The sequence below is a fragment of the Lemur catta genome, chromosome 1 (genome assembly GCF_020740605.2).
Source record: "Lemur catta isolate mLemCat1 chromosome 1, mLemCat1.pri, whole genome shotgun sequence".
Taxonomy (NCBI): Eukaryota; Metazoa; Chordata; class Mammalia; order Primates; family Lemuridae; genus Lemur; species Lemur catta.
In genome coordinates, this window is record NC_059128.1 from 28,911,659 (window position 1) to 29,150,541 (window position 238,883).

At 42.3% G+C, this 238,883-nt stretch overlaps 3 protein-coding genes across 8 annotated transcripts; all 3 read left to right on the forward strand.

The window, feature by feature from the left end:
* The first annotated feature begins 8,199 nt into the window (after window positions 1-8,199).
* Window positions 8,200-25,445, forward strand: LOC123647367 (cytochrome c oxidase assembly protein COX16 homolog, mitochondrial). 2 transcript variants are annotated; one of them, XM_045564772.1, is made up of 4 exons: window positions 8,200-8,773; window positions 17,260-17,331; window positions 22,182-22,244; window positions 25,276-25,445. In XM_045564772.1, exons 1-4 carry the CDS (start codon window positions 8,624-8,626, stop codon window positions 25,390-25,392), a joined length of 402 nt encoding a protein of 133 aa, XP_045420728.1. In that variant the 5' UTR covers window positions 8,200-8,623; the 3' UTR covers window positions 25,393-25,445. The 2 variants fall into 2 exon arrangements, with proteins under 2 accessions (XP_045420728.1, XP_045420736.1); XM_045564780.1 differs by having other exon boundaries at window positions 8,329-8,692.
* A 17,813-nt stretch (window positions 25,446-43,258) lies between these two features.
* On the forward strand, window positions 43,259-60,335 carry LOC123642342 (protein fem-1 homolog A-like). Its single transcript, XM_045557742.1, has 2 exons — window positions 43,259-43,320; window positions 60,002-60,335. The coding sequence occupies exons 1-2, from the start codon at window positions 43,259-43,261 to the stop codon at window positions 60,333-60,335; spliced, it is 396 nt and encodes a 131-aa protein (XP_045413698.1).
* A 26,479-nt stretch (window positions 60,336-86,814) lies between these two features.
* On the forward strand, window positions 86,815-225,041 carry SLC8A3 (solute carrier family 8 member A3). Of its 5 annotated transcripts, none has more exons than XM_045554765.1 (8): window positions 86,815-87,513; window positions 104,619-106,464; window positions 208,511-208,614; window positions 213,787-213,804; window positions 217,773-217,897; window positions 218,469-218,568; window positions 220,267-220,542; window positions 222,963-225,041. In XM_045554765.1, exons 2-8 carry the CDS (start codon window positions 104,681-104,683, stop codon window positions 223,337-223,339), a joined length of 2,784 nt encoding a protein of 927 aa, XP_045410721.1. In that variant the 5' UTR covers window positions 86,815-87,513; window positions 104,619-104,680; the 3' UTR covers window positions 223,340-225,041. The 5 variants fall into 5 exon arrangements, with proteins under 5 accessions (XP_045410721.1, XP_045410750.1, XP_045410730.1 ...); XM_045554774.1 differs by lacking the exon at window positions 208,511-208,614 and adding an exon at window positions 205,686-205,792 and having other exon boundaries at window positions 86,934-87,513; window positions 217,782-217,897; XM_045554783.1 differs by having other exon boundaries at window positions 86,934-87,513; window positions 217,782-217,897.
* The last annotated feature ends 13,842 nt before the right edge of the window (window positions 225,042-238,883 follow it).

Sequence of the window (238,883 nt, forward strand, 5' to 3'; positions counted from 1 at the left end):
TTCCAGCTGTTGTTCTAAGCCCTTTGCATGTATTCATTTAAGCCTCAAAACAACTGTAAAATAACTGCTCTTGTTATTCCCATTTTACGGATGAGATAAGTGGGGCATCGAGAGGTTAAGTAAATTGCCCAGGTTGTATAGCTATTAAGTGCTAGAACTGGGATTTAAACCCAAGCAGTCTAGCTTCAGAACCTACATAAATAACCATAACAACACTATTCTGTCTTCTGCTTTCCAAGGCATTAGGCACTGCATTGGGCCATCCTTTTGCATAATTAATATCAAATGCTCACAGTTATGCAAAGCAGTATCAATATTCCCATTTTTATACATGGGGTAACTCAGTGCTTATAGAAGTTTATAACTTGCTTAAGATACATAGCTAGTCAGTGCCAGACCTGGGAATTTACTTCAAGCCAATGAGGAGTCCACTGGTCTTCCACCATTCTAGAAATTAAAGTTTGTTATATTCAATTTGATTCAATTATACTGTTATAACCCTCCGTTATGGATAATAGGAAATTGCACTAGGTTAAATGTTCTATAACAATAGCAGTAGCAGTACCATTCTGTACTTACATAATGTTTGAAAGTAATTGCCAACGTTTATTATCTTGCATCTCTTCCATCCCCAAAAGCCTTCCACACAGAAGGCAGAAATGGGTTTGTTCCACAGGATAAATAAGGACTTGTCAGAACTGAATATTGAACTTAGCCTAAGTTAGTTTGCTTATAGCTGACTTCGATATGAAGAGAAAAGGCAGTTTGCACTGGTCATTGTTGCTCTGTTACACGGCTTACGCAAAGTTCAGACCTGAAATCTAGTTGCAAGTCAGTGACTGTAGTGTGTATAGAATGGCCTTTTTCTTCCTTGACGGGCAAAATTGTGTCAGTTATCAGGTACATAGTCAATTACCCACTGCAAAACTATGGTTTAAAACAAATATATTAACAATTTTCTTTAAAGATTCTGCTGGATGACTAAGGGCTTTTTCTGCTGCTATCACTTGGAGTCACTCATGCAGCTGCAGTCATCTGATGGCTAAACAGGGTTACATAGTCCAAGATGATTTCTCTCACATGTCTGGCAGTTAGTGCTGGCTGTTGCTAGGGTACCTCGGCTCTCCCTGTAGCCTCTCATCTTCCAGTATACTAGATTGGGCTTCATCATAGCACTGGGGGCCTTAACGGAAGTATTCCAAAAAGGCAAGTCCCAGTGTGAATACACTTACCAAGGCTTTTGCTTTGTCACATTTGCTAATATCTTACTGGCCAGAGCTGATCATGGCCAAGCCCAGAGTCATTATTGAAGGGGACTTCAACTCCACCCCTTAATGGGAGTAATGCAAAGACTTTGTGGACATTTTTTAATCTACCACAGAAAGAAACCAGACTTAAAAGAGCAAAGACCAATGGTTAGCAAAGTTCTTCTCAAAGGGCCAGATAGTAAATATTTTAGGCTTGCAGGTCTTAGGTCCGTAGTATGAAAGCAGCCTAGACAATGTGTAAGCAAAAGAATGTAACTGTATTCCAATAAAACTTGTTTACAAAAACGGGAGACCCTGCCAGACTTATAGTTTGAGCATCACTGGTAAAGACTATTGTATGTTGAGATGGACATTGAGGAGTAAAAATGAGAGGAGAAAGCTCCCAGATGTTGACCCCTTTGAGTCCCAAACTAAAAAGCATTGACATATTTCCTAGGAATGGCCCTTTTAAAAAAATCTGTTCTCCAAGAAAGAGAAGCCAGGGCAAGTCCAACAAAAGTTTCCCCTGGTATAATTTTGGAAATGAGTTAAACAGTGAGTTGAGCATTATCAGACCTGATTGAGCACCTATCATGGCCAGGACTCTATCCACGATTCAAGGATTCACATAAAAATACTAGCTCTATTGAGTGCTCGCTTTATAGAAGTTATTTTGTTTAATGCTTAAAATAAGCCTAATAGATCAAAATTATTTTCCCCATTTTAAACATGGAAAAATAGAACATTAGAGATGTGAAGTTACTGTCCCAGCTAATACTAGGTTTTTAAGAGAGTCCAGATTTTAACCAGAACTTTTTCTGCGCTCCTTCTATGCCACCACATTACCTTTGCCTTTGGATTTAATTTAAGAAGAAAATGATGTAGAAGGATAACTTATTCACAAGAAAATTATTTGGTAATAGTTATAAAAAGGTATCTAATTAAGTACAGATAGAAGATAGGGAATGAATAAGTATTGGTAGTTTTCTCTTACCCGTTGTAAAATAATGTGTAGTAACAGAAAATTTGAGGTATAGTAAGGTCAAGGGAGATGATTTCCATTGAAAAGATAATTTGTTAATCACAGTTCCCAAGAGAAGGGGGCACGCCACACCACAGTGAGCCCTACAGGGAAGCATTGGGGTTCATCAGGAGGCAGCGGCAGGAGGAGGAATTGCGGGCAAGAGCCTTTATTGTGGTTTAGACTTGGTTCCCTAAATACAACCTTGTCTCCCCAAGTGAAGTCGGTCACACTTCAGGAGGCTTCCCCCCCACAGCCTAACTGCATCTCTGCAGAATCCTCCATAAATGAACCCTTTAACACCTAGCTTCTCCATCAGGCAGCGCATCCTAATACCAACTACTTACTCATTTATGTTTGTTTTGAAATTTACTTTTTTCTCATTATTGCTCTGGTTTCCAACCTTTTCCCTTGGGTTTCTAAGTTTTCCCTGGGCACTAACTCTGGAGCTTCACAGAAGGTGATATATATATATACAAATTATATATATAATTTTTTGGAAGGCCACCCAACATATATAGACAGCAAAGAATTTTGCATCCAGAGAGGACATAAAGGACAAGCCATAAGAATGCAAATGCTTCCAGAAACCTTCAAACTAGAAAAAGAAGTCTTTGATTTCAGCTCTGTGATCATACATAAAGTCAGAGGAAAAAGGTTTTTGAATTCATGAAATGGTAAATTCCTGTAAGGTACCAGTAAAATTACCCATATAGTAATCCCTATGAAGATTTCTTTTTTCTTTTCTTTCTTCTTTTCTTCCTTCTTTCCTTCCTTCCTTTCTCTCTTTCTTTCTCTTTCTTTCTTTTTTTTACATGCTAGCAGCCATGGAAGCAATTTTTCCCCCATGAAGATCTTAGTACAAAAAGAAATAAAATTTCTCCCAGGGGTGGAGGGTAGAAGAAACATATTTTAATCTGGCTCTGGTGGAGAGGGGATGCTGGAGTACAAGTTGGAGGAAATTTAACAGCATCACTGCAGTGGTCTTTTAAGGCTTGTCTTGGCTACAACAAAGTGAGTGACACACTGGTGATAGGGAAAGTGTAAGAAGCTTTTCTTTTTTGTCATTTTTTTTCTTTCAGAAGCTTTTCTTTATCTCAGCATTATTTTAGGAAGTCAGGGAATTAATTTTAGACTTTAAATAAATCTGGTGTTTTGGAGATGTGCTAAGTAGAGGTAAATTCTTTTAGATAATGAGTACAAGATCATAAAGTGTCTTTCAAAAGGAACTTCATGCTGTAATGGATGTTGGGAAATAAGTAAAATATATTTTATTTCCACTGTTAAATCTTGTCCAGTCTATTCCCCTGGTCTGTTTGCTAAAAAGACCAGTTTTTCTCTGGACATTTGAAAGATAGTCACTGTTTGGCTCAATTAAGATGAAATTTTCCTTCTTTGTTAACAGCTAAGGACACAGTCCTTTAATGTTAAATTTTCACTTTTCTTGGTAATTGGTATGCTTAACTTTTAAATGATCATTTAGGTTTTATCACAAAACCATCAATTTATTCAGTTGTTCAATTATAATAGATTAGAACATGAAATTCTTATGTAATTCCTTTTGCTTTCTTATTTATGTTTTTATTTTCTCATTAACATTTTTAAATTTTTTATCTATTCATTGATTCTTTCAAATAATCAGCTTTTATCAATCAATTCTGTTTTTACTTGTTTTCTATTGCTTTTATTTTAGTTTTTATTTTGATTAATTCCCCTTTTATGCTTTCTTTTGTTGTTTTAGGGGCTTTGGGGGGGTTCTTTTCATAGTTGCATGTTTATTTTCAGTCATGTGCAATCATAGGACTTTATATGAAGTTTTTACCTTTTTGTTAATTGCCATATAACATAATTTCTATTTTGATATCCTCCTCAATCTGGGGGGTATTCAAAATAGTATTATATGATTTTGAAGCAGGTACTTTAGGAAGTAGATTCATTTTTGAGATGTCAAGTTCTACTTTCATTAGATGTACATTGTCTTTTGTTTTATAAGAAACTTTGTATGTACAACATTTGACTATTATTTTTAAACTAGTGGTAGATAACAGATGTTATTCAAGCATGTTAAAACAACACAAAACACACATATAGGCCATTTTTAATGGTTTCTTTTTCAAAAAGTTTACCTTGAGATAAAAGTATACTCTACTTGCCCTTGATTCAAACATCTGTCTTTCTATTTCTTTTTTTTTTTTCTTTTTCTTTTTGGTAGAGACAAGGTCTTCATATGTTGCTCAGGCTGGTCTTGAACTCTTGGCCTCAAGAGATCCTCCCACCTTGGCCTCCCAGAGTGCTGGGATCATAGGAGAGAACCACCGTGCCCAGTCTATTTCTAACTATAAATGTTTCTGGAAAGTTTTTTTTTTAACATAAAGTTCAATAGATAAACTCCTATTTCAGCATTGACTTATGTTACAAAAACACACATCCACCTACCCAGAAAAGAAGCCCTAGTTAACTAAATTGACAATATTTAGACAGAAAGCTTTCTGATGGGGTTTAACCCCATGGTGACTGGAAGGTTAGACTTACTGCCTTGCTCTACGTGTTGAAACTTATTGTAATCTAGGTAATAGTGCACTTGAAGACATTGGAATTGACTTAATTCCGTTTGATTTCATGATTGTGTACAGAGAGATCTCTAGCACTTTCTTACAGAACAGTTACCTGTGACACTCTACAGAGTGTTACAGAGCAAGTTTTTGTTTGGTTTGAGAATCACTAATGGGGGATTCTTCACTGTATAGCATGATATGGGAATCTCTGGCCATTTCATTTATTTCTGTAAAAAATTATGCATTATGAATGAAGTCATGAAAGATATAAACATATTAGACATGGTCCCATTTATCCCATAGCTTATACTCCATAAAATAACAAGCCAAATTATAGGAATAATTCTAAAACTAGAATATTTATGATCACTATCATAAAGGAAATCTGCATTACAAAGAAGAAACAGTTGATTTCCTAGCTGAATAATGTTAAGGACTTAATTTTAACTCATTTCAAATTGCACCAGACTGGAAATGGAGAGGCCAACTCATACCCACTCTAGTTCTAGCCATAGAAATTATTAATAGATTGAATGGTTAGGACCAAAATTAATCTTTGTGACATGTTGACTTTGAGATGTTAGAAAACCATTCAGGCTATTGGAAATGTACCAGAAGTCATCTACACTGTGATAAAATTTGAAGCCAAGGTGAAAGTTGAGTTAACCCAGGGAAAGAAGATAGAGCAGTGGTCTCACAGCGTAGTCCCCAGACCAGCAGCATCAGCATCACCTGGAACCTTGTTTGAAAAGTAGATTTTCAGGCCCCATCTCTGACCTACTGAATAAGAAACTCTGGTGGTAGGGCCTGGCAGTCTGTTTTAATGTTCTCCAGGGGATTCTGGTACACACTAAAGTTTGAGAGTCATTGGGAAAGGGAAAAAACAGAAGAGGACTAAAGACTTCAGTTTAAGGTTTACCAGGCTGAAGACAACAAAAAGAAGTCGCAGAGCTGGAGGGGATCCATGGCAGTGAAACTTCCATGAAAGCCACAGGAGGAAAAAATTTCAAGGAGACAGTCAATATTGTCAAATTCTACAGGAAATTTAGTTCTATTTGGGATATTTGTACTACACAAAGTGTGACCTTGTGAAAGCTGCTTAACCTTTCTGAGCCTCAATTTGTTCACTTATAAAATGAGTCTGGAATCATGCTCTGTCCCAAACTTTATAAGGTTTTTGAGTGAATCAAATTAGATTAGTATTAATAGATGTCAATAGCATTATGAAAGCATAGATTCATGAAGTAACTAGTCTTTCCATACCACAGTCATGAATTTTGGCCGTAATTCTAAAACCTAACCCCAGTGCTAAAGCTCTCAAGAATACTTGTATTTTTTTATTTTATAGCAATGCTCCCAGGTACTTGGATGAGTTAAATGTTGGTAGACCAGATATTGGAGGATAATATAACTTGCCTAGATATCAAACACATACAAGTCCTCAGGAATTGGCATGGTGGTGGAGATGCCTTGTTTTTTGGATATAAATATTTATATCCTCCCACTTGGACAGTTAAGATGGATGAGTCAACATTTTTACTGTTTATTAATACTAAAAACACATAACAGTTGGAATTTGAGTCATATTTCTGCTAAGAAAATAGATTGTATACTGATAAATTTTGTGTTAATTTTTTTGTGAGAATTGTAAAATCATGACAAATTTCACTTATTTGGTTTAACATATGGAGAAACTGAGGGATATAGTAGTGATGCTTAAGGTGAGCATTATGCATAGACAATGGAGTTTACCACCTATATAGTATGATTTGAAAGGTGTTTAAATTCCTCACTGCCCCAAATTTTGTCCCCCGACAATCTTCCCACATACTTGTAATTCCAACTCTTTACAGTTACTCATTTAGGGCCATCTCAAGGTTCACAAGAAAGACTGAAGACCTATAGTCACTTAAATTGAATATATTCCTTATTTGAAAAGGATAAATTATTGGCTATAGCATTATTTAGAATATATGTATGTGATTTAACCCGTTATTAACTTGCTAGGTACAAGGTTTTGATGGAGTGGGATGCAGTAGGGTGATGTTCTATGTAGTGAAGTGTTCAAATTCAAACTTTGAAGTATTCTTCCCATTCTGTTTTCAGTTTGCTTATATGCTCTTCAGAGCAATGACTTTATACACTACAAATGATAAGACAGCGGGACAATGGTCTGTGATATATATTAATCAAAGGCTACTGAGCTCTGAGGAGGTAATAATATACATTGCCTGTGGAGTAAGGGTGACTTCAAGAACTGGTATCCTTGGAGCTGCATTTTGAAGATGTGGAAGTTTATGGAATACAGTACTCAAGGAATAGCCTTCCTCCAGGATAGAGAGTATGGAGTGAACAGTGGCAGAAAAGGCAGAACAAAGTCATATTACAAAGGGCCTTACATTCCTTGCTAAGAAAATTAGAGTGAACATTTATGTTCTGGAGAATCTCATCATTGTTTATGTTGCTTAGATAACTTTCAGCAGTGTGGAAGATAGACTTGGGAATCACTATAGTTTGTGTTTGTTTGTTTTGGTATTTGACACTATAGTACTACAGACATGAGTGTCATTGGAGTAGCCTAAAGGTAGATGTGGAGTTTCTCCACTGGAGACCACTTAGGGGAGTACTTTAATAGGTGGAAAGATGATAAGGGATTAAACCAGGAACATTTCAGTGGCAATGGAGAGGCAAGAACAGATAGAAAGACTTCAGGGACAGCATGGGAAATGTTACAATTTTACATCACCTCTGGGTGAGGCTTTCTCCGATTCACTCTGGCAAATATGTGGAATGTATTTTAGACACATGTTCGTTTGTATGCCCAAACGCTCACCGGTTTCTTTAAGGTGGGGATCATATGTTTTTATCTCTGTTCCTAGAACAGTCCAAAGGTGGTTGTTGAATCAGTGGAAAATTGGCATTCATATGGGCTATCTCACAGTAAAAGCATTAGCATTAAAGCTTCAGTGATAACTGATAAGACACTACACTGATTACATTCAACCTAACCTTTCTAGCGATTTCTTTTAAAGCCCTTATTAAGATGGTAAATTCCCCATCCCACACATAGCCATAGCTGCTTGAGTACTAGCTTCAAAATACCTTTTTTTTTCCTATGTGCCAGGAAGTGTTCTAAGATGACGTTAGTCTAGACTCAGAAGATGCTCTGGCGTGATGGCTCATGCCTGTAATCCTAGTACTCTGGGAGGCCGAGGGGGGAGGATCGCTTTAAGTCAGGAGTTCCAGGACAGCCTGACAAAGAAAGAGCGAGATCCCATCTCTACTAAAAATAGAAAAAGTTAGCCTGGCTTGATGGCTAATGCCTGTAGTCCCCGCTACGCGGGAGGCTAAGGTAGGAGGATCACTTGAGGAGGAGTTTGAGCTAGCAATAAACTATGATGAGGCCACTGCACTGTACCCCGGGCGACGAAGCGAGAGTCTCTCTCAAAAAACAAAACCAAACCAACCAAACAAAAACAGAAGATGGGAAAGACCACTTTTCATATCAATTAAATGGTGACCGTAAGGGACCGCATTCAAGTCCCTAAATCCCAATTGCACGCCCGGGTTTGGGAACCAAAATCGCTGACGCCCCAATTTCAGGGCGGATGCGCGAGTATGTTACGGTGGATCGATTGCTTTTGCCTGGCGGAGGCCTTTTACTAAAGGACCACTTCCGGAAGAGCGACGACAAAGAGATGAGTCAAGGACGTATTCGGTTTGGCTAGAGCTTGGGCCGCTGAGATTTGGGAGTTAGCGCCGGGCCTGATTGGCCATCTAGTGGGTCGAAGGATTTCGTCATGTTTGCACCCAAGGTGATGCGTGCCTTGCGCAAGAACAAGACCCTTCGCTACGGAGTCCCCATGTTGGTGAGTGGGATGAAGAAAAAGTGTGATGCTGGAGTGCCGGAAGGGGTGGAACCTCTTCTCAGGCGGGCTCAAGACTGCGGGGTATGTGTAATATCTGAGGCCAAGGACTTGCACCCGGGCTTGGAAGGAGCTGACGACAGGTGTAGAGTTTTTAGGCAGTCTTTTTTCTAGTCTTCTTCCCTCGTCGTAGTGAGATCTCGGGGTCCTCTTCCTTCCCCCGGTAGTTACCGGGATCTGCCAACTTGTGAGTGTGGCATCTTTTCCATTGTCGAACGTGGTCATTGTTAACTGTTCTTGATTCACAGTTGAGTAAACTGAAGCTCAGAGAACGATATCAGAACCAGAGTTTAACCGAAGTCTGGATGATTAAGCTTGCCTACCCCACCCCCAGCTCCCGCTATATGGCAGGCATGGTGATATGCACCTATAGTCCCAGCTACTCAGGAGGCTGAGGCAGGAGGATCGCTTGAGCCCAGGAGTTTGAGGTTGCAGTGAGCTATGATGACGCCACTGTACTCTAGCCAGGACAAGAGAGCAAGACTCTGTCTTAAAAAAAAAAAAAAAAGCCATGGCAAACCCTTACTGAAGTACAAGGAAGAGCTGTCAGGATACAGGGAACATCCAATACTGTGGATCGTTGGGACCAGGTGTATTTAATATAAATGTACAATTTCTGGTATTTCTCTGTCTCAGCTTCCTAGTTTATGAATTGGCTTAATTCTTCCAGGGTTATTGTGATGAAATAAATAAGACCTTGTGAATAAAGTGTTTAGCACACTGCCTGCCACATTGTAGCAGCCCTCAAATGGTCACTATGTCACAATTTATATTTCTAAAGCACTGTGAAAGCAGCTTTGGTGTTTTTATGTTTGCATCCAATTCTGTAGAGTTCCCTAAAGATGTCATGAGGATGCAGGTTGAGGCTGACATAAAACCAGCCAGTGTTGAAATCCAGACCACTCTCTTTATTTGATCTTTGATCATGAGCAAGTTTTTTCGCTTCAGCAAACTTTGAGGTCATAGTAAATGAAATAATTTAAGTAAAGCATATGAACAGGAGCTGCTTTCTTTTAAATACAGAATAGTTTATTGCTTTGGTATAGATGTTTGTGCAGGTGTAGTTACCAGCTTTTACATTTAAGCAGACTAAAGGAAAGAAGTGACCTTAGAAAGGTAATGAGTTTTTTACTTATCTTTGATGAATCTGAATTTTAGAAAACTCCTTATGTATATTTAAAAGAGTTTAAAGATAACTGTCTTTATAAGATAATGTAGTAATTTATTTGTGTACATGACAAGGCATGTATAAAAACTATCCTCTGCCCCAGAATGGAGAGCCATTCAGAAGCATTGTGATTGTCGTCACTGACTTCAAGTCACCAGCATGTCCCAATAGAAGCCAGTTTGATTTTTGTTTCTTACCATTCAAAAATCATCAAAGCCAAAGTCTTAAAACCACTATGCATTGAAGTACCTTCTTTATGTTAGTTCGTGCACTGGAAAATAGCACAATAGACTTCTTCCCAAGTATTAAATATTTTACTCTAGACTGTTGTCTATGTCTGTATTCAACGAAGAGGATCATATTTCTGAACATGAGCCCTAAACATGTAAATATAGTTGACCCGTGAACAACATGGGTTTGAGCTGCATCGTCCACTTATATGCAGATTTTCTTCCACCTCTGCCACCCCTGAGACAGGAAGATCATGCTCCTCTCTTCCTCCCCAGTCTGCTCAACATGAAGACAACGACAAGGATGAAGACCTTTATGATGAGCCACTTCTGCTTAATGAATAGTAAATATATTTTCCTTACGATTTCCTTAATAATAATTTCTTTTCTCTAGCTTATTTTTTTGTAAGAATATAATATATAATACATAGAATATATAAAATATGTGTTAATTATGTAATCAGAAAGGCTTTCTGGTCAACAATAGGCTATCAGTAGTTAAGTTTTGGGGGAGTCAAAAGCTATATACATGGATTTTTGACTGTGTAGGGGATTGGTGTCCCAACCCCAGCATTGTTCAAGGGTCAACTGTAATTTCGTAGAGGAAAATACTGTATTCAACACTCTAAAGCCCATCATTACTAGAAAGAACTCAGAAGATACATTCTGTTCATCATGTATCAGTCAAATATGCTGTAATTACTGTACGTTTATCTTCAAGTTGATATTATTTCCTCTCTTGGATAAACATTATTGAGTCATAGGAATCTTTATTCAACAACACACAGAAGAGTACTTCGATTACCAGGTATATGCTAATATGCTAATAATATTCCTTCTCTTCTAAACCACTTGAAGAAGGAGAATATATTTGTTGTTTCAACTACTGCACTGCCCGTTTAGTCCCAGAATTTACTTTTGTAATCTGACCAGTGACCTACTGGTTTCTACACACTAAAAAATGCACCCATTTAGAGGGTTCTATTCCATTGTTTTTAATATATCCTCAGTTATGTAACTATCATCACAATCTAAATTTAGAGCATTTTCATCACCTCAAAAAGAAACATCATAAAACCTTTAGTAGTCACTTCTCATTCTCTGGCACCCCTTACCCGACCCTAGGCAACCACTAATCTACTCCTGTCTATAGATTTGCTTATCCTAAACATTTCATATTAATAGACTAATACAATATGTGGTGTTTTGTGACTGGCTTCTTCCACTTAGAGTGTTTTCAGGGTTCATTCACGTTGTAACCTGTATCAATACTTCATTCCCCTTTTATGGCTATATAATATTCCATTATTTGCATATATAACATTTTGTTTATCCACTTATCAATTTATGAACATTTGGATTGTTTCCGTTTTTTGGCTATTATGAATAATGCTGCTGTGAACATTTGTGTGCAAGTTTTGTGTGGAGGTATGTTTTCATCTCTGTTGGGTAAGGTATATACCTAGAAGTGAAATTGTTGGGTCCTGTGGTAACTCAGTTTAACTTTTTGAGCAAGTGTTAGATGTTTTCCAAAGTGGCTGTATTATTTTAGATTCCCACCAGCAATATATAAGGTTTTCAGTTTCTCCATGTTGTTGTCAACACTTGTTATTGTCCATCTTTTTTATTACCTTTTCTAATAGGTGTGAAATGGTATCTGTGTCATTGTGGTTTTGATTTGTATTTCCCTAGTGACTAACGATGGTGAGCATCTTTCAAATATTTATTGGTCATTTGTATATATTTTTTGGAGAAATGTCTTTTCAAATCCTTTGCCAATTGTTTAATTGTACTATTTTTCCTTATATTGAACAGACATTTCCTTTAACACCTGGAGCAAGCAAATGTCCTAATCTTTGTCAAGGGCCTCTGCATGCTTTTTTTGTGCATCCCTTCAACATTCAGCCATGCAATTTACATCCACCTTAAGCCTTCACTTTTTGCTTGCTCCGAGCTTTAACATTAGCTATTATAAGTGAGAGTTTAGGGCCTTTTCAGGTCGGTCTTGAGCATACACATTGCTCTGGGCATACACACAGTTCTGTTCATGTGCATGACTTTCTAAATTCTCAGGAATGTGTTTGAGCTTTTTAAAGTCCTCTATGGACACCTGATTCCTCACATTTTCTTTTTAAGCATTTAGATTAGCCTATTGTTAGGCTAATGACAATTCTCGGGAGTGGGATTTTAAGGAGCTCCAACCCCTTTATCCTCTGGTGTGGGTGCTAGGCTTTACATCAGACTTGCAGGATGCAGGTCTTCATGGTTATTATCATGGAGCTGAGGTGGAGAGGAGAGAATAGTGCCAGTTAAAAACACCACCAAGCTCGCTGTTGTCCCTGAGTCAGTCATTTTTCTTAAGTAAATGCTGCCCACGTTACTGCAGGACTTTGCATAATTTCCAGAGTTTTGAAAAAGTTAATGTGACAATTTTTCATTGCTTTTATGGAAGAGAAGACTTTTGGGGATCCTTATTTCACCATATCATTGAGGTCACCCATTGGTTCTTTTTTATATCTTCTATCTTGGTCAGATTTTTAAATTTTCCATTTGATTCAAGAAAATCTGTAGTTGCTGTTTGAAGCATTTTTGTGATGGTTCCTTTAAAATCTTTGTCAGATAATTCCAACCTCTGATTTATCTCTGTGTTACCATCTCATTAGTCTTTTTAAAGTCAAGTTTGTCTTAGTCTGTTTGTATTGTTATAAAGGACTGGGTAATTTATAGAGAAAAGAAGTTTATTTGGCTCACAGTCCTGCAGGCTGTACAAGAAGCATGGTGTCAACATCTGCTGGTGAGGGCCTCAAGCTGCTTCTACTCATGGCGGAAGGTAGAAAGGGAGCCTGCATGTGCAGAGGTCCTATAGTGAGAGAGGAGGCAAAAGAGGGTGGGGAAAATGTTGCCAGGATCTTTTTTTTAAACAACCAGCTCTAGAGGGAAGTAATGGAGTGAGAACTCACTCATAACCATGAGGATGTTACCAAGCCGTTCACGAGGGATCTGCCCCCATGACCCAAACATCTCGCACTAGCGCCACCTCCAACATTGGAGATCAAATTTCTACATGAAATTTGGAGGGTCAGATATCCAAACTATAGGAAAGTTGTTATTTTCCTGGTTCTTGGGCATTTTGAGTATTACAAACTATTATATAACTGTAGGAAACTATATCATATTTAAGTCTTCTACTTTAGCAGGAGGTCACCATGTTTAAGTTTAGCATGTAGGTAGTAGCCTACTATTTTGGGCTCTCTTTCCTGATAATTTAGTTCCAGAGCCTTTGCAATGCTAATCTGGTCTGCTTTGTTCACATGATGCTACTGGGATTCCTGCTTGATCCTGTCTATGTGGTATGTTGTAATCAACATATAAATATTTTTAAAGCCATAGGATTGATTGACATCATAAAGGAAATGAGTAGAGAAGACTACCAAACATTGTGCCCTAGGTTTGGGATATACAGGAGGAAACAATAAAGGAGACTAAGAGGGAATGACTCTGAAGTAAAAGAAAAACCAGATGTAAGGGAAGAGGAGGAGAGTGTGACCAACTGTATCAAATTTTGTTCATGAAATAAAAACAGAAAGTTTACCATTAGATTTAGTAATGTGGATGTCATTGATGGTTGGAATTGATCTAAGATAGTATAGGAGGAGCAGCAAGTATAGACAACTCATTTTAGAAATTTTGCTACACATAGGAACAAAGAAATAGGTTAGTAACTGGTGGGGAAGTGATGTCTAGGAAAGTTTGTTAATAAGATAGAAGAAATAATAGCATTTTTTATGATGAATTGTTCAGTGGTAAGATTTCAAATATATAGGAAAGGAGAGAATTGATGAATCAGTGTCCTTCAATAGATAAAAGAAGATAGGATCTAGTGCACAAATGAAGATATTTGGTTAGAAGTGTGGATTCTATGGCAACAAGTGGTAGGTGGTGTGGTGCAGTGCATTTCAAACACTACCTGCCCTCCGCCCCCACCACCACACACTATCTATATACACAGTCCTCCACAAAACTCCCCTTACTTCAGATACCAGGTGCAAGCTCTGGGTTTCTCAGGCCCCCATCCTTCTAACCAGCTGGTTACAAATTCAGGTGTTCAACTACCCTTTCAGGTTCAGTAATTCACTAAAATGACTCAGAATTCAGGCGAATACTATACTTGTGATTACACCTTTACTGTACTATGTTTACTATATTTGTAAAGAATACAAATTAGAAACAACCAAATTCAGAGACTTATAAGGTGAGGCCTAGGAGGGTCCTTTATGTGGAGCTTCTGTGTCTTTTCCCCATGGAATCGGGGCATGTCACCCTCTCAGCACATCGATGTGTTCATCAGCCAGGAAGTTCAGTCAAGCTTCAGTCCAGAATTTTTATTGGAGTTTCATTATATTAATATAGGCATGGGTGATTGAACCACTGGGCACATGATTGAACTCAGTCTCCAGCCCTCCTCTTCTCCCTTGTGGTTTAGAGGTTGAGTTGATATCACATAGCTCAAAGACCTAGCCCTCAAGTCATATGTTTGGCCTTTCCAGCATGGCCGTGCTCTATCCTGAAATTATCTAGGGGCCCACCATGAGTCACCTCCAGTCTCAACCATTTGCATAGTTATAAAGTAATACCTAACGCTGGGTAATTTACAGAGAAAAGAGGCTTATTTGGCTCACAGTTCCACAAGCTGTATAAGAAGCGTGGCACCAACATGAGCTTCTGGTGAGGGCTTCAGGGTGCTTCCACTTATGGCTGAAGGCAAGGGGGAGCCAGCATCACTTGGCTAGAGGAAGGAAGCGGGAGAGAGAGAGGGGAAAGAGGTGCCAGGCTCTTTTTAACAATCAGTTCTCACAAAAACTGATAGAGTAAAAACTCATTTCCATGAGGATAGCACCAAGCCATTCATGAGGGATCCATCCCCATGACCCAAACACCTCTCACTAGGTCCCACCTCCAACACTGGTGATAAAATTGCAACATATTTGGAGGAGACAGATATCCAAACTATATCACCTTCTTAACATAAACTCAGGTATTATCCCAGGAGCCCACCATGAATAGCAAAAACATCTATCATTCAGGAAATTCCAAGTGAGAAGCTCCTTCCCAGGAACCCAGGACAAAGACTAGGAAAATTATTTATTATGCATAATGTGGATACTGTGATTGCAGTAGTCCAGGAAAGAGATAATGGTGGCCTGAACTAGGGTTTTAGAAGAAGATATTGTCAAAAATTGTCAGATTCAAGAAATATTTTGAAAACAAAGATGACAAAACTCAGGGTTGTATTAGATATATGGGGTATGAATGAGGAGCTTAAGATGACACCAAAGAAGTTGACTTGAAGAATCAGATGGAAGTAATTGACATTTACTGGGATGCAAAGACTGGTTAGAGCAGGTTGGGGCAGAAAGAGTGTTGGAGTAAGGATCAAGAGTTATTCTTTTATGTTAATTTGTGTATATACCTATTGGATTTTCAAGTGGAGATGTCAAATAAGAAGGCAGGTCTTCAGTTCAGGGTAATATTTCCTACTGAATACACTGAATACACTGAATATTTCCTACTGAATACATTTGGAGGTTGTTAGGTTATGGGGGCTGTTTAAATCCATGGAATTGGATGGCATCACCTAGGGATTCAGTGTTGGTGGAAAATGGGCAGAAGAGGTATAAAGACTGAGTCTTTCATGGTACCTCCAATATTTTCAACATGGGAAGATAAGGAAGAATGAATAAAAGGAAACTGACAGGAGGTGGGAAAACTAGGAGTGTGTCTTTTCATTGACACTAAGAGACAAGTTATTTTACTTATACAAAGAATTCTTACATATTGACATCCCAGGTATTAGCTGTTTATATATAAGAAATACTTTTCTGATTTGTTTTCTTTTCCTTTTATACTGTATTTCACTTATTCATCAGGTAGAAGTTTTAAATTTTTATGTGGTCACATATACTGGGTTTTGAAATTCATAGCCTCAAGGTTAGTATTCTTAACTTCAAAATTATAAAGTTTTACAGTCTCAGGAATTTTTGTAAAAAAATTATAAATTTTTATATTTTATAATGTTTTATGCCTTTTTATATTTAATTGTTCAATTAGTAGTATGAATATATTGATATAAAAGGAAAGTAGGAATCAAACTTTATTTTTTTCCAAATGGTTAGAAATTTGCGTGTTTAGGAGGAGGGATTAAAGCCAGTTAGATTTTTGGATGAGATGATAAAACAGCAATGACAATTCAGATGATCTTTTTAGGTTACCACATAGTGAGAAGTATGGCATATTTCATGATTCCTCTATCACTTGGTAAGAAAATGAGGGACAGTGCTCTCCAATTGGCTTATCTTGCAAAATCATAAGATTGAAAAAAATTCTGGTTGTGGAGAAACAGGCCAGAATTTTACTCCTGGGTTTACCCTATGTAATTGTGTTGTTAAAAGAAAGAAAAACTTTAAACAAAATAAATTTTCAAATTCGTGAGCCAGGCATCACTCAGAACCAGAAGTCGTTCAGAGAGCTCTGCTCTGCAACATGGGTATCAAGTATTTATAGATAAAACAAGGAAGTACAGAAATAGCTTGATTGGTTACAGCTGGGCATCTGCCTTCTTTTGACCTGGTCTGATCAGTTGACTGATCAAGTTTTGGTTTCTTTACCTACTAAGCTTGCATACAAATTCAGAGTATAGACAGCCTTAGGCCAAATTTAATTTAATAATGGGCAAATTAGTTGGCTGTGCTCTTATTTTCTCATTTGTCAAATGTTTTATTATATTTTGTTTTGTTTCCTTAGCTGATAGGTTTGTTGTAAGGGTCAAATAATATAATGCTTCTCATGATGTTATTAAACTATAACATCAAGTTCACGTATGAGGTACTGATTTTGGTATTTGGTAATGATGTGCTATAATGTTTCCTAAACAGTATATACTACATCTACTCTGAAAAGATGAGTGGAAAAATAATCTATAGGATTAACCAGGAAAAATAATGTATAGGATTTTTATAATGTCTCTGTTGTTATTAATATTCAGATAAGTAATCCGTGGATAGGTTGAATTCTACCCTTCTATTGTGTTTAATTATTTCCTTTCTTTGTTTCAGTTGCTGATTGTTGGAGGTTCTTTTGGTCTTCGTGAGTTTTCACAAATCCGATATGATGCTGTGAAGATTAAGGTAAGAACTATAATTGGAGTCGACATGGGTCTGTGTGTATGTATGTTCTGGTTTAGGAGAATTGGATACTCAGTATACTAAGCATTCTGAGTTTGTCTCGCTTTTCAAAGTTAATGTATGATCTTTGTGCTCTTTTCTTTCTTTCTTTTTTTTTTTGTTTTGTTTTTGAGACAGAGTCTTGCTCCTTCACCCCAGCTAGAGTGCAGTGGTGTGATCATAGCTCACTGCAAGCTCAAACTCCTTGGCTCAAGCGATCCTCCTGCCTCAGCCTTCTGAGTAGCTGGTCCTACTGGTGGGCACCGTGATACCCTGCTAATTGTTTTATTTTTAATAGAGATGCGGTCTCGCTCTTGCTTAGGCTGGTCTGGAACTCCCGATCTAAGGCAATCCACCCACCTCCGCCTCCCAGAGTGCTAGGATTACAGGCATGAGCCACCACGCCCAGCCTTTGTGCTCTTTCTTAATCTTTAAAATAACGTTAATGATCCATGAAAGTGAATCATGAAATGTAAAGAATTTAATAATCTTTCTTCTTATTTATTAGAAAATTTGTAATATTGTTAGCTTTCTCCCACAAAATATGATCTGGTCTAGTTGTTTTCAGGATTTAGAAGGGACTAAAGAACATGGGTCAACAGTTTCACTTCATTTTATCTCTCCAATTATTAATATCAATTAGCTGTTTCATATTAATATCAGTAATTTTATAAAGTATATTGATATGTATCTTCAGTAAGTCTTACTAAAAGAAAGGAATGTGATTTTTCATTATAAATAAAGATACCTATCTTTTTATAGTATCTACTTTGAGGTGGACTATACTCATTCATATATATGTACTTACATATCCGTATATAAGTTTATGTATATATACGCACATGCTCAGATGCTCCTTGACTTACAGTGGGGTTACATCCCACTAAACTCATTGCAAGTCAAAAATGCATTTAATACCCTGATAAACCGATTGTAAAGTTGAAGAATTGTAGGTCAAACCACTGCAAGTTGAGGACCATCTGTATGTTACTGTCATTATATTACAGGTGAAGAAACTGAGTCTCAGAAAGCTTAACTAGCTTGCCTAAGGTCACATGGCTATTTAGGGGTAGAGCTAAGATTCTTACTCTCTATGATTATACAATTATTGTCAAATTCAGGCCAGGTATTACATAAAAATTCTGTCTCATTTATTCAGAAATACGTAGTTTTTGTTTGTGGCATATATCTGATATTTGTAAGTTTTTTTCCAAGTAATATATGTATTTCATTAGCAGACCTTAGTAATATCGGTGGGAAAGTAAGGAGTATAAAAGCCTATTCATTTTCTCAGTTAATTTTATGGTTTTAGTGAAACCAGCTATAGCTAGTCTTAAAGATAGTAGATATTAGAGTAAATACTAAATTTTAAAAGAACATGTAGTTTCTATGAGGAAATAGAACAATTTTTAGTTAACTAAACAATTTCAGTTAATTTTCAGTTGACTAACAATTTTTAGTTTAACTATGTTAAAAGGTTTCAGTTAGCATCCCAATTACTTTATGAAGGAATTTTTTTTTCTTTCCCTTTAAGATAAAATTTATGGTAATCTGACATTTAGAAGTGGGAGAACACGTATGTATTTGAAAAATAATTGAATTTCATCATGTGTGAATCATTTGTTAGAACCTTCAGATAAAGTGTCAAGAAACTAATTCTTACAGAGCTTATAAGATAATCAAGGCTGGAAGATATCTGATAAAAAAAAAAGTACCCAAACATATAATATAGCAATGCCCAGTAAAATGCCATTACTAGAACTTCAAGAAGAGGCGCAGAGATTAGACTTGGGAAAGGGGAATCAGAGAAGGTTTGCTAAAGGTATCAACCCTTAAATCAGTCTTTAAGAATGAGTAGGAATTAGCTTAATTAGCAGAAATGATTTATATTCTATAAGGTAGAGGGAGTATTGGGTCTATGGTCAGAGTCTCATTTTAGAACTATCTCTCCGGCAGTGGAGTACAGAATGGAAATGGATGGGGATTGGGGGAGCAATATAGAAAGGGAGAGATTGTTTGGATTGGAAATAAAGAGACCTGTTAGGATTCTGGGGCAGTAGCACAGAAGAGCAATAATGGAACCTGAAATAAAACATTTGCAATGGTGATAAAGAGAAATGAATGGGTTCCAGGAAATTTTTTTTTGCATCAAATTGATGGTATTTGATGATTGATGTATGTATTATAAAAATATGAATAAATCTAGGATGACTCAAGGTTTTAGTTTTAAGGACTGGATAACTGGTGGTGCTGATCACCCACTGAAGGAGAATGAGGGAGATTGAGATAACAGGAGAGGTCTAGAAGATGGAGAGAAAGTAAAGAGAACAAGGTTACGTAAGGTCAAGAGAATGAAGCTAATTGAAGTTGAGAGGACAAGGTAAGTTAAAGTCAAGAGAATAAGGTTAAAAGAATGAGATTGGTCAAGGTCAAAGGAGGAGGATGAGAGAACAAGGTTGAGGTGAGAAGGATCAGAAGACAAGGCCTACTAAGGGTCAGAGACTGAGGTTTGACATTCAGAGGTCAAACTCAGGTGAAGTCCAAAGTCAGTTTTGGGGCAAGGTTGAGTTCAGACAAGGTAGAGAGGATGAGTTAGGCTAAGGTTGAGTGGAGCTGAGAGGGTGAGTTTTGTACTTAAGGATTGAGAGGATAGGATTGGTTGAGATTGAGAGCAGTCGCAAGAATGGAGAGGTTGAGGTCAAGGGGGGCATCAAGAAGCCTAGATTGCTGAGTCAAGGGGGATTGAGACTGGGGTCTAGAGGACAAAGTTGACTTAGAAAAATCAAAAGAGGGTAAGTTCTGTTGAGAAATTTGGAGAAGGGTGGAGAAAAGGCAGTATTGATTTGGGGTGACCATCCATCATAGTTTGCTTGAGACTGTCCTGATTTTAGTACTAAAAGTTTGGCATCCCAGGACAGAAAAATTCCTGCTTTTCAGTGATGGGTGTGAAAGGTTCAGAGGAAAGTAAAATAACCATAAGGCAGCCTGAAAAAATAAGGGCTAAAGCAACAGCTTTCAACTTTTATTGTGAAATAGATATGGCATAGTTTATCTGTGGTCTGTAGTGGCTATTTCTAGTTTTTATCCTGGTTGCTGATACCGATAGCTAGGTGTCCACAGTAATGGATGACCTATTGTTGCATCACACCAAGTGAGGTGATTTAAGTGTGCAGTTTAAGTACATTGCAGTTGTGACCAGTAACAGTCTTTGACTTTGCCCATCTGCCCATATGTTGTGCTGTGTAAGAAGATAGTGCTAGTTTAATTTTTTTTCTTTTTGTTTTCTTTCTTTTTTTTTTTTTTTTGAGACAAGGTCTTGCTCTGTTGCCTGGACTAGAGTGCAGTGGTATTATCACAGCTCACTGCAGCCTCAAACTTCTGAGCTCAAGCCATCTTCCTGCCTCAGCCTCCCAGGTAGCTGAGACTACAAATGCACACCACCATACCTGGCTAATTTTTTAAAAATTTTTTTGTAGAGACAGAGTCTCACTATATTGCTCAGGCTGGTCTTGAACTCCTCCCACCTCACCTTCCCAAAGTGGGAGGGGTTGCAGGCATGAGCCACCATGCCTAGCCAGTTTTTAACATTATAATTAAAAAAAAAAATCTTTTTTATATTTTTGGGGGAAGGGCATGTACACTAGAAGTCTGTAATGCAGCTGTTCTGATTTATCCTGTTCACCTGTGATTGCCACTGTTTAAGCCTGTGCTGGATGATCTTTATGTTGGGAGCTGGGCGAGACCCTCTCCACAGAGGCTGGTATTGTGGGGATTGCTCTGCCCAGGGTCTCCCTGCACAGGTGACAGTGGCAGCTGGGCGAGGCTGTCTAGGCAATGGCCATGGTTCTCGGGCTATGGGTGTTTGCTTGAACCAGGTCCCAGTGTACTGGCAGCTTGAGGCTAGGAAGTCCCTGGTGGGGCATTAGACCTTGGAGCAGGAATTCTTTGCTATTTTCATTTAATTATTGCATTTCCTTCCTTTATTCTCTAATTCTGGAACCTCTAGTAGATACATGTTAGGACTTCTGGATCTAGCTTTCCTAATACACCTTTTCTTTTATCCATCTGTTTTTTATCTCTTCGTACATTATTCCAGTGGAATCCTCTGGTTATACTGCTGGTTTACTTATTTGGTCTTATGCTATGTTCATTACTCACTATTCAGCTATTCCATTTAATTTAATTTGATTTGTTGTGTATTGATTTCAGCCATCACATTTCTTTCCTAAACACTTTTCCACACACAAAAAAGACTTTTTACATGAGTAACATGGCGTTAGTTCCTATTTAGTACTATACAATCCTATTTTTTTCATAGATATCTCTTTATTTCTGGTCTATGGAAGGTGTCCTTTTTTGTTTTTAAGTGCAACATTATGTTTAGTAGTATCTTGTATATCATTTCTATGTAACATAATTTAGGTTGGTGGTTAATATTGTGGACTCTGGAAGCAGAGGGCCAATGCTCAAAGCTAAGCTCTGCCTCTTTGACAAGTTATTCAAACTCCCTATGTTCCATTTTCCTTACTTGTGATAATAATAATACTTACAAGTTTTTTGAGGATTAAACAAGATAACATATGTCAAAATTCCTTGCACATAAAAAGTGCTCAGTAAATATTGCCTGTTGTTAGTTGCAATAGTGGTGGTAGTAGTACACTAGTTATGATTACGTGATCAGAGTGGATGGAGAAGATTTTGCCATGTGTTTGTATTCGGCCATATTATTTTAGCCATCCCTTCTGTAACTTTTAAAATCAAAAATTGAATCTCACAGACTTAAATAACGTATGGTGCCTCTTTCTTTTCTACAGATTGATCCTGAATTGGAAAAAAAACTGAAAGAAAATAAAATATCTTTAGAGTCAGAGTATGAGGTACAGTATGTTAATATAGTCTCTGTCCTACACCAGTCTTCCTAGTCGGTAACTGATTTTATCTGCCTTAAAGTAAACTTAAATTACTAGTAGTGCAGAAAAAAAATATTTATCTTGAATATATGGTATTTGGTAAACTATATAGTCATTTGAAAAGAAAATAAAGATGGGTGCATACTTAATATACTGCAACTAAATAAATTCCAGATGCACAAAGAATTTAGAAATAAAAAACAAAATGCTGAAAGTGCCAGGAAAAAAAAAATGGAGATTTTTTTTTGTGGTCTTGAGTGAGAGAAGCCTATTTAAATGTGATCTAAAACCCAAAAGCTATAAAAATAAAGATTAATAATTTCATACATAAAAATTCAAAAGTTCAACCTAAAAAACTGATGTATATAAATTCACAAGTTATAGGAGAAATCCTAAAAATATATTTGTCTTACCATGGCAAATTAGTTTATTTAAATATGAAGACCACCTACAAATCAATATGAAAAAATACAACAACTCAGTTGGTCTGTAGGAACATGGGCAAAGCATGTAAAAAGTGCAGAGGAAAGGAAATAAGTATGAATTCCTGTGCTCAATTTATCGTAATAGAATGGCAGTCAATTAAAGTTTTAGTGAGGTATCATTTTCCACCCATCTGATTAGCAAAAATCAAGAGTTTAAAAGCACACTGTATTATGGGATGTGGTGAAGGAGTGTGTTCTCCATCTCTTATAGTTTGATTGTTTTTTTTACTGGATCCTGTTTTCCCGTTTCTATATATGTCTTGTCATTTTTGATTGAAAAGTAGACCCTGTGAATAATATATTGAAGAAAATTCTGAAGAGTGTTGACTTTCATTTTAGCAGGCAGTTTATTGTCTAATCACCTTGAACTTGGTTTTGTGCCTTGTAAGGGAGTATCTCTGGAAAGGCTATGGTCTTTTCTAGGCCCCTCTAACTTGTTGGGACTCAATCTTGAAACTCTCTCCCCAGAGGATCTTGACAGGTGTTGGCTTTAAGCTTGGGATGAGTCTAAAATAAGTCTTATTCTCAGACATAATCTTTACTCCTGAAGAGCAGCCTTTTTGGTGTATTAGGTGGATGTCAAGGTAGCAACAACATATTATGGAGAGATCTCCATGCTGGCAGGGCTGAAAAATCTCTCTTTTTTTGTTGTTTTTTGGTTTTTTTTTGGAGATAGGGTCTCACTGTATCACCCAGGCAAGAGTGCAGTGGCATGTTCATAGCCACATAGCAGCCTCATAATCAGCAGCCTCATAATTGTGGGCTCAAGTGATACTCTCACCTCAGCCTCCCAAGTAGCTAGGACTACAGGTGCATGCCACCACGCCGAGCTAGTTTTTTTTCCCATTCTTTGCAGAGACAGGGTCTTGCTCTATTTCCCAGATTGGTCCTGAATTTCTAGGCTCAAGCAGTCCTTCTGCATCAGCCTCCCAAGTAGCTGGTACTACAGGCACGTGCCACCACACCTGCCTTAAAAATCCCATATTCTTGACAGTTTTTCCTCAGCATATCCTGACTCTGTTCCACTCTTAATCTTATAGCTGTTGGCTAAGTGGTAAGTCTTTGGTGGTCTTGCCCAGCACATTTATACAGCCCAGTCTTTAGGCACTCTGCATGTTTTACAGAATTCTACAGAGAATTTTTCCTTCACCAAAGATCTCTAAAGACTGGACCACTTTTACATGAATTTTTTTTTGCCAACCTTGCATCTCATCTAAGAATTACCTTAAATTCTCCTAAGCGTATATCTTATATTATCTGGATAATGGCTATTATTCTTTATTAAAACCTTTTCATAACTTCAGATTATTTCATAACTATACTTGAAAATGCCTTGCCACTTTCTTGCATGCTAAATTAGTAGAACTTTGTTCCTTCATATATATTTAACACAGACTCTTGATAAAACTATAAGTGAAATTTAGACAATGTTTTTATTCACTACTTTCCCATTATTTGGTTAAAAACTGTAATTTGCTACTTGTAGATACGTAAGTAGTATGCCAGTAGTGATGCTGTGGAGGGTTTGTCTGGGAGGTTTTCCTTCTAGTTCTTTTAGAAACCATAGAATTTGAGAACTGAAGAAACCATATAGAACATTTGGTCCAGTCTTTCTATTATTGCTTAGGAGAGAGTTAATGCTGAGATGGCTTAAACCACTTGCCAAAGTTTAAACCACTTGTTAGTAAAAGAATAATGCTTAGTATCCAAGTGTAAAGGTAAATTTATACCATTTTTCCCTATCTCTGGTTATAAGCAATTGTTTGTTTTCTCAGCCATTTTTTTCTATCTTATTCAATTATTTCAGAACAATTAAAGCAGCAGATGCATAAAAGTTACTGTCAGAGTGGTGGTCGATAATAGGGTGAAGAAACATTTATCTTCTTCCCTTTTATCCTACTTTCATTTCTTTGCTTGAGGGACACTTTAGACTAAATGAAGGTAGGACAGTCTAAAACACATTAATAGTTAAAATTAGTTTCGATTGCCCAAAAGGGTTTTGCTCATGGTATATGTGGGAAAATTCTTTGCATTCTTAAGGCCAGCTTCATTTTTCAGGCACAAGACAAATCATCTTGGTCTCTTTTCTTTCTTGTGGAAGACTTTAGGACTCCACCTTTGTTCCTTTCTTCTAATTTTCTACCATCCTCTGTGATGACCCTTTTAGCCATTATTATGCTGGATCAGCCTTCAGATAAGGACTTTTGTTTTCTCAGCTTTTCCATCTTTTTGTGCTCTCAAAAATAAAGGCATATACACTTTTTTTTCTACTTTAGTAGTTTTATGATTATAGAGAAAGATGGGCATTAACAACAAAAACAAACAAGAAAATTTTGAGAAATATGACATTTCTTCAATTGTGCTTGGTCTGCAGTTGATTTATTTGGTAAAATTGTATTTGGGGGCCTATTGGATTCTTTCCACTTATTTATTCATTTATTCAGTAATGTCCTAATCAAAGCCACAAGGCTCCTGTGCTAATATGTATACTTTAATTTTTTGTGGTTCTGTAGAAAATAAAGGACTCCACTTTTGATGATTGGAAGAATATTCGAGGACCCAGGCCTTGGGAAGATACTGACCTCCTCCAAGGACGAAATCCAGAAATCTTAAAGACTAAGACAACTTGACTATGCTGATTCTTTTTTTTTTTTAATTTTAAATAAAAATACCATAAACTGTTGTTCTCACTGCATACTCCTTTCTAGGTGAAAGAAAATTCCAGGTCCATGGAAACCTGGATATGAGTAATTTAATGTCAGATAATCTTGATAAAATGTCAAGTACAGGTCTTTATACTGTTTAGCTATTCTATTTGCAAATACAAGTAACAGTGCTGACCACATTTACACTTTCAACAAAAATGTGAATACTGGTACTAAATTATGTATGTATTCTGTTCTCCAACTACCCACCCATATTCCTTTTCTAATCGCTAGTAGGGCATCATTTTGAAACTTCATTTTGATTTCTGATTCCTAGTGAGAATAGCTGATCTGGATCCAGATTCTCACAGTAAAGCAGTGACTTTATGTCAAACCTATTAGGAAAAGAATAGTGATTTGATCAAAGTCTTGATTTTATATATAATACCTCACATAGTGTGCTAATCAGTCTCTAAAGCACCACCTGATGATTGTATTGATACCATTAACATGTCAAGGAAATTATATTATGGCAAATTTGTTCAAGTAATCTACAGAGGACTAAAATTTGGGAAACACTGGTTTAAGGTATACTTATGCCTTGGAATAATTTGTTTTCAAATTGATACTCAAGTTTTTTTGTTTGTTTTGTTTCTTAACTTTGGGTTTATGCTATGATATAATCTCTAGGCAAAAGGATAGAATTGAGGAAAGTTAGTTTTTTTGAACTTACTTTTTCCTTTTCACCCCTGTCTTGGGCAACCTTGTTCCCCTACCTTCTGGTATTTTCATACTGAGCTCCAGATGCATAAAGTGTCAATGGAAACACTCCCCCTATAATTGCCAAAAAGTTACAAACCCAACCCACCCTCTCCCCCCAATCAAAATTTGTATTCTTTTCAGCAGGTTTGTTTTAGCAAAAAATAGAGTAAGTTGATTATTTAGTCATGACAACTTGTGATAGAGATGATTTGTAAGAGTTATCTGGGGGAGCAATTGGATTTCATAGGAGAGAGAAAAAAAACCCTTTACCTGAACCTCACTTCTTACATAAAAGTAACTTAAAAATGGATCATTGATTTAAATAAATAAAACGTAAAACTATAAAACTTTTAGGAAAAACAAACAAACAAACAAAAGAACAGGAGAAAGTGTTCTGGACCTAGTGAATAGTTCTTAATGAATAGTTCTTACCAAAAAATATTCATAAAAGATGAACTCAATTAATTAACCTTATCAAAATTACTAACCTTTGCTCACTAATAAAATTGATAAACCTCTAGCCAGACTAAGAAAAAAGAAGACACAAATTAATACTATAAATTTAAAAAGGGACTATCACTACTGCCCATTTATATTAAAAGAATAATAAATATTAACAAATCTGTGCCCACAATTTGGTAACCTAGATGAAGCAGATCAATTTCTTGAAAGACACAATGTACTGAAACTCATACAAGAGAAATTAAATAATCTGAATAAGCCTACACCTATGAAAGAAATTGAGTCAATAATTAATAATCTTCCAAAAAAGAAAGCACCAGGCCCAAATGGGTTCACTGGTGAATTTTATCAAATTTCTAAAGAAGAAATTTTGCCAATTCTCTACAATCTCTTCCAGAAGACAGAGGCAGAGGGAATACTTACCAACTCATTCTGAGGCCCTACTCTAATACCAAAAGCAGACAAAGACATTACAAGAGAGGAAAACTATAGACCAATATTTCTCATGAACATAGAGGCAAAAGTCCTCAAAAAAAATTAGTAAATTAAATCCAACATGTATAAAAATAATATGCCATGACCAATTGAGATTTTTAAAGTAAATTTTATTATGCATATTTAAGGTATAAAAACGTCATAAGATACATATGTTATATACAGTGAAATGGTTACTATAGTGAAACAATTTATTGGAGGTTTACAAGGCTGGGTCAATATTTGAAAAGCAATATATTCTATCACATCAACAGGCTAAATAAGAAAAATCACATTATCATATTAATAGAAGCAGAGAAAGCATTTGACAAAATCCAACACCCATTCATAATAAAAACTCAGCAAACTAAAAATGGAGAACTTCCTCAACTTGATAAAGAACATCTACAAAAAAAATCTACAGCTAACATTGCACTTAATAGTAACTTGACGTTTTCCTAGTAAGATCAGGAATAATGCATGGGTTTTGCCTTTCACCACTCCTATTTAACGTCATATGAAAATTCCTAGCTAATGCAATAAGACAAGAAAAGAATATGTATAGACTGGAAAGGAAGAAATAAAACTGTCTTTATTCACAAATGAGAAGATTTTCTATGTAGAGAATCCCAAAGAATCGACAACAAAAAACTGGAAAACTGGAAAAAATAAGCATTTATAGCAAAGTTGCAGGATAAAAGATTAATATACAAAAAACAACTACTTTGCTATATACCAGCAATGAACAATTGGAATTTGAAATTAAAAACAACACCATTTGCATCAGCACCAAAAAAAAAAAAAAAAGCACCTTTGGTATAAATCTAACAAAATATGTACAAGACCTATATGAGGAAAAGTACAAACCTCTGATAAAAGAAATGAAGGAAGATCTAAATAAATAGATATTACATGTTCATGGATAGGAAGACTCAATATTCTCATGGTTTAATTCTCAAGTACATTCAATGCAATCTCAATAAAAGCCTAGTAAATTATTTTGTGAATATCAACAAATTGACTCTAAAGATAGTATAAAAAATTAAAGGAAGGTATGATGACAATGATTCATGAAATAGAGAACATCAATAAAGTGATAGAAATTACAAAACAGAAACAAATGGAAATTCTGAGGTTGAAAGTACAATGACCAAAATGAAAAATTCACTAGAGAGGCACAAGAGTAGTGTTCAACTGTCAGAACAAAGAATTGAGTAACTTGAAGATGAGAGATTATTGCAATCTGAAAAACAGAAAGAAAGAAGAAAGCAAAGCCTCAGAGAAATGTCAGACACCATTAAGTACATCAAATATGCTTATCAAGAGTAACAGAAGAAAAGAGAGGAAGTAGCATAAAAAATCTTCAAAAAATAGCAAAGATTTCCATATTTGATGAAAAACATGACCCTAAAAATCCAATAAGCTCAACTAACTTAAAATAGGGTTACTACAAAAAAAATTCCACACCCAGATACAATCATAGTCAAAATATTGAAAGATACAGAGAAAATCTTAAAAGCAACAAGAGGAAAACATTTTACAATAAGATTAACAGCTGATTTTTTCATCAGACATAATGGAGGCCAGCAGACAAGATGACAGACATATTTAAAGTGCTGAAAGTAAAAACTGTCAACAAAGACACCTAATTCTAAGAAAAATGCCTTTCAAAAATGAAAGTAAAATAAAAATATTTGCATATAAACAGAAGTTCAGAAAATTTGCAGTTAGCAAACTTGCCTTATGAGAAATACTGAAGGAATTTGTTTAGGTGAAAAAGAAGCAAAACCATATATAGTAATTCAAATCCACAAGAAAAGACAAATAGCACTGATAAAGGTAACTGGACATATAATAATATACATTTAAATTATAATTATTCTTAACTCATTTTTAATATATATGTATATATGTATATTTTAGAGATGGGATCTCATTCTGTCAGACTAGAGTGCAGTGGTGCGATTGATCATAGCTCACTTCAACCTCGAATTCCTGGACTCAAGTGATCCTCCCACCTCAGCCTCCCAAGTAGCTAGGACTACAGGAGTACGCCACCACACCCAGCTAATTAAAGAAAAAATTTTTTTTTTTTTTTTGTAGAGACAGGTTCTCACTATATTGCCCAGGCTGGTCCTGAACTCCAGTCCTCAACTGATCCTCCTGCCTCAACCTCCCAAAATGCTGGGATTACAAGTGTGAGCCACTGTGCTCAGCCTCTTAACTCATTTTAAAGCAAACAAAATGTTATCTATAGAATGTATTTTGAGGCCTATAACATATAGGTATGTAATATATTAGAAAATAAAAAAAAAAAAAAACGAATGAAAGGGTAGATATGTATCTGTACTGGAGTAAGAAAATGACACCCAATGGTAACTTGAATCCACAGGACCAATGAAGACAATTAAGCATTGTAAATAAGATTAATATAAACATTTTATAAGTAAGTTTTTTACAATTGCTCATATTCTTTAAAACATAAGATTGCCTAAAGCAATAACTATAACACTACAATGGGCTGGTGATATGTATACATGTAATATGCATAATAATGGCACAAAAAAGGGGGAATCAAGCTAAAAAAGATAATTTCTATATCTTATTGAAATGAAGTTAGTATAAATTTGACATAGATTCTAAGTTAGCATGTATATTGTAAGCCCTAGAGTAACCCATAAGAAAATCACTCAAAAATATAGTTAAAAAGGAATTAAATGTCATGCTGGAAAATATCCATTTAATACAAAAGTAGGCAATTAGGGAGGAATAGAGAGAGGAAAAATATGTAAGACATAGAACACAAAGAGACAAAAGTTCTACTTATCAGGTTAAATTAAATATAAAAGGATTAAATTATGAGTTAAAAGGCAAATTGGCAGAATGTACAGAAAATACACTCCAACTCTATGCTATCTACAAGAGGCTCACTTTATTTTTTAACAGCTTTGAGATAATATTGACATAAAAGTTGTATATATTGAAGGCGTACAACTTCATGTTATTATATGCACATACATTGTGAAATGATCACCACAATCCAGCTAATTAACACATCTGTCACAACTACATAGTTATCATTTGTGTGTGTTTGTGTGTGCATGTATGTGTTTTTGTGGGGGGATGAGATTTAATTTAAGATCTATCATCTTGGCAAATTTCAAGTATATTATGTGATATTTTAAACTATCATTACTATGCTGCACTTTAGAACTACAGAAGCTTTCATTTTGTATAACAAAAACTTGTACTCTTTGACCAAATTCACCCCATCCTGGAACCCCAGCCCCTAGTAACCACCATCCTACTCTCAGCTTTTTATATGTTTAGAGTCCATGTATAAGTGAAATCATACAGTATTTTTCTTTCTGTTTCTTGCTTATGTCACTTAGCATAATGTCTTCTATCCCCATCCATGTTGCAGATGGCAGGATTTTCCTTTTTTAAGGCTGAATAATATTCCATTGTATATATATATAATATATATGGTTTGTAAATATTTTTGCCCGTTCCATAGGTTGCCTTTTCATTTTGTTTTTGTTTCCTTTGCCGTACAGAAGATTTTTAGCTTGATGTAATTCTCTTTATGCTTTTGTTGCCTGTGCTTTTGGTGTCATAGCCAAAACATTTTTATCAAGGATTTGCCTTTATGTTTTCTTCTGGGAGTTTTATGGTTTTGAGTTTTATATTTAAGTCTTTAATCAATTTTGAGTTGATTTTTGAGTATGGTTCAAGATAGGGTGCCTATTTCCTTTTTTTTTTTTTCATGTAGATATCCATTTAACCAATACCATTTGTGGAAGAAACTATCCTTTTCCTATTGCGTGTTTGTAGCACCTTTGTCAAAGATCAGTTGACTGTAAATGCAGCAGTTTATTTCTGGGTTTTTATTCTGTTCTGTTCTATTCATGTATCTGTTTTATGCCAATACCATACTGTTTTGATTATTATAACTTTGTAATATAATTTGAAATCGGGAAGTGTGATGCCTCTAGCTTTGTTCTTCTCTCAAGATTACTTTGGCCATTTGAGGTCTTTTGTGGTACCATGTGGATTTTAGGATTTTTTTCTATTTCTGTAAATAATGCCATTGGTATTTTCATAGGTATTATATTGAATCTCTAGATCACTTTGGATAGTATGGACATTTTGGGAATGCTAATTCTTCTAATTCATGAGCATGGGATGTCTTTCCACTTATGGATATCTTTTAAAACTTCATTATCCATGTTTTGTAATTTTCTGTGTACAGGTCTTTTACCTCTTTGGTTAAGTTAATTCCTAAGTATTTGTTGTTGTTGTTGCTAATGTAAATAGGATTATTTTCTTAATTTCCCTTTTGGATAGTGTGTAGTTGGTGTTTGGAAATGCCACTGATTTTTGTATATGGATTTTATGTCTTGCAACTTGACTGAATTCATTTGTTCTAACAGGGTTTTGTGTGTATGTGTGTGTGTGTGTGTGTGTGTGTGTGTGTGTGTAGTCTTCAGAGTTTTCTGTGTATATGATCATGTCATCTGCAAACAGAAAATTTCCTTCTTTTCCAATTTGGTTGTAATTTATTTATTTATTTCTTATCTATCCTGGCTAGGACTTCTCATACTATATTGACTAGCAGTGACAAGAGTGGGTGGGCATCCTTGCCTTGCTCTGGATCTTAGAGGAAAAGCTTTCAGTTTTCCCCCATTGATTATGATGTTAGCAATGAGGTTTTTTAATATATGTCTTTTATTGTGTTGAAGTAAGTTCCTTCTGTACCTATTTTGTTGAGAGCTTTCATCATGAAAGGTTGCTGAATTTTGTAAAACGATTTCAATACACCTATTGAGACAATCATGTGGTTTTTGTCTTTCATTCTGTTAGTGTGGTGTTGTATGTTGAACTATACTTACCTCCCAGGAATAAATTTCTCTTGATTGTGGTATATGATCCTTTCAATCTGCTGTTGAATTTGGTTATGCTAGCATTTTGCTGAGGATTTTTGCATCTATGCTCATCAGGCATATTGGCTTGTGGTTTTCTTTTCTTGTGCTGTCTTTGTCTGCCTTTAGAATCAGGATAATGCTGGTGGTCTCATCAAATGAGTTTGGGAGTGTTCCTTCTTTTTGTATTTTTTTGCAAATGTTTAAGAAATGTTAGTATTCATTCTTCTTTGAATGTTTGATAAAATTCATCTTTGAAGTCATCTGGTCCTGGGCTTTTCTTTGTTGGAAAGTTTTTGATTATTGATCCAATGTCCTTTTTTTGGTCTGTTCAGCCTCCCTATTTCTTCTTGATTCAGTCTTGGTAGATTGTATATATTTAGAAATTTGTACATTTCTTCCAGGTTATCTCATTTGTTAGCATATAATTGTTCTTAATAGTAGTCCCTATGATCCTTTTAATTTTTGTGTTATCCATTTTTAATGTCTCTTCTTTGTGAAGGAAGTTTGTTGTGCACTGTTTACCAACTCCTCTGAGTCTGGTGAGGCAGAACATTCACACAGAACAAGTTATGGAGCAGGTTTACTACTTACAGATAGGCAGCAAGGGACAAGAAAAGCCTAGGATTCATTGTGAGGCAGTCCCCCAAGGCTCAGGAAGTCTACCTTACCTTAGATGGATGGAGTATCATCTATGCATGCCCCACTTGCACCACAGAGTAGGGACTCTAGAAAGCAGCCTGCCCTAGGTTTTATACCCCAGAGAATGTGACACACTGCACTGGTGTTGAAGGACATCCTGTTTCTAGGTGGTACTAGAACTGAGCCTGGCTGGATTGGGCAGTCTCCCCTTATCTCCAGACGTTGCAATCCCAGAACAGTCTATAGTTATTTTTGAGAAGTACAAGCAAGAAAGTAGGGGAGAACTAGGTTGGTCTAAGGCCACCCAGAGAACTGTCCTACATTCTTTCATTTCTGATTTTATTTATTTGAGTCTTCTCTTCTTTTTTCTAAGTCCAGCTAAGAGTTTGTTCATTTTATTTATCTTTAAAAAAATAAAACTTAGTTTCATTCATTTTTTTCCTCTATTCTCTATTTCACTTATTTCTGCCCTAATCTTTATTATTTCCTTCCTTCTGCTAACTCTGGGTTTAGTTTTTCCTTCTTTTTCTGGTTCCTTAAGGTGTAAAGTTAGGTTGTTTGAGATCTTCCTTCTTTTCTTAATGTAGGCATTTAACACTATTTACTTCCTTATTAGTACTGTTTTTTTCCATTCCATAAGTTTTGGTCAGTTTTATTTTAATTTTCACTTGTTTCTAGGTATTTTTAAAATTCCTGGCCGGGCACGGTGGCTCACGCCTGTAATCCTAGCACTCTGGGAGGCCGAGGTGGGCGGATCCTTGGAGCTCAGGAATTCGAGACCAGCCTGAGCAAGAGTGAGACCCTGTCTCTACTAAAAATAGAAAGAAATTATATGGACAGCTAAAATATATATATATAGAAAAAATTAGCCGGGCATGGTGGCGCATGCCTGTAGTCCCAGCTACTTGGGAGGCTGAGGCAGTAGGATCGCTTGAGCCCAGGAGTTTGAGGTTTCTGTAAGCTAGGCTGATGCCATGGCGCTCATTCTAGCCCGGGCAACAGAGTGAGACTCTGTCTCAAAAAAAAAAAAAAAAAAGAATTCCTTTTTGATTTCCTCTTTTACCCAGTGGTTGTTCTAGAGTGTGTTTTAGTTCCCATGTGTTTGTGAATTTTCCTGTTTTCTTTTTGTTATTGTTTTCTGTTTTCATTCCACTGTGGTCAAAGAAGATATTTAATGTAGATACTTAATGTAGATACTTAATGTGATTTCAATCTTCTTAAATTTGTTAAGACTTATTTTTGGACCCGGAATATGCTTGCTCTATCCTGGAAAATGTTCTATGTGTTCTTGAAAAGAATATGCATTTTGCTGTTGTTAGGTGGAAAGTTCTATATATGTCAGTTAGGTCCATTGGGTCTATAGTGTTAAGTCAGCTGTTTTCTTATTGAAATGTTCCTTGGATGTCCTATACATTATTGCAAATGGAGTATGGAAGTCTCCTACTGTCATTTTATTGTTGTCAATTTTTCCCTTCAGAGCAGTTAATTTTTTTAATATATATTTAAGTGCTCTAATGTTGGGTACAAATATATTTATCATTCTTATATCTTCTTGTTGAATTGACCCTTTAATTATTATATAATGACCTAAAATCCTTAGGATTTTATTAATTACATTTTCTTTTCTCTAGCTTACTTTATTGTAAGAACACAGTATATAATACACATACAACATGCAAAATATGTGTTAATTGACTGTTTATATTACCAGTAAGGCTTCTAGCCAACAGTGGGCTGTTAGTAGTTAAGTTTTGGGGGAGCCAAAAGTTATACCTGGATTTTTGACTGTGTATAGGGTTGGTACCCATACCCCTGCATTGTTCAAGGGTCAATTGTATTTCATATATATTCTATTTATCAATATTTTTAAAATGTTAAAATTTATTTACTACTTTAAAATACCTATATATATATATATATAAATTTTAAGCAAATGGGTGATGTATCAGTTTATCTTGCCTTTTAAAAGCAATTTCAACTTTGCAAGAGATTTTCACTTCGGTGATCTCCTGGCTTCAGAGTAGGTATGACCTCTTTATCTGACAGTATCTGCAAAATGGTTTATGTACATTGTTGCTCAGCAGACACCTATAATTTGATTTGTTTTTATGTTCAGTGCACTCTGTGAGACAGGTGGGACTGTATTCCAGTTTCCATTCTACAAATGAGGAAAAGAGATCAGAGAAGGTACTGACTTGCCTAAGTCATCCCCTGTTACAGGACGAATCTTGGCCAGAACCCAGTAAGTGAGGAAGTACATTGAGGAGTTTCCTTATTTGCAGCTGGACTGTTCTAATCATCTTACAGCAAAGAGGTGGAGGTAGGAGAAGCAGTGTTCTAACCCTATTGGTCAGTCAGTTTCATAAGGGGCATCAGTCAAGGAGTGGGTGTTACATGAAGTATAAAGGGTAGGGCTGAGTGTTAGCGCATCATTTGACACGATGAGGCCTAAACAGCAGGGCAGTTGAGAAACTGGGAATTTGCCTAGATGTGGCCAAGTTGTTGCCTCCTTCTGGACTTCATTTTCTCTATCTGTGGGGTGCCAGACACTTCACGGGTGGCATTAGGATCTGGTAAGACTGTAAACCTCAAGGTCAGGGAATGTTTTTTTGAAACGTCCTGCCTCATTTCTCCCTCTCTCTACTACAACCCCAAAGACGATGCTTTCTGGGCTGACCTGAAAGCTCAGACGTACAAAGTATTTTTCTTGTTCTTTCCAAGATCCTGGTAAGATATTAATGTATTAATTTAAGATATCACTATCTTTTTCCTTTGACAGTCCATGGGAGCATTTCAATTTACAATGAAGCTGATCAGTTACGTTCTATCATTGTCTTTGTTTTCTAAAACAATTTACTCCAAAACAAAATATTAGTAATCAATGTAAAATTGACTGATGATTTCATAGGGAAGAGAGGAGAGAGTTTACACTGCACCACATAACAAGTAACTCAGGAAATCCCCTTACCAAATTTCTCTTCTCCACAAAGTCCATTAGGGACTGCACCCAATCCTCTTCTTACCTTGCTATTTCCTTATGTAGGGCCTTTTATTGACACTGTCTTTTTTGTTTCCGGGTCTTCTCTTGCTCAGAATGAATACTCACTCTCCCAACTCAGCCCTTTCTCCTTCTCCCCAAAACTCATCACTTTTATATGCAGAACAATTTGGTTTTTCCTCAGCTCCTATAAACCAGAATACCCATCTCCATATCCTCTGCAAATAAGCTTGTTTCTATTACAGGAAACTTCCCTATACTGTAGTGAGGAAAGTTACATTCTATAGATTAAATAGAATGTGTTATCTTGGGAAAGCTATTTACATACTTTGTGCCTCAGTTTCCTCATATGGAAATAGGAATAATAACAGTAGCAACATCATAAGGTTAATATGAGTTAATAACGTAAAGCTCTTGGAATAATGACTGGCAGAGGGAAAACACTCTACAGGTTAGCTGTTGTTAGTAATACAAAACAGGAAAGGATTGTTAGTAATAACAAAAGTTCTTATCAAAATGTCACACCTAGAATAGTATTTTAATAACATTGCTCAGCAGTCTATTCAGTTAGAAACAATAGATTCTATGTGGAAAGATCTATCTAGATGATCTTGTACGTCTCTTTTCTGCAAATAGCAAAGTTCAGTGGAAAACCATGCAGACTGGTAGACCTGAATTGGACTCTTGGCTCTGTCACTTACAAACTGTGTATTCTTACACAGATTGCATAACCCCTTTGAATCTCAGTTACCTCATCGTAAACTGGAGTTTTGGGGTGTCTGTGTCAAGTAGCCTAGGTGAGGTATGTATGGAACTCAATGAAGAGACAGGAAAAAAGAGATAGGTAATAAAGGAGTAGTTATGATTATTGTTCAGTACATAAAAAATAGTCTGCTTACAGATGATAGTCTGTACTATAGGCATTGCTTCAAAAATTTCTCTAGTTTGTTTTCTGCCTTTTGACCCTTAATGTTTAGACAGCTGGGAGCATTCCTGGAATGATAGGACAGCGGACAAAAGGTTTCTGAAATTGGACTTCTGATTGGATGATGTTTGTGTGCGCTGCTTCAGCTTGTGAGAGCGGAGGCCAGACTGGGGAGGAAGCGCTTGAGCCTGTGATACTCTCAACAGAAATCGTCCTACCTGGGCCGGCCTTAGCGAGTCACCGCTCGTTCCACCACCAGAGGGCGCGCTGAGACCACACGACGCGGAGTTTTGAAGCCGGCTCTCTTAGATGGGGTCCAGCTCTTGCTAGGGCAGCGCCCTCCACAGGGAGTCCCAGAGTAGAGAACAGCAGTTCTCTCTACATTCTCCCTTTAGATAGTTTGAGGCCATTAGATTCCTGGCTGCGTGAATTGCCTTGGCTACTTCAGCTACTGCATCCTCTTCGGACAGAGCCACCCCCCTAAGGAGTGGCTGATGCCTGCAGCCCAGCAGAGCCGCAAAAACCCTGGACCCCAGGAAGAGAGCTGAGGAGCTCCCAGCCATCTGTGTCTGACCGGGCTCTACTCTCTTCTTTCAGCTATTTCCTCCTGTCTTCGTGCTTTTTCCTATTCCTTCTTAGTTCCCTTTTATACCTTGCTCAGTCATGTCAACCACAAGAAACCAGGGGTCCCCTGCATCAGATGCTTCTAGGCAGCAATAATCACATCCTCCTGCTGGTCCCTTGGACTACCTGCTCCACAAGCATCCTGACACATGGAGACACACACACACACACACACACACACACACACGCACCAGCCAATCCCTCCGAGGTGGTTGGTGGATGGCAAGGCACCATCTGAGACAGCAGCATCTGGGACAGCAGCCCTGGGAGGCATCTCCGAGGCCTGCCCTTAGCGTAAGTTGCCAGTCCATGTCACACCTTAAGGGGGCACATTTACTCCCATGTGCTGAAGGTACAATATCTTTGCAAATAGCATTTCCCTTGACCTGGGGAGTCTCTTTTGGGAAAATCTAAGTTTCCCCCAGGTGTTAGAAGAACAACGTAAGAAACTCCAAAGCCTACGCTGGCCACTGTGTGTGACAAGATGCCCAACTTTCGGAAATCCCAGCACTCTGTTGGCAAAGGCCTGGTGGTGAGATTCTTCAAGGCTTGTTTGGTGATTTTCATGGGAGGAGGCCTGGGTGAGCAGACTAATTAGATTGCAGCATGACCCTTTTAAACACACAGGAAAAAAAAAATCTTGACAAACCCTTTTAAAGGTGTATACTCCTACTTCCCTGGACTTTACAACGCTGTGAAGGCACAAACTGCCCCAAGGGCAGCCTTCTTGGCCCTACTTGCTAGCTTCCCCTTCCCTCTCCATCAAGAAGGGGCAAGAAGCCACTGAATATTTTGCCTCTTTCCCCCTCTTCCTGTGCTATGCTCTCTGTTAATTGCTTTTACTAAGAGCTTTCCCCGAAGTTCTGGTATATGAAGATCTAAGAGGCCTGTACTATGCCATTCTGTGAGTTCAGGCCACAGTTCCTGCTGTGGCCCGGAAAGTCTAGGCTCTTCAGCAATTTCCCCCAGTTAATAACCTCAGCTTTTCCTGCAACTGATATAGGGCCTATGTTTATTAAAGGATAAGACAGTTACAAAGTATAAAACTGAGAAAGAAACTTAGAGATCACCATCCTAGACCAAGCATATCATTTTACAGAATGAAAAGATGAGGCCAGAGAAGAGCAGTGACTTGTTCAAGGTCACACAGCTGGTTAATGGAAGATTCTAGACTGAAATCCAGTTACTCTGACTACCAGGTGAAGAAAGTCCTGTTCACCTTGTTTAGAGGGTTGTGTGGAAGCCAGTTAATTTTTTTTCCCAAGCTGATAAAGTCTGCATGTTTCTATTTGTGAATTTGTGTGAGAATACAAGGCCCTGAGAGCAGGTACAATGTCTTTGGCATTTATAACCATGCTCAGCAAGTACATGCCAAAAAATATTTATTGAATGCAGGGGTGGATGTGTGTGAACAGAGAGAAGGGGCGTGGTCAGATGCACAATGTTACCCATGATTCAAGACTCAACAAAAGGAAACAAGTCAGGGACACGTAGGTATCAGATAGGACATTTGTCCACTGGGTGACACCTGGGCGAGGGAAGGGAGTATCTGTGGATAAGCGATGTCTGTAACCATCAGGTGTGCTGAGAGTCCAGGCTGTGATCCTAGGATCAGACTCTACTTCCTTGGGCTCTACTTCTTATCTTCCTTAATATTAAGTAACTAGAGAAGATACCTAGGGATTGTCCCAGGTCTATGTCAGACCACAGACCTCAAGGTGGGAATGGGTTTCATAGCAAAGTCACTATATCTTGTGATGGTGTGCTCCTTTGGACATGTAGGGAGTAGAAGGCCAGCATTCCTACCACTTAGCCTCCGACACATCTATTACCAATTTCAAGCCCCATTTTTCCATCTTCTCTGTTCATGAGGAGTTCATTCTCTGGACTGAGAACTTGGAAGAGAGATAGAAGGTACAATTTTGAGGTGCTTGTAGCTGGTGAGACAATCTTGGTATAGCCAATGGACCATTTAAATTTTTAACATCTAGGTAGCCATTTATTTCATTTCATATACCAGTTCATATCCAGTGACATCAAAGTATGAAAGTCCTATAACCGGATGGAGGACTACATGATGAGTGCCAGGCGCACTGTCTGGAGAATGAGAATGGACGCGCTTGGGACTCTGACTCGGGGGGATGGGCGGGACATGGACAATGTATATGACCTGAACTTATGTACCCCCATGATGAGCTGAAATAAAAAAAAAATAATAAAGTCCTATAACCATTTATTCTTCTCTTATCTGTTACAGAAAATGTTCCCTGCAAAAGGAGCTAGTTTCTTAAATTACATCTCATATTGCCATCCTCAGACCACCCACCGCCACTTATGAATACATCTGCCCCAAAGCTCCAGTGCTACTGCATTAGGTAGATAATGAGGCAGAGGGAAGGGACTAGAAGAAGAGTACCAGCAGAGAATAACCCTTCTCTTTGGGTTATTAGGTTCTGGGCACTTGACAAGTACCCTAAGGTTTGCTGGGAAGATTCTGCTGCTTGCTTCCCATATCTAAGAGCAGGCTTGGCCTGGGTCTGTGATCCCTTGAATACGGAGCTGTATTACCATGGCTGGAGAGCATCTTTGGTGCTGAGCCAAATTATAATATGCTTCTCTACAAATGAGAATTAACCTGAGCTCAAGTCTTATCTTTGTAAAATAAAAACCAGATGAATGAAAAGTTCAGATACTCTGACTCACCATGATATGCACTGAATTTTGTGTGGAGCATGGGCTCATTCAAATTCTCTCTGATTTTACCAACTGATGGATATCAGATTTAAATTCAGCCTCTAGTGTTTTTGCTCCAATCATTTTTATGATATGTTGCAATGCACTGAAAGCACCTGGGTGCTAAGGATTAGGTTCCTGATAGGCACAATGGTTATAGTGGGAAAATAAGTTTTATGAAGAAAAAACTACTAGGAATGGAAATATTTAATCTGATGCTGGTTATAATGAAGATGACTTAAGTATGGTCCCCAATTATGGGAATTTTGCAAAGCAATTGCTAATTAGTTGTTTGTATTATCTTGTCATGTATCATGGGCCTAAGGAAAAGCAAAAAATGCTTTATTGACAGTAAAAGAATTACAGATCCTGGATTGAATAAAATGGAAGAAAACACCAGGGGGCTTGTATCACGGACAAATTTAGCAGAGAAGAGATGGCAAAGATTAATTAGTGAGACAACTATTTATTGAGTGACTGCTATGAGCCAAACAACTGTCTCTCATTTAGAATACAACAATGTTAAAAATAGAAAAAGATCTCTGCCTTCATGGACCTTATATTTTCACAGACAGATATAGACATTCAGTAATAAATATGTAAATAAATAAATTCTATGGTATGTTAGAAAGTGATGAGTGTTATAAGCACGAAGATAGAGAAAGATGATGGAATTCGAGAGTTTGTGGGGGAGGGAACAGCAGGTTACAGTTTTAAATGGGACGCTCAGGGTAAGCCTCATCAAGAAGATAATATTTAGGCTGGGCAAGGTGGTTCACGCCTGTAATCCTAGCACTCTGGGAGGCCGAGGCGGGTGGATCACTTGAGGTCAGGAGTTCGATACCAGCCTGAGCAAGAGCAAGACCCCTGTCTCTACTAAAAATAGAAAGATATTAGCAGCCCAACTAAAAATATGTAGAAAAATTAGCCAGGCATGGTGGCACATGCCTGTAGTCCCAGCTACTTGGGAGGCTGAAGCAGAAGAATTACTTGAGCCCAGGAGTTTGAGGTTGCTGTGAGCTAGGCTGATGCCACGGCACTCTAGCCTGGGTAACAGAGTGAGACTCTGTCTAAAAAAAAAAAAAAAAAGATAATATTTGAGCAAACACTGAAGAAAGTAAGGCAGTTAGCCATGTGCATATATGGGGTAAGTGGGCTCCAGGCAGAGGGAATAGTCAGTGCAAAGGTCCTGAGGTGTGAATGTGATTAGGGGAACATAAGAGGCAAGTAAGATTGAAGCCAAGTGAGTCAGGGGGAGAGTAACAGGAGAAATGAAGTGAGAGGTAAAAGGAGGAGAGGAGGGGCGGATGATAGGCTTTGTTGGCCATTTTAAGGCCTTTGGATTTTCTCTGAAGGGAATGGTGAGCTATTGGGGGTTCTAAGCAGAAAAATGATATGATCTGACTTGCATCAGACAAGTATCTCTCTGGCTCCTGGGTTGAGACATGCATTTGACTTGAGCCAAAGGCATCCTTCAGAAGATTTCACATCTGGATAAAGAAATAAGCAAATGAAATACGGATATATGGCACAGGGCAGCAAGAGAAGTCAAGTTCAAAAGCTGCTAGGCAGTCAGCTTTGGAGAGGTTTGCTTTGAACAACCCTGTGCTGAAATTCCAGAAATATTTCCCAGCATGTAACAAGCCTTTTTTCAGTGATTGTCCATTTTTGTGCCCTAGAAAGTGAGCCTACTCAACTACACCACTCCAAGGTTGTGAAACAGGCCCCAATTGGCATAGTGCAGGCTCCTCTAGTGGGCAACACAGATCCAGAAGCCTTAACACCTCAGTTCACCCTCTCTGGCTCATTCCAGGTAGCTTTCTTCCTAAACAGGGAAGAAATTGCCTTCAAATAAGCAAAGTATACCTAAAAACTCCTTCACAGAACAAACTTGATTAAGAGACTGGCACAGAACACTTTTATTAAAATCATCTACATCATCATTCATTCCATAAATATTTATCAAGCACATGCCATATGCCAGGGACTTTTCTAGATTCCGGGGATTCAACAGTAAGATTCTCTACTGGTTTTATATTGCTTATGCTCCAGTCAAAGCAGTAATTTATACATTAAAATGATAAGAGAGTATGATAAGTGCTTTTGGATATATACGAGTCAAAGGCTCTATGGAGGGAGTAATTTTCATTACCTGAGGAACAGGGGAGGCTTTATGAACCTGATTTCCCTAAAGCTGCATTTTGAAGTTGCAGAAATTCATGGAGTACTCAGGGAATGTTGTCTTCTCTAGGATGGAGCATGAAGTAAATGGGAGACAGTGGCGGGAAGGCAGCTCAAAGTCATAGCACAAACAGCCTTAAATTCCTTGCTAAGAAAATCAGAGTGAACACTGTAGGCAAAAGCAAGAGAACCCCACTATCATTTTTATCTCTTAGGTAACTTTCAGTAGTGTCAAATATAGACTTGAGAAGCACAACCAAGTTTCTTTCTTTTCTTTCTTTCTCCATATCTGGCCCTGCAGTCATGGGTGTAGTGATCAGCAGTTTCTCCTGTGGAGACCAATAGGGGGCTACTCTTAACAGTCAGGTGGAAAGACAAGGATTAAAACAGAAACGTTTCAGTGCCAATAGAAAGGCTGAGACAGATGGAAAGATTTCAGGGGTACAGCCTGGGAGATATTACTCTGTATCATCTGCACTTTATACAGTTCTGTCATCTCAGATAATACTTGATAGGTGAGGTTTTCTCTGACTCACCCTGGCGAATGGCACAGGTGGGGGCTGTTTCCTAACCTAACACTGTACTTTAGACATACATTCATTTGTGTGCCTGTTAGATTGCCAGCTTCTTTAAGGCTGTGATCATATCTTTTCATTTCAGTATTCCTCGAGCCTTCCAGTGATACACAGAAAGGTGGGCTGCATGGCTGTTGTATTGGTCAAAACTAGTTACTCATAAATGACTGAAGATGACAGGCTGTCTCGTGGCGTAAGCATTTGCATTAACATTATAATGACAGCAAGACAGTATGCTGATTACTGTTCAACCTAACCTTTCATAGCATATTAAAATTTTTTTCTATTAATTTGGTAAACTTTCCATCTTACAAATAGCTATAGAGGCTAGAGTACTAGCTTTAAAATATTTTTCCTTAGCTGATTTTATCGAGTGGCTATGCGCCAGGGAGTGTTCTCAGAAGTCAGTCAAGACCCAGAACGTGGGAAGTGCCGGTTTCCACATCAAGTTGATGGTGACCGCCAGCCCAATTCAAGTGCCTAAAACCCGATTGTACGCCAGCGTTCCGGAATGAAAACACTGACGCCTCAATTTCCTGGGGGACTCGCGAGTATGTTACTACGGATCCATTACTTTTGCCTGGCGGAGGCCTATCGGGAGAGGACCAGTCACAGGTTAGCCCGGAAAAGGCGACAGGTCTGTGACGTCCTCTTCTTGGTGGGAGTTTGGAGATTCAGGAGGCTGCACTAGGCCTGCTTGGCAGGTGTGCAGCCAGTCGGAGATTTAGTCAAGTTTGCATGCGTGACAACGAGCGCCTCGCGCTAGGCCAAGACCCTGTGCCACGAAGTCCCTGCAATGGTGAGGGAGTGGCAGTGGTGAGAGCAAGGAGGCTTGAGGAAGAAGTGGGGAGGGAATTCAGCAAGGCATGGGGCCACCTGTTTGGCAGGATGGAGGCTGCGAGGAATCTAATACGTGAGGCCGAGAATAGGAAGGAACCCTGCCTCGATGGGTTGAAAGTTTTTAGACAGCTCTTTTTTTTTTTTTTTTTTATTAAGAATGAGAGAGAGACTTGCAGGAGGCAACAAAATTAACCAACATCAGAGCCGGATTTAACCCAAGTCTGGATGATTTACTAAGCTTGCATTTCTCTTACTACGGAATGATGCTTCCCAGGGAGCGTCATTGGGAGTAAATGTAGTTCCTTAACTGTACAATTTTGGGAATCTCCGAAGGGTCAGTTTCTAGGTTTGGAAAGGGGCTTAATTCGTATTTCACGTAGTTTTTGTAAGGATATATAGTGTTTAGCCCAATGTCTGTCAAATGGTAGGGGCTCCCAAAGAGGTAGCTGTTGTTTATTTCTACGGTTCTTTGTACGTTACTTTTAGTTATATTACTGTTCTCGTGATCTTAGATTTTGTTCCTGGTGTAACTGTGTCCTGTTCTACCCTGAGTGTCCTGAGGGTAGGGACCTTGTTCCCTTGTTTAAGGGAATGTAGGATGACATTGGTATAGCAACAGAAAGATGTCAGCCTTGGAGTCTGTCAGACCTGAGTCTGACTCCCACAAACAACTCCCTTTATGTGCTTTTTGACCTTGGGCAAGTTGTTTGCTTTTGCAACCCTCCATTGAGGGTATATTTGGATGAAGCTTTCAAACAGGAGCTAGGCCTTTCAGTGTGAGTTAAGTCCAATTGTGCTAACAAGGACACTTCATTTTAAACACAAAATATTCTTTTACTTTCAGAAGGTTATAAGTCTTATCTTGGGTGGCCTGCCAAATATACTAATTAACTTGTTGGCACAAATGCAGTTGGAAAGACAAAAAATATTGGATTCAATGTTCTTTATTCCAACAACCTATTTACTGGAATGAACTCAAGTAATAGGTCTTGTCCCATGTAGGAATCTTATGTAAAAAACAGCATACTATTACATATATGCCATAATTACTATAACATCTTCAGGGTGGATTATTTTCTTTAGTAAATATTAGTGATCTTTATGCAACAAAGACCACTAGTACATATAGAAGAGAGCTGTAAAATACCAGGTATATGCTAATAATTTTCTCCTTTCCTTCTCTGATAAACATCTTGAAAAAAAATATTGAATTTTCTGGTTCAGCTTCTTCCCTACCCACTCCCCAATTCCCCTTGCCAATATCATCGGTGACCCACTACTGTCTAAATCTAATACTTTCTCATTTTTATCTTCCCTGACTGTTCTATAGTATGTGCTACATATGCTCACTTACTGCTTTTTGAAAACTCTTGTCTTACATAAAACCATTGTGCTTAGGCTTTCCATAGCATAGTGCTGAGTTCGAGGGAGCATCTCTGGGAGGCAATATCTGGAGATTGAGTTCCCCATGAACCAGGTGAAAGCTATTTTATTTATTTTATTTATTACTTTATTTTTATTTTATTTTATCTTATTTTTTATTTTACTTTTTATTTTATTTTATTTTGCCTAGCCTCAGAAGTAACTACTTTTGTTTCTGTTTTATTCTGTTAGTTACAAACAAATCACTAAGGCCAGCTAAGCCCAGATTCAAGGGGAGGGGAATTAAGACTCTATCTCTTGATGGCAGAATGGTAAGGTCATCTAGCATAAGAAAATGTAGGATGGGAGCTACGTTTGGAAAATACTATCTACCAGATACACACACACACACACACACACACACACACACACACACACACACACACACGATAATCCCTAATGAAAAGATAGAGAGCAGAGTATCTTCTTTCTATAATTTGTATGATACATGTGATCTCAATTTACTGGTGTTTCCTTGGAGTCCATTAGCAGATTGCCAATCCTTTCTATAGTTCCCTGTTTCCTGAATTCCAATTCCAACTAATAACTTTTCCACCATGCCCATGTTGCTTTTCATCATTGGAAGAACATTATTATTACATGCTTGAAATTATATTGATAGCCAGGTGCAAATTTGAATGTATCAAGGATTTTGATATTGCTATGGTGGTCTCCTAAGTTGGGCCTTTGGGCCAGAGAGAGAAGATACCTCATATTCTAGGTAACCCGAGTTTGCTATAATGTAGTTAGGTTAAGAGAAAATTTCTGCAGAAGAGTAAAATTCCTAATTCTATCCAACTCCATGTTAACCCTACTTTCCAGTGTCAGTTACACCTGTAGACATGCACATGAACCTCAATGTCTTCACAGCTCACAGTGCTTCCCCAATTCTTGTCTTACTTTCATATTTTTTGTAGTAGCTGTGTACCACCCTACTATCTATATTAGATTTCTATTGTTGCATCAACAAGTTACCACAAACTCTATGGCTTAAAACAGTACAAATTTATTATTTTACAGTTTTGAAAGTCAGAAGTCTGACATGGGTGTCACCGGGCTAAAATGAAGGTGTTGGCAGAACTGTGTTCCTTTCTGGAGAATCTATAGGAAAATTCATTTCCTTGCCTTTTCCAGCTTCTAGAGGCTGCACTCATTCCTTGCTCATGACTCTATTCCATCTTCAAAGGCAGCAATGGCAGGTTGAATCCAGCTCATATCACATCTCTTTGACCTCCACTTCTGCCTCGTTTTTCACTTTTAAAGACCCTGTATTTATACTGGGCCTACCTGGATAATCCAGGATAATCTTCCTATCTTAAGGTCAGCCTTAGCAACCTTAATTCCATCTTCAACCTTAATTCCTTTTTGCCATGTAAAATAACGTATTTAGTTTCCATGGATTATAATGTGGACATCTGCCTATCACAGGGAGATTTTTATTGTTTTCAAGATATGTATATCTCAACTCACTAGACTATTTGAATAATGTAAAGCTATCTGCAAGTTATCACTGAATGCTTAGACTCTTTTCAACCTTAAAAATATCCAAAGCAATATGAACCAATGAGATATTCAATAGTATTCTCTACCTATCAGATTGGCAAAGATTAAAACATTTGACAATGTACAGGGTTAATGAAAATGTGCAGAAGTATGCATATGCATTCAATGTTGGTATTATTTAATTTGATATAAATTTGGTAAGTGTATAAAAATTTAAAATAGTTATTGCTTTTGACCTAACACTTCCACCTTTGCACAGTAATATTCAGATGTTCTTTACAATACTGTTAGTAATTTTGAAGACAAGAAAAATGGAGATAGTCTATGTATATGTCTATAAAAACAGCTCTGATATATATAAATTATGATATATCTATATATTAAAATAATGCCTATCCCTTTTAAAATGTATGGATAGAGGACTTCTGGTTCTGTCCATGATGGAGTATTCCCATTCTCCCTAGTATTTTCCTTTACAACTAAAAAACCCTGGATGTAGCACAACAAACAATATCGGAAGACTCTGAAAGATGGAAAGAAAACAGCAGACTGCCTGGGGACTTCATAAAACTGGGCTAAGAGCTAAGATGAAATAGTTACCTAGCATCTGGTTAATGGATATTTCCCTCAATTCTTAGTGTATGAAGACCTTTTGGCAGATATAAAGTGTATTTTCAAAAAAAAAAAAAAAAAAAAGGAAAAATGTCCTTAGGAATAAATGGCAAAGTCAAATCATCCTAGACCTCTACAAATTTACTTCTTAGTTTTAGAGTTGATGCACTTGTGGGATGTGCATCCCAGGATGGTTGAAAACCAGGTGATAGTCCCTGGAGAGTCCCAGGCTGCTAAAGAAACATTCTTATTATAAAACTATATCCATGTAAATAAGTGAGAAATATACAGTAATCATTTTTATCAACAAGTCTCTAGTTCTACCTGAAAGGCATTGACAAAGAGGTTGGTAGGACAACATGGTTTATAAAGCAGCTATGGAGCAAATCCTTTTGAAAATCAGTGGAATTTGAATAGCTCAGAGAATAATGACAGAGAAGGAACATTGGTATTTTGGAAAAGAAAGATATGAGGAATGGATCATGGTCCTCTAAAGCAGGGTATGCCAGAGGAAGGAAAGAAGGGGATCACAATGGAATCTAGCTTCCTTGATCATGTTATTCACTTGTATCATCTTCTTAATCCTTGAAAATGTAATGATTCACTTTGGCATGACCTGGGAATGAAGGAGAGTGTGTCCACCTGTGTCTAATGCTTCTGAGACATTATGTGAGAGGAAGATACAGACCTGATCATTGAACTAGGCAACAGGAAGGCCATCAGGAACCTGTATAGAGGAAGCGTGGGCATAAAATCTAATTGGAGTGGATCAAAGAGAGAATGGGAATTAAGGAAGTAAAAACAGCAAATCTGGAAAACTTCTGAGAAATATTTTGCAGTTAAGGGGAACTAAGAAATGGAGTGGTAGCTGGAGAGAGAAGACTAATTTTGTTACGGATATATTATGGAGAACCTTTTTCATATCTGAAGTGGGAACCCCTGAAGATTTCAGAATCAAATATTTTATTGAAAATGTAGGGTTTAAAAGAGGAAAGCAGCAGGAATAACTTGAAGGAAAGGGTGAAGTTGAGAGGCCAGTGTGCAGAAACAGCAGTAGTCCAGGCATAAGGGATAAGTAAATGAGCCAGGGGGTGGCCCCCAGGATGGAAATTAACAAACAGAAATGGGGGCCATTGTAGAAAAGAGTGATATTTGCTAAAAGACTTTTGGCAAAGCATTCCAATCACTTGCTCAGAGACAAAACTGTAGAGCTGAAAGGAATCTTACTACAATATTATTTTACAGAAAAGGAAACTGAGATCCAGAGAAAGAGGTTAAAGCATGTATCTTACATGGAAAGAAATTATGGTAAACGCACACATAAATTTATATATTTATGCATCCCAAGCATAAATCTACCTGTTAGTGGTCCTGAGTAAGATCATCTGAGCACTTTGTTTCTTGGTCTTCAACAAGCCCCATCTGGCAAGTGGCAGGACTTAAGGCTTTCCTCCTTCATGTGTCTTAGGTGTCTCCAAAAGGGCCGGGCCATGGTACACATTGTCAGAACTTGTCCTCTGTTCTAGGACATCAGCTTAGACTGCTTGGCTCTTGAGGCCTTTGCTCTGTAGTTCTGTTCTGTGCTCCTCTTGAGTCTATAAACTTGCACATTCTCATCTATGCATTGCTGGTCCTTAGTTGACCAGCTCTCCCGACACTCTTGTTTGTGGTGGTGCTGCTTGCTGTCTACCTCCAAAGCTCTTTAAGGTTCAGGCACCTGCTTCTGTATTGCTGCCACCCAGAGCTGCCCACCTCTGAATCAGCTGTCTGTAAGGAAACTCTTCCTTTTGTATGTAGCTCTTTTGGAAGGAGAGTTGCTTAAGCTCTGGTGGCAGAGCACTTTAATGTTTCCCACATTCTACTGTTCCCCTTAAAGGGTGGGGTTGCTGGCTGAAGGCATGTTCAAGGGCAGACTCACATGGCATCTGGCACACTGCCATTGCCACTCAGGCATCACTGTTAATTCCAGCACAGAATATCTGGTTCCTTCCTTACTATGGGGAACACCCCGTAGCTTGGCTACCTCCACCATCAGGCAGGTATGAATATACTTTAACTCCAAGAATAAACCCCAATAAAGTTATTTCCCATAGGCCTTTGGGCAGCATATGAAGCCAAGAATGTGGCTAGGCCTGCTTTATATGTGCTCATCCATTCAGTGACAGTTAAAGGAAACTTTGTCAGGGAAGCCTAACTTGGCACTAGTATACTGCCTTGGGCATGCTAGGTCTCATTTTCCTCATCTGGTGAAGACAAAATTAATAAATATAGGTAAAGCACTTAGAATGATGCCTGGTATCTCAGCTCTGGTCCAAATAAGGGGTGTGTATGTGTGTGTGTGTGTGTAATCACATTTGTATAACTCACATTTGCATAAATCACATTTGTATAAAATATTTACATACATGCACAGATACTTCAATTGAAAGAGTTTAAGTGAAAATGTTCCCAGATGCTGCCTCTCCTTTCTGTCCTTTAGTTTTCTCTTCCTGGAGACAATGAGTATGAGTGCTGCCTCCAGGAAGATTCTGTACTCCTCTTAACCAGGAGAGAGGAAGGAAGTGACATCGGGGGCCAGAAAGCTTGCTGAGGAGGGGAGGCAGGGAAAAGTTGAATGCTGGAAGCCTAGGGTTAGGATTAACCTTATCTGCAAGGTTACTTTCCGCACATGGACACCATGTGGTGAGAATAATGAGGCCTTTAAAAGGTGTGCTGACATCTGTGGCAGACAGCTAGAGACCCCTCTGAGACGGACTGAACAAAGAGCATCGTATGTTACCAGGGAAACAGTGCCAAATAGGCTCAGGTGTGGCTTAACAAGAGGAAGATGGCTACAACCAGAGCTCTAGGTAGAATGGGGAAGTGTTTATAAAGTGCAGACATTCAACTTTCTGTTTGCTTATGAACTCTCAGATGAAAATCAAGAAACTCAAAACTGGAACTGTGTGTGTGTGTGTGTGTGTGTGTGAGATAGAGAGAGAGAGAGAGAGTATGAATGAACAAGCTGGGGAGATCTTTAAAATATGGCCAAGACTGATTTAAAGCACCATTCCTGAATTGTAGAAATTCCAAATCTTTCCCCAAGATTTCTATGAATTTCTAGAAAAGTCTGTGTTCCCCAGGATCCCCATCAACTACATATTCCTATTCCACTGAATGCGTTCAGTTATAGATAGTTTCCATACCCTGTTTACCTTGCCTGCCTAAGTTAAAATCTATTTTTGCCTCTTCGCTACTGTGTGACCTTGGACAAATTACTTAACCTCTCCGTGCTTCTGGTGCCTCACAAAATGGTGAAAATATTATTGCTTACCTTGTATGTTTGCACGGAGTATTATTAAATAATTACTATAAAAACTTCAATATGTTAGTGTATTTAAAGAGGTTAAACACCACTTAGTGCATAATAGGTATTTTGATATTATTAAAGTTATGCTGACCTGATTATTATGCATTAAACTAGATGTTAAGCTCAGCCTCTTTCTTTTCACTCAAAACAGTCCTATTCAAAAGGGTCTGTGTGTGTGTGTGTGTGTGTGTGTGTGTGTTTCTGTCTGTCTGTCTGTGTGTATAAAAGACTTTATTAAAAATTAGGGTGATGGGGGAGTTTTCATTTCATTTCTGCCAACAATTTATAATTTCAGGGTATATAATTCTGTTCCTAAAAGTTCCTTAGACATTTCCAGTTTGAACATACCCTCCTCTCATTTTCCTTTCTTTCCACATTTCTCATCTTTGTGAATGCAAAGTAATTTAGCTATCTCTTTCTCTACCTTTAGCTCTATTGACTTACGGTCGCAGGGTCTCATCATCCAACCTATTTATCAAAAATTTTTTTAAGCATATTATTTCCTTTTGCATATATCATACAGTCTATCGATAGAGTTCCTAATGGTTCTTGTGAATTCTTCAATACTAAAGTATGTTGAAAGCAATCTGATTATTTTATCATTACAGAAAAATGGCTACAGTTTTTCTGTAAATCCACATTTTCACACTTCAGACTGCAAAAGTAGTACAAGAAGAGACTGTGAGCCCCTAGAGAACAGAGATTGAATCTTTTTCATCTTTATATCCATAGCAGTATCCAGTAGGTGGCTCAAAAATTGATGTACACTTGTAATTGATTGTCTTTATCTTTTCAGTAAGAATGAAATACCTTCTGGGAGAAGGCTTCATGCCTGGTGCTCATTTGCAATTAGTGGGTCTACAGATGCAGAATTTCTTCACTATCATGATGGGAAAGCAAATGATTCCTTTTGGGCTCAGCTAGATATCACGTGCCCCAAATGATATCTGTTCCACTGTATAATGCTAGGAACTTTTAAACATCACAAGTAATTCTCATTCTTTTTACTCCACAGGACTTGGTATCTAACTTTATATTATTGTAATAATCTCCCTTGACATTTCATTTTCTTTGGAGCAGTAAATAACTTCAATTTCCACTATATTTAACATTTTGACTATAATTATTCCTCTAATGGGCTATTCCTGGGAGAAGAAAAATGGTTTCTAAAACAGATAGGTGACATTCTTTTCTCTTCAGACATGTTATTTCCAAAATGGGAGATATTCCCTTTGTTTTGTATACAATTCTGTGTAAAAAAATTTTGTAATAAAGAATCTAACTCCATTTTTTTATGTTTAATTCTGACATCTTTTAAACCTCACCTTTTCCTCCACCGATTCTGTCCCACACATGGGCAAGCTGATAAGAAAGCCCAGGTGATCTCTCCTTTGGTACCAGCTGGAAGTTCAAACAATGCAATAGACTCTTGCCCTGGTCTCACTCCCTAGTCACCCTAAAAACCCCAAGCCAATCTTCCTTCTCTGCTTTCTCAACCCATTTTTGGGTCTGCTTGGAGCCACCGTGCTTCCCCCTGCCTCCTGGGGGAGTGGTGTACAAGCCAAACCAAGCTTTGGGTGGGGGATCCATCCTGAATCTAGAGTGTCCACAACAATTTTATTAAATGTTTAATGCCTATAAAGAAATATTTATATGTTTAAAATATAACATTAGCTGTCTTAGTCTGTTCCTGTTGCTATTAATATAAATTAATATAAAAATACCTTAGACTGGGTAAACAGAAATTTATTTGTGAAAGTTATAAAGGCTGGGAAGTCCAAGATCAAGGTGCTAGCGGGTTCCATGTCTGATGAAAGTTGCTCTGTGCTTCCAAGGTGGTGTCTTGTTGCTTCATCCTCAGATGGTGGAAGGGACAAAAACTGTGCCCCAACGTGGAATGGTCAGGCAGATCTCTGAAGCCTCTTTTATGAGGGTGTTAATCCCATTCACAAGGATGGAGCCCCCATGATGTGATCATTTCCCAAAAGGCCCCTCTTCATATTATCTCCACAGTAGCGATTAAATTTCAACATACGAATTTTGTAGGGACACCAAACATTCACGCCTTAAGAGTCGAAATAAAAGAAAAAGCTCTAGACATATCACCCAGCCTAAGAAATAGAACGTTATATTTGAAGTGTCTGCCCCGATTTCATGCCTCACCCTCCCTAACCTAAACCAATTCCCCACTCCAGCTCGTCAGGGTATTAATGAGCCTGAATTTTTAAACTATTTGTTTATCACTCTCCTTATTTTACTTTATTTTATTTTTACATTTTAACTACAGATGTAAGTATACCTAGATTATATATATATAATATTTTTACATGCTTACAAACTCAATATAAGTGAAATCATACTGTGTATACTATTTGGAGACTTTTCCTTCTCAATATTATCTTTGAAAGTTTTGTTCATATTGATTCATGTAGCTGCATACATTCATTTTCTTTACTATATTTTATGTTCATTGTCCACAACTAATTCATGATTCTCCTTTCAGTGGATATGTTGAACGTTTCCCCCATCTTTTGATATGAATACATATAGTATTACTAGTATAGTAATACATATAGTATACATATAGTATTACTATGAATGTTTTTGCACATGAGCTCTGGTGGAAATGTGTAAGTTTCTCCAGCATGTATGTCCAGAAGTAGAATTTCTGGATCATACAGTATGCACAGTTTTAATACTATTTGAGGATGAAAAATCAAAATTCAAAGGGGCTATAAAAATTTAAATTCCAGTTTCATATCTAACCGTTTGGATAAACAATTTTCCCTGCAACATTTATTGAAGGATTCTTAACCCAATGATCTGCAATATTACCTCTCATAAATCAAGTTTGCATACATATGTGGTCTGTTTCAGAGTTCTCTATTCTGATCTATTAGCCTATTTTTGTCTGTTTCTGTACAAATGCAATGCAAGCTTATGAACGTAGCTTAGTTATAAGCCTTGATATCTAACAGAACAAGTCTCCCACTTTATTCTTTTTCTTTTGGAATATCAAAAAAACCACTTTTGATTGGGATTGAATTGAATCTATAAATCAATTTGAGGAGACCTGACACCTTTGCAATACTGAATCTACCTGTATATAAACTTTCCATTTATAAGAAGTCATCCTCAGTGTCCTTCAAAAAACTGTTACACTTTCTCCCAGGGAAGATTTGTATATTTTTGGTTAGATTTATCCTGGTCTTATTTTCATATGTCATATGTAATCTTTTTAAAATTAAGTTTTATATTTAAAATTAGCCATGGTTTTGATGGTATATGTAAAAGAAACTGACTTGTGTATCTTGGTTTTGATTCCAAATATTCCAATACTTTATTAATTATTTTGATTTTTCTATGCATCTCCAAATAATAACAATTTTGGTTCTTTCTTTCCAGTCCTTGAAATTTTTAACTCTTTTCCTTGCTTTTTACTGACTAGAACATTCAGTACGATGTTGTATAGAAATGTCTTGTTTCCGATTATAAAAGAGAAAGTTTTTACCATTAGTTTATAGATGTTTGTAGAAACTCTATACTGGTGGTGATCCTGGGAGTGCTCCTTGGTTGCCTAACAATGAACTAGCTGGGACTGGGGACACTGCCTCTCCTCCCTCCTCAGCAGGAGGGGGTAAACCTGAGCCCAACTTCACTGAGGACTGAAGGCTCTCCTTCCTAGAGATGCCTGAATCCAGTTTCCCTGAGATCACCAATAAAAATGAAAACATTCAATCACACAAAAACTTGAACATAAATGTTCATGGCAGCATTATTCACTGTAGTCAAAAAGCAGAAACAATCTAAATGTCCATCAGCTGGTAAATGGATAAATAAAATATGGCATATCCATACAATGGAATATTATTTGGCAATAAAAAGGAATGAAGTACTGATACATGCTACAACATGGATGAATTGCAAAACTGTTACGCTCAGTGAAAGAAGCCAGTCAGATAACACATATTGTATGATTCCATTTATATTAAATGTCCCTAAAAAGTGAATCTATAGTGACTCCATAGAGATAGTAACTAACCTTAAAGCTGTGGCTGCCACTGATCATTTTAGGCCCATTGTGCCAGTAGGCCAGCAAGAAAAAGGTTTCCATACTTGAAGGGGTAATTGACTTTGATAATGATGAGGATTCATGATAATTATTACTGCTACATAATGGTAGCAGGGAAGAATATATCTAGGACTCACAGGAGCCACTGGGGTATCTCTTGGTAATCTCAACCCTCATTTAAACTGTAAATTGTTGAGTAGAGCAACTGTGGCCAGATTAAGTGTATGGTAACCAAAATCTCATACCCCTCAAGTGACACTACCAGCCAATCCACTTGGACCAACAGAAGTGCTGTCTGACAGTGATGGAAATAGAGAATGGGTAGCAAATAAAGAGAAGAATCAGTGTCATTTCTGACCTTAGGACCAACTGCAGCAGTGGAAGTTAATAGTTTCATCCCACTAACTGGGAGCCAATGATTATCCTGAAAGACACAATCCCAAATGCTGAAATCCCAAAAGATCAAAATCCCTAAAGTCTAAAATCCCCAAAATCACAATCCTGAAATATCAAAATCCCAAAAGTATAAATCTGGAAAAAAAATAATATAAAAATCCTTTAAAAGATATTTATTTATATTTTAAAAAGAGGATGTTTGAGAAACACATAAAAACATGACAGAACACTTGCTAGGCTACTTTATATGATAAAATAGGCAATAAATAATCACATATTTGCAAGCATAAACACTTAGGTATACTAACAACAGTCATACGGATATAATAGTTATAAGCAGATGAACTATATTCATAAAGAAATAGCTTATATTAATATAACTGTGATCACCTGAAATATCGTGACAGACAGCCTGTCTTTTGACAAGATCAATCAAAAACTGTGATGGGTCACCAATGCATATGCAGTAGCCCAAAAAGCTGAGATTTTGAGAAATCTTATCTTTTACAAGTGCAGATAAACAAAAAGGACATCTCTTCATTTACTGAGGAAGTTTCAGCATTTTTATGTACACACAATGCTTACAAAGTCACCGTTGTGATATTGCATCTTTGTGGAGTCAAATTTGGAAGAAAATATATAACACAAATTAGAACTCTCTAAAAGTCTTTATACAATTTATACCTCCAGTATTGAAAGTAATGGGAAGATGAAATGTATAACATAATGAATTATAAAAAATAATGCTGACAATTTAAAATAGTGGGGAAAAACTAAAACATCAAAGAAAAAAACTAAAAAGAAAATTCAACATATAAAAAAGTATATTACAAGGCCGGGCGCGGTGGCTCACACCTGTAATCCTAGCCCTCTGGGAGGCCGAGGCAGGTAGATCGCTCGAGGTCAGGAGTTCAAGACCAGCCTGAGCGAGACCTCATCTCTACTAAAAATAGAAATAAATTATCTGGACAACTAAAAAAATATATATAGAAAAAAATTAGCCGGGCATGGTGGTGCATACCTGTAGTCCCAGCTACTTGGGAGGCTGAGGCAGGAGGATCACTTAAGCCCAGGAGTTTGAGGTTGCTGTGAGCTAGGCTGACACCACAGCACTCACTCTAGCCCGGGCAACAAAGTGAGACTCTGTCTCAAAAAAAAAAAAAAAAAAAAAGTATATTACAGGAACAAATTATGGGCAACTGCACAGAGGTAGTACATAGAGCTGGCCAACTTTCGTGATGATTAACTATATTTTGAAGTCTTACATTGCAACGAATAGCTATTTTGTTCTTTTAGGACATGGCCTTCCTCGGAGAATATGTTCACATTCATTTTCTACGTGGTCCTGCTCTTTTTGAAATTATTCTATGATTTGATTACATGGACATGAGCATTTCCTATGAAATTTTCCCATCTTTTGTTCCATGCTTCTATGTTGTTTTGGGCACTCAGAAATCCATTTTGCATGCACTTATATAGAGACCACCCATTTGGTGGAAATAGTAGTGATCGAACACCATTGCCTAAGTGTCTTCTTATTCTATCATGGACCTAATAAGTATTTTCAAGCCAGTCAGTAACCTTGTTGGATTCTTCAGGCAAATTCAGCTTTAACTTTTAAAAGCTCCTAATGTCATCAGCTGGAAGAAATGTCGATACACACAAAAGATGCATTTTTAAACTGAAGTTTTCATCTTGCCATATTACATGGCCAATCCAGGTGAGATTTGGCACTCATCTGAATTTTCTGCTGAATGCATTGGGCTGAATGGAAAAAAAAAACTTTATTGTTAACACCTTGAAATTTACTTTTAGAAGCCTTGATTGCACCTAATTCAAAATCTGTCATTGTGGTTTGGGGATTCAATTGACATTCATTTTCTTCTGCGAAGTCCACCAAAGCTTCAAATAAACACTTATAAAATGCTTCACTTTTTCCAGTCATTAATATATAAACAAGAAGATAAGTTTTAGAATTTTCAGATCCAACAAGGGCATGAATTGTATATAGTTGATTAAAAAAAATAAAAGTGAGGACAGTTTTGAAAGTGCCATCCATTAGCCAAAGTGAAGCATGTGCTAGCTTTTCTGTGTTAGATTTAGTGGCAAATATAAGAAGTCTATCTTCTTCAACAGTCAAATCCCTAGTCAAGAATAGTTCACCATATAATAATATATTTTGTGACACCGGAGGAACTGCAATATCAGCAAGTGTCTATGGTTCAGAAGATCACTGTATTTGTCAAATTCTTTTTATTCTCTGATAAAGTGTGTTTTTTGAAGGCAAGCATGGTGCTATGTGTGAAGGGGCAGAAGTCACACATGATTGAATGATATGACAGGGAAGATTTCTTGTATTTTTCACCCACATTTTCTCTGCTATAGTCTTCTAAATATTCGCTGCACTTGCATTTCGAGAGTGGTTGTGGTCTACAAATTCTGTGAGTACATTTGAAAGTCTGGTTACTGTTCAGTGGTTGCAATTAAGCAATTTTCTGCTTTCACAGCACTCAGTAATAATAACTAGCTTTTAAACCTTTAGCTTTCACCATTACATAGCCTCATCACACTTAACCCATCACAGTCTTTTTTTTTGAGGGAACAATTTCACAGATCTCTTTCATTGTTTTGTAAGGAATACAGTAAGAAGGAATGGCATTAAGGTTAAGTATGAAATATCTGATTTCCTTAAGTACTAAGTTTGATAGCTGATATCTCTAACATTTCACTTTGACACTTCTTGTTTTATTTTTATTGTGAAGATATTATATATCCTCAGTCTTTCAAACACACGTGTTGGCTTGTCATTACCTTTCAAAAATTTTTTAGAGCAATTTTTGTGAAATCACAGATAAGTCAAACATTTATGTTATTTTGGAATATGAGTTCCATCGTGGAACCAGTGCAGTGCAGACAGCTCGAGATATCAACGAAATGTTTGGGAAGGATGTGGCTAATGAATGCACAGTACGTCAATGATTTGAGAAGTTCCCTTCTGGTGATTTTAATTTTGAAAATGAGCCACATGGGCGACCTGAAACCAAGCATAACGATGAGCTGAAATCTGTGGTGGAAGCGAATCCATCTCAACCTACATGTGAATTAGCAGCAATGTTTGACATTACTATTCCAACAATATTGGACCATTTGAAACAAATCAGCAAGGTAAAGAAGCTGGATAGATGGGTTCCACATGGGTTAAACGAGTGTCAGAAGAGAAATCGTTTTGAAGCTTGCCTTTTTTTGCTGTCATGACATAAAGGTGAACCATTTCTACATTGTATTGTTATATGTGATGGAAAATGGATTCTTTTTGACATTCGCAAGCATTTGGCACAACAGTTGGATAAAGATGAAAAAACACAGTCCAAAACCAAGTGTTCATCAAAAAAAGCTAATGTTGTCTGTTTGGTAGTCCAGCGCTGGTATTATCCACTACAGCTTCATGAAACCTGGCCAATCGATTACTGCAGCTGCCTACTGCAACTAATTGTATGAAATGATGAGGATCCTTGTGATGAAGCAGCTGAGATTGGTCAACAGAGATAGGCCAATCCTTTTGCAAGACTACTCTCGACCATGTGTCGCACAAACAATGCTGCTCAAACTAAAACAGCTGGACTTGGAAACTCTCTGTCATCCACCATATTCACCAGACTTTGCAACAACTGACTACCACTTCTTCCAGGCTTTGGATCATTTCTTGGAAAGAAAAATATTTAATTCTCAACAAGCTGTGGAAAACGCGTTTTGTGATTTCATCGCCACTCGCTCTCCAGGCTTCTTCGCTGCTGGCATAAACAAGCTACCATTAAGATGGCAAACCTGTGTCTATTGTTTAGGCTCATACTTTGATTAATTGTACTGCTTCTTGTTTGAGATATAATAAACTACACTTTTGACTGATTGGAAATTGGGCTTCCCCAATACCAAATCTATTAATCAGGGTTCTCCAGAAAATGAGAACCAATAGGATATGGATATAGATATATGAAAGGTGATTTATTAGGGGAATTGGCTCATGCAATTTAGGTGGCTGACAAGTCCCACAAGAGGCTGTCTGCAAGCTGGAGCCCCTGGGATGCCAGTAGCATTCCTCAGTCCAAGTCCGAAGGCCTCAGAACCAGGGAAGCCAGTGGTCTAACACTCTGGGTCTGAAGTCAAAAGCCTCAGGCCCCAGGAGGCTGCTGGTATAAGTCCTGGAGTCCAAAGTCCAGTAAGCCTAGAGTTCTGATGTCCAAGACTGCAAAAGAAAAGTTTGTCCCAGCTCTCAGAGAGACCAATTTGCTCTCTTTATTTGCTCTCTCTGGGCTCCCAGCCAATTGGATGGTGCCTGCTAACGTTGAGGGCAGATCTTCTCCAGCTAATCCGCTCAGACTTGCACACTAGTCTCCTCTGGAAACATCCTCACAGACACACCCAAAATAATGCTTTACTGGGTTTCTAGGTATTCCTTAATCCAGTCAAGGTGACACCTAAAATTAAGTCTACAAGTCCACCCCTTGTCAAGCTGGCACCCACACACATCTTCTTAAACCATATTTAATTTCCAAATAAAGACAATAACAAGGTAATAGTTCTGCTTAACACGATGCAACTCTCTTGTGACTGTGTTTTTGGAGACTTTAGACACTAGGATTTTGATATTTCAGGATTATGGCATTCAAGATAGTGTCTTTTGGGATTATGATCCAACCCCCTACCAACTTTCTAAATTTTCCTAGAAACTGTAATCAACCAAAATCCTGGAGAAGTCATAAAAGAATAGAGTGAACCTAATGCATGAAGCAAGTGGACCTGAGTGGTACTAGGAAGGGAGCATAGCAGAAAATGTTGGTGTTCTGTCCAGATTACCTGGGTTTTCTTTTATTGATTCAGTGTGTCCATTTTCCAGCTATTGCTAACAGCTTACACCTGAACAGTCTCTAGTGGCTTGCCCTTGGTAGATTGACGCAACATCACCAGGAGGTGTCTGAAAGTTACGCACTCTTCCCTGCAACAACCTGTAAACAATGACTGCCTGATGGCTGGTATGGAGGTACAAGAGCCTCACTTCCTTGTTATAAAGCGGGAAAGATCCTGTGGTGTAATGTATACTTCAGAGCTCTTAGAGATTTCAGGCTGTTGCTCAACTGCAGGGCTGATCCGGACAGCAGGGACCTTAATGACAACACCCCACTGCACACAGCAGCCCAGAACAAATGCCCAGCAATCAAGCACACCCTGATCAAAGCAGGGGCCCACATGGACGTTGCCAATGCCTTCAAGAAGTTGGTCTACCAGCTGCTGGATGAGAAGCTGCTGGCCAGGGGCACCATGCAGCTCTTCCACTATGTGACCCTGCAGTGCCTTACAGCCCGGGCCCTGGACGAGAACAAGATCCCCTACAAGGGCTTTATCCCAGAAGAGCCAGAGGCTTTCACTGAACTGCACTGACCTGCCCAGAGCTTTCGTACCCTCAGGGGTGGAGTCAGGAGGGTGTGTGGCAGATGCCTTCTTGCCTTCTCTAAACAGGCACAGATCAGGAGAAGGGCTCTTCCGCTTCCTGTCCTCTTTGCCTACAGGCAGAAGGGAAGGAGTTGGTGAGCTGTTGGTGCTAGAAGCCTTCAGGATCATGTGCTAGAAGGACTGTCTTTCTCCAGGAGCCCATCCTACCCGTCCTGAATTGGGAAAAGACACAAGACCTTCCCTGTATCCTCTCTACCTGGATTTCAGGGGCCTTTGCCTTCTTACCTAAAGGCAGAGGGACTAAAGCCATTGCCTTCCTTCCCTGCTAGAAACACAGGAAGGAGCTGAAAACCGGTCTGCTCCCCTTGCCTCTTATGTGGCTGGATAAATCCAGTTGCCAAATACAGTGTTAGGACTGGGGGCTCCCAAGGTCAAGCGAAAGTCAGGAGCTAGACCACCTCTCTTCCAGCACAACCGGACCCTGCTCCTGCGTCACGGTGGTCATGGGTGTGCAGGCAGGGCTCTGCTCAGGGCAGCCTGCCACTTGCATAGCTCTCAGTTGGTTTGGTGTTCTGCTTATTTAATAGGTGGGCAGGTTACAAGTGTTGCACAGAAGTTCTGAGGTTTTACTGCCTTTTTTTTTTTTTTTTAAGAATTTCATTTGTCGGACTGCCATATAAGGTAATTTCAAGCAGTGAGGGGTTTGTGGTGCCTGAAGTGGCTAAGGCCATAGGCAGTGAGCTTTATTGTTTGAAGAATGTGGTGAGCTAGGGAAGAGTCCATGGTCCCTAAAACGTGGGTGGTCATACATTTTTATAAAACTTCGTTCTTTTGCCTTTTACAGGCCTCCCAACTTTCCACTCTTGTTCTCGTTACAAAAGAGAGCTATTCTTAAGAACAAGGATCAGATTAAGTGCCAAAGGAGTGACAACAAAGCTTGACAACAGTCTGCCACCCAGCAAGAGCTAGCATGGTTGGTTTGGGTCTGGGTTGCCATAGTTTTCCAGTTAAAACTACAGGCCATTCAGCCTCACAGGTCTCATACAGTCTCTCATTTTGTTGTGGGCATACCCATAAGTGGCCTGAGCCACTTTTTTGGCAGCTCTACCAAGGACTTGAATCCAGGTCTTCCCAAGAAAGGCCCAAGTACAGCATTAACTCATTAAATCTTCTAGCTAAGACCATGAATGTCAAGAACAACCTGCCGGTTGAGGTTTTTTTGTACAAAATCTCAGTTTCCCATCACTCAGGGTGGTGCTAGAGAATCTGCCCCAGCAATAAGTTTCTCAGGAATAAGATTACATAAGCCCTGGCAAGCAGGAGTAGATTCTTCTTCGTCTGTCTGGAGAGCGACGAATAGCGGAAGGGAAACAGCTGCCCCTCGCAGCTCAGGAGAGTCCAGCTCAGGAGAGTCAAGTTCAGGAGAGTGGCATCCCCTCTTCGTGCACCCCTCTCCTGTGGCGGCCACAGACAGGTCCTCAGGAGCAGTGGCAGTGGATGCCCCGACATCCTGCCCCTTGGAGGAAGCTAGGCCTTGTTTGAATTTGCAGTGCTTGTTGGGAAATTATTTATTTATTTTTATTTATTTATTTTGAGACAGAGTCTCACTCTGTTGCCCGGGCTAGAGTGCCATGGTGTCAGCCTAGCTCACAGCAACCTCAAACTCCTGGGCTCAAGGGATCCTCCTGCCTCAGCCTCCCGGTAGCTGGGACTACAGACATGTGCCACCATGCCCAGCTAATTTTATATATATATTTTTTTAGTTGTCCAGCTAATTTTTTTTTTTTGTTAGCAGAGACGGGGTCTCGCTCTTGTTCAGGCTGCTCTCAAACTCCTGACTTCGAGCGATCCACCCGCCTTGGTCTCCCAGAGTGCTAGGATTACAGGCGTGAGCCACTGCACCCAGCCCAGGAAATTATTTACAAGACAACGTTTCAACTGAAACGCAGCCAAGGCAGGAAAGGCAGTTCCTGTCCCTTCCAAAGCACAGAACGAGGAAATGAGACTGTTGAAATTGTGAGTCTCTGAGCTGATACTTAAGTCACTAAAAAGAAGATACTTGAAAAAATAAAATAAAATTTGATGAGACTTGTTTTAGGCGCTATCATAAACAATATTCTGTAGCTGTTGAGTGCAGTGTTGTACATATATCTATCCTTTTCGTTAAGCTTTTTACTTGTGTTGCTCAGAGTTTTTATATTCCTTTTTTTGTCTCTTTGATTTGCTATGAGAAATTAATCTGCTGTGATGGTAAATTTGTCCCTGTATTTTGAGACTGTTATTGAATGCATACAAGTTTAGAATTGCTATATTTTCCTGATGAATTAAAGCTTTTATCATTATATAGTGATCATCTGTATCTCTAGAAGTGCTTTTTGCTTTAAAGTCTATTTTGTCTGATATTAGTATAGCTACACCAGATTTCTTCATTTAGTATTTTCCTAGTCTGTTTTTCCCAGGCTTTGACTTTCATGCTTTTTATGTCCCTGTGTTTTAGACGAGGCACTTACAAAGAGCATAAAGTTGGATTATTTTTAACCCAGTCTGACAAGCCTTTGGCTTCTAATTGGATAGTTTAGACAATTTCCATTGATTAGGATCAGTTTTATATTTGGTATGGTAGAAACTTACATTATCAAAATATTCACTGACCCTAACAGCTCCTCCTCATAAGGCCCCTTTTTTCCAGGCATATCCCTGCTAAAGTGTTACTCTTCTAACCCCGTTAACATGTAAGCCTGTTAACAGGGTTGGCCGTGTGATTCTTTTTTAACCAATTAAAATTGAATGGAAGTAAATGTGCCACTTCTGAGCAGAAGCTTTTAGAGTCAACATATTGTTCTGAGTTATTCTCTGCCACAATCCCTGCAGCATTCCACACTGAGGCTGTTCCTTCATTCTGTGTCCCAGATGGAACAGGTAAAGCCAACTAACGACTGCCATGTAATGTGCATGAGAAATAAACCTTAGATTCTGTAATTTACTGATATTTGTGGGTGACTTGTTAATGCAGAATGAGCTTACAAAAATCTGATTAATATATTTAAATTTATTTCTACCACATTATTTGTTGCTCTCTATGTATAGCTCTGTGTTTGTTTTTTATTTCTATTACGCTTTCTTCTTGATTAATTTTTAAATTTTTAAAATTCCTTTTCTCCCCTAATAGTTTAGAATTACATTCTATATTTTTTTAAGTTATTTACCTATATATTTTAACTTGTATACCAATATCCATTAGGATAGGCTATATTATGCACTGGGAATAAACAATTTCAAATTCTCAGTGGCTTAGAACAATAAAGATTTCTATTCTTCCTCTACAATATATGGGCTGATGGAGAATCTGCCCCTTGGGAACATCATCAGTTGTAGCAACAAGAAGAGAGAATAGATAGTTTGTAGTGGTACTTAAATGTGTGAGACTCGGGTCACTTCTGCTTATATTTCACTGGACAAAAAGCTCCATGACCACCAAAATTCACAGGAGCGGGGAAGTACAATTCTCCTGTGTGAGTGGAAGGAGAAGAAAATTTGAAATACTGGTGAGGAGATGTAATGTCTACCAGTTTGCCCTTCTGCTCACCAGATATTTGAGTCACTCTTCTCCCATGTAGAGCACACTCCCATCTCAGAGGAGACAACCCCCAAATCCTGTCTAGTTAGAAAGTTTAGCTCAGAGTCAGGTTCCCTTTACATTTCAGGGTAAGGCAGGTACACAGTAGTCTCTATGTCAGACCTTGATATAGTTTCTCTTGATATAAGCCCTTTGAACCAAAAAGACAAATTGCATTCATCTCAAGCACCCAATATACAATGATGAAACAAATACAGCACAACCAGAAAAGCACTCCTATTTGGAAAAGAAACGCTTCATGATACATAACCTTTACTGGTGCATAACAATTAAAATGCTGATTGGAAAATATGGTTAAGGCCTTCTATCCTTGGGGGTGGGGGTGGATATTCCTTGAAATCTACTCTCCAGTGGGTGCAGGGACTTGTTTTTCTATAGTTCTCTGTGGCCCTGACTCTACCTTCTGGAAAATTCTTCTTTTTCCATTATCCTTCTGGTCACATCTGAAATAGGGAACAACAGAGCTCCTTGTGGGCCATGCAGGATTCTCTTCTTGTCCTAGTTCTTCTGTCAATAAAACTGCTAAAAATGTAATAGGCTTCCTATCTATTTGATTCCAATCAACTGTATGTGCCAGTATCCATATCCACAGTCCTTTGTAAGATGTGCTTTCTTAGGTGTTACGTTTCTCTGCTTTCTCACACATCTAGTCTCACCTCTTCACATCCCCTTGGTATCAGGTAATGTGAGTCTATTAGAGGTCACTGGGAAAGACACACACTTTGGCTCTTTATCCTGAGTTATTTTATCAAAATGAAGCAGTTTGTTGGATACCACACCCTTAATTGGCTTTTTGTCCTGAGATCCGCCCTCAATCCATGTAGTGGTTTTCCCAAGGGTATAATGTCTATACTTTTAATTTCACCTCTGCCTGAAGGTTGAGTGTAATTGGCCTTTGCTACACAAAGATTTTCTTGCACGTAAGTTTTACATTTTAGGGTGGTGAGGTAGTTTTCCATTCCTGAAAGCTCATGGATTTTTACATTCTCTCTACTCCCTTTTATTCCTGTTTGCAAATGTACAGATTCTTTACCAAACTCAGGAGGTGGCCAAACACAGCCAAGAATAACCAACACTCGCCAGTAAAGTTTTGTTTTCAAACTTACTCGCCTAGAGCTACATATAACTTTATTGGGTACATAATATGACTCCCAAGTGATGGCAGATGACATTTACCAACGATTTTGGCATCACATCTTTCTCACCTTCAAAATGCAATTCCTCACTGCTTCCAGTACCAGTGTTTGTTTCCGTTGGGATAAAGTAAGTTATATTGTCATACAAAACCCCGAGTTTTCAGAAGGAACCAGATTTCATTCACAATTTCACTCCAGGTTACAGGCAGTGAAGATTCAACAGGAATAGTACCTGTCTCTGGTCAAGGTGGCAAGGGAAAGAGAATGGCTACTCAAACAAGGTCTTAAATACTCTCTCTCTTGAAAGTGACACATTCATACTTCATTTATGAAAGCTAGTTTTATGGCTCAAGCTAACTTCTAAGTAGGCAAGGAGGTCCAGGCCCTCATTCCCAAAAGGAGAGGAGAAACATAAATACTGAAGAGTAGCATGAACATTCTGCAACAAAGCACAAAGTTAGTATCTTTAGCCTCTTTTAAAATAATGTAAGGACATTAGAAAATTTTAATTCTTATTTCTCCTAACATATAAAATTTCCCAGGATATTAGTTTTTATCTTTTTTATCTTCCAATTAGATATTATTAATATTGTTATATTTACCACTTTCATTATTCCTTCTCTTATATTACAACTTAATAGGTTTGATTTGGGGTATGTGTGAAATATAACCTTTAGAATCCTTCAGCTGAGAATCTATTGGTAGTAAATTCTTTATTTTTGTATGTCTGAAAAGGTTTTATTTCACCACCCTTCCCTTTTCTTAAGCCAGAGTTTATTTTCCCGGGTACTCAATTCTAGGTTTTCATTTCAGATTTTGAAGATATAATTCTACTGTCTTGACAGTACCATTGTTGTTGAGAATTCAGCTATAAAATTGCCATTACTTTGTACCAAAACTGCCTTTCCTTCTAGCTTCTCTTACAATCTTCTTTTCTTTGCTCTTCTGTAACGCACTATAATTTGTCTGGGTGTAGAAGTCCTTTAATTTATCCATCCTGGGATTTAGATGCTTTGAATCTGAAGATTCTTGTCTCTCATCAGTTTTGAAAACTTTCAGCCTTCATCTCTAGGATTATTGTCTTTATTGATTCTCTCTTAAAACTCTGATTAGATGTTAGGTAGATCATCTTGCTCTAATGTCTAGGGATTTTTCACCTATCTTATATTATTCATCTCTTGACCTCTCTTTTCTCTATACTATATAATTTCCTTTGAACTATTTGTCAGTTCACTAATTTTTTTTCTTTAGTTGTGTATAACCTGCCATTAAACTTGCTCTTTTGGTTTTTTGTTTATATATATATATATGTTGATTTTTTGTTTCTATGTATATATATATTGAATTGATATATATTTATATATTGTTTAAGTATACATATTGAATTATATATATAATTCAAGTTCTATTTGTTTTTTTAAAAAGCCATCTAGCCATTGTTACAGTTTGTTACTAATACCTTGATACTCTCTTATTGAAATTATAAAACATATTTTTATATTTTGTCTGATAATATGAGTAGCAAAATTCTTTGTAAATCTCATTCTGCTACTGTTTTTATTGTTGACTTATTCATGGGATCTTGTTTCTTTGTGTGTTTTGTGATGTTCAAAACTCAAGTTTCATTAATTATATCTGGGAATTTTATGAAGTCTAAATTGAAAATGCATTTCTTCCAAGAGAGGGTTTGCATTTTTTACTTCCATGCCTTGAAAATACCACCACTCAGTATTCCTTCAAAATAGATTATTGCTTAAAGTTTTTAATGCCATGTAAGTAAAGTAGTGTCAGTCTATTCCCCCAAACTGCACAAGGGCCAGCTTGTATGTAGGAACATAGTGAATTTGTCTCTTCTGCCACCAAGAAAGGTAAAAGGAAATTTTCCTTGTTATTCCTGTCTATAGGTTATATTTGTTATTCATTCACCTTGTTTTTATTCTATGGCTCTCCTAATAGGATGTCTTTCTTGACAAAGCCCAGACGTTGCCTACCATCCCCATCATTACATACGGCCATCAAAGTACAAGCTCAGTTTCTTCAAGGATGGGCAGATACCCTCAGAGAAGGTACTAACCTCAGTGTCACTTTCCTCTCTGGATTCCTGCTTCTATTTCATTTTTGGTCTCTGAGGATTTCCTTTACTTTCTTGCTAGCACAATTATGGATATTAAGAAATTGCGAGGTTTAAAAAACTTATCCAGAATTTTAAATTATTTTTATATGTGAGCTTGGAACTGGGCATGTAGTCTAACATAGTGCCAAATATGGAAGTCCAGTTTTCCAATTTTTTTCTTATCATTTATTCTGTTATTTTTACATGAATACACTGGAAAGATCTTTAGAGAGCTGGTGTTTGTTTCATAGAGCTTTAGACTACACTGATCTATCCAGGAATCACTGGCTTTGATCCCATAAGTAGAATCTCCAGCACTTCCAATTCTAGGCAATTACTTTGACCCTCTCTTCCTTTGTCCACTTCCTTTTTTTATTCTCCCTGCTTGAATCCAGAGCATATTCAGAGTCTGAACTTTGTCTTTGTTTTTCATTCTAAACCCAAAATTGACCACCTGGACTTGAACACAAATTTAGCTTTCTGAGTTTTTACACCTTGATACTCCCTAGAACTTGCCTTTATTCATGTCATTGACCCTTCTGCTTTTTACTGTCAAAACTGAGCATGCCACTTGATCTGATCCTACACCAACCATTCTACTCTGTCATTAGCCACCTGACTTATGCCCTGAAAAAGCCTGTCTCCATTCAGAAAAACGAGAAAAATAATAATAATAAAAAAATACCATTAGTTCGACCTGTAACCACTCTTCTGACGGTGATCAAATTTTGGCATCCAAAGCCCAATATACTCTAAGAATGTTTGTGTTTTACTACTAGCAATATTAGTGTTAATATTATGGCACCTCTTATTATGTGCCATATCTATTGTTATTACATTCAAAAATTGTTCTCTACTGCTCATCCTAGATGACTTCTTTATATATTATTTTTATTTGTACAAAATTTTCAGGCTTTAGAGTTGCAGTTTGTATCAGTGCACCAAACATGGTACCTAGTTCCAAGGAAACATCTTTTTGTGTGCCTATTTTCAGCTCCAAATAAAATAGCATGGACAGAGGAATGCAGACTTCATATCAGCTAGGTTTATGCCATGTGACAACTGCTAAACCAGGAAAGGGTTTAGCTTCATGCAAATCAAACCCTGAGTGGAGGAAGTATGGTGCTCTTATCAGAATAAGAAAAAAATAGCTGCAGGATAAACAAAAACACTTGTTAACTACTATTTCTCATTGCCCTTCAGACAAAGTCTGGCTATAAAATTTCTACTAATTTTCTATTTAGTAGAAAATATCTCCTCACCCTAAACGCCTCCACTCCTTGAACTTTTTTTTCTTATACCTTTAAGTAATTGATTGGATCTATAAATGCTCTTTCCTCCCTTGTGGTTTAGACAGCCTGGACCTTAGATACCTGATGGGTAGACAAGATACCTGTTGCCTGTTAAACGTAGCAGAGTTTCCACCTCTCCCCAGGCCCAATTCCATTTCTCGTGATAGTCCATTCTCTGGCTCACCACAAGGTACAGAAGGCCTACCCAGTGATGAGTGCAAAGAAGAGACTAGGTGACTAGCAGTTGCTTAGTACAAGCTGACTTTGATTCAGTTTAGCGGTCCTACCACATGAGGGCGATAGGAAGCAAGAGAGGGAGAGCCACACACAGGACTTTTTAATACACAATTGGTAACTGTGGCCCAAACAGAATTTGACAGAACATTAGCACTCCTCCTTGGGATTGAGATGAATGGGGGGACAGCAGAAAAGGAGAGTGAGAGAAGGGGATGGAGATTTTCTTTCTGCTTCAATATACATCTTTCCAGTCATTTTTCTAAGCATAGGGGATAATGTAATGTTTAGTCATTTTTTTTTTTTTTACTTAAGAGTATATTTTCTATGTCCTTAAATATTTGATAACACATAACTTTTAAACACTGGATAAATTAGGTATATTATATCTAATCAAAACACTATATTTGGACAGTTGAGGTATTTCCAGATTTTCTGTGCTATAAATTATGCTATAATTAACTTACATAGGGTATATCTTTACCCAAAACCATGCTTATTTCCTCTGAATAAATTACTATAGGTGAAAATGCTGGATTAAAATGAACATAGATTTTTAAGGATAAATATTGCTAAGTACTCCAAGAAATGCATCCAATTTATACTCCACAAACAACATATTGCTTATTTGTTTATCTTTGCCATGCCAGCCCTCCGTGATTTATTTTAATCTTTGCCAACTTGACTCTTTGTTCATATTTCTAAAATTTTAATGAGTTTTAATATTTTATTCACATATTTATTGCTTGTTTTTTTAATTTTAATTTTAATTTTTTTGGAATTTTCCATTAGTATCCTTAATCTAGCAACACTTTTTCTGAGTCATTTTGCTTCAGTTGGATATGTAGTACCCTTGTTACTCCAGGATGAGAAATCATTAGCAAAGGAGGAATTTGTATCATTATGTTTTGAACAGATACTTCCCTTTCTTATGGTGCATTTTGTTTAAGTTCTTTGCCTCCCCACCTCATAATCCCCCTGGATCGCTCTTTGCTTTCTCCCCTACATGGCTGCCCCCGTAAAGAGTTTGCGGTAACATCTAGATCGGCTAGAAGTCCAATACGCTATCCATTGCACCACGGAGCCAGCCAGAGTCTAGATTAGACCCATTCAGAGTCCTCACGACAGGAAATTGAGCCCAGCACTCCACTAGCAAAAGGTGACCATAGGACAAAGCATCCTTTTCTGGCCTTCCCAGGTTCCCTGGTTTGTGATGCACAGCCTTTCATTCAGTTTCCTGTGCAACCTGTTCTGTTGAATTCACCTCAGAGTCACTTTTATTATCAGTGGATCCATCATATTAAAATGGCACTTAGGAGTCAGGTGAGGCAGTGAGGCAGAGGGAAATAGAAAAATGAGCAGAAAGAAGAGAGAAGAGTGAGGCAGGAACCCTGATGCTTGAGGGGAAAAAATTAACTGGTCTGGCTTAGAAATAGACTTCACTTATTTTTGGATCCAATCCCAGTGTTCTGTCTACTCAGTTTGACAGTTAGAGTGGATTATGTTTTAAGTTTTCTTCCTCTATATGACCCAAGTTATTTTTAGAAATAATCATGAAATGAAACAAATAATCAATGACCAGCAAAATTTAAACAGTGAACATTTTCTTTTGTTGAACCTCGTAATATATCAGTAAAAATAAATCAATGAAAATGAAGAGCCCATTTTATAAAAGGAAAAGAGAGTGAAATTTTCTTTCATTGAACTTTCTATATATAATAATGCCATTGGAAGAGTTCTAAAAAATAAAATAAATAGGGTCGTATAAAAGAATGGAGTAGTAAAAAGCTAATAAATTAACATTTATTAAATATATTAATGTATATTTTTCAAAGAATAGTACAATTTTATTTATATTGGCCTATCATAGAAATGAATAGCAGCATTACTGTGTCTGTTTTATTGAGCTTTAACTTCCACAGGTTTGTCTGTGACTTCAATAAAATGGAACTTCACACACTCATGCTCAATAGATAATATAGATTTATCACTTAATTTTTTATTAATTTTAACTTCAAAAGTTTTAACTTGAAGTAAGATGATGAAACAGTTAAGAAAAGCTTTAAACAAAAGGATAAGCAGAGATTCATATGAATCCAATTTCTCAATGAAATCCAAAAATTGTGAAACTGCCATGTCTTTATTTCTTTAGGATCAATTCTAGCAGTCTTCAAATATCTCTATAATCTAAAATTTTAAACACAAATAAAAATTTGACCTTATCATATAGAATGACAGAATTGAAGGAATTCAAGTTTTATTTCTTTGCCTTTATAATCACTGTGCTATCATTGTTTATTTGATTATTTTGTCTGAATACTGGAGTTTGTTGTAGTATAAGAAATGGAAACACAAACTGCACCCAAAGGTAGCTTGAACGATTATGCACCTTTATAAGTTTCCTCTTACAATGAATGCATGTAGCTAAGTCTGCACGGGTCAGGGCTCTCATAATTAAAGTCTATGTAGAATGCAATGCTTATTAAAGAATAAGCAACAAAAATGCTAGTTTGAAGGTCACATATCCATTATTAAAATCCAACAGTAGCCATAGCAATTATTTAAAAGCTAATCCAATAAGATATATCTTTGGGCAACCTGAAGAATGGGACAAAATATTTGCAAACTATTCATTTGACAAGGGATTCATATCCAGAATATACAAATAATTCAGACAACAGCAAAACCCCCCAAACAATCCAATTAAAAAATGGGCAAATGAGCTGAATAGGCATCTCCTAAAGGAAGCATGCAAATAGCCAATGGGTATATGAAAAACTGTTCAATATCACTAATCATTTGGGAAATGCAAATTAAAACTACAGTGAGATATCCTCTCACCCCAGTTAGAATGGTTATTACCAAAAAGACAAAAAACAACAAATGTTGGTGAGGATGCAGAGAAATGGGAACTCTTCTACAGTGCTGATGAGAATATAAATTAGTACAACCATTGTGGAAAACAGTATGGAGATTCCTCAAAAAACTAAAAATAGAACTACCATATGATCCAGCAATCCCGCTACTGAGTATATATCCAAAGGAAAGCAAATCAGTATGTCAAAGAGATATCTGCATTTCCATATTTATTACATAGTATTCACAATAGCCAAGTTATGGAACTGACCTAAATGTCCATCAGTAGATGGATGGATAAAGGAAATGTGGTATATATATACACAATGGAATATTATTGAGCCTTAAAAAAGAAGAAATGCTGTCATTTGTGACATTTTGTGGATCCAGAGTGCATTATGCTAAGTGAAAAAAGTCAGAAACAGTTATCTTAACAATGTTGATTCTGCCAATCCACAAGCATGGTATGGTTTTCCACCTGTTTACGTCCTCTGCTATTTCCTTCCTCAGTGTTTCATAGTTCTCCCTGTAGAGGTCTTCTACATCATTAGTTAAATATATTCCTAGGTACTTTATTTTCTTTGTTGCTATTGTGAAGGGTACTGAGCCTTTGATTTGGTTCTCAGTTTGACTGTTGTTTGTGTATAGTAATGCTATTGATTTCTGTACATTGATTTTGTAACCTGAGACTTTGCAGAATTTGTTTATCAATTCCAGTAGTCTTGTGGTAGAATCTTTGGGGTTTTCTAGGGATAAGATCTACAGATTCAATGCAATCCATATTAAAAGACCAACATCATTTTTCACAGATATAGAAAAAATAATTTTATAGAACCAGAGAAGACCCTGTATAGCAAAAGCAATCCTATGCAAAAAGAACAAAATGGGAGGCATCAATTTACCAGACTTCAAACTAAACTACAAGGCTATAGTAACTAAAACCGCATGGTACTGGCACAAGAACAGGGACACAGATGAATGGAACAGAACTGAGAACCCAGATATAAAACCATCCTCATATAGCCATCTAATCTTTGACAAAGCAGACAAAAACATACACTGGGGAAAAGAATCCTTATTCAATAAATTGTGCTGGGAAAACTAGATAGCCACATGTGGAAGACTGAAACAGGATCTGCACCTTTCACCTCTCACAAAAATCAACTCACGGTGGATAACAGACTTAAACCTAAGGCTTGAAACTATAAGAATTCTAGAAAAAAATGTTGGAAATACTCTTTTAGACATTGGCCTAGGCAAAGAATTCATGAAGAAGACCCCAAAGGCAGTCACAGCAACAAAAAAATAAATAAATGGGACCTGATTAAATTAAAAAGCTTCTACACAGCCAAAGAAACTGTCATGAGAGCAAACAGACAACCTACAGAATGGGAGAAAATTTTTGCATGCTACATATCTGATAAAGGGCTGATAACTAGAATCTATTTAGAACTCAGGAAAATAAGCAAGAAAGAATCAAACAACCCTATCAAAAATTGGGCAAAGGACATGAACAGAAACTTTTCAGAAGAAGACAGAATAATGGCCAACAAACATTTGAAAAAATGCTCGACATCTCTAATCATCAGGGAAATGCAAATCAAAACCACAGTGAGATATCACTATTGGCAGTGAGAATGGCCTTCATCAAAAAGTCCCCAAACAATGGATGCAGAGAGATAGGAACACTCATACACTGCTGGTGGGACTGCAAACTAGTGCAACCTCTGTGGAAACCTATATGGAGATACGTTAAACAGATACAAGTAGACCTACCATTTGATCCAGTAATCCCCTTATTGGGCATCTACCCAAAAGAACAAAAGACATTCTATAAAAAAGACATCTGCACTCAAATGTTTATAGCAGCACAATTCACAATTGCAAAGATGTGGAAACAACCCAAGTGCCCATCAATACATGAGTGGATTAATAAAATATGGTATATGTATACCATGGAGTACTATTCAGCTACAAGAAACAATGGTGATATAGCTCCTCTTGTATTATCCTGGATAGAGTTGGAACCCATTCTACTAAGTGAAGTATCTTGAGAATGGAAAAATAAGCACCACATGTACTCACCATCAAATTGTTTTTAACTGATCAACACCTAAGTGCACATATAGGAATGACATTCATCGGGTGTTGGGCAGATGGGGGGGGGAGGGGGTATATACATACATAATGAGTGCAATGTACACTGTCTGGGGGATGGACATGCTTCAAGCTGTTGCATGGTTCAAGGACATGCTTTATGCTTCACAGCTGAAGCTGTGACTCGGCGGAGGGGGCAATGGCAATATACATAACTTAAACATTTGTACCCCCATAATATGCTGAAATGAAAAAAAAGATTCCCCAGTTATCAATGTTCAAAAGTCACTCTCCTTTTTTTCTTCAAGCTCTTTCTTTCAGGTATACTTTACATAAAATAAAGTGAACAAATCTCAAGTTTTCAAAGACATGGATGCCCACTTTTACCACTTCTATTCAACATAGTACTAGAAATCCTGCCCAAAGCAATCAGGCAGGAGAAAGAAAGAAGGGACATCCAAATTGGAAAAGAGGATGTCAAACTATCCCTGTTTGCCAATGATATGATCTTATATTTACAAAACCCTAAAGCCTCCCCCAGAAGACTCCTGGAATTGATAAATAAATTCAGCAAAGTCTCAGGTTACAAAATTAATGTATACAAATCAGTAGTATTTCTATACACTAATAACAGCCTAGCTGAGAATCACATCAAGAAGTCAATACCATTTACAACAACTGCAATATACATGCAATATAAAATACCTAGGAATATACTTAAGCAAAGAGGTGAAAGATCTCTACAAGGAGAACTACAAAACACTGATAAAAGAAATCATAGACAACACAATCAAATGGAAAAACATCCTATGTTCTTGGATTAGAAGAATCAACATTGTTAAAATATCCATACTGCCCAAAGTGATTTACAGATACAACACAATTCTCATCAAAATTCCAGCATCATTTTTCACAAAATTAGAAAAAGCAATCCAAATTCCATATGGAATCCAAAAAAAGCCTGAATAGCCAAAGCAATCCTAAGCAAAAAGAGTAAATCTGGAGGCATCACATTACCTGACTTCAAATTATAATACAAGTTTACAGTAACAAAACCAGCATGGTATTGTTATGAAAGTAGACACATAGATAAATGGAACAGAATATATTACCCAGAAGTAAAACTATATAGCTATGGCTAACTGACTTTTGACAAAGCAGACAAAACATACACTGGGAAAAAGATGTCCTATTCAGTAAATGGTGCTATAAAAATTGGAGAGCCACATGCAGAAGAATGAAACTGGATCCCTACCTCTCACCATACACAAAAATTAACTCAAGAGGGATTAAAGACTTAAATGTAAGACTTAACACCATAAAAATTCAGCAGCATATTTTAAAACTGTGAATTTTCATATATAAATCTAGATTTCAGTTTTCTTTTGAAAATTCAGATAATGTGGAAACACTGGGCCCACATTCCTCCGTGGCAGAACTTGCTGTCCATCAATGCTCTCTGTACTCAGTACTTTGGTTTTCCTAGTTTCTCTCTCTCTTTCACTTACATTCTGTCAGCTTCGCTCAAGGATGTGTTACACTTACTTTAAAGAGGTAACATACCATAATGGTTAAGATTCTAATCCAAGCTCCGCTACCTATTGGTTCTGTAACCTTGGACAAATTATTTAACCTCTCTATATATCTATAGATTTCTTCATTTTATAAAATTGAGCTAATAATACTATCTTCTTGATAGGGTTTTTGAGGATTTAAAGTAACAATTCAAGTGAAACCGTTAGACCATTCCTTGACATTTATAAGTGTTTCCTATTATTATAATTACTGCCTGTCACAGTGTAAGTGCTTCAGTTTGCATCCCTTGCTGTAGAGGAAATTCCATCCCTTTACCCTCACAGGTGTGGCCTAGCCAGACAATTGGATCAGATCACAATAGTCCAGCCAAAAATAACAAGGTAACTGAAGTTGTCATTCTAAGTCAGGCAGAGGACAGAAAATCTCTGGCAGTATCTTTGCTGAAGACAGCGCCCCCTTAGCTCTCAAAGTTAAGAACTGGTTAATTCCCCTGGTTAGAAAGGCCAGCTTATTAGGGCAAAAGTCAGGATGTGTGTGCCATGAAGGACAATTTTAAATGTTATTTTTGTGTGTATGTGTGTATGTTCCTCAGCTTGTTATGCATTGAAACAAGTGTGACTGACAGCTACACACCAAATACAGTAATTTGCTCTAAAAACCAGTCCCTGGGTCTGTGAGTCTCCCCTGTCCACTTCGGCTGAGGTCTAATGAATTGGAGAAGTCAGTCAGGAACCTGCCAAGATTCTAACACAGTGGTGTGTACCCCCAAAACCAACCATATGTGACATAGTTTTGGCTTTTGCCAACCTCAGCCTCTCCCTGCACTATTTCCTAGGTGCCACTAGATCTTAGAGGCCAGTTTGTGAAAGTAAAAGTGTCAGTGGGAAACTGATTACTATATTATGCTAAATTTAAAATTAGAAAAAAACTTATAGCTACCAAATGATATCAGGTATACCCAAATATATGTATGTAATTATATAAAATTAGAAAACTTAATAATAATTATCTCCAGGTGGTGGCATTTGGATGATTCTTCTTTATACTTTTCTGCATGTCTAATTTCCCAACAATAAATATGCATTGCTTTCATAATGAGGTAAAAATCATTAGTTTTTCTTCTTTTTTAATCATTGTCACAGAAGATGCTGTTACAACAGCTGGTCTGTGCACCATCTTGGGAAGGAACAAACCTTCCAAAAGCTGTTTTCTTTTCATCAAGGAGTGCATTTCTCACTGAGGAAAGGGACAGTAGTCAATACATCAACACCAGAAGTTTTGTGATGATTTCCTAGGGGAGAGACTGCCCAGGGTACTTGAGGGCTGTTCTGTCTGGCCTGATGCTGCTCCTGGCCCTCTGGAGAATTTAGCAGATTAATCACTGTGCTCCATTAGAGACTCTGCTATTTTTAGCTCTATTGACTGCCAAACTGTAGGCAGACATGCAGTAGGCTGAGTACCTTGCAGGTAGGCAACCAAGACCCCATGAAGGGAAGCAGCCTTCCATTAGGAAGAAGACTACTTAAACCAAGAGAAAAAATAACGTATCTTAGGCAGGAAGTATTTAAAGGAGATGACATCAAGCTTCAAACTTCAGGGATTGCAGGCTGTGTGGCTTCCCCAGCAGCCAGAGCTGTAGGTCTTCCCTCATTGCCTCTCACTAGTCTCCGCATTATTCACTAGATGCTGCCAAGATGGATTCTTGCTCCTCAGCCCCCAGCGTCTGTGCCTGGCTCACTCCCTCATTTCATTTAAGTCACTGTTCAAGTGTTACTTCCTTAGAGAGACCTTCTGTCTTAAACAATTCGTGCTGCTATAACAAAAATAGGATAGACTGGGTAGCTTAAACAACAGTGTTCTGAAGGCTGGGGAAGTCCAAGATCAAGGTGCTGACCTATTCAGTTCCTGGTGAGGGCCTTCTTGGTTATCAGAGGGATGCCTTCTTGCTGTATCCTCAAATGGGGAGAAGAGAAAGAGCTCAGTCTCTCTGTCCCATTATAAGGGCACTAATCCCATGATGATGAAGTCTCTACCCTCATGTCCTCATTCAAACCTTATTACCTCCTAAAGGCCACACCTCCAAATACCATCGCATTAGGGATTAAGGCTTCAACGTATGAATTTGAGGGCCACACAAACATTCAGTACATAATAGCTCCCCTGAAATTCAATCTAAATTGCTACCAAAACATCCCCCACCACAGTCACTTTCTAACACCTCACCTGGCTTGAGTTTTCTTCATATAACTTACTTTCATCGGAAGTTTCATTGGAGAAAAATATACCCTACTTTACTTGTTTATTATTTCTCTCCTTCTGCATTATGGTAGAAGCACAATTAGACAGGAATTTTCTCTTGTTTACTGATGTTCCCCGGTACCTAGAACACTGCCATGTACAGGCATACCCTGTTTTCTTGTGCTTCCCTTTATTATACTTTGCAGATGATGTGCTTTTTACCAATTGAAGGTTTGTGGCAACCCTGCATCGAGCAAGTCTGTGGGCATTATTTTTCCAACAGCATGTGCTCATTTCATGTCTTTGTGCCATATTGGTAAGTCTTGCAATATTTCAAACTTTTTCATTATTATATCTTTTATAGTGATCTGTGATCAATGATCTTTAATGTTATTATTGTAATTGTTTTGGGGTACCATGAACTACATCCATATAAGACAGTAAATTTAATCAATAAATATTGTGTGTGTCCTGACTTCTCCACTCATTGGCCACTTCTCCATTTCTCTTCCTCTCCTCAGGCATCCCTACATCCTGAGCCACAACAACATTGATATTAGGCCAATTAGTAAACCCTATGCTGGCCTAAGTGCTCAAGTGAAAGGAAGAATCACATGTCTCTCACTTTAAATCAAAAGCTAGAAATGATTAAACTTAGTGAAGGAGGCATGTCAACAGCGAAGATAGGCTGACAGCCAGCCCTCTTGCTCCAGTTAGCCAAGTTGTGAATCCAAAGGGAAAGTTTTTGAAAGAAATTAAAAGTGTTACTCCATGAATTCATGAATGATGAGAAAGTAAAAGAGCCTTATGGCTGATATGGAGAAAGTTTCGGTGGGGGGAGGAAATTCCATTTTTAAAATCAAACTATAAAATATCTAGAAATAAAATTCACAAGAAAGGCAAAAGACCTAAATAAGTAAACTATAAATTTTTATTAAAATATGAAAAAATAGCTATCTAAATGGAATGATAACTTTATAAGATACAATCATATTATATAAAACTATCTACCTTTCTTAAATTTATTCATATATTTAATGAAATTTCAACTAGAATACTAGTTTGGTATTTTTATACTGGATATAATGATTTTAAAGATCAATGGAAGAATAGCTGAGAGTAGTCAATAAATATTTATGGAAAGATAAAAGGAGGATATCTTGACTTACTATATATTACAATTTGCTATAAATCTAATGTAATAAAATAGAGTATGGGGGGACAGGGGTATATGGGAACTCTCTGTACTTTCTGCCCAATTTTTCTGTAAACCTAAAACTACTCTAAAAATAAAGTTTATTAATTTAGCATAAATAACAATACTAAAAAGTATGAACTTGGCACAATAAAAGACAAATCAATGAACTGAAATCCAAAATTGATTCAAGTAGATATGAATATTAGCATCTGACAAAATTGAAAGTATTGTGAGTACATTTATTAACAGGAAATTATGCTGTCAGAATTGGCATCTGAAGAAAGACAGATTAGACCCCTGCTTCATCTCATGCACAAAAAAAATTCTAGATGAATTAAAAATTTAAAGGGAAAATATAAAAAATAGAATCAATTTTAGGAAAACATTTTCATAAGCTTAAGGTGGGGAAGACCTTAAGCAAAAGGATTGTCCCTTAGAGCCTTGAAAAAAGAAAGACGCCCTGCCAATACCTTGGTTTTAGCCCAGTGAGACCAGTGTTGGACTTCTAACCTATAAAACTGTAAGATAATGAATTTGCATTGTTTTAAGCCACTAAGTCTGTGGTAATTTGTTTCAGCAGCCATAGAAAACTAATAAAATTTATTAAAGAAATCAAATCCCCGATTTAAAAATCTTCCCTCACAAAGAAACTCCAGTTCCAGATTGGCTTCACCAGTGTTATGCAAACTCGTCCAAAGAATAGAGAAGATGGAACGCTTTCAACTCTTTTAATGAGGTCAGAAAACCTTGATAGCAAAATCTGACAAGGACATTACAAAAATGGAAAATTATCAATCTCTGTCATGAATGTAGCTACAGAAATTCTTGACAAATTATAAGCTAACCAAATCCAGTAATACACATAAAAGAATAATACAACACAATCAATATGACTTCATTCCAGGAAAGGAAAGTTTGCTTAACATTAGAAAATGAGTCATTATAATTTGCCACTTTAGCAGACTAAAGAGAAATCTCATACAATCTTCTCAATAGACACAAAGAAAGCATTTGATGATATTCAACACAAGTTTAGGACTAAAAAAACCCCAGAAACCTTAAGAAACTAGGAAGAAGAGGAAACTTCTTTAATCTGATAAAGATTTTTGCAAAGAACATGATATTTAATGGGAAAATGCTGAAAACATTTTCATTGAGATCAATAAAGAAATACAGATTTCTGCTATGGCCACTTCTATTTATCATTGTATTTGAAATCCTAGCCAGTGCAAAAGTAAGATTCAAAAGGAACAAATTTGTAAACATGGTTATGTATGAAGAAAAAAAAACCCCAAAAATATACAAATAAACTTTTAGAGTTAAAAGGTAATTTAATAATATCACTGTATGCAAAATCGGTATATAAAAATCAATTTTTTATTTGCCATAAAAAACAATTTAACATAAAATTTTGTTTAATCAGAACAAGAAGAAAAAAATACCATTTTCTTGGTATGACAAAACCCAAATACCTAGGAATCGATTTAAAGAAATACAATCATCTATTGGTGTACTTGGGGGATTGTTTCCAGGACCCAAATCCTGCCCTGCAGAACCCACATATGTGAAAAGTTGACCCTCTGTATACACGGGTTTCACATTTGGAGAATATTGTATTTTCCACCTGTGTTTGGTTGAAAAATCCACATATAAGTGGACCTGTGCAGTTCAAACTCATGTTGTTCAAGGGTCAACTGTGTGAGCAAGACCAGTACATAGTAAATTTTAAGACAACACTGGGAGAAATTAACAAATATCTAAATAAACAGATATTCCATGTTCACGGGTCAGAAGACTTAATATTGTAAAGATGTCAATTCTCTCTAAATTGATCTATAAATTCAGTGCAATCTTAATTAAATTTCCAGAAGGCATTTTTATGAAAACTGACAAGCTGATTCTAAAATTTATGTGTAATTGCATAGGCCCAAAAATAGCCTAGATACTCATGAAGAAGAATTAGTAATAGTCAAACTGAGAGTGAAATCAAGAACTCAAAAACCATTTACAATAGAGGCAAGAAAAATAAAATACCTAGGGATATGCTTAACTAAGGTGGTGAAAGATCTCTACAAGGAAAACTACAAAACACTAATGAAAGAAATCATAGATGACACAACAAATGGAAAAACATCCCATGTTCATGGACTGGAAGAATCAACATTGTTAATATGTACATACTGCCTAAAGTGCCTTGAATGATTTACAGATTCAATGCAATTCCCATCAAACTATCAATGTCATATTTCACAGATCTAGAAAAAGCAATCATAAACTTCATATGGAACCAAAAAAGAGCCCAAATAGCCAAAGCAACCCTAAGCAAAAAGAACAAATCTGGAGGCATCACATTACCTGACTTCAAATTATACTACAAGGCTATAGTAACCAAAACAGCATGGTATTGGTATAAAGGTAGACACATAGACCAAAGGAACACAATAGAGAACCTAGAAATAAAACCATATAGCTATGACCAACTGATTTTTGATAAAGCAGACAAAACCATACACTGGGTTAAGGATGCCCTCTTCAATAAATGGTGATGGGAAAATTGGAGAGTGACATACAAAAGTATGAAACTAGATCCCTATCTCTTCCCATATACAAAAATTAACTCAAGTTGGATTAAAAACTTAAATGTAAGACCTGAAACCATAAATATTCTAGAAAAAACATAAGAAAAACTCTTCTGGGCTTTGGCCTAGGCAAAGAATTTATGACTAAGACCACAAAAAGGAATATAGTAACAGCAAAGATAAATAAGTGGGACTTGATCAAACTAAAAAGGAAATGATCAACAGAGTAAATACACAGCTTACAGAATGAGAGAAAATATTCATAAACTATACATCCACAAAAGAAGAATATCCAGAATCTACAAAGAACTCAAACAAATCAGCAGAAGATATACAAATGTCCAACAGACGTATGAAAAAATACTCAACATCACTAATACTCAGGGAAATGCAAATTAAAACCACAAAGGGATACCACCATACCCCTGTCAGAATGAGCATTATCAAAAAGTCAAAAAACAATAGATGTTTGCATGGATGCAGTGAAAAGGAAGCATTTATACACTGTTAGTGAGAATGTAAATTAGTGCAACCTCGATGGAAAACAGTATGGAGATTCCTCAAAGAAATAAAAGTAGAACTACCATTTGATCCTGCAATCCCAGTACTTGGTATCTACCCAAAGGAAAAGATGTCATTTTATTAAAAAGCCACTTGTACCTGAATGTTTATCACAGCACAATTCGCAATTGCAAAGACATGGAATCAATTTAAGTGCTCATCAACTGATGAGTGGATTAAAAAAATGTGGTATATATCTACCATGGAAAAACAAATCCCACATGTTCTCACTTATAAGTGGGAGCTAAGTGAGGGGTATATATGCTAATAAAGTCATGTAATGGACATTGAAAACTAAGAAAGGGGAGAAGAGCAGGGGGCGAGGGATAAAAATCTACCTATCTGGTATATGTACACTATTCTGGTGATAAGTACACCTTTTTTTAAGCCTTGACTTCAGCATTATATAATTCATCCATGTAACAAAAAACACTTGTACCCCCAAAAGTATTTAAATTAAAAAAAAGTAGACAATACCAAGTGCTGACAAAAAATGTGACAAAACAATGTTGGGAAGGGAGGGTGTAAATTGGTACAAATGACTGAAAACTGTCATTATCCATGAATGACGCATATTCACATACCCTATAAGCCAGTGATTCCATCCTAGGTATAGATCCAAGATGAGTAAGTGCATAAATGAACCAAAAGACATGTATTTCAATGTTCGCAGCAGCATTATTCAAAGTAATAAAAAACTAGAAACAATTTTGATGTCAATCAAGAGCAGAATGAAAAGTTAGATTGCACATTCATTCAAAGAGAACTATAGAGCAAGGAAAAGTAACAAACTGCTGCTATACACAACAATATGGATGAACCTCACAAAAATTATGTTGAGCAAAGAACCCAAACCCAACACTACTACTCTCAATCTACTTCCATTTATATAAAGTCCAAAATCACATAAGACTACTATATGGTTTTAGGAGTCAGGAGAAGTCTGGAATTCCCTCTGAATAGGAAGCATGATTGGAGGGCATGAGGGGAGCACCTGGGTTACTGGTAACATTTATTATTCCGGGTGAGGATTAAATGAAATGTATTCAGTTTGTGAAAATTCTTTGAATTTATGCTTATGACTTGTACACATTTGCTGCATGTTCTACTGCAATAAACAATTTTATTAAAGGAAAAAAGCAAAGATCATTAAGTGACACATTTTTGAAATAAACTTATGACAAGATTGTCTCACTAAACTACCCTATTATCAAATGGTGTTTGTTAAACTTCTATCTCCCTTAAAGAACTGTTCCAGAATGTTCTTTAAGCTTCAACTTGATTGTCTGCTCTTGCCTCTTAGTGGCTATCAGATTGCACAGTCCAAGGGCTGTGGAATGCTGGCGCGTAAGTTGCCTGTGAGAAGCAACACTGGTTTGTGCCAGATGCAGGGTTAATCGTAGCCAGGGTAGGCAGGTCTGCTACTTGTGATGTGCATGAGGCCTCACTTCTGCAGAGGCACCGACTTGTGGGGCTCTGGGGCATAATGCTAAATCGTAGGGCATCCCCAAGAAGCTTCATAGCCCTTTCCCACTATTCAGCCAGTCTGCCCATGGTGTGCTGCTCACCCTCGGGAAAAAGAAGGACATTGTATAACAAGAACCCATGGAATCAGCTCAAATACTTGGATTCTGCACTAGATTTCTAGGGCTGCAATCACAAAACAACAAAGACTGGGTGGCTTAAATAAGAGAAATCTATTTTCTCACAGTTCTGGAGGCTAGAAGTCCAAGATTAAGGTGTCAGCACATTTGGTTTCTCTCTCCTTGGCTTGCAGATGGCCTCCTTCTTACTGCGTCCTTACAAGGTCGTCCCTCTTGTCTATCTGTGTCCTAATCTCTTTTTCTTAAAAGGACACCAGTCATATTGGATTAGGGCCCACCCTAATGACCTAGTTTTAATTTGATCACCTCCTTAAAGGCCCTATCTCCAAATCCAGGCACTTTCCGAGGTACTAAGGGTTAGGGCTTCAGCATAGGACTTTTAGTGGACATAATTGAGCTCATAACAGATTCTGTTGCTTACAAAGCTCTGTGACTGGTTGAATCGCCTAACATTTCTGGGCCTCAGTTTCCTCCCAACTTGAAAATGAGGTTTGTGGCTCCTGCTCCCCATGCTAATGAAAAATAGCTTGCTTGCTGGCTTTCCTGTGAAAATCTCCTCAGGTTTTATTTAGTGTGACAAGAAATAAATAAACAATGGCAGAAGTGGGAGGCAGACTGTCATCACGTTTGATGTTTTCCAACCTTTATGCATGTAGCAGAGAGGGAAAAATGTGATCATGTCGTGGTTCTCAAGGCAAAAAGAAAGAAAAAAAAAAGAAAGAAAAAGAAAGTTCAGAGTTTAAAGGGGTCTGAGACTTCACAGGCCAACATGAAAGTTGGCTATAGAACTTAGAGTGGGAGAGAAGCAGGGTTAAGGTGTAGCGAGGGGTAGGGGAGGAAGAAAGAGAATCAACATATCTTTGGGAATTGCTCTATACCAGAAACTGTAACCTCTCTGAATCCTCACAACAAGCCCACGAGGGGGGTATTATTACCATTATTATTATTTCCATTTTACTCATGAGGACACTGAGGCCCAGAATGCAGAGTTGCTGTTGCAGTTTTAGTGAATAAGTAATGTTCATTGAAGAAACAGTAATAGTATAAATAAGACAAAGAAAATTCTGGAACAAGTAAAACTAACCTATAATGACAGAATACAGATCAATGGTTGCTTGTGGGGAGAGGGAATGAATACAAAAAGGGCCTGAGACAACTTTTGGAGGAGATGGAAATGTTCTGTATATCGATTGAAGTTGTTGCTCTTCTTACATATACTTTTATCAAAACTTATCAACCTTAAAACAGGTGAATTTTGTAGTATGTAAATTATGCCTCAATAAAGTTGATCTAAAGAGAAAAAGAAAATCACCAGAAATCCTATCACCAAGAAAGAACTATTACCATTTTGGTTTTTCTATGCTGCCAGGGCATGCACATCATGCACACATGTGCACGCACACGCACGTGGTATCGCACTCTGTGTTTTGGGTTTTCTTCTCTCAGTAATATATCATGAAAACCTTTCCATGTCAATACATGGAATGCTGCATCAGCATTTGTATAGTGGTAGAGTACACCCTTGTGTCAACTCAACATGACTGACTTCACCAATTCTCTCTGTTGGAAAATTAACATATTTCCAAATTTGAACTCTTATAAACACTAACCATAAATATCCTTGTAACTAAATATTTGAACACATCCTTAATTATTGGCATAGAACAAATTTCTTCCAGTAAAAGTACTGGGTCACAGTGGTTCACATTTTTTAAGGAATTGGATATATCTTTCAAAATTGCCCTCCCTAAATGCTATGCCAATTTATATGCCCACTAGCAATCTCTTGGTCTTGAATGTAGACCATTCAGCATTGTAACTTTCCATAGGAACAAGGTAAATCTCACTCATTGACACATCCTGAAATCCCACAACTTTAGAAGTTATTGGAAACTTTCCAAGTCAGTGTTTCAGCCCCAGTCTTAACTGAATTCAAGATTCATAAAGGTTCAGGGGTCTGAAAGCACTCCTAACTGAGCACATCTGGGACTCAAACTCAGGACCGAAACCAGCACAAGACTTAAAGGAACACTGAGTCCAGGGATGGAAAAAGAACTAATGCCATCCCAGGCTCAGACATTCTCTAGTCCTTATACCTGCTTAATCTTTTTGGACCAAACCTTGTTCCAGAGCATCTGGGCAGGAGAGCCAAGGATCCCGAAAGTGGCACACACTGTTGTGGTGTCAGCACAACTGTGGTTGGTTTCACCTTATTCTAATCCTTTGCTCTGCTGCATGTGGCCTTGGGATGGTTATTTAACCTCTGTAAGGCTTAATTTCCGCAACAGAAAATTGGAGTTAGTAATTGTACCTATCTCATAGAGCTTCATGAGAATGTCATGAGATAATACAATCAGATTGCTAGCACCACCCTTGGCCCTGAGGAGATGCTGATCATTGGTAAGTACTATTATTTGTTGGCCCCCTCCTATTTGGCTTCAAGCAGCAGAGGCCTGAGAGAGAGAACCTCCTCTCACCCTTAAATTCTGTCCCATCTGCACTGGTGTCACTACAAAAGGCCAGCCACTGTGCTGGTTTTAGATCTGCCTACTGCCACCGATAAACTAGGCGCATGAAACCCCATTCTTAGGAGAGGCCTGCCCACCCCTCATGCCTCCAGGACCAAGCCCGACAAATATAGCAGAAATTACAGGCATCTGATTTAAGGCTACATGTGTACACTTGGCCTGAGCCAAGCCCCAAGCCCTAGTCCTGCTGCTGCATCAAAGGACCATCTCTCCTCCAGTCTTCAGGCCCAGAGTAAGCAGCAATTTGGGAGGCAGCCCCCTCTTATTTTTAGACTTAAAAACCCAGAAAACCAACATGCCAGAGCTCACCCAAGAGTCTCTCAGAAGCTGTTGTTTGATTTGGGTTGAGAAAATGACAGGCTGAGTTCTGCACCAAGAAGAGAAGAAAAAAAGAGGGGAAAAAAGGAGTTTTATTTTCCCTCCACTGCCAACCTCCATCCCCCTCAACTCCTCCCCTAGGCCTGGGTGGACCCTGCCTGGGTAATCGTTCCTTGCTATATTTAAAAACCACAGATGTGTTTAGTGGAGACTTAATTTAGGAATTGCAGGCAGCGTCTCCTGAGGACAAGGGGAAAGCCGGTGCCGCGCGCCCGCCTGCTGCCGAGAGCTCCCAACTCTGCGGAATCCAGGTCGGTCAGGACGCGCCGCCGTCTCGAGGTGCTGCCGGCCGGGAGGCGCGGGGCGCCGGGCTCCAACGATTGGGTGGGTGGCCGCGGGGTAGGGGTTCCATCTGCATTCGGTTCCTGGGGGCTCTCTGGATGCTCGGTGCGGCTCCACCTCCCCGCTGCGGGTCGGGAAGCTATCTGGAAGTCTCCCCTCGGCGCGCTAGGATAAATATGCGCGGCTTGTCATTCGGTGCGGCTCTTCCTCCCAGCTGATAGGGTGACGTTCAGTTTGGAGGCTTGGAGATTGGCTTTTTGATTTGGCTTCTTGCGGCAGCTTAATGGGCAAAGCTCTGGGCTCGCCCAGAAACCAGCCTCTCCGCGCGTCCCCTCCGCGCGCAGCGAGGCCGAGACGTCCCCCGCGGTGGCAGCGTGCAAGGCGGTGAGCCCGCGCGCTCGCAGCCCCGGGAAAGCCCAGGCGACGCGACCGCAAGCCCAAGCCCGGGTCCCTCGGAGACGCCTGGGAGCGCCGGGCTGCTCGTCTTCCTGCCCCTCCCGGCAGGGATCCCCCGCCCGCAGCCGGGACTCCGGGCCTCTCCCGGGCGTAGTCTCCAGCCCGCGCTCCAGGTCGCGGTTTTCCCTCTTAAAGCGGCTCGAAAGGACCCCTCCCTCGGTCCCCTCGCCCTGGCCCCTGCCACCCTCCCGCCCAGACCTCGCGCGCCAGATGCGCTGCCCCGCAGCTCCCTGACAGCTGCGAGCCCACGAGCCCCAGCGGGCGGGTGGCGGCGGCGGCGGCGGCGGCGGACTGACATGCCCCGGACACGGCTGCGGCCGGCGGGCAGCCCGCGGGGGCGATGAGCCTCTGCGGCCGGTGAGGAGCCCGGCGGCGGGCGCGTAGCGCACCTTCCTCGCCCCCCTCACTTGCCCACTCTGCTCGGGAGGCCAAGAGGAAAAGGTGAGTATTAGGGGCGAGCCTCCTGCCCTTCCCCCCCCCTTAGCGGGCAGCTGAGACAAGGGAGGCAGAGGTTGGGGGGCTTGGAATGTCCCCCAGAGGGTCCCTGGTTGTGAATGATGGTGTTAAGTTATTTCTCAAGATCATTCATATGAGCCGCCTTCTTGTGGATTTAGTGCCAGAAGGAGTGGGGGGAGGGTGCCCCGGAAAGTGCACACTGTGTATGCGGTGTTGGGGGGGAGGTAGATCTGGCAGAGTGCGTGTCTGCGGGAGGGTGCGGGGGTGGGGGCACAGAAAGCGATGCCTGGGCGTAAGCGTACAGTCGGGCCTGGGTTTGCTGGGTCAGCGGCGGGTGCTCGTTAGAGAGAGTGCTGTGTTGTGTGCTGGATGCATGTGTGCATGTGTGAGCCGCCTGTGCCAGGGCATGTTGTGCTCCTGGGACTGAGTGCCCGCCGGGTTTGGGGGCCAGGAGGGGAGCGCGTTAGCCGCTTGGCACGCGCCCGCGTGCACACACGCACGCACGCGCACATCCCTGTCTCGGGACTCCAACGCGGCGGCGGGTCGGGAACTGCAGCCCCAGGGCACCGGCCCGAGGTGGCCGAGGGGGTCGGGGGGAAGAAGGGTTTCTCCGGTCCTTTGCTCTCCAACCCCCAGTGGTCTGCGCCGTCTGGGGCCCGGTGGAGAGAAGCGAAGTATATAACTAATCCTAATTCCCCCCAATACAGACACACACACACACACACACACACAGCCACAGCCCTCATTCAGAGGCTAGCGCTGCTCCTGCAGGCCCTGGCTGACATGCCCCGAGGACCTGAGCCACTGAGGGAGATGATAAAAGCGATTTGGTTAGAGGAGAAGCAGTTTTTCGTTTTTATTCATTGTCTTTTATTTTTAACCATGGAGGTGGTGGTGGTGGGGATTAAATAGAACAAACGCCTTTAATGCAGTGCCATAAATTTACCCGCTCGTCGCCCGCCTCCTCTCTTTCTACTCCCCCCCCCTTCTACCCTCTCCTAAAGATTAAAAAGCAAACCCTGGACGTTTGATGGTTAGATCTCCCGGGCAGAAGGATTGAAATTGGGTGCAATTTATCAGAAACGCAGGCTGTACCTGGGAGCCAGGCGCCGAGCTCCTGGGTGCTGAAGAAACACGAGGTGGGGGGCGGGGCGGTGAGCAGGCTGGGCTGGGGGGGGTGTGGGTACGTGGTAGGAGCACATCCGGCCTTCTGGTGGGGCACCAAAAGGGAAGCCTCCCCGCCTCTGGCGACCTGGTGACTTGCAGCCGCGTGTGATTAATCTTCCACAGCTGTCGTGCCCCATCCACTTGAGCCGAGCTCTTGTTTACCTCGATTTTCAAATATAGTTGCTGCGCCATGCTCTTCCTGAAATAGGGGCATCAGTTCACTGTGTATGGGCGCTTGGCTTCCCGCCACGCTTCTTTCTGCTGGCCTGGCTGGCTGGATCCAAGTTTGAGAGAAAGCTGCCCGTCCGTGCCTTGCAGTTCTCCAGCTGAGGCTGGCTGACGGTCAGAGCCTGGGGTGACTAGATGTGGGCTGGTCACACCTCAGCCCTTCATTGCCATCTACACTTCCTGTCAGCACTCCCCGCACACAAGTCCATTCCACAGCCTCCTTCTTCTTTAAATAAAATATAGAAATTGGGTTGAGAAGAAGCAGAGCCTGCAAAACTGAACTTGGTTGAAGTGGTTCTTTCTTTAACTTGATGGAGAGGGCAAGGCCATTCATGCAGTTCCCTCTACTTGGGATGCTTTATTGTTCTTCCAACACCTGTAATGGACTCCTACTCACCCTGGGGCTCTCAGCTCTTACTTCCTCAAGGAAGCCTTCCATACTTTCCCTGACTAGGCCAAGTCTCCGTTTATTATATACCCATACCAGAACCTATAATTTAAAAGTAATTTAAAGATGCACATTAAATTTATTTCTGTGATTGAATAATTCTGGGTGCACCTCTAGACAGTAAGCTCCACAGAGAAAGGAAAGATCACTGGTTGTTTATTCACGTTGTAGCCACATGGCCTAGCACTGTGCTGGCATAGGTAGGCACTCAGTACCTGTTGATTGAATGAATGGAATTGGAGGGACAAGTTCCATCCTCCCCCTCCCTACTCCTGCTCTCTGATGTCTACTGTACACTGCCCTCCACAGCCCCTTGGTCAGGGAAGGGAGAATATGGTTATCAAATTGTCTCTGTAAAAACAATTTCCTTCCCCTGTGCTCCTCCATGGGCTGGGACCCTGAAGCTGACTGGGTGTCCTTTTTCCCCAGCCCTGCTCTGTCCCTGTGCAGGGCAGTTCCTTGTACAGTCTCTGGGCACAGTGACTGGTATTGTTTACAGGCAGTGACTATGACCATTGTTCTCCAGCCTGCATGGTCCAGTCATTGCCCACAATCTGGATTTTGGGAATATGTCACACATCTTGACTCCTCTTTAAACTACCAAGGTTGGATAAGAAGAGAGGAATTCCCCCTCTGCTCAAGCCTGGTTGCTTTGCCTAGAGGTTCAAATACTTGGTGTGGTTCAGAAATACACTGGACTCCAAAAGCGAAAGCATTCACTTATTCATTCATTCAGTCAGCCATTTATTCAATAAATATTCAACAACCACTTACTCTGCCAGGCATGTGCTAAGCACAGAGGCAAATAAAATAGAACTGTCCCTTTCCTCATAAACATACATTCCAGCAGGGATAATCAACTAGTGGGCAGGCAATTACAGCATAAAGTGGTTTCTGCCTGTGGAGGGTAAATCCCAGGTCAATGGAAGCATGTAGGAAGAGCACCTCTCCACAGGGGCTTAATGAGGACTTGTAAGGACAGCAAAGCCCAGAAAGGAAGGGTAGGGTAGGAGTTAGCTTGGTGAAAGCAGGGAGGAAATGAGAGAGGAGGGAGGAAATGTTTTGGGCAAGGGATCAGCATGCAAAGTCCTAAAGTGGATAAAACTCTTCCAAATGACTGGGAAGTAAAATGCAGGGGAGATGAGTTTAGAGAGAAGCCACAGGAGACAAACCTTGAAGCGCTTGTACTCCATGTTAAGGATTTCCACGAGTGTCCAGCGAGGGGTTAGGAAGGTTTTAACTATTGATGTGAAGGGTCAGTTTTGCATTTTGGATAGTTTGCTGAATGTGGAACGTGGGACAAGAGAAGGCAGCAAAGAGTGAGGAGGCTGTCGTAGAAACCCAGGTGTATGGCTTCTGTTTTAGTGTACAAACTGGAGATGCCCTTCTAGGAAGAAGTTCCACTACTGTACTTTGATGAGCTTGGTTTATGTATGGTTGTCCATTTGTTTTTTGAATGGGCACTCTAAACCCAGCACTGGCAGGGTGCCTTGGGGGAAAGGAGAATAGGGTCTGCAAGGTATAAGGCACATTTCCTGAGCTGCCGAGAAAGGCAGGCTCCCAAAGAGTTAAGATGGAGAGATCTGTGAGGCCTGGGAAAGGCCTCAAGAAGGGGCCCCGAAGGGTAAGGAGGATTTAGAGCCACATTTAGAAACACAGAAACTATAGAGCAAGACATCTAGATAGGAAGAATCACGTGTGTTTGTATATGGATTTTTTTTAATAATATGGAGAGTGAATAAAGGTTAATTTCAGGATCCAGAGTACTTGAATATGGTATACAGAATCACATCTACTAGGAACACAGCTCTATTTCATCCTGGATCTAATTCGGAATACACCAAGCAGCATTTACTGCCTTGGTATTTGGAATGATAAATAGGGCTTTACAGGTTGTGTGCAGGAACGCTGGGTCATGTGGGGACTTGATCCGGAAGTGGTACTGGAAACTGGACTCCTGCCTTGGCTTCTATGTGGTAATTTCCAAATCATTTGAGAGGAGAGGACCTCAAAGTCCTAAAGAATGAAGCCAAACAGTGTGAGCTTGGTCAACATTCCTTCCTTTGTACCCTAATTTCCCCACTTGGTTCCTCATCCTTCCCTGTTACTAATCTCAGGGAAAAAAAATTCTCTTATCCTCCTGCACGATGTTCAGGGGCCACCCCTGCCCTGCTTTTGTAAACTGCCCTGGCTCCTTCTCTTATCTGGGGTCTCTTTCTCCTGCAACACAGGGTCCTCTCCCTCCACAGACCCTATCTATCTATCTATCTATCTATCTATCTATCTATCTACCTATCTGTTGATCTCTCTCTCAATATCTCTCTCTCCCCACCCCCAACTCCCTTCCCACCCCCATCAGATAATATTGACCATTAGCTGCTTGAAAATCTTTGCCCTTTTGGCTTCTTTTGCACTGAACTCTCTAGGTCTCCCTAACTCTCTATGTGGCCCCTCTTCCACTTCTGCTCCAGGATTCTGCCCTCCCTCCCAGTTGGTGCCTTCTCCATTATCCCTTGGCAGTCTCCCTCAGTGACCTGAGCTGTCACTCCCATGTGGGTAGTTCCCAGAGTGTGAGACTCTAGCTCTCCAAGCCCACTTGCACAATATCTCCCAAAGGCTGAGGATGGGTCAACTCCTCAAGTTGAAGTTTTATTAACCTGACATCATCTCCATCCTTATGAGCTGCTCCTCCTGACTTCCCACTTTTTTTCATGGTGCCAACAAACTTCCAGTCACCCAGCTCAAAATCCCTAAGTTTATCTTTCACTGCTCCCCCTTGTTCCCCAACTATTGCTTGGTATCTTTAAAACCCATTACCTTCTTCTCCATCCCTACTACCATTACTTGCAAATTTTATAACTTCCTGCATAATAATGATATTTGTGTTTACCACCAGTCAGCTACTCTGTTGCAAAGTGCTTTACATTGCTTTCCCCATTTAATTCTTACCACAGATGTATGAAATAGTTACTATTATTATTATACTATAAAATATAGCTTTCTACCATCTTCCAAACTTCAGCTTCTCCCTCCTTCAATTCATTTTAACCACAGTTACAAAATTCCCCTCCTAAAACACCCTTCTAAGCTCATCATTGTCCTACACAAATACTTTAAAGGGCTTTCTGTTTGTTCCAACTCCTTGTATCCAAGTCCCTCTGTGGCCTGGATCCTCACTCCATGTCTGGTTTTACTTTTTACAATCCCTGTTTGGTCACCTGAATAAATTGCCCTTTCTTCTTTTGTGCCTTTGTTCCCAGTTTACCTTTCTCTAAGAATTCTACCTTTTCTTCAATGTTCAATTCAAATACTTCTTCCTGATGGGAAGGCTTCGTGGAAAAGAAGTCCCTTCCTGTGAATTTTGATAACACAGCATCTTGTTTTCACGAGCCAGTTACACTTTTGGAAAGGCAATTTTTTTTCTTGCATGTGGCTTTCTGCCCTTCCTGGACCAAGAGCTTTTTCTCTCCCCCACTCTATGTCACATGATGCCTGCCACCCAGTGGGTGTTCAGTGAAAAATGAAGGAGTGAGTAATGAGTGAGGCAGGTGAAACCAGGTCAAGAAAGGGCTTCTATACTATTTATCAGAAAAGAAGACAATGGTGGAGTCAAAAATCAAAGCAGGAATAGGCAACATGGTATTATTATAATAGGAGAGGCACTGAACTGGTGGTAAGAAGGTTATGTTCCAGTTCTCATCACTTCTGACAACCACAGGTAAGCCCCACCTCTCTCTCTGGGCCTTGGATTCCTTGCCCATCAAAAGAGTTTATGTTGGATGTATTGACTTTTAAGCTTCTCCCTCATCTGGCAATTCTATATTCTGTGAGTGTTGTTTCAAAGTACGTAGATTGCCTCCTACTAAGCATACTTTTAGTGCTCACAGTCAATAGCTTGCATTTCAGAACCATCTAGCTGTAACTTGAAGCCCCTAGTGTGTCTATTCTCACATTGGGTCTCTAGAAGTCAGCTTGGCCAGTCCACTCAGCTGTCTGCATGCCTGGCCTCCAAGGTGTCCTGTGCTGGGTTGAGTGCCCCAGTGACCCTGGGTTGGCACTCCCGAGTGTGCAGTTACCAGTCAGCCCCACTGCCATACTCCAGGGCACTCACAGAACAACTAATAGTGCTCTAGGCCCCCAAATGTTCCAGCCGTCCTGTCTCAACTCCTACACTTTCCTACAGCCCGCAGGAAGGATGTATTTAGAGCTGTGTAGATGCTGTTGAGAGTCAGGTGGGACGGCTTTGCTCGGTGGCTTTCTAGAGGCTCTGCCCACCCCTGACACCAGAGGGTGTCCCCCTCAGAGGGAACTAATGGAGGAACCAACTTCAAGGACAATCCTTAGGGGATTGGGGAGAGACCACAGCTGCAAAGACAGTAGCTAGATCTCCTGGGAGTCCGAGGCGTCTGCTCCTAGCACCCTCTTGTAATGGGAGGGCCCAGAGTGTCCCTAGAGCTGACTGAGCAAGAAAACTCCCCAGCCTTGTCTCAGAGGGATGACTTTGATGGCTTGCCAGATTTTATTTGTTCTTTACTCAGGCAATGATATGATTTAATTCTATATTTCAACATTTAAAAAATTAAGATAAATTAAATGACATTAAATAAATCAGGCTCATGGAGAATGCTCTAAGGAAAATGTGAATAAAGGAGGCTGATCACAGGTATCTATTGATGTCTTGGCAATGGAGCAGAGGGATGTCAGCTCTCTCCTATGGGTAACCTCAAAAGACAGAGCCTGGGAGGTTCTCTCTGGGGAAGAGGGCGAGGCAGGAACAATGTCCCTCCCAGGCTGCCCTGGGCTTCTGACTCCTCTGACCCCGGCCCTGATTTCCTTCCAGCTGCAGGGGATGTTTTCTGTTGGTCCTTCTCAACATGACACACTCCTTCAGACCCTGGTGCAAGGAAACCTCTGGCAGCCTGAGCACCAAACTTTGATTCTGGCTCCATTATTTATTGGCCTAGAAACTCAGTGATGAACTGAGCCCCAGTTTCTTCCTCTGTATGATCACCCTCTCAAGAAGGATTAGATAAGATCATATGAGTGAGAAGGTCTTTGTGAACTCTTGGCCCATAATGTTGCTTAATACTTGTCGAATGAATGATGCAGTATAAATGTTGGGTATCATTATGCCGTTCTCTGGAGGAAAAGTGAGGTGCCAATGACAGGGCCAGGGTGGGGAGAGGGGGCCGTGTTTGGAAATAGACTCACAACTTCTGTCCAAACACTATGTGGCCCTGTTGGTTCTTCTGAATGACCTGCTCTCTGAGGTCATTGGCTTTAACCATTTACCTCTCTCCCCCAAGGCTTGTCAGGAAGTTTGAAGTCTCCCCTTATGGTTGCACTTTTACAAAATCACTTGGAAATTATTTACATTTAAAAAAGACCTTTCTGGCTGTTTTATGGAGAGTAGACTGCAAAGGGTGGGGCAAAGCTGGCAGCTCTCAGCAGTCCAGGTGAGAGGTGTAATGTTGAATCTTCAGCAGCTAGCACAGGGTGTGACACGTATTTGGCACTCAGTAAATGTGAGAAGACATCCAGGCAGAAATGATCCTCAAAGTACCTACAACTGTGATGAGCACATAGTAAGTGCCCCACAAATACTTTCATTCATGAATCAATGAACAGAATCAGGCTTTCTTGTGGCCACTCTAGACTTTGAGTTTAACCTCAATATTTTGGATCTTTTAAAAATAATTTTTACTTTTCTAGCTAGCACTGTTTTTCAGGAGCAATACGTTCCATGGGTTCATTTTCTTCTGTGTGAAACAGCATGCTCATTTGAAACAGATCTGAGATGTCCAGCACCACCACCTCTGTGATGCTCTGAGGCAGTGTTCGTAAGGCACAAAGGCCTTTGCTCACATTTAGATACTGATCTTATGCACTTTTTGATGTGTTCCTTCAGGGCAGGAACCAGACCTGCTGCATCAGTGCATCTCCAGAGCTTATCACAGTCTGGGCTATTGAATTCACAAATGGTCATTCCCTTGACTAGACCGAGGAGCGCTCTAAGGCCTTGGTTGAATTCCAGGAAGTTCCAGCTTTTCTCCTGGGGAGCCTAGAACTCTCACTGGCATTTATCAGTTTACAAAAACATTTTTCCAACTGTTACAGGAAGTGCCAAAGCTAAGAAGTTATCTAAATGGAATGTTTTACATTGATCCCTTCAGCTCCCATTTCTTTGGGCCTGCAAATCTCTGAATCAGGGGGAGCTCTGCAGGGCCAGTGGGGTGAAGAGGTGCCTGATATGGTTTGGTCCTTGCTATTTCATTGTTCTCCAACTCACATTGATTCTCCTTTTGGTAGCTCTGAAATCCATGCCTTCTCCAGCAGCGCTGCTCCCACAGCCTGGGTTCAGGTTCCCATCACCTCTCGCCCAAATGCTGGGAGGGTCTGGACTGGTCTTCCTGCCTTTTGTCTTTTCCTGCTTTCGTTCGCCTACCCAGATCCCACACTGCCATCACTCTAGGTTGCCTATCCCAAAGAAAAACATTGATTTTGTCCCTCCTCTGATGGAAAACCTTTCAGTGGTTCCTTATTGCCTCTCACATGATGCCCACACTCCTTGGCCAGGCACACAAGGCCTTTTACCAGCAATTCCTCACTTACCTCTGCAGCTTTTCTCAAGTGCTGTCTTTCAGCCACACTGCTCACCCATCTGGAACCAGGCACTACTCGTTCAGGCTTCCATGCCCCTCAGCATGGGCGTCCTGTTGCCTTTGTTTGAGATGCACTGGCTTCCACCCAGTTAACTCCTGTTCATTCTTCAAAACCTAGATCTAATGTGACCTGGCTCGTGGAGCTGGCCCCGATGATCCCAGGCAGTGTTACACCTTCCATTCTTGTGTGCTGTTGGCACATTGCACATGCTTCCAAATCTAGTACTTGTTTTGTCGTAATTGTTTGATTTTCTGTCACTGTTCTCCAGTGAAGTGTGTGCAGCTCTAGAGGGATTATATTTTGTTCATATTACTCAAATTTGAAAAACCTTGCTCACAGCATCCCTGACAGATGGTACTCCAACCTCCATTTGAACACTGCCAGAGATGGGAGAAATCACTGGCTATTATCCCCTTCTATTTTTGCACATTCATTCAGTGTATCCATTCATTCAATAAATATATACTGAGCGTCTACTATATGTCAGGCACAGATTTAGGCACTGGGGATACAGAAATACCAGATAAAAATTCCTACCCTCTTGAAACTTATATTCAAAATTTTTTGAGACTATGGGGAAAAAATGAGTTTGGAACAAAATCAGTGTAACTTTCTCACCATAATTCCGTGAAAGTCAGTCTGTGACACATAAGGCTGGGTTTCATGCAAATGCACGTGTGCGTGAATGAATGAATAAATGAGTAAGTGAACAAACAAAGAGGCCAGGAGGAGGTGTGGAGAAGTTGATCTAAGTTATTATCACTGAAAGGAAAAATAACTAGAAACATGTCTTGCTGAAAATGGATGAGTCACATCATTTTCCTATGAAGATAAGGGACCTCTGGATCTTTTATACTTCCTCGGTAAAAGTTGTAAACCCAACAGACAGCAGGTTTAGGGAGAAACAAAAGAAAAATCTGCTTATGTGGGTAGGGAATTGATGCTGACCATTCTTGGCAAGATATGAAAGCAAGTGAGAGTCCAGGAGTGTGGAATATTTGTCCAGTGCACAGAAAGGCCTTGTGGTTCCCATTTGTGAGTCAACGCATGATCTACTGAGAGTCCCACTCCCAGTCTAAAGTCTCTAGTGTTGGAATCCCTGAGATACAGAAGCCATAGTCAGGCTATGATCCTTGTCTTCTCTCCCAGGATGCTCAGGCTTGGCCTGCTTCTTAAAAACAAATAAGGAACTTTTCAAAACCATAAATATCTAGGCTCCACCCACTGTGAGTCCAAAATTTAAGTCTGGAATGGTATCCAGATGTCTGTATTTTTTTTAGAACTCCAGAGTGATTCGGAGGAACAGCCATCTCTAGAATGTGGCCCTGGTTGCATTGCTGTCTCCAACTGGGGGATGATTAATGCAGACGTAGATCCAGCAGTGGGAGAAGCAGAACATAACGAGGCTGAGCAAAGCCCTCCCTCTTCCTAGCTCTCTGGTCCACTCTCAGTGTTTGTGACTTCCCAGATCCGTCAGGGACTTGCAGAGGGCAAAGTCCTTTGGCTTCCACAAGTCTGATAAACTTCAGGCATCTTCGAAACAGAATTTTAGAGGCAGAGAGGATATCAGAGATCAAGTCCAACCTCTTAGCCCTATCGATAGAGTCTCACTGAGCGTGACCGCTCACAGTTGCCAAAAAACAAAACAAAACAAAACAAAAACACACAAACAAAAAAAGAACTTCCCTACATTAAGTTGAAATCCCTCGTGAAGCTTCCAGAAGACAGAGGAAGATGGACGTGTAAACACATAGGCCCATGCAGTGGGACAAGTGCTCCAGTGGTGATCAAAGTGCTAGAGGAACCCACGGGAGTAAATGACTCATTTTGAAAGTAACAGAGGAGAGCACTGTCAGGGATGGCTTCCCAGAAGAGGTCGAGCTTTCCAGAGCCCGAGGTTCTTAACCTAAGGGACCTAGATTCCTAGCCTGCTCTTCTACCACCCCCTTCATCCCCGGGGGCTTAAAAGCAGACTTTAGGATTTGACAGACTAAGTTTCATAGTCCGGCTGTACCGCTGGCTCAGCTAGTGGACCTTGGGTGGACTTTGAGCCTCAGTCTCCTCATTTCTAAAACAGTTGACAAAAGCAGATGTAACAGGGCCTAGTGCAGTGCCAGCCACAGAGCAGGTGCTCAGTGAAAGGATATGATCGGAGCTATTGTCATTTTTCTTTAAGTCTTTGGTTTGTGAGGAAACTGAGGGCTGCTGGCCTGTCTAGGGAGCTTTCTCTTGTGTGGTGGCACCTGGGAGAATGTCATTAGGGCTCCATGATGCTGTCATATGGTTCAGATATCATTAAGGGTCTGAGAGGCTTCAGGGAAGGCAAAATGTGACAACTGCATGAGAGTGGAGATGCAAGAACGGTATAATATCCTCTCGTGTACTACTGTAAGATTCTCTACATTATAAAGCCCTGCTGCATTGCAGCCACTGCCCACATGGTTTGAGGCATCTATAGAGCCACCAGCCTGAGAGCTCAGAGCAGAAGAAGGAAAAGATATTATTTCCCAGGACATAATTGTAATCAATTATTCCTATAATTACTTGTTTGGCTCAATCCCTCATGAGAAGGTAAACTCTGTAAGGCTGGAGATGTGGTTCATAGCTGTACCCTCAATCACTAGGACAATTTTTGGCCCAAAATGGGCAAAAAGCAGGTGTTTAGAAAATGAATTTGATCCAAAAGGCTTTTGGTAAATCTGTAATGTGGGCTCTCTTCACTTCTTCCTGACCCTAATTCCTACTACCTTCCCTTAGTTTACTCTCTTATCCTCTGTGGTCTCCTTGGAAGTCTAAATTCCATGCCCAGCTCTCACACTGCTCTGGGACAAATAAGAGCAATGTGTCTTTTTGCTTTTTTCCTTTCCTATAATCAAAGCATCTTTGACTCAAAGGAACTATAGAGATCGTCTAACCCAATGTGAACTTTATGGATGAGGAAGCTGATGCCTGGAGAGGGTCACTGACTTTCCAAGGTCTCACAGCACATTGAGACACATCTGGGAAGGAAATTCTTGCCCCCCTGCTTCCACATCTAGGGCTCTACCATTGCTCCCCTCTGTCTTGGAGTATGTAGAGCCTCTAAGCTTGCAGGGAGGCCTCTACATCTAGAAAGACTTACCTTGCTCTCCTCAGGCCCTTGCTCAAAGGGGTGGCCAAAACGAGGGTACACACCAAGCACAGCAGTAACACCATGTGCCCTGGTGGCAGACAGCCAGAACACAAATGCTTAGCTTCCTACTTACTAACTGTGATCTAGGACAAATTACTCAACCTCTGTGAGCTCTAATTTCCCATCTATAATGATGATAATAGCACCTCCTTCACTGTGAAGATTCAAAAAGATAATAATGCAAGAAAAACACTTAGCATCATTATGTTTTCCTCCTCAAATCCAAGTTCCAGTTGTGGCAATTAAGCTACCTAAGCAGCGGAGGTCACATCTTTCCTACTCTTGAGAGAGTAGGGAGCTTAGTTCCTATGTCTCTCAGGGAGTATTTCCATGGACAGAAGGGCTCCGCGCTGATTCTCACCCCCTGTCGGCAGAGGAAGTGCAGAGAAGATGCAGTGTGCTCAGACTCGGGTGACACGTCACAGCCGGCGCAGCCGTGCTGCACTTAAAACTTTAATGTAAATTGGCTGTGACGCCTGTGCAGGGGCCCAGATTTAGAAGCAGAGCAGGACGGCTCTACCCAGGCTGGTGACAGGCCTGGAGCAGTGTTCCCATTGGAGAAAGTGGAGGGCGTAGCAGGAGGGAGAATTTGCTCAGTCTGGCCTGGTGGCACTGTTTTATTAATGATCTGGAAGAGCAGAGGAACAATGACTTTAATTAAATTTGCCAGTGATATTAAAAGATGTCAGGAGCCACTGCTGAGGACGCAGACACCTTGCAGATGGCCCTGGGGGCATTAGGAGGATAGTCCAGGAAAGAGAAGAGAGGCCGTGGGCTGAGCCAGGGCACCAGTTTGGCTGAGGGAGAGGAATGGGACGTGGGGGCACGGGATCATTACAGGCAGAATCTACCCTGGGCCCGGCCTCCTTATCTACATCTGCTCTGTCCGCAACGGAGTTCTCTTTTCTTGCTCCACTCCTGTCCCCCTTCCAGCCTTCCTCAACCCTTTAGTGAAATTGGTTTTTTTGAAATATAAATCAGACCATGTCATTCTCCTGTTTAAAATCCGATCATTGGCTTTTCACTGCCCTTAGGATACAATCCCATCTTCTCAGCCTGGCATGTGAGGCTGGCCTCAAACCCCGTCTCCCTACTGCCCATTGTCACGTCCTGACCCTCCCGCCCCGCACTGCGCTCCTGCTAATGCCGCCCACACGGCTGGCTTTCTCCTGTCGCCATGTCCCTGCTTGGGCTGTTCTCTTTGACTCAAATGCCTTTCCCACTTTCTTTTCTTTCTTTTTTTCCCCCCTCTCTTTATTTTATTTATTTATTTATTTATTTTGACTAAAGCTCGCTCATGCTTGAAGGCTCATTTCAGGGATCGCCTCCTTCAGAGCACTGCCCTGAATCCCTAAGCTGGCTCCGTGCCCTCTCCGTGTTCCCACTGCATTCTGCCCTTGCCTCCTGCTTTTTTATAGAAAAAGTGTCTGTGTGTGCATCTCTCCACCCTGCTAGATTGTATCTTTGGGAGCAAACACTGTGTCTTATTTTTCATTTTACCCACTGGCATCTAATACTTGCCCTGGCAAATCACAGGTTTTGGTCAATATTTGTCAAACCGAGCTGATGGGAAGGAGACTATTCGGGGAGGAAACTGCAGCAGGAGGCCAGGGCACCCCTGGTGAGCCTGGGGACTGAGCAGCTCTACCCAGTGGCTAGTCTGTCCTCTGAGCAGGTATGGGACAGTCACATTGCCCCCAAATCCACATCAGGCTGGAAAAGGATTAGGGGCCATGGATACTCTACAGTAAAGTGGGACATCTTGGGAAAGTGGAGTGGCTAAAACCATAGTTTATGTCATCTGGCTCTGCTATTTCCTTACTGCATACTTTGAGTAAATGACTTAACTAAGACACAGTTTCCCAAAATGTAGACTAGGGATAAAAATATTACCGATTTCATAGAGTTATTATAAAAATTAAATCAGAAGTACTTAGCATTGTGTATACAATAAACACTTGTAAATATTATGCTTTATTATAATTATTTATTAATTAAAAATTAATAATAATAATTAATGAGTATTATTAATATATTTATTATTTCAAGAGGTTCTAGGGGTCTCAAGTTGAGTCATATCTCTGAGTATGCCTCAGGGTTGATTAAGAGGCTTCTGGAACCACAGAATATCATTTGGGTCTCTAAAGGGCTGAGGTAAACCCCCAGGAAGTTGGGATCTGTCTCAATTGGTGCGTAGGCCTGTGGAAACGGCATGAAAAATGACTGTTGGCTTGGTCACCAGAAGTGTCCCCTCTCTCTCGAACAACTCAGCCAGAAACCATTTCCTGGCAGGGCTAGAAAGGGCAACTGGGAATTCACAGAGCATTTTCCACCTTCAATTCCAAAATCTGGGTGCAAGCATTTACTAGCCACCTCACTTTCTTGACTTGTTTTTTTTTTTTTTTCCATCTTTTCCTTCAGTTCATTTGTTTTCTCAGGGAATAGTCTTTCTAAACTTGCCCTTGCTCAAAGGTGTCTCTAATTCTGACCATATGATAGCATATTCTCCATCAAAACCTTTTGCCACAAAGTGTCTGCAAGACTGAGGGAGAGCAAAGGCCATGTTTCCCCTTAATTTTCCTGGTAGGGAAGATAAACAGGATTCCATGCCTCTTGTTAATCTACTGCCTCAACATTCCACATCCTTTTACTCCAGAAGGCCAGCCTTCTTTCCTTCCCTGCGGATACCCTACCGCCTTGGGGTTGGTTGGCCTTCACAGCTGCTACCTCCTGTCACCATGTTGGTTCATGATTAAAGAGCTGCTCCAGCTGTGCCTACCTTCTGTCTCCTCCTGCATGGGGCTTATCAGTATCCACAAAGTGTCAGGGTTTTTGGAAGTCAAGGCAAAGAGCCAAGATCCTTCTCCCTCCACATTTCTCCAGGACTAGTGAGTGCCAAACCTCTGAATGGGGGTCTCTGTACACATCATGGGTGACAAGAGCTTTCCCAGACTTTGAATATGGCTGCTGAACATCTTCAACCATCCTGCTCTTCCACAGTCATCCTCATAACCTCTTCTCTTCTGAGTGAAGTCAAAGGCAGAGGCCCCATGCACCTGCTATGACAGCCCCCACTACCCGGACTAATGGGGATTGTGGGGCGTAGCTCTTGGCCAGTGCTCTGGGGAATGTGAAACCAACTTAATCCACAGAGCCCCTGGGAGGAAGGCCTTTATGGTTATGCATCTGGCATACTGTGTCCTGAAGGAAATTCTCTTTTTGAGTACAAGCTTTGGGTATTTAAAGAGGTCCTACCTAACCACTAAAATCTAGTGTGGATTTGTCTGTGAAATAGCTATGTATTTCCAAAGCAAATGGCTATAACTTAGATCATAAAGTGGCTTTAAAGAAGGCTGATGTCTGAGAAACTTCCTTGGTAGCTACATTTATTCGCTCCAAAAACATACATTTACTAAGTACCTACTAACTATTAGGATACCACATTAAACAGAAGACAGTCTTTGCTCTTATGTCATTCACAGTTTAATATGATTGAGTTAGACATTAATCATCTAATCCCAAAAATAACTGTGTTATTTCAAAGTTTACCAAATGCCAGAGTGGAAAAGTAAAGCGTATGATAAGAGAACGTAGCAAATGGAATTGACCATTTTTAGGGATGAGGGAAAATTTTTCTAAGAAAGTGCCCTTTAAGCTGAGATCTAAAGCATTCATTATTAAGAGTGGGGGTGCAAAGAAGAAACCCTTGTTTCAAGGATGAATAATGGCATGTGCAAAGGTCCTGAGGTGGACAATAACTAAGTTTAAACCAGGAGCAGAAATGAAGGCCACTGTTGTTAAAATGTAATAAAAGAGAGAGTGACGGGGATGAAGGAGGAAGAGAGGGAATGAGTTCATGCAAGGCTTTGAGGTCACGGTAAGGAATCTGGTCTTTATACCAAGAGCAAGAGAAAACTATTAAAGGTCTTCAAATAGGGGAGTGATATGCTTAAGTTTGTTTGTTTGTTTTGGTTTTTTTTTTGTTTTTTTTAAGATTGTGGCTGTATGAGGGAAGTGGAACTAAGAACCAGCAAGAGTAGGAATGGTGAGTTCAGTTAGGAGGCTACTGCAGTAGATTCACCAGGTGAGGACAGGTGGCTTAGGCTGTGATGATGGTGGTAGAGATCGCAGGAGAGTTGATAAGATTTAGTGCTGGATTGAATAAGAGACAGGAGGGAGAGGAAGTCTTGCAGATTAGCACCTGTTTTCTAGCATGAGTAACTGGGCGGATGGAGGTGCTATTTTTTGACATGGGAAACAGGAAAAAGGAGCAGGTAGGAAGGACAAGGATGTTGAACTCTTTAAGGTGCTGCGCAAATGCACGCCAGCACTCGTCTTACTAATAGTGCCCCACATGGTTGTAGCAGAGGGGGATGAATGGGCTGGTTGCCTTTTTTGGTTTTTGTTCATTTGTTTGCATGGTTATTTTCATTCCCATTCCATGCAAATGAGGCAATAAGTAGAAAGGTGAGTATAGTTCGAATTGAATTACTTCCCATTCTTCTGAGCTCAAACTCACCTTTTAGTGGTTTGAGACCAGCCGATGAGGCTACATTTCACCCCAAAATATTGTTTCCAGTTAAAAAACTTATGTGAGATCCATTTCCATGTTATACTGATAATGATTTCTACCACTTGGCCCTTCCCACATTTGGGTTTGGAATTTGAGTGGCTGAAGAGAATCACCCTTCCTGTAACTGGCCACCTAAGCTGTCCATAAGCATATTTTGCTGGAGGGTTAAGAGCTTCTGTGGTCTTGGTCTTAGGCACTTCTTACAGGGTGTCAGTTTAGCTACAGTGTGGGTAGCATTCACCATGGATCAACTCTTTTGATTTCCCAAGCAAGCTCAGAATTACAACTTGCCTCCAGAAGTTTTGCGTCTGGGGAAGGAATTTTGTCCCAAGTGGGATCAATTACACACAGAGCAAAGTATTCTACCTGGGGGGACTAACCCATGAAAATTCAATTCAATATGCAGCCTTGCAAGCCTATGTCATGCAAGATTCTTGAGTATTTGACAATGGGGTAGGAAAGGCTGAAAACCCTAGAAATAGTGTACATGGAGATGAAGATTCAGGTCATATGTAACCTATTTTAAGTTGCTTCTTGAGAGCTCTCACAGGTGCCAGTGGAGTTGGGAAACAGGGCTCAACAGGTTTGCTGCGTTTCCATTCCCCAATATTCCCAGCTATTTAAAACCATTCTTCAACAGAGTCTCCACCAGATGGTTTTGAGGACAGAGCAGCTATTTGTGCCTCCCATTGATATCTATTTTTCCAAGTGAGAGACTGCCCCATATGTTAGTGCAATATGTCACTTGGAGGTGAAGCATCAGTTTGTATTAGTGGGAACCTGCCATTTGCTAGCCCCCTTTTCCTCATGCCTGTTCCTGCCTCTCTGATCTTTTCTAGGTCTCTGGCCTGTCAGGAGGACGATTGGTGCTGCGGTAGAAGCCAGCGGCTAAGTCTTGTGTATGGCGTGGTTAAGGTTGCAGCTTCTCACCTCTGCCTTCTTCCATTTTGGGCTGATTACCTTTGTGCTCTTCCTGAATGGTCTTCGGGCAGAGGCTGGTGGCTCAGGGGATGTGCCAAGCACAGGGCAGAACAATGAATCCTGTTCAGGGTCATCGGACTGCAAGGAGGGTGTCATCTTACCAATCTGGTACCCGGAGAACCCTTCCCTTGGGGACAAGATTGCCAGGGTTATTGTCTATTTTGTGGCCCTCATATACATGTTCCTTGGGGTGTCCATCATTGCTGACCGCTTCATGGCATCTATTGAAGTCATAACTTCTCAAGAGCGGGAGGTGACTATCAAAAAGCCCAATGGAGAGACCAGCACAACCACTATTCGGGTCTGGAATGAAACTGTCTCCAATCTGACCCTTATGGCCCTTGGTTCCTCTGCTCCTGAGATACTTCTCTCTTTAATTGAGGTGTGTGGTCATGGGTTCATTGCTGGTGACCTGGGACCTTCTACCATCGTAGGCAGTGCAGCCTTCAACATGTTCATCATCATTGGCATCTGTGTCTATGTGATCCCTGATGGAGAGACTCGCAAGATCAAGCACCTACGAGTCTTCTTTGTCACCGCTGCTTGGAGTATCTTTGCATACATCTGGCTCTATATGATCCTGGCAGTCTTCTCCCCTGGTGTGGTCCAGGTTTGGGAAGGCCTCCTCACTCTTTTCTTCTTTCCAGTGTGTGTTCTTCTGGCCTGGGTGGCAGATAAACGACTGCTCTTCTACAAATACATGCACAAAAAGTACCGCACAGATAAACATCGAGGAATTATCATAGAGACAGAGGGTGACCACCCTAAAGGCATTGAGATGGATGGGAAAATGATGAATTCCCATTTCCTGGATGGGAACCTAGTGCCCCTGGAAGGGAAGGAAGTGGATGAGTCTCGCAGGGAGATGATCCGGATTCTCAAGGACCTGAAGCAAAAACACCCAGAGAAGGACTTAGATCAGTTGGTGGAGATGGCCAATTACTATGCTCTTTCCCATCAACAGAAGAGTCGCGCCTTCTACCGTATTCAAGCCACCCGTATGATGACTGGTGCAGGCAATATCCTCAAGAAACATGCAGCAGAACAAGCCAAGAAGTCCTCCAGCATGAGTGAGGTGCACACTGATGAGCCTGAGGACTTCATCTCCAAGGTCTTCTTTGACCCATGTTCTTACCAGTGCCTGGAGAACTGTGGGGCTGTACTCCTGACAGTGGTGAGGAAAGGGGGGGACATGTCCAAGACCATGTATGTAGACTACAAAACAGAGGATGGTTCTGCCAATGCAGGGGCTGACTATGAGTTCACAGAGGGCACTGTGGTTCTGAAACCAGGAGAGACCCAGAAGGAGTTCTCTGTGGGCATCATTGATGATGACATTTTTGAGGAGGATGAACATTTCTTTGTGAGGTTGAACAATGTCCGTATAGAGGAGGAGCAGCCAGAGGAGGGGATGCCTCCAACAATATTCAACAATATTCCCTTGCCTCGGGCTGTCCTAGCATCCCCTTGTGTGGCCACAGTTACTATCTTGGATGATGACCATGCAGGCATCTTCACTTTTGAATGTGATACTATTCATGTCAGTGAGAGTATTGGTGTTATGGAGGTCAAGGTTCTGCGGACATCAGGTGCCCGGGGTACGGTCATTGTCCCCTTTAGGACAGTAGAAGGGACAGCCAAGGGTGGTGGTGAGGACTTTGAAGACACATATGGGGAGTTGGAATTCAAGAATGACGAGACTGTGTAAGTAACCTTTCTGTATTCTGCCCCTCCCCCACTCCATCCCTTGCCATCTCTTTCTGTCCTTCTATACTGCTCTTTAAAACTCTCCGTTATGTTTGTGTTAATGTCAAACTTCGGTTCCATCACAGGTATTCAGGATCAGCAGCCACTACTGGACAGGTTCCGTCCACTTCCAAACTCTCCCTCAGTTTTCTTACTTTAAATTGTTCCTGGGCAAGGAATCCTGTGATAGGATCTAAGGTCACAGAACATTTTGTCCACTGAAACTCAAAATGGTGGTTGTTGGGGGTGTGGGGTGACAGAATTTTTGTGATACCAGATTTTGGAGAATTCTTGTGATTAAGCAAGAGCTGGGAAATTGCTTGGGCCTCTCCTTCCTCCCTTCCTCATGGCAAGGGTGTATATGAGCTTTGAAGCCAATCCTTACCATTCTAGGATGAGGAATAGCCCAATCAGAATATTCTCAAGGAAACAAGTGGCATTGGCTTTTTTCCTGGATGCTATATTGTATAGCCAGATTTCAGACAGCCCTTCTTTAATCTGGAAATTGCAAAATTGATTTAAACTTGGCAGTCCCTATAAATGTTTATTGCCTATTTTATGGTGTGAGTCTTGCCTAGCCTAGGTGAGATGACTCAGTATGGCTTGGATACTGGCGGTATCTTGGAGAAGCAGAGCTCCCAGGCATTGGCCACCTGTCTTTAGTCACAAGTTTATTCTCCAAAATCTGGCTAAGCAGTGAAGGAGAAGCATCTTAAGAATTATGGGAGAAGATACATCTGTGCAGCCTTCTCTTTTCGAAGTCCAGGACTCCCCTGAAATACTTCTCAGGTTTCTGCCCGATTTAGTCCTTCAGAAACTGTGGGTATTGCACTTCTGTTTTCTATATTACCCTAAGGTCTCTCCCCATGGAACTCATTGCAAATTGGTTGTTCTGTACTTTTCCCAGATGGATAGCTTTGAAAAAGAAAGCAGAATGACTTTCCCCAGGACTTCCACCTTATGCAAGGGTAGACTTTCCAGGGTAGCCTAGAAGGATGGAGATGAGACAGGGATACTGCTCTGAATACTGTGCATGTCCACAAGCAATAAGGAGGAGCAGGAGACGGTGTGAAGGATAAATGGGGCGTAGGAAGGGAGGATGTCAGACTGCTCCAAGAACCTGCTAATTGCACTTTCAATGGGAAATGAGACTATACAACTTCCAGAAGAGGAAGGAGGGAGATCATGGAAAAGGGAAGTCCAAGGAACCTAAGGAGAGGTGTCATAGAAGTGCTTCTTCCCAGGTCCAGCCATGAGACAGAGCTTAAAAAGGGTTGGACTGTGCTGGCAACAGAGCTGAGTGACCCATGGGGTTCTGCCCCTGTCCCTACTCAATCCTATCCTAATAATGTGACTTTGGGCAAGTCATTTTGTGGCTCTGGGACAAAACTGTCTCATATGCAAAGTGGGAATAATAATACTTTCCTTGCCTGGAGGCAGGGTCAGATCTTTTTGCAATTTCTTCCAGCTCTAAGATTTTCTAAACCATAGACACAGGCGCTCAGTGTAGGACATATTTGCACTAGCCAAAAATGGAACAGGGGATATTCCCCTAAAGGGAAATCGCCATTGGCAAATTGATTTATTAGAGCTCTGTTTAGTCATTTTGCTAGGAAGGATAATCATTTGTTAGCATAAGTAAAAACCTGTGCTTTCCAGAGAATACTATCCATTTATATGTGCTCTGGGGAGAGTGTTTATACATACAAATGAAGGACAGGCTCTTGCTGGGAAGACAAACTTCATGAAATTTCACACGCGTTTATGGCAATGTCAGTATGTAAGAGGTTATTGTCAGGCATTAAATGACATCAAGACCACAAAATTTGCCATAATTTAAGAGACTTGTGGTTCCTCTGACTCAGTGCCCTATCTACCCATGCCACAGAAGGGTAGTTTTTGAGAGGTCAGAGGCTGGGCTCCCAATTTCCTCATTCTGTTAATCAATTTTGGACCTAGGATCTCTGCATATGACTAAATCTTCCTCAAACTCGTTTGTGTTTTCAGTTTGTATAATATCTTGGTGTAAATGAGCCTTGTGAATGATCATTTCTGGGTGATATTAGTTCTAAATGTATGTCAACCTCCAGAAGTTTGAGATTCTGGCCCAGATATTCTAAAGTTTGGGAAGCAAATCTATATACCCATCTATCCCTTTGCATTTTTTTAGATATCATTCATTGCAGAACAATGAGTCCAAAACCCAGTAGTCTGTCCTCACAGAGCAACCCTACCCTTGATACTTTAAATTGTGAGTTTACAACCAGAGGCAGTATTATGTAGCAGAAAAATCATAGGCTCTAAGTACTCTGGGTTAGAATTCTGGTTCTGCTGCTGATTTAACCATGTGGTTTGGGGAAACTTTATTAACCTATGAGATCATTTCTTCATTGGTTAAATGGGGATAATAGTATCTCTCTAGCAGGGCTATTATGATGATTCAAGATATGGTGTGCAATGTACCCGGTACATGATATGTGCTCAGTAAACGAGGCCTTAGTAGGAATATCGATGAATTAGCAATGTTCTTCAGAAGACACTGTTGAGATAATCAGGTGACTGGGATCTCTGAGTGACCATAACTAATGAGCATGCTAGTTTTTTGGTTACCATGAAGAGTCGTAACCTAAACTCATAAAATATTAGAGCCAGAAAAGACTTTAGAATATCTTCTAGAATAGTGCTTCTTAAATTTTAATGTGCATGTCAATCACCTAGAGGTCTTCTAAAATGCAGATTAGAATCCAGAAGTTCAGGGTAGGGTTTGAGATTCTGCATTTCTAACAAGCTCCTGATGTTGCTGGTCCCAGCTTAGAGTTGAAATCTCTAAAGCTCTTGATCAAACCATGAGACCCAGGAAAGAAAGTGGTTTCTCAAAGGACTTGCTTAATTGAATCGTGAGTGCCTGTTCTCTGATTCCAAGTTTCAAGCCCAGCTTAGCTAGAACTCAGCTCTTACCCCTGAGGCCCTGATAATTGTAATCCCAGTATGGAAACTGAAATTGAAAACTTCAGGGTACTTGGACAGAAGCTGTGTGATATTTGGAATGATTCTGCTTTCTAATCCTTCCCTCTTGGTGTAGCTTTCTTTGCCTACCTAGCCTGGTAGTATTGTAACTTTGCCCTCACCGTACTCCTCTAAATGTAATCCAGTTGAAGCCAGGTCTGTGCTTTAACAATAATATTGGATCCATGAATTCACTTGTTTGGTTTTATGTTTTACTTCTCCAAAGATGTCTTTAGTAGCAAGGAAAAAATGTGAACTTTGGAATTTAACAAAAAAAATATGAATCAGTCACTTACCAGCTGTGTAACTTTGAGCAAGTCACTTCATTTGTCTAAGGCCCAGATTTTTTAGAAATAGTAGTATTTATCTTTCAAAGGAGTAATAAGTACCAAATACAAATATGAAAAAATACACAGTGCCTTCTCATAGAAGGTACTCAGTCATCCAACAAACATTTATTAAATATTTGCTATGTACTAGGTACATAAGCGAGTTAGGCATGCTGGCATTTTTTATTTCAAGGATCTCACTCTCGAGTAGAGAGGATCAAAGTGTACAGACAAATCAAAACACGTGGGAGAAGTAGAATAATTGAGATAGATGCAATAAAAGAGGAAAGAGAGCTCCCTGCCACATGTGTGGCACCACTAAAATTTCTAAAGCAACTGGCATTAAGGACATAGTAGTGACTGGGGTGAAGTGGGAATAGGTACATGATTAATTTACACTTATGTTATAATAAACCCTTGACATTTGAGAGAAATATTATTGATGTCTTCATGATCTAGAATAATCCCCACCTTTGAGACTGTCACTCTAATAGTTCATGAGAATTATGGCCTTTAAGACTGCAGCATACAATGACAGAACTTCATGGACATAGAGGTTCTGCCTGCACACTAATGTCACTCAGTAAAGAAGTGACTGGCCCCTATATCCCAGGCTCATAGCACACCTCTGCAAAATAACAGATTATTGCAGCTCATGGACCTTTGGAGTCTCTGGGAATAGTCAAAGCCACAGATGTCAAAGATGCAAGTGCCAAGGTCTACTATAATTATTAATAAATAGCATAGGCTTCCTTCAAAGAAGACAGTATTGGCTGTGGTGCACATTTTCTAACCAAATCAGAATGTTAAAGCTGGAAGGTATCTGACTTCCCATTTTATAAATTATGAAGCTGAGATTCACAGAGGGAAATTGGCTTATCCAAGATCACATAGCTAGATATGATAGAAAGTTAGAGTTGGGAAGGACTTTAGAAGCTACTGATTTAATGCCCCCTCTTCCTGATTTGCACTTCTCAATTTTATTTTTATCCATGAGTAAAATGTTAACTTTGAAAAGGATATGGCAATTCTTGCCCTGGAAGTACAAATCCAAGAGTATTATATGACTAACATCTTAACTACTACTAATAATATACTATGGACTATTTTTAATCTCTTGGTTCACCTTGAAACTGTTAAGGAAGAAAATTATTGAGCCCACAGAAATTTAAAACAAACTCTATATCTTAGTTGAGAAAAGGTGACAGGCATAGCTGGGATATCTTTTAGGCAGTGCCAGTAAACTGTAGACTAGGCCTTGTTCCATGAAAGAATGCAAGTTTTAAAAAATGATGCAGGCCATTCTCTTTCAGGGGAGCTTTGTCTGTAACATTTCAAACCCAAGAAATCTTTCCATGAAAATCTTTAAAGATCTAGAGTGTTCCAGGATACCATTTGCACATTCTCCACTTTGACTAAAACATGGTAGGCTTTTTTCTTTTTCTTTGGCTCAGCAAGTTAGGACAGTCTCTTTCTGGCCACAGAGGGAAATGACTTGTCTCTAGAATGCCCTTTCCATGCTTGAGAGAAGTCACAGGCCGCAAGCTCAGTAAGAGAGTCGGGTGGCAATGGTGACAACTGTTCCTTAGCTGGCATCTCTCCCATCCTTTTTCCTTCTGCCTTCAGTGCCAGCAGCAAGAGCCCTTCCCATCTTGAGGTAAACAATCATTCAGTCACTAGAACTGTGGTATCCTGAAACCCTCAGTAGAGCTATGTACTTGGCACAGATTTTTTCTGAAGAAGAGACTTCATTTCTGAGCCAATTGTTGAGTGAGGGTACTTAGCAGTACAGCGGAGCATTTCAAGTAGGATTGTTCAACCACAATTTCCCCTCCTCTGGACCCACAGGAGTGCTTAAAGCCTATGTGGATTTATTAGCAGAAGCTTTGGCTAATGTGTCCATAAGGCCCCCAGATCCTGATACAATGTCTTTTTTTCCCCCCTTTTCTTCTTAATTAATGAGATTGTCAAAGAATATGTCAAAGACTGACATATTCCAACTCCAGTATCCATAAAGCACCCAAGTCTGCTGAGAACCTTACATGTCTGCGGAAGTCTCCAGAAAGACCAGAGCCATGCTGGTTGATTTGTTTTAGGGTCTAGCCCTGCAGTATCCCCTGTCAACACTAGATCAGCAATTCTCCTTCTACCTGACTTGGTCAGCTCCACAGAGCATACAGTGTACCCGCTTGAGTCTGCTCACCTTGGTTTGCTCTTGGTATCCACAGGGGGTTGGATCCAGAACCCCTCCTCTAATACCAAAACCCGCAGATGCTCAAGTCCCTGATAAAATAGCATAGTATTTTCATATTACATGGGCACATTTTCTCATATACTTTAAATCATCTATAGATTACTTATAATATTAATACCTAACACAATGTAAATGTTATGCAAATAGTTATATATTTTTATGTGTATTACTTTTTATTTTTTAATTTTTTCAAATATTTTCTATCCACGGCACCCACAGTTGGTGGAACCTACAGTTGGTAGAACCCATGGATGCCAAGGTATATGAGAAAATTCAGAGGTACAGGGTTGGAGATTCCACTGGGGGATGTCAGTATGGGTTTAGGAAAGACACACTGTGGGTGGAGATGATCACATGACTGGCCACTCAGAAAATGAATCAGTCTTGTCCTCAAAACAGGCTCTTCTATGCACCTTAGAGAGGTGCTAACTGGGGTTTCGGGCCCCAGTGATAAGGGGATGTAGATGAGGATATAGCCATGGGGCTTGTTTATTTTCTCTTGACTCTTCTGGATCTTAAGGTCAAAGTTTCCTCATTCACTCAAAGGAATTAAAGTAAAGGATACTTGAGCAAAGTGAGGCAGGTGAGTGAGGAGGACTATTCCTGGTTGTCCAGCCTCGACTTCCCAGATGTATCTGCATGGGCATGAGCACTCAGTCCTTCTCCACCCTTTGGCTGTGCCCTCGTAAACCCCATGAGGAAAGTTGTAGAGATCAGAGCTGTGATCTTTTACTTATTCAAGATATTTCTTTATTGTGGGTTTTTTAAAGAGAAACTAAGCTGCGCTTCCAGAACCCAGTCTGAAATCCTGGCATAGAGCCAGTAGCATATAACTGATAGTTGAAGAGAGAGAAGCCCTTGATTTATAAATAGAGCAAGGTTCCCATACTCAAATTCTCCACATTCTGGAAGCATTTTTCGACAATCAAATGCTTTGAAGATTTTGCTAAATGACCATGAAGGAAAGCACTAGGTAAGTATTCTCAGGTGGCATGAAATTACTTATTCATAGGAATTATATTCTCACCCCTACCACCTACTGGGTACCCAATTAAGAAATTACCTGGATAAGTAAAGAGGAATTTAAAGTTGAAAGTGATAGAACTTACCTATGTGGATAAAAGTTATTTTTCTGAAAACTTAGTGATCACCAGATATCTACATGTGTATGCTGAAGTTCAACTGTCAATGTGGCGCCATCCTTCCCCTTCCTAGCTAAGGGTCAGCATGCATGGCACAACATGGCTAACCTGTCCCTGCCTGAGCCCAGACCCATTACCTTTTGGTGAGTAGGGTTCATGAAGAATCAGTTATTTACAGAGCCCATAGAAAACACTCTGTAGTGGTTTCTTTAGTTGGTCCTTTCAAGATAAGTTACCTTTTAATAGTAACTTAATATTCAGAGTATGGCAAAATATGGCTGTGAAACAAATTAATGATTACAGATGATTACTTCTGCCCTGGCTCCGTAGTAATCCGTCTTTTCCCAGACCGCTTGGTCTTTATTTATCAACTCTTTGTATTTCTCCTCATGCATCCCTGTGACCTTCACTGACCGCCCCCCACTACCATCACTGACCATGTCTTTCTTTTCTTTATCTTAAATTTCAATAGATTTAGGGGGTACAAGTTGAATTCTGCTACATGTATATATTGTATAGTGGTGAAGTCTGGGCTCTTAGTGTACCCAACTCAGTTGTGTTGAGGCAGGTGTACTCTGCCACCATCTCAAAGGCTAACCATGGCCCTGGATGCAAATCTTTATATATGTTCACTTTATTTCCTGTTTATACCTTACTTTCTGCTTGTATACTATTTTCTTACACTTGCTGCCCCTCTAAACATTCTCCACTGCCTCCTTTCTTTCTCTAACTGTGTGTGTTTCCAGAGCTGCAGAGGCTGGTGTTGGGTTTCCACTTCTCCTAGCGCTCGGTGCCTCCCCCTTGATTCCTTCTGTCGAGTCTCCTCTTTTAATCTTACCCTATTCCTGATAGTCCCTTCCTTTGTACTGGTGGCATCTGTACTTGGATTGCCTTCTGTCTACTGTCTGATCTATGATTTCTTTGATTGATCAAGAAGGTTCTGTGAAAGTGTCCCTTAAGAAAGCCTGTCATTTGGGCAGAAAGAACTAGCTTCATGATTGCACCAAGAGAACTGATATCTCCCAGGAAACAAACCACTCACTGTGGTGCTCTTTTTTTCTTCACCATAACGTGTTTGCCTGACTGTATGTGAAGATAAGAAGATTTGATTGTAAGGATCCAGCATAGACTAGGACTGGTATCAGAAAGCCATCAGGGACCACTTTCTCTTTCTGATGTTCTCCCTCCTGGGCCGTGTAGTCTGTCTCCTGGCATCTCTGCTTCTCTCACTGACCTTCTTCATTACTTCCAACTTGCAGTGACACTCATAGACCAACAGTCATAGCTTGTGGCTCCTCTCTCCATATATGCTTTCTGCTCATACCTGGAAAGCTCTTTCTACTTTTCTAGCTCAAATTTTCAAGAGAAGGACTCTCTCTGATTGGTTCTTTTTCTCTTTTTCCCAACTTGGTCATGTCAAAGACCCCTGGCCAGATATATGTTGATTTCCCTGTGTCAATCACCCACTTCTACCACCCTTTCCCTCCTCCACCAGTTAATCTGTCATAAGTGGATGATGCGGTGGAAAAATGAAGTTGCCATGGGAATTCCATGATAAGCTACCTAAGCAGCTTTAGCTCTAGGTAGTGGGCAATGTCCCTTAGAAGGGAGTCCCAGGTGAGACAGACACCTGTCAACTCCAAACTGGCATACTATCTAAGGTCTGCAGTGCTTCCCAGAGAGCACTGATTTTTCAGTGGTCTGTGCTGGGGCAGTAGGCTAGAGAATGGGAGAAATAGCCACTTCTGGAGCCCCCAGCACCATCGAATGCATCAAGGTGACGACAGACTCTGCAGCCAAGATTAAACTGGCCTCTGTCCAGATCAACAGAAAATATTTTTAGTGGGTGGTGCTCAGTGGCACAAATCTCAAGGCTACCAGGGTCTACTCTTTTCTGGTCTGTCCTTTACAGTACACTAGAGTCAGAAGATTATCTGCTGTCATTTTCAGGTGCACTATTTGGGTACTGAGTCACTTTCAAAGCCTCTTTCTGGGTTTGGGTTTTCGGAGCAGCCTGTGTCCTAGACTGAGACAGAAAGCCTCCCTGCTGTTCCTGCCAGGGACAGAATGACAGCGCTCCTGGAGCCTCTCCCCCTTTCTGGACAGCTGGTCAGCTGGACTTCACTAGAGCCAGCAGGCACCCCTGCTTTATCCTAGGAGCTGTAACTTGATGCCTTTCCAGGAACTCCCCAGAAGCCAGTGTATTCTCATCTACAGGTGGCACAGTGTGTGGCTCTATCAGGTGCCCATGTCTCTGGGCCCAGGGCTGGGGTGGAAAATAGGACTGTCCTCTTGTGTCAGTGCCAGTCAATGAGCAGTGGCTGCCCAGGGGGCCACCTTGGAAAGAACCTGTGAGGTTGTATCTTGGCTCAGCTGTTGATGGGAGAAGAAAAGACCAAATATCTGCCAACTCTGGTCATGGGACTAGACACAGAAAGAACTTTATGGAATAAAGAAACTTGGAGTCTCCATTTCACTGAGATATGTAAGTATGAAGTTGTCACTATCTCTTTAATACTGGGCCAATCCTCAGTGAAAAACCTCCTGGAATCACTCTCTTCTTTATCTTACTTAACACAGAAGCTTCTTCTATTCCCTGGAGGAATCCAGGGAAAATATGAAATCCATAGTTTCAAAAGGCTAGACATAAATTCTCATTGGACACATGAAGCAGGTAATTTCATTATCAGACTAGCATCTTCCAGGACCTCTGCTAACCTAGTGGGTTTCATATACCAGACCAGTGGTTCCCAAACCAGTTCCCTACCACGGACCTCTTTCATTATCTGTCTCTCCCCATGGAACCCATGTTTTAGAAAATCATTAGCTTATAATTAATCAGATTTCCATTTTTTCCTCATAAAACATAGCAAAAGATAACTAGTATGACTATGACGAGTTAATGTAATTCTAGCCAAAGCAGAGAGAAATGACATTTTAATTAACCTGTGTGGACTGTTGGAAGAATATAGACTTTCTATTTTGAGGATTGAGGAGAGAGAGTAGAATGAACACAGCCAAGGGCCGACTATCAGAGGACATTTAACTGATGTAAAATGCTTTGAAAATATCAGGCACTAATTGTTTAAAGTTGTTTTGATGAGGATAACCCCTTAGGGACATCAGAATATTCTAGAGAAAAGGAGCATAATATTGGTTACCAGGGCTTTATCATTGTTGTTCAGCCCTCTAGGAAAACTTACTATTGTTATTTTTCTTACCTAATAACACTTCTAATATTTGTATGAAAACATAAAACTCAACTTTTAAAAGTATTATGGATTTTGTCATACCATTAGGGTTACTATCATCATTTTGTTCAGATTAATTTACCTGGAAACACAGAGCTTTTAAAGGCTTCTAAATACTGCATGTTCTCACCCATATGTGGGAGCTAAAACATAATTGAGCTCATAGAAGTAGAGAGTAGAATTGTGGTTATCAGAGGTTAGAGGGTTGGGGGAGGGGAAGATAGAGAGTGGCTTGTTAATGGATACAAAGTTACAGCCAGATAAGAGGGATAAGTTCTAGTGTTCTGTAGCACTGTAGAGGGAATATGGTTAGCAATAATTCAGTGTATACTTTCAAAAAGCTAGAAGAGAGGATTTTGAATATTCACAATGCAAAGAAATGATAAATGTCCGAGGTGATGGATATGCTAATTACCCTGATTTGATCATTACACATTATATACATGTATCAAAATATCACTCTGTATCCCATAAATATGTACAATTATTATGTTAGCTAAAAACAAAGCGGATAAAAACATTCTAGTACATTCACATAGCATAAATTATGTAGCCATTAAGAATAACGTTTTAGGCGCGGTGGCTCATGCCTGTAATCCTAGCACTCTGGGAGGCCGAGGCGGGTGGATCACTCGAGGTCAGGAGTTCGAGACCAGCCTGAGTGAGACCCCGTCTCTACTAAAAATAGAAAGAAATTATCTGGCCAACTAAAAATATATATAGCAAAAAAAATTAGCCGGGCATGGTGGCACATGCCTGTAGTCCCAGCTACTCGGGAGGCTGAGGCAGTAGGATCGCTTAAGCCCAGGAGTTTGAGGTTGCTGTGAGCTAGGCTGACGCCACGGCACTCACTCTAGCCCAGGCAACACAGCGAGACTCTGTCTCAAAAAAAAAAAAAAAAAAAAGAATAACGTTTTATATTATATCTAAGAGTATGATAAAATTACAGTATAGGATTATGCTTGAAAATGTGTAGTAAAAGGTAATATATACAGTAAAAAAAAAAAAAAAAGCAAAGAAGAACTGAGTCCTAAGCCAGGCTGTATCCTTCCGACTGCAAAGTGCTTCTCTGGCCTCTTTGCTTTGAGGGATTTGGCACCCAGCCGTGTCAGGCGGGTAGTGGAGGCAGCCATTCTTACATGTGTGATGGCTTTGAGAGCCATTGTATGTTGGGTAGCTGGGTGCAGAGTGGAAGGGCTACATGTGGTATTGATGCATTGTTAAGAATCTCTTAAGAGTGACCTCTTTTGGGAAGTGGGACTGATGGTCTACATAGTGGAGACATGACTTTTAACTTTTTATTTTATACTAGTCTGTGCTGTTTGGAATTTTTAACATGGGCATACATTTCTTTAATAATAAAAATGCCAAAAACGTGAAAAAAAAAAAACCCTTAGTTCTTCTGATCCGAAATCACATGTTCTTTCTATTGTGTTACGTATTTTAGCATGAGAATAAAGTTATGAAGCTGAAAGTAGGAGGCCTCCTTTTCCTCATACGGAGGAAGCTAGGGCATCCCACGTTTCTTCCTTAATAGCAAGAGTTGGCTTCTTTCCTTCTAAATCAGGGGAAACTGGGCCCGGGGAATTTGGCAAGGGCCAATAAGCTCCTTAATGCCCAGCTCAGAAATCTGGATTCATCACTCTTGACTGCTGGCTGAGACCCACCCTTGCACAAGCCTGTCTACAGAGGATCCTTGTTTGTGTCACTTCGTCACCAGGAACTACCAACAGATGATGCTTTGGCCTGCAGCCCGGGGAAACAGGGTGAGGCTGGCTTAGGACCATGAGTTGAGATCCTGGGGGCCTCCTTTGATGCCGGGCCCACAGTGTCTGAGGGCAGCCAGGACCAAGGGTTGGAGTGGGGTGATGACAAGAGAGAGCAGGTGGGTCCCAGCTGCAGCCCAGGAGAGCCCGTGCTGCTCCAAATCAAGGAGGCCAGAAGCACCAGGAGCGTAGAGGCAGGGAGGTGGGTGTCAGTTGCCCGGTGTACAGTCAGCAGACATGTGTGGGGCTCTTCCTGTGGGCCGAGCACAGTGACAAAAGGCACCATCTCTGTCTTCAGGGAGGTCACAGTGTGGGGAGGACGACTGTGTGTGCTAGTTGCTATAGAAGAGAGAACTACCAAGGGCTGTGGCTACACAGCGGTGAACCCTCCCTCCTGCTTTTTGTTGGGGGATTCAGTTTGGTGTCATTAGAGGTGACTTGCAAACCCCCTCTAGCCGATTCAGGACTGTGAAGAAGGGACCGCTGACTGGCTTCCGCTGGTGGAGCACGCACAGTTAGGCCTAGGAGCTGGCCTCAGGGTAAATGGTCCTCACACAGCACCTCCTCAGACCAGAGCAGCACCTGGCTCTTCCCCCCGTGTCTAGCAGATGTGCCGCACACACCACAGGGACACAATTTATGTCAGCTGAATGAATAAATGAGTGAAGGAATGAGTGAGCGAGTGGATTCCCAGCAACCCCTCTGCCTGTGTGCCACCTCTAGGTTGCAGCAAGCCCGGGGCGACCTGGGAGTGAAACGTGCCTCTCAGGCACAAGGACCAGGGTACGCCCACCCTCTCCATTTGTCTTCTGTTCCCTCTCTTCTTACAGTGTCAGCAAGATCCACAGAGCCCTCCGCACACTGGTGTCCCTGGGCCTCCCCACCCCTGACCCCTGCCCAGGCGCCACCTCTTCAGAGGGTCCGCGTCTGTGCTGCTCGGCTACCTCGCAGCCCGGGCTGCCTCTGATGCTCAGGAGACACCCTGTAATTCAATTAAGAGTTCCCTCCGGGAGCATGTAATTACGTCCTATCTGGGCCTTGTAATGACAGCCCCTGCCACTGCACAGGGAGCTGCCCTGCTCAGCTGCCCAGAACCTTTCCCTGGGAGGGAGCTAATCTGCTCGGCCTGGATTGGACGCGGTTCTGTGCAGCACTTCCCTGAATGCCTCCGAAAACACATTCCTGGCTGCCAGAACAGGCTTGCCCTGGGGGACTGAGGGCTCCCTCAGCCCTGCTGTTTCTCTGCCATGAGATGCTCCACCCAGGATGGTTCTTGGATGTGTGTGTGGGGGCGGGGAGCCGATTCCCTGCGCATCCCCAGCCCTCCTGCGGTTGGAAGGGAGAGGAAGGAAGACCAAAGACTTCTGCCTGTTTTCTAGGTTAGCTTGGGCAGAGAGGGGGTAAGATTGATTGAGCTACCTTCAGCATCTTACCTGGGTACTCCAAACGGCAAATGTTTTGGAAGAAAGGTGCCTGCTCTGTCTTGAGCTTTGGGGGAAGTTGCCTTCATTCTCTGCATGACTTTCTTTGCTCCTTTGGGCTTGATTGCTTTGCCACAGTTTAGATGCATGAGCGGTGCCTCAGGATGAGACAGACACTGCTCAGGGTGGGGCTGCTCCCCTCCCCCACCACACTGGGAAGAAGGGGCCCAGGTTTATTGGAGCCCTCCTTTTGGGGAACCTGAGTCCTTTCCTTGCCTTTATGTGGGATCTGCCCAAATGCCATTGGCAAGCTGTACTGTGTTGAATAGTGTCCCTGCCACACAGCCCCCAAATATATGTCTCCCCAGACCTCAGAATATGACCTTATTTGGGAACAGGATTTTTGCAGATGTAACTAGTTACAATGAGGTTGTGCTGGGTAAGGGTGGGCCCTAGATCCTAGTCTGGTATTCTTACAAGGAGGCCATGTGAGGACACACAGGGAAGAAGTCCATGTGACAACAGGGACAAAGATTGGAGTGAGGTAGCCAAGGGACTCCAAAGATTGCTAGGAAACACCAGCAGTTAGCAGAGAAGCATAGGACAGAGGCTTCCTCAGACCTCCAGAAGGAATTAACCCCGATGACACCTTGATTTCAGAGTTCCAGCCTCCACACCTGTGAAAGAATAGATTTCTGTTGTATTAAGCCCCCAAGTTTGTGGTAATTTGTCACAGCTACAGGAAACTCTACATAAGCTCTGCACATTGCCTACTCCGGACTTCCATATGCGAGTTAGGGACCTCATACCTGCAGTCAAAGGACTGATAGAACAGCGGCCCTTGTGCTGCCTGTGGGGTTCCCTGTCCCTCCAGGACACTGACCCAAAGCTCCCAAGACAAGAGGAGGCCAGAACTCATTCAACTGCTTTCACCAATCGCAAACCTCTTCAATTCCTGTTTGCAAGTAGATGAAGGTAAAAAAAAAAAAAAAAAAAAAAAATGGCCACTTTCTCTAAGCCACATACCCCAATCTGTTTAGTCACTTTACCACAGTGGTTATAATGGCCTCCTCTTCTATCCTCCAAGCTCCTTATCCCTGGTCCTTGATAGACCTTAAACAACTGCTTAGAGGCTCCAGCCGATGCTCGAGCAGCCTCAAGCTGCATTTTCTTGTCTGCTCCTTAATGTCCTCCTGCTTTTCATTGGGAGATTCAGTTTGGTGTCATTAAAGGTGACTTGCAGACCCCCTCCTCCAGTCGATTCAGAAGGACTATTAAGAAGGGGTGACTGATTGCCTCGGCTTGTAGGGCACACATGAATATTCCTAGGAGCTGGCCTCAGGGGTAAATGGTCCTCATGCAGGACACACCCTCATTCAACCCCTTTCTGGGCCATTGAACGCAACACCCCACTGTGTAGTTGAGTTTTTCATCTTGTGATGGGGAAGCAAAGAAGGGACTAGTGTCCAAGTCCTCTCTCCCTTTGGAGTTCCTTGGTGCCTTGAAGCTGGTCCTGAGCTGCAGGTGTGTTACCTGGTGCCCTGAAATGCAGATATGTTCCTGTTTTCCTCTGCAAAAGAAGGCAGACCTGGCTAGGGCACGGCTAGGATGACACCACAGGAGACCCTGAGGGCAACGAAGGCCATGGCTGTCGGTGACTGGTAGGAGGGTGGAGCACCAAATGAATGTCAGGAGCTGGAAGACCGGGTTTTGCATCATCATTGCCACGAGGACATCACCAATAACAGAAGGGTGAAAGCAACTGTGTGGGTTAAAGCCCAGATACACACAGCGGGATAACAGAGCAGCATGGTTATAAATGCGTGGACCTGCTGTCAGACCGAGTTGGAGTCCCAGACTGGCTACTTATTGGTGATGTGATCTAGAGAAAGTTACCTAACCTTTCCCTTCACTCGCTTACGTAACATGGGTAATAACAGCACCTGCCTCAGGGTCGTTGTGCGGATTGAATACAATCATGCTAAATATAAAACATTGAGCACAGAGCCTAGTCTAAATTGCTCACCAGGGGTATTATGTGTTAGTTATTAGTTAAGAAACTAGTAGAATCTCGGACATGTCCCAGCCATTTTGATCTATCTGGACCAGCATTTTGTTCAGGTTTCCCCATCAGTAATTGTATTCCCACCCTGAGTCCAAGGTTAGCTTTTAGGAAGAGATAGTCAATCTAAAGATAGAATGTCAAAGAGTATTGTCTGGAGGAAGGTGGAGGGACATGTCATTATCTGGGCTTTCTTTGACGATGTCAGGGAACATGACAGGCTGCTCCCCAAGGAGAGAACAGCCCCAGGCCAGGGCAGAAGGTGACCTTGAGGTGGGCTCTTCTGCATCCTGATGTGGACTTTGTTGGACTTCATTGGGAGATGAAGGGAAAGAAAGAATGAATGTAGAGAGAGGAGAATAAAAGAAGCGGGAGGAAGAAGGGCTGGGAAGAGGATGCGCAAAGTCCTTGTCTCAAGGATAATTACATGTGAAATCACTTGCCAGTGGGACTCTGGGGCTGCAACAGCTACAATAATTACAGTGCAGGCTCCAGAGGGCTCTTGGGCCTGTCTCTGAGCAGCACGTATGCCGTATTGAGGCCTCTTCCCCTACACCCATCTCCCAGGCCCCATAGTACGTACACCACCCACCCTGGAGCCCGGTGATGATCAAGAAGCTTAAACAGAATGATTACAGCTTCAGAGTGGAGTCACATCTGTGGGCCCATGGGGGTGAGAACCACAAGCCCGTCGGGTCTGGACTCCTTCAGATGCAGAGCCCTGCTCTTGATGGCCAGGGCATCTGAGCAAGACTCACAACTCTCCCGTAGCACTGCCGAAGGTGCTGCCTTTCCCCATGCAGCCCCAGAGGAGGAAGTTCAATAACTAAGGAGTTAACTGTTTTCCAGCCTGATTCTGATTTTCCCAGTCAGGGCTTTATACCTTTCCTTTTTATCCATATATTTGGAGATCACTCGCCCTTGCCTTCATCTTACCTAAGCAAGGCAGTTTTCTGTTATCTATTGAAGTGCCAAATAATATTGCCATTCATTTGGTACCTACCATGTGCCAGGTACTGCAGCAGGTGTCTGACATATGTTATATTTTGGTCCTTACATGAGGCCTGCAACGGTATAACCCCATCCCAGCCCTGACCACTGCCTCTGCTTCGCCTTTCACAGCACAACTTGTCACTGAATCGAAGTCGGAAATGTGAAGGTTGGGCTTGGGTTTCCCAGGTGTTCGTCCTTCCCACAGTTGTGCAGAGCCCTTAACTAAAATTTGGCATGGTTTAGGCATGAATGCGATCACTGACCTAGCTCCTCCTGTCTCTGGTTGTTGGATTTTTGCCTTGACTGTGGCCCCACTCACATCTCTTCCCACTGTAGAACTTCTTTCCTGCAGAACACTTGGCTTCTGTCCTGCTTCTGGTTACTGACCTGGCCCCGGTCTAACTGCTGGCTAAGCTTTGTCCTTGCACATACTAGTTGAATCATATGTAATTGCTGTTTGTACATCAAAAATATAGTCGTATTGGCAATTGTGTGTGTTTCATCCAACACTAGGGACCCAGTGTTCTTAGCTTGTCCCTTTGTGAATACTGCTGTCCCCAGATCCCCACTAGCTATTTCCTCAGCAAAAGGAGATAAAATACTTGTCCATGCCCATCCCTCCTCTCCTGACACGGAGAAGCTCCCCATGGCTTTATACCCAAGCTTTTGTGATAGGGCTAAAACTTTAGTCATTGTATCTGAATATCTTCCATATCCCCTTCCTCAAGAGAAGAAATACCCCCTTCCACTAACCCTCACCCATGCCCACCAAGCAAGCAAGCAAATAACAAACAAAAGGTGGTATTACTGAAGCTGCTCAACTTATGACGAGGTTACATCCCAATAGACTATTATAAGAGACTTAATCCCATCATAAGTTGAAAATGTCGCAAATTGAAAATGCATTTTATACACCTAACCTACCAAACATCATAGCTTAGCCTGGCCTACCTTAAACGTGCTCAGAATACTTACGTTAGCCTATAGTTGTGCAAAATTATCAAACAAAAAACCTGTTTTATAATAAAGTGTTGAATATCTCATGTGCTTTATTGAATATTGTCATTCTAGAATGGTTGTATAGGTACTCAAAATATGGTTTCTATTGAATGTGTATCACTTTTATACCATTGTAAAGCTGAAAATCATAAATCAAACTCATGAGTCAGGGACCCTCTATACATGGTATAAAGAGAAAGACCGTCAGCTTTGGAGGCAGGCAGACCTGTGTTTGAACAATGACTCTACCACTCCTTGGCTGTGTGTATTAGTTTTCTATTGCTGTGTAACGACTTACTACAAATGAAATTTATTTCTCAGTTTCCATGAATCAGGAGTCTGGGCAAAACTTAGTTGCAGCCTAGGTGTCAGCTGGAGCTCCTGTCTTATCTGAGGCATGGTGTGTGTGTGTGTGGGGGGGTCTTTTTCCAAGTTCAGTTGGTGGCTGGCAGAATTAATTTTCTTGCAGTTGTAAAACTCATGGCTTGCTTCTTCAAGGCCAGCAGGAGACAGAACCTCTCACTTCTTTTAAAGTGCTCATCTGATGAGGTCAGACCCACCTGGGATTGTTTCCCTTAAAGTCAAGGCTTAAAAGTCAACTGATTAGGGGAACTAATCATGTCTGCAAAGTCCCTTCACCTTTGCCATGTAACAGAATCATGGCATATAATCATCACCATGTTCACAGGTCCCACTCACACTTGAGGGAAGGGGTTATATAGGGCATGCACATAGGGGAGGGAAAGGAATCTTAAGGCCGCATTAGAATTCTGCCTTTCTGCCTCTCCTGCCATGTGACCTCAAGTAAATTGACTAATCTTTTGAAGGTTCAATTTTCCCATCTGGAATAAAAGGACAATAAAACCAGCCATATAGGGCTATTACAAAGACTAAATGAGATACAATAGGTTGAAGAAATCTGGCAAATAGTAGACAGAAGTGTATAACAATTTCCCACCTACCCTTCCTTTTGTTGTTTTCATCCCATTGTCTCTTTGATTTGAAATACCATAGAAAACCATTTCAAGTACCCAAAATTATCCCCCAAAATACAGCCAATTCTCATTATTTATAGTGGTTATATTCCATAGAGTTAGCACAAACATTGAATGAATACTGAAGCATTGCTCCTGGGGAGCAGGGTTAGGTTCCTGTGAGCCTCTGGTCACAATATTTTCATCAATTGGTCAATACATAACCTTGTCTTATGTGCGTTTCTGTTTAAAGACACCTTATGTAATTTATGCAATTGATTGACTTACTTTGAACTCATAGGCAACAGCACTATAACTCATGCCTGAATGGAGCTTATCTAACACACATATTTTCTCCTAAGGCACATCACAGCCTTCTTGGGCTTAGGAACACTGGACAGCACTTCATCATTACACTTGGGGGCCAAGTTAAACAGGAGAACAATAAAAAAAAAAAAAGTGAAAAACATGGCACTAAATAAACTGCAAAAAGGACACTTGTTTACAGCCATGAGAGCTAAAACGAGAAGAGCATCACCTTGTTCTACTTCAGCAGTGAATGTGCAGTCAGGTCACTCAAATCTTATAAATGTATTTTAAAATATATGTATAAATAACAGATCTTTCCCCTTCAAATCCTTTTCTAATTTTTTTCTCAATGACTAGATAGAGGAGCTAGAGCAAGGGTCAGAAACAAGGGCCCTTTTCCCTTGCTGGACCTCTTTGGAGAGCAGTCATCCCCCCAATACGTTTTACAACTCTTCTAGATACCCTTAACAAAGGAAGACTGGGCTGCTGCAGAGAAAAAGCCAAGTGTGCCAGTCACTTGGTACTAACAGGTGAAATGTGCTGGGGGAGCCTTTTGAAGACAGGGACTCCACCCTCCTGGCCTCATTGCAGATCCAGATTCCTGCCAAAGGTCATTTGGCTGGAACTTCCCAGCCATGGCATTGGCGCCATTACAGATCTTCTGCTGCCCAGAGTAGGAAAACGTCCTCGGTAGCCATTTTATTTAGCAGAACACTGAAGAGATCATGTTGGCACAAGTGGGCCGAGCTGGCTGTGGGTCGGCTGCACAAGATGCCTTTTCCTCTCTTTCGTCTACATGTGGTGAAGGATTGTAACCAGCCTCAACTGGCGGTGGCTTTGAAGCTCACTCAGAGTGTTCCAGAAGACACCTTATACTGAGCCTCCCATTCCAACATCTTGGAACAAGCTGTCTTCTAGGCCAGCTTGCCTGCCTTCCACTCATCTGCTTTAAAACCACCTTCCTGAGTGCCTGTCTTGGCGCTTCCTCATTAGTGGCATTGGAACCCGCCCCTCCTTCCTACCCTGCTAACTGCAGCTCATTAGAGCTCAGCAGCAGCAGCTGTGCGCTGGGAAAGAGCAGCTGGAGGGCCAAAAATGGGGCTGAGGATTCAGTGCTGGGGGACAGAGTGTTGGAATGGTTTTCTGGGCCAGGCGAGTTCATTTGTTTCCGTTGTGTTCCCTTCTGCCCACATAGACTTTTACTGCACCAAAGGAAAACAGAAAACAATGATCTGTCTGACAATGAGGCTATCTATGAGTATCCACAGGGGACCCGCCTATATAATCAGTTGGTAAAACAGAGCAGGACCCTGTGTTTTGTAGCTGGTACAGCAGCACAGCATCTCTAGTGAGGGGGCCAGGGCATCTATTGCCTTTATTAAAAAATTAAAACAGACCTCATTTCATATTTAGAAATTATGCTTAGGTGCATGTGTGGGTGTGCAGGTACCAACCAAACCCAGTGGGTACCACTGTCTTTTCTCAGCAGTGACATACTGAATTTAATAAAGGAAGTATATGGCATTCAGAGTGATTTAGTGTTTTAAGGTTTAGGGGCTTTGTGTAAAATTGGTATGTAAGGGATTTGCAAGTGGGTGAGGGATTCTTCCCATTCAATTTTGGAGCTGAATAATCAAGCATTTATAAATAGTAGAAAAAGAAATTGAAAGAGGGTTTATTCCAAGAAATTCTGTGTCTCCTATGAACCACATCTTATAATAAGAATTATGCTTTTTCATTTCATACCCAGTTAACAAAAATGATTTGTGAGTACCTAATAAGTTCAGGGCACTGGGCTAAAAGGGGTTACCAAATGTCTTCATTTAACAAAGTCCCACTGAGCACCTACTTGTGCCAGCACCATGCCTGGGCTGTCATATGAAGATTAATGTATGAGATTGTCAGGTCTTAAAGAGCTTACAGTGTGTCAGGAGACTTCAAACAAGTGAGCCAACAAAATGATGCTGCCATCTTAGAAACAGTCCTGAAATTCATGGAGTTTACAGTTTTGTTAGGAAGGTGGAACATAAACCCATGAGCATTAAAAAATAACTATTGAAGATGGTAATGGAAGGATGCAATTGACAACCGAGTTATACAGACTGTAATGACTATAAAAATTCATTAAAAGAGATCATTATGAGCTGGGGGCAATCCAAGAGACTTCCTTTTGGAGGTAGGTTTGGAGCCAAATCTTGAAGGGTGAATTACTTTTTTTTAATTTATAGGAAAGGTTTTTTACTTCCTATAAAAAGTCTTTGTGTCAAATGGAGGTGAATGGTAAGAGAGGCTGCGGCAACAGACACAGAAAGATTTTTCTGATATTAGAATCCAGTCGTTCAGTGTTGAGTGTATTCTTTCAACCTACTTTGTCTGGGTCCACCCTCTGTGCCAAGTGCTCTGCCGCACAGTGGGGATATGGAGAGGAGTCAGACACAGCACCAGAGCCCCGCAGCTCACAGTCCAGTGGGGGAGACAGACTTATAAATAGACAAGGACAATACAATGAGATAAGTACTCTCCAAGGCAGATGATCATGCTGTCACGTGAATTCATGAGAGGGAACGACCAACAGTGGGGAAGGAGAGTGAAGGGCCCACGAGTGCAGGAGAAGCATCTGCAGAGGATTAAGTGAGCAGTGAGGTACTGTGCAATGTGCATATACCTGACAGCCATGTCACATTCCAGAGCCCAGGTGAAAGAGAATAGAGCTGCTGGGGGGTAGAGGGGGTTGGGAGTCTAGAACAGCAGCAGCCAAACCAGGAAGTTATTGGAGCTGTTAGGGTTCAGATCAGCTCTGGGATGCACAACCCAAAAGCAGGAAAGATGAGTGATTCTCAGCCTGGTTTATCGTTAAAATTACCTGGGGATCTTAGAAAATACTGATGCCTGGGAGAGAGAGTTTGATTTCGTTGTTCTGAAGTGGGGCCTGGGCATCAATATATATTAAAAGCACCCCTATGTATTATGATTCTAATATAGATCTGTGGTTGAGGACCACTGCTCCAAGTTATCTGTCTGCACTTCAAAGGTCTTCCCAGGCCCAGCCCTTCATAAGTGGACAGGCTTCTTTCAGTACCAAATGTGCCAAGGCTCTGGAACCAAGCTCACCTGGGTTTAAGACCTGATGTCACCACTTAGTAACCTTGGGCAAGTTCCTAAACTGTCTAAACTTTACAAATCCTTAATTTGCAAAATGTGGACAGTGATAGTACCTCCTCGTAGGGTTATTAGAGGTTTACAAGGAATAATCCCAGCTCATAATAAACATGTACACAGATCTGGTGGGCTAGGCCCTCAAAACTTAATGTAACCACAAGGAACAGCCATAAGTAAGCCAACAGTAAGGAAGTTCATGTCACCAAATCAAAAATCTGTGAGAACACTTCTCAGAAGTAAAAACCTATCTCCAACCATTCTCATTTGGAAGGTCCATGAGCTGCAGAGGGAAGAATGAACCACACAGTTACCTGGGGATGGCTGGGAACAGAATGAGGCTCAGGAAAACACTCGAATGTTGATCACGTATCTGTGCTCAACAATAAAATAATGAAGTGAGTACAGCCCCTAGACCAAAACTTTGCTGATAAGGCAAAGGCAATGAGTTAGGTTTGCATCCATTGAGGAAAAACTCTGGAACTGTGACCTCTTTTTTAAGAGAGCAGAAGAATCTGGATTATATTTAGTCTAAGTCAATACATAGGACCTTGTCCTCTAGAGTTGATGAAAAAAAAAAAACAACTAGAATGAGAGAAAGAACAAAAGAACCCTCCACCAAAATACTAACATTCAGACAACTGCTTTTGCGTTAGGTCTCCTAGAGAGGAGGTTCCCTCATAAATGAGTAGATTTCTCTCTAAGAGCAATCTTCAAAAGGTAGTACGTGGACTTGCGTGTGATCCCCAAGAGAAAATCAATGACCTTCCTGTGTTTACCTTTGAGGGAAATCAACCAGCCTTTGGTTAAATTGGACACAGTTGGTCCCCTCTGTCAAGATTAGTGGGGAAAAGAATGCAGCCTTATGCTAATTCTAGTAAAGAATTACCTGATCACTTTATTTTACACATATTGGTGAATATATCATATTTCAGGGAGCTCTAGTGGTCAAATGAAGAATCTTTCAGATAAACTCACAATCCTTTGCATCACCCACCCTGCTTTCACAGAAATCTGGATGGTCATAGTCCATCTGAGGTTCAGCAGGTTTGGAGCTCCTTTTCTGAGCTCTGCAAGAACAGGGTATGGCATCTCCAAAGAGAGCCCAGGGCAGATTGTCTGGGAGAGGCTGGAAAGCTATCTGATTATGGCAGTAACGTGAATCAGTTGACGTGTCACCCTATGCATCCGGCCTGCTTCTCTCATGGGGTTTCCGATCAGCCCAACTCTAGTCACCAGCCCTTCTGGTTTCTCTCTCCTGGCTCACATGGAGCTGCATTGGCCATCAGGTGCTGGGCTGGGCTCTGTGTTCTATGGCGGGACTCAAGAGAGAGGACCATTGGGGGATCTACATACCCCAGGGAGAGCAGCTAGGTGGGCACCCTTTTCAGAGAGAACAGATTACAAGGTGAAAGTTGCACCATGAGGTCAGCCAAGGAGGAAGAGAGAGCTGATCTAAGAAAGGCACTGAGTCCCTGGGGGTGTGAGAGGAGACAGCTCTCTAGGAGGGTAATATTCCTAGAATGATATTAATAGCATTAACTTCTGGTGCTTTGCATTAATTGATTTCTGGTATTCATTGAAACTAAGGACTATCTTCTTGGTGTCTCATCCAAAACCTTACCATTCTTCCCACTGAGTCTGAAGAGAGCTTATTTTGTTGACAAGTATAAGAGGTTATAAGAGGGACCCATGAACTCTTCTGTCCTATTGAAGAGGTACACAGATTGAAACAAATGTTCCTACTGCATGTATCAGTTGCTGCTTTGCAGGCCTGCTTCTGCTACCACACATGGGAACCAACTCAGCTGTAAAGCCAGAGGGTTCAAATCTCCCAACTGTCCTTTATTAGCCACATACACTTTGGCGAGTCACCTAACCCATTAGCACTGAGGCGCAGGGTGTGCTCCAAAGCAAGTTTCAAGGATCTGAATCTGGGGTCTTTCATGTGCTAGCTGTGTGACTTTGGGCAATGTATTTAATCCATGTGCACCCCCTTTTTGACCTCCACAATGGGTATACTGGTGTCTACCACACAGCTTTTTAATAAAGTCTACATGGGATAACAAATTGAACACACTTCCAGTAGTGTCTATGCAATGGTAAGCTCTTGCTAAATGTTAGTTAAAGCCAACCAGCTAACCCACCAGCAAACAAGCCTCTTAGCCAGGATTGATGGAAGGAGTCCATGACAGAATGTGTGTAAAGCACCTGGCACCGTGCCTGATGCAGAGTAAGTGCTCAGTACATTAGCTGTTGTAATTACCAGTATCATTATCATCACCTCTTCTCTATAGATTTCAGGTTTTCCTAGCTGTTTAGCAGAGCAATATTCCAGCAGAAGAACTGGTTTAACTGAGCTCTTCCTGAGTGTGTGGCTAGACGCCATAGAGAATGTCTGAAGTATGAATTCGGTCCTGCCCTTAGGCAGCTCATATTCTAATCAGAGAGATGTAATTAGATAGAAGGGAAACTAACAATATACTGAGTGGCTGGTGGTAAATGCTGAGGGCTGCAGGTAGAGGCTTCAGCAAGATCTCACTTATGCTACAGGGGGTGAAGGAGGAAGGGTGTGCCTTGAGCTAGGCTTTCAAGAAAAGGCATGAGAGAATTAGTAATTAATGTCCACTTACATTACCTGCCAGATCCTGTGAAAAGTATTCTTAATCAAATCCTCACAGCACCTTGTTGGTAGATAACTATTCCCATTTTATAGAGGAGGAAAGTGAGGCTCAGACACATTAAGTAATTTGCCCAGAATCCCAGGATATGAGGTGGGGCAAGGATAGAATCCACTGTAGCCCCCACTCCTTGCTCTACATCCCCCAGAGCATCTGCCTACAGACACATCTGGAATCGATGCCCAGACAGGACACGGGAGGCCGTGTTCTGCAGAAGTTAGGAGCCCAGGTAACCACCCCTGTATGGCTTTTGGCCAGTTATCTGACTTCCTTCATCCTGTTTCCTCATCTGTTCAATTAAGATTGTATATACACACCTCGTAGAGCTGCTGTATGTGTGCAGTGACATAATGTGTGTGTGACTGGCTCATCAGGCAGTCTGAGCTCAGAGGGTGTAACCATCGGGCAGTTTTATTTTCCTCCATTCACTGTCTCCAAGCGCCTTATGTTAAATTGTCCTCCCTCTCTGGGGCATATACCCTATGCTCAAACCTTAATGACATCTTGGGCAGAATCCACGATTTTCTGGCAACTTTTATTGTTGAAATTACTCTGTCCATCTAGTTTAAAGCGCCAATCTCAAAGCTACTTTGAAACTCCCTCCTTTGATGTGAATCAGGTTAATGACTCAAGGGACTTGCAGGCGGATGGGGGACGGCAAGCGCAGTCTCCCGCTCAAGTCTTTCTCCTCCCCACGCCCCCGGCCACGGTCTGCCTCTGGGACACACCCCTCACTGCTAGGCTGGAGCTCCTCTGGCGCTTCGGGTCAGGGAAGGGGAGAGGAAAAGTGTCTGAGGCTGTCACTCACACGGCTTCCATCCTCTATCAACGTGTTGGTTGTTGGAGACAGTATTCAGCTTCACCACAGCTCCTCAGTCACTGTTGACCCTCACAGAGGGACAACCATACTTTCCATAGGTTGGGTCCATTCCTCCAGCCCTGGGGGGACCACCCTGGGGGCACCACCTTGCTTGATCTGGCAGCTGCCTGTCCAGCCTACAGCCCCTCCCCACCTCCAGCCTTTATCTTCCGCTCCATGGAGCCATGGGAACCTCTGCCTTCCTCTTCCACACCCTCTAAGGTCCAAAGGTAACTGGGGCCAGGAGAGGGCTTCTTTCCCTCTCTGCAGACACCTGGTACCACTGACCCTCCTCCCCTGGCTGTCTCCACCACCCCAGCAGGCCTCCTTCAGGATAAGAAGCTGCAGGTGTGAATCCCTGTGTTCTCATATGCCCCAAGCCCATCGGATCACATCCACTCGCTTAAGAACTCAATACTCTGCTCTGCTCATTTTGACGGCAGTACCAGAGGGGGCTGCCGGCTACCAGCTGGGAGGGAATGTCAGTGTCCCCTGTTGGAGGTAACCTGGATCTTTCCGAACAATTTTCCTGGTGCCCCCTTCACTTGGCTTGGCCAGGGTGACAGCGGGTACTTCTTTCCTTTCTCTTATGAAAGGAGAGAGAGAAGCCAAAAATTCATCCACTAGTCAACAGTTCAGGCCCCCTCCTTGTCTCCTGTGTTTTACAGGCTGGGAAGGGGGTGCTGGAGTGATGGTTGAGGGTGGCAGAGCCAGTTCAGCTGCCTTTTGCCAAGTCCTGAAGGTGGTGTCTGTCCTCAACTGTCTGCTGCTCTCTCAGCGTCTGGGGAGAATTAAGGCCTCTTTGCCTCAGCTCTGCATACCAGTTGCCAATGCTGGGATAGCAGGAAGAGTTCCGTCCGACGTCCTGCTAAATCTGTAATGCATATTAGCACAGTGCCTGGCACCGGGCAGGTGTTTTCTATGTGGTAGCCAATGGGAGACCTACCATATTATTTTCCTCTTTGCTTAACCTACAAAGTGTCCAAGACCATTTGTTTGTCCTCACATAGCAAGATAAACAGAGTGCTGAGACTGTGGTCCTCTCTGCCCTGTGTCCTTATCCCACCCAGGAGTCTGGAAGGCAAAGACTGGGCATGCTTATTCCATAAATGTTTATTGAGGCCAGCTCCATTCAAAGCACCATATAGCCACAGAGACTATTTTTTCTGAGCTCCAAATCAGGGTATGTGTTTGGAATAGCTTCAAGTATGGGAACCAAGGAAAGAAATGGTTATTGTAAGCAGAGCTTCAGGTCCTCTCCTTCCAGGACTTAGAGTTGGTGCAATGATGGGAGAGGTTTGAACCAGGATTCAATCTGCTCCATCCCAGTGAGTGGTACAGTGGGCAGAGCTATGAGCTCAGAGCAGCAGGAAACCACTGGTTCAAAGAATGATCTGTCATGTCTAAGCTGCTTTGTAGCCTTGTGGGAAGTGTGCATAATCATTCATTCTTTCTTTCTTTCCTTCAGTCAACAAAGATGTCTTGAGTCCCTACTGTGTGCCAGGCACTCTTCTAGGTCCTGGAGACATAGCAGCGATCCAAGCAGATAAAAGCCCTGCTTGTGGAGCTGACATTCGAGTGACTGAACACCTTTCTCAGCAGCCGCTTTCTTTCTTTGAGAAACCACAGGCTGCTCGCCTCCTGTCCTGGGGCTGATTGCTCACAGAGTCACACACGCCATCAGGATGCTCCCCCGGCCACTCATCCGTTCAAGGTCGGGGGCTGTAGCCCCTGGCAGTGTGAGCAGGGCCACCCCCTTTCTTGCTGGCTCCCCTTGCCTGAAAACAAGATCTCAGGGAACATCTGCCATCCATTTTCCCTCCCTGAAGAGCGAGGGGAGAGGTGTGTGGAGGGGATTGAGAGGAGTGATGAATTGAGGCGATGTGAAAGTGAATCATTGCCCAACACGGAGAATGAGGAGACTTGCTTAAAGGACAAGCCATGCTAAGTCATCCATCGTTTTCCACTAAGGAGGTGAATTGAAGATCCCGTTTTTCCCAGAGAGCCAAATTAACAAGGTGTTGGGAGATTTCCAAATTAGAAAAAAAAAAAAAAATGTCACCACCAGCTCTGAAATCAGACAGGCTATTGGTTTTTTTGAGTTCTTTTTGTTTGTTTGCTTTTTGGTTTTGTGTTTTGTTTTATTTTGTTTTTGAGCAGATCATTGTATTTGGCATCTAACCTTGAAAAAGAGATGGAGGCATGGAATTTATATTGAAAATTCATCCATCTCTGAGCAGGTGGTACAAATAAACATCATTGCATTTTCAGAAGCAGAAACCACAGTTATGCCCTGATGCCAACTACCTCAATAACTCCAAAGCTTAGTGTTCACAAATTATGAATTAGGAAATTATTGCTCACTTTACAAATTGGTTTACCTTAGTATTCCTTTTAAGTGGCCAGCTCCCCCAGTACTTTAAAAATATCACTTGATTTATAAACAAATTTTCATAATATTCTCAATATGAACTGGTAGAAAAAGCATGCATTTTTAAGTCTTAGAGGCCTGGTTTTCATTTCTAATTCCAGTAAGGTCTGTTATTACCTATATTGATTAGACCTTCTGTGTTTCATAGGCAGTGCTCCAAGACTGTTAGCATTCATCCTCCAATAAAAGAAAATATCACAGGTTGTGCCTTAAATGTAGCATTCATTCCTTCTTTCATTTACTTATTCAAAACATATTCATTGAGTATTTTCTATATTCCAAGCACTGTGTGAAATGCCAAGGATGTATGGTGAATAAACTCTTCTGAGACAGTGACCGTGAGCTCGGGTTCAAACAACAATCCCATTGTAATGGTCCCTGCCCTTATGCAGCTTGTATTCTAGAAGAGTAAAGTAAACAAATGGCTAAAAAAAAAATTAAACATTTTAAAGTTGAGATGGGTGTTGTGAGAGAAATAAATAGGATGCGCTGAACCTAGGTGGGTAGAATGGTCTGGAAAGGCCTCTCTGAAGTGGGGACATTTAAAGCAAAACCACAAAGATAAGAACACGCCAATCACATGAAGAGCTAGAAGAACGATGTTCTGTGGAAAAAGACTAGTATACACAAAGGCTCCAAAGAAGAATGGGATTATGTTGTAGAACCTACAGAAAGGCCAGTGTGGCTGGAGTAGGAGTAGATGGCACAAAAAAAGGTGAGTGAGGTAGGCAGGAATCTCATCACCCCAGTTCTCAGAAGCCACGTGCATTAGCTTCCTGGGGCTCCCATACCAAAGCACCCCACCCTGGGTGGCTTCAAACAACAGAAATGTATCACCTGACAGTTCTGGAGGCTGGAAGTGTGAGATCAAGGTGTTGGCAGGGCCTCTGAAACCTGCAGAGGAGAATCCTTCCTTGCTTCTTTTGAGTTTCTGGCAGGTGGCTGGCAAGCCTTGGCATTCTTTGGCTTACAGCTGCATAACTGGAGTCTCTGCCTTTGTCATCACATGGCATTTTCTCTGTGTGTCTCTGTCTTCACATAGCATCTTCATGTGTGTATGTGTGTGTGTGTCCAGAAGCACAGAACTTTTTATTTATTTATTTATTTATTTATTTCGTATTTTTTATTGATGTATCAGTTGTACATATTTTGAGGTGTGTGGTATTTCGATACCTGCATACAATGTATAATGATCTATTCAGGGTAACTGGGATATCTATCACCTCAAACATTTATCTTTTCTTTGTGCTGGGAACATTACAATTTTTCTCTTCTAGCTATTTTGAAGTATACAATAAATCACTGTTAACTATAATTTCCTTACTGTACTATCACATACTAGAACTTATTCCTTCTATCTAACTGTATTTTTGTACCCATTAACTGACTTCTCTTCATCCTATACTCCCACTCTCCTTCCCGGACTCTGGTAACCACAATTCCACTTTCTATCTCCATGAGATTCACCTTTGTAGCTCCCATGTATGAGAACATGTGATATTTGTCTTTTTATGCTTGGCTTATTTCACTTAACATAATGAACTCCATTTCCATCCATGTTGCTGCAAATGACAGGATTTCATTCTTTTTAATGGGTGAATAATATTCCATTGTGTACATATACCACATTTCCTTTATCCATTCATCTGTTAACAGACACTTAGGTGGATTCCATATCTTGGCTATTGTGAACAGTGTTGCAATAAACATGGGAGTGCAGATGTCTCTTCAACAGACCAATTTCTTTTCTTTTGGATATATACTCAGCAGTGGGATTGCTGAATCATCTAGTAGTTCTATTTTTAGTCTTTTGAGGAAACTTCGTACTGTTTTCCAAAATGACTGTACTACTTTACATTCCATCAACAGTGTAAGATAAGAGCATTACCCTTTCTCCATGTCCTTGCCAGCATTTGTTATTTTTTGTCTTTTTTTAAATAGCCATTCTACCTGGAGTGAGATGATGATATTTCATTGTGGTTGTGATTTGCTTTTCTCAGATGATTAGTGATGTTGAACGTTTTATAATATGCCTGTTGGTCATTTATATGTCTTCTTTTGAGAAATGTCTATTCAGGTCATTTACCCATTTTTTAATCAAATTATTTGTTGTGTTGCTATTGAGTTGTTTGAGTTCCTTATACATTCTGGTACATAGCCATCTTCTTATAATGATACCAGTTATACTAGATTAGGGGTCCACCCTATTCCAATATGACCTAATCATAACTAATTACATTTGCAGCAACCCTATTTGCAAATAAGGTCGCATTCTCAGATACTGGGGTTTAGGATTTAGGATTTCAACATAAGAATTGTGGTGGGACACAATTCAACCTATAACACCAAGGTAAGGAATTTGAACTTTATTCTACCTGCAAGTCCTGAGTGCCTTAAGCAGTTAGATGGCATGATGTGATATTCTAAAGGCTGTGGTGTGAGGACAGCGTGAGGGTGGTGAGGATGGAAGTTGGTGACTAGTTAAGGACTAGGAAAGGGCCGGTCCAAGTGAGAGGAGATGATGGCAGTACTAAGTGACAGAGTAGAGAAAGAAAAGTGAATATTGCTTAGTTATCTTTTGTAGAAAGAATGACAAAACATGCCTATGAATTGGATGTGAGGTGAGGAAAAGGAAAGACTTGGGGTAGTGTCTAGACTTTACTTTAATCATGAAGGAATTACGGTGCCATTTACGTTGTTGGGACAAACTTGGAGAGGATCAGGTTAGGGGCTGTGAGTGATATGAATGGGGAAGGAATGGGGAAAATGCTGAGATGAAGATTAGAAATCCTACCCCCCAATCCACAGCATCTTGCTTGTATCTGAAATATCATAAGTAATAAAGCATTCCTTTGTCAGAAAGTCCAATCTCTTGTCCAAATGCAAACATCCCTGGGAGAGGAAACACAGTCAGCCAGAGCATTTCTCAGAAAAGCAGCCATCAACTGGGAGAGGAGACAAAGTCACAAACAGGACATCAGAGACAATATGCTAAGTTCAGAAAGAGCAATGAAGGGCCACAGCAGAGTTTCTTGGCATCACAGTTTTCCCTTAGATGGGCTGTGGGTGAGCTGGAGTAGGACCAGCACCCAAAAGCAACTAGCTGAAAGTGCCAGCATAACAGGGCTGGAAGGTAGCAAGTTCCCTCCACAGAGACCAGATGGAAAGGAAGACAGAGGGAACTTGAAGGGCATGGGGTGGGGTGAGAGAAGCACATGCAACTGAGGAACAGGGAGTCGAGTAACATCTGGGCTAAAAGCTAAGGTTTCTTTAGAGAGGACTGTTCCCTGGGCTTTACCCACCATGACCATGACTTTCTCTTGACTTGGCTATTTTTGATATGCCATCTTCTTTGGCTCTCCTAGCAATAGCTCTCCCAAGCTCCAGAATTTTGCTTCTACCAGAGCTGGGTTTTCATCACAGCATCGTATTCAGCCTGTGTATCTCCATTGCTATTTTTTTGTTTGAATTTCTCAGATCAGCTGAATTTGGGCACTTTGGATGATAACCATCAACAGCAACATCCTGGCTTTGGCAACCGGCATAGTGTGACCCCACTGGTCTCTCCCCAACCATCTGATGTGGTCCACACATGGACTTTGCCAAAAGATGTGCTCCGAATCAGCTCCCCTATAGCCTCAACGCATCTTGTTCTGAATAGGATACTACCACCCAAGAGTATTTGAGGGCATTTGCCTATGACAGACAGGGCCCCCAGCTCTCTTGTAGTTTTTTCTGAGTGATAGTGAAGGAAGAGGTGGCTGCAGGGCCTACTATCCTTGAACAGACCACCCAAGAGGCTGATATCAGGACCAGCCTATATTGTCCAGCCTATTGAGTGCAGGTCATTCTGTCTAAATGGGGAGCACAAGAGAGTTTTAAGCATCATTCGTATCCTATTTTATTGTCTTCTATCTATTTTCCTTCAAGGTCTCATCTTTGGGCTTGAACAAATGGTAAAGGCCATTCTATTAAAGGTACCAAGTCATCTTGCCTTGGTGTTATTGCCATGCTCCTGGGAAAGGAAGCTCCTCTTTTCTTTGCATAACTTCAAAAAACATCTGTTGGGTTGGGGAGATTGGAGGAGGGGGCTGTAGTTGAGGGAAGAAAAGATTTCCTAACTAATGTTTTCTCGGCTTTTATTGAGTGTCAAACCTGGCAGTAAATTAGAATCAGAAGACAACAGTCGGTGATAAGCAGAGAGGCCAACAGTGTTACCATGGGCGGGCAGCAGGGAGAGGGGAATTGGTGGTTGCCCCAAAAAGAAAATGTGAAGATCTCATTCTGTCATGTAGTGAATCCCCAGATGCCTGAGGGTGGGCCGTGATTGCCTGAGCTCCTGCATCCTCTGTCTCAGCTCACCTCTCTTGGGGCTGACAAACAACACACATTTGCTCACAGAGTCAGGTATTTAGCAGCAAAGCAAAAAGCTGAATTTATCTGGTTAATGTAGATACCTATCCCTCTTTCAATGCCAAATTCCCAGGATCATGGCCTCAAAAGGCTACCCTGAAATGCAATTGGAGAATGGGACAAAGGGTTTCCTGTTTCTTTCACATTTGCCTTCTGAGCTACTTAGAGGAGCAAGTCAACACAGCCAGAGCTGCCCACACCGCACACATACAATGACGTTCCTGTGGCTGGAAGTCTGAACACCTCAATTCTAGTCCCAGCTTGGCCATGGATTCCCTGTGCGCTTGGCAAACAGTTCATCTGTAAAATGAGTTGGCTGTTCCATAACTTTTTTTTAAAGCACTAACATTAAGATTCTTATTAATAAGCTCAAATACTAAATAGTGCAAGGCAACGGGCCCCTAAATCTTGCAGTGAAGCCTGCAGCACTTCCTGACTTCGTTACTTTCTCTGAGGGAGGGTTTTCCATTTCTGAGTTTGGTTTCCTCTCTCCCATTCTAATCCAGCAATATGTGGTCACCAAAAGGGTAACTTGCCAAATCAAGGCAAGCTAATTCTTTCATTTTTAATTCATTTCAACCAAACAAATGCCACACAAAGAGCCAAGAGACCCAAGCTCTAGCTCCAGCTCTGTCATTGACTACACGTGTAACCTCCGTAAGTCAGCCATTCTGGTCTTTGGCTTCTTCCTTTGCAGGCGGAAGGGGAAACCTAGATGATCTCTCTTTACTTTTTTCTCCATGGTGGAAATTGATTCACTTGGGAACTTTCCGAGAAGGCTTACTTCCTGGAGATGTCTCTCCTCTGATTTAAAGACAGGTGGTCCTCCATGACCACCTCCACGTCCTTCTCTGTGCCTTGGCCCTATCTGGCCTCTGGTTCCTAGTTCTTCAATCGTTCTCTCACTGTACCTGCCACTTCTGAACTATCACTGTGATCCCTCAGATTGACTTTCTAATGTACCTGGACTTCAACCTGATTTTCACACGTATGCAAGGTCTTCCTAAACAATTATAAATTCTGAAACATCCTGTAACTGACACATTTCCCTCATCCAGGGCAATCTAAGAAACCCACGATTTCTCTCAGTTTCAGCAAGAGAAATCAGCAGCACTTGAATTATGCAGCTTGATGTTATTAGGGCCACTGTCTGAATTTGTCCTGTCTGTCCCTGTCATTTCTGTTCTACCTGTTGTTTAGAAAACCTCTCTTATGACCTGTGTCCTCCATTTGAGAGCACTTACTGTACACCTTGTGGGCTAGCTTTTATTATATTTACCTCATTGATGAAGAAACAGGCTCAGAGCTTAAATTATCCCGAAGCCACACAGTTGTACCGAAGCTGAGATTCTAACCAAGCCCTGTCTGTCTCCAGAGCATGGCAGAAGCTTCCCTCTCTGCTTCTTAATCCTACATCGTTTCAGCTTCTTCACTCTCTTACTTGCAATTCCCATCCAAACTTCTCGAATGCCTCACTGTCTCTGGGTCCCACCTCCCTTCACTTGGCCCTCTGTAGTCTGATCTCCACTCTGAGATCATTCAAGCCTTCTCTGCCGTGTCTGGCCATGTTGGTCACTGGCCTTCCTGAAGCCGCTACTCCCATGTACTCCAGAACAGAGCGTCCTCCTGCCTCTTTTCATTCTGCAGCTGACCCTTACACTGGCAGCTTTTTCTTCCCCATGCCCATAAATGTGGGTGCCCCTGAGGGTCCCACCTTTGGCCTCCTGCTTCCTTGCTGTAGTCTGCTCCATCTATTTCATGCACTCAAGTTTTGTCTACAACTTCTGTATTGACAAGACCAAAATCTGCATCTTTAGCCATATATGCAGTTGCCTGCTGGGCCTGTCTACCTGCAAGCTTGACAGGCATGCCGGTGGCTCTTGCTCCACGGCTGAGTCTGGACTCCGCAGTAGAAAGCAATCCTCTTTTTATTAAAGCATAGTGCCTCTTTCAAAATAATTTACAGCACACAACCAGGCCTGCTGTGCAGCATTACAATTTGTCATTAAAACTCCATTCCTCTTGCCAGAGTAAATGAGCCATTTACAGCCAGGGCGCCAAGATGGACTGTTGTTATTTTTTTTTCCCTTTGTATTATGAGTGTTCATGGCTCTCCTCAGACAAGCCCCTGGGGGTTCCCAGAGGATTTGCCTTGCCACTCAGGTCAACGCACCAGGCTTGAGGGTAGCTCCCTGGATATAGGCATCCCCCTTGTGGGGAACCGCAGGAAGGCTGGGTTCCCCTGATGTGAATGGTGACCCCAAGAAGCATCACTGTATCCGCATATGTTGTCTCTCTCACACACACATGTGCTCACGTGAGCTTATACCTGTGCATGCATGCACAGGACAAAAGCAAACACAGGGAAAGCCAGCGTCTCCACCTTCCCAGCCATCGGCACTGCCGCACCTCCATCAAGGGGTGGGAACAAGTGGATCAGCAGATGAACTTCAGGTGAGTTGAGTGTCCTTAAGGGAGGTTTTAAATCTCCTCTAAGACACGTGCATAGGCAGGCTTGGTGAGTAACTTGCAAATGTTTTAGGGTGTGACGCTCTTTCCCATAATCTTTCAGATCTCAGAATTCTAGCCCCTGGTACTGTTCTGAGTTGTCTGACCCAGACGAAAAGAACAGTAGAATAAACAAGTCAGCAAGTGTTCACCAAGGGAAAGACAGTGAGGACACACATGGAGGAAACGCTGTCAGTGACTAAGGAAGATATTTTCTCCAAGACCTGTAGGCCACAGTTCTGTCTTACTTATCCTGAAATCCCACCTCCTCCTCATACACATGCTTCCCCAGCAGGTACATCAAAGATGCTTGATAAATATCTGTGGGGTTGAACTATGCATCAAAAATTGGATTCTGCCCTTGATGAGTTTACAGTTTAGTTTCACCGAAAGCAAATGCCCGCCTATCTCTGCCTTTTGAAGTCTAACCTATCTTTCAAGGCCACTGGCCCAGATTCTTTTTTCTAAGCAAGACCACTGAGTCAGTGGCAACTTCTCCCTCTCCCTAAGAAAATCTGATTTATGTGAATACACAACTATCTCCCTCCCCTACCCCCAGTCTGTGAACTTCTTGAGTCAGGGAGCATATCTGACTTGTCCTTGTGGCTCCCACAGTACCTGGTGTAAAATGCTCAATAAATGCATTGAAAACATTAATGAAGCTTACTAAATTCTCTGCTAGGCAAGCCACAAAACCCAAAGCTCCCTAAACTTTGTTTTTCTCCTCTGTAAAATAAAGATAATAATAATAATGCTCACATAGGGTTGTTGGAAGGATCAAGTGAGATAATATATATAAAGCTCTTAATATAAACACCTGGCTCACAAGGATAGTGGCTACTACTGTAATGGTAACCTCTAGGACAAGTTTTCTCAGTACTATTTAGCCATCCTGTACTCTATATCCAGGAGTCCAGATCAGAATGACCAGATTTCGGGACACACAATTTCTGTGGGAGCTTTCCTAGGAGTATAACTAAGGTCACTGTGGTTCAGCCAATGCTCTGTTGCTCTGTCATCCTCCACTCAGACATTGAGAGCTGCCTTTCCAAGCTTGAGGAGGGTGTGATCTCAGATAGGTTTGAGTACAGAGGGAAGTTATATTTAGGTCTACACTGCATAGGAAAATGTGGCTTCCCAAAGTCTGTCTGGCCTAGGGTACAGGAGTTATATGTTGGTATTTAGCCCCAAGACCAAGCCAATAATTGGACCCACTTCTCACATGTAGCCACCTCCTACTATCATCACAGCAACTCCCATGCCCATATCTATAGCAGAAGTCAATTAACCTGCTGATGACATTGACAAATGTCAAGACACCCTAGGTTCAGACACCCTTTGTGTTCTGCATGAGCTTTTCAATTAATAGAGGACAACTTTTATACCAACACCTATCATGGAAGACAGATGGTAAGAGCTAAAATGGGGATACAAACTACAAAAGGCAGGAGGGAAGGATTTTAACAGCCTGAGGCCTGATCATTGATTAGTAGAGAGAAAACCTATTCAAAGACGGCACCCCATAAGCACCTTCTCCAGGTTTTTTTTATGGTTTTGCTTCTTCTAACATCTTCTTATCATAGCCTTAAATAATCACCATGTCATAAAATTAACTTTAAAATGTTAAAACTTCAACCACTCAGGTAGAATGGGTGGGATGGCAGGTGGCTTTATTAAAGAGGTGGGTCTTGAAGAAGAAGTAGAGAGGAAGGACATTTCTGGTCAAGAGAAGAAAATCCAGTGCCTGTTGAAGAAGGAGTGGGTAGTAAAATGTGCCTGGAGCAGGGTGTAGGGGGAAAGAACTTCAGAGTATGACTAAACATAGAGTGCCTGAGGCTGAAGGGTGTGCTTGTTACTCTGTAGGCAGGAAAGCAACCACTGAAGTTTTGAGCAATGGAATGGCATGACAGATCTGTGTTGTAAAAAAGTTAGTCTGGCAGCAATTGTGTCCGCTGAAAGGGAAAGGAGGAGATGAAGAAGAAGACATTCCATGATGAGAGAGAGATTTTTTTTCTAGGTGAGAGCCTGATCTCCTCATCTATAAAATCAGGTGTTGGACAGGATGGTCCACATTCTGTGAAATACATTTGGAGAGCATGTAACAGACTAGCTGGTATCAGGACAGGACATGGAGGTAGAAATAAGCAAAAAAAGTCCAGAACGGGGAGGACACTTTGCAGCACTGGTCCCAGGCAGGCAGGGTTGAGCTTAATCCGTTGCCATCACTGCCAGCCTTCAGTTACCACTGGTCACCCTCACTAGAAGAGAAGCAATTGGAGTAGAGAGCTAACCCTTTGGAAGTGGCTGAAGAACACTAGTCTACAAGACCGTCAGTAAAACAGTAGGTAAGATGCTTGGGCAGGTTCAAAAAGTCTGCCTTCTCAGCACACAAGACCCAGGTGTCTGACCTTTGCAAAGTCCACACTAATCAATTCCTCTGTGGATCTAGTCTCAGCGTCACCCAGACTCTGTTTTCAAGTAACAGAACATTTGGTTCTCAATTGCAGGTGTCTGGGATATAGCTTACTTTCTCCCACCCCCACCCCCAATCTTTTCTGCCTCCTTCTAGTCTAGTTTGCATGTAAATTATTTGGGAGTGAATTTGGGAGCCATTAGTAGGGGAATAGAAAGCAGACATGATGGGAAGGGTGGAAGATGTGCTTAGCAATTAGGAGCCCCTCCCAGGGGCCAGGAATTGGTCGTAGCATGAATAAACTTGATACAGGTTGAGTACCTCTTGTCCAAAATGCTTGGGACCAGAAGTGTTTTGGATTTTGATATTTTCTGATTTGGGAAGATTTGCATTATATACTTTCCAGTTCAGCATCCCTAATCCGAAAATCCAAAATCTGAAATGCTCCAATGAACATTTCCTTTGAGCATCATATCAGCACTCAAAAAATTTAGAATTTTTGGAGCATTTCACATTTTGCATTTTCAGATTAGGGATACTCAACCTGTAGTAGGTTTGGGATGATACCAACATTCTAAAGTCAAAAAGACCTAGCTAGGAATGGCAGGGGAACATGTAACTTTCCCTTCCCTGGGTGCCACCTGAACCTGTCCAGGCCCCAAATTTTATTCTAAATTGTGTGTGTGTGCATGTGTGTATGCGTGTGTGTGTGTGTGTTAATTTTCTTTCTTCAGTTATATTCTAAGTTCCTCAGGGTTTCTCCCCACACATCCCCTTGCATAGTTCTAAGTAATAATAAGTCATCAAGTCCTTGATTTCAGGCAGCTTCCAGTTTTCCATGTAGGAGGAGCCTTAGAGGCTACAATCTGGTTGGAAGAGAAGTTTAGGGACTTTTCTTAAAGCACATTTCACAAATATGAGAAAATGTCAGTTGTGTATATCTAAGAATGGGTGGGGCTTATTGATCCCCACCCCATGTTACTCCTTATTATCATCAGTTGATTGAGTGATTGATTGATTGATTGATTGAAGAAGCAATGTTCCCAATGGCCAGATCAGGCTGGAAGAAAAGAAAAGAACATATGTTAGGCTCTCCATTTCTTCTAATTCTGGGAGCATATGATACAGGCCTTTAGATCCCCCAGCATAAGAATTGGTCTCTGCTGGTGGAAAATCTTTAGGAAAAGGAAGAGAATATTGTTAGAACCTGAACACACTTTGGAAATAATGCAGTAGAACCACTTTATTTTCTAAAAGGTGAAATAGAGACCCGGAGAAGTAAAGTGATTTGTTCTTGACCATATAGCTATTCAGTAAAACCAGGACTTCTGAGATCCACGGCCTTTTCCATAAACCAGTGGTTGTCAACCTTGGGGAGCTTTTAAAAAGCTACTAATACCAGATACATCCCAGACTAATTAAATCAGAATCCATGAAAATGAGGCCCAGACATCAGGATTTTTCTTAAAGCTCCCTAGGGTTCAGAACTACTGCTTTCTCCTATGGGACCCCTGCCCCACTGTAGCTCAAAATGAGTATAGAAAACTTTATGGATCAATTTTAAAATATTTACTAAGTATCTACTGTGTGCAAGGCACTGTGTTAAGTGGCAGCAGGGAAATTAGACCAGGGAAAAAAGGCAAGGTCATGGCCTAGGTTTCAAACTAATAGAAAAGACAAAAGGAATAAGAAAAAAAGCCACCTTCTTCCAGCTCTCACCCCTCTTCCTTTTGACAATGGCAGATACTGCTAATTGGTTTTGGCACCCTTTTTCTCTGACCCAGATATAGTCTTATAAACCTTTCAACCCAGGGCTCCAGGCAGATGTCACCTTTTGATCTCTTGGCACCTGATCTCTTGAACACCATTTGCTGTTCTTGGACAGATAATACATATATGGCTGGAGCTGGATGACTGTAATTAATAAAATTCTCCTAAAAATTAATAAAAATTAAACCAAGAAAGATACACTTACAGGAGGTCAAGGAAGTTCTTGCCTGTCAGGCAGTGATCTTGAACTTTATTTCATAGGCCATCGAGAGCTATTGACATCTTTGCATGAGAGCATGTAGGTAAAATTAACCTGGTTACTGTGAAGGAAAGAGAGATTGCAGTTTGTGAGACCAGATGCATAGGTGAATCCTCAGGATCTGAGGTGACAAGGGCCTGGACGTGAGGGGCCACTATGGGAATGGAGGAAAAGGGATAATTTGAGAGGCAATAAGAGAGAAGGATGGACAGGACTTCATGATTGATTAAGTGAAGCAGTGGAGAAGACAGTGAGAGAAGTTAGATGACTACCAGGTTTGGGGATGGGGTGAGGGTGGAAATGGCAATGCCATTAGTGAAAAGAGAGGGGTAAGAGAGGTCACTAGATTTAGTGCAGAGATAATCAACGTGAGGTGTCCAGACATTTCACCCAGGGGGAAATCTGTTCTGAAGCGGCATCAGCATACCTGGTTCCACCATTTAGCTACGGACTGAAATGGACATGGAGCAGGCAAGCTTTTAAATTTGTCTCAGTTGTCTCTTCTGTAAAATGGGGATATTGATATCAATAGTGATATCACAGGGCTATCTGGGGGATTAAGCAAGACAAGTGTGGCGGGGCTCGGTAAACACTGATAGACCATGTGCAGTTGGTTCGTTATAGATTCTTCTGGCTCATCCACATGGATAATGCTGGCCCTGGGGGACCAGAGACAGGGAGGGAGGCCAGGTCTGGAGATGGAAGCTTGGAAATATTCTCTGTGGAAAAGATAATTAAAGTTTGGGAACAGTTAAGACCTCTGAATGAGATATCAAAAAGAGAATGGAGATCACACAGACAGAATGTTGGAGAACACCACGTTTTAAAATATTTTATTTCTATCATAAAAGAAAAACAATCACTCCACGTAGTCACTACCATCAAATACATTGTTAAAATTTTATTATATTTCTTTATTCCATGCTCATTGCTTTTAATATAAACAACTATTTTTAAGGGAGAATAAGAAAAGGAGAGAGTGAATAAAACATTACAAAAAGAGTTGAAATAATCCCAACCATGGAGAGTAGTCATAATACATTTCTTTTTAGAAAAATGAGAATAAAAATCACAGGCTCCTATAAGTGGGAGAATTGTAAAGGTCATCAAGTATAAACTTTTTGGTTTGTTTGTTTAGCCTACATTTATTAAATACCCATTATGTTTCAGGCCCTTGGCTAAGCGCTACCCATGCGGTATATCATATAATATGGCCAGAAGTCCTATAAAGTGGATATTGTTATTCACCATGCATTTTACAGATGAGGAAACTGAGACTCAGATGGAGGTTTAGCGTCCTGATCCAGGTCACAGAGCCAGGCAGTGGCAGAGCCAGGTAAAGCCAGGTCTGTCTGACTTGAGAGCTCATGCTTTTAACCGCTGTCCCACCAGAGCCCTCCCCACTGTCCTTGACCCAGTGAAGCTGGAGCTCTTCAAAAGGGGTGGTTGAGGGACGTGGCCCTGGGGGTGTGCCTGAGTCAGAAACATCTGGGAGTGGGCTGAGCAATGAGTCTTCTGTGCAACAGAGCAAAAGAAAAAACATGTAGGAGACAATAATCATTGTTCATCTTTGTGTGAACATGTGGTGTGGGAGCAGGGGCAATAGGGGATTCCAAAGTCACATAGAAGAGACTTGTGGCTGCCCACCATCTCCCATCACTCTCCCCCACCAAGTCTTCTCTGAAATAACGCTCTTTCTGGTTCTATCTCTGGCTCCTTCAGACAAGGGGTGTCCATTCTTCTCATCCTGGGGGGACAGGGGCAGAGCTATATCAGCAGAGAAAAGGAAGCCTTCCTTCACAGTGAGTTTGAATCCTTAAACAGAGAGCCCTGCTCCATAATCGTTTGGAGTAAACCTTGGGCCAAGGCCCCTTTTCTTGCCAGCCTGAGCAATGCTATAAAGAAAAGATGCCCTAGGGCCAGAGACTGGGGCAACACTCTCAGCCCCTATAGGAATCAGAAGAGCTGATAGAATTGCTTTTTCACAAACAGCTTTCCTGCCTCATTGGAAAGAAAGCCCTCTCCCCAGCTCTGCTCCAACGCAGCCTCCTGCAGAGCATCCTTAGCATTGCCAAGCTGTTCCCATGGCAACCAAGTAAGGGGCTTTTTGTTTTCCTCAGAAGGTTGAATCCTTTCAACCAAAGGTAACTATTAGCTCTTCCCCACAATCCACACTCCAACCCCCAATCCCTGTTTGACAGCTTGACTAGTTTTGCAGTATGAATTCTTAAATGCAATTGAAAAAGGTAGATACTTGGAAACTGAGGCTGAAAGGCTTAGGGAGGCAGTGGTTTCTCAGCAACCACATGTCCGGGCTGTGGATGTTAGACATGATTAGAGCAAAACTTATCAGGATGTATAGGGAGAGCAGCAAGAGTCTCCCAGTTTAATAGTGTCCACTGAAGAAATCCAGGGGTTTTCAAAGCAAGGAATTTGGTTGGCATTGCAGTGGGAAACACTCACCTGGCTCCTTCATGGGGCATAGAGTGGCAGTGCTTTTTCAAATGCCCCTTCCTTTCCAAGGCCATGACTCAAGATGACTGGTAGAAGTTTCTCAACTTCTTATGTAACCTTACGTTAGTTAAGATGACCTGGCCCAGCAGTGACACACACTCTGCTTCTACTTACACTCCTCTGATCATCATTCAGTCACGTGGCCCTACCCTTATGTAAAGGGGTCTGGGAAATATAGCCTCTGGCTGGTCAGCAACACATCCCAGCAATAACTCTACACTATGGAAGGGGAACCCAAATCTTTATTGGTCTCCAGCACATGTAGCTAGCATTTATACAACACATTATTTGCCAGCAATGTGCTAAGTATTATTTCTAAATAAATGAGTGCGATGTGCATTGTCTGGGGAATGGACACGCTTGAAGCTCTGACTGGTGGTGGGGGTGGCATGGGCAATATACATAATGTAAACTTTTGCACCCCCATAATATGCTGAAATAAAAAAATAAAAATAAAAAAATAAGAAATAAAAATAAATGAAATAAGAAATATCTTCACAACAACCCCGTGAAGTTATGACCCTCCTCCATGTGCAGGTGAAAAAACTGATTGTAGAGATGTAACTTAACTAATGCAAGGTTATGTAAGAAGTTGGTGGCAAATCCAAAATTTAAGCCACAACTCCAGAGCTCAAGCTCATAGCTGCTATATTCTCCTGTTTTGAGCTTCTGGCTTAAGGAACTGCATCGGCCAACTCAGTAGCCTGTGTGATCTTCAGCAACTTACTTTTCCATCTGGACCTTGGTTTTATCCTCTGTAAAATGAGGATGTTAAACGGGATAAGATCTGAGGTTGACCGCCAGCTGGGACATCATGTGACTGTCAGGTGGGTGGAGTCCCCAGTGTTACTCTACCATGGAGAGGCCCTTTCAGAAGTTTCCTAATGCACCATAGAAACACGCAGCCTCACAGTGTCCACGTAGGGGAAAGCAAGTCAAAGTGTTCCCATTCACCTAATAAAGAAATCAATGTATAGGAAAAAGGGAGTGTTTTTCCCCTAAGCCCTCAAAGTGACTTAGGGATAGGCTTGGAAATAAGACATTTTCTGGATGTTTTTAGAGATGAGGGTCTCACTCTGTCACCCAGGCTGCAGTGCAGTGGCGCAATCATAGCTCACTGTAAACTTGAACTGCTGGGCTCAAGTGATCCTCTGGCCTCAGCCTCCTGAGTAGCTTGGGACTACAGGTGCACACCACCATGCCTGGCTAATTTTTATTTTTATTTTTGTAGAGACAGGGTTTCGCTATGTTGCCCAGGCTGGTCTTGAACTCCTGATCTCAAACAATCCTCCTGCCTTGCCCTCCCAAAGCACTAGGATGACAGATGTGAGCCACCATGCCCAGCCAAAATAGGACTTTTTATATAGTACTTTTGCCACCAAGGTAGAGGAAAAAACACTGCTTCTGTTCCCAAAATGCTGGTTTCCTGAAACTAAAAGATGCCACATGGAAACAAATCATTCCCAACAAAAAAATGCTTGCACTTAAACTGCAAGCAGTAGGACTTTAATGAGCAATGTTCTGTAGGATTCTGGCATTGACATGCTCTTGAAGGGCTCGAGATAATATGAATTACTCGGCATTACCTCTCCTTAGAGGTTTCAGATGGTAAAGAATGAACTCCAAACTCATGTTAGGAACAAATATTTAATGAAAGGAAAATCCTTGAATGACCTTATATAGCAAAGCTATATTTTACTGTGTACAGAGGAGACCAATTGTGTGTGTGCGTGCACCTGCTTTGTCCTTTCTACGTCTCCTGATGCCTCCACCCGCCACATGCCAAGCCCCAACCAGGGTTCCTCTTTCCCAAATCTGGAAGTAGGAGACACTCCCTGAGCCTCTTATGATGTCTTTTGGAGGCTTTATATTATGATATGTTGGACAGATGGTTAAGAAACAGAAAGAGCATGACCAAAAGGATTTCTCATTTTATGTAGGGGTATATTTGCCATTAGTATGGGCATTCCTTCTTGGGAATGAATTGTGCCTCTAGAAGCAGATGGTCCCACAGAAGCCAGAAAGGAGAAACAAAGACTTGAGCTTAGACCTTACCACAGCCAGAGCTGAAGAGACTGAGTTCTAAGCAGATAAGGTTCAAGAGTAGCTTCAGAAGACCCAAGAGTTTATCGGGTAGGTTCCTCTGGAGTAAAAGTTCTTGTTCATGCTTGTTCCAGAGTAAGACAGGAACGTGAGGAGTCAGAGGGTGAATGGCAACAGGGTGGAAAGCACGGAGCAGTTGGAATCTGCCTGTGGTAGCCTGGCCTAGGGAGCCCAGGCAGCTCGCTGGGGAATGACTAACACCGACGTCTTCCCTGTGCTTCCTCCATCTTAACGGGCGGGATCTACGCAGTGATTCAGACATTTTGTTAGTTTGGAGACACTTCTTTTTAATACCTACTTTTAAAATGTACCTGGAATTTAGTTTAAGCAGGTGTGGTAAGACGCACAGACATGAAAATGCCTGTCATGAAGGAAGAAGTATTTATACTCGCAGATCCCTCACAAGGGGAGGCCCAGCACACCATGAAGGGCCACTTGGGGACGCACCAGAGTAGGTCACAGACAGAGGGAATGAGGGGAAGACACGGACATGTGTCTCTCCTGTGGTTTTCAAGGGAAGGAGTGGGAGAGGCAGGGGGAGCAGGCTTAGGGTTATCCAGTTTAAATAATTTCCACAAGCTGTGGGGTGTTGCCTGGTACCTGGTCCTGAGGCAATTAGGACAGGTGGATCGTGGCCCGGGGTGTGGGACCCAGTGAAGGAGGCAGCTGGAAGCACGGGCTTCGGATTGGTTAATCTGTATGGGAAAGGGACACGTGCAGGTGAGCCCTTTACCATCTCTAGAGATCGGCTGGCCCTAGGAGGGCTGTCTCTCCTGGGACAGCAAGGCCCCAGATGTCGAAGCATCATAAAATAACAGAAAATTAAAAAAAAAAAGACTTGATCAATTCCCACCTGCAAGATGTCTAGTTTTTCAGCAGCCCAAGGGAGTTGATAGTTGGTGTTGCAGGTCAGGTACCCCAGAAACCAAATTCTGGGTTGGAGATTTGCAGACGGAAGTTTAATGCTCAGACTCAGCTCTCTGGCTCCACGCCTGTGGAGGAAGAGAAGGAAGCGCCACCTTCCCCAGCAAAGGAGAAGCTGGAATGTGATGCCGGCCATGCAAAGGCCTCAGCAGATCCTGGTCCTCGGCGACCTCGAGAGCTCAGAGGGCCCTTCAGAAATGTGCCAACTGGGGCAAGGAGTCAGGCCAGTCACTGGATGTGGGCTTCCCACCTCACCCCAGGAGGGACATGGGCTTCAGTGGGGGAGCCCGCTGTACACAGGACACTCTAAGAGGGAGACTCAGTGTGTTGGTCGCCAACACCCTCAGCAGCTGGAGGAAGAGGGCTTCAGTGCCTAAGAGAAACCCAGGCAGCACACCTCAGTGTCCACTAGAGCTGGGATGACAAATCAATCTCAGAAGTAGTTTGGGTCCCATGCTGGGATCCCCTGGAAGACATGGGTCATTTTTTTGTTTTTGTTTTTGTTTTGTTTTTTTCTTTTGAGAGAGAGAGGGTCTATCTGTCATCTCTGTCACCTGAGCTAGAGTACAGTGGCATCATTATAGCTCACAGCAACCTCAAACTCCTGCGTTCAAGCCATCCTCCTGCCTCAGCTCCAGAGTAGCTGGGACTATAGGCACGTGCCAACACACCCAGCTAATTTGTCTATTTTTTGTAGAGATAGGGATCTTGCTCATGCTCAAGCTGGTCTTGAACACCCAACCTCAAGCAGTCCTCCCACCTTAGCCTCCCAGAGTGCTAGGATTACAGGCACGAGGCACCACGCCTGGCCACCCCCCATTTTTTTCTTTAATCAAGCTATGTGTCTGAAGCTATGTGGTAAGATATCTCAATTTTCTGCTAAGGAAAAGCCAGCAAACCAGATTGGCTTATTCATGTTGAAAAGTCTGAGAATCACATACAGATTTTGTTGACGATTCTTCTCAGATAAAATTTATCTACTGGCATGCTTGTGATATAGCAGTACCATTGCTAAAAATTCCAAAAGGAGAATCCAATGCACGGCATTTTCTTTCTCAGAGATTTGTTTTTCAAGGCAGACATTCATCTGGTGCCCCTTCTGGACCCAGTGTGCAAGTGCCAGCTCCCTCTCAAGTGGAGAAGCAGCCACCCTGCCAGAAAGGACAGCTGGGGCTCCCTTGTTTTGATAGGAGGAAGACTTAGTGGAAATCACTTGTTTGAGAGCCTCAAATAAAGGCATACCACTGCTTCCTTTTACCTTCCAGCCCCTGTAAATCACAGACTTACTGGTGTACCTGAGAACCAGCGATGCAGTGGGTGACGTGATGTGTCTGTCCACTTGTAAAGGCCTGTGCCAGCCGGAACCTGCACCACGGCTGTTGGCCAGCTTCCACTGCGTCTGGAAGTGCCACACTTCTTAGAGTCAGAGTTCTCAGCCTGTACCTGCTGCTGGGCTCCACAGACCCTTCCCATTCCACCCTGCACACACACTGATGCACACACACACACATATGTGCACAGTGCAAAATAACCTAAGCCTAGGCATTCTTTTGAGAAACTTGGGCCCGACACTGCAAGATGTCTGACGTAAGTTTTGTTAAGAAGGTAATGGGAGGGATAGTCTGGAGACGCTTTTTCAGATGGCATAGGATCTCTGCTTCTTCCCTTCTGACAATGGGAAGGAAGTTTTTTTATTGAATTCTACAATGTTAGGGCTGGAATGTGCCTCGGGCATCACGTGGTTCCACCCTCTGATTTTTGCAGATCTGAGGCCTTGAAAGCTTTGGTAACCGGCCCCTGTTTGCAGTTCACAGAGTTGCCCAGTGGAAGAGCCCAAATTAACTCCTGCAGCCCATCTGACCCCTGGCTGTGTGATCTGCTAGTCAGGTGGTCACTCATGCCACCCACCATCGCACCCTCCCTGAGAGCAGTAGCTTTTCCTTGGTCCGCGGCTCTTCCCATCTCCTCTTCTCGTGCACAGGCTGAGGAGTCCTAAGCACAGTTGCATTTATCAGCACTTCCTGTGTGCCAGGAATTGTGCTAAGTGCTTCCCATGAGTTAATCCACTTATTCTTTATAATAACTTTGTAAAGAAAGAGCCATTATTGCACCTATTTTGCAGAAGGGCAAATGGAGGTGCTGGGAGCCAAACCAAAGGAATCTGGGCTTTTAACCAGCACAGGATCTCAAGCAAGTAGCCGGCAATGAAAAGGCTGGTATCCGGATTCATCTTTGCTAAAGATTATTTTCTTAGCAACTTATCAGAGGAAGGGGCTCCTTTCTTAAATTTTGGAGGCGGAGGAGTGGGGAAGAAAAGATGACCCAACCCAAAGCTTCGTATAAGGAAAGCACACTGGACACTGAGTTAAGTGCCCGGCGTCTAGTCCTGACTCTGCCACTGTCTTGCCGAGTGTCTTCCGTGTGTCCCTTATCTCCTGGGGCTTCAGGTTCTTCATATGAGAAAAAACACGGTAGGGATCTGCAGGCAAGATGATCTTTTAGTGCCCTCAGAGCACTAGCAATTTCAGCATCTGTGAGTCTATATCTTTCAAATGATCTCTGCGTAGGGAATCTCCTGACAAAGGGGGTCAGACATTCATCCATCAGCACCACCTGCATCTGCAAAGCCCACTGTGTATGGGCCCTGCCTGGCCATGGGAGAGGCTGAGACAAGGAAGCACCACCTCTCAGAGTCTGTGGAGCATACCCCCTCTCTCTCTCTCTCTCTCTCTCTCTCTCTCTCACACACACACACACACACACACACTCAAAAGAGGAGGAATCTGAATCTGCACATCTGAGTCTCTGAGCATCTGCAGACTCACAGCAGGGATTTGGCTTCCCTCTCAGGCAGCACAGCCCCACCGTAAATTCATCTGGGTTTTGCTTGCTATGATAATGCGTTCGGTGGAGGGGTTATATAATTGCAGAGTCGATGATAATCTCCAGGCCAATTTCAAGTCAAAGCTATTTTAATGGAACTGCCAAAGGATGGTAGGGATGGGGGCAGGGAGAAGAGCTGGTTAGAGAGTGCTTTTTGAAGCCAATACTGAAGCCAACACATTCCCAACAATTTTAGCCTTTGCTTTACTGAACTTGAATTTTCAGAGGGGAAATTGGAGACTGCTAATTAAATCAGAGTAGGGGTATGTGAGAGCTGGGTTCACCCTCTTGCACCTTTATTTTTGCGGGGGATGCTGTTTTGTAAAAGATGACCCGGCTGAGAGTCGAGAGTCCTGAGTCTATTCCCAGTTCAGCCAAAGGCCCACAATGTGCCCTTCAGCAAGCCACTTCTCCTATCAATTTCCTCATCTGTAAATGAGAAGGTTGAACCAAAGGATCCTAATGTCCCTTCCAACTCTAAAGTCCTAGATGATCCTCAGATGTCAACAGTGCCAAAGCCCCAGGACTGTGAGCTGTCATGTGGTCCACAAAGGGTTAGTTTCTTCCTGTTTAACTTCTTTATTCCACTCAAGACTTCTCAGTTACCTCTGTTGATAAAACCTCTCCTGTCTGCCTAAGTATCTAAGAACATAGGGCTTTGTTTCACAAACTGTCTTGGGCAGAAGATCAAAGACATCTATCTACATTTCTGGATTATGAATGCATCTAGGAAGGGCATGGTTTGAGTTATTCCCAATGCTGGGAGTTCATGAGGCTTATTCTCAAATCTTCAGAGAATAAAATTCCACCAACACCCAGGAACATCAGGAAAAACATGTGCCCTATGCCATGGTTGGGTTAGGCTGCTGAATTCTGATTTGACCTTGAACTTGCTATAACTGAACAAGATAGGTAAGTGACCTAAAGAAATGTTTAAAATGTCTTGCTTCCTTTGGCACAAATGTGGCTTTCCAAACCAATTTTAAGCAATCCTGGCTCTATCTGTGCATGTTGATTTAGCCTGCGGTTATAGTGCTAACAATTTAGTGATTCACCTCATTTTTAATCTCCCTTCCCCTTTAGCAGGATCATTTTCTCTGTGTTAAGGGATCAACATTGAGGTAAGAATGGCTAAATAACAGCCTTTTGGGAATACAAATGACTTTATAAATAAAAGAAGATAAAGGAAGAAATAGGAAGAGTTCTTAGCTCTGTTGCACTTGGCAAATGCCACATGCTTTCTCCCTGTGTACTGGTCAGGCAAGTCATGGCATTGAGTCCAGTTCTAGATTCAGTCATATGCCACATAATGATGCTTTGGTCAATCAGAGACTGAATGCACGACAATGGTTCCATAAGATTATAAGACTATATTTTTACTGTACCTTTTCTATGTTTAACATATATAGATACACAAACACTTACCATTGTGTTCCAGCTGCCTACAGTATTCAGTACGGTAACATGCTGTACAGGTTTGTAGCCTAGGGCAACAGGCTGTAGCCTAGGTGTGTAGTAGACTGTTCCATCTAGGTTTGTGTAAGTACACTCTCTGATGTTTGCACAATGATGGAATTGCCTAACGACGCTTTTCCCAGAACACATCCCAGTCATTAAGCGATGCAAGACAGTACTATATTTTAAGACCATCTTCAAGCTGGAGTCTCCATTGGGCACAAAGACCAGTGCACTTAATTGAATAGTGTCCCCCAAAGGTTAAAGTCCACCCAGGACCTCAGAATATAACCTTATTTAGAGGCAGGGTCTTTGCAGATGTAATAAGTTAAGATGAAGTCAGACCAGAGTAGGGCAGGCCCAAAATCCAACATGACTAGTGTCCTTATAAGAAGAGGAAAAGAGACAGGGACACACAGTGAGGGCAGAGGGCCACGTGAGGACAGAGACCTAGACTGGAGGGATGCACCCACAAGCCAAGGAGCAGCGAGAACTGCCAGCAATCACAGAAGCTAGATCCTTCCCTAAGGATACTCCCCTTGAGCCTTGGGAGAGAGGACGGTCCTGCCGACACCTTGATTCCAAACTTCTAACCTTCAGAAATGTGAGACGCTAAGTTTCTGTTGTTTCAAACCACCCAGCTTGTGGACTTCATTTCGATAGCTCTAGGAAACTAATATAATACCACGCGGTTAAAGAGGTGTCCGGGCAGCACAGGGAGAGAGCCAGAAACCTTCATTCTCTTCATCCCCACATCCAGGCTTTGAGGTGACAGGAAGTTGTGGAACCTGCGAATTGTCTCCACCAAAAATCCTGCTCCCTAGTCCCACCCAGACGTTCAGGGCGGTGCGACGAGCCTTCCTCTGTAGGTGACTATCTGACTGTCTATCCCTTTCCCTCGGTGACTGTTCCAAACCTTTCTCAAGGCCCAGATCCACCCACTGCCTCACCCTCAACAGATGATTTCCTCTGAGGCACTGACGAGAGCATTCTTACCTTCTCTCCTCACCTCAGAGCCCTCCCTGCCTCCTGTGTCCAAGGGAAGTCGTGTAGCTCTCGAATAGTATCCCCCAAAAGTTAATCCAATTGCCTTCATCTGTGCTCTAGATCCAGACCCCCTCTGGCAACCGCAGGGACCCTGCTCCATCAGCTCTTCCCACACAGCGGCTGGACTCAGTCTGTCTCCCTCCCCCGCCCCCGTCCTTTCTTAGTGCCTTTCTACAAGCAGGCCTTGGTCTCTCTTAATAAAACCAAACCAAACCAACAAACAAACATACCTCTCAAACCACTGCTTGATTTCCATTTACCTTCAGATTTCTTTACAGAATTGTTAATCATCACAACTTCTATTTCAGCAAATGTTTATAGACAGACTTCTGCCTGCACCCAATACGGTGATGCTCTCTTGAAAGCCACCAGGGACTTTATAAGTCAACAAGCCCAGTGGTCTTCTCTTTACTAGCATTAAAGATACAAATATGGCAGATATACATTGTAAGCATCACACATAGCCTCATACTTGAACACAAAACTTGTGTGAGCTTTTGCAATTTTCCTTTCACACATACATATTTTCATGTAGTGATCATGGTTTGCATGGTCTCTGCAGCATCGATCCCTGTGGACCACCCTCCTCTTGAAACTCTGGAACGTGCTTGGCCTCTGGTTCTCCTCCTACCTCTCTGACTGTTCCTTCTCAATATCTTTTCTTTTTCATAGATAAAATGCTATATTTTATTTATACAAAATTAACAAATTGCTAAATCACTTTTAATTGATATCTACATAGTTAAAATATAATATTTTATTGAAAGGTTCTTATGTAATTTGCATCAAGTATTCCCTATTTTTGGACATAGGTCATTTCTACAGTTTTTTTTTTTTTTTGGATTTTTTTTTTTATTTCAGCATATTATGGGGGTACAAAAGTTTAGGTTATGTGTATTGCCCTTGTTCCCCCTCCCCCCCGAATCAGAGCTTCAAGCATGTCCATCCCCTAGACGGTGCGCATCACACTCATTATGTATGTATACACCCATCCCCTCCCCCTACACACATCTGCCTGACACCCGATTAATGTTATTTCTAGATGTGCTCTTAGGTGATGATCAGTGAAACCAATTTGATGGTGAGTACATGTGGTGCTTATTTTTCCATTCTTGGTGTACTTCACTTAGTAGAATGGGTTCCAGCTCTATCCAGGAAAATACAAGAGGTGCTATATCACCATTATTTCTTATAGCTGAGTAGTACTCCATGGTACATATATACCACATTTTGTTAATTCACTCATGTATTGATGGGCACTTAGGTTGTTTCCACATCTTTGCAATTGTGAATTGTGCTGCTATAAACATTCGAGTGCAGATGTCTTTTTTATAGAATGTCTTTTGTTCTTTTGGGTAGATGCCCAATAATGGGATTGCTGGATCAAATGGTAGGTCTACTTGTATCTGTTTAAGGTATCTCCATATAGGTTTCCACAGAGGTTGCACTAGTTTGCAGTCCCACCAGCAGTGTATGAGTGTTCCTGTCTCTCCGCATCCACGCCAACATGTATTGTTTTGGGACTTTTTGATAAAGGCCATTCTCACTGGAGTTAAGTGATATCTCATTGTGGTTTTGATTTGCGTTTCCCTGCAAATTAGATTAGAGATGTTGAGCAGTTTTTCATATGTTTGTTGGCCATTCTTCTGTCTTCTTTTGAAAAGTTTCTATTCATGTCCTTTGCCCACTTTTTGACAGGGTTGTTTGATTTTTTCTTGCTGATTTTCCTGAGTTCTAAATAGATTCTAGTTATCAGTCCTTTATCGGATGTGTAGCATGCGAAAATTTTTTCCCATTCTGTAGGTTGTCTGTTTGCTCTCGTGACAGTTTCTTTGGCTGTGCAGAAGCTTTTTAATTTGATCAGGTCCCATTTATTTATTTTTGTTGTTGCTGTGATTGCCTTTGGGGTCTTCTTCATGAATTCTTTGCCTAGGCCAATGTCTAGAAGAGTATTTCCAACGTTTTCTTCTAGAATTTTAATAGTTTCTTGCAGCTTAAGTTTAAGTCTGTTATCCACCGTGATTTGATTTTTGTGAGAGGTGAAAGGTGTGGGTCCTGTTTCAGTCTTCTACATATGGCTATCCAGTTTTCCCAGCATGATTTATTGAATAAGGATTCTTTTCCCCAGTGTATGTTTTTGTCTGCTTTGTCAAAGATTAGATGGCTATATGAGGATGGTTTTATATCTGGATTCTCAGTTCTATTCCACTGGTCTGTGTCCCTGTTCTTGTGCCAATACCAAGCTGATTTAATAACCACAGCCTTGTAGTATAGTTTGAAGTCTGATAAATTAATACCTCCCATTTTGTTCTTATTGCCTAAAATTGCTTTTGTTAAACGGGGTCTTCTCTGGTTCCATATAAAGCATAAAATTATTTTTTCTATATCTGTGAAAAATGATGTTGGTAATTTAATAGGGATTGCATTGAATCTGTAGATCACTTTGGGTAGTATAGACATTTTAACAATGTTGATTCTTCTCATCCACGAGCGTGGTATGGTTTTCCACCTATTTACGTGCTCTGCAATGTCCTTCCTCCCTTCTCAATATCTTTGACTGACTCCTCTTCCTCTACCCACTTTCTCTGGCCACCTTCTCTTCTCATCCTACTAGCCAACCATGGATCATCACATGACTTCTATAATTTCAATTAACACCTACAGGCCAATGGATCATGATATCCTATCCTCAGTCCAGACCTCCTTGCTAATCTCTAGACCCTTTTCTCCAACTGCATACTAGGCAGTTCTATCTTGATATCCAACAGACACCTCACTCTCAACATGCCTAAAGTTTAATACATCATCTTTTTCCAAACACTCTTCCTCTTCTATGCTATTTCTCTCTGCACCTGGCCCCTCTGCCCACCCCACCACCCTCTGTTGTCTTAGGGCTCTCCATCTCCACCCCCACCTCAAGCCCACTCCTCCTCCTGAGCCCTTTTGCTGTCCACACACCACTACTTCCCCAGACACTCTGAAGCCATTTTTAGGTCTGTCATCTCTGTCACTCTCAAATCTAACTGGTGGTCTGGTCCTCTGGATTCTAGCCTCATACTGTCCCTCAAAACTCATTTTTGGGTTTTTTTTCTTTTTACTCCTAATACCATCAAAGAGGCTTTCGTTACATTCATCTAGACCACTGCAGTGGATTTCTAACTAGTCCTCATGGACTGTGTTCCCCTCTGAGCCAATGTCAACTTAAATGCCGATAGAAAAGATCTTCCCAAGTACTGCTTGAGGTCTGGGTTAGAGGGGGCATGACTCCGTCCTACTACAGAAAACAAATTCTTCTGCAGCAGCAGACTGGAGCTGGCCCACAGACACTCCTCTGTGTGGTGCGTGTGTGCCTCCTACATCACTCCTGTACTTCCTCTCTTGCTCGGAGTCCCTAGCACTCCAGCTATTCTTTGGCCTTTGTGCCTTGGCCCACTCCCCCGTTTCCCCTCATCCAGCATGGTCTGTCAAAATCCAGGACTTACTTTAAAATGTATCCCAAACCATTGTTGCCATCATCACCACTGCCACTTTAGCATTGGGTTTGAACAGTGTTTCACAGTTTCCAAAATGTGTCCACACGCACTTTTTCAACTGAGCCTCACAAAAAACCCTGTAGCTGAGAAGGGCAAGGATTTATTAGTCCTTCAACAGATGTGGAAACTGAGATCAGACAAGGTAAATTGCTAGCCAATATGTTACCGTCTTTGGATTCCTCTTCATATTTTTCTTGCCTCCTATGATATTCTGCCTCCTATTATGATTATTTCTACATTGGTCACATCTTTCCTTCTGTATTGGGCCTTACTTATGATAACAAATAATAAAAAGATTTGTTTACCTTTGTATCACACTTGATGGCTTACAAAATGATTTCAAATTAAGCTGTAATCCCAGTGCTTTGAGAGGCTGAGGCAGGAAGATCGCTGGAGGCCAGGAGTTCAAGACCAGCCTGGGCAACATAGAGAGATCTCATCTTTACAAAAAAATTAAAAGTTAGCTGGGCATGGTGGTGCATGCCTGTAGTCCCAGCTACTCGGGAGGCTGAGGTGGGAGGATCATTTGAGCCCAGGAGTTCGAGGTTACGGTGAGCTGTGATCACACCACTGAGCTCCAGCCTGGGTGACAGAGAAAGACTCTGTCTCTAAAAAATATAAAAATAAATAAAAATAAAAATAAATGGTGGCCCTTAATCCTCAAAATATTCATCACTTAAGCATGGTGATCCTCATTTTAAAATACAAGTTTGCTACTTGGGCTAAATATTTTTGTTATAGTTGGAACAAGGCCTCATGCATAAAACCAATGCAGCATTTGTGGACTGTCACTGCAGCCTGAAAATCTAGTACTTGAAAATCTGACACATGGAAGAGTGAGAGTAGATTTAATCCAAATTTCTCCATATTGTAAAACTAAAACCGATGAGTGGACTTTAGAGAAAGGAAATGTGGACTTGATATAAAAACAACTTCATAACATTCAGAGCATCCTAATTCTACAACAGCTGAATTTTCAGCCTAGAGAGGAAAACTGATATAAATAGCAAAGAAATATGTAATTATAATTTGTAGAAAATGCCGTAAGTGCTATAAAAGGCTGTTGAGATAGAAATCAATGGATGAACTTGAGGTTGAGAAGACTTCCTGACAAAGCAACATTTAGATGAACCTGAGAGAACAGTGGAAGTTAAGCAGGCAAGTATTGAGGAAAGAACAACCTGGGCAGAGAAAGCATCATTTGCAAAGGCCCAGGGTAAGGAGGAGACTGGTGAAGAAATGAAATGAACGAAGGCCAGTGTGGCAGGCCGGTGGTAGAGGTGGAGAGGCAGGCAAGGTCTCTTAGGCCACAGCGAGTAGTTTAGATTTCCTTCTCAATGTAAAAGGAAACATGGAAGATTTAAGGCAGTTTTGCATCCTAAAATAATATCATTGCTATTTTAAAGCTAATTTTTCCAAGGATGGCAGATTCTTAAATAAACTCTTGTACACTTGGACCGTACCACCATGAGCAGCAGCTGCTCTAATTCAGAGCAGGTCCTCCTGCCAAACACTGTGTGAGACAAAGCTCTGATTCATCAAGGGGGCATTTTCCTCTGGGAGGAACCCACTGATCCATCTGGAGAAGTACCTGAGTCTAGGAGGAGATGAGGCAGCAAAAGAAGTCAGCCTGTTAGGAAAAGGATATTGTAAGGATGAAAGGAGAAAGGAGGTGTGAGCCCTTTCCCTTAATCTGCAACCTTCAGCTGAGTTATGCAGAGGAGTCTGTCTTCCCTGTTTCCATTCAGTGGCTGGAGACAATTTGGAAGAGAATCTCAGACATAACACTGAGTGCTCACCCAGCTGTTCAGTGAATTTTTACTGAGCCTCTATTGTGTGCCAGGCTGCACTGTGATATGAGAGTGAACGAGGTGGGCAAAGCCCTTACTACCAGAGAGCCCACCTCACAGTGGATATGAGGGGGCTGAAAGCAGCCCTAAGAGGAAATCATCATAAACGCATCCAAGAGAAGCATGAAGGGCAAACACAGGCACTGATGCCAAACATCTATCAGAGGAGAGAGGGAGGAAGTTTGAAACCTGACCTGAATGATGAAAGGAGGATTTTGGAAAGGAAAATAGAGAGGAAAGGCAAGGGAAATTATCTGGGCAGCAAAATTTATCTGCTATGGCTGCAGTCCCTAATGCCCAGGCTGCAGACTGGTACCAGTCCGTGGCCTGTTAGGAACCAGGCTTCACAGCAGGAGGTGAGCATCGGGCTAGTGAATGAAGCTTCATCCATATTTACAGCCACTCCCCATCACTTGCATCACCGCCTGAGCTCCGCCTCCTGTCAGATCAGCAGTGGCATTTGATTCTCATAGGAGCAAGAACCCTACTGTAAACTGCACATGCGAAGGAGGGATCTAGGTTGCACGCTCCTTATGAGAATCTAATGCCTGATGATCTGAGGTGGAGCTGAAGCGGTGACACTAGGGCTGGGGAGTGGCTACAAATGCAGATTATCATTAGCAGAGAGATTTGACTGCACAATAATGTAATCATCCCGAAATCATCCCCACCCCCAGTCTGTGGAAAAATTGTCTTCCATGAAACCAGTCTCTGGTACCAAAAAGGTTGGGGACCACTGTGCTATGGTACCTCACTCTCTAATCCTTTTCCTCCACAAATTTGAAAGGATTGCAGGGAGCGCCTCTTGGAGTCATTTCTGGTGTATGTGAATGAGTTTGCAACCTTCCCCATCTTTCATCCCTTCTGTAGAAAGCAGCTTGTGTAAAACGATGCGCTGTGGCCCTTTGAGCTGCTGTGATTGTGTTAGTACCCTACTGGACAGTGTTGGCTTGAATTAATCTACTGCAGCATCTCTACAAATCAAGAGGCTGTCTGGCTTCTACTGGAAATGTCTCAATGCTTTGTGCACAGGGCAAGCCAAATGTCTCCTTACCCTGAGACCGAAAATGCTTTGGGTGTCCTTGCTGATAGGACCTGATGTATAGATGCATGTCTACAATCATGCAGTGGCTGCTGGCAACATTTATTACAACCCGAATGGGAAACGTGCTATTCTATTCAGGATTCTGATAAAAATTATCAGCCATGGTAGATGGATAAGGAGCCTGGTTTCACTGTGACTGACTAGAATTATCCTATTTTTAAAATTTCTATTTCACCTTTAGTCTGGGAAGCAAGCAGGAAGTTGCTCACCAAATGCTGTCATCAGGGTGTGGCTATTTGGTTTTCTTAGAGGAAGGAGATATAAACCAATCAGCTTAAATCATATTCTGTTGATGTCAGAACCAAAGGATCCACAATCTGGTCCCAACCTACCTTTTCAGCCTCAGCTCCTACCTATTCTTTGCTACCCTTGCTCTTCCAAACTTCTCGTGGGATGCTGAACTTGTCACCTTTGCTCAGATGGGTCTCTTTACTCTTCTCCACTCTGGGGAGCTTTCCCTCATTTTTTGTGATCCAGCTGAAATCTCAGTGCTTCTGAAAATTCTTCCAGCCCCTACTGGAGAGCTTTTTTCTTTTGGGTTCCCATAGGTCAGGTCCTGTGTGCTTGGCACTGGGATACAAAGTCAAGTATATAACATCTGTCTCCGCAGATCCTCACAATCTGCTAGGGAGGCAGACACAAGTAAATACACCATGTGCAACATCCATAAAAGGGGGTATGGAGGAAAGAATTTTTAATAGACTCAAATCAAATCAAATCGAACATGAGTCCCAACTCTGAGATCTCCTATCACAATGAAGTTCCCAGTTTACTCTAGTGATGTCATGATCCCATCCTAGTACTCTCCCAAGCACATTAGCCTCTGTCCTATTCTTAAATAAAGGTAACCACCATTCTCATTATAAGCAGCAGCAGCCTGACCACCACCCTCATTATAAAATAATCAAAACAGAGTTAATCATGTGTGATATTTCTAAGCAAACATTGCATGAGATGATTATCCGTATTAAAAAGATGATTCTTCACTTTCCAAAGGCATCTCTAAATACTAACATTCCTGCCACAAGAAAACCTGAGTCCAAGTTACAGATATTGCATCTAGTCAGTTTTTTCAAGAATATTTCCTTTTCTCATAAAACAAAAAACGCATTGAAGAGTATTAGCACAAAGATATTGCAAAATTCATTTAGTCAGATATGAAATAAGATGCACATGCATCATTTTTTTTTCTGTTTTATTGCATTGCTTGAGCCCTCCAGTATGTTGAATAGGAGCAGTGAGAATGGACATTTTTAGTTTGCTCCCAATTTTCTTTAATATGATGTCTTCTGTAAGTTCTTCATAGATATCTTTTATCAGACTGAAGAATTTTGTTTTTATTCCTGTTTCCTGATAACACTTTGGGGTTTTTCTTTTTTTCCATGAATGGGTTTTGAACTTTGTTAATTTGTGTGTGTGGGTGTGTGTGTATGTGTGTGTGTGTGTGTGTGTATGATCATTTACTGAGATGATCATATGGTTTTACTTTTTAAAATTGTTAATATGATTTAATTATATTTATTGATTTTCAAATGTGAACCAAACTTACATTAGTGGCATAAATCCTACTTGGTCATTGATATATTATCCCTTTTATATGCTGCTGGATTCAATCTGATACTATTTTGTTAAGGACTTTTTCCATTTATTTTCATGAGAGATATTGGTCCACAATTTTATTTTCTTATAAAGTTTTTGCAAAGGTTTAAGGTAGCAAAGATATGCAGGCCTCACAAAATGAGTCAAGAAGTACTCTCTCCTTCATTTTCTGAAAGAATTTTTATAACATTGGAATTATTTCTTCCTTAGACTGTCAATAGAATATACCAGTGAACCCATTTGGACTTGGAGTTTCCATGGGGGAAGGTTTTTGATAAAGAATACAATTTCTCTAATACATAGTACTTATATTTTCTTTTTTATTTCAAAATATTAAGGTTAAAAGTAAAATAATGGAAAATATAAACTATACAAATGGTAAGCATAAAAAAGATGAGGTGGCTATATTAACTAAGAGGCAAAAAAGACTTACATACAAATGTTTTTGTTACATGAGTACCTTTTAGAATGCTGAAGTCAGGACTTTTAGTGTCCCCATCACCCAAATAGTGTTCATTGCATCCAATAGGTAAGTTTTTGCCTCTCCTCCCCCTTCTTGATTTCCAACAACCTTTACATTTCTTTGTGCCCATATGTGCCCATCTGTTAGCTCCCAATTTTCTATTAGTATATTATCTTGTGACAATTTTGGTGACTTGTGTTTTTTAAAGAATTTTTCCATGTCATCTAACTTATTGAATTTACTAGCATAAAGTCTTTTATAATATTCCTATGTTATCCTTTGAATGTCTATAGGGTCTGTACTGGTGTTCCCTCTCTCATTTTTTAAAAGAAGATTTGATAGAAGTTTATCAATTTTATTGATCTTTACATTTTGTCTTTGTTTATTTTCCCTATTGTTTGTGTATTTTACATTGTACTGATTCCTGTTCTTTATTCTTTTCTTCCTTCTACTTATTTTGGGTTTAATTTGCTCATCTTTTTCTGGCTTCTTGAGATGGAAATGGAGATCATTGATTTCAAAACTTAACTCTTTACTAATAAGCATATTTAAACTTATAAATTTCCCTTTAAGCATTGCTTTAGCTGTTATCTTGCAAATTCTGATGTTGCATTTTCATTTTGCAACATAGTTTGATTTTCCTGGTGATTTCTTCTTTGAACCACTGGCTATTTAGAAGTATGTAGATATTTTCCAACTATTTGAGGATTTCACACATAACTTATTATTATTGATTTCTAATTTAATTCTTCTGTGGTCAGAGTATATACTCTATAAAGTAACAGCCTTTTGAAATTAAGAATATTTTCTGACCTAGTAGGTGATTTATCTTGGTGTTCTTCCTTATGCTCTTGAAAAGAAAATGCATTCTGTAGTTATTGAGTGTAGAATTCTATAAATGACAATGAGGTGATTGATAATGTTATTTAGATTATCTATATCCTTACTGAATTTTAATTATTTCATGAATTAATAAGACAATGATGTTAAAAATCTATATCTATGATTGTGGATTTGGCTATTTCTCTCTTTAGTTCTATCAGTTTGGCTTCATGTAATTTGAAACTCTGTTATTAGACACACGTACATTTACAATTGCTGTATCTTCCTGATGAATTGATTTTTCATCATTTATGGAATGTCCTTCTTTATCTCTGGTAAAAATTCTTGTCTGGAAATCTTTTTTGCCTGATAATTAATATAGCCACTTCATCTTTTTTATGCTTACTATTTGTATAGTTTGTATTTTTCCATTATTTTACTTTTAACCTATTTGTGTCTTTATATTCAAAGTGCATGTCTTATAGACAGTATATAATTTATTGTGTCTTAATTATTCTTACTCTTATCTGACAATTTCTGCCTTTTCATTTAATATATTAGTATAGTTGGATTTAAGTCTACCATTTTGTCATTTGACACATCTCCCATCTTTTTTGTTGTTGTTCATCAGTTCCTTATTTATTGCCTTCTTTTAAGTTAAATTTTTTTTTAGTATTCTGTTTTAATTCCTCTATTGGCTTTATAGCTACATCTCTTTGGATTATTTTTTGTTGGTTGCTCTAGGGATAACAATATGCATCCTTAACTTACACAGTCAACTAAGAGATAATATTGTACTACTTTACGTAAAATATAAGAATCTTGCAGCAGTCTGTATACCCCCACCCTTTGTGCTATTGTTGTCATATGTATTACAGCTACATACACTGCAAAATCCGCAGAAGTGCTATAATTTTTGCTTCAAACCTTAGCATTTATAGTGCAGTACTTCTGGTAACATATTTTCTATTTTCATTTATCTTAAAATGTTTTTATTGTGCCTTCATTTTTGAAATGTATTCTCACTGGACATGGAAATCTAAGTTGGCAGTTTTTTCCCTTACTCTTGGGTTCCATTGTCTTCTGATCTCAATTGTTTATGAAGAGGTCATTCATTATTTGCTGTTTCCCTATATGCACTGTGTTATTTTTCTTCGGCTGCTTTTAAGATTTTTCTCTTTATTCGTGATCACCAGCACTTTGAATATGATGGCCTAAGTGTTTTTGTTTGTTTCTTTTTGTATTCATCCTACTTGGTGTTCCCTGAGCCTCTAGACTCCATAAATAAATTTTCAGCAAATTTGAGAGATCTTAAAGCATTATTTCATGTTTTTTCTTCCTTATTCTTTCTCCTCTCTTCCTAGGACTTTAATTAAACATAGGTTAGACTGCTTAATATTGTCCCACAGATCACTGAGGCTTATCACACTGAGGCTTACCTTTTAAAAAATTTTTTTTTCTTTCTGTTCTTCAGCTTGGACAATTTCTCTTGATCTATCTTAAAGTTCATTTATCCTTTATTATGCCATTTCCAATCTGATATAAAGCCCAGCAGATCTAGAATTTCTTTTAGGTTCCTTTTTTATATCCATTTCTCTGCTAAGATTCTTCATCTGTTCATTCATTACAAGAACTTTTTTTTTTTAGTTTTCAAACATATTTATTAAAGCTGCTTTTAAGTTCTTGTCATCTAGTTTCAACCTGAGTCATCTTGAAGTTATTTTCTATTGAGTGATTTTTGTCTTGCCTATTGGTCACGTTTGCCTGTTTTTTCATGTCTAGTAATTATTTATTGTTTGATAAACATTGAGATGAAATAATGTAAACAGTATCAATTATATCATCTTCCTTTAAAGTGTTTTGAGTTTTGTTCTGAAAGCAGTTGAAGTACTGGTAGATCCTTTTGGTCTTGATCTTATTCTTTATTAAAATGAGTGTATTTTAATTTTAAACTTAATCGTAGGATATGGCTTTTACTCTATGGCATGATCCTTACTTCTACCACACTCATTCCTAATGCCTAAGATGGTCAGGTCTTGGCACTCTGGTTGGGCTGGATCTGTAATATTTCCCAGCATGGCCTGACCTCCGTGTTCGTCATCCAGCTCTCAGGACTACAGGAAGAGATCTCGGCTGGGCCTTGTGGAATCTTGCCCACACTTGTACAGCCCAGCCTTCAGCCAAAGACCTGCAGGCCCCCTATGCAAACTTCTGTGTCCTCACACCCTTCCTCTTCTCAGAGATCCTACCCTGTAAATCTCATCCACTTCAACAACCTAGAACTCTTATCTCTGCCTCCTCAGCTCAGCTATACTGCCACTGTCTTTGGGCTCCACCTTCCTGCTGCACAAGAAGATAGGCTGGACAATTGTGGAGCAATGGCACCACTTGCTTCATATATTTCCTTTCTCTCAAGGATCACAGTTTTGCACTGCTTATTGTTCAATACCCAAAAATGATTTCTTCAAATATATTTTCCAGTTTTATGGTTGTTTTATATGGGAGGTCAATTCTAGTACCAGTTACTCTGTCATGGCCAGAGGCACAAGTTCAACTTGTATCTTTTTAAAAATACAAATCGGGTCATGTCATTTCCTGCCCAAAACCCTTTGATAGCTTTCCATTGCCCTTAGGATAACTTTGGGATCCACAACATCATCTTAAAGGCCCTACATAATAATGAACATAATGTGAACCCCAACTACTTCTCCAGTTTCTTACTGCACTTCTTCCCTCCCATACTACCCTCTTTTTAGTCCTCTTTCTTTCCTTGAACTTCTATCCCAGGGTCTTTTCACATGTTTTTCTTTCCATCTTAAAAATACTCCATCCTCTCTTTCCATGTTCACTACGACTCATCCTCATGTTTCAACTGAAGCATCATTTCCTGAGGATGGCCATTCCTGGCCCAGCCAGTCTAGGTTACATCTCCCTGTAACATGGTCTTGTTTTACCCTATATTTTTCCTTCAAAGCACTTATTTAAATTGTAGTTATGTGATTTTTGTTTGATGTCTGTCTGCCCCTCTAGAATGCATAATCCAGGAGAACATAGATCCTATTTCTTTTATTTACACCACATCCCCAGTATTTATCAGTGCCTGGTACCCAATAGGTACTCCATACATGCTTGTGGAATAAATGAATCAACCTCTGACTTTTAGATCTACTCATTTTGTCATTGATAATAAATATAATACCTTGCATTCGTTTGGTCTTTTTTACTTTTCAAAGAGGATTTCCTGCATAGCTCCTCTGAGCCTCACAAAACCCTATAAGGAAGATTGTGACTATAATCAGATAAAGATTTTGAGACCCAGAAAAGCCAGATGATTTGCCAAAGCTCCTACGACCAGAGGCAGAAACATGGCTAGAACAGTCTCCCAGCATCTAATCAGGAGTTCTATCCAGACAACCCCTTGGTCTCCCATTCTCTCTCCTGGGTTATTTCAACCCTGACTTTATAGGCAAAAATGTGTACAAAATATAATCCTTGTTTTGAAACAGGGTTTTAGTTTTTCACATTGGAATCATGTTGGCTTTTTGGGCCCTTAAAAAATATCAGTGAGCACAGAGGAAATTCTATGCAGGCTTATAATTGTTTTGCTCCTGTCAATTCCCACCCTGAGCAGTTTTCCCATCTCCATTCTTGGCCTTGTGAGGCTCTTTGCCATCCCTATTAAAATTTAAAGTTGTTTGGGCCTTTTTGTTGCAAAGATGCATCTCAAACATTCTAATATCCCTTTTTGGAAAAGCCGGTAGAGACTATGCCAAAAATCAGCCATCAATCTAGAAACCCTGCAGTCATTTGCATGCTGTTGTCCCAGGTAGAAGTGAATGTGCTGAGCTCTACACCCTCCATCTAGCTCCCTGTGTGACCAGCGTGGATATTCACAGGACAACTGGCTGAGGCTGGAAACACCACCTGAATGTTTGACAACGCGAAGCTGAGTGGCTGATCCAGGTTTAACCTTGACCTCATCAGCGCTACCTTCTAGCACCACTTTGGCTCAGCAGCACAGTTATTTATTCCAAGGGATGATTGAATGCAGGGTGAGTGTCTCTGCTGGGCTTTTGAACTCATTTATCTAGCCAGTCATTAATAAAAGGTGAAGAGGAGAAAAAGGTAGGCCAGAGTGGTTTTGTACTATTAAAGATTGTCTAATTTCTAACTGCATGTTCTTTGCCACCTTCCTGCTGTTCCACATTCTGAAGACCATAGGTAAGTTGGCACAAGGTTCTTAATGTGCTGACGCTGGTTTTAGAAGGTCTTGAACACAATGGGCCCAGGCGTAGAGCACGATGCTGTGAGGTGGTGATTCATGTGGACAGCAAATTCTGGCTTTAGGTATTCGTCATCAGAGGCTTTGTCAAACTCCCCATGTCCCAGGATTCGTGCACACATACAATACGCTGGAGCCTCAGAACTCTGGGAATTCTAATTACTGAACTAATCATGAGGCTGCATATCTGATGCTTAGTCCAAACCAAGGGCCAGAATATTTGCAATCAGGGTAATCCCTGAAAAAAATCTAGGTCATTTTCCTGCTTCCCTTCAAACTTCCTCTTCCATGCTTCCCAGTGGTGGTGCCAACCACCATTTATAGAACTTTTATGTGACCAACACTGTGCTAAGCTATTAGCATCATTCTCTAGGAGACAGGTGCTTTTAAGCCCAATTTTACAATTGGGAAAACTGAGACTCAAAGAGATTAAGTAAATTCCGTAAAGTCATTGAGCTAGTCTGTGGAGGAGCTGAGATTTGAACCTAAATTTGTCTGATACCATAGTCTTTGCTTTTAGCCAGCGGTCAGCAAACTATTTCTGAAAAGGGAAAATAGTAAATATCTGAGTCTTTGGGGGAACATATAGTCTCTCACATACTCTTCTTTCTTTTACCACCTTTTAAAAATATAAAAACCATTTTAAATTTACAAACTTTACAAGAACAGCTCATGGACCAAGTTCGACCTGGGTCTGGCCTAGGAGCCACAGTTTTCTGAGTCCTGCTTTTTCACCCGTGCACACACAGCTTCTCAGGGCATGAAAACTCCGTGCTTTTACAGTGGGAAATGATGAGAAAAAGCGCCTGGAAGAGGTAGCAAGATTACAGTCAGTGCTCTGAGATGAAACCAGGGGTCATTTAATCACCTGACGGTTGTGAAAGGTTTCCACTTTCCCTCTGAGATTCTTTTAGGAACCTCATACCTCCTGCAGCTCAGAGAACACGGGCTGGAGGAAAATGCCTCCTGGAGTGAACAGAAAACCTGCAGGGCAGAAATTGTCTTCACATCTGGCTGACTTTTTTCAACTTTTCTCCTCTGCGCTTTCTTGGTTATAATCAAAGCACTGTTAGAAACTTTAGAGTCAGCAGCTCTTTATTTTTAAGCTTTAATTTAACTTTTTTGCAGCTGCTAAGTGTTTGACTGTTTAAGAGACTCGAGTGGTAAATATTTATCTCTAGCCTGGCAGAAGCTGTGGTTCCCTTTGATGAGCTCACACAGTGTGGCTTTTAGGATGCTGCTGACCAGGACGGCCGGCTGTCCCCAGTGGGTGCAGTCCCCAGCTGTGGGCTGAGCCCCTTCCAGAAAGCACTGCGAGGCCAGGAGGCCTCCTGTGACTGCCCACTGCCCCTGTCTACCCCAAACCTGCGTCTCCCCTCCGCGTGCTTCCCTGCCCGCTCCCTTTCTCTGGCGCAGACACATTCTTCTGCCTGGCAAAAGGAACCTTGTTTCCATGGAAGCCTCATTAAATCTGCATCTTGCTCAGTTTGGGTTTGATCACGGCTGCCAGAAGTATTTTTAGCCCGTGCAGTTGCGTAATGAGATAGAGATTGGGGAAGGGGGAGGGGACTGTATGGACAGAGAGAAGATTAAAAAGGAAAAAGTAGGAAGAGAAGGAAAACCTCAGAAGAAAAGGGTTTCACAAAAGGGGGGAAGAACGGAGCACTTCTCTGGGGCAGCTGCGGCTGCTGCTCCCCTGCTAGCTCCTTCCCACTGGAAGCCCGGGGACGCAGGCCATGACAACTGTCCTGGTCACATGTCAGGGGAACCTCTGATCTCCCTTTCCATGAGCTCAGTCGGCCCCAGCCAGGGTTACACTTAAGCCAGGGAGTGTGACCAATGCTGCTGCTCACAGGGTTCCCCTACCAGGGGCACGATAGGGCAGGGAGGTTGATGGCAGAGCGAGGGCAGAGTGATAGCAAGGGAGAGAGGGCATACGGTGTGCCTGGTGCAGGAACCTGATGCCAAGCGTGTCCTTGGCTGCTGAGGGTCTGAGAACTCTCGCATCTGCTCTTCAGCCAGACTATGCCCTCACCTGCCCCTGGGAGAGCTCTGGAAGCTGGGTTGGTTGTTTGCGTTGGCATTGCAGTGTGTGTGTGCGCGCACGCTCACAGGCACATGCATGTGTATGCTTGTGTCATAACCCATGAAGAGATAAAAGCCACAGGCAGAGATAATAGCTAAGGTTTACTGAGAATTTACCATGCCACACAGTGTTTTAGGCATTCTGCATGTTAAATCATTTTTCCTATCTCTAATTCTATGGACTTAAAGCATCTCCATTCTACAGACAAGGAAACTGAGACACAGAGAAGATGAGAAACCCGCTCAAGTTCCTCCAGCTAATTAGCGGCCGAGCCAGGTTTTCTACCTGAGCAACTGAACTTGAGATCCCCTGGGGTCCTAGATCAGTAACGTTGGCCTGTCATACATTTTAAACAACTTTCTGTGCACAGAGCCCTTGATAGTAACTTTGTATTGATGAACTGAAAGTATTCTGCAGATGTGCTGCTGGGATTTCATTCATTCTCAAAGAGGTGGGTTTTTCTTTTTTTTAAGGTTTTCTGAGGGCGGTATCTAAATTCATAAAAATCTTTACGATCAAGATTTTCACGAGGTTCCTTCTGACTCCCTTGCATTGCCATTCTTCCCACATTTCCAGCTGGTTTGTATTGATTTCCTTGTCTCCCTTGAGCCCCAGCACCTTCCCAACAGTGCATGCAGGTCTGTCCCCTGCCTTCGCACCCTCAGGCAGTGGGAGGCTCTCCCTGGGCCCCTGCCACCCCTTTCTCAGGACAGCGCTTGTTTCCCCACATTTCTCTCTAGTCACTTCCCCGGCGGATGGCTACGAGGGCCTTGCTTGGCTTGGCAGGCTGGTTCCCTCTTGGCCTGGCAATCTCTGATTAGCTCTTTGTCCACCTGCCCCTCTTCAAGGCCTTAGTTCTCTCTGAAGTTACCAGCTTCTCTCCTCATCCCTTGAAAAACCAAAGTGAAGAAGATGAAACCAGAATCCACCTGCAGTGCCACCTGCCACAGCCTCTCCTCTAAATGCATTCTCTGTCTGTTTACGACATGGAAATAATAGGGGCCATGTATTGAGGATCTGTCTGTTATTTTAAATACCTTTATCTTTACAATATCCCTATGGGCTAGGTACCATAAATGCCCCCATTTTACAGATGAGTAAACTGAGGCAGAGAGAGATGGAGTAACTTGCTCAAGGTCACACAGTAAGGAGTTGGAACTGTGATGCAGAATGGGCAGTCTGACCCCGTCTCTTAATCACCGCTCCATATGACCTCCCACTTGAAAACATCCAAGGAAGAGTTTGAGATATATCAGCTGAAATCTTCTTGCACAATAAAGCAGAGACCGACTGTCGTGGAGTGACATTGACCTTATTGTTCATTGTTAATGGCTTGTGTTCAGCAATAGCCTCTAAAGTCCAAGGACTTGCTCGGGTGCTGCGACTATTGGACACCACTAGGAACAGACAGTGATGGAAATTTCATCAGTGACGCAGCCCATCCCAGGGCAGGAGGAGGGGTCTCCGTGTCACTTTCTTTTGGTTACAAAAAGCAGAAGCCCACTAAAGCCAGCTTATATGTATATATTTTAAAGTTGAATGTAGAACTCAAGGAAGGACAAACAGGCCTTATGAGGTGCTGAAAACAGGAACTAGGAAGTTGCCTCCTTGTCTTCCCCAGCATCAAATGGTTTCTCACTGCGTCTCTCAGCATCTCTGTCTCATTTCTCTCTCTCATCTCAGACTATTTTGTTGCTTCTTCATGTACATGGAAAAACTTGCTTCGACTCTCCTAAGTTTGCATAGTCTCATTTCAGGCAGCTGTAGTATCCTTAAAACTCCACATTCCAGGGAAAAATCTTGGGTCAGGGGCCCAGCCGAAAGGCAGAGAAATGGAGTGAAGATGCGGCAGCCGAACCTATGAGCAGCAAGAAGGGCAGAAAGGAAGCAGTTGTCATAGTCAGAGTGACAATTCAAAAGATCAAGGCAGAAATAAGTCATGTCCTTTTCACAGATGGAGAAACTGAGGCACAGAATGCACTTGGCTGGGATCCAGTCTCTGGCCTTTGTGTAGTGCTAGGTCCTAGACATGCTATCTGATCTTTCTTAGCAATGTGATTTCTCTACTTTGTCCCATAGCCCACTCAGACCACTGGCTGGCCAAGGGGTCCTTGGGCCCTCTTAGGAAGACTCAGGTCAAGAGCACTAGGACAAAAGAGTCCAAAGTGAAGTTCTGGAAGAGCTCAGGCTCTGGGTCCTGGAACCAGCTCTTTGCCACTCTGTCGCATGGTGCCCTGCAGGAGCTAACACCAAGTACACCTGGATTTGAATACCAGTCTCTAAAGCTTATATTCTTTCTACCGTGTGACAAGCCTTCATAAGCCGTGCTTTTGGACCCACATTACAGATGAGCAAATCGAGGCTCAGCGGGTACGCAGCTAGTCCAAGATCACACAGCTGAGCCAGGATGTGGACACAGCTCTATGTCTGACTCCTCAGAGCCTGTGCTTTAGCCACTTGCAATGTTCCTGCTCTCTGCTTCATTTCCTTGTCTGTCAGATGGGAATGATAACACTCATCTCACAAGGATATTGGAGGGGGAAAAACAGATAAAAGAAGAGAAAGTGCTTTGAAAATGTAAGTAGCCCCTGCAGATGCAAATTATCTTTGTTGCTGTCACATGCCACCAGCCCCCAGGGCTGTGCTGAGCTGCACTCATCTCAGAGCTCTGGGGGTGCCTGCTCCCCACCAACAGCAGTGGAGACAGTCTGTCTTCATCCTGAGCAAGGCCGACAAACTGAGCTCCACTTCTCAGTGCCCCATGCCACAGAAGGAGTACAGCTCATGCTGTGTTCTCTTCTTGCTGAGGGAATGCAGAACCCAGAAGTCAGGTCTCAGCAGCGTGGGGAGATAAGGAAGTGTATTTTTCCCCAAGATTTCTTTCTAAAATGTTTTTTTGTTATCGATTCAAATTGTGCATGCAAGTTTCTTCCAGAAATATAAGATCTTCTAATGATGGGAACTGTTTGTTTTATAGTTGAAGGATAGGAAAGAAAACTGACATTTATTAAGCACCTACTGTGTACTGGGCAGCTACCTGTCAGGCATTCTTGCAATGTATTATCCCCACTTCATAGACTGGGAATCTGACCCAGCAAGGTTGTGTTCCATGTGCTAGTTCCCACAGGTCAGTGGCTGCACGGCTGGGATTTGAACCCAAGTCTCCAAAGCCTCTGTCTTAAACTGCCTCCCACTGGAGGGGAGGCCATGGTCTTGGTGTCAAAGATGTCTCTTTCCAGTCTAACAGACTAGGAAGCTGCTGGAAGCTACTTATGCAAAGGTCAGCAAGAAAGGAAGCAGAGTCAGAAACTCCCAGGCAACTTGCCCAGGCTGGCCTCCACCATCTGGCCAGCTGTCATCATCTGGTCTTGTACAGGGCCGGCTGTGTTCTACGGAAACCTCCTGGACATTGCCCAAGCTGGGGGGGGTCCGTGAAGGAACAGTTTTTCAGGTTTCACCAAGGTTCAGCCCAACTCATTAGCTAGGCACCAGGGGGTATATTCCAACGGACGGACAGATAGGAGGCTCAGAGTCCAGTTTCATGACCAAAGGCTGGGCTGAGAGTCCTTCTGAGCTGTGGCAGAGATGGAATTGTCTAGAAGCTTTGTTTGATGACTGAGCCAGGAGGATAGAAAAGAGAAAGCAACGTCAGCCTTGGGAAGGCTACCTCAGCTCCTTGACGAAGGTGCATCAAACCAGCTCTTGAAGCACGGACCCTGCCTTAGGCCATGTGTTTATCAAAGCAGACCCATCAGCCCTGCAGTGGCCTCTGTGTTTACAAAAGGACCTAACATGATTCTCCGAGAAAGGATTTGACAACAACAAAGTGCTGCCATATGTGTTTTCTCATCTTGTCCTCCCAACAGTCCTGTGAGGTATGTGAGACAGGTGTTTCTCTCTCAACTTGGCAAAAGGGGAAAGCAGGGCCCAGAGAAGGGAAGTTGCTTTCCCAGGGCCACACAGCTGGTAAACGGTGTCCATCTCAGCTGTTTCATCTCCCACATCCAATACTCCATGCACCATGCAAATAGAAAACCAGTGGGCAGCAAAATAGTCCGTCACTGAGTATGCATGCTGCAGTCTCCTTCATGTTGTCTTGTGGGGATATACTCTAGGAGAGCTAATTGCTTTTGTCTAGGTAAGAAATAGTCAACACTTCTGCAGGATCGTTGACCAAATACCAACAGAACAAACTCAGACCCAAATAGCTGCTCAGAATGTGTGTGGACCTAGTACTTTACTATAGGGCTCTAAGGTGTGACCCTCATACGTCCATCACAGTATGACACGTGTTCGCTCTCACCTCAATCCCTGTTTCACATTACAGCAAAAATGATTTCAGGCTTTGAGCTAACAGTGGCTAAGCTTATGTAGCATGTATTGAATGCCAAATGCTGAGTCAGCTGCTAGAGGTAGAGACATGGATAAGACGGTCAATATTATTCAACAGAGTTCTTTGGTTGCAAACGGCAGAACCCCATCTCGAATTCACTTTGGAGAAAGGGGGATTTGTTGGCTTACATAAGCGAGGCATGAGAAGGAAAGTCCCAGGGACGACCAAAACCAGGAATTCAGTTGTCTACAGGATTCATTCTTTTTTCTTTCATGCTGGCTTTTTTCTCTTAGGCTGGCTCCCTCCACCAGGCTGGAGATGTAGCCACAAGAAGCCATCAGGCTACATCTGCAGCTTTGACACTGGAGATGGATTATCCCTCTTGTGTCAGAGAACACTTAGACCATCCACTCTGTGGGATAGACAGGGTATGTAAAAAGATGGCAGGTCCCATTTGAACCACAGGGTTAGAGCTGGAGGAATGAACATACCCCAAATCAGGGGAGTGGAGGAAGGAGGTTGATGCTCTAGGTGATAAATGATACCCAGTCCCTGACCTTGAGCAGCTTTCAGTCTAGCGGGAGGTGTGGGCATGGACAAGTCGGTCAGCAGCTGCAATACAGCACCATCTGCAACACAAGAGCCCTGAGGGTCCCAAGGAGGGGCGTCCATGTGGGTCTGGATTGGGGTGAGGAGAGGCATCAGGAAAACCTCACAGGGGAGCTGAGGGGCACTTGCACACTCTCCAAGAGTGACTGGGAGTCGTGAGCCGTGCAAAGGCAGGAAGAGCATTCCAGATGGAAACAATCATGTTAACAAAAATGCAGAATCACGTGAGCACCTGGGAAAGGCAAGTAGCTCAGTACTGTTGGAGCCCAAGAGGAAAGGTGACAAGGCCCTGATGTTAAGGATAGAAGAATGAAAGTCCTTTGAAAATACTTGTGGAGTTAGGATTGCAGAACCCAGAAAGGATTTCTTTAAAATAGAATCAAAGAACGACCTGAACAAAGCACAGGGCTGTGAGGATTGGATAGGATGTAACATGGTGAGAAATGTTGGCCTGAAAACTGTATATTCATGACATGATGACCTTTTAGAGGATTTTCCTTTGGGAAGGGAGAGAAAAATCTCAGATTGTCCCTGTAACTAATGAGCTTCCCTGTACATATAAAATCTCCATAAATGCTGTTATGAGGATGATGGTGAGATAGGCAAAGTAGATCACAGTGTGGTTTGTAATTCATGGTTATCAAGCTGGTGCATCCTTCGGGTCATGCTTTTAAACATGACTTTGAAAAAATCAAAGATCAGTTAAGTTTGAAGAAAGCATTGAAGGAGGAAGATTATGTTGCCTCAAGTTAAAAAAGAGCATAGGAGATGGTGATTCAAATGATCAAAAGCATCAAGCTGCCCATTAGGATTCAAGAGAATGGTGTGTGGCTCTGAAACAAGATATGTGCAAAGCAATGTGGAATGAGATAAATAGTAGACATTTGAAAGATTGGAACTGATATAGGATTTTCAGGTGCCAGCTTCAAGAAAATGAAAAAAGACCTAATAAAGGACAGTAGGAGTCAAGGGAATATAAGATGTCAGAGAAAGTGAAGAGCTAGGGTTTGTTGGAAGGAAGGGAGGGAGGGGAGGCAACGAGAGCAGCTCCTTTAACACAAGAGCCTCGTCTTCCCCTCTCCTCCCTCCTGCTAAAAAACTGGTTTGTTTTAGCTGAAATGATTGTAAGGCAAATTTTTTTTAATAAAGGAGCTATTTTGTGTTGATTTCCATCATAAAATCAGAGCTCTGCTGCTGTAAAATTAAATCTCATAATAGGATGAGCAGAAAACTTGAGATCCCACAAAAGGGAAGATGGCAGCCCACTCAGTGCCACGCTGGGCTTGATTGTACACAAGCCGTGCTTCTCCAGCTGGGAGGTATAGCTACTGCCCAGTGGTTCACATTTCGTTGCAGTTGTTTTCTCTTTATCCTGAGGTTTATGAAATCCTTCACCCATCAACAACTGATCTTTAGCCCCTGGTCTAAGGATTATGGACCCGGAGTTCATGGATCTTTAGAGGATCAATGACTGGGTTTTCATGGGGTCTGTGAACCCCCTAAAATTTTACACAAAATATCGTGTGTGAGCATGTGCATTTTTCTGGTAAGAGGCACCTGAATTATCAAAGCAGCTTGTAATCCCCCAAAAAGGCTAAGAACTATTTCCTAGAGCTAAGGGATGTTTTGCTACACCTAGAGGTTTACAGATTTGACCAGGGTAGCTCACACAACTGGGATGCAGTTTCACACTTCAACAGCAGATCTGCTTCCAGCTATACAAACTCATCAGGGACATATTGCAGTAATTCTATAAGAATCAGAAATTCAGTATATTTAACTTATTTAGAGTAAGAACCACAATATATGGTTTCCTCCAGAAAATCAAAGGTTCTTCCCTTGGCAGGAAAGAGCATTATTAGATTCATGAAATGCCGTTGTGTTTTACATTTCAACACTGAAAGATAATTGTGATTTCACTAAATCAAACCTTTATACCTCAATTAGGAAAATTCTGGCTGATTTTGACTTCTAGGGGTAAAGTGTAACCCTTGTGAAGTGCCAATGCACTGTACTTTTATCTATTATACTCACAGGAACTTAGCTTTTGAAATTGACAAGTAGGCAGAAGGATGTGCATGTATTTTGTGATATGTTTAAGCATTCACAAATATTCACTGGGAATGGAGGAAAAGAAAATTCAGAACACAGAATTTCTTATGGAAAATCAACTTAGAGGAGGCAAGAGGGAGAGCAAGCCAGAATATTTCTGGTAAAACATGTATGGATCAATAGCCAGCCAATGTGCTGATCAAAGGAATTATTCTTTGGGGGGAAACAGTAGAAGCCAATAGAAAAACAAGCATCACACTGCATAAAACAGCAAACAGAAGTCATGATGGCTTCACTGTGTGATGAGGTAATTAACAGCTGGAGTTAATAAAATATGTAAAAAAAAAAAAAGAGAGAGAGAAAGAGTAGTTAAAGGAGAAAAAAAATCCCTAGCAGATCTTTAAAACCAGAAACAATGAAAACAATTATTCAGAAAATTAAGAAAACAATCTCATTTAGACCTTAATTATCTGGATAATTGGTAAAACTTCCTACCTATATAGAAGGCTTGGTCCTCTGCTCCTTTCTCTTTACATGAATAGAAATGTAGGAATCAATAACTAGCCAATGTGTTGATCAAAGAAATATCTTTTGGGAAAAACAGTTGAAGCCAATTGAAAAACAAGCAAAATGCTGCATACAAACAGCAAACAGAATCACAATGGCTGGAGTGATTGATAAAGCCACACAATCTATATTGAAGACATCATCTATGCAGATGGACTCAGAGGTATATATTTCTTTGTGTATACATCCCAAATGTCTGTCTCCTGGGTTCATTGGCACATATCTAGTCTTCCTCAAAGTCAGCATGCCCAAACTGAAAGGGTCGTCTTTAAAAGCAGCTTCTTGTCCTCTTCTGGAAGTCCCCTTTTCAGTCCATTGCTTCACAGTCCCCACCTCATTTGCCCGGTTTAAAGCCTTAAATTTATCTTTTACTTTGTCTTGCTTCCCATTTTTGCATTCAAAATGTTTTTCTCTTGCATCTCTTTTAATTTGTTCATTTCATAAGCATTTATGAGCTCCTGTTATCTTTTGGAAATGATTCTTGTTGCCAGAGGTGGTCTCGTAAACAAGCAGTCTCCACTGAGTGTGTTAAGTGTCATCGCAGAGGCAAGCACAGGACGCTGTGGGAGGAGGTGAGAGGCTCACCGCGCCAGTCTAAGGAGGTTGGGAGAAGTGTCTCAGAGAAGGTGGTGTCAAAGCTGGAGGATGTGTGGGAACTGGGCAAGAAAGACAGCAAGGAACAGCATTTTGGAAAAAGGCCTTTTGCAGCATGCTAAGAAGTCTGGAAGACAGTGAAGAACCATTGAAAAGTTTGGAGGGAAGGAAGAGCAGGATGAGATCTGCAACTTGAACAGACAACCACAGCGATGTTGGGAGAATAAAGTTAAGTGGCCATGAATCCAGTCTGGGAGATGAGTTAAGAGACTGTTCCCAGAATCCAGGCCAAAGGTGACAGTGGCCAAGACATGAAACTTTTAGCAGGGAATGAAAAGTAGAAAATGTCTTCACAAGATATAAGTAGGTAAAAAACAACAGGATCTGGTGCCTGATTGGGAGCAGGAGTGATCCGGACAGGGAGTCAGCACGCAGGAATGAACGGACAGTGGTGCGATCCACGGACATGGGATTGAAGGAGCAGAAGCAGCTTTGCAGCTTTGATACAGAGGATAAGAAGTTCAGCTATGGGATGTCTGAATTGGATAGCAAGGGTGTAGACTTGAGAGTGGATAGTTGAAGTGGAGGTGAAGATCATTAAAAGTGAAAAGGTCAGGGGACTGACGACCAAGAATTTTTAATTAGTCATCTCGGGCCACTAACACCCCCAAGATGCTGGCAGGAAGACTATAAGCCTGTAAGCCAGGTACCGAAGACTTCAATGTTGAGTCAAGTGACTCAGACGTCAGAAGACTGTGGCAGGAAGCAGCAGGAGAGAGGTTTATAGCCTGATGGGGAAGGAGCCATTACCTGAGGGGAGCGGAGAGGATGGAATTATCGCAGCTGATGCTGCTCTGCAGGATTTGCTTCTACAGCAACCCTTAGGAAGGAAACAGCAGTATGCACAGGAGATGAGTGGGCACTGGCTTCCCCAGAAAACCTACCTAGATGAATTCTATTCTGAACCAACTCCTATCTAGATCAAAGGCTTTGGTAGTTCTCAGAATATCACCAACCAGATTTATATCTCATTACTTGCTCCCACAACCCTTCTGCTCTGGCCACATGGGCCTATCCATTGTCTGCTGAATGTATTGATACTTTCCTGTTTCAGTGCCTCACTGTTCATAACCTTCTCTCAACCTCCTCACCTCAGCTCCCTGAACCTTCGTGTTCTTAATGACCTGCCGTATCCCAGCCCTTCCAAGAACACTTTAATACTTACCGAGTGATCATTCTGTCCATTGACTACACACTCACTGTGGCACCTGTTCTATAACTATTAAATACTACCTATTATGCACATATGTAGCAATCTCTTGATGGACAGAGAACCCGATTTATACTTTGTCAATTTCCAGCACATTTCCTTGTATACATAGATGCTCCATGAATATTTGGCAGACTGGACAGTTAGTTTCCTGTTTGACATGGGCTGAAAATTCCTGGTCCATGTATGTCTTTTATAAAGTAGAAATGACAGATGGTACATGGAGCTCAAATTCCATGAAGCAAAAGCATATGAGAGATGGATCTGAGTTTTTTTTCTTTATAGTTCTCTTGTAGCAATTGCTTTGAACTTGTTTGATTTGCCTAAGAGCTAAAATTGTGAATGGCAGCTCAAGTGATTTTTCTGTACCTCCAGAAAGTGGATTTGAGTATTTGATAGAGAGTAACTGCTCAAGACAGGAAAAAAGGGAGATTATAGCTTTCAAGTTTTTTTTTCAATAGCAGAGCATTAAAAAAAAAAAAAACGGAAGATACATGAGATCAAATGGCAAGTGTCTAAACCTGCTGGACACAAGTCCCTGTGGTCCTTGATAAGCAGTGTTTATATGCCTGCTGGGCCATCAATAGCTAGATGATGTACATCAGCGGCCAGGATTCCAGGAAGTCGGAAGAGATGAGTGGAAGTTGCACAAGCAGCCCGGGAGCTTCCTCAGGACGGCCCCACTTCTTCAGAACACCACCTGCCTGTCTGCTTGTCCTTATTCTTCACATTAAACTGTCTTTCTTTTCTCATTTTTATGTTGATTATCCTAATAATACTCTAGCCTGGACTTTGGCCAGGACAGCTGGAGATAGGAATGATCTTGAATTATTTTTCCCTTTGGGAAATTGTAGCAATTTAAAAATATATCTTAGATGGCTTGGGATTCTTGAGAATTTCTGTGTTCTTGAATGATCATCAAAGATAGTGAGGCCTTGGTTTGGATAGTAGTACCTATGGAAAGTGACATCAGCAGCAGCCCCCAGGCTCTAGTCGGTCAGGGCCTTTGGGACTACAAGGGGCTCCTCTACGGCTACCCGCCCCCCAGCACTCCCAACTCAGCACTGGCCCCCGGTCATAGGGTGCCTGGTTTATGGAATCTGATTCATTTCGGCAAGAGGTGGATAGAAGCATATTCCCAGAGCAGAGGGGGTGGCACATCTGGTCTTAGCTGAGGAAACTAGAAATACTTATCCTACTGTCCCTAAGATTCCAGCAAAAATAACCCATTATAGAGGAAGCGGAAATGCAAGTCAAGGGAAGGCTTTGGGCTTGGAATCAGACTAAGCTGGGCTGGAATCCTGCTTTTATCTCACATCTCTGTGCAACTTTGGACATTGTATTGAATGTCTCTGATTCTCAGTTCCCTCCTCTGTAAAATGGAGGCAATGCCAGTACCTGCCTCATGGAGTTGTAATGAGAGTTAAAGGAGATGTGTTGAAAGCACTTAGCACGGTGTCTGGCACGTAAGGAACACTAAATCAGTGCTGATTGTAAAGAAGCCAGAGAGACCTGGAGGTGATGAGAGAGGCCACAACTCTTTCTGTTTCATTGAAAAGCAATTTTTACTATCTCATTTGAAAAGCCATATAGTATAGTGGTTAAGGACATGCAGCTAAATCTCAGTTCAAATTCTGTCTCTGCCATTTATTAGCTGTGTGACCTTAGACAAGTAGCTTAACCTCCCTGTGCCTCAGTTTTATCATTTGTAAAAGAAGAGCAATAATAGTTCTTACCCTGTTGGGTTGTGGAGATGGGCTGAGTTAATACACGTAAAGCACTTATAACAGTGCCTGCAACATATTAAATGATATGTAAGGATTAGCTGTTATTTTATTAAATAATGTGTAGCATGGGACATAGGGAAACTTCAAAGTCTTTGAGGTCCTTCCCAGCTTCATAAACCAAACAGAGTTTTCAGTATAGATATTGGCTTGCACATCTGCTTTCCCCATTAGACTGTGAATTCTTGAAGAGCAGGGAAGATGTTCTATTCATCTCTGCATAGCATAGCATCATCTTATCACTAGATCTGCCATTCATTAGATGCCAAACAGTACTGGGAATATTGTACAGACTCAGTTAATGTGGCTCAATGCAGGTGGGGAGGTGGGTCAGATTAAAGGTAAGAGAAGGGCCTTGGAGGCATCACATTAATTAGTCACCAACATGAACTACAAACATTGCTATCCAGGAGAAATCAGGTCAATGTTTCACCTTCATATCAACACCAATAGAGGCCAAAGAGAATGTGTGGAAGGAAAGAGGAAATTATAATCTGCTTGTATGTGTTTATTATTAACAAACAATAAGAATTAGTAGTAGCGCTATTACTATATGGTTTTTTGCATATGTGGTGTGTTTTGTTTTAGTGTGCATGGAAAATGGGATGCCAATCTACTCCCCTTCCCAAGACTAGAGCTCGGAAGAAATTTCCACAGACAGGGATCTGTAGGCTGTGAATTTGGCCACGAAATGCTCTAGGTTACTGTTTCTAAATATTTGTCCATGTTATGCCAAGCTCTTTGAGGTAAAGAACAATGTCTTACTCATCTTTTTAACTCCTTTAGCCCCTAATGTCAATCACATGCTTTGCCCATGGAAATTCAGCAGCCATTTTTTAAGTAGAATGGAATTTCTCCCATGCAAATACTAACCAGGCCCAACCTTGCTTAGCTTCTGAGATCAGACGTGATCGGGCGCATTCAGGGTGGTATGGCCATAGATGGAATGGAACTTCTGAAGTCCAAGAAGGCATTTACATTTTCCCATCCTGCCCCTACCACAGTTTGTGTAGCCATGTCTTCTCTTCTCTCATCCACCTTATAAACAGCATGTAAACATTCCCTAGGCATCTTCTTCCATCGTTGTTCTTGACACCTCCACCACTCCATCCCCCATGTCAAAAATTGCAAATGTCATTCGGGAAACAGAATTCTAGGAGTCTGGAGACCTAGAGCTCTTCAGACCCTGCAATCCAGTTTTCTGAGCTGAGACAGGTCCCTGATCTCTCTCCCCAACTCCATTTCTCCTCTTCCTATATTTTCCGAATCCCTATTAGGCATATAGCAATTCAAGAAAATATTCCATTTTCCCCTCTCTTACTGCCATGCTCCTGGGCACACATTCCCTCTAGAGATTGAACACTGGAGAGAGATGGAAAAGTACTTTGAAAGTGTGTGCGTGTGAAGAAAATGCTAAGTATTCTTCTGATCGCTTCAATGACAAGTTTGCTTCTTTAGAAACTTGACTAGACAGAGTGTGAGGAAAAAATGAAAAGACAGAAATGTATTCAGCTTGGCTGAATAATGACCAGCGGGGTGAAAAGATAAGATAACCACCCACTCACAGAGTTCCTATCCTCTAGCCCGAGACTGACAACAAGAAGCACTGAAGCTACTCTTAATAGCCACTTCTAGGAAACAGAATAGAAAAGTTTGTGAAATAAAGATGTCTAAGCAGAGGAGGTACCACCTCCGTCTTGGAAAGTAACCAAGTGCTGTGATCTTATTCAGGATCTTTTAGTTAAAACAGATTCAGTGATTAATGGCAGTAGTGTTGTCAACAATCACAACAGCAATGAGTATACATTCAGTAATTTTTGCTGAGAAATTTGCAGAATGGTATCTCACTTAATTCTCACATCATCCTTTTACAGATGAGAAAATAGAGGCTTAAAAAAGTGGTGTTCCCCATGTTATTCAGCTATAAGTGAGAGAGTCATGACTCAAACATGGGACAGTCTGACTACAAGATTTCTGCTCTTAACTTCTCTCCCATATTGTAATACACCTGGACCATTGAAATGGACCATCTTCATACACAGAATTTGTTACCTTCAGAATGCCTAGCTAAGGCTCATAGGCTGGCAGGAAGGGTAGAGTATTAAAAAAGTCTCTGGCCTCAGTATCTGAAGACACAAGCCCAATCCAGCTGTACCATTTACCAGCTGTGTGAACTTGGGCAGATCCCATGACACCTCTGAGTCTCCATGGTTGCATCCCTCAAACAAAAGTGAGCATAACTGCATGGACTTCACTGGGCTGTTGTGTAGACAAAATGAAATAACTATAAACAGAAGCACCCAGTGCAAATACAGAGGATTATTGGCACTCTCTACTTTTCATGGATTAAAAGTTGGTGGTAGGCAACTGGGAACAGGAAATATGGTCAGTTGTCTGTTGACCAGTGCTGCAGCTAATTTTGATGCTGTGGAAAGAGGACCACTCTCCTCTCTTTCTCTTCCTCCTCCAGTGCTTAAGACATTTGCAACTGACTCTCCAATAGGATTTTGTTTATCCTTTGGGAGACAGGAAATAGACCAATATGCCCCCAAACTAAATCCATAATTCCATTTTCAGCAATAAAGTGAGGTCCCTGATAAACTGTTCTGCCTACCCTACAGGACCCTACAGTAGGGTCCTGCCAACCCTACAGTTGAGTCTTGCAGGGGAAAGCATTTCATAAACTGTAAAGAGCTGTTCAGAGAGAATAAATCTCAGTCAGAGGGCTTCATGCCTGAGGCATGGATTCTCGCAAAAATAATCATCCTGCATATGTGTGCAGAAACTGAAGGTGATGTGGGGCAGAGGTGCCAGGTCAGTCTCCAGCATGGAATTGTAGAAACTAATCGTGTGGAACTTGTACTTATGAAGGCTTTAGAACCAGAATCAGCCACCTTCCTGTGGACCATGAACTTGGATGGTGAGTGGTGGCTAGGTCATGTCTCCTTCCTACCTCTGCTCTCCACCCCACCCTACTTAGTCCTCCAGATCCCAGGACAAAGTGCCAGAGTATGAAAGTAAATTGTGACTCCAGAAAATTCATACAAATGGGGAAGAAATGAATATATTCAAGAGCATTTCCACCAGTATTGAAATTACACAGAATGCTGGTGAATTGGGGCTGCCCGCTCTCACCTCCCTCTATGCTCTCAACTCCTTGGCCTCTTTCAATTTCATTTCCCTTTGGTTGAACTTACTGACCCCATGTGGAATGCTCCATGGCTTAAGTTAACCTCACTCTGCCGAGCACTGGAGAAACAGAGAGATGCCTGACATGGTCCTGCCCCGATGGGGTTCACAGGACAGTGAGGATGAGTGAAGACAGAAGCTGTGGGTGCTGGGTGCCTGATGGTAGCTACAGACTGGAAATGAGACCAGGTTTGGCGGAGGGAAAGGGCCTGAGTTACCAGGGAAGGTTTCTGGAGGAGATGGGATCTCAGCTCTGCCTTGGAGGCAGGGCTTACATAATAAATATACTGTGGTCCTTTGTTGTTATGAATGTTTTAATAGAATTTTGTAAAAAAAAAAAATGGAAAAAAATGCAATCTACTGAAAGAGCAGGAAGCAACAAAGGAGAAAATTGGGAAAATAACCCTCTTGGAGACATTCCTTCACCTACCTGGTGCTGGATTACCCAAAAGTATCAGGTAAAGTAGAGTCATCCTCCCAAAAAATGTTTGAAATAATTTGATTTTTTTTAAAAATCTCATCATGGGAATTAAATTGGACTATTTACACTTATTCTGTGCATCAGTTTTGGGTAAGAGTATTCATGGGCCCTGGAATCAGACCACTGGGCTCAAATCCTGGCTGTATCACTTCCTAGCTGGGTGACCCTGGGAAAAATTACTTAACTTCTAATAGCCCCAGTTTTCTCATCTGCAAAATAGAAATGTTAATAGTACCTCATAGGGTTCTGGGAAGGGTTAAATGAATTATTATGTAAAGTACAGTGTGTGGTCCATAAGAAGCTATTATTATATACAGAGGGGAGCATCCCAAGATCTTTAGAATTTAGAGGAGCTAAACATCTTAGCCCAACCCTGACTTCCACCTTTAACAGCACCTTCAGAACTTCCTTCCTTTGTTATAAGGTTCTTTCAACACTTCCATGCATGAGAAATCAAGCATTCATTTCCCTGCATAATTTTCCAGTCTTCGTGCTTGGCCAGCAAACATATTTTCAGTCCCAATCTCACATGCTTCTTTGGGACTTTTCATGTGATAAACATCCCTTCTGTGCCCTTGCGTGTGGCGTCCTTCCTACCCTCCACTGACAGCCTCCTTGCACAGACATCTGCTCTGTTAGGCACAATGATGACCCCACCAAGGTCAGGCAATGGTTGTGGCTGCATCTGGACCCTGACGACCCTCCCCTCGTAGGCTAGAGCCCAGGGCTCAGCCACTGATGGAGGCCCAGAGGGCATTTGGAAAACCTCACAAAACAATCCAGTCTGATTGTTTGGGGGTGTCTGACCTCTCTGACTGCTAAAAATGAGCTTGAGGAATTAGATAGGAAAAGAGAGGCCATGCAGTTATGTTCCATCTCCCAATTTTGAGTCAAGAGTTGCTAGTTCCAGTTAAATTAGTATTGATCAGCATCTCCTGAGTGCTTGTTCAAGTGCAAACAACCCCATATCTACTGCATCAGAATCTGGGACCAGGACCTGGAATTGGCACTTTAACGGTTACCCCAGGTGTTTCTAATATGTGAGCTTGGACAACCACACATGGAGAAGAGCTACCTAGAACTCTCTCTTCCTGCAGGTGAAGTGGGAGGAGGGTTGTCCAAGAGAGATCCATCACTTCAACCACAGCAGCTCTGCTTCTGTCTGCCTCGTTTGGTTATATTTCACTGTAGGCTTTCTTCTTCCCATAAATTTTCTTCAGCTTTAAAAAATTGTTTTGGGTAGCCTTTGGTATCCTGGAAAGAACATTATATTTGGAGTCCAGGTGGCCTGAGTTCAATTTCCTACTCTGCTATTTATCAGCTGTGTGACATTGGGCAAGTTTCCAACCTATCTGTGTCATCTCCTCATGTAAAGATAATCCTACTTCACCAGGCCATTTTGAAGACCCAATGAAATGATGTGTGAGTAACAGCTTTAGGAACACTGCGTCATTCTCCCGTGCAAGTTTTTATCCTCAGCTTGGAGCCTGCTGTGCCCACATTCAAGTCCAGCAAGTATATGGAGTTCTGCACACAAATAAAGGTGCCTTCTCCCCCTTTTTTGCCCTTGTGTGACTTTGGTTCCCCTGTGGACTGAATTCATGACAAGCCTGGGCCATGGCATGGAGATGGAACTTTCTTCCCAGGAAGGAGTCTGGTCTGAACACCTTCCGAACTCCAACATAACTGATGTCATTCCTCCACCCTACCCCATTGGCTGCTGTCTCCTGAGCTGATTGCTAGAGAAGCCACTCGAGAAGGTTCTAGGAGTTAGGGCTGTGTCTGGGCCAGAGGAGTGAACAGTTTTCTTCAATCAGTCCTCTTTGTTGCCCCTTTTCTTGAGAGCCTTGAGCACCTCCTCCTATCTCCTTGCAGCATCTTCTGATGGAATACACAGGTGAGTCTCCTTGGAGACCACCAGCTTACTGGGAACAGTCCACGGTCAGAGCCACCGGTCTTCATGGCTGAGCTCCATCCTTCCTTTCAAGCTGTCCTCCCTCTCCTCTCTCCACCATTGCCATAGCAACACAGTGGTGTAAAAAAATAAAAGAGCTGAGGCATCTAAATATAGTCTGAGTCTCAACACTTCCAGCATGGAGCCTAAAACCTAGGGTGTGACAGCTAGAAGCATCCAAAGGATAACTGGCAGCCAGGAGGGAGGATGGGTCCAAGGAAGGGGTCAAGGATAGAAGGGAAGGGAAGGAAACAGTCGTCTGCTGTGCCTGCTGCCTGTGCTTTCTCATGTAACCCACATCACCACCTGAGGTGGATGTGACCATCTCCGTGTTATTGTAGAAGAAACACAAGCTTGAAAAGGTTAGGAATTTGGCCAGGGACGCAAAGCTATAAGCAATAGAACTAAGATGTTAACTCAAGTTTCTGTCATCTCAGAGTTTATGTTTTTCCTCCATACCTCATGGACAGGTGCAGGTGGGAAATTTTGCTGGTGGCACTGAGCTCTTTGAGCAGGTCATATAAACAATCTGAGTCCAGCTAAGTTATTGGATGACTTAGGCCAAATATATGGCTTCTATCCAAGCAGCCCCTGGAGAGCTGAGGAAAATGAGGGGGAGGATTGGTAAGGCTGCATTTCATGAAGAGATGGTTTCAGGGTAGAGGCCATTATAATGTCCTAAAATGGAACTTACACCAGTGGAAAAAGGGCATGATTAGAAACCCTAAATCAGAGAATGCTCACTATGATTCATACCATCACTCGTTCCCTCACTCATTCAACAACATATTAATTAAGCATCTGACACGTGCTAAACTCTGGAGATACGGAGACAATGGAAACGAAAACAGCCCCTTCCCTTGTAAAGCATAGGCTAGTGGTGAAGACAGATGAGAAGACAATTACACAGTTGACAAATTCTTTACACTGTAGCATGTACTATGAGTACATAACAGTGATGATTGCAGTGGGAGAGAAATACAGAAGTTCTTACAAATAAAAGAAATCCACTGGGCAATGCTAAAGGTGATGTGCATTGTCGAGGTGAAGAGAGAGACTTAACTAGCCTCGGCCATGGGCTTGTACGATCAGCACGCCCTACAGATCCACTCCCGACCCTCTGTCTTCATAAGAAACGTGAGGTCCCTCTGATAGTCATACAAGAGAGGCTTCAAAACCCAATAAACCAGACCCAAATGAAATCTGACAGTAAGGAAATTTATGACATCTTCTTCCTACAGCTCTTGGTATCACTGACATAAAACTGAATGTGTGTGCTGAGGCTGCCCGTGTCACGGTGATATTTAGACAAGGTAGGTGATCAGGCTATGGCATTGGCTACTTACGTGCCTATGAATTATGCAGGTGTGGGAGGGGAAGGAGTAGGCTTTAAAGTTGTGAATTTCTGCAGATCCAAAGCTTTCCAAACTACCTGCAAGGCAGCAAATATGGGGGATGTTGTATGAATAAGTTAGAATTAGATAATATAATGTGTGTGGAGCCCTTTAGTTCTTCAGAGAAAATGCTGTCTAAATACATCGTGCTCGCATCAAAGATAATGATACATTACCCTATTTTTAGTGCTCTGCTACCTACCTGCCAGCTATTTCCCTGGGATGTGGTAAAGATGAATGGGCAAGATCTGGAGAAAGCGCTTTAAAATTCTTGATTAAAGGCCCTTCAGGCAGATGTAGAATTTTAAATGTATTATATTACTGTCACGGTCACTGTGTTTTCTCTTATCACCCTGGAGTGCCACTGTCTTTGTTTCAGGTGAACGGCTCTGCCTGGCTGTTTCATGTCCCAAATGTCATCAGAAAGGCAGCGGCCCCCAGATGTGTAGTATAAACAAACACGGTTTGAACTGCGGGATCCAGAGCCTTTCTGGGCTGGCTCCTGTCAGCTGGTCCTCACCTCTCTATAAATCTAGGCTTCCCAAGCTCATTTTTTTCCCCTTCAACAGGAATATGTAAATGTCCTGCTTGAAATGAGTATTCACTGCAAACCTTCCCCATGGCCCTGAACAGAGGTGAGTGGTGGAGTGGGAGGAAGGGCAGACGTGTTCGGAGAGGGAAACAGATCCTCTTCCACCACTGCGCTTGGCCCAGCCAGAAGCCTAAGGGAGCAGAGCTCAGAAGTCGCGGCAACGGGGGCAGGGTGGAAAGGGGACTTGAGAAATTGGTGCTAAGACTACAAAAATCAGACTCTGGCATCTCCAGGAAAAGAAAAGAACGTGAGTGAGAGGCTTATCTGTCAACAGGAGCAGCCAGGATCAGGCTAGAAGAAAGTAATTCACTTGCTGCCTCTACGCACTGCGCCATTCACGGACAACTTCTCTTTGTCCAACTTTGACATGCCCTCAATAGCAGAAGGTGATGCCATTGAGCTTGGAGCTAAAACAGGACCCTTGAAGGCCCATATGTCTCTAACCAACGGGATTACAATAAGCAAACGAACTACCCTGTAATCATGCTAGGGCACCTGCCTAGGAGGGAGCAGAGAGTGTGGGATCATGGGGGAAGGTTACCCCTTGAAAAGCATTCAGCTACCACTGGGGCAGCAGCAGGTACAGGGGAACGATGATCCCTATTTCTAAACAACCTTCCTAAGACAGGGTGAGAACAATATGCAGTGATATGAAAATGAGGAAAGGTGTTGAGGAAACTCAGCCCCTCTCAAAGCATACCCCTTTGTCATTCTTCCTCAGACCAGACCACAGAACTCCAAGAATACCCTCCTGATCCCAAACCAGCACCTATCAAACTTCTGTCTCACCCTCTTCCAACCCTATCCTGGGAAGTAGGGGGAAAATCCTTTTATAACTTAAACAGCCCATCATCAAATTAAATGACATTTATGACTGTTTATCCTATGCCAGTTATTATACTATAGGTTTTACTTGCATTATCTCATTTCATCTTCTCAAGAATGCTATGAGGTAGGTTTTATTACTGCACCCAGCTTCAGTTAAGGAAACTGAGGCTCATAGAAATTAAGTAATTTGCCATAAGCCCTAAAACTCATAAGTATTGCATCTAGGTATCTCTGATTCTAAGGCCAATGCTCTTAACCACAAATGATCAAATGGATAATTATTTTCATGTCATCAGTCACAGGAAGGAACAACAGAGAATGTGCTTAACTAAAGTCATCACTGAATAATTGAAGTGACAGCAGAGCCAGGATTCTAGCCAAGGTGACTCTTCTCATGCATGTTTTTAAGGCCAGGAAAAGGAGTTTAGACTTGTTTGCAGAGGGAAAGGGGAGCTATTAAAGTGATCTTTTCATAAGAGTGGCCTAATATAATAATAGTGCTCTGAAGGGAGTAGTATGTGCAAGAATGGAGTCAGGGAGACCAGCGAAGAGTCTGCCTCAGTATCCCTGTCAGTAATCACATGCTGAGTGTCAGTGGCTCTGCAGTCAGACAGGCAGGCCTGGGCACAAAGTCTGGCTCCACCACCCACTGGTAGCCATGAAGCATTCAATCCTTCGACAAACATGTCTATGTGCCACAAACAAGACAGATCAGACAGATAAGGTACCTGCTCTCATAGAGCTTTTCTTCTGGTGGAGGAAACAGACCATACACAGATAGATAAATAAACAAGATAAACATGGAACAACATGATTTGATGGAGAGGAGCCGGAGGGCTGATCAGATCGGGTAGACAGGGCAGTGCCATGTAAGCTGAGATATTTAAAAAGAACCTGGTCATGAGGATATCTGGAGAAGGAACGTTCCAGGCAGAGGAAACAGGTAGTGCAAAGGCCCTGAGGCAGGAATGAGGTGGATGCATTTAGAAAACAGAAAAGGAAGCAAGTATGGCTAGGGCAGGATGGGTGGAGGAAAAGTGGTAGAAGGTGAGTTGAGGGGCAGCAAGGTGGAGTTTTGCAGGCTTGATCAGCACTTCTCAGGGTGATTCTGGAGCCATACCTGGGAACTTGTGAGAAATGCAAATTCTCAGGCCCCACCCAGACCTGCTGAATCAGCACTCTGTGTTTTATCAATCCTTCCAGATGGTTCTGAGCATGCTAAAGTTTCAGAATTCTTCAGCTAGATTATGCAGTTTCAATTTTATTTGAAGTGCAATGGGGACCTATGGAAGGATTAAGTGGAGGAGGAGCATGTTATGATTTTCTTTAAAAAGATTTTTTTTTTAAAGTACTCTGGCTGCTCTGAGGAGAAAAGACTGTAACAGGATGAGAGAAATGGAAGCAGGGAGACAAGTTAGGCATCTGTTGCAGGAGTGCTGGTGAGCAGTGACATTGGTGACAATGGTTTGAGTAGAGTGGTGTGGCAGTGAGAACAGGGTCCTCCCAGCAGATGGAAGGACGCTGACAAATGGAGTGTGTGTGGCTCACACAAGCCTGGCTAGGGCAGGGAGGCAGAGGCTGGGCCAGCATCTCTCCAGAGTGCAGTTCAAAGACCATATTCTCAACGAAGACATTCCACCCTTCTCCCACCCCCTCCCTGTTGTCTAAAAATAGGGAGCATGTGGAGATCTGGCCTGTGGCAAACTGGGGCTGGCGCAGGGGAGCTGAGGTCTTGCGGAGGGCAGGTACTTCCTCTGGGGAGGAAGAGGAAGAGGAGGGACAAAGGAGGAGTGGTGCAGTGAAGAACAGATAGACTGAAAGGTTGAGAATGTTCTCTGGCTTCCTGAAAGGCTTAAGGGATTAGCTCTGCAGGGTGAACTAGGAGCCCTAGTTACATTAAATAAACATACGCACACAGTTGAATGAGACCTGTAGTTTCTAAAACCAAGAGCTGTGGTTTTTTGCTCATTTCATTACCCATAAAAATCCCAAAAGAGAAATAGAGCCTCTTGTCTTCCTTGTATAGGCTCAGGGAGGACAAAGGGGGACCTACAGCAAGAAAATAACAGCAGCAGAACTCAAACTCAGGTCTTTTCACAGTGTAACATTCTTTCCATGATACCACAAGACATCAAATGACCACTAGAGAGATCTAACTAGGGTTAGAGTTAGGGTGAGGTGAGTCATGCAAGTGCAGGATAGGAACATGGCTTTATTTACAATTTTGATAGTTTGCTCACCATGGATTTTTTTTTTTTTTGCATTAATTTTGACTTTTAAAAATCACTGGCTGGGCACTGTGGCTCCCAGCCCTGTAATCTCAGAGTTTTGGGAGGCTGAGTTGGGAGGATCACTTGAGGCCAGGAGTTCAAGATCAGCCTGGGCAACATGGTAAGATGCAGCTTCTACAAAAAAGAAATTAAAAGAATATTAGCTGGAAGTGGTGGCACTTGCCTGTAGCCCCAGCTACTTGGGAGGCTGAGGCAGGAGGATCACTTGAGCCTAGAAGTTCAAGGTTACAGTAAGCTATGATCACAGCACTGCACTCCAGCCTGGGCAATAGAGGGAGACCATGTCTCAAAAAAAAAAAAATCATTGCATTAAAATATTATTTATCTACATCAGCTTTTTGCATTGACCATCAGGGAACTTCAGACTTTTAAATGTAAAGGAAATAGAATTTCTGCTCCCCCCTCACCTTTGTGAAAATCTCAGCTTCTGCTTTTAGACTTTATTCCCTAAGAAGTTGGCCTACTATGTTCCTCTCAAGATCACAAGGTTGTGTGAAACTAGCAGTAGGCTAGATTTTCACGTGAGAGCAAAGGATACGCCACTCCTACAGCTGAGCTGAGACTAGGACTCAGGCCCTCTGGCTCCTACCTTTTGATAATCTGGGTCCCATTTTGTCTCTAGACAGTGCAAAATAAGAACTTTTCATTTGATGAGGAGAAGAAGGGAAGAACCCTAAACTGGAAAACAGGTCATTTAGAAGGTGGAAATTTCTGACTACCCCTTTGGGACCTACAGTTCAATACATCCAAAGTGATAAAAGTAGCTGACATGCAACCTGGGTGCTGTTCTGTCACCCAGGGCCACTGCATTGCACAAGGCTGGGGAGCAGCATTCTCATTGACTTCCGTGTGCCTGGAGCTCAGTGCAGATGTGCAGTGCTGTAGCTCTGCCTTAGTTTAGTCCCTGATTGGTTCAGCCAAGAAAATGTCTATAAAATCAGCTAATCTTCCATGTAGTTAAGTCTCTAATTGAAGTGTTTTTTCTGCCCAGCCCAGGGACAGCAATCTTTCCTGGATTTGCTATTTATGGGAATCTCGAGAAATTATCCACCAGAAATATTGGCTTTGTAAGTGCTCTAGTAGGCAGGAGTTTAAGAAGAAAGACAAGGAGCTTTGACTGTGTTTGACTCAGGTCCTGAAGAACTACTGCCTCTCTCTTTCTATTATTAGAAGGTTTTTCTTGGACTCAAGATTTCATGTTTATACAATACAAACTTCCCTCCTTTCTGCTCGGGTCAAAATCATTCTTTTAAAATGAGATCCCCAACAGAGAGAGGAAGCAAGACAGAGGGACCCAGCATCTCTAAAGCCATGAATCAGATAGCCAGCCACTTGTTCTCTTCAGTGCAGGGAGCAGACACACTGTTAAATAAAATGATTTTATAGATTATTCTTACTGCCTTTCCAAGAAGGAGATTTATCAACTTCACGGCACACCATTCGTTTATTCCCAGACCACTGGTGTTTTCTTACTTCCCCTCTTGACTCAGAAGATGGAGAGAATTGGGGTGGCAAATATTCCTCTCTACTGTGACCCTACTCTCCTGGGGGTGAGTCAGGACAAACCTGGGGCCCAAATGGGGCCATAAATAACTGAGTCACATGCAGAGCTGAAGCCTGCACAGACCACTGCTATGGAGAATGGAAATGTAATTCCCCTTTGAGAATAACTAGGCAATGCCCTACAGAGACTACTTTCAGGAAGGCCAGATTCTCCCTCTGATGTCTAATGGAATGTTCCCAGCCTTCACCCTACCCCATCATACCCCCACTCACATGCGCACACACATACAATCAGGAACGTGACACACTCCCCCCACCCACAGGACAGCAAAAAGGGAGAGGAAGCTTTATCAGAGCTTAAAGAGTTAAGAGCTGCTGTCCTGGCAGAGGGAGTGTAATGAGACAATGGTTAAGCCCATTCCTTTTCCCACAGGTGTGAGTACACCCACACGTACACATACTTTTATCTTTGCTTGGTAGCCACAGGAATTAGTAAAGCTCAGGAGCCTTCTGGAATTTTGTTCCTATACTCAAGCAAAGACTTATTTGAGCTGCCTGAGGAGTGTTAATAAGTTGGTTTCCTCCACAGAGACATGAAATTGTCTAGGGCTTAATATTGCCTCCTGCCCCATGGAAATTCCACTTAAGCAAACAAAGGGGAGAGGAGGCCAAGGGCTATTTTCTGTACATGGACACACCACCAGACTGTAGGTTCCATGACAGTAGGAACAATCTTCTGATAAATAATGAGTGAGTGGGTAGATGGATGGGTGGATGAATCAGGGACCATGTACCAAATAAGCATTTTTTTCAGAGCTCTGTACCTGGAGCTGGGCTAAGCACTGCAGAGGAGCTGGGGGTAAGATATATCCCAAACACCTGAAATATAGCCTAGCCCAGGAGGCAAAATAATTACCCAGGAAGCAACCAGGAAATGCTTCAGGCAGGACAGGATTAATTTAGTGCAACAGTCACAATGTAGGAAACTCAGAATGGGCTGGATGTGCAGGAACATCCTCTCAGACCCAGGCAGTCCCTGGACTCAATTTTAGTGGGGCACGGGGGACCCGGAAAAGTAGAGAGGAGGGCATGCCATCCCCACCTCCTCAGCACAAACTGAACTCATTCCATCCCCCTTGAAGCCACCGTGTACTTTCTCACCAGCAAGCCTCTTATACATGCCATCCCCTCTCTCTAAAAGACTCTCCTCCTCTTAACCAAACCAACTCGACTCATCATTCAGGCCTCTGCTGAAATATCCCTTCCTCTGCAAAGACTGCCTGATATCCTTATTCTAGACCAGGTGTGTCCCCAGCCCTGCTCTTCACATATTGTCACACTTATCACACTTCACTCTAATTACTTGATTAATTATCTGCCTCCCCACTACACATAAGACTCTTTAAAGGCAGAAATTGTGTCTTTCCTGCTTGAGAATCATGCCTGACAGGTATTAGGTCCTTAATAGATATTTATTGAATGAAAGGGAGGGGTGGAGGGAGGGATGAATGGATAGAGGGATGGATGGGTGGGTGGGTAGAGGGAGAATGGAAGGAAAGAAGGAAGGATCTCCAGGGTGAGCAGATGGATGACATGCTTTGGGCATAATGAGGAATCTTGAAGTGCAGAGTTTGTGTGGACAAATTGAAAAGATAAGATTGCAGAGATGGATGGGTGGACAGATGGATGTATGGATATTAAAAAGAGCTTCCAATTCCTAGGATGAAGGGTTAAGTCTTTATCCTCTAAGAAAGGAAGGAGAGGATGAAATTTTGTGATCTAAAATCTTTTCTATCCTGTAAAGCCGCCCTTCAAGGCATGACAGCCTTCAAAAGGAAAGGCGCCTACTTTAGAAGACTGGTTTTCTAAAAATTAGAAACTTTGCCCTGACCTTTGGGAGAGAGAGAGAGAGTGGCCCCCTTGGGGTTTTGGGCACCACCTTGTCTCTGATCATATCCTGAAGCCTAGGTCTATAATCATACAGTTATCTCAAATGCCCTTTTCCTTCTAGCCACCAGTAACAAGCTCTTCAGGGGCTGCAAAAGTGGATATTTAGGAGAACAGAGGAGCCAACCATGGGCTGTGATGCCCGGTTATGTGCCCAGACCTTTCAGAATTAACGGAGTGAGAATCCAGTCCTCATCTGTGTGGATCTGCACTCATGCCCAGCAGCCAGGTCTTAATAGTCAATAAAGTGTTCCTACGCTTTGCCGAGGGTAAGCCACACCCTGGTGAGTTTTCTCTGATGAGTCCAGCAGAGAAGCTGCAAGTGACAGAGGCCTCATCAGCAGAGTCCAGAATAGACACCAAAACAAAAGGGACTCTGTGCACTCTCCCTCACACACATCCATACACCGTTCCCTCCCACTTCATCCCTCCCTTTCTGGTCATCGTCCCACCTACCTGACCATCCTCCCAAACTGCAGAAAATTCTTCAGCAAGATCCATCTCTGTGCCTCAGCCTGTCCCATATGCCAATTGGTTCAGCCATGGATGTAGAATCACGCACCAGGCAAGAGTCTGCCCATCAGGGTTGCTGCATACAGTTGTGCAGGTTGTGTGCTACGTAAAGACCCTGAAGTCGAGGCTAAAATCTAGCCAATGTTCTCCACACCAAGCTCTTCCCCGTGGCAAGATGCTACATAAGCCAGAGGAAGGCCCCCTGTCCTTGTCAAGCTGTGTGTCTTCAGGGCTGCATCCTTTTCCTATTTTGCACAAAGAGCCCTTCCATTGGGACAAAGTATTCTGATTACAAAATAGATGCTCTGAGATAGTTCCAAGAGATCATCTGGCTCAGTTCCTGCCTCCATAAAATAAATAAGTCTCCCATAGTAGTTGTCTATTGCTGTGTAACAAATTGTCACAAGCTTAGAAGCTTAAAACAATAGCCATTTATTACTATCTCGCAGTTTCTGTGGCTCACAACCACCCAGGCAGGCTTGACTGGGTTCCCTGCCTAAGGTCTCACAAGGCTGAAATCAAGGTGTCAGCCAGGCTGGGATCGTACCTGGAGGCTCTGGGGAAGTAGCTCATTCCAAGCTCATTCAGATTGTTGGCAGAACCCAATTTCATGGGGCTTTAGGTCTGAGGTCTCCTTTTCATTGCTGGCTGTCACCCAGGAATCACTGTTTGCACTTAGACGTTGCCTATATCTTTTCTTCCATGATACCCTTCACCTTCAAACCGAAGCCACGTGTGGAATCATCCTCATGCTTCACATCTTTCTGGCTTCCCCTTCTTTAGCCAGAGAAGGCTCTCTGCTTTTAAGGGCCCGTGTGATTAAATCAGGCCTACCTGGACAATGTTTCTGTTTGAAAGTCAACAATGGTGCCATATCACATCCCGTACCGTGTAACAGTATGGAGGTGATATCTCAGCATATTCATAGGTTCCAGAGATGAGGGTAGAACATCTTTGGTGGAACATTTTAGAAATTCTGTCTTCCACAGCGTCCCTATCCACTGACAACCCTTTAAAAAGCTAAATCTTTGAGCCTTTTTGCCAAAGGCTCTTTTGCATAAGCACATTCATACCTCATTTTATCAGATACGTACCCACTTTGAGCAAACAGTAGCACGTTTGTAATTTGTAAATCAATCCAAACTACCTTTTCCCATCATTACTTCTCCCAGACTTTCTGGTAGAATCTGATGCTGTCAGTGGTGTGCTGGCACCTACCAGCCTGCAAGAGCTGATTCTTCAATGTTTAGGAATTTTGCAAGTTGATTGTTAGACTGTTAAGTAGCTTGAAATTGACCACAGGGAGAGTATTTTCACCATGGAAGACGAACACTCCAAATCAGGGTTCCTTTTTTTTCCTCCATTTTTATTTTATTTATTTATTTCAGGAAATTATGGGAGTACAAACATTTTGGTTACATGTTATGACTTTGCCACACCCAAGCCATGATTTGAGACGTGCCCTTTCCCCCCTACAATGCGTGCTACATCCATTAGTTGTAACTTTCCCCACCCCCAACGTGCCAACCCCCAAAGAATATTACTACCGTGTGAGCACCTTAGTGTTGATCAGTCAGTGCCAATTTGATGGTGAGTACATGTGGTGCCTATTCTTCCATTCTTGTGATACCTCACTTTGGAGGATGGGCTCAAGCTCCATCCAGGAAAATATAAGAGGTGCTAGATCACAATCGTTTTCTGTAATTGAGTAGTATTCCATTGCATACATATACCATATTTTATTAATCCACTCATGGATTTACAGGCACTTGGGTTGTTTCCACATCCTTGCAATAGTGAATTGTGCTGCTATAAACATTCGAGTACAGATGTCTTTAATACAGAATGTTTTTTGTTCCTTTTTATTCCCAGAGAGCTGCTGTACCAGCTAGCCCACCACTGGGTGTAGCTCTTTAGAGGCCATCTACCTGACCTCCTGGGACATGCTTGAATCCTTTCCATGGCCTTGTTCATGCATGGTCATCATCCTATTTTTTTAATACCAGCAGGAATGAGACAATCACTTCCTTATAAGCAGTTCATCTCACTGATGTAATGGTACATGGAAGGGGTGCAGTCCACCTCCCTGGAACTTCCAGCCAGTGGTCCTAGCCCTTTGGAAACAGCACCCGTGACAGCCCCAGAACCATCTGGAGTGGGTACCGTGTCCCCTAGGGACATCTCTCCTCTGGATCCACATATCAGACCCCAGTAGTTAGAAGCACAGTCTTTAGAGCCACACTGAGTTCACATCCCAGCTCTGTCACTTCTTTGGTTTTCATCTTGGGCAAGTGTCTTAACTTTTCTGGTCATCTGGTTTCTCATCTATGGAAACGTGGATAAAAAGAGTACCTACCTCGTAGCTTATTATAAAGATTAAATGAGACAATATTAACATATGCAAAGAAAACAGCACCTTGCCTGGCCTATACCTACCTCACAGGTTAGTTGTGAGAATTAAATTACTTAATATAAGTAAAAGGCTTAGAGCTATGCCTAGCACAAAGTAAGCATCAGCTAAGTATTAGTAAACTAATTTGAAATGTGGTTTCTAGACTCCTCATCACCCTAGTCACCCTACTCCGGGTGTACTCTAATGTCCCTCTCAAAATGTAGTGTCCGAATTGACCTAATTAGTCCAGCCTTTGGCTGAAATGCTAGACTCTGATTCCAGCCCCCCATGCCCTGACTGGAAGTAGCATTTGAGCAGCAGCTCTCCTTTCCCTACATTTTTAACAGAGCCAAAGAGATGTCTCCACGGAGTCGGGCCATGGAGCAGCAGCATCTGCATACCCTGGGACCTGGTTAGGAAGGCAGACTCTTGGGCCGCACCCCAGCTCTGCTGAGTCAGAATCTGCACGTGAACAAGATGCCTGGGTGATCCATGTGCACATTCAAGTCTGAGAAGCATGGTTTTAAGGAACCCCAGGACACACTTATTTTCAAGGAGAAATCAATTAGAGCATCCTAAGCCTTCTCCTGAGACAGGAGCCTTTCCCCCAGACCTCGGGGCAGGGGTTGGGAGAGTGCCAGCCCTGGGCTGTCAACATGTGTGTGTGTGGGGGGGGTCTGCCTAGGTTCATAGAGTCAGAAGCCTGTGAAGGGAAGAGATGGGGGCAGCTGGCAACCAACTGGGAAGATAAAGGAGACGACAAGAAAAACCTAACACAGAGACGTGAGGCTTCTGAAAGCTCCATGGAAAGGCTCGCGGCTCCTCCACCAGCTCTGTCCTGCTGCCCCAGATCAAGGCAGCTTTGTGAAGAAGAGCTGGCCTAGAGCAGCAAGGATACATTTAGAAGTGATGAAAGGGAACCCTTCTTGATATGGTGAAGAACCATTTAGTAGGAATCAGGAGGGCAAAGGTCACCGGGTCAGAAGCCCAGCCTGTATTTAGAGATTATTTCTGGCATGGGAGGGCCAAAGGGTTAGGAGGCCACCCACTCACAATGCAATGCAGAGGCAGAGCCACTTATTACCTGCCTGTGCTGCCAGAATTTCAATGGGGGAATTCTGTGGTTCCTCACTGTGGTGGCAGCTTGGGAATGGTGCCCAGAGCTTATCTACCTGCCTGTAGGAAAAAAACTATAGGAGTAGGAAAGGACATGTGCTGAAATATTAGCTCTGCTGCCTACTAGCTGTGTGACTCTGAGCAAGTTACTTAACCTCTCTGAGCATCTATTTTCTTACCTTTAAAAAGGAAGTAATAATAATACCTATGTTAATACAGCAAAAGGATGAAATAAGAAAGTTCTTCTCATGGTGCTGAAAACCATGTAAGCAGAGTATTATCTCGGATTTTGTCCTTCCTTTATAAAATAAAATTCACAGCATCCTCCTCCAATGTATCATTCATCCATTCAACTCATAAACGCTGCTTACTCCCCCTTTCACTCTAGAGAATTGCAACAGCTAAAGAGAATACTTCCCTTTGCAGTACCCTAAGGATCAGAGGCTGATTTGGAACTGGATGTCCTTGATGCAAAGGAATGTTTTGCAAAGCCAGCCAGACAGCCCAGAAATGCATTCCTAATCCCTTCTGGGTTGTTGGTGGGAGATCTCTTGGGGGCATCTTTTCCAAGCAGTACAGCCAGGTCTTATCTGGCAATGCTGTATGCTGTGGAAGGCTTGGAGGAGAGGCAGGTACAGGACCTGGAGCTTCTGACAGCGTTACTGGCTCTAGGAGTAGCTGCCCCTATGACCGCTCAGTAACTGCCGCTGTGATCGAAGGAGGAATTGGGAAGAGGGGGACAAAGGGTTCAAAAACCCTTACCTGAACCAATGAGTTAGATCCCGGGGTATTGTTAGAAAGATCTTCTGCAGAGTGGACAAATGTAGTAGCTAATGTAATCTGAGGGTCAAGGTTTGATGTTACTGGGCTTCCGGCTTCTTTGTCCCACTGAGAATCCTTAGGCATTCCATGAAAGTAGCCTTCAAAATATGTTTTCTCAGTAATGATTTAAATTTTTACCTCAAAAAAGGCAGAGTAGATTCATTTTATGGGGCTCTGGGTGTGTTAGAAATTCACCACCAGGCACTCAGCAAGTCATGATTGACGCCTCCTATATGCCAGGTGCTAGGTGAGACACTGGACCACGGTGGCAAATAAGACAGACAAGTCCCCTTGTCCTCATGGAGCTTACACGCCAACATGGACAGACAGGCGGTAAATGAGTAACTAACCAGCTACCTTCAGGCTGAGATAAGTGCACTGAAGGGAACGAGCAGAGTGATGATATGGAAGGTGACTACCTCGAGATAAGGTGGCCACCGAAGGCCTTTCTGAGGAGGGATGTGTACTGGAAGCCCAAAGGACAAGGATCAGCAGAGACCCAGGTGAAGACTGTCCCAGGCAGAGGGAATAGCAGGGGGATGCTCTACGTGGGAAAGGGCTTGATTTGAGGAATAGGAAGACCAGTGTGTCTGGGCCCCATGAGCAGGGGGAGAACGTTGTGAGTGAGGTCTGAGAGGCCAACAGTAGCTGGATGGTGCAAGCTCCCATAGGCCATGGTAAGGGCTTTGTGTTTGTTTCAGTAACAGCGGGTATGATAGGATCTAGGTTTCATATTTAATAGATAACCTGGCTGTGGTGTGGGGAAGGGATTGAATGAGGAAAACAAAGGCAGAAGCAGGGAAATCTCTTAGGCGGGTACTGCAAAGTCCAAGGGAGAGGTGATGGTGTCCAAATCTAGGCTTTGATGGCACAGCGAAAGGTGTGGTAAATTAAATATGCTGGGGACAGGGCAAGGTGGTGGGGGGACGAGTGAGGGAAAGGAAGGAATCAGGTGACTCTGGATTTGGGACCTGAGCAGTTTGGTAGATGATGGTGGCATTGACTGAATGGGGGAGGAACAAGTTTGGAAAGAGAAACTCAAGACCCGGCTGATGACTTTTACTGAATTTAAATGTTCTTGTGGCCTCATTTGTGACTTGAACAGAAGTGAGAATTTTCTCAATTTTCAAGAGCTGGAAGGGATTTCTCTAAGCCTCCAGGCAAGGTAACACCTTAAGTTCAAACAGACATGCTGCCTTCCCCAGGAGTGATCTCAGTGGGGGAATCCCACACCTGCCTACTCCTCCCATTCCACCCTCCACCTGGTGGTTCCAGCTAGCTGACCTGGGTTCTTCCTGTGGCTACTGAATGCCTGTCCTCATTTCTGTTATCCCCAACTAAAATGTCAATGGCATCTCTTTTTCTCTTTATCTGCTCACTAAAAATCAAAACAAGCACAAACCACACTATGTTGTAGGACATGTGGTCTGTCCAACTCATAGCAGAGCTCATCACTGATGGGGGCACAGGCCAGATTTTGAGAGAATGGGAGAGGTGCTCTCTGTTACCACTCTTAACATTCTCAGTCCCTCTAATAACCCATTTGGGATCTATCATTCCTGCTTTATCCAAACCTTTCTTGACCCGACTTCTATTTCTAGCTTGTACCACCTTTTGGGTCAACAATTCTATTTATTGATTTCCCCTTATTTTCTGACCTAATGGCTGGAGATGGTAAGATTCCCTTACATATTGCTCTCAAGCCACCAAACTGGGGTCGTTGTCACACTTAGTAATAATGGCTGCTATTTATTAAACATTTAGTAGGGAGCACAAGAGCCAAGAGCTTCATGGGCATTATCTCATTTAAGAACACTACAGAGTCAGTATTACTATTCCATTCTACACGCGAGACTTGAAGAGCTTTAGCAAGTTGCCCAAGGTCACCTAGCTAGTGAGGGGCGGCAGTGGGACTTGAACACAGGGCATCAGTCTCCATTACCTGGAGAAGGAAGACCAAAGCATTGTGGCCATTCGTGAGTTGAATAGTTAACGCATTCTATGGTGGCTAGCCAGGTTTTCTGTGACTGGGGTGGGTGTGACACGTGCTGAAGGCTTGGAGTCTGTCTTTGTAAGCGGTGGGGTGGTGGGGAGAGGGCCGTGTTAGTAACTGCTGTTGCATTCACTTCAGGAGTGACGGACCCAGATCCGATTCCACAGGATCAGCAGTATGGACAACGGAGCCTCTGTAGACATCCAAAGCTCTAACGGTGACTTGGGGAAGATTGGGAGAGCACAGATGTTGTCCCAAGTTAGAATGGAAAGCTATTCCTACTTTATAAAAAAGAATAAAGGGAGGACATCTTGATTGGGATCTGGTCCTGAAAAGTCCCCACATTAGGCAATAGTTTGGAGAGGTCCAGGTCTACCACTGTTTTTAAAGCTCCTGGTAATATTGAAAAAGAAAAAAGAAAGAAATGCAGAGCCGGGTTACTAAAATTGTTTTATATTTTTAAATGTTTACATTAACAAAATAACACCTTTTAGCATAAAAAGCAATATTATTGTGCTAGCCACAAGATCACTGTAGGACTTAGAAATTAATCATAATTCAGGGTGCCCTAGAGTTAAAGGGGTCCAGCTAGTGTGTCCCTGTGACTGCAGAAGCTTCTTTGGAGATAACATCAGTAATCTTTGAGGCCCACTGTGAATTACCAGAATGCAATGGCTGGAACAGCCCTCCCGGCTCCCCGGTGACAGTCACTGCCGTGCAGAAAAGGAAAAATTCTATTATTTCTGGGCAAGGTTTCCACAGACCAATTAGTCCCTCCCTTTCTGCTTTTTATTATAAAATAAACCTTTTGGATCAACAGCAGCTGATTTTGAAGGCCAAAAAATTCTCTCTTGTGCCAAAAGCAAGAGGGATAAGGAGGCAGACATTATGGGAGGACCTTAGTGCCCAAGCCTCTATGTGAATATTGTTTCATTGCTCTCTTTCATTATAACCGCCCTGGGAAGGTGTAAGCATTACTCGTCCTGTTTGTATGTGGGTTAATTGATTTGTCCAACATCACACAGCATATGTGGGGCTAGAACCCAGAGCCTTTGGCTGGGAAGCTCGAGCTCTTTCTTTGCAGTGTCCAAATGTGATCGTGCCATGAAGCCACACGAAGCCCGGGAGGATCCCTGTGAGACTGGAGGGGCCCCGGGCAGCCACTGTCCTCCAGGCCCCTGTGGTGTTCAGCAAGCTTGGACACTTTGCTGTTTCCTTCTCTTCCGTTTCTTCTCCTGGCTGACTTGGCCCCACCCTACTCCTTGCTTATGATACTTATTTTTCCATCCACAGCAAAACAGTTTACATCAAGGTAATTGATGGTGAGGCGTATGAGAAAAACAAGAATTACTTCATTGAGATGATGGGCCCCCGCATGGTGGATATGAGTTTTCAGAAAGGTGTAGTACCCCGCCCTCCACACTAACGCCCTTCTCTCCCCTTCTGTTTCTTTCTCTCTCCACCCCATTTGTCTCCTCTCCTCCTGTCTTCTGTCTCTCTGGTTCACTTTCCCCTGTTTCCTCTCTTGCTCTCTCTTTCACTCTCTTTCTACTTCTCCCTCTCTGTCTCCTCTCTCTGCTCCCAGCCCTGTCTTAACACCTGCAGGGCTGTCACATGGTAGCCAGGAGGGATGCTCAAGACCAACGCTGATTTTTCTGGAATGAGGAAATGAGTGTGGGGAAAGAGAGAGAGCCCCAGTGCACTGAGAGCCTCATATATGAGGCTCTCAGCTTCTTCTGGGTGGCTTAGTGCACAAGAAGGAAAAGACCCGATAGCACCAGCCAGGAGGGCAGCACCAGGAAACAGACTCAGCAGACATCTCCATGGGGCAGTATTCTCAGGGCTAAGCTTGAAGTCTTTGGAAGTTGGGAATCAGTGTCTGTGGATCATGGCTCATCCCACTCCCTGAAGCAGGCCTCAGGAGCCATCTGATCTGCCACATGCCTACTATCAAGGCCTGTTTCTCTCCCTGACCTTGACTAAACTGAAAGTACAGATTTGAGTTCCAGGTCTAGGTCAAAGACCTATCTGCCTTCCTCTACTTTTCCCATTAAGAGCATCTGGGTGTGCAGGCAGAGAGTTAGAACAGCTGGAGGGAGGATTCTGACCGGAATGGACGCTTCCCCATGAAGTCCATGGGACTTTTCAGAGTGGATGAAACCTTTGCCTTCGACTTAAATGACCCATACATCCCATGGCCTCTGATAGGTAAGTCAGGAAACCCCTTCCTGGACAGACCATACTGTGGGGAAGAAAGACGCCAGTACTGGGGCATTGTTCCTTCCCTGGCCGAGCTACCCCTCGTGCCCTGCCAGAGCACCCCTTCCCATGCCACAGCAGAGTCCCTGCAGCAGGAAAACAGCCTGACACCTTCTAAACAGGCCCAAGGTCCCATATCGAGGGTTAAGAGAGAAATTCCCAAAACTGCCTCTTGACAACCAATGAGCTTTGTCTTTTGTCCACTGAGTGAGCTATGAAAATGCCCAAAAGGTGAAAAAAAATGTACACTCTCGCACCACTTAACGACAGGGTATATTCTGAGAAATGCCTCATTAGGAGATTTTGTTGTTGTGTGAACATCACAGAGTGCACTTACGCAAGCCAAGGTGGTGTAGCCTACTACACACCTCAGCTCTGTGATACAGCCTATTGCTCCTGGGCTACAGCATGTTACTGAACTGCGAACCATGTATTTGTGTACCTAAACATGTCTAAACATAGAAAAGGTATAGTCAAAACACAGTATTATAATCTCATGGGACCACTGCCATATATGCAGTTCATTGCTATCTGAAATGTCATTATGTGGTGCATGACGGTACCTGTAAAATACACACTCCCCACAAATGCGCAGCAAGTCCTGCCCAACAAACCACCTCAGATCAGTCTACTACATCATAGGTAGCAAAGCTGAGTCCATCTTTGGAATATAATAGGAGCATCGAAACATTGGAGAAGACATTTAGGCTACCATTCAGTAACACGTCTTTGCCCTTTAGAGAGCATTTAGACTCTGGGCCAAAAAAAAAAAGGCAAAAAATAAGAATTCTGGCTCACCAGTGGGACCTGCTGGGCTCCATGAGAAACCAGGAGAAGCCACACAGGAAGAGCCAGGCCCATGTAGCAACCTCTCCACGTGCCCATGGGTCTGAGCCGGCCTGGAGCCAGTCTGTGGAGGGGAGTGATTTTCAAGAATCTTGAAAATCTTGCTTCCCTGAGTAATCTGTTTTTAAAAGACACTATGCTTTGTTGAGATACCCAGAGACAAACAGAAACCTCTATCACCTTGTGCCCTGGACTCATGACAATCAACACTTAAGGAAGCCAGTTTGGGGATGTATCACCCCTATATGATGGAAGTCCAGAGGTGACTTAGAATTTGATGATTTACACCATTTTCTTCACATTTTCCCAGAAGTGGATCAGCTGCAAATAGCAAAGGATTCCTATATCATATTGTGGTTAATACATATATATTTCAGTTCCCACCACTGAAGCCCTATGAGACAAAGAATGGAATTCTGTCTCCCTTTCTTTTCTCTCTCTCCCTCTCTCTGGTTTCCCCTCCTCATAAATACTTATATTTTTAAATTTTCTTTATGAGGCTCACAATAGAATGGAGTATAAACAAAGAAGGGACACAAGCCTTGGCTTCTGCTGACATATTTCCTGTTGTGGACCCTAAGTCATTCCTGATGAGCCAGTAGTTTACCTGTTGTCCAAAGAATTGCCACCATTACCATGTGACTCCCAACGGAATGTGCTGCCCACTCCCTTCCTACTAACCTTCGGCAGGATCTGAAGCGCCTCCTCTCCACCCCTCCTCCTTCCTTCCTACTCCCACCCTGGATTTCCAGCTCCCTCCCTTGCCCACCTTTCCTTTGCCTCACTCCCTTTCCCCCTCACTCATGAGAAGGACTATGACCAAGGAGACAAGAACAGCTAAGACCATTTTTTACGTGTGAACAACCCAATCCACCATGGTCCCGTCACAAGCTGCCATGGCGGGCCCAGGCTGCATGTGCCAAGAGTGATGGGAATGACTTTAAAGGCTGAGCTCCAGCCAACCGATCCGTCAACCACCCCAGTCGACACTCTCTCTCTTGTTGTCCCTACAGGAAAACCATAAGGGTTAAAATAGTAGATGAGGAGGAATACGAAAGGCAAGAGAATTTCTTCATTGCCCTTGGTGAACCGAAATGGATGGAACGTGGAATATCAGGTGTGAGATTCTTTAAAAACAAAACAACCACCAAAAGAAAGAAAGAAAGAATTTAAACAAACTGAAAAACAAAAGAAAAAGCAACTATATTTTTGTCTCCCCCGCCTTTTTTCCCCTTCTTCTCCTTTCTCTTTTTGACCAGTGGACTTTTTTTATTCTTTTCCCTCCTGTATTCTCGCTCTCACCCTGTTTCGGTATCATCTCTGCCTTCTCAGCCTTAGCTTATTTCCAAATTCCTCCTTTCCCGCCTTCTGGGCAACACTGCAGCCACAACTCCTTGTGACCCTAACGAGTGACTTCCGTGTTTTGTGACAAGTATCCAATTATCCAATTGCCAGCAGCCCGTGCACTCTCCCCTCCCCCACCCCGCCCCACACTATAACCCCTAAATGTGAAAACTCCTTGGTGGGTGGGGAGGAGAAGAAAAAGAAAAGAATGTGATGCGATGCATGCCCGTGCCCCCCTCCCTGCCTTCCTCCCCATGACCCTCAATCTCTCGCTTGGATTGAATGTGGGAGGGTCTGGGATGGGGTTTGGGGCCCAGGCTGCAATGATGCTTTGGCAGTTTTCTGCTGCATTCTCCAACCACCGTTGAATGTTTGGCAAGTCACTCACTTGCAGAGTGGCCCCTAGGCCCCTCTGTCCTTCGTGGAGGTAAGTGTATTATCTGGCTATTTCACAGCTGGGTGGACTGTGGCACGGGAATGTGAACCAGTCCTCAGAGGCCACAGCATCTGAGAGCTTTCTCTTAGAGCTGGCTTCTGACTGTGCGACCTGGAACCCTGAGCTATCTTTTCTCTCTTGGGCATCCCACCCTATCACATTCTACCCCTGTTCCTAGCCTGAGGTAGGATACCTTATTGAGGTTACTTTGGAATAGTGCAACCTCTAAAACAGAAAATTGAGAGTCTGAAAAAGAAAGGAAGTAATTTCAGGTACGAAAATTCCCAGTGGGCCCTTGAAAAGGGCTGACATTGGGCAGGTGCAGTTGGTACCAGTCCCCAAGAGGCAGGTGTTGGACAGTTCAGAGACGTCTACCTTTGCTTGGCATCTGCGAGTGAGCATATTGCCCAGATCCCAAGATAGCCTTCATCCCACACTGGAGAAGTGGCCTCAGCCCTGCTTTCCTCAGCACATGCATCTCAGAATACCTGCCAGGGGTTCATCCCTAAGGGGGTGATAATAACAATGCAACCAGGGTAGATGCAAGGAAGGGCATCTTCCCTTGAAGAAAATGATTAGAAGCCACTTCTTTGAATGTGTTGGAGGAATAGATGTGGGAATGGGTAGGAGTGCTCTTGGGAAATAGCAAGAGGATGTTCACTCTCCCATTTGGGACAGACATGCTGCTGGGAGCCTCATGGAGAATGCAGCAGTGAAATTCACCTCTTTGTCAAAAAGGGGTGGTCATTCCACAACTACTTCATATTCACATGACAAGGAGCAGCACAAAGCCTGTCACTCAAGGACAGCTACCTTCCCAGAGTCTCCTTTATGGATCTTCTCAGACCCCTATGATCAGTCAGTTCCCATTGTCTGCTGGTGACTCTCTCTGCAGAGCTGACTAGTTCTTTGCTGACACTTGTTTGGACACCCCTGGTATTGTAGGGGCAGAAGCCCTCTCCATCTTCCATTGCTGGTCATCTTCTTGGCCACCTAATAAGATGTTGCCATCAGCCTGACTACCAAAGAGTTCTGGAAGAAAGAGAATATCTGTGGTTCCATTGTTTCCCATGTTGTGTTCCTGTGATCTTCCAATTCCTGCCACCAAAAATATTCTCAGAAGTTGTCTCAGCACCTGCCCTATTCGTTCCTACCTCCCTCGAGCATTTACTCCACATATCCGTAATTGGTTGGAAGCAGCAGATACCCAAGGCCATTGTAAGCCAGCTTCATCAATTTCCATAGTCCAGCTACTTAGGTGCAAATGAAAGCAACACAAAGGATCATACAAGGTACTGGAAGGAAGGCAGTGCCTCTTGACAAGAAGAAGGGACTGGAAGTCCATACATGCCTTTATTCCACTAGTAAAGAAGCTCTTCTGGCTGGGCTCGGTGATACACGCCTGTAATCCTAGCACTCTGGGAAGGCTGAGGCAGAAGGATCACTTGAGGCCAGGAGTTTGAGACCAGCCTGAGCAAGAGCAAGACAAGACTCCATCTCTAAAAAAAAAAAAAAAAAAAACTAGAAAAATTAACCAGGCATGGTGGCATGTGCCTATATTCCCAGCTACTTGGGAGGCTGAGGCAGGAGGATCCCTGGAGCCCAGGAGTGTGAGGTTGCTGTGAGCTAGGCTGACGCCACTGCACTCTAGCCCAGGCAACAGAGTGAGACTCTGTCTCAAAAAAAAAAAAAAAAAAGAAGCTCTTCTTTTCTGCCTCCCCTAAGTACCCCTTCCAACAGCATAACAGAGAGTGACCTAAGATAAGCCTTGAGGCCTTCAAAAGACCTGACCAAATACAAACGTTTATGGCTACCCCCCATTTGAGAAAACTTCCTTTTCTGCACTGAGTGTTTTGTCTAAGGAGATGTCAGCAAAGCCCTGGTGAAGCCTAGTCCTGGAGGAGGGAGCAGGTGAGAAGACAAGGATTTCAGGAAGATATCTGTGTGATATGCCCCCAGATCTCCCCAGTGACCAAGACGCCAAGATGGAAGTTGCCAGTTAGAAACTTGTCAATTTCCCAGCCTCCTATTCCATTGTCTAGGAGGTTAATTTTCAGTTTCTTCAGTTTTTCCCATATTTTGGCATCAGACTATAAGGTGAAAGTTCATAAAACCTGAATGTCTAGACTCAGAATCAAATGAAAACCCATCCAGATTTCCAGAATTCCCTGCTGTTCTCAGAGTGAGAGACAGAACAGTGGCAATTGCTTTTCATTATCACTGCTGCATGGGAGAGGCTTAGACATTCAGAATGATACAGTCTCTCCATGGTCAAAATGACAGTTTCATTTTTTAAAAAAATAAAGAACTGCATTTGAAATAGGAGACTCTATTCTTGGCAAACAAAACAGCCTTCAGAGGTGATATTAAAAGCTCTGGATGAGCTGGGGGAAGGAAAAAAGGGAGACTGGATAGGAAACAAGTTGCCCAGGGTGGAGTAAACCTGGAGTCTAGAAGTGGACTTCTGAAAGCAACATTGAGCACATCACCAGGGCGGTTGGGCCTGGATGTTGGAAGTCTCAGGTGTGAAAGGAAAGCTCTCTTCCCCCAGAATGGGGCCTGTTTGCTCCTCCTCTTTCCACATCCATGGGCTCACCCTGTCAAGCTGCCCAGATGCTTCCTAATTACTCACTGAGCTATGCTCTTTCCTGTTTGTCCCTGGAGTATCTGAGCAGGAATAAATGACTCTCACCTGACCTTGGGGATTAATATAGGGGAAAGGTTCAGCCCCAGCTTCTCTCATCAGCAGCAGTAGGAAAAACACCCTACCTGGATCTTGCTGACCCATCTATAACTGCTGAGTGGGAAGTCTTGGATTCATGGAGACAATGACCAGAGAATGATGCAGATCCAGCTGCTGCAGGCCCTCTCACTACTCTAGGGATGAGACAGATGTTGGGAGTGGGGGGATGTCTGAGTGAACAACCAGGGCATCCCAGACCTTTTTGGAAGAGCTACCCTTGTCCAGCCTACTTGGGTGCATTGATGTTTCCACTGGAACTTAGGAACCAAGAGATGCTCTTCCATGCAGACCCATGGAAGGAGCAGCATAAACAAGCTCTCTTGTTATCTAGCTCAATGGAGTGAGGAGATTCATTGATCCATTATGCCTTGGAATTCTAGCTGGGGAATACAAGAAAAAAATCAACTGCTATTTGCCCTGTTTATATCCCGTGCAGACTCTGGATCTACATGTATCTTCAGTGGCTATGAATATAGGATGATTGATCACAGACCTGAGTTGCATTCCTAGAGATTCTTGGAAGAAACTATTCACAAGACCCCTCCAATCCCAACAAACATACACATGCTTCTTCCTCAGCAATCCCCATAAGTCACCACCTATATCAGGAATATGTGGCAGGGGTTCCCAGACCCTTATCTGACAAGAGCTGAGGAGTGAGGGGCTATACTAAGATACCATGGATATGAAAATGTGTTGTGTCACAAGAATTTTTTAAATTTTTAGACCTTGAAGTCTAAGAGAGTTTATCATAAATACAAATTCAGTGGCTAGGAACAACCTGTGTTGGGTGTGTCTTTAACTCAGTTTCCCAGATCACATAGCGTGTCATCTCCTATTTACATATAGCTGTTGGTATGGTCAGTCATACCAACAACTGTCAGTCTCTCTGATTTAGCTTGCCCTTTCTGGAACAAAAAGACCATTACCCAGAGATGCAGCACCATAGGATCTATGGAAAAGACAATTGACAAAACAGATAGCAAACAGCAAACCTTTATTGAACGCTACTGAATGTAGGGACTTTGCTAGGCACAGGTGATACAAAATGGTAGTTGTCTATGGCCCGACCTCCAGGATATATCTATTAAAAAGAAAAACCATTCAAGGAAAACATTCTGCAGAGCTTACCCTTTCACTAAGTCATTCTTTTAGCGGAAATCAAAGTTCTGGTCAACACAGTAGCTAGAAAGCTGTTTGTGGCCATGGAAACCTTACTCACACTAGGAAGATGAGCATGACCTGATTATAAGGTTAGGGATAGAAGACATGCAGCTGGCCACTGTTCCACTTTTGCACACTTCTACCCAGTTCTCTTGAGCTCCCACTCAAGCCCCATGGTCACATCTGCCACTGATAAGCTAGCTATTCCGGCAGGGCTGCAACCTACACAATTTTCATGATAACTGGATTCTCACTCCTTTACAGACTGGATCACAAATGTCCCATCCATTGGGTTCCCCAACCCTCACGCCTTCATTCCTAGCCCTCAGGGTTGTCGGGAAGGTGCAGAGAAAACTCTCTCCTAACCACAGGGCCACGGTGCTCAGCAGCCTCTCCAGCTGCTCACACCTCTTGCTGTTGCTACTGCTGCTGCGCATACCCGAGTACTGCTTTGTGCATGCGGCGGCTGAGCACTCACCTACTAAGCTCACTGCTTCCCTTATGCTGCCAGCAACCACAAAGCCTGGGGATACTTTCCAGATGGGACCTTAATGCTTTTTCCTTTTCTTTCTTCCCCTTGTCTGGTATCCATTTGCAAACAGCGCTCCTGCTATCTCCAGGTAAGAGGTGTCTTGCCCCTCTTTTCTACTTCTTGCCAGTGCCATTATTTGGTTGAAGACCAATGTCCTTTGATTTGTCTAGTAGAAACCACAGGCTTGAGTTAACCTGACAAGTTCTCCCAAGGACTGGGAGATTTATTTCCCCCATGAAGTAATTGTGAGGAAGTAGACAATTCCTTGAGCATTATTTCTGTCAGTGAAGGTGGGTAAAGGCATAGCTGACCCTCTCTGGGACCAGGGAGAGAAATGAAACTTATCAAGGAGATGGTGGTTCATAGACTTCTCCTGAGTCTTAATTCATCTGCCATCTCATGTTGTAGGGGAAGAGAAAGTGAGAGTCAGAGCTGGAATCTCCTAATAGGACTGTGATGGGATTTAAAAGAATCTAGAATTTTACTGAACCTGGAGAGCTTCCATCTCATCACAGCTAAGACTTAAATTGCTAGAATGTTGTTTCATTTTTCATTGACCCTTAAAGTCACATGTGCCATGAACAAGAAGAATTAGCATGTTATGGGTGGGGGTGGGGGCAATGTTCTGGCTGGAAATAGAAATATTAGAGAATTTGTTTTAGAGAGATTCTCATGCAGAATCTAGATCTGGTGGAGGACATACACCTATTTTAAGAGTATGTTTGCATGAGTGGAAAGCAATCATAAATGCACCAAATTTCATGAGAAGATATGCAAATGTTTTCAGCACATCTAGCAATACTATAACTCTTGATGCAGGCAGAGTAGCCTGTCCAAGACAGTTTTAAATATATTTTAAAAGAACAGCTTATATTTCATCAATTCTTTGAACATAGAAAAAAACATTTAAGGGCCTTTAACAGGCAAAACATCTTACAGAGTTCATTGGTATTCAAAGTCACCTATAGGCTACACTCTGGATTTAGGAAGGGATGTTGTACATAGTAAGGACATTTGCCTTCTGGGAGCCTTAAACAAAAATATAGGTAATTCCTACATTTTCTTTTTGTGGAAAAAAAGTTACTCCAGCTTCCTTGGTTTCTCGCTTTCTTTTTATGCCAAGAGCATAGGCTTGCCCCTAGCCCTGTATTCTGCACTCTTCTCCCAGGGAATTGATTCTGGCTCTAACACTGGTTCTTTCTTCTCCACTTCACTCATCCTCTTGCCTGTGAAGGTATTTGGGCTTCTTTGTTCCGACTCTGGCCTCCACCCCATACGCAGATACACACAACAAACAGTGTGATTATGTTTAAGCTTCTTTATGTTTTTAACATACTTGCAAATATCAATAGAAGTGAAAATAGGGGAAAAGAAGAGTATCTTTTTCTAGATCTCTCTATCTTTAAGCCTTTAATTTAGGAGCCCTCGATTAGGCTTTAAATCCACTAGAAATCTCAAATCCTGGTTTTAATTTTCCTGGGTGGGCAGGAAAACATGATTAACATCCCTGGTGGTGGAAAGGAGAGTAAATATGTTCATTCTGAGCTACCCCACCAAGCTCAGGGGACTTAGAGTGACAGCAATGGCTGCATCACCCTGCTTTTTTCTGTGGATGCCTGCAGAGTACTCACAGAAACCTATTCTTGTTTGGCCTGGCAAGCTCTTTGTTCTTCCAATATTTGTTTAATCTCTCATCCTATTCATATTCTCCTCTCTCTTTCTCTCTCTCTCTCTCTGTCTCTCTCTCCTCTCTCCTCTCTCCTCCCCACCTATCTTCCTATTCCTAGAACTGAGAGTTTGTTTAGTCCGTCTGAATATCCATATCACCCATCATTTATTCTCTTTACTTGAAATTCTGCAGAAGCACATAAAGAAGTGATCAGAATCACTATGGTCTTTTGAGTTTGAGACTTATTCTCTCACGAAATTAACTTAATTTGAATTTAAAGGAACGATCATGACAAAAATAGAAAAAGACAGGAATTACTGCCGAACCAAGAAACTAGATCAGCATTGATTTAAAGGCATGCGAATCAATCAATTAACAGATTTTCACAGAGTGCCTCTGTGGGGCTGTGGGGAATCCAAAGATAGAAGATTGGTTATTTGTCAAAAAGATTATTGCAGAAAGCTAGATGGAAAAACTGACTGTCACCACAGGGGTGGACAGGTCAGCAGGTAGATCAATATTCTGCCAGATGGATATAGTTCTAGATTGATAGCTAGACCAGAGGTTAGACAGGTACATTTATATGTCACTGGAGAGCTCATTATATTGGTGTAAAGTTCTTGTGTCACATGTAAAGTATGACATGGGGGAATTGGGGAGGGAGGAGTGGAATAACACTGTCACTGCTAAGATAGGCATTGTGATATGATGCTAAAGCCAGAAAGTAGAGGAAACCAGTACCCATAAGGAATCCATATGTCTTTTTCTAAGGGTTTTTTTTTTTTTTTTTTGTTTCCCAGAGTAGTTTGCAGGCTGGCTTCTATAATCTTTGGCCTTATAGCGAAAACCCTAGATTCACCCAGATTTGCCTTCAGAATTAACTAATCAAAGACTCAGATTCAATGGATTAAATGAAGTCAGGCTGATAAAGGATGTCTGCTGACTTGGAAATGTACAGACGGACATAGATACTTGTGAAAACATTGTTTCCAAAAGTGGCCATCCACACTGGAGGGGAGACAGCACCAAGGACAGCTCCCAAATATTTTGGGATTGCCTTCTGTATTTGGTGCCTTCTGGTGTTACGCTGAGTAAAACAGCCTGCTCAGAAATTCTCCACACACTCTCACATAATCTTCATTCAGGCCAACTAAGAAAATCCTGATATAAACTATGAGGCTCTCTGCTTGGTGACTTACACCCTTGGCTTCTGATCTTTTCAGTGAATTCCTTTCCTTGCAACCTCGGGAACTGGAGCCTCACCCCTCCCTTTGCTTCACCGATTGCTCAGCTAGAGAGAAAAGAAGACCTTTTTGGCCTTTCACCCATTTTGTCCTTGAGATTATCCAAGGACTAGAAGATTCCCCTGGGAGGTTTACTGTGTGGAATGAAAGCAATTAAGGAGCTGAATAAAAGAATTAATTGCATGTGAGAATGTGGACTTGGATGGGAAGATGTTTAAATGAGCTCTGAAAGAAACAAGCTGCCAAGAGCAATTTTCTAATCAAAGGGGAATAAAAAGATTCAATCTCTATTTTACTCTAATCCAGAAAACATGTCTTCATGGTGAAGTGGTCTTAAAATGGACTCACCAGCTGAAGTGGAAAAAATTTCTAACTGTTCCACATGAGAAGGGACCACTGGTAAATGAGTCAAGATGCTGGGGGACACAGAGAATGCCTCAAAAGAAAGTAAAGGAAGACCTTTCTTTTATTTTGTTTTTGAACAAATATTTGTGTTCAAAAAAAAATGTGCCTTATTCATATCAAAATCTTGGGGGTCTTTCATTGGAACACCATGAGCTTTTGGGGGAAACCTTCCAACTTTCTCATTGTGAGGATAATATTCACTTATGTGAAGTATAGATTTTCCTAGACACACACACTCCTTTCTCCTTTATAAGGAAGAGTGCCAACAGTGTTGGAAACAGATGCTAACAGGAACCAGTAGACATTTCCCCTGAATAAATGTACTTCTGTACCTCCAAGAACTCTTACATGAAGTAGCTGAACAAACACTCAGGCCTAAAAATTCAAAATAGGTAAAGGTCAAGAAATTTGGCTTTTCCTCCCAGCTCCCCAATGTCTCACTGAATTACTTGAGAACTCCATTTGGTGCTATTTCTCAGAAGGTCTTTGCCTCTGGTTGCCCAGCCAGGTATGAAACAGAAAGAGGAATGCTTATCCCAAGCCTACAAGGAACCCTCTAATGGTCTGATGATCATAAAGTGTTTAGTACTTCATAGAAAGAGGCACTAAAATACACACAAAGTCCCCATTCCCAAGAGCCATTTGGTTTGTACCCACTGCCCACACCTAATCCTCTGAGTATAGACTTCCGGGAAATGGGAAGGGTGCTACAGCTAGTCTGATTTTGTTTTGTTGCAGAGGTGACAGACAGGAAGCTGACTATGGAGGAAGAGGAGGCCAAGAGGATAGCAGAAATGGGAAAGCCAGTATTGGGTGAACACCCCAAACTAGAGGTCATCATTGAAGAGTCATACGAGTTCAAGGTCAGGCCATCAGTGAGGTCTAATTGCATAATGAATCAATTAGGATGAACGGCAGAAGACCTTGGGCTTTTTTTTTTTTTTCCCTCCAGTTTTGCCACTGAATGTGTGACGTTGAAACTGAACCAATCACTTCCCCACCCCAGGTCTCGATTTCCCCATTTGTAATATGGAAAAAATAATGCTGGCCATTTGTATGCTAGGAATATTGTGAGGAAACATAACATAGAATATGGAATAAATGGTCTAGAAAGCCCCTAGATGTATCATCATTATTATTTAACTATATCTTTAAAACAAAGATATTAAAACTCACTACTAAGGGGCAAAGTTTATTAACATTTTTACTGTTATTCTCCATTGTATTACTCTAAACATCCAATGTCAAAAGTCACAACCAATAAAAAGGGGGAAATAAAAGGATTTTCCCGGAAGGTACCATCCAAGGCCAGGCCATGCATAACTTTCAGGACCCCTGGAAGGCAGGGCATCTTTCATCCCTTTGAAGCACCAGACTCCTCATTGGTTCTGAGCATTCTAACCTCATGGTTCCAAGTTTTTCTCTCTCTGACAGACTACGGTGGACAAACTGATCAGGAAGACAAACCTGGCCTTGGTTGTGGGGACCCATTCCTGGAGGGACCAGTTCCTGGAGGCTATCACCGTCAGTGCAGGTAAGGAGGGTCTCAGGGTAGCCTTGCAGGGAGAAGCAGACAACATCTGAGAAGGAAGCTTGGAGCCACATCAATAGCCCAATTCCTGGGAAGGGCTCTGTGTCCGGTCTTCCCAGCTCCAGTGCTAGGTGTCTGCCTGCTTCATGGGGCCACTTTGGAAAAGAATCATGCAGTAACTAAAAGAGCATAGCTGTCTCTAGTTTCAAATCCTGGTTCTTCTGTGTGACCTGAAACAACACATCCTCTCTGACCCCCACTTCCTCTTTCTACCAGGAAACCAGTGCTGCCTTTCTCAGAAAGGTGGACGGGCACAGAGTCTTGCACCAAACACAAACTTCTGGTTTCCGTCATTCCTTCCTTTCATTAATTTGGTCCCACTTTTCTGTAAAATGAGAGACAGTTCTGATTTAGAGGTGCTGGAGTCAGGAGTTTGTAAAATGACTCTCCAACAAACCTTCCCCCGGATGATTCCAAAACTCTCCTTTGACCTGACTGACAGGTTCCCCAGTAGTGACCCACAGTCTGGCCAGGAGCCCCAGGGCCGGCAGACGTGCTGGAATGGGTGGAAAGGGTCTCCCCAGCTATCAGCGCTGCCTCTCAGCACCACTCTGGCATCCTCACACTGCCCAGCACTCCTGGCCTCGTCTTTTTTTATGAGGCTTTGTTGTCATAGCAACCCACAGGGTCACATCCCCAAGGCCCCAGAGCCCGAGCACAAGGATGGCCAGGAAGAGAGGCTTGCTGCTGCTGCTACTGCTGCTGCCCCACTTTTCTCACCACCCGCCTCAGATCCTTCTAGTCCTCCCTCTGCTGACCCGACTGTGCCCCTGGAGACAATGAACAGGATGTAGGCCACATAATCTGCCCCCTCCTTCCACAGATGAGGAAGCTGAAGTCCAGAAATGGGAGAAAATTCACCCCAGCTTACAGATTTTCCTCATGGCAAAGCTGGAATTAGAACCCGAGAGTCCTGACTCCTGCTTTCTGTAAACCTGGCCTCTCCCAGTGAGGCCACAACATGGCAGAGTTCGGCCTTGACAAGGAGCCGCGTGCCTCGGCACACCTTCTACCCCCAGGCTGCTGGGTGGGCCGCTCTCGCCGCACTTCCCCGGCAAGGACAATCAGGGCCCATCCCTGCTCTGTCCCAAGGGCTATTTGGAGGACGGCACTGGCTCTCTGGTGTCCTCGCACGATCTGGAATGACAGGCGTCCCTCTGGGGATGGATAATGACCAGAACCACGGTGGCTGCTGCAGCAGCCAGGTCGGAAAGCTTGAGAGCTGCCCCATCAGCATCCGGTGAAGAGCAGCACGCAGAGCTGATTTCACTTTTCCTCACCGAGGCAGCCAGATGCAGCCTGCTCCGTCCCCTCCCTTCTCCTCCACTTTCTTGTCCCTCTCACGTTCTCCCAGCCTGTCTCTTAATCTCTCTCTCTGTCTCCTCTTCCTTATTCCCCTGCCCTCTCTCTCCCACTCTCCCTTGCTGCCCTGCATTCAAAGTGACCAGTGAGGCAATGGAACTGGTTTCCCGTTTCCCGACTGTGTTCTGGTGCCCAGGCGCTGGCCTCCCCAGCTGCCCAGGAGAGAGCTGGAGTCCCCTTTCAACCCATGATTCCCGTGATGTGGGACAGGCCTGGCGTTCCCATGAACAGCCGTCTGACCTCGCTGCCCTTCCTCGGGCCTGTTTGTCTTGCCTCCAGCAGGGGACGAGGACGAGGATGAATCCGGGGAGGAGAGGCTGCCATCCTGCTTTGACTACGTCATGCACTTCCTGACGGTCTTCTGGAAGGTGCTGTTTGCCTGCGTGCCCCCCACAGAGTACTGCCACGGCTGGGCCTGCTTCGCGGTCTCCATCCTCATCATCGGCATGCTCACCGCCATCATCGGGGACCTGGCCTCCCACTTCGGCTGCACCATTGGTCTCAAGGATTCAGTCACAGCGGTGGTTTTTGTGGCGTTCGGCACCTCTGTGCCAGGTGAGAGGGAGAGGTGCCTGAGTTTGCAAAGAAAATATTACCTGGTTCCAATGCCCCCCACACTCTGCCTCGTCATCTCAGATCTGAGCTCGACAAAGCCTCTGCCCTTAGGGTGCACAAAACTCAATCAAGGGATTCACGGTGGCATTAATAATGATAGCCAACATTTCTTGAGCACTTTCGATGTGACAGGAACTAAGTATGTTAAGCAATTTGCATGTTTCATCCCTGCAATGCTCCCCCAAACCCTGGCTAGGGAAAGTTCCTGTCCCCACTTTGACAGGTAAAGAAACCGAGGCCCACAGAGGTTAAGCTACTTGCCTAAGTAAGTGGCCCTATTTCCTAACCTCCACATGATGTGGCTAGGCCACAGACGATGCGATTCAAAGAACACAGATATTATTGTCCTTCCATTTGCCTCTGGCAGTCTCTGAGAGGCTTAAGATTAGCCTGCTTGAAGATGTCACAGCAGAAATGCCTCCTCTGCTTGGAAGGACACTGTGAGTACAAAGTGTTTCCTAGCAGGACAGGCAAAGGAGGCTTAGCAAGTTTTTGTCCTTTCATATGATGAATTACACACTCTTTTCTTTTCCCTTAAAAACATTCAGAGACAAACGAGAGTAGGCATTATTCATTCCTTCATTGGACAAGTGTTTACTGAGCATCTATTATGCCCAATACAGTTCTGTGCTAGTGGCGGGAACTATGAGAGGCAAGACAGATGTGCTTCTTTCTCCAAGTGGAGTTTATAATCTATTGAAGAAGACTATACACAGCTACTATAATTAAAATTGTTTCAATAAGTTCTATGAAGAAAAGTGAAGGTTCTGTGCAAGTAGACAACGGTGAATCTGGGCTAGGCAGGGACCCAGGACAGCTTCCAGGGGAAGTTACATGGAAGCTGGGCCTGAATGGCAAGTGAGGGCCAGCAGGTGGAGGGGGGCTGCATTAACCCAGCTTCCTTACTTAATTCATTTGGGGTCTCCAGGGCATCTGAACTCTGAACTCCTACCAGGGAGCTGGCATCCCAGTCGCCCCAGGAAGAAACGGGGCATCCCCTTACAGGAAGGTGAGGCTGAGTCTCACCAGACACGACTCTGCTGGCTGGACCAAGGGAAACCCTTCTTGTACTAAGAAAATATACTCTTTCTGGACAGTAACTGAATCTACATCACACTCTAGGAAAACCTCTTCCCAAAACCCCAGTGCCGGCCAGTGGGATTATTTGTACATTAGTGATGCAAGAGGTTTGGCTATCACGAAAATGCATCAGGTGGTTGGAAATTAGATGGATGATCCAGGGAAGGTATGTGGATGAGATGCTTTGTGATCTCTGATCTCCAGGGGTTGGAGGACCTGAACTATCGTGGTGGGGGTGGAGAGCAAATATGGGGAAAAGAATAGAGGTGGGGAGAAATAGCAGAAGCAAAAAAATCAAGGTTCTATGCAAGAAAGGGCAAGAGGTTTTCTCTGGAAGATCTGAGAAAACTGGCAACAATGAGGCAAGCCAAGGCATGCCAGGCAGGGAGACAGTTCGGGGCATTTCCAAGCACTTGCAATTAGTCCATAGAACAGCCAACAGCTTTAAGGGGCTTTAAGAAGGTTATGCCATGGTCCATTCATCTGATTTCGTGGCTTTGGCTGAAGCTCTTTGGATATAGATGATGATATGAAAAGGGTTCTTACATGATGGTTTAGGGTCAAATCTCTTGCTAACTTCCTATATGACCTTGAGTAGGTTCCTTGTCCCTTGCTTTCCTTACCTGTAAAATAAAAAGATTGGGCTAGATGTCCCTGATAGTCCCTTCTTTGCCTACTGTCTGTGCCAAGATCTAAAGTCAAACATCCTGCGATGCCCTGTGATACACACATAGACCACAGAGACAGTGCCCATCCTCCTTGAGTCCACAGATCACCTGCATGTCCCCACCATGGCTCTCCACTGTGTCCTCTGTCCCTGCAAATCTAGCACCTAGCCCAGTCCTGAGCCCGCAGGCACTGCCCATTAACTGTCAGTGTCTAATGAGTAACTGCCCACCTGACTGTTACAATCAGCATCTACGCTAAGCAGCTTCCCAGGGTGTCAGGGTTCCCTGGGGAGATATTATGGGATGGCAAACTCCTCTTACCGAGAAAGTAGTCAAAGGAGAACAAGAGGCCCACTCAGTAAATATCAGGACTGGAAAGGGCCTTAGGAATCATACAGATTCCTGAAGATGAGGAACAGGGAACGCAGAGCAGTGATGTGACTTGCCCAAGGCCACATGGTTTGTTAATGGCACAGCTGGGAGCAGTCCCCCAGCCCTGTCTGTCACTCCTGGGCTCAGCCACACGCTCCAGCTGCTTTTGGGGCATACTGAAACATAGGCCCTCCACACCTCAGCCTCCCGCCAGCTCCCATTCGTCTCTCCCTTTTCCAGATACGTTTGCCAGCAAAGCCGCTGCCCTCCAGGACGTGTACGCAGACGCCTCCATTGGCAATGTTACGGGCAGCAACGCTGTCAACGTCTTCCTGGGAATCGGCCTGGCCTGGTCCGTGGCCGCCATCTACTGGGCCCTGCAGGGACAGGAGTTCCACGTGTCAGCCGGCACGCTGGCCTTCTCCGTCACCCTCTTCACCATCTTTGCATTTGTCTGCATCAGCGTGCTCTTGTACCGACGGCGGCCCCACCTGGGCGGGGAGCTCGGTGGCCCCCGCGGCTGCAAGCTTGCCACGACATGGCTCTTTGTGAGCCTGTGGCTCCTCTACATACTCTTTGCCACGTTGGAGGCCTATTGCTACATCAAGGGGTTCTGAGCCACAGAGCCAGGCCTCCGGCAGGGCAGGCCTGGGACCCCTCCTAAGAGAAGGGCATCTCCCCACCAGTGACCTCTCCAGGATGAGCAGCCACGGAGAGGCAGCATCAGGACCTGAGCCCCCGAACGTCACCTGAGCTAGGCAGGGAACTGAAAGGGCAAAGTCTTAAGCAATCAACCAGAATGGGGGAATCGCCCACTTGACAAAGCATTTAATTAAATACAAACAACAGCAACAGATCCACCTCCACCCTATCTTCCCCTTCGTGTCCCTGACCCACAGTAGAGGTCAGACGCCTTCCCCTCCTTCCACTGCACCTTCTCCTGCTTATTCTGTGGCCTCTCGTTTCTTTGGGGACAGGTTTCTCTGTCTAATTCAGTATGTCCCTATTATCTCATGCAGCTGGCAATGCGCAAAAATGAGTCAGATCCATGTGGCTGGTTTGGGTTCTGTTTCCATTGTGATCATGATTGTGTTCGCTTTGTTTTTCCATGGGGTTTACCTTATTGTTTTGTTTCATCTTCTCTTTCTGAAGTTGAGTGATAGAGGTGCCGTGAAGGAACCCCAGGGCTGATCCCACTGACAGAAGCACCCGAGTTTTCAGACACTCGCCCTCCTGCTCCCACGGGGTAACGGTGGGTTCTTGGCTCCACCGGGGTGCTGGCCCTGCCTCCCACTTTCCTCTGAGCTCTTTGGAGGGCTGGTGGCATTTGGGCGGAAGTGGGCCTGCACACCATGCAGTCGGTGAAGAACAGGGGCTTCACCTGGAGCAGGAGGAGTTTTATGTGCTTACGTCGAAATCAAGCCACAAACGAAATGCACTTGTCCTCTTCCCTGCCCAAGCCTGTCCCATTCTGTATGCCTTGTTGTGTCAATGTCGACATGTGCATCCGTCCGCAGGAATCCCCACTAACTGGGAGAGATGGGACAGAAATAGGGACAGTGTGCGATGACAAAGGCCGAGAACAAAGGGACTCTTCAGCTTTGCACCTGAGGCAGGAGAGGGGCCATGTCCAACCAGTGGGATCCTAATAGGGAAAGATTCTATTTTAAACGTCAGTGTTTCTGAGAAATGTCAGCTTCGCCACCCCCTCCCTTCCTAATGTTCTATATGAAGACGGCCGACCGTATTTCTTGAAGTGATGTAAAAACCTAGAGGTTTATAAGAGAACAAGGGGCTGCTTCCTCCTCTTCTGGTCCCTCAGGTCACATGTGAAAGCATTTACACAAGACAGGAACTGGGAATCCTCACTTCTCCCACGTTCCTGCTTGTTTTTAAACTACATGAAGCTCTTTTTCCAGCCTATGGGGTATTTCTTGCCCCAGTAAGAGGAATCTTAGTTGCCATAATCCCATGGAGCCTGGGTTTTTAGACAAAGAGATTGCCGTACCCTACAGTACTTTTCGCAACAAATTTTGAAAGGACCTCGCTTTAAAACACACACACATAAATAACTACACATACGACATCATCACGAAACTGCCCACAGACCTTTAGGCTTTCTGCAGTGACATAAATACATTTTCTAAGGGGGAAAAAAATAAATTAAAAGACACCTGTTTAATTTTAAACACTTTTTTTTAAGAAAAAAACTAAAAAAGAAACAGTGCTCGTGTCATAAACTACGTTGACCGTTGCCAGTGGAAATGTTGGGTTGGTTAAAAAAAAAATAAAAGCTATACTTATATCTCTCTATATACAGTTTGTTTCTTCCTGTGTTTCTTCAGCAAAAGGGCCGGGGGCCACCTTGTGTTTCTTCTGAGAAGATATGACTGAGGTGAAGGTGTCACCTCCTCTCACACTCAGGTTCCAATGTGCCAGACCCAGTATTTTTTAAGCAAAAATACTTCAGGGAAATGCCGCCTGTCAAAACCTAGATTTTGAGAAGCCAGAGGATGTTAGTCGTAAGAGCTGTGATGATTAAAGGGGAAGGAGCTTCCTGTATTAGAAAGTTGTGGCAGGGCAAGATTCCTGCTAGGAAAACGGTGCCCGGTGGCTACTACCAACAGACATCCATTCATTCATTCATTTACTCGTCACTTATTCAACCATTTTTGAGCACCTTCCTTACATTGAGCTACGTTCTGGTGACACAAAGAAGGCCAAGAAACTCACAGTCTAGACGAGGGAAATGCATCAGAAACCCATTAAGCTTGTTCAAAGACATGGAGAAGGCAATATAATATGAAGGTCTGGAAGGGGGAATCTTGTGGAGCCCAAGGCAGGAAGCGCGGCCAGGCATGGGAGCCCGAAAGCCCTAGGAACCGAGCCGTCCCCCTGCCCCACACCACACAGGCTCTCCCACCCCTGCTCCCCTCCCTGTTGGGCCTGTCCTCCCCCTCTGTCTCCCAAGGAGCTTCCTCTGCTTTCTTTTCTTACATGTGGTCCAGCACCTCGCCAGCCCTCACACCATATCATGACCTCGCAGCTCCACTCCCCGCAATCAACTGGAACTTCCCTCTTTTTCTCCAAGTGCAAATTCTCAATCGAGAGAATATGGCCAATTCCCCACCCCAGAGGGCCATTCCCAGAAGGCAGGATCTTTTGTAGAAGGCTGTCGTGGTGGCTGGGACGCCTGTGGGTTGGTTGCTTTGTGTCAGGTGTCCACTCCGGGTCCAAACAACACAGGTAAGGAGAGGAGGGTGATGATGACATCGTGTGTACTGTTGCCCCTTCCAAAAGCCACGCGATGAGAAAGAGCTTATGAAGCATATGAACACCAAGGTGCAAATAAAAACAGCAGTTCCATGCCCTGAGGGTTGTAAGAGCGGCCCAAACACAGCACCATGGGAGCACAATGGAAAGTGACACTAACACAGCCTGGAAGGATTGAGACTTCACAGAGAATGTGACATCTAAGTAGGATCTTGAAGGAAGATGAGATAGCGATTTACTTAGGTGAGGGGGCTTGATACTGAAGAACAGACAGAAAAGGAAGAGCATGTTCAAAGGCACGGGCTAAGACAGGATATCGCATAGTCACAGAAAGACAACAACTGGCACAGCGAGCAGGGCTCAAGAGGAAGGGTGAATAGCTGTGGCCCCACTGTGTGCTCTGCTGGAGTTTAGAAGCTGTCTACAGTGAGGTCCTGGCCTTGAACTTCCGTCCAAAACTGGGGTTAAGGAAGCAGCATCAGGAATACAATTCCTGCCGTGGAAGATGATAACTAGATAGCAATGGGATTTGTAAGTAAAACAAAACAGCGCAAAAAAGCAGGCATGGAGAAAGGTTGGGCCAAAAGGCTCGTCGTTTTTTGCTGGCCACTAAGTTAAAAATGAAAAATGCCTTTTAGCCGATTAAGTGGTAGACGCAAAATCACAAAATCTATTTGTGCCCATCGCTCCCCTTTCCGGAGTCCCTCCTGGATTATCCAGATGTTAGGCTTTGTCAAGAGAGAAGCTAGAACGGGGAGGAGAATTGAGGGAAGCAGCCCTGGAATCTGAATACCCTCGTAATAGTCTAGGTGCCACCACTGACTGGTTCTGTGGACTTGAGCCAACCCATCTCCTCTTCAGATCGTAATTTCCTGAACTATAAGTGAGGTTTTAATAAATGACCTCTGAAACTCATTACTTCTAGCTTTAACAGTGAGGTTCTAGAATATATACAAAAGCGATGTGTATGTGCGCATGCAAACTGCCCGACAACCTTAAATGACATAGCCTTGCAGACGTCCCTTTGCAGTGCCTTGGCCCCGTGGCCTGTGCGTTAGTTAGTATGAGGACATCGTTAGCCATTGCACACATGCTCATTTTCAGCACTTTTTACTGAGCCACAACATTCCCACCCCATTGAGTCATTTATGATAAAGGTAATGTTAGCTGCTATAGTAAATATACCCCAATATTTCAGTGGCTTAGCAAAATGAAAGTGTGTTTTTCACTCATGATAATTCAGTGAGGGTATTCTTGGTCAGCAGGTAGCTTTCTTCCATGTGATGATTCAGGGACTTGGTTTGCTTCCACTTTGTAACTCTGCCAGCCTCTGGGGCCTTGGAGTCCTCTTTATCCAGCACCAGATGGAAGGAAATTAGAGAAGGCACACACTTCAAACTGCCTTGGCTCTGAAGTAGTACTCACCACTGTTGCTCAAATATGAGCTTTTATTAGTAAAAGCGAGTCACTTTCACCCACTCAAATGCAAGGAAGAAGGGGAAATACAGTTCTTGGCTGGGCAGCCACTTCTCAATGACCAAACGACCACTCTATACTACAAAAGGATAAATTTTTTACAAATGTTTGCATCTGCCACACTCCCTTTGTGATTAAAGATAGGTATTTTAATATCAATAGCCAATCACAGTCTGAACCTATGTCTGTGTGGATTTTCATGGTTTACAAAAACCCTCCCACATGCATGTGTTTTAATCTGATAAGAACTACAAGAGGTAGATATTTTCATTTTATCAGTGAAGTTCTGAGAGGTTAGATGATTGCCTGGGAGTACACAGATAGTGAGAGGCGGGCACAACCATAGGTCTTCTGATTCCAAATCCAAACTCCTCCCAGTGTATCGTGACCTCTTGTGCCAAACACCGTAACAAAGAACAAGACTTACAGGGGGCTGGATCGAGCCAGTGAGAAAGTTCCACGGAGGGGCAGTCAGCGTCCAGGGAGGAAGGCAGTGGAAGCCAGCCAGCAACTGGTCCTCTTCTTGTCCTACAACTCCCTTCTCCTCTCCTTTGTCTCATCTTCCTGAGCAAGGAGCTTCCTCTGGGTGCACCTGAATGGACTGATATGCCAGTAAAAGCCCAGGGCAGACTGAAATTTTGGAAATTTCACTGTGATGAAGTGATTTGGATGGAGGAACCTAATTACTGATGATTAATGATGGAGAGTCAGCTGGCCCCAGGAAGGTGGTAATTCAAAAGACATCTTCTTGGAAAAGGGTACCCAGAAAAGACTCCTGGAAAACTGCCCTGGTAGGTATGTCGTGTGGCAGTGTTGGCATTTTCAGAAGGGAACAGGGAAGAGGAGAAATCAAACTGACTTTATAAAAACTGAGATTAGCCTTTACTCATAAACTTGAAGGTAATTTATCATTCTTTCTTTTCTTTTTTGTTATACTTTTATTGAAGCGTATTTGACACATAAAAATTATATACATTCAGGGTTTACAATGTGATCTTTCAATATACATTTACACTGTGAAATAATTGCCACAATGAAGCTAATTAACATATCCATCACCTCATGTAGTTGCCCTCTTTCATGATAAGAATGCTTAAGGTCTGCTCTCTTAGCAAATTTCAAGTATCAAATACATTATTATTAACTATAGTCACCATGTTGTACATTAGGTCTACAGAATTTGTTCATCTTATAAAGGCAAGTTTGTACCCTTTGACCAACATCTCCACGTTTCCACTACCCCGGCCCCGGTACTATGTTTCTGTGAATTCTCTGTTTCTCTGAATTCAACTTTTGTAGATTCCACATACAGATGAGTTATGCAGTATTCATCTTTCTGTGCCTGGCTAATTTCACTTAGCATAATGTCTTCTAGGTTCATCCATGCTGTCACAAATGGTGGGATTTCCTTCTTTTTTAAAGCCAAATAATATTCCATTGTGCATATATGTGTATGTGAGTATATACACACACCACTCTCCAGTCAATTACCATAATGTTTCACGCCTACCATATACCCTAGAAATGTTAGACTGGAAGGTTAAGACTTGGACAGATATCCATCATGTCCCAGGACCTCCAACTCAGGTGAGCCCCTAGGCACAATGGAGAAGTGAGAAAGATATGTTTGGTCAATGTAACCAACCTGACACTAAGTCAAAGAAAGGCAAACATGAAAGGGCATCAGGTCAGATCAGTCTTCCATGCTAATAAGTAAGGCATGGGGGCAGAAACAACTTGTGGGCTTGGAGAAGCAGGTAAAGCTTTGGGTTAAGTAATCTGTCCAAGGCCATTCTTTTTTTTTTTTTTTTTGATACAGAGTCTTGCTGTGTTGCCCAGGCTAGAGTGAGTGCCGTGGCGTCAGCCTAGCTCACAGCAACCTCAAACTCCTGGGCTTAAGCGATCCTACTGCCTTAGCCTCCCCAGTAACTGGGACTACAGGCATGCGCCACCATGCCCGGCTAATTTTTTCTATATATATTGTAGTTGGCCAGATAATTTCTTTCTATTTTTAGTAGAGACGGGGTCTCGCTCTTGCTGAGACTGGTCTCGAACTCCTGACCTCGAGCAATCCACCTGCCTCTGCCTCCCAGAGTGCTAGGATTACAGGCGTGAGCCACCGCGCCCGGCCTGTCCAAGGCCATTCTACAAGTAAGTGACAGAGTTGGACTTAACACCTAGGTCTACCAATTACCAAAGTAAGTTATTACATTTATATGCACTTGTTGGTACATAAGACAGTCATTATTTATTGTCACAGTAGTGAAGAGAAAAAAAAGAAAATAATAAATAGGATGACTTGCCTGGTTTTCCCAGGACTATCCCTGTTTTAGCACTTAAAGTCCTATGTCCCATGAAACCCCTCGGTCATGGAAAACTGGGATGGTTGGTCACCCTAAAATCTTTTGAGTCTTACATAGCTAGTAAGTGGTAGACTCTGTACGTGCACCTTCCACTATGTCGTGCTGTCACCTTTTCCAACCATTCCATCTTTGCTACTCTTAACCATCATCTCTGCCAGATGAAGTTCTTCACCTGATGGGTTAACCCAAACCTTCATTTCTATAAAATTTGAATTCTTGGCATGTTGTTCCATTTTTCATTGACTGGTACTTTTAGGCAAGGGAGTATGAAGAGGTACACCAAATAAATCCCCAGGTTTCACATGTAGGTCCTTCATACTCTCTTTGTATTGTAGCACCCCAATTTTTCCCAAATATAATTAAGACAATCACCCACGCTGTTCAGTGAACATATCTAGCTAGAGGGCAGTCTCAACTTCTAATTCATCAGAACCATAGATGTGTTCCTTGGTGGAAGCATTTCTCCCTTGGTCATTGGGACTTTCAAACCTACTGAATCCAAGACTATATAAATAGAAAGCAAAATTCTTCACGTGGATTATTAGGCATAATAATGAGAAGAATCACCCTGTATCTACCCACTGGTCTCCAGACCTATGCATCCCATCTAAGGGCAAACAGAACTATATCTTTGTTCCCAATTAAAGCATGTACTGCGTTCAGTAGAACAGCATTCTAATATCACAAGGTCTTGTCTTCTAGCTGGTGCTGTAACTGAGCATGCATCAGACCATTCCACCATTATGTCAAGCCACCTTTGGGTAATGGAACATGTGGTAAACCAGTACCCCTGGTCAGAGACAGTGTTGTGAAAGAGACCATGGCAATAGATAAAGCATTCTGAGTCTATAAATGAAGATGCTAAAAGAAACACTATGGGCAAGAAAGGCAAACCCATACCCAGAATATGGGTCTATCCCCTGTGAAGACTAACTGCTACCTCTTCCGTGATGGGAATAGTCCAGTATAATCAACCTGACAACAGCTAACCAGCTGGTCTTCCTAGGAGATAGTGCCATATCAGTGGCTCATCAATTGCTTCTACTGTTAGCAAGTTATACACTCATCAGTGGCTAGTAGCCAAATGAGCTTTGGTGAGGGGATGGCCATGTTGTTGAGTCCAAGTACAGCCTCCATCCTTGTTAACATGCCATTTTAAACAGGGATCCATTGAACAAGCACCAAGATGAGTGGCTAGAGAGAGATATCAACTAATATTCACAGCATGAGTCATCTGATTATTGAGAACATCTACCACCGTGGTAGCTTTCTGATAGGTACTTATGTACGATACTAATATCTTTACACTATTGGCCTCTTTCTACACATCTTCCCTAAATTTTCTTGCCACGACTTCGCTTCAAATCCTTGATGAGACAGTCACCCATCATCCACTGCATATGAGTCATGTAAATCTGTAACTCAAGCCAAAGTGGACCATTAGATGTACTGCAGGAAGTTCTGCCCACTGGAAGGCTTTCCATTCACCACAGTCTTTGAAGGTCACCCTGAGTAGGGCTATAGATGGTGCTGTCTGCTTCTTGCTGGTGCTAGAATATGGTGCAGATTCATTTCTGAATTAGGTTCGCTTTTATTAACTGGTTGCAGAAAATTCCCCGTGAAGCCAAAGTGCGGTTGAGGGAGAGGTAGCAAAGCTATAGGTACAGTTACTTCTGGAGTCTAAGCCCCCTGTTGATGTAGCTTACTAATGCCTTCTTGACTTGATTGGGCTGGGTGCCCTATATACCTCTTCCATTTTATAATGGAATGCTGTACACATTCAATTTTATAATTTGTTGGATAAGGCACCCAGTTCTACCTGGGTAGGTTAGGTCATACATCACTTGGTTTTACTCCTTTCCCAGCAGTGTCCTTAAGAGTCCTAGTGGGGTTGAGCATTTAATTCATGCTGCAACTTGGTCTTGGTCCATTTCCCTATCCTTCCTGTGGCTACAAGAGAGGAGGGACTCCTTTAAAGTTTCCTAGGAGGACTTCCAGTTCTCCACATGCATATTCACACCTTTTAGTTTGTCTTTTCCCCCATATATGATCTCTAAGGTCATGCAAAGAATCAAGTGACTCCACAAGTTTTATAATCCTGCTACTGCATTAGTGATCAGGTGTTGAAACCACCTGATCTGCCAACACCTTGCCTTGCACTTTATTCCATGCCACGTTTGGTGATAATTTGAGTAATTGTGATGCCTCCATCTATTATGAACTACCTGTGTCCCATTTGCCCTCCTCAAGGAAGCCATCCTTGAGCTGCTCAAATACATGACCAGCCCAAACCCAGAGTCCTATTTTACCAGTTTGTTTCCTGGGGTTACTTATAGCATCAGTCCTGTATCAGTCAGAAACCCAATAGAAACAAAGGGAACATTTGAATTAGGATAATGCAGAGGTATGGAAGGAGTGTGGGAAATCCAGGGCAAGCAGCAGTGGAGCTGTTACCACCCGGGGCCCATGCTATAGGGGAGGAGAGGTTTCGGGAGCTGAGAAGAGAGAGAGTCAGGTAGATGGGCTTCTTAGAAAGGAGCAATACCTGTCAGTGGAAAAACACAGCCAGCCCAAGGCAATCTCACAGGGAAGAACCCAGGGAATAGGCACCCTCTCCTCCTTCCTGCCCACCCTCCTATCCCCTGCTGGATTCCCGGTCACCCAGAGGGGACAGGGGCTCCATTGCTGTAGGGCATACAAGCCAGGCTCCTGGGCCAGAGCACACAACAGGAGGAGAAGGGGAAGAATGGCTCTAGAGAGGCAGGCAGGAGATTTCTGCACACCATATAGAGTTGTTGCAATGACTTCATGAGATAGCAGGCTTAGCAAAGTGCCCGACGTATAGTAACAACGCCTGGGTGAAAACACTGAGGAGACCCAGAGAGGCAAAGCCGACTGTTCGAGGACATGTAGCTAGTACACAGCAGGACCAGGGTAGGGACTCTGGTAGTGGGTACTCTCTCCACTGCCCTGCGTGGCCCTGCCATACTGTGTGGCTTTGCTACTGATATTAAGCTGTCCCTTCACCCTTCACTTTCCCCCAGGAGTTATCTCCCCATGCTACAGGCCCATATCTTACATTTTTGCAATGGCATGTGCATCCCATCATGCTGTTTCTACCTCATTTCACCACCTTAGCAGGTGTGTTTCATTATACCTTTTTCTAAACCTCTCACTTTCTAGATACTGACACAACGCACTCCTCAACAACTCAGTAGACACACTCCTCCTTCCACATTTAATAAACTTTTCCATATATATATATATATATATATATATATATATCCCTCTTTAGATTTATAGTAAATTAAGCACTGTTAAGAGTATTAAATTAGGAGTTGAAAGAATTGGGTTCTGATTCTGGCTCTACCACCAGCTAAGTGTTTGACCTGGGGAAGGCCACTTCGCCTATTGAGGTTTTAGATATTTCATGTATAAACATTAGAATAGGTGATTTTCCAGGCTCCTCCCAGTACCAAACTCAACAACGACACAAAGGAGGAGGAGGAGGAGGAGGAGGAGGAGGAGGAGGAGAACTCACAGATAGTGAGGCCAGCTCTGTACCAGGCACTGTGCTGAGGATTTTACCCTCATTATCTCACTGAGACACTATGGCCACCCCCTTTACAGATGACAAAACTAAGACTCAGAGCAGATGAGTGATTTGCCCAGAGTGCACACAACTACTTAGTAGCACCAGCATGTGTACTTGGATTCATCTGACACTAGAAGCCAAACTCTAAAGCAATGATTCTCAAAGTATGGTCTCCAGATAAACAACATCAGCATCACCTGGGAATGTATTAGAAATGCAAATTCTCAGGCCCCACCCCAGACTCCACTCCAAACCTCTGGGAATGGGTCCCAGTACTCCGTGTTAAACAAGCCTTCCTAGTGAATCTGATATGCCCTCAAGTGTGAGATCCACTGTTCCAAACCATTGTGCACTAAGTGTGCTCTCTCTCTCTCTCTCATTATACATGTTACATACGCAAACATGCAGATATCAACACTGCTCTTTAAACACTCCCCCAGTGTCTTTCCATTTGTATATCCAATTTTATCTTTAAATGTGCTAATTGCATGTTTCCATGTAAACATCTCAGTATATCTCCTACATTATTTAAATGTTTTACTATCACTGCTGTCACTCAGGTTTGCAAGGTATTCTGAGCCTTCAGGCGGTGACTGCAGCCTAGTAGTGGAACAGATGTGAGGATTAATGATTAGGAGATGGGTGGGATGTGGACAGATTGATCAGAGCTTAAAGCAGCAGCATCAGATTCTAAAGCAGCGTATGATGGACAAAGAAGTTGGGATTCTTTCCAAAAAAAAAATGATGCTTAGGTGGAGTTTCAACCATTAGCCAGAATTGTTATTATGGATTGTTTGTTTGTTTTAATCTTAGTTCCTTTTAAAAATCAAACAAAAAGATAATCTGTTCACCAATTCAAAAGTTAAAGAGCCTAAAATAGAGAGAATCCAATTTTCACCATGTTCCTCCTGAAAGCTCAGGGCTGTAGCTGAGATAAGAAAAGGGTAGTTTGGGAACACTCAGGAGGATGCATGTGAGATTCGGACTAGGTGAGTGATGTTTGAGCTAAGCTTTGAAGGCCCAGGCAGAACCAGCTAGATGAGAGGTGACGCGCACACATTCCAGGCAGTTGAGCAACGCTGTAAGAAGTGGTTGAGAGCAGAGAGCGGCTTACTTGTGGAGACCTGGGTTCAAGTTCTAGCTCTCAAGATTACCGACAAAGTGACTTTGACCATGTCACCTAAGGTCCTGAAGTCTTGCATTTTCACTAATTACATAATTAAGATCACGTTTTTGGAGAGATTAAAATACATAACTGATATCATTTACCCATCACACTGCCTTGTAGATTTGTGATTATTTATGTTGCTGTTGCTCCAGGCAGAAGCATGAAACAGGGAGGCGTTGAACAGCAGTGGTGCAGAGCGGGGTAATGTAAGTGACTTGACGAGTGCCTTGAGTGTGGCAGTAGCAGGAACTGGATGTCAATATTGCAACAGTGAGAAGCATGTATCTTATGGGCATGGTATATGGGAGGAGTGGTTGAAGATCGGGACCAGATCAAGATGATTAGCCTTGTGGGCTAAACTAAGGCAACTATTAATGTATTTATCCTGAAAGCTATTGTATTAGTCTGCTTAGGCTACCATAACAAAAGGACACAGAATGAATAGCTTAAACAACAGAAATTTATTGTCTCACAGTTCTGGAGGCTAGAAGTTCAAGATCAAGGTGCTGTCAGGGTTGGTTTCTGATGGATGACCACCTTCTCCACTCTGTCCTCACACTACCTTTCCTCTGTGTGTGCAGAGAGAGAAGTGGAAGTATCTGTTCCTCTTCTTAGAAGACCACCCTATCAGATTAGGGCCCCACCCTTATGACCTCATTTAACCCTAATTATCTCCTTAAAATCTCCACCTCTAAACATGGTCACATTGGGAGTTAGCACGTAACACATGAATGGGGCAGGGGTCACAAACCAGTACATAATAGCTATTCAGAGCCACTGAGGACTTTAAGCAGGAGAGTAACCTGATCTGATGCGTCTCGTGGAGGGGGGTTCAGGCAGGACGTGGATTGGGTGGAGACCAGAGGCCATTTTGCAGCCATGGGCTACTGCAGGAAGTGGGCAGAGGCGTAGCAATGGGGGTGGGGAGGAGAATGTGGTGGGTGGAGAATAAGGAGGGGGAATTCGTGGGACATGGTGACCCACTGAATGGACAGGGAAGGAGGGACGGAGGAGGAAAGGAGGGCTCTGGGGTTCCACTCAGTGCTGGTCAGAGGGGGTGGGGGGCGGACATTTGTTCAGTTTTAGGCATATTGGGTTTGCAGGGCTTGGGGGACACCAGGTAGAAGTGTCCAGGAGCCTGGACTCAGCAGAGGCCTGGGCTGGAGCCTGAGATTGGATCCGTGCAGCAGACTTCAAGTGCAATCCCTGTTCACCTGAGTGCCTTTTCTGAACTGCAAGTAGCCCGCATGCTCCCCTGCAGACCTTTCTAGTTACAAATATGAAAGCCTCCAACACCAATGGCCTATCAGAGGACCTCAGCCTATTTCTAGTGTGTTTCTCCAATTTGAGGCATCTTACTCCTCCCAAGTCCTCTTCCTCTACCCCACCCACCTTCCACCTGGCCCCACCTGCCCCTCCCCACCACGTCCATCCCCTCCAGCCTGTCCTGACTTTTCTTCACCCAAGACGACCCTTCCCCAGGCTCCCTCTGCCACTCCTCTCATTACCTCTTGCTTTGCTTCTCCCTCCGGCTGCACATCTCCTTACCTCTTGCTCCACCTATATTTTATTTCCTCTCTAAACATACTCATCTCATTTTTTCCTTCCTACACTGCTAAGCACAGCCTTTATGATGTGGATCCATCTCCTCAAAGGAGGCTTTCTCATGCCTGTTGTACACCTAGAGGCCTGGCTCCTGCACTCTCCCCACTCTGCACTGGCCCCTTTCACTGTGTTGATGCTCAGCGTGTCTGGACCCCCTCCCACTGTGTGTGTCCCTCCTCCCCAGAAACATACAAATCCCCTTCGTGCAAGACCCACTGACCCCATGTGCAGTAGAGGGAAGGCCACAGACAGAAATAATCTACATCTATGGAAGGTGAAGGGATATTCAAGGTCAAAGGTAGTTCAATGGCTGAACCAGGATGAGAAGCTGACCTTCCCACTCGAGGTCCAGGACTCTGAGATACCAGGGACAATAACAAAAACAGGGTGCTGGGTCCAGGCAGACCCTACTCTCTCACCTCGTGTGGGTTCTTGCTGTGGCCCTGTCGTCCTTCTCTCCATCTCCTGACTCTCCCCACCCTCCCCAAGGAGAAGGCTGCAAAGCCAGTAGTCATGCTCCAGTTTTCAGGCTCTCCGGGGTCCTGGGCGAGTCTCCACCAACCCCATTTCACACCCAGTTAAGGGTTTTAAAGGGACCTACATTCAAGGGAGTCATAGGAAACATCCTAGGGTCAGCTCAGCCCGGCAAGACTCCTACCCTGGTGTCAAGAGTGACCCTCCAGAAAGCAGAGTTCTCGTCCTGGGTGGGAGGAGGTGTGCTGTGGGAAGAATTGCTAAACCCTGGGTGGTGGGGAGGGTGGAAAAGGCTGGGGATTCCGTGTGCAGCTACATGCCACATCTCTAAATTCCTTCCCTTAAAAAGACCCAACTCCTCCACTGTGCTAGCATTGCAAAGGCTTTGATCATAGCAGAAAGGGGCCAGTTGCAGGAATTTACACAGCGTTGGGGCCCGTGTGAGCAGCAGGGATGAGTGGGTCCCCAAGGGTGCCATCTGGCCCCGGAGGAGATGGGAATCTGGGGCCTCCAAGGACAGACTTGTCTGGGGCAGGCCCATTAGGGTTCTGCCATGGCTGGAGCCTAGAGGTTTCTGGGCCTGGGGTTGGAGCTGCTGGGATTCTGTGTGCTCAGGATGCGGGGTGGCTCCATCATCCTCCATGCTGGGGTGGAGGATCTCTCTGGGATCAACTTCCCTGCAACTATCTCTACAGCCACCAGAACAGGACTTTGCGGGGGGAGACATTTTGTTTCCCCAGAATTGATGATTAGGGCCCAAAACTAAGCATATAGAGATGTTGAGCATCCCAAAAACTAAGCATATAGAGACGTTGAGCATCCCATATCCTAAAGAACATTTGGAGCCTGACACTCTGCCCAAGGATAACTAATATGACATTGAATTAGCTCTGCAACTAGCCACCCTCTCCTCATCCCAATCTGTGAAAGAAGATTTGGAAGAGAAAAGAGAGAGAGAGAGCCAAGAATCACTAGATTGCTTCCTCTCCTCCCCCTTGAAGCCCAAAATGTGAGGATGCTCTGAGAGAATTGTTCCTAAGGATTCAGGTTGGCTGCACGCCTGGCATCTCGCTTCCCAGCTGGACACGTGCGATGTAGCAGACACACTAATCAGCCTCTCCACTTAACTGAAGCGAGGGAGAAGGAAAGTGGAGAAGGCTGCAGGACCAGGAGAGGAGGCAGCTGAGGGTCAGCCTACACCCTCCCCACATGGTGTGGCCAGGGTGTGTGGGTCTCCTGTGGGGGAATGGACACCCCAGAAGGGAGCCAGCCATAGCTGCATCGTATGTGCCGAACCAAAGGCAGGGGCCTTAGAACTCAGTGGAAAGAGGTGTATTGGTACATACTGGCATGGGCAGTGTGGAAGGGGTCAAGCCAGGGCTGTACTGCCCACATTGAGGCCCCGGGACCCAACATGTGCTCCATATGAGGGCCAGCACTTGGGCACCTACCACATACTGGGAAGGCCAGTGTTGATCTGAGAAGCTGCCACAATGAGCACACAGGGCTACAGCCGTTTTCTGTCTAGAGACCCTCATCATTTTCCTCTCCCTTCTCTTATCACCTCAGAATTGCTGGGTCAGGATGAAGTGGAGGAGGAATGTCTCAGAGCCCAACCATGGCCCCACTGTTCCCCTCCTAACAGTCAGGGGACCAGCACAAGATTGTGCCAGGGCAGGGAGGGGAGAAGGATTTAAACCAAGCTAGAGATCGAAGTCCTGTAATTGGACAGAACTGAGCTTGTAAGTAACTGAAGTGCCCGGGAAGCTATGGGAACTGCCTGTCTTGTCATTAAAGGATCCACTACACAGTGGGGAGGGGTGGGGCACAGCAGGAGACGGCTGAAAGCGATGAGACATTTCGCATGTATACCTCAGGGCCCCAAGGTTCCTCAACCAACTACATTCCCCAGAGTTACCTGGGCTTCCCCTTCCGTCTCCAAGTCTCCAGCACTGTGGGGACAGCAGAGGTGCTGCAGGGCCTCAGCTCCCTAAGAGGTGGCTTCCAAGTGGAGGGAAGGTGTGCGTTCCCCTCTACTGGTCATAGTGTGATGGACCTGTCAGAGGTAACGCCCATAAAACGCACCACGTAAACTGGGAAAAGCAAGTCTCTTTGTCCATAGGCAATGTCCAAATTGTACATTTTTAATTAAGATGGAAAAGAAAGCACAAAGATAACCTATGCTGTGACAATCACCAGAGTTGTTC

Coding starts and splice junctions, on each gene's coding strand:
- LOC123647367 (XM_045564772.1), top strand. CDS start 8,624: ATGTTTGCACCCAAGGTGATGCGTGCCTTGCGCAAGAACAAGACCCTT. Junction 8,774..17,259: donor GGCGGGCTCAAGACTGCGGG/GTATGTGTAATA, acceptor TCTTTGTTTCAG/TTGCTGATTGTTGGAGGTTC. Junction 17,332..22,181: donor ATGATGCTGTGAAGATTAAG/GTAAGAACTATA, acceptor TCTTTTCTACAG/ATTGATCCTGAATTGGAAAA.
- SLC8A3 (XM_045554756.1), top strand. CDS start 104,681: ATGGCGTGGTTAAGGTTGCAGCTTCTCACCTCTGCCTTCTTCCATTTT. Junction 106,465..205,685: donor TTCAAGAATGACGAGACTGT/GTAAGTAACCTT, acceptor TTCCATCCACAG/CAAAACAGTTTACATCAAGG. Junction 217,898..218,468: donor AAGAGTCATACGAGTTCAAG/GTCAGGCCATCA, acceptor TCTCTCTGACAG/ACTACGGTGGACAAACTGAT.
- LOC123642342 (XM_045557742.1), top strand. CDS start 43,259: ATGTTACTACGGATCCATTACTTTTGCCTGGCGGAGGCCTATCGGGAG. Junction 43,321..60,001: donor CGGGAGAGGACCAGTCACAG/GTTAGCCCGGAA, acceptor TGTATACTTCAG/AGCTCTTAGAGATTTCAGGC.